At 42.7% G+C, this 229685-nt stretch overlaps 5 protein-coding genes and 1 pseudogene across 12 annotated transcripts; 5 read left to right on the top strand and 1 right to left on the bottom strand.

Moving 5' to 3' along the window:
• Positions 1 to 21341: 21341 nt before the first annotated feature.
• Positions 21342 to 22562, top strand: LOC135277226 (F-box only protein 5-like; annotated as a pseudogene).
• Positions 22563 to 24685: 2123 nt separating this feature from the next.
• On the bottom strand, positions 24686 to 90880 carry LOC105706660 (ATP-binding cassette sub-family C member 11). 3 transcript variants are annotated; one of them, XM_064383012.1, is made up of 29 exons: positions 90752 to 90880; positions 89408 to 89544; positions 84813 to 84971; positions 81503 to 81650; positions 79820 to 80053; positions 73650 to 73823; positions 72738 to 72885; positions 70731 to 70879; positions 69292 to 69399; positions 65885 to 66136; positions 63135 to 63206; positions 60442 to 60566; positions 58392 to 58464; positions 54955 to 55158; positions 52503 to 52637; positions 52327 to 52429; positions 51005 to 51094; positions 48706 to 48809; positions 47306 to 47503; positions 42104 to 42330; positions 41856 to 41993; positions 39343 to 39529; positions 35657 to 35746; positions 33998 to 34187; positions 32372 to 32531; positions 28083 to 28161; positions 27294 to 27407; positions 25261 to 25425; positions 24686 to 25131 (listed from the first exon to the last, which is right to left on the bottom strand). In XM_064383012.1, exons 1-29 carry the CDS (start codon positions 90848 to 90850, stop codon positions 25045 to 25047), a joined length of 4149 nt encoding a protein of 1382 aa, XP_064239082.1. In that variant the 5' UTR covers positions 90851 to 90880; the 3' UTR covers positions 24686 to 25044. The 3 variants fall into 3 exon arrangements, with proteins under 3 accessions (XP_064239082.1, XP_064239080.1, XP_064239081.1); XM_064383010.1 differs by lacking the exons at positions 42104 to 42330; positions 48706 to 48809; positions 51005 to 51094; ... (14 more) ...; positions 89408 to 89544; positions 90752 to 90880 and having other exon boundaries at positions 47306 to 47389; XM_064383011.1 differs by lacking the exons at positions 47306 to 47503; positions 48706 to 48809; positions 51005 to 51094; ... (14 more) ...; positions 89408 to 89544; positions 90752 to 90880 and having other exon boundaries at positions 42171 to 42260.
• On the top strand, positions 87257 to 87920 carry LOC105706661 (BOS complex subunit NCLN). The gene has a single exon (XM_012437190.3). The coding sequence runs from the start codon at positions 87294 to 87296 to the stop codon at positions 87918 to 87920; it is 627 nt and encodes a 208-aa protein (XP_012292613.1). The 5' UTR covers positions 87257 to 87293.
• Positions 90881 to 100233: 9353 nt separating the features above from the next.
• LOC110569297 (lon protease homolog 2, peroxisomal-like) lies at positions 100234 to 127819 on the top strand. 2 transcript variants are annotated; one of them, XM_064383026.1, is made up of 6 exons: positions 100234 to 100580; positions 110833 to 111067; positions 115321 to 115452; positions 116852 to 116974; positions 126118 to 126275; positions 127733 to 127819. In XM_064383026.1, the coding sequence occupies exons 1-6, from the start codon at positions 100447 to 100449 to the stop codon at positions 127776 to 127778; spliced, it is 828 nt and encodes a 275-aa protein (XP_064239096.1). In that variant the 5' UTR covers positions 100234 to 100446; the 3' UTR covers positions 127779 to 127819. The 2 variants fall into 2 exon arrangements, with proteins under 2 accessions (XP_064239096.1, XP_064239097.1); XM_064383027.1 differs by lacking the exon at positions 115321 to 115452.
• LOC135277225 (ATP-binding cassette sub-family C member 11-like) lies at positions 127743 to 199670 on the top strand. Of its 5 annotated transcripts, none has more exons than XM_064383006.1 (10): positions 127743 to 127828; positions 147719 to 147845; positions 160793 to 160943; positions 164233 to 164359; positions 167753 to 167886; positions 187134 to 187177; positions 191051 to 191140; positions 192609 to 192798; positions 194297 to 194456; positions 198970 to 199183. In XM_064383006.1, exons 2-10 carry the CDS (start codon positions 147753 to 147755, stop codon positions 199181 to 199183), a joined length of 1203 nt encoding a protein of 400 aa, XP_064239076.1. In that variant the 5' UTR covers positions 127743 to 127828; positions 147719 to 147752. The 5 variants fall into 5 exon arrangements, with proteins under 5 accessions (XP_064239076.1, XP_064239074.1, XP_064239078.1 ...); XM_064383004.1 differs by lacking the exon at positions 147719 to 147845 and adding an exon at positions 155943 to 156091 and having other exon boundaries at positions 127758 to 127828; positions 198970 to 199670; XM_064383007.1 differs by lacking the exon at positions 147719 to 147845 and adding an exon at positions 156048 to 156091 and having other exon boundaries at positions 127779 to 127828; positions 198970 to 199670.
• Positions 199671 to 199690: 20 nt separating this feature from the next.
• LOC110567489 (ATP-binding cassette sub-family C member 11-like) lies at positions 199691 to 207513 on the top strand. Its single transcript, XM_064383029.1, has 4 exons — positions 199691 to 199838; positions 201679 to 201843; positions 201973 to 205409; positions 206074 to 207513. The coding sequence occupies exons 1-3, from the start codon at positions 199698 to 199700 to the stop codon at positions 201979 to 201981; spliced, it is 315 nt and encodes a 104-aa protein (XP_064239099.1). The 5' UTR covers positions 199691 to 199697; the 3' UTR covers positions 201982 to 205409; positions 206074 to 207513.
• Positions 207514 to 229685: the final 22172 nt, after the last annotated feature.

The following is a 229685-nucleotide window of genomic DNA, read 5'->3' as shown; positions in this document are numbered from 1 at the left end:
TTCACCTCACCATCTTAGGAATCTTAACAAAAACTGTAAAGAAAATTAGCCTATTTCTTGATCCAGAGTAGTAACCTCTATTCCTACATTTGATTCCTTTCCACTAACAACTCAATCCATGGTTACTCGATTAGTTTTTCCAGTACAAAAACCGGTTAAAAATCTAATGAAAATTTAAGGTGACCTTCAGGGTTTCTCTTTCATCTCCAGAGAAAATGAGATTTTAGACATTTGATTATAGCCAGTTGAAGGTGAAGCCAGGATCAAAACTCCCAATTCTCTGGCTAAACACATCACACAAATTCTCTTCTACATGAGACGTACATTGAAATACATTAAATTGAAACCAACATGAAAACTGACAAGAAAAAATATATATACAATGCTAAATATACCTAAAAATGTGAAAGCCTCTACAAAATGAGTAATAGAATTAAGGGAAAAGTTACTAAACCAAGGAAATCAGAATTCTTTATCAAAAACTTTTTTCTTTTTTGTAAGAAATTTCTTTTTTCTTTTTTTGTAAGAAATTGAGCAATAGTCTCATCAGAAGACTAAAATTTAACTGGCAAATTATTTTCAAAGGAAAAGTTCAAGCATGGGCTGCTACATAAATTTCAGAATTCTCTGATTATAAGAAAATGACTTTGTTAATGAATAGTCAAATTAATTAAACATGCAATTCAAATAATCAAAGATTTTGAGGGTCTTGTTTTTTACCTGGTTGCCAAAGAGGTTGAATCCATTAATTGCTTCTAGAGCTGCTTTTGCTAAACCAACAGAGCTAAAAGAGAAAAGGAAATACTTTATTACTCTAATGTATCTGGCTACAAAATAAGAACCATTATCTGATGAATATTCACAAGAAAGTTTCTTTATTAGCATTTATAACAACTTCTGTAAGAAGAAGAATATCTGAGAGACTTCATTCTGACATTTCACTATTTTAATTTTTCTTTTTTATAGTTAGTGATCACCTGGGAAAAATATTTCTAGGTTCACCTTGATCTAAACTAATGGTCATACTATTGATGGGAGTAGTTTTAATTCCAGAATCATTTTTATTCACTAACTCAATAAAAAAAAAAATGAACTTTAGAGGAAGGTATATTATGATGATAAGTGCAGTAATTAGCAGGTTGGGCATCATTAGTTCAGATAAATGTAACAGAACTTTTCTGACGTCAACTCTGAGGCTTAAGAAAGATCTTGCACATCATACAACTATCGGAGTGTGGCTTAAGGTATCCATTCAAATACTCTTGCCTAAGATCCAAAAAGTAGGCATTATTTTATGCTCACAGAACAACTGATCACCTTATCTTTCATTTCTTGCTATATTCTTCCCTTTATAATAAAATGAATACTATTTCCCTCAGTGTCCTACTCTTTCGGCCTCTCAAATGCCATATACTATAATGCTGGAAAATGGGAAGACCCATTTCATTAAAAATATGATATCATCTTTTAAGTATCTACTTTTAAATATTTTAGATCTAACACCCAGTTTAATTATTATAAATTTTTGTTTGTTTTACTGAAAGCAGGTGTATCTGCCATTAATATCATTTAAAGCAAGTGATTTGTCAACTATTTAGCATTTCTCTGAAATAGATTATCAAAGCAGCACCTTCAGGTATTACCTGGGAATTTGTTAGAAATGCTAGTTCTCTTTCCTTCCTGGGAGTAGGGCTCCATAATCAATGTTAAAAAGTGTGTATAATTTGCAATTGCCAAGCATCAGCTCTGGGTGCTTTCGGTGGCAGTCTCTGTTGAGTTTCTTGGTCATAGAGAATCTGTGTGTGATGGCTTTCTCAGGTGCTGGTTGTAGTAGCAGTATACTTACTATGTGGGAAGGTTCCCTGTCTCCTGTGGGGCCAAAATGGCAGAAGTCTCAGGAAGCTTATCTTGTTGCCCAGTAGTGTGCACTCCTCTCCTCCCCGTCTTTTTTTCAGTAGGTTGAATAGTTCACCCTTCAGGCCAGTTTTCACCCAGGAGGCGCCCATGGGTGAAAACCAGCTGCAGCTGAAGCAGGTGGTGGGTGTATGCAGTACACCAGTGATGGACAAAAGTCTCAGCCTTGACAGAGGCAGCTGTGGCGGTGCTCCTAGTGAAATGCACTGAGGTCTTCACTGGGGAAGAGGAGGGAGCCACCTCAGCTTCACAACCAGGCCAGTACGAAAGCAACATCCCTGTCATGCCCCCATCCCTGTATTCTGGATATTTAGATCAGACAAGCACCTCTGTCTGAACACTGACATTCCATGTTCAGGGACAGTGGGACTCTGTCTCTCATGAAAGCCTGATTCCAGAGGGCACTTCTCCCAAGGGGATGGAGTCACCCCAAAGTGCTCGAGAAAGGTCCTCTATAGGTCCACCCTCACTGAGCTCCTATGGGAGAAGCCCCAATTGTATCTACAATGTTGGACAAGAGGGAGGAGAAGCCCCTTCACAAACACTGGGGCTGCTCCACTGCTGGGGTAGAACCTCAGTCTTTCCCCACTGAGCTCACTACTGCACCTGTTCCTCTGCTGAAAGAAACGTCTCACAGGCAGGAAGTCATGGTACTCACTGTTCGTACTTTGGTTTCTTTTGTCCCAAGGGGTGTTCCCTTGGTGTGGAGCACTCCCTGTTCCCATGGGAGTGCCGATCTGTGTTGGCTAGACTACTGTGAATCCTGCTGCTCATCTGGGTTAGCTGCCTCAGGGACTGCCACAATCCAGGCCTGTGCTGGAGAATCTCGGCAAGGGATGTAGTCATGGGGAAGACACAAGGGCTGAAGGTCCCTGAACAAAACAAAGGATTACAATGGGTGCATGTCCAATAGATGCCTGCTACTACAGCTCAGGACCAGAGGGAAAGGGAGGGGACTCTGTGTGAGCAAGGTAATACATTCAGAAAGTCCCCAGATTGCAGCCCAATCCAGCATTTGGACTCATGAGACAGAGAAGCTCTCCTTGAGTTTAGATACCAGCAGTCAAAGGCTAGAGAGTCCAAAAGCACCCAAGCACCCCACCTACCCTTTTCACAGAATACTAAATCTCTCAGGGTTTGATGGTCTGCCAGCTTCTTCTTATTTTCTTTTGTGTGTGTGTTGTGGATTCTTCCAGTGAATTCTCTGATAGGCTCCAACCTTCTCCCTGTAACACTCTATTTGGGATGTGACTATTTATTTGTGATTTTGTTTCTTCCTTCTGGGGAGAATTGGTTACCAGCATCTCTAGTCAACTATCTGGAGAAGCTGTTTAGTGCTTCAGGCTATGGACAGGTCTGTGGGATGTGTAGTGACTCAGGCCCCACTCTTAGCTCCAAAGGTAGGTGATGTTGGGTGGAGCTAGACAAGGCTCGCCTGTCCTCTTATCTCACAGGAGCAGGTGCAAGCACGAGCTCTGATGGTGGCAGTATGGGAGTGGCATGGACTCTGTAAGATTTCCTTGGCGCAGCGGCTTTCTCAATTGCCAGATGTAGTAATAATGTACTGGGTACATGAACAGGCTCAAGGCCTCCTGAGCAGCCTGGGTGGTGTGAGTAATGGTGTTAGCTGAGGTCATGCAAAAGTTTTCTCCTGAGCACTGTGTTACTTTGTTACAGACGTTGTAGACAGCTGTGTCAGCTGACCTCCAACTGCAATTTAGGGACTCCTTGAGGGCATTACCTTGCTCAGACAAGGTCCCTTCCCTTTCCGTCTGGTCCTAAGCTGTAGTAGTGGGTGCAATACTGGGTACGTACCCAGTGCAGAAATTTGTTCTGCTCAAGTACCTTCAACCCTTGTGTCTTCCCATCACTAGATCCCTTTTAAATATCCCCCAGCACCAGACTGGCTTGAGACAGCTTCAGAGGATAGCCAGAATAGCAAAATTCAGAGGAGCAGTAGGATTCACAGTGAGGTGGCACTAGCAGGTGAGGACCAGCTGCAGTGGTGGCTGTGGGGATTTATACTTAGCTTATATTACTCTGGGGAAGCACTCATGTCCCAGGCAGTGGGCAGGGTCGTAGAACTCCCTAAAGTCCCTGTCTGTTGTGTTAGGCTACCAAGACTGGCATAGGGGCATACATAGCCTGTGGGGCCTAGATCAGGTAAGTCCTCACTCTGGGTCACCAGATGTGGGCTCAGGCTGTGGCCCCAGTGGGGATCTGAGGGCAGTTCCCTGGCCACTGGGGTAATGTTCTATGGAGGAGTGGAACTACCTCTGTTGCATAAAAGAATCTTTAGGGAGGGGAGGGGGTAACAGGCAACAGTGAGACCCACCCAGCTCTCACTCATTTGACACATTAGGTCTCACACTCACAGACTTCTGTCAACAGCTGGCTGGGACCCAGGCAGTCTGCACTCAGAATGCAAAACTGCACCAGGGTATAAGTCCTCCTGCCCAAGACAAAGACCAAGGCTTTCAGGCCAAGCCTCTCTCAATTTGCCTGCAAAGTGAGGGTTCCCAACTCCTGCACCTGGGACATGTTCATGAACATGCTCCCAGCTCACCTGTCATTTCTGGTCAATGGGGCTTATACCCACTGTAGATTAGATTGCTTATTTTAGTTGGCAACTTCCTCCAACCTGTGACCACTGCCTGAGTTAGCTGGCAGATTTCTGCGAGGTCTGCTATGAAGTAGGATCAGCAAGGGCTTTCTCTCTATCCCTGCTGGATTCTGGGAGTGCTTACAAAGCAATTATATATATATATATACACACACACACATTAAAGGCACATCCTTAAGGGGAAAAGAAAAAAGAACCCAGTCAAATCAAAAGAAAATTCAATAAAATTCAATAATAATAAAAATAAGAAATCATTTATCCAGATGGGAAGAAACCAGAAAAATAATTCTAGCAATATGAAAAAAGAGCTTTATAATATCACCTCCTCCCAAATACACACTAACTCTTCAGCAGTGGATCCAAAGCAAAATGAAATCTTTGAAATACCAGATGAAGAAGTCAAAATGTTCATTATAAAGTTGCTCAATGAGATCCAAGAGAAAGCTGAAAACCAACATAAAGAAATAAAAAAAAAATTCAGGATATAAATGAAAATTTACTAGAGAGGTCGATATTAAAATAAATAAAAAAACAAAACTTCTGGAAATGAAAGATTCATTTAAAGAGTTAAAAATGCAGTGGAAAGTTTTTAACAACAGACTAGACCAAGTAGAAGAAAGAATTTCAGAGTCAGAAGTCAAGACTTTCAAATTAAACCAATCAGACAAAAATTAAGAAAAAAGAATGAAATGAAAAAACAGTCACCAAGAAATATGGGAATATTTAAAACATTCAAACCTAAGTATAAATTATAACATTGTGTTAGCCCTAGAAAACTACTTTTTAAAAAGGGTTAAAGCTAAGAAGTCAGACAAGGAAATAAAATAAAACATTAATAGCAGATTAACCCCCACCTCCCAAAAAAGATAGGCAAAAAGAAGCTGAAGAATAAAAAACAAAAGGAATAAATAGAAGACAAATACTAACAGCAAGTTGATAGACTTAAACCCACCATATCAATAATTACATTAAATATAAATGAACTAAAGATTTCAATTAAAAAACAAAGATTGTCAGACCGAATATAAAAACAAGATCCAATGATATGCTGGGTACCAGATGTGTATTCAAATATAAAGGCACAAATAAACTGAAAGTAACAGGGTGAAAAGGAATACCACGTTAACAGTAGAAAGTACATACAGAGATATATATTTATGATCTTATGATAGGAAAGAATTTCCTAAAGCAAATTAAAAAAAAAAATCTTAAACCAAAATCTTGATAAATTCTAGTACATTGAAATTCTAGATGTCCATTAATCAGAAGACATAATTTGTAAGGGAAACAACACACTGGTACAGACATGACCCACTTAGCTGTAAAGAACTAGTATGCAGAATTTATTAAGAATTCTCAATATATTAATAACAGAAGAACAAACAATTAGAGAAACCAGCAAAAGGCAATTGACAAATGATCCAAATAAACACCAAAATATGCCAAATCTCTGAGCATCAGAAAAATATGAATGAAAACTACAATCACAGTAATAGCCATTCCTCATTCTTCAAATGGGCATTATTTAAAAGTCTAAAAATGACAAGTCTTGGCATATGTATGGAGCACTGCAGCTCTTAAGCCCTCCTGGTGGGAATATGAATTGTACAACTAATTCGTAAAGCAATTTGACATTATCTGGTCAAGTTGAAGATTGTCTTCCTAACATAGGCAGCAATTATCCTTCTTAATTATATATAAGCCCTGGAGAAATACTGCGTGTTCAAGCGGTCAGATACAGAGTGGCCACTAACTTTGCAGGCTGTCTTCCATTCTCCTCCAAATTTCCTCCTGCCTCTGCTAGCCTCTCTCCTCTCATACTGGTGTCAACACTGAAGTTCAATCTAGGAAAACACAAGGAAACGATCCACAGAGGATGGAATCTCATACAAAATTCTGTGGCCCCTCTGCAGGAATACTTACAGTGGCTCTGTTTACAATATCTTAAACATCCATGAATAGGCAAATGGATGAACAAACTGTATAGTATGAGTATGGCATATTACTATTAAATAGTAAAAATGAATAAACTAAGTCTACATATCAAACTATGTGTATATCTCATATGATAAATTGAGAGCAAGAAAAAACTGCAGAAAAATACAAACGCTCTGATACCATTTGTAAGCTCACACACTTACAAAATATACAATACACAATTCATGTACTTGTAATAGATAATATATTTTATTTACTAATGACTGTATTGGTAGTAAAATTTCATTTCTCCAAGTACTTGAAATTCCTTCTATTAGAGAATCGTATTAGAACCAAGATCTGGGCATTAGGTAAATCTGTTATTGGGGTGTTGTTGCGTCTAGGCCCTCTCAGCTGACAAAGCAAGGAAATATATGTATGCATATTAACTAGGGCACAAACACATATCTATAAATAGTTCTATATGTAACCGTCTGTATCTATTTTAAGCTAACAGTGAGTTCACGCTGGCTCTCCAACTTGAATCCATTACCATAATTATCATAATTCCAGCCTCTTCCCCTGGCTTATCTGTAAGCTTCAACTTTAAAAGTGAGAAGCCTGGCTCTCACCATCCACCATGTGTTTACATAACTGTTCAATTAAGTGTACATGTATAGCAGTATCAGAGTTGTCAAGCCACAGCCCTGTGAGAAACAACTTAATCAACTAGAATACGATGCTTCCAAGAGTACAGTACCATATGGAAAAGGAAAAAAACCAGCAACTTTACAGTAGAGAAGCCTGGCACACATTGCCTCAGCCAGGTAATCAAGGTCAATATCAGCAGTGATAAGTCCCGTTGATAACTTGTACCCTTCATCGGATGTGACAAGAAGGGCACTTTACCTCTGAGATCCTCCTCCCAAAACCCCATAACCCCGGTCTAATCATGACAAAAACATCAGACGAATCCCACTTGAGGGACAGTCTACAAAAAACCTGGCGGATACTCCTCAAAACTGTCAAGGTCATCAAAGACTGGGAGACCTGAGACAGTGACACAGCCAAGAGGCGCCTAACGAGACCTGACAGCTACCTGTGAAGGAGCATCTCGAATGAGATTCTGGAACAGAAGAAGGATGTTAGATAAAATGAAGGAAATCTAATAAAGCATATATATTAGTTAACAATGTATCAATATTGTGCATTAATTATAACACATATACCATACTGACATGAGATGCTAATAGCAAGGGTAGCTGGATGTGGGGTACTGGAGAACTCTGTGCTATCTTTGCAATTTTTTTGTAAACGGAAACCATCCTTAAAAAATAAAGCTTATTTTTACAAAATGAATGGGGACACTCTCCAGCAAATTCAAGATGATGGTTACCTCTAGGGGTGGGAAAACAAGATCTGGAAGTTACTCGGGGATATTCCCATGTTGCTGTAATATCTGGTCATAATTTTAAGAATCTAAAGTCTGAAAATAGGCTGTCTGTGCTCAGTGTCACTGAGTAACGCAGGCCCGTGCTACAGAAGTTCTGAGAGGGTAGATGTCAGTACGGTCTGGGAGGAGGAAGGGGGTAGGGAGGACTTTTCGGAGAGGTGAGGCTAGAAGGTTTCAGGGAAAGCCCAAACAGAGGTTTTTGGCTGAGTCTGGCTTTGTGTGTGGTGCCTGCAGAGTGATGCTCTATGCACTGGTCTTAGCTAAGAGTCGAGACAAAACTGGGCATGACTGTGAAGGGCTTCAGATTCAAAACTTTCCTGGATCCTTTTCCACAAGACTTCCATCAGTGTGTTTACCAAAAAGCCCTTCAGAGTTTTCTCTACCCTCCACTCAGAAAAGCCCCCTGCTGGCTTCTCTGCATTTGCTTCAGGAGACAGAAGGAGGCTGTCCACTGCAGAGATGCTGGGGCTGAGAAGTTTAAAAATTGGCCTCTCATTCTTGCTTGGGTCCTTGGCTCCCTGCGTGAACACAACCCAGCCCCGGTCTGGATTGGATGCAGGAAGAGAAGCAGAGAAGCCTGGACCCGAGCATAGCCTGTGGGCACGGTCTTCCTACCGCATGTCCATCCATTCTGCAACTGCTGGGCACAGCGGACAGTCAAGCTGCGGTCCCTGATCAACCACCCGTGGCCTCCCAGTGGCCGCTGGGCCACTGCCCTGCCCTTGGTAACCTGAGCAAAGCAGAGGTAGGAAAGCAGATTACCTGATGAAGAAGGAAGAGCTCACAGCAAGCTCTGAAACCCAACTGAAATTATTTGGGGGAGAATCACAGAATCCAAGACATGGCAAACCAGCCTCTCACGGAGAGCTTTTCTCTGGCCCTCCAGATCGTGCCTCAACACTCTTTGGTGACAGACCCCAGTCACTTCTCAAGACTGCCAGCATGCAGCATTCCTGCAGGAAATGCATACCCTGCATCTAGTCTTAAGAAAATACCAGACCAACCCAAAGGAGCTTTCTACAGAAAAAGTGCTTCAAATACATCAACAGCACAAAAGACAGAAAGGTGAGGAAACATCCCAGATTAAAGGACACAGAAGAAACGTGACAGCTAGAGGCAACGCACAAGCCTGGACTGGATGCTGGACCGGGAGAAAATAAATTTGCTGTAAAGAACATTGTTGGCCCAAGTCAAAGGTCAAACCGTGCACTCGACCTTTCAAGTTACCTGCCTGACCCTCTTCCAAGTGTACTTTATTTTCTTTCATTCCTGCTCTAAAATTTTTGATAAATTTTCACTTCTGCTCTAAAAAAACAAAAATAAGTAAATGAAATTTTTAAAGGAACGGTACTGAAACATTGGAGACATTTAAATATGGACTACAGATTCTGCAGTAATATTTCATCAGAGATAAATTTCCTGATTTTGATGTTAATGTCAAAGTAAATGTGGCAAAAATGTCACTGCAAATCTCAGGGAAGGGTAGTTGGGATCTCTTAGCATTATTCTTGTTACTTTTCTGTAAGCTTGAAATCGTTACAAAATAAAAAGGTAAGCATTTTCTAAACAAATAGCCCTCGAGGGGATGATTTCTTTTCCTTCTGTGGAACTAAATGCAATTTTGCCGCAACACCTGTCTGCTCTCAGGAGCCACGCAGCCTCTGCTGATGTCCTCTTCATGTGCTCTCTGATATTGGAAGGTCGTTGTCATTTGCTACAACTCACTCCCGGCCACCCAGTTGCTGATCTTTCCCAGCCCCTTTGAGAGGGTGGAGCTCACTGTCAGTGGAGAACCCTTACCTCTAACTCCTATTTGTGGCTCCCTTTTCTCATGGTGAGGGATCCTGGGAGCAAGATGTCATCAGCTTATCTTAAGGGGTCCTGAGTCTCAGATGCCAAACACTGGAGGCCAGGCCTCCCTGGCCAAGTTTGAGTGATCAGACTGCATAGGAAATAGGTGCGAGAAGGTCATTTCCTTGAGTGTTCCCCGGGGAATGTGAAGTTACGATGATCTGAGGCGGCTTGGAAGCACTGCAGCTGGAATGGCACTTTGCTAAATTTGGCAGCCCTGGGGGGAAAATGAGATTTTTTTTTAATCGGGAAGCCTGCTTTGGCTAACGTCTCTATCCCCGTCTGTCATGCCATCCTCTGCCAGGAGTGAGGAGCTGCCTGGGGTGAGAAATCTGCTTGCTGGCGCTAATGGGACGGGGTCTGAGGGGTGCACAGCTGATGAGAACTGGGAGGAGGCGATGCCGACCGGGCCAGGGTCCCCGCAGCCATCGGGGCTCTGTTCTTGGCACTGTATTTTCCACACAGAGCATCTGAGTGTTGGCAGATGCCAAAACGTTGCTGGTGCACCCCTCTGCTAGCAGGCAGGGGGTTCCTAACCTAACCTCAACAGACTGGACAGGCAGAAGCAGGAAGGGCTCTGTTCAGAGCACAGGACACAACCCGTGGACCACGCACAACTTGCAGGTCCATCTTATACAGCCTGCAGAGTTTAAACATTTTTTTTCCGACTTGTGGAAAACATTTAAAAATGAGGAGCTACTACATTTAAAAAAATAACACTGGCTTCTGGCTTTTATCAAAAAGTCAGGAGCTCTGTATGCTACTGTGATTATAATATGCTCACTTTGAGCAGTGGTGGTCGCCCCTGGGCAAGGCACACATGCTTCAGTTGGCCACAATCCCCACCACTCCTTACCGTCTCTCTGATTCTGGGATTCAGGGTCACGTAACGTTTATTATTGCGTTGCTGTTTCCTTATGGTGTTTCCTGAGGCCTTTTCTCTATCCTTGTCTCTGCCACAGGAGAGAGAACAAAAGATGTCAGGAAGTCATCTCCAGAAGAAACATTTTCCACACCTGCCCACTTTGCTCTGTTATACTCCATTTCTGCCCCCATCTAGCCCAGAGAATTAACAACTTTGTGTTTGAAAATCGGACTCTCAGTCTTCCTTGGTGCTCATCATGGGAATCCCTCCATCAACCAAAAGCGGGCACACGTTTAGTCATAAAATTTGTCCCAGGTAAGAGACTATGGCCCTACTTCTTTCTTAATAAATCCATTCTTAATTGAAAGCCACCAAAGTTATCAATAGCCGATGGTCTCCCCAGCTCCCACAGCCCCTTCCTCCAGGGCCTGGCCAGCATCCAGCACAGAGGAGATACTGGGAAGCTCTCCCAGGCCCTGCCTGCACCGCACCTCTCCTGTCTGCCCCCAGGTACCTGGCATCTGCAGCAGCCAGACCAGAAGGCCCTGTGAGTGATGAGGGACTGGGCTCAGGAGGGAGGGGGAGGCAGAGAGGTGGCAGAGGGAAGCGTGTGCATGGGGACAGCACCAAGCTGGGGGTGCAGAAAGGGAAGTGGGGGTGCTTTTGCTCAAGTCCCCTCATCCCTAGAGGGCCTAAAACAGTGGCCTGTGATGGCATCTCCAAACGAGGTCATCCATCCAGTTACAGACACATTCTGACATGATCAAAGAAGGATGGGAGAACCTGGGTTCAGGGCGACTCGAATCTACACACCCAGGAAACTCATATTTAAAAGCAAAAAATATAGATATATTAAAGAAAGATGAAAACCTCATATGAGAACCACAGTAATGCTTCACGAATTCCAGGTCTTTCTAGGGGGTATAAATGGCATAAATTGTGAATGTACCCTGTATATGTGTTTGCACACGTGTGGGAAACGACTTAATTTATTCAATGTAGGCTTTTGTATATCATAGATTTTGAGATCGTGTCTTGGCATTTCTGCTTTATCTTTTACGATAACAGAAAATCTTTTATAATCCCAAAAATGGAAGAGGGGCTCTCTATCCTCTGGAAGCCTCGTCCCTGCTGCCTCCTGCTCAGGCAGCCCCTTTCAGTGGTGTCACCTCCACAGTCTGTCCTAAGGATGAGAGACAAGAGCCCTTGGGACTAAATGGTGGCCAGTAATTGCTACAGGGAGAAGCTTTTTCTGGGCTGAAGTGAAGCTTTACCTGGGCTGAGGATGAGAAGGAGGGGAGGAAGGTCAGCAGTCATGGGGTTCAGAGCCTGGCACCTGCTGCCCACGACACCTTGGCCTCCTTCTCCCCGAAGACCTCAGGTTCAGCTTCTCTTGTCCCACCCGCCTGGAGTCTTCCTCTCCAACTGCCTCATTCAACTGCTGCTCCCACCACAACTGAGAGGGAACTCTCGCGAGAGAACATGCCCTGTGCCCACATTAAAGGGCTCTGCCCCCTCCCAGGATGAACTGTGGCCTGGTCTGGCTCTTCGGTGACAGTCAGAGCACAACTCGCATGGCCAGCCTTTCCCTGGCTGTCACAGCACATCCTTGTAGAAGAGAAGGAGAAAATCCTCGCTCCGACCTCCATTCTACAGATGAGAAGCCCAAGGAACAGAAGCCAGTCCATGACTGAGACCAGCACCTAGGTCTCCTGAGTCTCACTCCAGGCTCCTGCCTGGGAGAATGCATCGAATTTCCCAGCTGTGTTCCTGCAATGGGGAAGCAACTTTGGGATCAGGAGAGGGGAGAGAGGGGAACCCAATCTTCTAAACAGAAAATCTCATTCTTTCATCCCCCTTTCATTTAACGGAAAAGGAAAGGGCAAGTTGAGCTCACTTTGTCTTGAATTGAATGAAAAGTAAGTCTGAGACCAGCACTAGCAGCTGGCCCTTGCATAGCAAAGTTCCCCGTGAGTCACACTTGGAGCCCTGCACACCCCGAGCGCAGGTTTGATTCTTGGGGTCCCTTCTGCGTCTCGCACAGAACACGTGCCTGATCTCAGGTGAGCCGAGCCAAAAGGTTCCACAGCGCTCAGCGAGGCGGCTGGGAGGGAGCAAACTCTCTAAATGCAGAAATAAACAAATGTGATTCCGTTTTAAGCGTTAGACACCTTACAGGACCCTCCCCGCCTCACGCACGTGGATTTTAAGAGCAATTGGCCTCTGTCTGCTCCTGTCCTGCGCAATGCCGCCCCCTGCTGGCTGCTTTCCTGCTCCGCCGCTTCCTGGAGATGCAAATTCACCGCCTTGGCCCGACCTGAGTTCCCTTCCCACCTGAAGGGAAGTGGAAATGGAGAGGGGCTGTGAGCAGCTGTGTAGGAAAACGGGTCCTCTCAGGAAGGCTCCTCGGCCTGAGGAATGAGCTAGACCGACAGCAGTCTCCTTACGCGCGTCCAAAGTGTCCCATTTAATTTCCCTCCATTCCTCCCTTCATGAATGCAACTCACTGCTAATAATATCACTTGACATTTCTGGAGCCCTTTATGTATCACAAAATTCTTTATCCTCTTTATCACTTGATCTTCCCAACAACCCCAGGGGTCTCATAAACACAGCAAAGACTCGCTTCCACAGTCTTCCAAACGGAGTCGAGTGCTACCAAGTTTATGGAGGAAGAATGCTGATCAGTTTTCCTCTATCTCCATGAAAGGCCGGGCAGAGACGGATTTCCACCCAGACAGACAGTATTGGCTGACCTAGTGGGAAACAGAGTGGAAAATGATGGAGAGGGACTGGTCTGTATCCAAGGAAGTCCTTAGAAAAGGCCAGACAAGCTCCTGTTCCAGGCAGAGCGTGGACTCACCCACGGTCAGGGAACTGAGGCCCAGCCTGGGTATACACATGCCTGGGGGTGAGGCAAGAGAATTCATTGGAATACAGAAAGCAAAAATTCGAAATCCTTTCCATAGTTTTCCTCTTCCTTTAAAAATTCCATTTTGGCTGGGTACAGTGGCTCAGGCCTATAATCCCAACACTGGGAGGCCGAGGCAAGTGGATCACTTGGGCCCAGGCATTGGAGACAAGCCTAGGCAACATGGCAACCCCCATCGCTACTGAAAATGCAAAATTAGCCGGGCTCAGTAGCATGTGTCTGTGGTCCTAGCTACTTGGGAGGCTGAGGTGGGAGTATTACCTGAGTCTTGGAAGTCAAGCCTGTAGTGAGCTGTGATCATGCCACTGCATTCAGGCCTGATTGATAAGAGTGAGACCAGTCTTTTAAAAAAATCTATATTGTGTACAAAATAGTGTATACAAATTGTATACAGTGATATACATGTGTAGGAAGAAAAAGTGCGAGACTTTTCCTCGCCAGTCACAAGGGTCACGGCTGACACTCCTGTAACAAAAGACAGACTAACAAAAGGAAAGCATAACAATTTTATTTCATCGAAGTTTAACGTGACGTGTGAGTCTTCAGAAATGAACACCGAAAGGCTCAGGGACAACTGCCCATTTTTATGCTTAAACTCAGTAAGAGTGGACAGCGGTGCAGAAATGCAATTGGACGGAAAGGTCTGATGGACTGGGAATGGACCGAGGTGGTGGTGGGGGCCCAGCAGGGCCTGTCTGTCCAGATTCTCCTTGGCCTGTCTGTGCAGCATTCCTTCCTTCTAGGTATGGGCACGACCCCTCTGGAATGAGGGTCTTAGGACCTAGTCTCAGACAAGATTGGTCAGAGAATTTCTTTACAGCCAGCTCCTGCGCAGAAGGTTAGGGGAAGGTTTGAGTGATATTTGTAGGTTTCATGGGTGGCTTTGGGGGAAGCGTTTCTTTTTTTTTTTTTTTTTTTTTTTTTTTTTTTTGAGACGGAGTTTCGCTCGTTACCCAGGCTGGAGTGCAATGGCGCGATCTCGGCTCACCGCAACCTCCGCCTCCTGGGTTCAGGCAATTCTCCTGCCTCAGCCTCCTGAGTAGCTGGGATTACAGGCACGCGCCACCGTGCCCAGCTAATTTTTTTTTTTGTATTAGTAGAGACGGGGTTTCACCATGTTGACCAGGATGGTCTCGATCTCTTGACCTCGTGATCCACCCGCCTCGGCCTCCCAAAGTGCTGGGATTACAGGCTTGAGCCACCGCGCCCGGCCTGGGGGAAGCATTTCTATGACCCACCTTGGGGAGGGAGACTTCTGTTTTCTATGACTCACCTCAGGGGAGAAAGAGGGGCACAAGGGGTGCAGGAAGGCAGGAGGAGGTCAGGGAGAACTTGCTTCTGAGGCTGCTTAGGTCATCCAAACTCCATCAGTTCAAAGTACTCAGCCTTCCAAGGTGCCATATATCAGGTTACCGTTGTCGGAGCTCCAACATATGTCCACCCAGCACATCCCTTGTAAATAACTATACATGCGTAAATCGGGAGTCTGTGTGCCCGAATACCTGCCATGGTGCTCTGTGGCAAGGGGAAATCGGCGCTTGATGGGAAATGGAATTTTCCCAGCTCTGAGGTTCTGCGGGGTCTCTATACCAAAGTGAGGTTCTGGCTGGGCGTGGTGGCTCACACCTGTAATCCCAGCACTTTGGGAGGCTGATTCAGACAGACCACCTGAGGCCAGGAGTTCGAGACCAGCCTGGCCAACATGGTGGAAACTCCATCTCTACTAAAAATACAAAAATTAGCTGGGTGTGGTGGTGCACACCTGTAGGCCCAGCTACTCGGGAGACTGAGGCAGGAGAATCGCTTGAACCCAGGAGGCGGAGGTTGCAGCGGGCCAAGATTGCACCACTGCACTCCAGCCTGGGTGACAGAGCAAGACTCCGTCTCAACAACAACAAAACAAAGTGAGGTTCTGTCTGAAATATAAAAAAAGAGAGAGAGAGGAGTGGGGAGACAAAGACAGAAAGAGACAGAAAAGAGAGACAGAGCAGAAAGACTTGGCCCAAAGGCCCCAGAAAGTGCTCAGAAATCAGTGTGTGCAGTTACATAGAATCAATAGCTTATAGTGGCTAATAGTAGAAACTCTGGAATCAGATCTGACCCCTAAATCTCCAAATTTCAATGTCGTCAACCACAAAATGAAAACACTGTCCTGGAAGCATTGTAAATTAACTGAGGATTAAAGTGGATCAGAAGTGAAGTGCTTAAACAGAGTAAACACCCAATAAATGATAACTATTGTTTGTGAATAATAATTTTAAAATTAGAAGTAAGAATTCTGCCTCCTGGGTTGCTATTAGACTCTGTCTAGTAGAAATACACTGAAGTCTCTGCTCAGAGAAGGAGTTTGGGTTTTTCACGTTACTTGCCTAACGAGCTAAGGCGAGAGATAGAAGAGGATGATCAAACAAAGCTGATGTCAAGTGATTTAGGAAAGTAATCTGAAATTTGCATGGACTTTTAAAATACAACTAAGTGGAAGAAATAAATGTAAGTAAAGCAATGATAGGAGTAGTGAACCAGAAATACAAGCATGCAACAGTCAGAGAACGAGACCTCTAATAAAAAACAAAAATATTTCACAGCCAGAAAATGTGAGTGCTGGCCTCAGCTCCCTGACTTACAGCTTAAAAACCTGAGCAAGCCCCTCGGCTCAGAGAGCTGAGCCTAGGAATTTAAAACCTGCCCCCAACAGGAGAAAGAAAGACTTCTCAAAGAATCCACTCTCAGAATCAGGCAAACTATGCTAATTGCAAACAACTAAACTTTCCATTTAAATGGTTGGATCATAACAATCTTGTAATAAACCTATTTCTTTCTTTGCATGCTGTTAAGGAGCTTAGAGCAAAAACTCAGCCATCTTTAATAACTGTACACAATCTTATGGTTTGCATTTATGTGCAATTATATACGAGGAAGTGCTCTGCTAAGGCTAAATCAGGAACACACACCAGATCAGTGAAAAATATTGATGTGTGTGGGGAAAAGAAGGTGGGGAGCAATTCAGTGGATGCCACTGAGAGGGACTGAGACCCTCATATCAGAACAGAAGTTTCCAAATCAGTACGGTTCTCTCTGGAGCACAGTGCCAACCATGAGGTATTTGGGCACCAAGGATTTGGCAAGGAACGTGGATAACAAGTCAGCAAAGCGTACTCCTTTTTGCTCTGATGAAACATGGTTTTGCTCTCATGCTACTCGGAGATGGATAGCAAGCTCTGCATAAGGGGCCGTCAGACACTGGAAACAGAACTTCCATGAAGGGACAGCCTATCTGTCCCCCTGCTCTGAGCAGGCCATGCTGACAGGTTTTGGGGTGAGGCCTTTATACCCAGCCCTTACTGCTTGCTTTGTCCTTCTTGCTTTCTTCCTTCTCCTGTTTTATTTTATTTTATTTTTTAATTTTATTTTTGAGACGGAGTTTCTCTCTTGTTGCCCAGGCTGGAGTGCAATGGCTCGATCTCGGCTCATGGCAACCTCTGCCTCTGGGTTCAAGCAATTCTCCTGCCTCAGCGTCCCGAGTTGCTGGGATTACAGGTACATGCCACCATGTCCGGCTAATTTTTGTATTTTTAGTAGATACAGAGTTTCACCATGTTGGCCAGGCTAGTCTCCAACTTTGGACCTCAGGTGATCCGCCCACCGTGGTCTCCCACAATGCTGGGATTACAGGCGTGAGCCACTGCGCCCAGTCCCCTCTTCTGTTTTAGATTCGAATTCTAAGCCAGCCTATTAAAAGCCAGTGAGTGATGTGGTTGTGGGCAAGGTATCTCCTCTGCCTGGGATACAAGTTCCCTCTAGAAAATCAAAGAGCTGAGTTACATGCAGGTTTTAAAATTGTTTGTGTGCTGTGAACCTCTTTGGCATTCTAGTATATTGTCAGAAAAACTATTTCTGTGCATGGGATAAAGTACATAAAATTGCAAAGAAAACCAGTTATACAGAAATGTGCTTATTGTAATATGTATAAAACACAGCTGAAGACTGTAAGACATATGCTTCTATGTTGATGCACTAAGTAATGTGATCTAGCAGAAGGTCTAATGACTATTATAATTTCAAAGCATTGATGCATGTAAGTGATATTTTGAGGCATCTGAAACCATTGAAATGAGATTTGAGAATATCGCTAATTTATATTGGTAACAAAGTCACAGATATTGCTAATACTATCTAGTTGTTGCTGCATCAAAGAAAATGCCAAATTTCAGTTCATAAAAATAAAGATGTCATTTTTTTCCCATCCAAAAGCATAGATGCCCTGAATCTAGCTAAGAGGTCCATGGACCACAGGCTAAGAACAGCCGGACTGATGACTTCTTAAATTGCTTTTGACTCTGAAGCAGTCGGATTCCATAGAATTTTCTAGATAATACCAGGGGACAGATAAGGGGACATTTAGGATAATGGGGTGAAATTTTACAATCTTGACAGCTGGCACCAGAGTGGCTCAGAGGGTGGAAACCGTTTCTGTTGAGCAACTGCTTTGATCCGTCTCTTGGGGCACACGGAGACACCCTAATGACTTGCTTGGCAGGAAAGGGCATCAGAAGGGAGAATTAAACTGCTCTGCATAAAACGTGTCCAAGAATTGGGAGGTGGGGGCAGGGAGAACACAGAGAATAATTCGAGAACCAGGAAAGAAACCATAGCCAGAGGGAGTAGAATGGTGAGGGACTCCTTAAGAAGGTGGATGATTGGCATTCAAATGGAAGTTGTTGACTTGCTGTCAATAACTCTTTTGACCCCACATCTTATTAAAGTGGTCTACACATACAAAGGAAATAAGGGAAAGTGCTGAATTCTCCCCCTTGGTCAATGCAGTGGAGCAAAGGAGAGGATGGATGGTCTAGTGGGATGCTCAGAAAGGCGGAGTTAAAAGAGGCCATGAAAATGGAGGTGCCTGGATGCACAGAAACTTTCGGAAGCACATTCACATAGGGGCCTGGACCCTTCCTGTCTGGATCATATGGGACACGTGATCTCAGCTAATCTCTAGGTTCTCAGAGCTCGGGCCAGAGACCAGCAGCATCAGCAACCTCTGATTGAGCCTTGTTAGAAGGGCAAATTCTTAAGCCCCACCCCAGACTTACTGGATGGAACCATATGAGGTTGGGGTCCAGCAATCTGTGTCTTGCCCTCCAGGCAATTTGGATACTCAAGTTCAAGTTTGAGAACTTCTGCTGTCAGGCATTATTATTTCCATCATTGCATTCCAGAATCCCAGTCCCCAGAGAGGTGTATGCAGAATTCTTCTCAGCACTCAGCCCTGGGGGAACCACTTCCAGCCTGGAGATAAGAACACTGCCCCTCACCTTGCACCAGGAGAGCTTTCAGAGCCAGAAAATGCTCCCAGCCACAGGGAGCTCCCTGACCCTCCAGGCAGCCACTCCCTCCTGGGACCTTTCCAGTGACCTGAAGGTCCAGGCCTCCCAGGCGGGGGTTGCCCTCTGGAGCCACTTTTCTGGAAGAAGCCCTTCAGGTTGCAAAAGACTGAAGCCTGAGCCTTTCTCTCTTCCTGCTGCTGCCTTGCACTGCATGGTGTTCTGGCCACCATAGACGTTGGTCTCTGAAGACTGCTCATTTAGCAGTTTCTCTTAAAATAGTGTCCGGAGCTGCAGACAGAGGGCAGGGCAGGGCAGGCCAAGGTGTCTGTGGCCTCCTTTGATCTGCAACCGGCTGCTGTCACTGTGGACCACACTGTTACAGGAAAGGGATCCCAATCCAGACCCCACGAGAGGGGTTTGGATCTCAGACAAGAAAGAATTCAGCGTGAATCCATAGAGTAAAGTGAAAGCAAGTTTATTAAGAAAGTAAAGGAACAGAAGAATGGCTACTAGACAGAGCAGCCCCCAGGGCTGCTGATTGCCCTTTTTTATGGTTATTTATTGATGATATCCTAAACAAGGGGTGGATTATTCATGCCTCCCTTTTCTAGACCATATGGGGTCACTTCTTGAAGTTGCCATGGCATCTGTAAACCGTCATGGCACTGGTGGGAGTGTAGCAGTGAGGACGACCAGAGGTCACTCTCGGCGCCATCTTGGCTTTGGTGGGTTTAGCCGGCTTCTTTACTGCAAACTGTTTTATCTGCAAGGTCTCTGTGATCTGTATCTTGTGCTGACCTCCAATCTCATCCTGTGGCTTTGAATGCCTTAACCTCCTGGGAGTGCAGCCCAGTAGGTGTCAACCTTATTTTACCCAGCCCCTTTTCAAGATGGAGTTGCTCTGGTTCACACGCCTCTGACAACATCATCCCAGCTGGTGCACAGATTAAGGCCTCTGGAACCTCTAAGCACTAAAAGTACCATGACCTCCTCTCCACCAGTATGGAATTGAAAATAAAATCATAACAAACCATCCAGTAAACATAACGAAGCACAGCAAAGCCCTGCATTCTCTAATTACAATTATTTTAGTATTATTTTTGAAAGACCAAATAACAATTTTTAAAATGTTTATCATAAAATATTTCTGAAACCTGAAAAGGTGAAAAGGATTATTAAAAACCAAAGCCTCATACACTCACCACTCAGCTTAAGGAATGAAATATTACCAATACTGGCCGGGCACGGTGGCTCACTCCTGTAATCCCAGCACTTTGGGAGACCGAGGCAGACAGATCACCTGAGGTCAGGAGTTCGAGACCAGCCTGGCCAATATGGTGAAACCCCATCTCTACCAAAAATACAAAAATTAGCCTGGTGTGGTGGTGGCACCTGTAATCCCAGCTACTCAGGAGGTTGAGGCAGGAGAATCACTTGAACTGGGGAGGTGGAGGTTGTAGTGAGCCAAGATCGTGCCACTGCCCTCCAGCCTGGGCAACAAGAGCCAAACTCTGTCTCAAAAAATATATATTTAATATTGTTTAAAAAACTAATGGTATTTTTCCAAAAAATCTGCTTTATTGCTGCTCGGTGCCAATGGGTCTCATATTTTGCTGCTGGAGGTGGGGACGGGTGCAGATGAGATGGGGCCCTGCACACTGAGTGGAAATGGGCTCTATTTCCTGTCCTCTGACTCCAGGATTCAACACTTTTCTGGCGAATTCTCTCCGTGGATCCCGCCAGCTATGAAGCCCGGTGGGACCTACCCTGCATTTTTGGGATGAGGCTACCATCTGCGGGCCACTCGAGGAAAAGGCGGCACCTGCATTTGGCCTGGGGAGGGACCTTGCGTGGAGTGTGACGGGGACATCCCAGTGTGTGGAGCGCTCCCTCACCTGTGAGGCGGGCAGTGTCCCACAGCAACTCTGGGAAGGGGCAGGCAGGGGAAGGAGAGTCACCCTCCATTGCAAATGAGCAGCCCTGTGACGCTGCTGAGCTGTGACAGGATGGTAGTGCATGGGGTTCCCAGGGACGCTTCAGGGCCCAAAAAGGAAAAAAAGCCAGGACCAGTGGGGAAAGGAATGACAGAGCAAAGGATCTTTAAAGAAAGAGAAGGAGAGGCGGGCTAAGCCGGGCTTGGGGGAGGGTTCGTCTTCCGGAAAGTCTGGATTCCCGGGCGAGCCGAATTGCCGCTCACCGAACTCCCGCTTGGAGAGATGATCGAAGAAAGTCGGCTACCATTTGTACGCATCGAAGATCTCCAAATGGAGGCCGGCGCTGAATTTGGGCCGAGATTAGGACTTGCAGAAGGCCGGTTCGGAAGACGGCGGAGGGAACCTTGGCGGACGCACGCATGCGTGGTAGGCCCCGCTCACGTGTGGCCGGGCAGTGGCCTCCCCGCCCTCGGAGGTCACGCCCCCGGCTGCAGCATCTTTCCGGACCAGGGGAACCGGTGGTAAAGAAGAAAGTTCTACCCTTTCTGTCAAAATGAAGTGTGATTTTAATTGTAACCATGTTCATTCCGGACTGAAACTGGTAAAACCTGATGACATTGGAAGACTAGTTTCCTGCGCTCCTGGATATTTGGAAGGTTCCTGTAAAGACTGTATTAATAAAGCCTATGAAAGGCTGTCATGCATTAGGTCACCAGTTGTGAGCCCTAGGATTGTAGAACTTGAAACTGAAAGCAAGCCCTTGCATAACAAGGAAAATCAACGTGTACAACAAACACTTAATAATACAAATGAAATAGAAGCACTAGAGACCAGTAGACTTTATGAAGACAGTGGCTATTCCTCATTTTCTCAATTAAGTGGCCTCAGTGAACATGAAGAAGTTAGCCTCCTGGAGGAAAATTTCAGTGACAGTCCACAATCCTGCCTGCTACAGATACAAAGCCCAGACCAATATCCCAACAAAAACTTGCTGCCAGTTCTTCATTTTGAAAAAGTGGTTTGTTCGACATTAAAAAAGAACGCAAAATGAAATCCTAAAGTAGATCGGGAGATGCTGAAGGAAATTATAGTCAAAGGGAATTTTAGACTGCAGAATATAATTGGCAGAAAAATGGGCCTAGAATGTGTAGATATTCTCAGCGAACTCTTTCTACGAGGACTCAGGCATCTCTTAGCAACTATTTTGGCACAACTCAATGATATGGACTTAATCAACGTGTCTAAAGTGAGCACAACTTGGAAGAAGATCCTAGAAGATGGTAAGAGGGCATTCCAGTTGTACAGTAAAGCAATACAGAGAGTTACTGAAAACAATAAATTTTCACCACATGCTTCAACCAGAGAATATGTTATGTTGAGAACCCCACTGGCTTCTGTTCAGAAATCAGCAGTCCAGACTTCTCTCAAAAAAAGATGCTCAAGCCAAGGTGATCGGAAAGGTTCTACTTAGAGTCGACACAATGTATTCTCTGAGGTTGCCAAGACTTTGAAAAAGAACCAAAGCCTCAAAGCTTGTATTCGCTGTAATTCACCTGCAAAATATGATTGCTATTTACAAAGGGCAACCTGCAAACGAGAAGGCTGTGGATTTGATTTTGTACAAAGTGTCTCTGTAATTATCATACTACTAAAGACTGTTCTGATGGCAAGTTCCTCAAAGCCAGTTGTAAAATAGGTCCCCTGCCTGGTACAAAGAAAAGCAAAAAGTATTTACGAAGATTGTGATTGAATTAGTTGTTACTGATCATGAATGTTAGTTAGAAAATGTTAGTTTTTAACTTAAAAAAAAAAACTGTACTGTGATTTTCAATTTTATGTTGAAATCAGTGTAGGATCCTGAGGTTTTTTCCCCCAGAGTATAAAGAGGATAGACAACCTCGTGAAATATTTTACGATTTAATGAGAAAAAGTCTAAAATTCACAGTACAAATTGAACAATTTAAATATTTCAAGAAAAAAGGAAAAGTAGATAGTTACATGATACTGAGGGTTTAAAAAAAATTGATTCAATTTTATAGTAAAGGAAAGCCATGCAATTTTACCTAGACAATCTTAAATGTAAGTCTGGTTTTCCATCTGTTAGCATTTCTGACATTTTATATTCGACTTACCCAATTGATACCAACAGAAATATCAACATCTGGAGTCTGTTAAATGTTTTATCACCTTTCTAAAGCTTTTTTTCAGTGTGCATATTTCCTAAGAAAGTATCCTTTGTCAAAACTTACTTGTTTTCCTCATTTCTGAAATCTGTTTTAATATTTTTGTATACATGTAAATATTTCTGTATTTTTATATGTCAAAGAAAATGCCTCTTTTGTATGTACATATAAAAATAAATTTTGCTCAATAAAATTCTTAAAAGCTTAAAAAAAAAAAAAGAAAGAAAGAGAAACGCCCTAGAAGCAGCAGGTGCCACTTGCTTCTTCTAGGGAGCAGAAGATTCGTGCTCCAGGACGCGGGCCTTCCCCTCCGTTGGGTCCAGGGATTGCAACAGCCCCTGTGGTAGTTCATTCCCGCAGGGATTTGTTTGCTATTCTCTCTGCCTCGAACATTCTTTCTTGCCCCAGTCCCCTTCGACAGAGTAAATGTTTGCTCAGTGCTCAGGTCTCAGCAAACTGTGCCCACGCTGCCTCCAGGAAGCCCCCGGAGGCTGCCTCTTCCTCTGCACCCTGTTCCTGCCTCTAGCCTCAGGTCACCGCATTCTGGAACCGCCTGTTTACTTGTTTAGTTTTACTGTTTACTGACCCTCATGAGATTCCAAATTCCCTTAGGGCAGGGACAACATTTCATACCCAGCACCCACAGAATGCAAGCAAGAGAAACACGCGTTTACTAAATTGATTTCTTATGGGATTTCTGGAAAATCAGACTTCCTAATCTGGAATAAAAAGGAAAATACTTTCAAACATATTTCCCCCAACACCCAGGTCTCCCCAGAAGTAAGTTGACAATGACTGCCTTTTCTATTTATATATCTACAACCACATGTGAAGGGTGGCAGAGTGAGAACAAGAAAGAGAGAAAACAAATTATTTTCAATTGGCCTATGTTCTAAGTTATGCTGCTCCTCAGTAAACAATCATAGTAGACAGCTGCTGTCTGGGGGCCTGGCCAGCATCCACATCCATTCTTCCTTCAGGTAGTAAAAGCATCTCAATTTTACTTTGGCAAAACCACCTCTTCTATTCTCAGTCCACGTAATTCAGGGCAGCAGATCCCATCCCCAGGCCCAAGTATGGGCATGTGGCTCAGGCCTGGCAAATCATAGTATGCCAACAGCCTAGCACACGACCTACGCTGGCCCAGTGAGATTTCACCATGGAATCACTGAGGCAAGAAGACAGGCATCCTTTCATTCTGGCACCCAGCCCCAGACTTCTTCTGTACCTTTCTGTTACAAGAACAACAAAGTGTTTTATTTGCAGAAGTCAGTTTGAGGGAGTCTCTGTTCCTTGCAACAGAACAAGTACTAACTAACACAGAAAGTAGAATGAAGATGGCCGGGGGCGGTGGCTCATGCCTGTAACCCTAGCACTTTAGGAGGTCGAGGTGGGTGGATCACCTGAAGTCAGGAGTTTGAGACCAGCCTGGCCAACATGGTGAAACTCCATCTCTACTAAAAATAGAAAAATTAGCTGGGCATGGTGGTACATGCCTGTAATCCCAGCTACTCGGGACCCTGAGGCAGGAGACTTGCTTGAAGCTGGGAGGTGGAGCAGTGAGCCAAGATCGCACCATTGCACTCCAGCCTGGGCAACACAGCAAGACCCTGTCTCAAAAAAAAAAAAAAAAAAAAAAAAAAACAGAAAATAAAAGAAAGAGAAAGAAAGATAGAACAAAGAAAGTGATTTTTCCTTGGTTTTATTTTTTACACAGTCAATACAGCATTTGAAACACTTCTAACACAGATCAGAAAACTATAAGCTTTTACCTTATTATAAAATTATTCAACATATAAGTTAAAAGAAGACCCACATGATCACTGGATCCCGTGTCTCAAACGGTGCTGGGGTTCTAAGGTTTTGAGACCCATCGAGTAGCCTGTTCCAGAGTTTTCATCCACCAACCCCCCACATTCAGCCTGCTTCAGGGGACATTCTCGTCTCCAGATGACAAGGTCACAGACTACAGGCCTCAAAGCGGCACGTGGGTGAAACGCTGAGCTCAGCCACCAGCCTCCATGAAGTCTCCATGTCTCCTGATCTCAGTGAGCAGTGGCTGTGGCAAGGAGGGCTGCAAAAAACGACCCAGGCTTGTTCTGCAGGACCTCCGGCCGATCAAACTCCACCACCTGGAAGGTGGAGAAAGGCGAGAGGAGGATTGGGATACAGCTGAGCCTGTGTGCTTGGAGGACTCAAAGGCATCTGGGGTGGCAGCCTGAGCACCCATCCTCCCACCAGCCCAGGGACGCAGCCCTCACCTTCCCGTTCCCCATGACCAGGATGCGGTCACAGTTCAGCACAGTGGTGACACGGTGGGCAATGACCAGCACAGTGCAGCCCTGGAAGGCTTCGCGGATTGTGCGCTGGATCAGGGTGTCAGTCTCCATGTCAATGGAAGCTGTGGCCTCATCGATGAGGATGATCTGATGAATACAAAACGGGTGAAGGCATCCACTTTGGGCCCCAGAGACCTGGGTCTAGCCCTGGTTCTACCGATAATTCACAGGGACCTTCATCTCCAGGTCTCCATTTCCTTAGCTGGAAAATGGGAGAATTGTGTGGAGAGCAAAGCCCACTCTGATTGCTCGGTATCTATTAGGTTATTAAAAAAACGTTAGGTCTCAGCCAGGAGCTGACTCCATTTTAGTGGCCAGAGAATTAAGTTCTCAGACATGAAAATGGCCCAGTGGCAACTTCTTGTTTTATGAACAACTTTCACATTGACCTTAAGTAGAGCAGTGTTCTCCAAGCAGGGGGCAGGCACACACCTGGGAGGTACAGGAGACGGTTTCTCCAGCATGTGGATAAACACTGTATTTAGTTTAACATTTTTGTATTTATTTCATTAACAATACGCGTGTGGAAACTGTACCTTGCACCGAAAGTGTGATTTCACAAATGGTACTGCTCGGGATGAGGTTGTTTTTGAAAAGGGAGTATCATTAGTAAATCACAGGGTAGGTGGTACCCACAGATGACAAAAATCATAAAGTAGTGACTCAAATTTGGGAAGCAATACAGAGGAAGGCATTGCAGCACCAAATGGCTACGTAATTGAAATAAGGAAGTGTGAAGTGAAGAAAGCAGTCCATGCACGTTACCAATTCTGTTGTTCATATCTCCTAAGAAGAGGGGGAAAGTCCTAACTCCTCTGAAACTTTCCCCATGCTTTGGGTCCCACTGAGCTCTTTTCCCACAGTTCTGACAGTTGGCACCAATAGTTCTTGGATTTATCATTCATTACCCATGATGGGTGTGTGTGTGTGTGTGTGTGTGTGTGTGTGTGTGTGTGTGTGTACATGTGTGAGTACGGAGGAGGTGTGTATGCATGCATGCATAAGTATGTGTGTGCACGTGTGTCTTGCCTCACCTACATAGGAGAAGTTTTGCCCCAGGCTATTCCACGTACTCAAACACCTGAAATTATGGACAAAATATCTAGAAAACTTCTAGAAGCACTGTTCCACGAAATTTTTTAAAATATGCGATTTTGCAGCCATAAAAAAGAATGAGTTTGTGTCCTTCTCAGGGACATGGATGAAGCTGGAAGCCATCATTCTCAGCAAACTAACACAGGAACAGAAAACCAAATGCTGCATGTTCTCACTCACAAGTGGGAGTTGAACAATGAGAACACATGGACACAGGGAGGGGAACATCACACAATGGGGCCTGTCGGGCAGTGGGAGGCTAGGGGAGGGAGAGAGAGCTTTAGGACAAATATCTAATGCATGTGGGTCTTGAAACCTAGATGATGGGTTGACAGGTGCAGCAAACCACCATGGCACATGTATACCTGTGTAACAAACCTGCACATTCTGCACATGTATCCCAGAACGTGAAGTAATATATATTTTAACATATGCAATTTTGCCCTGGATCCCCATCTGTCATCCAATTCCCAATACCAATAAAGATAAAAGGGATTTCCTGCATCTAAGCTTTTAAAAGAGTGTGCAGCAGGCAGTTAAAAAATCAACAAGTGTCTAATGTGTTGTCTTTTTCTGGGAAAAGAGAATCATCATCTGGTTGAGTTGACCACCATTTCAGCTCAGGTGTGAGGAATCCGGCTATCAGGCAGCCCAGGCTGTGAATCTCACCTACCATGCCTCACCCACACCACAAACGCGTGTGAAACGGCACTCAGTGAAATGAGTAGGCCCTTTGGATTTTGTTGTTGTTGACAAAACATACAGCCCAGAGCCCAGTGTCCCGCGGTAAGTGGTGGGAGGAGCCATGTGGCTTCCCTCGTCTGTGGCTTCCCCTGGCCATGCAGTAGTGGCGGCCTCACCTTGGAGTTGCGAAGCAGAGCCCGAGCGATGCAGAGCAGCTGCCTCTGCCCCACAGAGAAGTTTCCACCGTTTTCCACCACATCCGTATGCAGCTTTTTGGGGAACTTTGAGATCTGTGATATGGGAAGAAGAGACAACGTAACCTGGAAGCCACTGCGGGGGAGACCCAACCTGACCTCGTCAGTGTCCCGCCGTTCTGGCTACACTCGAGGGGCCCTCCTCTCTCTACGCTCCAGCTTCTGTCTTCTTGCTCCTTAACTGTGCCTGGCTCACTCTCATCTCTGGGCCTTTGCATACGCTAGCTCCTGTGCCCGGAATGTCCTCTCAAAAGATCTGTCACCGGCTGCCCCTCAGTACTTGGTCTCAGCTCAGCTGTCACCTGTTTAAAGAGACCTTGCCTGGCCACCCAATTGAAAGGAGCTGCTCCCACACCGACGTTTCTATGGGTCTCACTGCTACCTATACAGCCCTCACCAGTAACTGAAAGTGTCTCCTGCACTTACCTGTTGCCTTTGCCTCCCATTGAAGGTAAGTACCAGGAGGACAAGGACCTCATCTGCCTTGCCTTTGCTGTGCCCCTGAGCCCAGAACAGTGTCTGGCACACGGTTGGTGTCTGAGTGCCATCAGCCTTGACTTAGGAATGCCAAGTCATCTCATCTCCATGAGAGGATGCCTCCATGACCCGAAGCAGCAGCAGCTGGAACACCACGTGAGGGGAGCCCCAAAGGAGCAGCCCACCATGGGCGATGCAGACTGAGACCAAGACTCGGGCCTTGGAGCTACTTACAGTGTTGATCAGGAACGTCCTCTCCAAGGCATCCCAGATCTGCTGGTCGGTGTGACAGTCAAAGGGATCGAGGTTGAATCTGCCATATGAGAGAAAGACAAGTGTTTGACGACCTCACCTCGCCTTTGAACACTCATTTATATGCCCACGAACGACCAAGAATGTTAGAACTGGATTATGGGGTTTAGAGAAATGCTTGGAAGCATTACGAGTGGCGATTTCCTGCACCTCCCCAGCACCTGTTCCTTCTGCAGTCAGCAGCGTCACGGTTTGTTTAGGGGGCACCTCCTCCCCAGTCCCCCGGCCCATGTGTTCCAGGGCGGGCTCCACCATCCACTCCAGATGGAGTGAAGGAATCAAGGATAAGTCAATTGACATACAGGGATCCCTGGCCACAGTGCTTAGCTCAGGGTGGGAAAATAACCAATCAGAGTGTATCTGCTACTATGGGAGAAGAGACTTACAGAGAGATTGCAACCATCCTGCCACTGGAGTGGGATACATGGATCCCCCCAGAGCCCTCATGTGGAGTTGAAAATAAAGCAAGGCAATGCTAGGGGAAAACCAGGCCCTGGAATTCAGCCTTGGCCTCCCCAATATCATGCATGAGTCATTAAAGGCTACTTTTGCTTAAGCCACTTGGGTTTTTATTTTGTGATAGAATGTACATAATATTTATCATTTTAAACACTTACAAGTGTACGATTCAGCAGCATTAAATATATTAATGATGTCACATTACCATTATTTATATCCAAACATTTCTCATCATCCTGCCAGGCACGGTGGCTCATGCCTGTAATTCCAGCACTTTGGGAGGCAGAGGTGGGTGGAACACGTGAGGTCAGGAGTTTGAGATCAGCCTGGCCAACATAGTGAAAACCCGTCTCTACTAAAACTACAAAAATTAGCTAGGTATGGTGATGCGAGCCTGTAGTCCCAGCTACTCAGGAGGCTTAGACAGGAGAATCACTTAAACCCAGGAAGCGGAGATTGCAGTGAGCCAAGATGGTGCCACTGCACTCCAGCCTGGGTGACAAAGTGAGACTCCATCTCAAAACAAAACAAAACAAAATGTTTTCATTATCCCCAACAAAAACTCTATATCCATTAAACGGTCTCTTCTTTCCCCTCCCCACCAGCCCCTGGTAACTTCTATTCTACTTTCCATCTACGTGGATTTGCCTAGTCCAGCACCTCATCTAAGTGGAATTGTAGGATTTGTCCTTCTGTCTGGCTTCTTTCACTTAGCGTCCATCCATGTTGTAGCATGTATCGTTTCCCTCCTTTTTAGAGCTGCATAATATTCCATTGTATGTATGTACCACATTTTGTTTTTCCATTCATCTGTTTATAGACATATGGCTTGTTTCTGCCTTTTGGTTACTGTGAGTAGGGCTGCTCTAAGCACTCATGGACACGTATTGGTTGAAGTCTGTGCTTTCAACCCTTTGGGATATATAACTAGAAGTGAAATTCCTGGATTACACGGTAATTCTAGGTTTTTTTTTTTTTTTTTTTGAGACAGGGTCTCACTCTGTTGCCCAGGCCCGAGTACAGTGGTGCAAACACAGCTCACTACAGCCTTGACCACTTGGGTTCAAGCAAGCCTCCTGCCTGTCTCCTGAGTGGTTAGAATCACAGGCACAGACCACTATGCCCAGCTAATTTCTGTTTACCTTTTTGAAGAAATGTCAAATTGCTTTCCATGCACAATTTTACGTCCCCACTGGCAATGCATGCGAGCTTCAATTTTTCCAGATCCTTGTCAATACTTTTCTTTTTCTTATTGTTACTGCCATTCTAGGAGGTGTGAAGTGGTAGCTCATTGTCAGGGGCTGGCATTTCTGTTTCTTGCAGTGAGAAGAATTCTAACACCCAGGTAACTGATATAAGAGAGGGGATCTATCTGGACTTTACACCCAGTAAGCTTACACCTGCATTTGGAACAGGCAGCACTATAGACACTTCTCTGCTTTGCAGCATGCAGCCCTGAGTGAAAGCTGTCAACCCCTGCTTTACCCTTCCCCAGTTGTGTCAGCCACACATATCCTGTGTGTAGGGCTAAACTGTACTAAGGAAGAGGCAGGTCTTATTTGCATGACACTTGGCATCTCCAGAGCACATTCACGGATGTGCTATCTGACGTGTTCTCCTCCATGAGTGGGTATACCCCTTTCTTATCAGTTTTAAATGGCTTGTTCAAGGTCAAACCATGAGCCAGAATGAGAGCCAGGCTAGAATCAAAGACACTCAGACGTAGTCGAAGGCTTAAAGGTATAGAGCCTTAAGGTAGGATTTCAAGTCCACATTTCTTCCTGTAGGAAGAGGTGGGGGGAATATCGCAAGTTATGGTTTAGCCCACCTAGGGTTATAGGTCATCTTCACCATTTCTTTGTGTGTCCTTCAACAAGTCCTCTTTCTCTCTAAGTTCTGTGACTTCATTTGTAAAATGGGGATAATGAGAGAGCCTCACGGGGTTGCTGGGACAGTTAAATTAGACAGTATGTTAAAGCATTTGGTTGGCACAAGTAAGTGCTCAATAAACATTAAGTTCATATTTTTACTAGTTATACCAACACACAGTAGATTTGGCCACATTCTACTGTAACATAGAAATCTAGCACTAAATGTCTTATCATTCCCCTAACATAACCTTTTTGTTTGTTTGTTTGTTTGTTTGTTTTGAGACAGCGTTTCCTGCAGTCGCCCATTCCAGAGTAGAGTGGTGCAATCTCAGCTCACTGCAAACTCGGCCTCCCGGGCTCAAACGATTCTCATGCCTCAGCAGCCCTAGTAGCTGGGACTACAGGCATGAACCACAAAGCTCAGCTAATTTTTGTATTGTTAGTACAGACGGGATTTTGTCCTGTTGGCCAGGCTGTTCTCAAACTCCTGGCCTCAAGTGATCTGCCTGCCTTGGCCTCCCAAAGTGCTGGGATTACAGGTGTGAACTACCATGCCCACCTCACAACCCAGTCACTTTGAAACCCTGCGTTTGCACACATATTGTTCCCTCTCCTTGGAAAGAGTTTTCTCTCCTATTTCTGCGAGGCAAGCTCCTACTTAGCTTTCAAGACCCTGATCAAATGTCCCTTCCTCTGGGAAGCCTTTCTGGATTCACTCAGGCAGTGACTCATCTCACTGATAGCTCCTTCAGCACTTTGTTCATTATCTCTGATCTAGCAATTACCTCTTCATACTGTGACTTATTGGGTCTTACCCCTCTACAAAACCACCTTCCCCACCCACACTGTGAGCTCCTGGTGGGGGAACAGGGGAAATGTACATTCATTAAACTGGCTCCAGTCCCGCTGAGTGTCCAGACCAGGCAGAAGCTCAGAAAAGGCAAGTTAAATGGGCAGAAGGATGAATGAGGGAATTCATGAATGAATGAAGCTCTGGGGCTCAGTTAAGACCCTCCTGACTCTAAGAATCCTCCTTCAATATCACACAACATGGGGGACCTAGCCTGCTTTTTATGCATCCGTCTTCCTCAGTCCCCACGCCTTTATGTTCCCTCCCAGATAAAGGGCACTGTCAGCAGAAGCCTAATCTGGATAAAGCTTCGTCCCTGAGTTGACTGCTGAGGACACAGGAAGTGTAGTGAAGAGGCTGGAAGATCTGGTTCTGTCTGCTTCACTCACTGGGCTGCCTGGACTCTTCCTCACTTCACCCCTGTCCAGAATGTGTACCATTGAAGACGCACTTCCTAAAAACACCCCCAGGGGCTTTGCCCAGGGCACCGAGAGGAGAATAAATCATATCTGGACAAGAAAGATCATACTAGCCTGAGTGCAAACGCTTAATGGTGTAGTGAAATCTGACCAATCCCATCAGGTGTTTGTTTCTGTTTTCTGTTTGTTTTTTGAATAGAGTCAGGGTCTTGCTGTGCTGCCCAGGTTGGAGTGCAGTGGCTATTCACAGACACAATCAGAGTGTACTACTGCCGAGCTCCTGGGCTCAAGTGATCTTCCTGCCTCAGCCTCCCAAATAGCTGGGAATACAGGTGTGCACCACCATGGCCATCAAGTTTTGAAAATATAAAAATAAGTCTTGTTTTTGTGTAGAACATTATGGTTTACAAAGTGCTCTTGTGTATATTAGGGCCTCATTTAATCCTCAACAGTACTTCAGTGAGGTAAGCCAGGTAGGCATGAGAGGTCCAGCAGGCCAAGGAGGCCTGGAAATCAGGGCATTGGTCACCAGCTCACTGTAGGCAGCCCGGTGCTGGAATCCCGATCTTGTGACCCCCACTTCCACAAGCTGGCTGCTGGCCCAGCACTCACCTGATGGTTCCTGAGAACAGCACCGGTTCTTGAGGGATCACGGAGAGCTTGGACCGCAAGTCCTCCAGGCCAATGCTGCAAATGTCCACGCCATCAATGAGAATGCGACCTGCCATGGGCTCCACGAGGCGGAAGAGAGCCACCCCCAAGGAGGACTTCCCTGCGGGGCGAGAACCAAGCAGGGCCTCAGTTTCCTGCATCTGCACTAGCGGAGGCACAGGTCACACGTGGAGATCGCACCTGGCCCGCTGCCCTCCATGGCCCATTCTTCATCACTGTGGGCCCTGAGAGGGTAGAACAGGGCTGGCGTCTCTGCTCCGGGTGGTACCCAGAGCCATGAGCAGCTTCTTACAGCCTATGCCAGAGGACACACGTGGGACCTCTGGATCAAAGCCAGTCCACAGACGTGTTTTGTTTCATACACCCAACATTAAGGTTATTTTTAAATTCCTTGCCAGCATTTAAAAAAATTCTAGATATAACAATTCAAATTGCATGTTTCTCTTGAAACTCAGTAGAACTGGCAACACTGGACCCATATCATCCCCAAGCTCAGCTAGAACTCAGCGCAGCCACTTGGTTGAAACGGAGGCATTCTGCGGTCACCACCCGCCCTCCCCACTCCCCGTACATCATACCCAGACCCATGGCACTCAGCTATGTCACTTGCCAGGTCCCAAAGCATTGGAGGTTTCAATCTTGTTCTCAAAGATAAGCTCTATGAGGGTAGAAGCTGTGTGTCCTGTTACCTTTAGCTTCCCAGGCACATAGTAGGTGCTCAGTAAATACCTACTGAATGAATATTGTCAGTAGGGTCAGAATCTACTGAGAGCTTCTCTCTGCCAGATCCCAGCCCTCTCAGGGTTTCCACCAATCAGCAGGTAGGTGGAAAATAGCAAGGGAACAACACACAAAAGGACATATCCAGAAACTCTTCATGCTGCAACGGTGTGAACAGTGCAGGAGTGCCGAGGAGACGGAGACCAGGAAGGCTCTCATCATCCAGGGGGCTGCTGGAGGAGGCAGCTCTGGGGTGCCCAGGGGTGGGGGATAGGTGACAAGAACCAAGTCTGAACAGTATCTTCTGAACAGTGCAAAGAGGCAGAGGGAGGGGGACTTGGGCCAGATCTCCCAGAAGTGACAGGAGAGGAAGACAGGGAGAGAAACTGAGGAGGAGAAAGGAAAGTGGGAGAGGAAGGAAGAGACAGAGGCTGATGAGAGTGGTGCAGGAAAGGGATGGGGAGGGAGGAAAGGGGAGTCGGATTTGACTTTTTTCCTGCTGTTGACCCTGGCAGGGCCCTGCACTGCCCCTCCAAAAGTGCTCCTGCCCAGACCCCTCTTGCCTCAGCTTAAACACCAGAGCCCAGGCATCCACAGCCCCGTAGCACTAGTCCCGTTACTCTGCATAACACCACCCCGTTTATTTCCTTCCTGGCAGCCACTGCAGCCTGCAGCTGTCATATCCACATCTTTATTTGCTGGTCTATTTAACATCTCTCTCCTCCATTGAATCCCGTGACCACAGGGACCTTGGGATTTGCTGAGCAAACACATGCTCCCAAATAGGTCTAGTGCCCAAAGGGCAAAGGGGGTGCCGGGGATGCTCCCCTGGGAAGCTCAGCTCACCAGAGCCCGTCCTTCCTACGATGCCCACCACTTCACCGCTGTGGATGGTCAGGTTGATGCTGTTAAGCACGATGGGTGTGTTGTCTCTGTATTTCATATGATAATCCTGGAATGTGATTTCCCCTTGCTGTGGCCACCCCGGAGGACAACTTGTGCCTTCCATGTGGAAAGGAGCCTCCGAGACACACATCTTGTTTTTGAAGAAAGAAAAAGAAATCAATAGTCATCCATCTGGGCCCATCTCCTGCGGACCTGCCAGCTTCCCACTGTAGGGGGTGTGACCTACCCCAGCCTGCCCTGGGCCAAGGTCGAGCCCCCCTGCTGTGTAATCAGAGAAACATTCCCCACTCCCATCCCCTAAAACACACAAAATTCTCCCCAGAAGAGTGAGAAAGCTGCATAGCTATTTCCCTTGTTATTAACATAGAGCACTCTTCCTGATTTTCCGTGTGACTCTAAAGAAGCAGAATCTAAGATAATGACAGTAAAGGCAGCAGAGACTTGCCGCTTAGGGGGGTTTCATAGCTCAGAGCCCTTGTGCAGACTTAATCTCTATCCTCATCCTATGAGACAGGCCTTTTTAGAGGCATTTCCCAGATGAGGAGATAGAGGCTCCAACAACTTGCTTAAGATCAACAACTTACTCAAGATAAGTTTAACGACTTACTGAAGACCACACAATTTCAGGCTGGAACTCAACCCAGATCTGCCTAACACCGAGCCCACTCTGCAATGAGTGCAGCTGGGTGTGTTGGAAAAAACACGGGAGAAGAAGTTGGGTCTACCCCACCGGCTGCAAGCCACAGCTCTCCAGGCTGGTGCCATGTCACGGCAGCATCCCTGGGCAGGAAATCAGGGCTCTACAATGCATGAATTCCACTCCTGTGACGGCGCAGGAGACCTGCTTTGCAGACGGCGCTGCCAGCCCCAGCCTGTGTGATCTTAAGCAAATGCTCTGCCTGGCCCACCATTGGTCTCCTCGTATGAAAAATGTGGATACTCATTCAATCAACCTAATAAAATTGTTCCATGATCCCATGAGATAGTCTAGACAAAGGGCTTAGCACCATGACTAGCCCACAGAAAGGACTCAATCCCAATAATAAAGAACACGATGGGGCCTCACTGTGGGCTGGGCGGTGTGCTAAGTGCTTTACCTGTTGTATTATTTCAACTTTGTGATAATCCGATGAAGTGATACTATCATCTTTCTCATTGCAGAGATGGGGAAAAGAGAGTTTGAATAAGTTTCCCAGTTATTCCGATGATTCAAATGGCAAAGCTTAGCTTGAACCCAGGAAATCAGGCTACAGAAACTGTGCTCTCAACCACCACAACATAAACAGAAGCAATAATAGGAACAATGATTATTGTCATTATTATTGTACCGGGCAAACCTCTCATTTCTAAAAGGAGTAGATTATCTCCTCTTTCCCCCAGGAATGCCGTGAGGGATGTGAACAAAGTGAGCAGACAGGTGTGGAAGAGCTTCAGCGAGATGGTCAACAAAAGCCCAGGGAAGACAGGGAGGAAGGGCCAGGAGCCTGGAGCTTCCTGGGACAGTCTCAGGGCTCTGGGGCTGGTGGGGCTTGCAGACATCACAGAAGTCATGCCCCAACTTGCAGACCTCCCCATGCCAGACCCAGACCTGAACCCCACCTTCATGTACTGTAGCATCCTCTCTGCAGCCATGAAGTGTGCCTCTGTCTCCGAGGCAATCCGGGAAGTGGCCTGGAAGTTGGATGCCATCTGGAAGGAAGGAGAAGTGTCAGGGGCTCAAGAGGCTGCTGGGGTGTGCTCAGGCTCTCAATGCTGCTGAAAACCACTGATTACCATTGCCCCGAGTGACCCCTGAAACCAAGATAAGTTTCCTAGAAAGAATGGAGCAGAGGCCCTGGTGCCCTCGTAGCCCACTTCTGAGTTTAGCTGCAGCTGTGATGGGCAGTTCTGGGGGAGAACCTCCCCAGACGCTGTTCCCCCTCTGTGTGTCTTTCTGCTGAAGACCTCGGTCAACATCACAGCAGCCACTCAGTCCTGCACGAGGGCATCCCAGAAACCCAGGAGACATAAGGCTACTGAGAATGAGCTTTGACTGATGGGGAACAAGAGCTGGCAGAGATAAATGCTCCCATCTCCCAGCCTTTGAGAGCATGGTCCTGGGAATACCGCATACGCTGATCAGGAGATCCCAAGACAGTTGAGCCCTAGTGACATAGAACAGGGATCCCAATGTCACACTCCCCTGATGATTTCCTCCTCCCCTGTCTCACTGGCCTGCTCCCTCAATCCTGGTTCCAGGGAGCACCTACCAAAGAAGTCGCCTGCACCCGAGTTCCTGTCTCAGGTCCTGCCTTCGGGGAAACCCAGGCTAAAGGAGTTAGGGACTCTTGGGAATTGGAGGCACCAAAGATAAGGAAACTGAGGCTCCAAAAGAAGAAATGACATCCACAGAATCATCTAGAAGCTGGAGGCAGAGCTGGGTTGGAGCCCCAGTCTATATTCTCCATTATGCTGGTCCAAGAAACAGGCAAACAGGACGTGCGGGGGTGCTGGGTAACACGTTCATCATACATTCACTTGACAAACTCTGGTGGATGGCTCTGTGCCAGGTGCTGGACCAGGCTCCATGTCCCAAAGGGCAGCAGACACAGGCCTGCCCTTGAGGAGCTCCCAGATAGATGGGAAGCCAGACAAGGCAACAGAGAATAAAGTGCAAAGGGGCGCATTCCACGGCGGAGAAGCCCTGGAATGCCACTGGGATGCACAGGAGGGGCCCTAGATGAGGGCACAGGGAAGGATTCCAGGAAAAATCAGCACTGGAGTGACATTTTTCAGGTGAAGAAAGATGTAGCAGGCTAAACATGGGTAGAGAAGTGTGTTCCAAACGGAACAGCCTATATAAGCAAGCCCTGAAAGCAGCACATTAGCAGAATACATCCAGGCACCCAGAAGCCCTTTGGCTATGGCTGAAACAAAGGGTGTGGAAGGAGGGGAAGCCCTCTGTAAGTCAGAGGAAGTGGGCGCCATGATGAAACGGTGCTTAGTCTGGAAAGGAGGCCAGGGTGGGTTGGAAGACTGCTTTTCCTCCCAGCCCCCAGTGGATCACACCCTGCAGGCTGCCTTGCCAGCATCATGTTCAGGTGTCTGGTGGCCTTATGCTTCAGGGAAGTTAGGTTGATCCAAACCAATCATAATAATGCTACTCCTCTTGCTAGAGATTGGTTTAGGTGTGGGCCCATGATGCCATTCTGGCCATTGCAGGATGAGGAGGCATCAGATGGGTACACTCTTCAAAACTTCTCTTAGCTCTTAAAAAGGAACACAGGGAAAAAAATATCTCCTCTCCAACCTTCGACTGCTGTTGTGTGAGGATGTGTCGCTTGGGGCTGCAGCAGTCGCTTTGTGAACATCAGTACAGATAGATTTCCAGACACAGCCAGGCTGTGGATGCCAGCACAGAAAGACAGAACGATCTAGGGTTTGTGCTAGGCCACTAAATAAGCCAACTAAGCATAGCCCTACCCCAGCCTTCTGGTTACGTGAGAGAATAAGTTTCCAGATGGTTGAGGTCATTTTGAGTTGGTTCGTTGGCTTGCAGCCAGATGCATCTCTGGCATTTACTGAGAAGCCTCTTAGGGCTGCAAAGCAATGTGATGTGTGATTCCTGCCTCCCAACGCTCAAATGTAATTTTCTCAAAAGTGCATGCAGAAGTCAGTGAGGTTCTGGCTTGACTGAAGCAGAGAGAGCCCATCGAGGTCAGGACCCCACAGCTGAGGTGTGGTAGACAGGAGACAGAGCTTCTGAAGGCTTCTGAACAAGGCAGTGACATGATGACAACTATAATTAAACATTACTCTGGTGAGAGTGTGGAAGGTGGCTTGGAAAGTGCTGAGGGACTGGGAACTGGGAAGTTATTACCAGGACGAAGATAAGATGCTCAAATAGGACAGCAGCCCTTGAAAAGGAAGAATGACCCTCAAGGGCCATTTTGAAGCAGTCAGTGCCCCAGGCACAGATTCCCATTAGAGTCTCCTGTGGAGCAAGTGCCTGCTGTGAACGGTGCACCCTGGGAGAGACGAGCCTCTGCCTCGCGCCCTACAAGGACTGTGCTTAGGGCAGCACCAGCACTGGGCAACCTTCACCTTGAGCGTTGCCCTCCTGGTCCGTGTCCTGCCGCAGCAGCAAGAGGGATTTCTGGGCCTCAGTGATTCTGAATTCCCTAAGACACTGGGGTGGCGCCTCTCCCTCAGACTGCAGGAGGTTTGAGGGTCACGCTGCACCGGTGCATGTGTGTGTGTCAGACAGAGAGAGAATGTGAGCCCGTGCACACACCTGTCTCTTATTGGCTGTGGGAACATGAACATGGCCAACTTACTTCAACTCTCTAAACCCTAAGTTTTCTATTTGTAAGACAGGAACAATAGTAGCTAATAGTTATTGAGCATTTATTCCAGGCCAGGCACTATTCTAGCTTTTTACAAGCATTAAGTCTCACATTTACACATAAGCCTCACAAGTCTATAATTTTGAAGCTTTTATTATCTCCCTTTTACAGATGAGGAATCCCAGGCACAGAGAGGTTAACCAATTTACCCAAAGCCACACAGCTAATAATGGGCAAAGCCTGTTTGAACCTAAATATTCCAAACCACATGTTCTTAACCACTTTGCTCATCTCATACCGTGTGGTGAGCACTGAATGCCTGGAAGAGAGCACAGCCAGTGCCTGGCATAGCACCAGCTCAGTGGAAGCTCCCAGTCAGCCCAGCTATTACTGCACTCCCAGGCATCTGAGGGTGAGGACTGCATAGCTGTCTGAGTGGCCCATGTGTCGGCAGAAGGCTCTGCCCATACAGGCATGCGTGTGCATGTACAGGAGTGCATGTGCTGGAGTGCACACATGTGACGAAGTGCATCTATGTGCTGGAGTGCATGTGTATGCTGGCCTTCTGAAATTGGCTACTTTGCTGTCTCCTCGTGGTCAGCTCTGAATTGGGAAGTCTGTATTCAAAGGTATTTAATAGAATCAAAAGACACTGGGAGTGAAGGGGAGCCCACAGGTGACAGAGTCCAGTGCTCATACCATGCAGATGGGGAAACTGAGACCCAGACAGAGGAAGGAGTTGTCCAAACAGATGCATGTTAGCAGAGCTGGAACAAGAACCCTGGCCTTTTGGTTTCCTGCTTGTTCTCTTTGTACCTAACCTCGATAGGATTGCTATCCTGATCGAGGCCAGAACGTAAGGTGTCATCGAATACCTGAGGACCCCCTGAGTCTGCCCAGGCGCCCCAGGTAAAGGAAGAGCAAAGCCCAGAGAGGCCCCACACAGAGTCACCCCCTCACCTGCAGCACGAGGCTGATAGCCATGGCTTTAAAGGGGTAGGGGCTGGAGGAAATGCCAAAAGCCACGAACAAGGCGACAGCCAAAGTCACCAGGTTGGTCATGATCTCCAGCCTCAATGCCAGCCATCGCGTGGAAGACAGAAACAACAGCAGGTAGTTATTCTGCGTATCGGTCAGCCTCTTAAACCTGAGAAGGAAAGCACAGACTGAGAACCACGTGTTCGTCTGACCCAGGGTCTCCCTAGGGTAGATGCCGGCTGTTTCCTGCAGCATCCAGTTCCCTACGCCCAGCAGCAGGCCCTGATTTTTCTCTGGGAAGCTCCTTCCTACCCCTTTCTCAACCATGAATTTGCGTGGAGTTGCCCTGACTCCCAACCCAGACTGAGGAGTAGGCTCTGCTGGTAAAGCCCATCCTTAGCACACGCTCTTTGTCCAACCTTTGTGACTCATTCAGGGATGGGTGAGTTACCCTAAATTGACTACAGAGAGTGAATAAATGCCAGGACGTGTGAGTGAGTGCGGTGAGTGGTCCCTTTCAGCAAGATGATGGGAGATCTGAAACTACCATTCTTCTACTTCTTCTACTAAGAGGGGAGCCTGGAGTCGCCAGAGGGTCTCTGAGAGCTTGAAGGTAAAATAACACCGTGGAAATCAGAGCTGTGAAACCAAGACACTAGGGGAACATTAGCTGAGTCTCTAGATTAAGCCTCACTTGAAGCCAAGTCCTCCTCCCCCAGCCTTTTGTTAGGAAAATTGTTGTAAGTACCAAGAGATTAAAAGCTTGATTTAATGCACATCTGTATACCCTCTAATGAAAATTTTCTAAAGTACCAAGAAATTAAAAAGTTGATTCCATGAACATCTGTATACCCTCTACCTAATTGTTACTATTTTGCCATATATAAGTCATATATTAAGCTAGTTTGAATTAGTTTCCCTGCTACTTCCAACCAATAGAGACTTACCAATTTCCACATTTCACATACCACATCACAGTTTTCCGTATCAATCCCAACCTATACTGTTATTTGATTAAAATTCTTATTTTACTTACTTTGAGAATGTACGTTAAAAGAAACTTTAATCACAACCTTAAATTACATAAATAATGGGTTTGATGTGTTAGTTGCATTTTTTCTGAAGTACATTCAAATAAACCTTCGATTATTGAAATTAAATGTTCATTTACATGTCAACTAAAACCCTCTTAGCATCCGAGTGGGCCATCGCGCCAGCACTGTGGCCCTTCTGATTCACTCTGTCCATACCCTTTGAACCTTTGCATAAGACATTCCAAATTCTGTCCACCTTACCTTTCTATACTAATTGAGTCACCCCCACCTTGAGGCCTTCCCAGATTTAACATGACAGACCCTAGTCACTCTGTGGCCCCTGTCTTCAAGCCACCTTGCTATCCTTCAAACCTACGCCCCCCATCTCATGGTCTTTGCATTTACTGTCGCCTCTGCTTGGAGAGTTCCTACCCATATATTTCCATAGCTCAACCCACACTTCATTTAGATATATGCCCACAGTCCTTTTCTCTGAGACCTTCCCCAACAACAGCTCCAATCCCTCCAGTCTCTCTCTGTCCCCTTGTCTTGGTATATACCTTGAGGCAGGGTTCTCAGTGTGGGCTGAACGAATGCACCGCTCCAAGATCGCCTCAGTCCTAGAGTCTGCACAGACCTCGAGTGGTCTGTAATGCCACTGAGGGAGTAGGTGCCATAGTTCATCCAGTATCCCAGCTAACTGAGCAGATATCATCTCCCAAATGTGTACCCAAGTCTTACACGGGCTTCAAGGCCAGATCAGACGCCACCTCCTCTCGAAACCCTTCTCTGATCCCCCCAGGCCACCTCCTTCCCCTCTGGACTCTCAGGCAGTTTATATGACCCTCTGTTATGCCATCCCTCTTCTTCAATCACGTATAATTGCAAAAACATGTGCCCGTTTCTCCCTTTTCTACCAGATTCTCAATTTCTTGTAGGTGAAGACCATATTTGATTGATGTCTAAAAACAGATAAATTCATACTACACCATGAAACCTCAACAACAACCATAGGACTTGTTTGCTTGTTTGTTTCAACAAACATTTAGGAGGCAAATCTATGGCATGAGTAGTGAAGGAAGCTCTATTATTTAGAAAGCTATCGTTCCTCATCATTATGTTAGTTAGTTACTTCTTTGGAAGTTAAATAACATAATGCAAGATGTGTTTGCGTGACAGTATACCTTATCATTGAACGTATTTATACATATATGTACCTATGTAGACAATATATCCAAAGTCTTTAAAGTTTACAAACATTTTTCCTATCATTTACATTTTGCATTCTTATAAATGAAATAATGGCTCAGCAGGCTCTGGAGGCTCAGAAAAATAAGTACGTAGAACAATGTGTTCTCGGATGCTTTTGAAGATGATGCCATTTTCAGATGTTCTATTCCCTCCCCACTCCCCACCACCTCTGCGGGTCCATCATTCTCAAATGGCAGCAGAAGGACTCACTGGCTGATGAAGTCTTCAGTTTTTCCATAGACATGGATGGAGCTCAGGCCTTGCAGAGAAGTGAGGATGTGGCAGAATAAAGGGGACCGGCTGTAGTTCTCCAGTCTCTTGAACACACCGATGGCCTTCTTGAACATCCTGCATGGACAGTGGAGGTGAGGGACCTGGGCTGTCCACCTCTGGGACCCTCTAGTCTGGGTTGGTCCCAGCCTCACTCCCCAAGTCACAAGCAAAAAGAATCTACTCACATATAATAAATGAGGCAAATAACGATGATTATGGCTCCCATCAACAGGATATACGGAGACAACGTACTGACAATCAACAGGAGGGAAGTCACTATCAAGAACAGGAGCAGGAACTCCTCTGCCACAATGGGCAAGAGCTGGTCCAGCTCATCCAAGTCCCCCGCGAAGCAGTTCAAGAGCCGGCCTGTTGGGGTGGTGTCAAAGAAACTCATAGGGCAGTGGAAAACCTGCAGGGACAAAATCAACGTGGACCATGAGAGGAGCTGCAGGCCCTCCTTGAGATTGAATGAAGATGCCTGTTACCCTTGACTCTGAAGACCCACAGGATGCAATCCCAGGGGTCTCCAGGGCAGGCAGTGTAGAGCAATGGTTTAAAAGCATGGATGGGCTCTGCAGTCCATCTGCTGGGCTCCACTGCTACCTGACTCCTCCACCTACTGCTGTCTGATCTCAGGCAGGTACTGAGCTCCTCTGAGTCTCAAGGTCCTCATTAGTGAAATGGGGATGGAAACGATGCCTCATACAGTGTGGTGAGGACTGCACAACTCTTCAAATATGTTAAACACTGAGGTATATAATTTAAAAGGGTGACTGTATGGTATATGAATTATATCCTGTAATGCTATTAGAGAGAGAGAGAGAATACATTGAAAGTGCTCAGAGTGGTGCCTGCCCCTGAGGTAGGGGCTTGAACACCAGACCAAATTGAGGACTAGCTAAAACAGGGATGGGGTGGAGCCATTTTCCATATGGTACGCCCACCAGTATGTCATGTCAGTTTATCGTTGCCATGGCAACACCCAAGACTTACCACCCCTTTCTGGGTCATCAATGATGACTTGGAAATTACCACCCTTTTCCTAGAAACTTCTGTATAAACTGTCCCTTAATCTACATGTAATTAAAAGTGGGTATAAATAGACCAGGCACAGTGGCTCACGCCTGTAATCCCCGCACTTCGGGAGGCCGAGGCGGGCGGATCACAAGGTCAGGAGATGGAGATCATCTTGGCTAACGTGATGAAACTCCATCTCTAACAAAAATACAAAAACAATTAGCTGGGCGCTGTAATTAGCACGTGCCTATAATCTCAGCTACTTGGGAGGCTGAGGCAGGAGAATGGCTTGAACCCAGGAGGTGGAGGTTGCAGTGAGCCCAGATTGTGCCACTGCACTCCAACCCAGGTAACAGAGCGGGACTCTGCCAAAATAAAAAAAAAAAAAAAAGGAGGTATAAATATGACTGCAAAGCTGCCCTGAGCTGCTGCTCTAGGCACACTGCCTACGGGGTAGCCGTGCTCTGCAGGGAGTCACAGAGCTGCAACACTGCCAGAACACCAACACTGACACTTCAATACAGCTGTTTTCTTCTACCCTACCACTGGCTTGCCCTTGAAATCTTCCCTGGGCAAAGCCAAGAACCCTCATGGACTAAGCCCCAGTCTAGCGTTTGGCTGCCCTGCTTCACCCCCAGTATGCATTCTACCAATACCAGCTCTTATTATTGTCTATAGATGGGACCATTTTTCTCAGAACTGCCAGAGATTACGAGCAGCAATCCCACTGTGACTGCACATGATCTGGACCCTTGGGTCAAACTTAGCTATAACTGCCCCCTTCTTGAAGGTGGTGCCTCCAAGCTGATCTCTAACAGCCAGCGGACATGAGGCCCTGCGGAGATCAAACAACATTTCAAACCACAAGGGCTCTAGCAAAAAAGCATTTAGTTTGGTGTCCTTGTTTTGCAGATGAGAAAACTGAAGATCATAGAAGAGGAAGTGGCCTTGTGACTTACTCAAGGTTACCCAAGTGGTTAACATCAAAACCATGATCTAATCAGGCCTTCTGAGGCTTCCCCAAGCCTGCACAGTGACTCTTCACAGAAGGCAAAAAAAGGTTCACAGCACTGACCGAACGGCCACCTACCTTTCCCATGTACATCTCAAGCTATAATGCAAGAAGTAGAAATGAATAGAAGCCAATGGTATCTATTAAAGCCAAACTCACAGAAAGAGGAGGGAAACACATTTTGACTACTACTAAATGTAATTATTGGAGCGAGGAAGTGTTCCCTGTAGCTGCTCTCACCACAAATGCCTGGATACTGCTGAGCAAGTGTAGTTCACATGCATGTGTGCTTTCTAGCGGGTGGGGAAGTGAGGGTTGGAGGGGTAGGTTTAGAGCCTCCTTGCTTTTTCTGCCTCTAAAATGCCTTTAATTTTATATCGAGAATGTTTTGTTAAATACTCGAGCTAAAGCAATCAAAATTGTCACGATCACTCAGAGGAATCACTCAAGGCAAAAGGGTCACCCCTCAAGGACTCTGGCACGCCTTGCGGGTGCAGGGCACAGGGGACGTGGAGGAGACACAGGAGCAGCCCTCAGCTCCACTGTGGGTGAGGAAGCTGCCTTTGGGGAAGCCCGGCATCACTCTGGATGAGGGACCAATGGTGGTGACAAAGGGAAAAGGGTTTCTGATTGTCTTCTAAGTATCAAAATGATCTGGGGCTGTCCTTCTTTGTTTGTTTTGCTTCGCTGTTTTCTGTTGTGCTTGGAGTCCAGGGAATTTTTTTCAGATTTGTCCTTTACTTGTGATTCTTTAAAACTACAAAGACAAATTTAAAGTTTAAAAAGCCACGAAAGGATTGGAAAAAGGAAAATATTTTAAATACAAAACACGTTCTCATGGAAAGAGACTTAAACATTTCTCAAAATTGCAATACAAAACATCATTTGGAGGCACGGGCACTGGATATTTCTAGAATCTTGGAGTGTGCTGTCAGAAGAAACTCAGAGACCACCTGGAGGGCTGAGAACCACGCCCAGAGGCCAGGTGGGAAAGCATCAGGGCTCAGGTAGAATTTCCCCTCCTGCTTTCCGGTTCTGCCAAGCTTTATCTGAGAGGTGGAGAAAAGCTTTGTCTCACCTCCCAAAGTTAAAACACTTAATGGCAACACAATTTGTATTCGGTCTACAAGGAACCATGGGTGACTCCTGACCTCCCGAGTCTCCGAATCAGAACACCAACTGCCACCTCTGAGATCCAGCCTTCCGCAACTCCATTCGTCTCCCAGAAGCACTCTGCTTTTGTTCACCTTCAGCCTCCTGGTCTTGAGCTGGCTAAATCTGATTCCTCCTTCAAGAAGCGAAGCCCCCAAGAAGTCTTTCTGAACTCTCCCCACTTCCTTCCATTGCCTTCAAGCTAAGACAAGGTGCCTCTTAGGTTCTCATGGCCCTGTGTGCCCCAGCCCGTGATAAACTTCACATATCTATGACAATGGCCTGTTTTCTTGTTTGCCTTCCCCATTAGACTATACACCCCGATGGTCCAAACTCTACCTGCACTGTGAATTCCCTAAGGTAAGCCCCATGCCCACTGCAGAACCTGGCATGTAGTAACACTTAAAAAGTGAGAGAGAAAAATGACATTTCCAAGAAGTAGTGTGATACCACAGACAATTTGGTCTTCTTTTCCTTTTTTTTATGAGATAGGGTCTCACTGTCTCCCAGGTTGGAGTGCAGTGGTACGATCTTGGCTCACTGCAACCTCCGCCGCCATGGCTCAAGCAATCCTCCCAACTCAGTCCCCCAAGTAGCTGGGACTACAGGCGCAAGCCCTCATGTCTGGCTAATTTTTTTTTTTTTAGTTGAAAAGAGATTTTGCCACGTTGCCCAGGCTGGTCTTGAACTCCTGAGCTCAAGCGATCCACTCACCTCATGTTTCCCAAAATGCTGGAATTCCGGGCATGAGCCACCGTGCCCAGCTGACAATTCAGTATTCAAACCAAACACATATTTCAACTTTAACACATGTGAGATTTCAGTTTCCTCATATGTAAAATGAGGGTAATATCCACTTCAAAGAGAACTCGGGGCAATCACAAGCAACTCTATATGTGATCGTGCTCACCCAGTGGAGGCCAGCATTGGTGTGTTCCCGACCCGCCATCAAGGGACACTAAGCTCTATAGAATCACACTTCCAGCAGTGGGAAAGCTCCGCTGCACCTTCCTCACTCCCTCCCCACCTAGCGACCCGCTTCACTCAGCTGCAACTACAACATCTTGGAAAAGGCAAAGCTATGAAGGGAGTAAAAAAGATCAGTGGTTGCCAGGAGTTTGAGGGGAGGGAGGAAGGGATGAAGAAGTGAGGCACAGGGTTTTTTCTTAGGGCAGGGGAACTATTCTGTACCATGGATACATGTCATACATTTATCAAAACCCATAGAATGCACAGCACAAGGAATACATCATAATGTAAACCATAGACATTCACTAATAATAATAATTAATAATAGTAATGTATCAATACTGACTCATCAATTGTAAAAAACGTCCCACATTAATGCAAGATGTTAAGAATAGCAGAAATGCGTGGGCCAGGTGCAGTGGTTCACAACTGTAATCCCAGCACTCTAGGACGCTGAGACTGGCAGATGGTTTGAGCCCAGGAGTTCAAGACCAGCCTGGGCAATATGGTAAGACCCATCTCTACAAAAAATACAAAAATTAACCAGGCACAGTGGTGTGCGCCTGTGGTCCTAGCTACTTGGGAGGCTAAGGTGGGAGGACTGCTTCAGCCCAGGAGGTCAAGGCTGCAGTAAGCTGTCATCACACCGCTGCACTCCAGCCTGGGCGATAGGCAGGTATATGAGAACTCTCTGTACTTTCTTTAATCTCAGTTTTTCTGTAAACCAAAAGTCCTCAAAAAATAAAGCTGGCTGGGCACAGTGGCTCACACCTGTAATCCTAGCTACTTAGGAGGCCAAGGTAGGAGGACTGCTTTAGTCCAGGAGTTTGAGACCAGTCTGGGCAACATAGCAAGACCCCCATCTTTACAGATAAATAAATAATTAAACTAAAGTCTACTAATTAAAAAAAACATCAGCTGGGTGCAGTGGCTCATGCCTGTAATCCCAGCAGTTTGGGGGGCCAAGGTGGATGGATCACTTGAACCCAGGAATCTGAGACCAGCTTGCGCAACATGGTGAAACCCAGTCTCTACAAAAAATACAAAAATTAGGCCTAGCGGCATGTGCCTGTACTCCCAGCTACTTGGGAGGCTGAGGGAGGAGGATCATTTAAGCCTGGGAGGCAAAGGTTGCTGTGAGTGGAAATTGAGCCACTGTACTCCAGCCTGGGCTACAGAGCTCCAAAAAAGTTTGGAGCTCTTCCTCTGGCCTCGCCCAGCGCCAGGCCCATACCTTGTTGAAGAGCTTGTTGTGCAGGGTGCTGGATGCCTTCCTCGTGACCTTGGTGAAAATCCCTGAGGAGCAGACCCCCACGCAGATGAGAAGCAGGGTGCTGAGCCCGTATATCAGCTGGTAGAAGGACAGCTGAGGATTGTCCAACAGGTCGCCCGGGTCTGCTGTGGTTCCATTGCTCTCTCGGCTGCTGTTGGTCTTCAAGAAAGAACAGGGGGTCAGAGTGCAGGTCTCCAGGGAGATATTCAGTGGCAGGAAAAGCCTTCTCCCTGGGGCCACGTGAGACCCTGTGGCTGGTAGAAGGTGAAGCTGTTTCCCCAAACCTCCCTTCTCAGCCCCTTGGCCACTCTCCCTTGCCCTCTGTTCCCGTAGCCCTGCCCTGCGTTAGGCCCTCCGAGTCTGCCCCGCGTTAGGCCCTCCGAGTCTGCCCCGTGGACCCTGCAGCAGCCAGGCCTTCCACCCGCTCTGCTGTGATGTAGTGGGAAGCTTGGGAACTAGATTTCCCAGAACCCCTGCCAGCATGGTTTCAGGTTCGATTCTGCCAAGGAGAGACACCCACAGGGAAACAGAAAGGCAGAAAAGGAGAAGCCAACATGCTCAGTGGCAACTCTGGGCAGGAGAGTGGGGTGTGGAGTTTTTCCAGAGGCTGGAAGGCGTCCTGAGAATTACCCACTTCAGTTCAGCTGAGATCACCGACGGCCACTTCCCCTCCAATGGTTGTGTGAGCCTCTGAATCCCTAGATTAAATCCTCGGAAGCTCTAAATACTTTGAGTGGCTTCTGCTTTCCTGACCCAGATCTCCTGGTACACACCCCAGAAGTTAACCACGTGGAGCTTTGTGGGCAAAGCATGGCTTTGATTCAGAGCACCAAGTTCAAGTCCTGGCCCCGTCCTGTCCTAGGGCAGGTTCTTCATCCTCTCTAGACACAGGATCCCCTTGGGAAAATGGAGACAGTGGTACCTGCCTCTGAATGTGGGTGGGCAGATTAGTGAAATAACCTGACATCGAGTGTGGCCTGTGGTGGCTCCCAGCTCATAAGACCAGAAGTATCTTTTAAATAAACCATACCGTGGAGGCCAGCCTGGAGCTAAAGGAGACAGTTACTGCAGTGGAATGGAAAGATTCTTGGGGCATTGTCTGGGGATATAAATCTCTTAGTTTTCTAGTAAGACTGCACAGGTGACCACCCATTCTACAAAGCCAGGAGGCCTGTGCCAGGGGAATCCTGAAGTCCTGGCTCCCCACGGTTCTCTCTAGAACACCATCTGTTGACTCAGTTCGTGGCTTACCATGTGGGTCCCAAGCCATGCTCTGGCTCTTGTAGTACCCAGGGAGCAAGAAGTCACCCGACGTCACTCAAGCCCACAGAAACACAGCCCACCCACCTCATGGCACTCACCCCTGAGCCCTGCTCCAACCAATAGCTCAGCCACCAGAAGCTGAAGGTAATGAGGAAGACGATCATCACCATGAAGAAGAAAACTATGAAAGAGACCATGTAACCTGGAAGGGAGACAGTGGTGATGTACAGTTGCCACAAACAGGTGCAAGGCAACTGCTGACTCAGCTGCTTGACCATCACTGAATGTTTGGAAACCTCTGAGCCCCATTCACCATGGACACCTTGGAGCAATGGGAAGAGCTGGGCTCCAAACTCAGAGAGTCTTGGGTTCAACTCCTGGTTCCACCACTTCCAAACTGTGTGACCTTGGACAAGGCACCAAATGTCAGCAACGTGCCACTTCTTTATGAAACAGTGATAACCTTACCAGCTTCAGAGCCACACCGAAGATGATATGAGATAACGTGTGTCAAGCACTCAGCCCGTGCCTGGCACAGGGCAGTAATCTAGAGAAGTTAGTTCACCTTATGCAGGTCCTGCAGGTTGAGTTTTATAAATAATAATAACAGCTACCTTTTATATGCTATGTACTATGTACTATTATGTTCTATATGCCAGGAATAGTATTAAATATATGCATTATTTCTGAATTAGTAATTCCTGCCCCAATTTTCACCACTGCTAGTGTTTGAATGTATGTATCCCTCCAAAATTCATATGTTGAAACCAAATTTCCAAGACAATGGTTTTAGAAAGTGAGACCTCTAGGAGGTGATGACCATGAGGATGAGCCCTGATGAGTGGGATTAATGCCCTTAAAGAGGCTTCGGAGAGCTGCCTCCCTGGTTTTGGGTCCCTTCCACCATGTGAGGATCCAACAGTTATCCCCTCTAGGGTTGGAGGACGCAGTGTTCAAGGCGCCATCTTGGAAGTAGATACCGAGCCCTTACCAGACACTGAATTGACAGGCACCTTGATCTTGGACTTTGCAGCCTCTGGAACAGTGAGAAATAAATTTCTGTTCTTTATAAACTACCCAGTCTAATATATTTTGTTACAGCAGCATAAATAGGCTAATATAATGAGGAAAGTGAATCTGAGAGGGGAACTAAGTTGCCCAAAGTCGCAGGGTTGGTGAGTGGCAGAGCTGGGCTTCGCAGCAGTCAAGGGTGGGATGAGGCAGGGTGCACTCCGTCTCCCAGCACTGCCTCCTGCTCTAGCACTCCTCTCACCTATTCGTACTCACATGTCCCGGCCCACAGTCTTTCCCCAAATTCTACCCCGTCTTCAAGGGCTATCTCTTCTTTGATGAGATTTGAGATTCCCTGGCCACAGAGATCTCTCTCACCATCTGATGGAAGTAATGTCTTAATTCTCCAGCTAGATTCCAGGGTTGGTTCTTAGATGACTTTATACCCTCTCCCCTCCAGAGCTTGGCACAGTGCCTGGAACATAGTCGGCACTTTGTAAAAACACAGATCCATTCATGCATTTCAGAAGCATTTGTTGTTCCCTGCTCTGGGCAGGCCCTGGGTTATTCCTTACAGGATACCCACGGTGGATGGGATGGGGATGGTGTCCTGTGTATGCAGCCTACCTCTTCATCCCCCAGGCATGCAGACAGGAGACACATCTTACACAAGGGTCAGCTTCCAATGTCAACAACGAGTAATGAGTTTCATGGAGTCAAAATTACTCTCAAAAACCTCTTATATTACTTGATAAGTACAGCACCATATACTGACTACCATGTAACAAGACAGTAGCTTTGAACTTCTAATTGCCTTCTGCCCGCCTTAAGAAATAAAAATTAAGAAATTTTAAGTCACACCAAAATAACGGTCCCATCACTGTGACCTTATGCAATGTGGCCGCTATTTTCTATCCAATTCTATCTCATGTCTTTCAGTGCTGCTCATGTTAAACTCAGCTGATTGTAAAACCCATTAGGGAAGCAGAGCCCAGAGTTTGAAAAACACTGAAATAATGAGGCAGGCTGTGGTGGCTCATGCCCGTAATCCCAGCATTTTGGGAAGCCGAGATGGGAGGACTGCTTGAGGATACAAGTTCAAGACCAGCCTGGTCAACATAGCAAGACCCCATCTCTATTCTGTTCTTTAAAAAAAAATAGAAAAACACAGAAATAAAGTATGTACATGAAAATATAACTTCCAACCTTAACTTTGGTGGTAGAGTTGCTGTAACAGTAGAGTTTGGTTTATGCAAGTTAGGCCAATAAACACCATGGCTCCTCCAGACCTGTCTACTTCACATGACCTCACATGCTCCAATCTGACCCAGTTTGGAGGTTAGGGCTACTCCAAGAGAGAGCCCTGGGCTGGCATGGGGACCGTACCTCCAGCTGCCTGGATGTAATGGTGGTAGACCCTCCAACTCAAGGAGCCTTCTTTCATCTCCTCCTCCTTTGTGAGCTGATGCTCCAGCACTGGGTCAGGGTAGAAGAAGAGAAAATTACACCTGCCAATCACATGATCTCCTTCCTTCTGTCCCAGGCTTCGATCCTGTGCCAGCTTCTTCACCTTCCAGCTTCAGGACCCCATCTATATCTAAGGTTTTTCATGGAAGACTCTGCTGAAAGAGACCTTTGACCTGGGCTCCAGAGCCTGGAAAGGGATCCATTCCTAGCCATTCCATAAACTCTGGAAGGACTGTGGGGTCTCACTTGTGTGTGATGGGCTGAGAGAAACGCAGGGAAGAATGAAGAAAACCACCTGGGACCAGAAAACCTGAGTCCCAGAACCGTCACCATGACACGGGGCAATCTCAGGCAAATCACTTAGCCTCTCTGCTTCCTCATCTAAAAAGATGGAAAGCTGAGAGGGTTGCTAAGATGCCCTGCAACCATATGGTTCTGAGACAATGCCTCAGAAAACAGCCCTCACACCAGCCCAGGTAGACTCTTGGCCTTGAGCTTGGCCTGAAAACCAGTACCTGGAGATGCCCATAGATGTTTCTGATGATAATCATAGCAACAACCAGCACAACAGTGACCGTCTGCTGTTGCTGCCTAGTATTCTCCCTTCTAATAACAACACCCCAATATTTGCAAGAGTGCTCTTTTGCTGGAATTTTAATCCTAAGGGAAATTACACCAGGATGGAAATTTTTGGAGCAGGTTTTCTTCCTGAGTCAGGAGTGGTGGCTCATGCCTATAATCCCAGCACTTTGGGAGGCCAAGATGGGTGGATTACTTGAGGTCATGAATTTGAAAGCAACCTGGCCAACATGGTGAAACCCCATCTCTACTAATACAAAAAATTAGCTGGGCATGGTGGCGCGTGCCTGTAATCCCAGCTACTCAGGAGGCTGAGGCAGGAGAATTGCCTGAACCCAGGAGGCGGAGGTTGCGGTGAGCCGAGATCGCGTCATTGCACTCCAGCCTGGGTACCGAGCGAAACTCCGTCTCAAAAAAAAAAAAAACCACAAAAATTGGCCAGGCATGGTGACACGTGCCTGTAATCCCAGCTACTCGGGAGGCTGCGCCCACCAGTCTACACCGCATGGCCCTCAACTACTTGGATCCGGAACCTGTGTATGTGAATGCTTAGGGCCTCAGACACTGAAGGACATGGCCCAGTCTGGGGGAAGAAGAAACACTGGGACCTCGGGAGGACCCAGGCAGGCATGCAGACATTCTTGCCCTGTCTCCCACCACACCATTACCAGCATTTCCATTGAGAGACTCTTCCTGGGAGGTGGCCAGAGCCTGACTTTCCGCCTGTGGCTTCTCTGCTATCTTTGCTGTGTCCTGCAACATGTTCTGGGGAGAGAGCACAGGCCCTGAGTGCAGGCGCGTCCACCGTGGGGAGTGAGGGTGGCGGGGCGGGACTCACCCATGCGGCTTCCTTGTGCATCTTCTGGATAAGTTGGGCGTATTGCCCCTTTTTCTGTATTAACTCATTGTGAGTTCCATTTTCACAGATTTTCCCATTTTCCAACAAAATGATCTGGTCACAGAATTCTAAGTACTGGACAGTCAGAAGAAAGAAAGGGTTCGGTAAGCACATGGAAAGATATTCAATTTTATTATTCACCAGGAAAATGTAAATTTAAATCACGATAACATATTATTTTATACCAATAGATTAGCAGACATTTAAAAGTTGTACCACTCCAAATGTTGATGATGATCCAAGGTAAAAGGAACTCTCATTAACTATCAGGAGGATTGTACATTGGTACAACTACTTTGGAGAAAAATTTGACTGATCCAGTAGCATGGAAGATTTTTGAACAATTATGAACCAATGATCTGACTCCTAAAACCCCACCTGAAAAAACTTTCAAACATGTTTACAAAGATACATGTAGAAAGATGTATGCTGAAGTATTTTTTGGAAAAGTGAAAAATAAGAAACAACTGTTCATCCTGGAGAAGAAAATTCTGGAATATTCAGATATTGGAATGCTATACCAGTGAGAATTAAATAAAGTTACAAGGCTTGGTGTGGTGGCTCATGCCTGTAATTCCAGCACTTTAGGAGGCCGAGGCAGGGGGATTACCCAAGGTAAGGAGATCGAGACCAGCCTGGCCAACATGGTAAAACCCTGTCTCTAGTATAAGTACAAAAATCAGCCAGGCGTGGTGGCACACGCCTGTAGTCCCAGCTATGTGGGAGGCTGAGGCATGAGAATTGCTTGAACCTGGGAAGTGGGGGATGCAGGAGCCAAGATGGCACCACTGCACTCCAGCCTGGGCAACAGAGTATGACTCTATCTCAAAACAAAACAAAACAAAACAAAACAAAACAAAACAAAACAAAACAAAAAAACAAAAAAAGTTACAAGTATCAACATGGAAGATCTCCAAAAAACATAATGTTGAGGGAAAAAAGGAAATTACCGAAGGGCACAAAAGGTAAAAAATATATAAAGTTAAAAAATATGCAAAAGGAATTTCTTCATGTCTAGAGATTCATGCATATGTTGTAAAAGTATGAAAACACGCATGGAAACAATAAACAGCAAAGTCAGAGAGCAGGAAGGAGGAACTGGAACAGAATTTGAGAGTGGAGTCAATGTTTTATTGTTTAATCTGGGCGGTAGATATGTGGGTTTTTATTAATTATTTTCTAAACTGGATTTAGGTCTTAAATATTTTATACCAAAAAATAAAAAAAGCACAAAAAACAGTAAAGCAAAAATCAGGAGCAAGAATAAAACAAACAAAAGAAGAAGCAGGAGAGAAAATAATAAGGCACTGTGGCCAATGCCATGTATGAAAATATTCAAGGGAAAATGACCTGAAGCAGCGCCAGAAGCACCCATCGCACTGCGGTTATTGTCAGTAAGAAAACACACTGAGGTGGCTCTCAATCTAAGAATAGGAGATGGGGAATTATTTTCTGAGAGATGGTTTCTTTTTCTTTTCTTTTTTATTGACTGATTGATTGATTTTTTTCAAGGCAGAGTCTTGTTCTGTAGTCCCAGCTGGAGTCAGTGGCACTATCACAGCTCACTGAAGCCTTGAACTGGTCTCCATCTTCCCGCCTTGGCCTCCCCAGTAGCTGGGACCATAGGTGTACCACAATGCCCGAATAATTTTCTAAATTTCTGTAGAGATGGCCAGGCGCGGTGGCTCATGCCTGTAATCCCAGCACTCTGGGAGGCTGAGGTGGGCGGATCATGAGGTCAAGAGATCGAGACCATCCTGGCTAACATGGTGAAACCCCGTCTCTGCTAAAAATACAAAAATTAGCTGGGCACGGTGGCACACGCCTGTGATCCCAACTACTCAGGAGGCTGAGGTGGAAGAATTGCTTGAACACAGGAGATGGAGGTTGCAATGAGTCAAGATTGCGCCACTGCACTCCAGCCTGGCGACAGAGCCAGACTCTGTCTCAAACAAAACAAAACAAAAAAAACTCTGTAGAGATGGGAGGTCTCTATACATTCCCTGGGCGGGTCTTGAACTCCTGGCCTCGAACAGTCCTCCTGTCTTGGTATCGCAAAGTGCTGGGATTACAGGCGTGAGCCACCATGCCTGGTCTGTTTTTATTTTTGTAAGTTGAAAATCATGGGTCTACCCATAAAATTTTGAAGATTCAGGAGACTGTAAAATTTGTTCTCAATTTTTACAAGCCACAAAAATCTTCTACCAGTTTGCTTCCTCTGTGTGGCAAGTAGAGGAAATCCAAGTTCTTTACAACCCTCCCCAAATACAGAGGAGTCTAACCTGAGATAAGCACAGCTGCCGGGAGGCTGTTACTGAATCACGCTCTGACACGGCAGAGGCTTGAGGATCTACATTATCCATCAATCACAGAGTCCTGGAGGGGTGCTCACCTGCAGCTGGTGGGTCACCAGGATGATCGTCTTCCCCTTGAGTGTCTTCTTAATGCACTCCTTAAAGATGTGCTTCCCCACGTGGGCATCCACAGCTGACAGGGGGTCATCCAGCAGGTAGAGCTGACGGTCGGAGTAAACAGCGCGGGCCAGGCTGATCCTCTGTTTCTGCCCCCCAGAGAGGTTGAGGCCCCGCTCTCCGATCTACAGACAGGCAGTAAAAGGCACCATGTCCAGAGAGCGAGCACAGCCAGCTGCACTCAAATGGGTGGGCAGATGTAGCGAACAGAACCCCCTCAATACAGACCAAGATATGCACACACTCCAGGATACCTGACAATTTGGCATCCTGGCACTTCAAAATACATATATCTCTCATGTGTTCTCACTCATAGGTGGGAGCTTAAAAGCTGATCTCATGGAGGTAGAGAGTAGAATGATGGATACCAGAGACTAGAAAGGATTTTTTGGGGTGGGGAAGGGAGGTGGGAATGAAGAGAGGTTGGCTGATAGATACAAACATCAAGTTAGACAAAACGAGTAAGTTCTGTTCCATAGCAGAGTAGGGTGACTATAGCTAACAACAATGTATTCTATATTTCAGCATAGCTAGTAGATAGGAGCTGAAAAGTTCTCAGCAGAACAGAAATGTAAATACTGAAGATTCTGGGCACCCTAAATCCCCTGACTGGATCATTACTTATTCTATGGATGTAACAAAATAGTACAGGTACCCAAAAAACATGTACAAACATTATGCATCAATAAAAATATTTTTAAAAATGTGGTTAGGAGGGGATGAATAAACTGCTTCTCAGTTAAAAATCTTGTAAGTCTCCATGTATCCCCTGAATCTAAATGAAAAGATATATAACTATTAAAAAATAGTAACTCCTACTTAGATACAAATTTTCTAAACCTATCAACTTCTAGGAGGCAAACATGAAACTATTAAAAATTTAGATAATAAAATAAATCACTCATTCCCAAGAAAAATCACTGTCTGACATATTATTCAGGTTTATTTGTTTTTTAGTTTTTGGTTTTTTTTTTTTTTTTTTTGAGGCAGGGTCTCCTTGGTTGCCCAGGCTGGAGTACAGTGACCCAAGCAATCATGGTCTCAAGCGATCGTCCCATCTCAGTCTCCCGAGTACCTGGGATGACAGGCGTGTGCCACCACACTCAGCTAATGTTTTTAAGCTTTTTTTGTAGAGATAGGTCTCACTATATTGCCTAGGCTGGCCTCAAACTCCTGGGCTCAAGCAATCCTCCCACCTTGGCCTCCCGAAGTGCTGGGGTTACAGGTGTGAGCCACTGCACCTGGCCTTATTCAGGTTTTAAATCTCCATTGACAGCACCTGTCAACTCATGGGACTGGTGGTCTGGGTTAGGGGTGTCATCCAAGGCTATTTGCACTATATGCACCTACTCAACAGACCAGAGCTGCAATGGCTGCAAGGAGCAAGAACCAACTTACACGGTACATGCTGTGTGGAGTTGAGGGTGGAAACCTGAGTTACCGAGCATGTTTTGCACATTAGCACTCCAGGCAGCCGTCAGCTGGCCCACCCCTCCTTTTAGCTCTAAGGAAGTGGGAGCTGAAGTCTAAGTCCTAGTTCCTGTTCTACCCTGACAGCTTGAAGTCTCTATAGAGAAGAATTAGAGTTGGCCAGGCGCAGTGGCTAATACCTGTAATCCTAGCACTTTGGGAGGCCGAGGCGGGCAGATCACGAGGTCAAGAGATCAAGACCATCCTGGCCAACATGGTGAAACCCCGTCTCTACTAAAAATACAAAAACATTAGCTGGGCGTGGTGGCATGTGCCTGTAATCCTAGCTACTTGGGAGGCTGAGACAGGAGAATCACTTGAACCTGGTAGGCAGAGGTTGCAGTGAGCCGAGATCACAACACTGCACTCCAGCCTGCTGACAGAGCGAGACTCCATCTAAAAAAAAAAAACAAAATCAGAGTTGAAAAGGTGGCCGAGAAATCTCATGTCACTGCCGTGCTCCAGGTCACCACTGTGTGACCTTGGACAAGCCGCTTGACTTGGCCAAAGCCCAGTTTCCCCAATCATTCATTTACTTACTCACCAAACACTTATTTCAATGCCCACCATGCTCTTACAATAATAGTTCATACTTATTCTATACCAGGCACTTCTCAAAGCATTTTGTATTAATTCATTTAAACCTCAAAGCAACCCAATCAGGTGAGCACTCTTATTTATGCCATTTTACAGATGAGACCTTGTTCTTCCTGTGAAGAAACAACCTTGAATAAGATAACTGAACTCTCTGCCCTCAAGGATTTATAGTCCCAGCTTTAAAAGAAGAATAGGGCAATCCCAGCACTTTGGGAGGCTGAGGTGGGAGGATCACAAGAGGCCAGGAGTTTGAGATCAGCTTGGCTAACATGGCAAAACGCTGTCTCCACTAAAACTACAAAAACTAGCCAGGCCTGCAGGTGCATGCCTGTAATCCCAGCTATGTGGGAGGCTGAGGTAGGAGAATCTCTTAAATCTGGCAGGTGGAGGTTGCAGTGAGTGGAGATCACGCCACTGCACTCCAGCCTGGGTGACAGAGAGAGAGCAAGACTCCCTCTAGAAGAAGAAAGAAGAAAGAAGGAAGAAGAAGAAAGAGAGGAAGGAGGGGAAGGAGTAGTAGTGGAGGAGGTGGAGGAAGAGGACGAAGAAGAAGGAGAGGAGGAGGAGGAGGAGGAGAAGAAGAAGAAAGACAAGGAGGAGGAGGCGGGGGGAGGGTTAGATGGAGGAGAAGGGGAAGGGGGAAGGGGAGAGGGAGGAGGAGAAGAAGGGGAAGGGGGAGAACAACAAGGAGAAGACTTAAAAGACTGCCCTCCTGAGGCTGCTGAGGTTATTGTGAGACTCACCTAAGACACTACATTCAAGTCGCTAGAATAACACCTTGCATGTAGTAAATGTTCAACAAACTGAGCTATTATTAGATCATTAAAATTAGGAAGACAATGTCACTTTTATCTTGGGTGAGGGATTGTATGTGAATTAAGGTGGCTGCAGATGTGAAGGATTGTGAATTATCAGGAAAATGTTACAGTCAGAAATTGAATTGCCCCTGCGGGTCATGGCTGATGTTGCACTGGCCAGAGTGGGGCAGGGGTGATGGGGCGTTTCTCATCTTCACAGGGTCTCCGTTCTTGCTTCAGAAGGAGCTTGAGGTCAGCTCTACACCTTAGTGGGGTAAGGTACCCTCTTTCCTTTCCAGCCCCCTCTATATGGTGAGCCCCAAACTCCCTCAATGAGGGAGGCATTGTTCTTGGTTTTGAAGCAGAAGCTGCAGAAAAAACTCCAGCTGCACTGGGAGGAAGAGCTGGGATCCCTCCCCTCCCTGCCTGGGGAGGCAGCAGGAACACAAGATCACCAACATTACCCAGAGCAGACATGCTCGCCTCCCACTCACCTCCGTCATGTCTCCAAATGGCAGAAGTTCCAGGTCCTGATTCAGGGAGCAGCAGTGGAGCACCTGGAGGTATCTGCAAAGGATGGGGAGCTGTAAGACCTAGGGGACCAGCCCTCCTGCCCATCACCCTTCCCAGTGTTGAAAGGAACGGTCTTAATTTTAAAGCTAAGAAACTTAGATTTGATCCTGTGTTAAATGGTATACCACTGGAGGCTTTTTTCATTTCCTTCCCTCTTTCATTTCTTTTAAATTAATACATGCTCTTAGTAAATATTTGACCAGAACAAAAAGATGCAGTGAAAAGCAGTTCCCTTTCCCATCTTTGACCTTCATGTTTTTTTCTCAAAAGCAGCTACTATCAGCTGGGCATGGTGGCTCATGCCTGTAATCCCAGTAATTTGGGAGGCAGAGGCGGGCAGATAACTTGAGGTCAGGAGTTTGAGACCAGCCTGGCCAACATGATGAAACACCGTGTTTACTAAAAATACAAAAATTAACCAGATGTGACGGCATGTGCCTGTAGTACCAGCTACTTAAGAGACTGAGGCAGGAGAATCACTTAAACCCAGGAGGCAGAGTTTGCAGTGAGCAAAGATTGCGCCACTGCACTCCAGCCTGGGAGACAAAGTGAGACTCCATCTTAAAAAAAAAAACTATTACAGTGCCTTATGTATTTATTCAGAAATAATCTAGTCATATATGGATGTGTACTGCATGTATAGGTTTATAGTGTTTTAATGGCACTGTAGTGTTCCATTATAAGGTTGTACCATAAATTATTTAACCAGTGCCCTAGTGATGGACATTCGAATTGTTTCTATTGCTCCTGTGAGCAATGCAGTGTGGAACATCCTTGTACATGGGTCTTTGCTTTCATGGGTGAAAATATCTACACATTAAATACCTAACAGTGGATTTGCTGAGTCAAAGGGTAGGTGCATTTTATTTTAAAAGATATTTCAAAACTTCTGTATGAGTTCTGTCAGTCTCACAGAAGACCGTAAAAAAGAGCAATGACAAGATGAGAGCTGGGTCTTGCTCTCGTTGCCCTGGAGATAATCTTATGTGGTGTGGAACAGAGCAGGAGATTAGAGACAGGGACCCAAGGGCAGGGGCAGTGGGAACTGTTCGAACAAGAGCTCACAGGCTGAACGCACTAGAAGCACAGATGGAGAAGAGAGACATACAAGAGATATATAGGAGACAGACTTATTCACGATCAGTGACCAATTAGATGTGGAAGGAACCAGAGAAGGAGGCTTCTGCCTTCCTGGGGTGCAAGGCTTGGCTGGGCAGGCAGGGTGCTCATGAGTTGGTATTGGACATGATTGTGAGGTGTCCACAAGACAACTAGACAGAGACAGCCAGTTCATACACCTCCATATCTATGCTGTTACTGGGGGCAGATTGCAAAACCAAGCAAACAGTCACAGGTAAAGTCCACCACAGTTGGAAGCATAGCTATAGCATCCAGGGCAGTTTGCCTGGATCCTCCACTGAACAGGCTTCACTCATGACACCCAGGCTCATGTCTCGAGCAGGTTAACCCCAGGATTCTGGGGCAGGAAGAGGCCATAGAGGGAAAGGAGGGATGTGGACAAGACTTGGGAGATCCACGGGGCCACAGATTCAAACCCGTTTCCTCAAAGTGTCAGAGTCTCAGCGCTCACATTTGTTTTCCTTTTCACTTAGGGGCCAAGATTTTATAAATACAAATGAAGTTCTAATGTAGCAATTTTGGAGGGGGAGAGTGTATTGACTATTTTGAGTCAATATAGCGTAACAGTTAAGCATGAAGTTTCTGAAAGCAACTGGATTCAAATCCTGGCTCTATCACATCCCACCACCTGGGTGACTTTGGGCAAATTACTTAACCTCTTGGGGCCTCAGCTGATTCATCTGGAAAATGAATCAGTGAGAAGTGAATATGGTAATGTGTGTAAGTGGAGCACACAAGTGTTAGCAGTTGTCAGATTACCATTCGAAGCTGGAGGTGCCCCCAGACCAGCCACACGCCCCATGCTCTCCCCTTCCCCTACCAGGAGCTTACCGGGCCTCGTCATATGAGCCTCCCATGAGGATGTTCTCCCTGATGCTCCCGCTGATGATCCAGGCCTGCTGCGGAACATAGGCCAGACTTCCCTGCACCCCCACCGAGCCCTCAAGCAAGTGCATCTGCAGCAGAATGAGTCCAGTCTCAGGACCAGGCGGGCCAAGGGACAGAGCCTGCCTGGTTCAGCAGGCACAGTGCCCAGGGCCCCACTGCCCTCCAGGACCTTGGGAGCTCTCCTAGGTAAAAGGGACTTTTAACGTGGCCCTGCCAGGCCCATCAGTGAGTCTCAGGGGCTAGCCATGAGAACATGTGGAAGCAGCTGGAGTCAGGCCCCACCAGGTCCTCCTTGGACTGAATCCAAGGTCTGCACTAAAGACTCCCCATATATTTTTTCTTCTTATTTGTCCCAGCCCCATTCCCTAGCTGCCAGTGCCTTCATGGTCTTCACTGTGCACACGGAAAGATCCAGGCCATCTCTGAGCATGCCTGGGTATTATGGAATTATTATTGTTAGGTAGGATAATGTTACCACGGTTAGGTAAGTTCTTACTTTTGGACATCATGATGAAGTATTTAGAAGGGAAAGTGTTAAACCTCTGTAATTTAAAGCATTCTACAAAATCTATGTCTATATAGTAAGGTAAATATGCAAAAACTATCAACTGCTGCATCCAGGTGGTGGGTATCCGAATCTCTGCTGTAGTGTTCTTCCTGCTTTTCTACATAAGTTCAAAAAAACATGTTAAAAACAAATAGAGATGGACACTCATCCGCAGCATCCCAACAGGGGACCTCATCATTCTTGCTCTTTTCTCTTTTGTACCCCGAAAGGTTTACTTCTGGTTTGGAGCCAGGCTTTAACAAAAAGAACAAAACTCTAAAATGCCATCTCTGTGTTTCCCTTTATTAGAAGGAAAGTGACAGGCTCATTTGCATAGGAAACTGACAAACCACTGGCCCGGTAGGGAGGTGGCCTTGCCTGGAGGCTGCTGGGCAATGCTGCTGTGATGTAGAACAGAGCTCCGACCTCAGGTGGACCTGGGACTCAGCACTGGCTCACCCCTCACCTGCTGCATGACCTTGGACGAGTCACCTCTCTGAACCTCATGTACTCATCTATAAATGGGTCATCGTGAGTGTGCCTTCATTAAGGGAGGTTACCAGGGTTGAAGGGGAAAATGGAAAGCTCTTTGCACAGGACTTGGCATGTAAGTAATGAAGCTAGTTTTACTTTTTTTTTTTTTTTTTTTAATGGAGTCTTTCTTCTTTGCGGTTGCAAAGAAACTGGAGAAAGGCCATCCCACATGCAGCACGTGGCTGATGTGTAGGAGAGAGCTGGCGTTGGTAACATAACTGAATCCTGAAGAGGGGGCAAGTTTGGCCATGTTCATTTGAGGGAAGGAGCTGAAGGAAAAGCCAAATATAGGAAGGAAAACTCCTGCCGATGTGGGAAGAAGGGACAATGGGCAGAAGAAGGGGAAAGAGATGGCAGCCCAGGAGGGAGCGAGGCTGGGGCTCCTTGGGGAAGGGCCGGTGTGAGATGCCTGTGGGAATGTGACCAAAAGTGCATAGCAGGTTTCACGGGCATTTTTAGTGATCATTATGAGGTGTGCAGTGTGACCCCAAAAGAGCTGGGGAATGGATTTGGGTTTTTTTTTTTTGAAACTGAAGAAATGGCCAGGCGTGGTGGCTAATGCCTGTAATCCCAGCACTTTGGGAGGCCAAGTCAGGTGGATCACTTTAGGACAGGATTTCGAGACCAACCTGGCCAACATGGTGAAACCCCGTCTCTACCAAAAAAAACAAAAATTAGCTGGGCTTGATGGTGCATGCCTGTAGTCTCAGCTACTCAGGAGGCTGAGGCACAAGAATCACTTGAACCCTGGAGGTGGAGGTTGCAATGAGCTGAGACTGTGCCATTGCACTCCAGCCTGAGCGACAGAGCGAGACTCTGTGTCAAAAAGGAGGAGAGGGGAGGGGAGGGGAGGGGAGGGGAGGGAAGGGGAGGGGAGGGGAGGGGAGGGGAGGGGAGAGGAACTGGAGAAAAGGTGTGTGAGCCACATGTCCACACGGCAGCAGACCTCAAACTCGTATACAGGGGATGGATTGCGGGCGTTTAAATCTCAAGGGAAAGGGCACCCGGCAGGCATGTATACCCCACTGCTGGGGTACAAATAAGACTGCCCCATCTCATCCAGCAGGACTCCTCTCCCCAGCTTTCCTTCCTTCTCCCTGTTTCTCCCCCTTCATTTCTCTTCCGATGTCATCCTAAAAGGCATGTTCATCCCACTCCTCAATGGTATGAGTTTGACTTTATGAAATGACTTTTACACTCCTTTTTCACAGGAACCACTGCAACAGGGTATTGTACTGTGGGAGAGAGATTGGACTTGACTCCCTGTGAAATAACTTTTATGATCATATTAACTTTGAGTCGCCCTGCATCCTCACAGAGCCCAGTTAAGGACAGGTCTCCAGGTGACATAAGAGGCAGCTTGCACCAGGAGTACTGCCGCAAGGTGAGGAGAAAGGGCCACCTTGATCAGGTACCTCCCACACAGGGCAAGCACAACCCACTTGCTCAGACCCCTGTGAGGAAGAAAGCAGTGGGGGCCCCACCCGGGGAACTGGAGCTTGGGAGGCCCTGGATTGTCTGCAGACAGACACGTATGTGGCCACAGGTTACTTACCTCACCCAGAATGGCCGACAACAGGCTGCTCTTACCACTCCCCGTGGGGCCACAGACCCCTAATATCATCCCCTGCAAGCCAAGGAGGACAAACAAGTGTTGGGACAGCACACCCGTGGCACACCCACCTGCTGGACTGTTTAGAACCCAAATCAACACACAGAAAAGAAAATAACCACACACAACCCAAGACCCCTCAGACAAGCAAAGCTCCAGAGGAGCTTTGCATTCAGTCCCTGGAGGCAGGAGGGGCAACCCAAGAGGAAGAAGGTCATATGGGAATGGTAGAGGGGAACTCAGGGGTAGGTGGCAAGAATCCTGCATTCCAGATTGGTGTCTATGCTCTGCAGTAATGCTGGGAAAGACACTTAGCCTCTCTGAGCCTCAGTTTCTCCATCTGTGAAATGGGAATAAAGAAGCCAGACTCACAGAATTCATGCATGCATGCATTCATTCATTTATTCAAACATCCATTCATCCATCAAATAGTGATCTGAGTTTCCTCTGTGGACTCAGTAATGAAGAAAAGACCTCACATTGAGCTTAGAATATAAGCTGAGGGGGTGGGGGGAAGAGAGACTACATAAATAAATAAATATTAGATGGTGATAAGTGATGCAAGGAAAATGAAATTGGCTGTTATGACAGAGAGTTGGGGGTTGAGGCCATTTTAAATGAGTCAGCCAGGGAAGGCTTCTACACAGCAAGTGTCACGGCTGCCCAAGAGCTGTGAGAACTCTGGTGGGGAAGAGGTCAGAGGTACAGGTAGGGATTTGGAGGAACCTGGGCTCTAAGGGCAGTGAAAAGTCACTGAAGGGTTTAGGGAGAGTGACTTGAATTGGTTTATGTTTTAGAAAGATCCCTCTGTCATGAACCAGTTTTCATGGAAGACAATTTTTTTACAAACCGGGGATGGTGGGGGATCGGTTCCAGGATGAAACTTGTTTCACCTCAGATCAACAAGCAAGATTCTCATAAGGAGCATGCAACCTGGATCCTTCACATGCACACTTCACAATAAGGTTCACGCTCCTACGAGAATCTAATGCTGCTGCTGATCTGACAGAAAACGGAGCTCAGGTGGTGATGCTCACTGGCCTGCTGCTCACCTCCTGCTGTGCAGCAGGCTGAGGACCAGAGAGGGTCTGCAGCCCAGGTGTTGGGGACCCATAGTATAATGGATTTTGGAGGCTCAGAGAGACAGAGGGTGGGAGTTGGTTGAGAGATACAAATTACCTATTGGGTACAATGCACACTATCAGGTGATACGTTCACTAAAATCTCGACTTCACCACTATATAACTCATCGTCTAACCAAAACCCACTTGTACCCCCAAAGCTATTGAAATAAAAAATACATATTAAGTATTTAAAAAAGGAAAACTGGCTGGGCACAGTGGCTCACGCCTGTAATCCCAGCACTTTGAGAGGCCAAGGCGGATGGATCATGATGTGAGGAGTTCAAGACCAGCCTAGCCAAGATGGTGAAACCCTGTCTGTACTAAAAATACAAAAAAATTAGCCAGGCATACTGGCACATGCCTGTAATACCAGCTACCCAGGAGGCTGAGACAGAGAATCACTTGAACCCAGGAGGCAGAGGTTGCAGTGAACCGAGATCATGCCACTGCACTCCAGCCTAGGTGAAAGAGCAAGACTCCATCTCAAATAAAAATAATAACAAAAAAGAAAAATCCCTCTGTCTGTTGCATGGTAGAAGGCTCATAAAAGAAGGTGAATATGGGAGCAGAGAGGTGGATGAGGAGGTTCTGGGAGTGGTGTGACAGCAGCAGGGATAGGGCAGTGGAGGGGCATTGGTGAGGGCAGTGGGTTCAGGGCAGATGTGGAAGTCGAGCTGACGGACTGGATTCAAGGGAAGGAAGGAAAGGAATCAAGTGTGACTTCCAGGTCCTCGACCACTGGAAGGATGATGGTACCATCTCCCAGGAGAAGGAAGATTTGGGGAACTCATCAAAAGGGGTGAGTATCAAAACCTTGTTTCATTTTAAATGCTTGATGGACATTTAAGAGAGATATTAAATAGGCAATTGAGTTTGGAGCCCAGAAAAGACTTCAAGTCTAGAGATAATGGCACAGAGATAGAACTTAAAGCCATAGGACTAGAGATGATCACCAAGGAAGAAAGTATAAATAGATAAGAGACAGCAGGTATTAGATATTAATACCTATTACCACTAGATATTATTTGTAGACATTTGTCATTATATATAGATCAATATCTATATCTATTCTGTATCACTTGTTATTAGATATCAATATCTACATTAACAGATAACAGAGAAGAAAAGAGGAGGGGCAAACAGCAGACAGGAGGAAGCTAATGTTTGTAAACATTAGGCAGAGAAAAAGCCAGATAAGCAGAGTTCACAGAATAACCCAATTCAAACATAGGATAGTGCTTGGCACATATGAGGAATATAATAAATGTCAGCTTGGTCTCCTTCCCCTTCTCCTTTCTGTGTCCTTGGTCCTTCCAAGGAACAGCACACAGTACTTTCATATTATTTTGGGTCTTACCTAAGCCAAAAAAATTTCGATGATAGATTAATTCACATTAAAGAATGAAAGACATCCTGTATTTGCCCTCCATGAAAATTTGAATTTTAAAGGGAGAGATCTTGGAGAGGGCAGTTTTCAACCAAGGAAATGGTGGGGCACCCAGACAAGTTCCCAGCTTAGGCCCTGAGAGTCTGGCAGCCAGCCTGCCTGCATGGCCTGGACAAGGCTACCTTGGACACTACCAGGTTGATCTTGTGCAACTCTGGGCCCGGGCTGTTCCCTTTCTCCTCTGGCCCGAGGGCATCTCTAGGCTGGTTCATCCCCTCAGAAGCGTGTCCATTTCTCTCCAGCTCAAATGCCCCATTCACGATCCCAGGGCAGGTCTGTCTCCACGACAAGGTGGCCTCCTCCAAGACCAGAGCTTTGCTGGGGTCTTGTAATGTCTGGACATAGAAAACAGGGCTCTCCTGGAGGAAGAACTTCTGTAAAGACAAAAAGAAATGGAGGGAGGAGGAATACAGTTCTTTAGTTCAGCAGGAATATGTTCCCAGTTTTACAAGCCTGCCAGTTGGTATGGATTTCTGAATTTCTAATAAGCAGTAAGTTTGCAGCAGTACCACCAGTAGGAAAGGCCAGTTACTGCTGGGGAAAATTCTAGATCAGTGTTTTCCAAACTTCAGACCACCAGGCCACTCTTCCATATTTGCAAACACTGCACTATCAACTGCAACTCTGCACTCAGGAGGTTGACTAAGGCCTAACCTACATTAGCCTCATCCCAAGTGATGACAGCCATTGTCTCATAGGACAGAGGTTTTTCTAATTGAATCCTATTTATTTAATTATTTTTTATTTATTTATTTTTGAGACGGAGTCTTTCTTGCTCTGTTGCCCAGGCTGGAGAGCAATGACGTGATCTTGGCTCACTGCAACCTCCACCTCCCGGGTTGAAGCAATTCTTCTGCCTCAGTTTCCCGAGTACCTGGGATTACAGGCACCTACCAATATGCCCGGCTAATTCTTGCATTTTTAGTAGAGACGGGGTTTCACCATGTTGGTCAGGCTGGTCTTGAACTCCTGACCTCAGATGATCTGCCCACCTCAGCTTCCCAAAGTGCTGGGATTATAGCCATGAGGCACTGTGCCGGCCTAATTAAATTATATTGGACTGGACATAATGACTCATGTCTGTAATCTTAGCACTTTGGGAGGCCAAGTTGGGGGATTGCTCGGGAGTTGAAGACCAGCCTGGGAAACATAGTGAGACTTTTCTCTCTTAAAAAAAAATTCTAATTGTCTGGGTGTCGTAGCTCACACCTGTAATCGTAGTACTTTGGGAGGCCGAGCAGGTGGATTGCCTGTGTTTAGGAGTCTGAGACCAGCCTGGGCAACATGGTGAAACTCTGTCTCTACTAAAGTGCAAAAAAATTCACCAGGTGTAGCAGCATGTGCCTGTAGTCCCAGCTACTCGGGAGGCTGAGGCAGGAGAATTGCTAGAACTCAGAAGGGGAAGGTTGCAGTGAGCCGAGATCATGCCACTGCACTCCAGCTGGGGCAACACAGCGAGACTCCATCTCCAAAAAAAAAAAAAAATCTACTTATAGCTGTTGAAAATGAAAAGCTCTGCTGTGTCCCACACTGGGGAAAGGTCATTTGGGGTCATACATTTCAAAAGGTGACCATCAGCAGGTCACTTCTCTCTGCATCTCCAGCTCCCTGTCTATAAAGCACAAGGGTTGAACTACATAAATTCTAGCAATTAAAAGAATGAGAGAGGAGTATGATCCCACCAAAGTCAGGTTACATTCACATATCCCTACCTGGAGATGTGCTTAAAAGATCGAGAAGGGTGCTTACTGACATTTTGGACTCTTACCCATCCTCCTGAGCCCAGATTGCGGCTTCCTCATCTCTGCCCCCTCCACAGATGAAAACAGGCAAAGAAGGGGAAAATAGATGGGAGAACCCAGTGCCCCCATGGGAAGGAAGGCAGCCGCAGGAACCCTTTCACAGCTGCTGACCAGTCAGGGAAGCACACTGGGCTGGTGATAAGCACAGCACTATTTGTGTCACTCAGACCAGCCAAGTTCATTCCAGCCTCAGGGCTTTCACACTTGTTGTTTCCTCTGCTTGGTCATCATCACTCAGCTCCAAAGTCACCTTCACAGGGGCCTTCCCTAACCAGGCTCTTCCCAGGAGCCCCCAGCCCTCCCCAGTATACTCCCTAGAACCAGTGTGTCCAATCCTTCAGCTTCCCTGGGCCACATTGGAAGAAGCATTGTCTTGGGCCACACAGAAAATACACTAACACCAACAACAGCTGATGAGAAAAAAAAGTTGCAAAAAAAATCTCCTAATGTTTTAAGAAAGTTCACAAATTTGTGTTGGGCCACATTCAAAGCCATCCTGGGCTGCATGTGACCTGTGAGCAAGACAAACTTGCTCTAGAACATCACATTTTTTTTATTGGCATCGTGGCTCTTCAGGTGATCTGATCTAAGCCTCTTTGATCATTCATTTACTTGTTAATTGTCTGCTTCCAATAAAAAATCATAGCAGAACTCCCTGACAGCAGGGACCCCTGTTCAATGCAGTATTCTCAGTGCATGGCTTGTAGTAAAAGCTCAATAAATACTTTTTGCATTAATGAATGAATGAGTGAATGAGTGATATAGGTCGTGGACTGCATGTACATAAAAGTGGGATGACTACAAAATGACTTTTTTTCTGAGATGGAGTCTCACTCTGTCATCCAAGCCGGAGTGCAGTGGCACGATCTCAGCTCACTGCAACCTCCACCTCCCAGGTTCAAGCGATTCCCTGCCTCAGCCTACCAAGTAGCTGGGATTACAAGTGCCTGCCACTATGCCTGGCTAATTTTCTGTAGAGACGGGGTTTCACCATGCTAGCCAGGCTGGTCTCAAACTCCTGACCTCAGGTGATCTGCCTGCCTCGGCCTCCCAAAGTGCTGGGATTACAGATGTGAGCCACAGCGCCCGGCCACAAAATGACATTTGAAAATTGATTTATATTAGGACTTTCAAACTTAGATGCCAGCTATATAAATAAGTGAAGTGGACCATTTCTAAGATGATAAATGGTAAGTAAAATGCAGCTTCAGGGCTGGAGGTGCAATAGCGTATGGTAGACATTGCAGCAAACTTAAGCTAAATGCCTCCATCTAAACAGGGAACCTATCACCTCAGCTCCAGCTGCTTGTGGCCATGGGAGATGTGGTCCAGGGTCGCCAGATCTTCTAATCATTCACGAGAATTCAAAAATCTGGGTTTTCACGTAAAATGTTCACGTTTTTCAATGCAAGCAACATCTATGGTGTTTTTCTAAAACAAAACTATCAGGGTAACTCTATGCAAACCTGGATAAAGTCTGTAGAGCATCTGTCTGAGACCTGGTTTGGACACACTATCCTAAGATCTCCTTTGGGACTGAGACCTGACCCGATTCGTCTGTCTTCTCAGGCCCCACACCAGCCTGGACACAGGAGGTCACTGAGTTAGCCAATCCCTCTCTCGACCTAGGCCTTGGCCAGGAGTCGTGTTTGGGAGGAACATCACGGGGGCTGAAGGCAGAGGAGTGTCCAAGCAGGGGGCCTACAGCCAGTCCCCTGACCACCTACCTTGCACCTCTTCACCGCAGACTTGCAATTCGTGAGGCCTTTGACTGCAAAGGGCAGAAAGAACACTGACAGCCGAAGGGGATTCAGGGAGGCCACCGTGGTGAAGGCCTGGGTAAGAAGGGGAGGAGGCGGTGAGGGTTGTGGTCCTTCCTGCTTCCTCCATTCCCTGGCACCCGCATCCCTGAGCTGCATCCTCAGCTTCCAACAAGCAGTTGCTTCATCCAACAGAGGCTAAACTAGTGTTTGGGGGAGACTGGAAAAAGCTAGGAAAAGAGCACTCTTCTTGGAGTATTAGAGTTGAAGGCCTAGTCCCTGTTGCAGCTCAGCCACTCACACCTGTAGTTTTGGGCAGGTCGCCCCTACCACATGCCAGTTTCCCCAATGGCACAATGAGAAAAATCATAAAGTGTGTAAGGGAATAAAGTTTGGGAAAGGCCAAGAAAACTCATGGGAGTGAGCATTACTTCCTTTCAATGTAGCTTGGTGCTATTCTTGCTGTCAAGGTCCTATTTCTTCTTCTTTGCCTTCGATGTTTGTTTTCTTCCTACGTTCAACATCTTCTTACCCTTCATGCCTAACCCATGCTGCACTGTGACTAGAGCAAAACACCTTAGGCTCTCAGGACCTCAGAAGGTACCCTCCCGGAGCTGCCAATCCATGCTGCTTCCAATCCATGCCCATCTCTCCTCCTTTCTCCTTCTGGCTTCATCCAAAAGTGAACTCCAATGGAGCAGGAATGCCTTGGTCTAGACCTGCCTGGTGTTATCTCAGTGCCTCAAATCCCTCTGAAAGTATTTCTTCCATAGCCCCGTAGTACCCTCAGACTTCTTGAGCATGTTTCCCTGGTGAATGACTGAGCCAAGCAGAGGGGCCAGCCATCTGAGGCACACACCAACCCCTGGCTGCAGACTGTCACGTGCTTCCCTTCTTGTTCTGGGTGTGGCCTCCTGGGCTCCCCAGCTGTATTACCACCCCTCCAAGAGCAGCACACTGTGTTATTCTGCTCGAAGAGCTGGGATTCCTAACCCTGAAAGGCAGCTGCCACTTCTAAGGGCCAGGTTCAGACCATGAAGGGAAATACCAAAGAAGCTATATACCTCTGTATTTAAAGTGTATTTCCAGGGCCTTTATTTGGGGATTAGAGGAACTTTTCAACTTCAAGGTGTAATTTTAATTATCAGAATTTTAACTATAGGTACCACCTCCCCCATAACCTGATGGTTCTGCCATCTGGCCCACCCTCAGGGCTATCTGAGATGTCACTTTCTCAGATGGGTTGAGATGGAAGACAGTGCCATTCTCTTGTCTGGAAAATCAAAATCAACATATAGTGTCTATTCGCAAAGCCTTCAGACCTTTGAGGGGCATCGGCTAAAAAAGGACACATGAAAAAACTTGCGATCACGATGGGGAGAAAACAAAGCACCCCAAACCCTTACCATTGATGCTGTGAGTTTCAACTTGAAGAATGTGTGGATGAGAATCATGACCACTGTGGCCACTATCGGGGTGATGAACAAGACTGTAGTGGTCAGGCTCTGGACAAGCCCAGACTTCTCCACTAGTTTCCTTTCCTTCTTTCTTAGGTCTAGGAAATAAAAAAGAAATACCCAAATGTCCATCAATGATAGACTGGATAAAGAAAATGTGGCACATATACACCATGGAATACTATGCAGTCATAAAAAAGGATGAGTTCATGTCCTTTGCAGGAACATGGATGAATCTGGAAACCATCATTCTCAGCAAGCTCACATAAGAACAGAAAACCAAACACCACACGTTCTCACTCATAGGTGGGTGTTGAACAATGAAAATACATGGACACGGGGAGAGGAACTTCACACACTGGGGTCTGTTGGGGGATGGGGGTCTAGGGGAGGGATGGTAGAGGGTGGGGAGGTTGGGGAGGGATAACACTGGGAGAAATGCCTGATGTAGATGACGGGGGGATGGAGGCAGCAAACCACCATGGCCTGTGTGTACCTATGCAACAATCCTGCATGATCTGCACATGTACCCCAGAACTTAAAGTATAATAAAAAATAAAAATAAAAAAACACTAATAATTCCTCATTTACCATGTTATGAATCCCTAAATGCAAGAATGTGAAGTTTCACTTATGCACTCACTTGCACCTGCGTTTCTAACGCTTTGGTAATTTAAACCAACACTGCACTGCAGAATTGCAGAAGGAATGAAGTTTGTTCTACTTCCATCTAAAGAAAATGTCAGCAATTTTAGAAGTGAATCAAACATAACGAGGTTAAAGGTATCTTTCCTGGAGAATTGACTTGATGGTGTTCATGCATTTTTAAAATTAGAAAAAAATATTTCTTTTGGAACTGCTGAATCGGATCAATATGTGTGAGCAATGACAACTTATCATTGATTATTACTGACTGCCACATTTGCTCTGGTTGAAGGATAAAGGTCTGCTTTATATACTCTGATAATCACATTGAATTTACAGAAATACTCAATGTATTTTACAGGAAATGTATACGTTAGAACACAGACTTACTGGCAAAATGAAAAGTAGCAAAATAAGATGCGATCAAGGAAGTTGGTTTTCTATGGTTCTCTAGCACCTACCATTTCCATTAAAAGCCTAGAAATACTTCATTGAAAAATTACTACAAGAGGAGAAGAAATATACTAAGAAAGATGTTAGGGAAATCAATTTACCAAAGGATTAACATTGACAGACGAATGTAGGGCTCTTGAATTCATATTGAGATAATGTGCCAAGTCATGTAGAATAAAAATATTACATATTCAACAATAAAAAACACTTCAGAACTGGCAAAAATATTGATTGACAAAATGTAATAATTCAGAAGAAATTTAATTAAATGTTTTAATTTTAGAGAAGAGTCTGTAATCCCAGCACTTTGGGAGGCTGAGGCGGGCAGATCACGAGGTCAAGAGATCAAGACCATCCTGGCCAACATGGTGAAACCCTGTCTCTACTAAAAAAAATACAAAAATTAGCTGGGCATGGTGGTGCACACCTGTAGTCCCAGCTACTCAGGAGGCTGAGGCAGGAGAATTGCCTGAACCCGGGAGGTGGAGGTTGTGTGAGCCAAGATCGCGCCACTGCACTCCAGCCTGGTGACAGAATGAGACTCTGTCTCAAAAAAAAAAAAGAAAAGAAAAAGAAAAAAAGAGAAGAAATATAGTGTGTATTGCATAATATAGTTTACTTTTTCTATTTCAGTGCATATGTTCTGTTTATTTGGAGATAGTTTAGATACTTTACAAATTGACAATAAAGGCTTGCTCAAGAGGAAAGAAAAAAGAAATACACCAAAGATAACCACAAGAACATTCTCCAAAGAGCACAGCACCATCCCCAAAGCATCAAAAAAACCCCAAGAGGTGAGAGGGGCGTGGCTCACTGTGACATCACCAGGTTAAGAGCAGGAAGTCAGATTTTCCATACCTTCAATTATTTTTGCAAATGGTTTCTCCCATGTATACATTTTAATCAGCTTAATGCAAGTGAGAACTTCACTGGTCACACAGATGCGCTGGTCACTGACCTCAGATGTGTGATGCTGAGTCTTCAAAGACATCTGGGTCATGAACACCTGGAGTCAGGATACAGCAAGTTTGGAATTGATCTGCGAGGGCTTCCTTTGACAAGGGCAGGAGAGTTCAGCCTGGCATAAGTAGGGCAACTGGATCTATTTCCAAAGAGAGGTTTTCCAATCAAAGCTCTCCAGGCCACCATGCCTTAGAGCATCCCAGGGGACTTTCTCTCCTGAGTCCCAAGCCAGGCTGTGGCTACTAAGGCAGAAACTAAACGGAAATGCTTCCTCTGTCTTCTGGAACCCTAAAGCCTCTAATAATTAAAATTGCCTTTCAATCAGAGTGACCACGCTCAGGAAAATACTTGATTTCAATAATTCAGAGCACACATAATCCAAGAGCCATTTCTGTTTTGCTCAATTTTATTTCACCTGAATCTTTGGTAACAAATGTGCTTCCCTTTCCCCATTATATTGTGCTCAGATAAATGTTAAATGCTGGCTGCGTTGCTACATCAGCACATTCTGGGTAGAAGAGACAGAACAAATATCTTGCACAGAGATTATCTACAAAGGAAAGTTGGTGAAGCAGATAATCTCCCAAAGAAAGCTATGAGGTAGACTTTGCTATTCACCTCTTATTTACTTATTAACCAAATATTGTGGTCAGAGAATAGTTTGAGGTAAGGATTGGAGGTGAATCTTAACCACAACAGTTCAATGGTCAACAAGCACCAACATTCTCACTCAAGAGCTATCCCAGATTCAAGAGCCCTGGGACATCCGGGGCCCACCATCAAATGGGTGGCAAAGAAAGACATTACCTCCAGCAGGAAAACCAGGAGATAGCAGAAAGTGGCTATAAGTGCAGTCTGTCCAATAATGAGGTAGGAAGAAATGCCGGAGACGATCAGTGAGGAGCAGGCCAACAGTAACAGGGGCCCATAGTACACCGCTTCAAACAGGTAGTTCAAGTCACTTGTGAAGAAGCTGATGGCCTGCAAGACAGGAAGTCCAGAGGCACAGGTGTCACCTCACTGGGTACCCAGAAAGGGTGTCAGGTGGCCTCTCCATGCCCTCTCCTTGAAGGAAGGCTTGAGAGGCAGGAAGGAAGAGTAGAGACAGACACCCCAGGTTCATAGTTCTCTTCTGTCTGGCTCAAAAAGTTACTTTCCACTCTCAGCCTCAGTTTCTCCATCTGTAAAGCTGGAATAATTATACTTACTTTTTATGGTTGTGTGAGATTTCAGTGAAATAGGCAGTATCTGCACACATAGAATGTGCTCAATAAAAGGGATATTTTACTACAATTACTACTACTACTATTACTACTGCTACTGACACCATGCCCGAAAGAGTTAAAGAAACCAGTAACTAAAAGAAATTCTTGAGTTTGTAGGATAGCAGTTACAACAAAAAACAACTTGCTTTAAGTCCCTATGCTTGTAAGATAACAGAACTCACTGAAACGGAAGGAACCAGTATGGCTAACTAGAGACTGTGCAGAACCAGCTTGCTAATGTCACAGCCTAAATTTCCACCATATGTTTCATATTAACTTCCCCTGAATTTGCAAAGGGGACCCATGAAGAGACATGAAGAGATCACCGCATATGTGCAAGGACTTTTCAGACCCCTTCCCCTCTAATTCCACCAATCACCTACTAATCTCAGAATCCACCCCTTAAACTTTTCCTAATAAAATTACAGTCTTAAAGCCAGCACAAGGAGACAGATCTGGGCTGGATTCCTGTCTACTTGTGAGCCAACTTGCAATAAAAAGCTTCTCTTTTCTCAAAAACCCAGTGTCAAAGTATTGGCTTCTAGCCCATCGGGCAGTGAGCCCCTTTTGCTTGGTAACAATACTAATATCTATATTCCAGAGAATTGCTTCTATTCTTCATGCGATTTTATTCATTCTACTACTAATAATAATATTAATTAAATTTTCTCCTTTTTCTTCTTTTTTACTATAGATTCTTCTGCCTACTTTCCTCCTCCCACATATATTGCCTGGTTTAACGCTATATAAAAAGTAACATTTGGCTGGGCACAGGGAGGCCAAGGTAGGTGGTTCACTTGGGCCCAGGAGTTTGAGACCAGCCTGAACAACATGGCGAAACCCCATCTCTACAAAAAGTAGGAAAATTAGCCGGGCATGGCGGCACATGCCTGTAGTCCCAACTACTCAGGAGGCGGAGGCTGGAGGATCACTTGAGCCAGGGAGATCAAGGTTGCAATGAGCTGTAATCATGCCACTGCACTCCAGCCTGAGCAAGAGAGTGACTCAGTCTCAAAGCAAAAACAAAAACACGAAAACTTACATTCCAAATCAGGAAATCTTTAAAGAACAATTCATTAATGTTGTCTAGAATCCCTTACAAAGTGATTTGCTTTTAACTTTCACCTAAACTCCTTCCAGTTCCCAGAACAAGCCCTAGTGGGAGCCTTTAAAACTTTTAAAAGTACATTAGGGAGAGTCAATTGGTTTAGCCACTGTGAAGGACAATTTTAAAGTACCTTTTAAAGTTAACAATTGCACAAAACTCTATGATCTGGTGATTTCACTTTTCTGTTGAGAAACAGTCACACGTATTAGATGAAACACATAAAAGGATGTTCATTACAACACTGTCTACGCCAGGCAAATGCTGGAAACATTCAGGAAGTCATCGGGAAAGGATTAAGGAAGTTCACCCCAGGCTGTGCAAAGTGGCTCATGCCTGTAATTCCAAAACTTTGGGAGGCTGAAGCAGGAAGACTGTTTGAGGCCAGGAGTTCCAGACCAACCTGGGCAACATAGCAAGATCCCAGCTCTAAAAAAAAAAAAAATTAAACATTTGCCGAGCATGGTGATGCATGTCTGCAGTCCTAGCTAGTCAGGAGGCTTAGAGGGGAAGATTGCTGGAACCCAGGAGGTCGAGGCGGCAGTGAGTTATGATGGCACCACTGCACTCCAGCCTGGGTGACAGAGTGAGAACCTGTCTCAAACAACAACAAAGTCACCCCAGAAGCAGTAGGTAATCTTGGGTCCTGGAGTTAAACTGTCCCAGACTTGTCATTTACTAGCTGTGCAACCATAGACAAGTTATTCCACCTCTCTGTGCCTCTGTCATCTCATCAGTGAAATGGGAATAATAATAGAACCTGCTTCCTCATGCTGATTTGAGAACGGTGCTAGATAATGTATATATAGCACTTTATTGGGACACATTGAACGTACTGTAATTATGATTCAGCATCACTGAAAAAATAATGATGTGCTTTGGCTGGGTCCCCACCCAAATCTCATCTTGAATTGAAGCTCCCATAATTTCCATATGTTGTGGGAGGGACCCAGTGGGAGGTAAGTGAATGAGGGGGACAGGTCGTTCCCATGCTGTTCTCATGGTAGTGAATAAGTCTCACAAGATCTGATGGTTTTAGAAGGGGGAGTTTCCCTACAGAAGCTCTCTCATTCTCCATTGTCTGCTGCCCTGTAGCATGTGTCTTTTGCCTTCTGCCTTGATTGTGAGGCCTCCTCAGCTATGTGGAACTGTGAGTCCAGTAAGCCTCTATTCCTTTATAAATTACCCAGTTTTGGGTGTCTCTATCAGCAGTGTGAAAATGGACTAATACAAATAAGGATGATCTATCTGTGCTAACTGGAAAGCTCAGTCACAATGAGCGGGCGGGAAGGCTACAAAGCAACACAAAGCTGTTGTATCATTGATGTAAAAACTCCCCCAAAAGCTTTGTTCCACATTTTCTATTGGCAAAACCCAAGGGGAGGACGCTATGTAAAACATAGTACTTTACATAAAAATACACAAAAACAAAATCCAATGTTTTCTATGGATAACTTGCATGTGTACCTAAATGGACTGGTTTTTTTTTTGTTTTTTTGTTTTTTTTGAGACTGGGTCTCACTATGTTGTCCAGGCTGGAGTACAGTGGCACAATCTCACCTCCTGCAACCCATGGCTTCTAGGCTTAAGCCATCTTCCTGCCTCAGCCTCCCAAGTAGCTGGGACCACAGGCACATGCCACCGTGTTCGGATAATTTTTTGTATATTTGGTACAGACAGGATTTCGCTCTGTTGCCCAAGCTGGTTATGAACTACTGAGCTCAAGCGATTTGCCCGACTCGGCCTCCCAAAGTGCTAGGGTTATAGATGTGAGCCACCTCATCCAGTCAAAAATGTGCTTTAAAAGGTCTAAGGGACACAAATCAAGTTGCTGAGGTGCTAACCTCTGGGCATAGGGGAAGAAACTAGGCCTAAGGCAACTTCTGTACTATTTTATTTTGTTTCCAAGGGGAGTATATTCAGATCTTTTAAAAAAATTAATTTTACTGCAAGAGAAAGGACAAAGAAATGTTTTTAAGTAAAAAAATTATTTAAAAAATTAATGTAGGCTGGGCACGGTGGCTCATGCCTGTAATCCCAGCACTTTGGGAGGCCGAGGCGAGCAGATCACCTGAGGTCAGGAGTTTGAGACCAGCCTGACCTGGTGAAACCCTGTCTTAAAAGAAAATTAATGTAAAAATAAAACGTAGGCTTGGGGCTGTGGCTCATGCCTGTAATCCCAGCACTTTGGTAGGCCAAGGCAGGCAGATCACCTGAGGTCAGGAGTTTGAGACCAGCCTGACCTGGTGAAACCCTGTCTTAAAAGAAAATTAATGTAAAAATAAAACGTAGGCTTGGGGCTGTGGCTCATGCCTGTAATCCCAGCACTTTGGGAGGCCAGGCAGGCAGACCACCTGAGGTCAGGAGTTTGAGACCAGCTGGGCCAACACAGTAAAACCCTGTCTCTACTAAAAATACAAAAGTTAGCCACGTGTGGTGGCACACACCTGTAGTCCCAGCTACTTGGGAGGCTGAGGCAAGAGAATCGCTTGAATCCAGGAGGCAGAGGTTGCAGTGAGCTGAGATCCCGCTATTGCATTCCAGCTTGGCAACAAAAGGGAAACTCAAAAATAAATAAATAAATTTAATTTAATTAAAACGTATTTAAGCAACTGCCTAGAAATCCTTATCTCAGAAATTACTTCCATCTACACTCTCAAATGGACCGTTTTGTTTTACGCTTCTGTGAAAATGTTTGAGGAAACTGGGCTTTGCATATAGCAGGTGCTCAGAATATACAGAAAGGAACCAAGCTAGGCCTTAGTGCAGGCTCCGTAGTGAGGCAGGTGAGTGCCAGGGTTGAAGACCTGGACTCTGCAGCTAGGCATTGTGTCCCAATTCAGGCTCCAGCACCTAGCAATCACATGACCTTGTACAAGTTACCTTTCCTTGCCTCCGTTTCCTCCTTTGTGACAATGGGGACAATAACAGAACCTGCCACACAAGAGGGATGAGGAGGAGAGGAAAACTAAACCAGGTCTTGAAGGATGAGTGGGATTTTTAAGGGCTGAGGGTGGGAGTGACGTGAAAGTCACCAGGAGGTGGACATGCCGGGTGTATCTGGGGACTGGAGGTTAGCCCAGCCTGGGATGAAGTCAATCCAGGGCTCAAGGAGACAACATGGAAGAGATGAGGTTGGAAAGGGGCTAATGGCAGATCACAAAGAGGTTTGGCTTAAAGGAAAGGAGACAAAGCAGTGTTGCCTTTTCCAAATATAAAAGTATTTGTTTCAATATCAAAGTAACCCACAATCCTCGAGGCAATTGATAAACGACAGAAAAATAGAGAAATTGAAATGAAATAGATGAAATCCCTGTATCCCCCATGACTATAGGTCACAAGTTGGAGTATCTTCCTCCATTTCTGTCAATGCTTGTTTGTGTTATATTGTGGGGGAAAAAAAAAAAAGAGCAAGAATGGACAGTAACAATGACCAGGTAGGCGAAAAGATTCCTTTTTGGCGGATAAGGAAATTAAAACTCTGAGATGTTACCTAGAATTGCTTTTCCCTAGAAGATTTCCCTAAGCCATCAAGTCTTCCCATACCCTCATCCTCAGGTTGGCTGAGGGGATGCACTTTCCAACTTGCTTCTACTTGAGAGTTGTCTTTTTGTTCAGGGGCCTAACCCCATCGCCTAGAACAGAATCTGGCTCAGAATAGGCCCCAGTAACTATCTGGTGTGTGTGTGCGCACGTGTGCATGTGCATGTGTGTGTGTATGTGTGTGCACGCGTGTGTTTGAGACAGGGTCTCTGTTACCTAGGCTGGAGTACAGTGGTGTGATCATAGCTCACTGAAGGCTTGAGCTCAGTGATCCTTGAACACTTGGGCTCAAGCGATCCTCCAGCCTTAGCTTCTCTAGTTGCTGGGACTACACGTACAAACCACCACATCTGGCTAATTTTTTTTTGTTGTTTTGTTTTTGTTTTGAGACAGGGTATCACTCTGTTGCCCAGGCTGGAGTACAGTGGCATGATCATGGCTCACTGCAGCCTTGGCCTCCCTGGGCTCAGATGATCCTCCTACCTCAGCCTCCTGAGTAGCTGAGTCTACAGGCATGCACCACCATGCCCAGCCAATTTTTTTTTTTTTTTTGCAGGGTGGGAGATAGAGATAGGGTTTTGCCATGTTGCCCAGGCTAGTCTCAAACTCCTGGATTCAAGCACTCCTCCTGCCTTGGCCTCCCACAACTGGGATTACAAGGCATGAGCCACCACAGACGGCTGATTTTTATTCGTGTGTGTGTGTGTGTGTGTTTTCTTTTTTTTGGTAGAGAAAGAGTCTTTCCATGTTGCCCAAGCTAGTCTCGAACTCCTGACTTAAGCAATCCTCCTGCCTGGGCCTCTCAAAGCTCCTACTTGTTGAATGAATGGATAAATCCTCTCTAGTCTCTGAATGTAAGTGGCATTTCCTGCATTATTGTTGGCCTGCTTTCATGACCCAGAGGCAATTGTTGACGGTCATCCACACTCAACCTAGGAAGTATTTCTTTTCTCTTTCTTCTTCCTCTCCTAACCCCCTTTTCTCCCTCTCTTGGCCCCCAGGGCAGTGATGTCTGGAGGAGGAGTAGGGAAGTCATCCTAGAATAGGCAGTCCCAGCCACTTACCTCTCCCGAGGTGATGTGCATTAGAGACTTAAATTGAATGAGCTTCTCAAAGGCAAAGGAAGAAACAGCTGCTCGGAACCTGATGGCTGTGCGCTGGTTGATGATCCAACTGGAGCAGAGACCCAGAGACTTCACACATTCGGTGAAAAAAAGGGCTAAGCAGAGTACCACCCCATGGACAACATTCCCCGACTGCTCTTCTGAATATTCCAGGATCTTTGGTACAATCAATGTCTACAAGGAAATGGAAGTTTGGATCATTCAGACTGCCCCCCAAAAACATGTTTGATATTTTGTTGCTGGAAGAAGGGTTGGAAGGTCTGATTCATGCTGGGGATTTGTTGAAGAATCAAAACTGACTTAAGCACAATCCTGCCCTCAAGAAGGTTACAGTGCGGTTGGAGGAGACTTAGGAGTTCAACTGAGCCAGTTCTGAAACCTTAGGTGGCTCTGTCCTGGTCCTGACAGGAGACAGGGGGCCCACACAAAATGGTGATTTAGGAGGTAACAGGGTGGCTTTACAAAGGTGTGGGCAGAATTTAGGAAATCCAACAAGGCCTGGTGGAGCACCACGGAGCTGGCGACAGCAGCAAACAGTGGCCCCCTTAGGCCTAAGGGACAAAGGCAGGGAGAGGTTCTGGGGCACAGAAGGGGTTAGGCATGCAGAGAGTGTCGGGACAGGAGCTCTGGTCACCACCCTCCAGGGACAGGGAGGGAGGCCACCCGGGGAATACTATCCTGACCTCATCTTCTCCCTCCCTCTAGTCTCTCCTATTTGAATCTCCCACTCGTCAACCCCAATCAGAAGCCAGAGAGCAGTGGGGGCCCATTAATGTGATCCACACTAGGGGCACAGGGCAGGGTGGAAAATGATGGAGAGTGGATCTAGAAGACCCAGCACCTGTCACCCAACAGTTATCTTCATTCTGTCATCGACTGCTGTTTCTTCCTGATTTACATTCACCTCCCCTTAGCTGGTACCAGTGCCTCAGTTTTCTTCTGGGAAGACTCCCACCTCCCCTGTTGCATGCAGTCTAGACTGGACTGCTAATCAAAGTGCCCCACTTCTTCTGGCCAACCGGTGATCATGTGACCCCAGATGGCCAATCAGATTCTTCCTCTGATTTGAGCCTCTTGGGCTCAGGAACTGGAGAATAATGGGAAATAGAGCCCATTCATCCCAATCATGGTACCTGGAGAAGACCATTATTTCCTGCTACCTGCATTCCCAGAGTTGCTCAAGCATTTCTCAGAGGAGCTAACATGTACTGAACCAGGCCATGTTCTAAGTGCTTTATATTCTTATCTCATTTAATGTTACCCTATGAGGCAGCTTTCTGTTTTACATGCAAGGGTTTCCATAAGGTCTACACCTGAGGGCGCCATTGGATTCCATGAGGAAACCAAGGCACAGAGATGGTGACTATACTGCCCGAAGTTACCCAGCAGCTAAGTGGCAGGGACATGGTTTGAACCCAAGCAGTGGCTACAGGGCCACTCCTTGGTGGTTAGCTACCCCTAACCACCATGCTCTACTGCCCTCAAAAAGTCTTCATCTTCTAGACAGCAGCTGAAAGACAAATGCATCCCCAACTCCTGGCATGGACTTGAACATGCCCCCAGTTCCATTTCTAAACCTCTGAAGCCTAGAGTCCCCCAAGCCTCACCAAATCTGCCACTTACTGGCCCGAGTACAGTGGTAACGCAGAAGCAGAAACCCAGAAACATATCGAAAATCATCCTTGTTCTCTGGAACCTCATCATCACCCGAAACACTGAAGCTTTTTCAATCCCTCGCCTTGAGACTTCTTCTTCCCAAAGGCGGCGAAGTCTTGAAAAGAGGAAAATGGAACTGGTGGAATCTCTTTGCATGTGACACCAAAACATCCTAGTTCTTGCTAGCCAAGAGCTTTGTTGCTGAAATTTTCAAACATAACAAAATAGAACACTGTAGGAATCTTCTGAGTACTCATCCCCCTTCTTCCAGAATTAAAAACGTTTGACACTTTTGTTTCATGTCTCCTCCCTTTGTCTTTTGTTTCCTGGAGGATTTGAAGCAAACCTCAGTCATCATATCATTTTATCTATAAATGCTTCAGTATGTATCTCTTTCAGATAAGGCCCTTTAAAAAACCATAGCAACAAAGCTGGGCACAGTGGCCCGTGCCTGTAATCCCAGCACTTTGGGAAGCCAAGGTGGGTGGATCACTTGAGGTCAGGAGTTCAAGACCATCCTGGTCAATATGGTGAAACCTGTTTCTACTAAAAATACAAAAATTAGGCATGGCGATGTGCGCCTGCAATCCCAGCTACTCGGGAAGCTGACACAGGAGAATCACTTGAACCCAGGAGGCAGAGGTTGCAGTGAGTCGAGATTATGCCACTGCTCTCCAGCCTAGGCGACGGGGGAAAAAAAAAACATTGTAACAATAAAAATAACACCACAGTAACAATAATTAGTTAATGGCATTTAATGCTCAGTCTGCACTGAAATTTCTCTAATTATTTAAACATGTTTTTATAAAGTTAGTTTCTCTGAATCAAGATCTAAACAAGGTCCACACATTGCATCTAAAGGAGAAATCTGATAGCGCTCTTGCGTTGCATTTTAATCTGTAAGCATTTCCCCTTGTGTGCATTTCTATGCATGTATTTGTTGGAGAAACTGATTTTTATTCATCCTGTTGGATCTCCCGCACTCTGGACTGAACTGATTGCATATCCGTGGTATTGTCTAACATAATCATTGATTCCCTGTGCTTCCTAATAAACTGGTCATTAGACCCAAGGCTTAATGAAATCCAGAATTCACACCATTTGGGAAAAAAATGTAAGAAGTAATGTAGTGTACTTCCTGTCGCCTCACATCAGAAGCCACATGATGTCTGGTTCCCACCTTAGGAATGTTGGTGTGTGTCAGCATGACTCCTTCATTATCAAATTCTCCAACACTGAAGACCACTGCCCAGTGCCACCTCCACTAGTGCTGGAAAAATGGAGTTTTCTAATTCTTCCATTCCTCCTGTATTTAGTAGTTTGGGAAATATAGTCAGACCTTATCTTTAAAACAAAAATAAAAACGGAGTGATTGGCCGGGCGCGGTGGCTCACGCCTGTAATCCCAGCCAAGCTGGGTGGATCACGAGGTCAAGAGATCGAAACCATCCTGGCCAACATGGTGAAACCCTGTCTCTACTAAAAATAAAAAATTAGCCAGGTGTGGTGCACGCGCCTGTGGTCCCAGCTACTCAGGAGGCTGAGGCGGAAGAATCGCTTGAACCCAGGAGGTGGAGGTTGCAATGAGCTGAGATTGCGCCACTGCACTCCAGCCTGGCAACAGAGCAAGACTCTGTCTCAAAAATAAAAAAATAAAAAAAATGGAGTGATTGCAAAACTTTGTGAACAGACATTGTGAGTAATGCAATTAAAAAGAGAGAATCAGTGAACTGGAAGAGAACGGAAGGAAATCAGGAAATCATATATTCACAATGGTTAGAGAAGAACAAGCAAACCCACATTTATTTAGCTGGTTACCTACTAACATCAAGTGTTTTTCCAGGTACTTTATTATTATAATTATTATTATTTTAAGATGGAGTCTCACTCTGTCACCCAGTCTGGAGTGCAGTGGCGTGATCTCGGCTCACTGCAACCTCTGCCTTCCAGGTTCAAGTGATTCTCCGGGTGCTTTAAAAATTGAATTTATTACCTCTTTTGTTTCTTGCAACAATCCTATGAAGGACCATGAAATAAATTTATGATCCACTATTTTATACACAAAGACATAGGGCCCAGAAAGGGAAACTTGTCTGATATCACAGTTGGTAAGAGGTGAGAACCTGACCAATATCTGGCATTATCCAAAAAGTATTTCCTGGAACCATTTCTTTTTTTCTTGCCAAATAAATCTGAGAAGGAATGGGTCAAGGTTTACCCATTTTCTATATTCCATGTGAAAACATGTGCCTTCAATATGTTCATTTGCTTTGTAAATCTCCAACACCTGGCTGTAATACAACATTTCATGAACTCCCCTGACCACTCAAGGCTCTTTCTGGGAAGGCTCTTATGAGACTATAATTTCCAGAAATTTGGAAACTTTCGTTTTCCACCTGGTATCTCTCATGAAGCACTAGAGGTAGGAACATAAATACAGGACCTTTAAAATCATATAATCACATATTCATATTCTCCAACTTTTGGTCCTCATATTAACTTGTGTGGTAGGTGGTGCAAGAAATTTAATCACACCATTAGTTAGTGGTGGTTTGAGAAATGGGAGACTGGGCCACTTACCCAAATGTCTCTGTTGTCACTCAGTGTCACTATTGAATGCCTGATCCAGAAGAGAAAATGAAAAGGGACTACAGGTGGTCATTTCTAACTTTCTTGGGCCAGGCATGGTAGCTCACGCCTGTAACTCCAGCAATTTGGGAGGCTGAGGCAGGTGGATCACCAGAAGTCAGGAGTTCAAGATAAGCCTGGCCAACATGGTGAAACCCTATCTCTACTAAAAATACAAAAATTAGCTAGGCATGGTGGCAAAGGCCTGTAATCCCAGCTACTCGAGAGGCTGAGGCAGGAGAATCACTTGAACCCAGGAGGCAGAGGTTGTAATGAGCCAAGATCACACCTCTGCACTCTAGCCTGGGCGACAGAGCAAGACTCCATCTCAAAAAATAATAACAAAAATAAAATTTAAAAATAAAAAATAAATAACTTTCTTGGGTTCACAAGCCTTTTGGTAAGTCTGATTAGAAATGTGAATTCTTGCTGCAGAGAAAGATCTCCAGCCCATATGTACAAAATATCCATGCCATTTTAGGTGATTCATGAACCTCAGGTTAGGAGCCCTCACTTAGTGTGAGGCTTCTTTTTATAGGAAGACCCAAGTCTGGAATGGTCCCTCCCTACCACCCTTAAGCATCTCTGGTCATCATCCCACCAAGAGATGGTCTTTAACTCGTCCATTGGCTTGCCCAGCACAGCTTCACCTTTGGACATTTTTGTCTGAGGCATCATGGACTGACAGTGGCGGGATGCTGTTCTCATCTAAGCGATTCTGGAAGCCTCGGATCATGAACGGGGTGAGCCATGAGACGGTGAAGTAGGAGAACAGACCAGCATCGTCCAAGGGATGGGGAGCAGGAAACCTAGCAGAGGGGCCACAGGGATAAGAATGAAGTCAGGATCAAGATTTTGCAAGGATGAATGATAACCATGGATAAACACAAGAGAGTCACCCAGATCTACACACGAGCATGTTTTCATGACTCTTATTTGTAAGTAGAAAACCATCAACAACAAAAATACCCATTAACTGAGGAATTATTTAAACAAGAAAGAGAGAAATTATGATCTACCCACACTATGAAATGCAACGTAGATGTTTTGTTTTGTTTTGTTTTAATAGGGTTTTATGGGTAGAACACAGGAAGAGTTCCAAGCAAGAACTAAAAAAAGGCAACATGCAGATTAAAAACTCAGTGCTGGCCAGGCGCGGTGGCTTATGCCTGTAATCTCAGCACTTAGGAAGGCTGAGGCGGATGGATTACCTGAGGTCAGGAGTTCAAGACCAGTCGGGCCAACATAGTAAAACCCTATCTCTACTAAAAATACAAAAATTAGCCAAGTATGGTGATGCACACACCTGTAATCTAGCTACTTGGGAGGCTGAGGCATGAGAATCACTTGAACCTGGAGGCAGAGTTTGCAGTGAGCTGAGATCATGCCACTGCACTCCAGCCTGGGAGACAGAGTGTGACTCCGTCTCAAAACAAAAAAAATAAAAGAAAAAAATGCTTAGCATTTTTTTTTACATATATAAAAAAGGAAGAAAGGAGGGAAAGCAGACGAACAGTATGTACATTTATATCAAATTTCTGATAGTGGTTGACTTTGAAGAAGGTGTCAGAGTTGGCAAAGGAATAGGAAGAGAGAGTCTCATGGCTTTAATTCTGTGAAACTTTTGCAAACAATAAAATTGAATACATACATAAATAAAGATGTGAAGGTATTATCTTTAAGAATAATTTACAAATACCCACAATGATTAAATTATGGTGTTGGGATTATGTGTCATTTTTCTACTTTTTTTTTTTTTCAAAATTGCCTTTAAGCTTATGTGTCCCAATGGGAAGAAAATGCAATTTGAAAACAGTCTTGAGGAGAAAGATGGGAAGATGAAAATGTCAAACTCATGAGATTTCTTTTTGAGGGGTAGGGGAGAGGGGCTATGACAACTTTTCTCCACCCTTTTATATCCTCACAGCACTGGGCTGTGAGTTCTGGACAAGGCTGGCCACGTGCCCTTGCCAGGGATATTGGAGCAAGGAGTGGGTGGCGGGGGGCAAGAGATTGTACCATTTGTGATCACAAAAGATAGGGCAAGACCTGTGAGCCAGTGCCAATATCTCAAAGTCCCAACAGAAACAACGTATTTTCTTAAAACGAGGTTACTCAGGTGAACAAAAGCACCAAGTTTCTTTGTTCTTGGTGGAGATAACATCAATTCAATACGGTAACAATGCAACTCATATCGACAGAAGCTCAGATTTTAAAAATGGGAAAACAAATGCAGTTTGTTGATAGATAGAATCTTAGAAAACATGTTGGAGAGAAGGGGAAATGGGAAATACAAAATGAACTTTTGGTGATGAAAAGCTGAAGAGTCAGACTAGCAGAGCGTTAAGGTCTTGTCAGCAAATGATAAATAGATGAGTGTGTGCATGCTTACGGGAGCGTGATTCTGTACAGCCCCTGAAAGCAAAGCTGTATTAAGTTAGAAAGCAACTTGGTCCTAAATTATAAAATATTACTATGTTGTTTTAGTATTTATTACAATAAAAAGGGTTTGAAATATAGCTGTTCTTTATGCATAAAATACACAGCTAGAACCATCACTGCTAGAAAAAGAAAGAAAAACAAACTCACATTGAATGGCTGTTTCCCTATCCCAAAGAAGTCTCAATCTGAATTTATTTGGCTACACTAAAGAATGTAGTATGCTTAGCTTTCCATTTGCCTGATAGCCAGCGTGGAGGGGCGGCTGACGGGGCTGGGCGGAGAGGACCTTCCCACCATTGTCATCGTGGCCCACTAGGACGACTTCGGAGTGGCCCCCTGGCTGTCACTGGGCGCGGCTGTTCTGCTGGAGCTGGCACGCCTCTTCTCCCGACTCTATACCTACAAGCGCACGCATGCAGCGTATAACCTCCTGTTCTTTCTTTGCTTCTGGAGGGGGCAAGTTTAACTACCAGGGAACCAAGCACTGGCTGGAAGACAACCTGGACCACACAGACTCCAGCCTGCTCCAGGACAATGTGGCCTTCGTCCTGTGCCTGGACACGGTGAGCCGGGGCAGCAGCCTGCACCTCCACGTGTCCAAGCCACCCCGGGAGGGCACCCTGTAGCACGCCTTCCTGCGGGAGCTGGAGACGGTGGCCGCGCACCAGTTTCCCGAGGTGCGGTTCTCCATGGTGCACAAGCGGATCAACCTGGCAGAGGACGTGCTGGCCTGGGAGCACGAGCGCTTCGCCATCTGCCGGCTGCCAGCCTTCACCCTGTCCCACCTGGAGAGCCACCGCGACGGCCAGCGCAGCAGCATCATGGACGTGCGGAGCCGGGTGGATTCTAAGACCCTGACACGGAACATGAGGATCATTGCAGAGGCTCTGACTCGAGTCATCTACAACCTGACGGAGAAGGGGACGCCCCCAGACATGCCGGTGTTCACGGAGCAGATGCAGATCCAGCAGGAGCAGCTGGACTCGGTGATGGACTGGCTCACCCACCAGCCCCGGGCCGCACAGCTGGTGGACAAGGACAGCACGTTCCTCAGCACGCTGGAGCACCACCTGAGCTGCTACCTGAAGGACGTCAGGCAGCACCACGTCAAGGCCGACAAGCGGGACCCGGAGTTTGTCTTCTACGACCAGCTGAAGCAAGTGATGAATGCATACAGAGTCAAGCCGGCCGTCTTTGACCTGCTCCTGGCCATCGGCATCGCTGCCTACCTCGGCATGGCCTACGTGGCTGTTCAGCACTTCAGCCTCCTCTACAAGACCGTCCAGAGGCTGCTCGTGAAGGCTAAGACGCAGTGACACGGCCACCCCCGCAGCTGGAGCCCCTGCCGCTGCCTGTTCCGTGGGGCGGAGCACGAGTGAGTGGCCCCAGCGGGGACCCCTCCCCTCCCCAGCAGTGGTCGAAACACTGAATTACAGAGCTTTTCCCTGTTGCTCTCCGAAAAAAAAAAAAAAAAATTTAAATTGAAAAACTCGTTTTACATTATTTTTACAGGGAACACTGTTTTCAGTTCTTTTGATATTATACATAGTTTTTTATGTAATCTACTGGCATATGTTTTGTTAACTGTTTAATGACTGGATATTTTCCACCAACTTTTGAAATAAAAACGAGTGTTTTATACTTGTACATCGTTTTAAAGTCTATTTAAATTGCCTGGCTAGGTGTGGCAGCTCACATCTGTAATCCCAGCACTTTGCGAGGCCAAGGCAGGTGGATCACTTGAGGTCAGGAGTTCGAGACCAGCCTGGCCAACATGGTGAAACCCATCTCTACTAAAGATATAAAAATTAGCCAGGCATGGTGGTGGGTGCCTGTAATCCCAGCTACTTGGGAGGCTGAGGCAGAGAATCACCTGAACCTGGGAGATAAAGGTTGTAGTGAGCTGAGATCACACCACTACACTCCAGTCTGGGCAACAGAGTGAGACTCCATCTCAAAAAAAATTAAAATGAACAAACAAAATTGTTATGCGACCTTTTTCTGTTAAACATGGAAAGTAATTTATGATTGACTTGGGGAAATACACTAAATTTCTTTTATTCTTAAATTTAAGGCTAACATCCTAGGGCTTTCCTGTGGCTCCCAGCTACTCTCATAACCAAGGCCGGTATCCTTAACATGGCCTTTGAGAACCTGCCTGATCCTCTGTCATCTGCCTGCCTCTGCAGCTTCACCTCATGCCACACCCACATTGCACAAGACTCCAGTGACTCTGGCCTCCTTCTTTCTCAGTTCCTGGACATGTCACACTGTGTTCCTTGCACCTCCAGGTAAGGTTGTCCCACACGCTGTTCCCCGATCATTCTTCTTCTGCTCTTGCTGAGGAAATTCTTGTTCACCGTCTAGGAGTCACTCAGCTTAAGCCACTTAGAACCTATCAAGTTGTCACCATTCTCTTGTCCCTCAAAATTCGCATACTTCTTCACAGCACCTTTCTCAAGCAGCTTGTAATCACATTCATTTACAGGTTTATTTGCTTATTGTCTTTCTCTCCCACGTGAGGTCCATGATGGCAAAGGTCGCCTCTGTTTTGCTCACTGTTCTTCCCCTGTGCTATAGCACAGTGCCTGGCACATGTAGGTGCTCAATGACCCTTTCTGAATGAATGAATAATGAATGAATGGCTGTGATGATGGTGCCTCCCTGATGTGCCTCAGGCTGCTCTGAAGGGATTTGGCTCTGTAGGGACGTAGTTATGCAACCTTTGGGAGAGGTCTAGTTGAGAAGGTTGGTGTTATCCTGGTGGATACAGCCTTCCTCCCCTCCCCCAGTCAGGACTCACCTTGACTTGGGGCGGAAGGGAATCATGGTTCTCCAGGCAGCATCATACTTCCCCCACGGTGGGACACTCGCCCTCCCCGGGGCCTCAGGATTTCTCTCTTGCTGATTCCAGGGGCCATATGGGACAGTGTAGGTTTTCTTGGAAAAGAGAAACAAAAGAGCATCAGTTTCAAATCTCATAAATTCTGTCCTGAGGGAATGTTGGACCAGATGCTCATGGTGAGATAAATGTTTCCACATCCTGCTTTCTAAAGAAAGGCTTCCACGCCAGGAAAAAGCAGGGGGTCCGAGAGTCAGGGCAACTGGGTCCCAGCATGCACTCAGCCCCACATTTGCGAGTAAGTCTGGTCAAGTCACTCTATGTCTTTGGATTTTTATCTTACAGTAAATAATTTAGACAGGAACAAAGGGTACCATAATTGCCTGCAGAATGAGAGACTAAGTCACTCTCTGAGTGTAAATCTACTAAAAAGAAACCAATAAGTAAAAAAGTCATCCTGAAATATTATGTTTCCCTTTTGACAACTAAAATAAAAGGACAGGTAATTTTTACGATTTCATATAGAATAAATAATACTATTTTAAAAGCACATCAGGGACTAACAGAAAGAGATTCAGATTAGTGGTTACATCAGATAGGGAGAGTTGGAAAATGAGATGGGGGAAGACCAGTTGCTGCATGTGATTGTCAAGGCCCAAGCTGGTGTGTTGGTGATGGGTTTGCAGATGCTTATGCTTAGTATAAGTAAATGCATAGATAAATAGATATAGATGATAAATAGCTATAGAGATAGATACAGTCTGATCTCTATACAATCTTATGCATAGAGATATGCATAAACCGTGAAGATGTGCCATGATGGATTATAATTAATGTAGTTTTGAAAGCCTGAGGTCCATTTGAAAAAAATCAAGGGTAGCTGAGTGGGGTGGCTCATGCTTATAATCTCAGTGATTTGGGAGGTCAAGACAGGAGGATTGTTTGAGGCCAGGAGTTCAAGACCAGCCTGGGCATCATGGGAGACCCCCGTTTCTGTGAAAAAATTTAAAATTAGCTGGGTGTGCTGGTATGTGCCTGTAGTCCCAGTTACTCAGGAGGCTGAGGTGGGGGGATCACGTGAACCCAGGAAGCTTCACTGAGCTATGATCATGCCACTGTATTCCAGCCTGGGTGACAAAGCAAGACCCTGAGTCAAAAGAGAGAGAGAGAGAGAGAGAAAAGAAAAAAGGAAAAAATTCAAGAGTAAATAAATATGGGACAAAATTGTTTGACCTAGTTTATGACCATGGAGAATATTCTGTCAACTCAGTTTCCTGGTGGGCTGATGTTAAGAGATCTACTTACATAACTAAGTCCTGAAACCATGTCATCGCCTATGTCCATGCCAAGATTCACGAGGCCACCGGAAGAGTTGGGCACCCAGTATGTCCTCTTCCTAGTCATTTTCAGTTCCTGCCAATTCTTCGTTTCCCAGAATCAGAGAATCTGAAAAGACGGCAGGAGTTAGAAGTAGCTTAGGTCCAGCCTTGAGCAGCTAGGAAAGGGGGCATTACTCTGCAGGGAACACTTTGGGGCCATGCAGAGGTTTGGGTCTCTGCTTTTTCTTCTCTTTGGCATGTGCCTGATCCCTCTTTTTAAACATCTCAGGCTTCAGCCCCAAATCACTTAGAGAAACCTTCTCTAACCACCTCCACAACCTACCCCTAACACCACACCGCTGATCCTAGCCAATCTTCTTTGGTCTATCAAAGCCCAGGTCATAAAATCATGCTTCTTGCTTTATCCTGGTCTGTAATCGTGTATTTGTTTGAATCATTATTTGTTCAGACTTTATTCATGCACTACACAGAGAGCCTCACAAGGACAGGGACATGTCTGCTTTGCTCACTGTTGAATTTCTGGGGCCTGGAAAATGCTGGGAGGTGCTCAATAAATGAATGATGAATGGACACATGCGTGAATGAAAGGAACATCATTTCCCATTCTTTCACTCTTAGTTTCACAGACCCCAGAGGGAATCTGGGCACAAGTTTGGAAACTTAAATAATAAAGGATTTTTTTAAAGTAATATGCCGTTCATATTTGTTTTTCTGAGTATGTGACTCATTCCCTGGCTGACTTAGAACATACACGTGCCTGGTGCAGGAGTTGGGGTGGTAATTAGGAATATTCTGAAGTGATGGAAAGAGAAAGTGTGCAGCAGAGCCAGGGCCATGGGGTTACAGCCTGTGGTCACCAGGGCCCCACACTCAGAAGGGCCTCAGACTTAATTTAATGGTTTTCTGTTGCCATCTTGAAATTCTTAATAAATTTGAACAAGAAGACTCACATTTTCATTTTCACTTTGCACTGGGACCCACAAGTTATGTAGTTGGTCCTGGTGTTCATATGTAGTTTTTACCACTCAAATACTGAGGCTGGGCATGGTGGCATGCACCTGTAATTCCAGCACTTTGGGAGGCTGAGGTGAGAGAACTGCTTGAGCTCAGGAGTTCAAGACCAGCCTGGGCAATATGGCGAAACCCTGTCTCTACCAAAAATAAAAAACTAGCTAGGTGTCGTGGTGCATACTTGTGGTCCCAGCTACTTGAGAGACTGAGGTGGAAGAATAATTTGATCCTGGAAGGTGGAAGTTGCAATGAGCCGAGATTGTGCCACTGTACTCTAGCCTGGGCAACAGAGCAAGACCCCATCTCAAAAAACAAAACAAACATTCAAATACTGGATTGCACTTCAAGCAAATATACTGCAAGCTAACCCATTACTTTTGGAGAAGTTTCTCTAAATTTCTTTGTTCCACTCTCTCCCATCCCACTTCCTTTTACCAAATCACAACCAGTTCTGGTAGAGTCAGTTACTGGAATTTTCCTGCAGACCGTATAAGATAGACTTCCCAGCCATGGCACCAGGCCATAGGCTTACTTGCCACGTAGTGGTAGAATGTGGATACTTCAGGGATGATAGAAAAGAGAGAGAAGGAGGCATATTAGATAAGAGAGAGTGGCCCACAGTCTTTACGGCTCTGGGAAGAAGACTGGCTGCCATGAACCATCCTGGAATATAGATGCATTTAAGTAAAACTGGCATGATTCAGTAGAAGGAGGCCTCTGCGGGTAGGGCCACAGTATATTGCTGTATGGTTTATTCACACACAAAGATCCCCAGGAAAGAGAATAGAGCGGGAGGTGGAGGCAGCAAGTCACACATCCTCACAAAGGGCTGCCTCAGTGCTGTACTGATAAATGTTTGTATCTGTAATAAATCTGTGATTGCAAATTGGTGATTAAGTATAGTTCCAACGCTACCTGACATTTTACTCTATGTTAACAAGTCAGAGGAAAGTGCAATACCAGAGACGTATGTTGGTTGAATCTTCACTCATTTCTCAATGACCTGAGTAACTTTGCTGAATAGTTTCCAAATGCTGAAAGAATATTCCCTTATTTTATATTACTACTCACAGTGTAATGGCTATAGGCACCGCACACTTGTAAATTTAATCTGCATTATTAACATTTTCTACATTTCTTTCTTAAGACTAGACAATCAACAAAATAATAAATCCAGCCCTGATGTGTAGCCTTTGCCCATTTCTATGGTGTAAACACGCCCATCATGGCCAACTTCATGATGTGATACCAAAATAACCACCGAATGCAGAGCTGGGAAGAGATGCACAGCATGACGTCATCATGTAGTGTTTCTACCGTAGAGATGTAATAGATGTAAGTAACCTCTAAAGTATAAGTAACAGCACATGGTAGCAAAATAAGTAGGGAATGATACATTTTGAGTGTTATCTTTGTTTCTGATATAATTTATTTAATTGTAAGTTTATATAATTTTATTTTTAATAATGTTTGTGTTTAACAACTAGGCACTCAAAATTCATGAAAATTTGACCCCTGATTCTCATGAGGCAGTACGGACAGGCACCAGCAGATCACTGTGGCATCCAGCTTTCAAGACCACTGTGGCATCCTTGCATCTATATTCCAGGATGGTTCATGGCAGCCAGTCTTCTTCCCAGAACTGTAAAGAGTGTGGGCCACTCTCTCTTATCTAATATGCCTCCTTCTCTCTCTTTTCCTAAGTCCTCCTCTTGCTAGGCACATGGTTTTCCAGTTCGCTTCTAAGTGCTCTTTGGTCTGTGACTGGCTGTGCCTGATGGTAAGCTTTCTTGGCTTCCCTATGGTATAGATGGGAACAAGAAGTTGCTAAAAGTCTTGGTGAAGGGCTTTCCAGAAGTGGCCTAGTGGACAATCCAGGCTATAAACAGTTGAGAGTCATGGAGAGATCTTGGAGCGGGGAATGGTGCTAACAGAAGTGGGACGGGGAGGCCTAGCAACTCAGAGAACACCCCCGGGTGAGTGAGCCAAAAAAGCATCACTTGAAGGCCTACCCAAGATCCAGTCGGCTTGCAAAGACAGCAGAACAGGCAGTGAGCAGGCGGACAAAAGACCTCCCCAGGAAAGCCTAGGGGCAGAGGTCACTGTGCCCAGGTCCCAGACTCTTCCTCTGCCAGATGACAACTCTGAGACAGAGACTTTAGTGAGCATTATTTTATAAAATTATTTAAATTATTGGCTCAAACAAGATCTTAAAATGGTAAGCCAAAACATCTATTTTTCCCTCACTAACCAGCAAGTGGGGGATCATGAGGAAGACCAGATTTGTTGAGACCAAGTAAAGAAATTAGATTTTCTCTCACCTCTCAGCTCTAGTATGATTTGCCAACCTGATTTATTCAAATACACCTGCAAAGAGATGCAACAAGGGTTTCATAGGTGTGACTCTTTCCTATTCAAGATTCATCCAGGAAACTAACAACACGGAAAATAAAACCAAATGAAAATTAGGAAAATGCAAATGTGTAATCATTATGTTTGCACAACATCAGTCGCTCATCTCAAGCAAATGAGCTCAGCCACACATTAGCTTCGGCCTCCTTCCAGTTCCATGAGGCCCGCCTCCACTTCCTGGACTGACCAGGGGAATTCCCTCCAGAACTTTCTTTGGCAATCCCAGAAAGGTTCGCTGGCCTCTCAATTCTCTTTGCGGAAAAAACTGGAACCGGAGTTTATTCACTCTAATTAATGTAAGACCATCACTGTAGTCAGGATGGAAACCAGGACATGACTGGGAATCACATAGAGAGGAAACAATTGAGGCTTCCAGCCCTTTGTTTTCACAATCCCCAGAGGCAAAGATCAGGATGACAAATTTGGTCTGGACTTGGGTTGTTTGCATATGGTGAAATAGCCTGTGAACAGGAGGGGAGCCGCTGGAGGAGGGTAACCTGTATCAAGGGCTTTCTGGAGGAGCTGATTTATTTCCTTGTTGTTCTTACGCAGCAGGGTCTAGTGTCCAAGACCAGAAGGTGCATCAGAGGCTAAGAAAGTGTTCAAGGCAAGGGGCCAGAAGCACCTGCCAGCTGGGCCCTAAAGAAGTTTAAGTGATTAGATCTTACACCTCCTGTACTTCACCCTGTGCTATTTAACTTTCTCTGCTCTTAGGTTTATTTACTTCTGTTAGTTCCAATAGCTTCAGGAGGTCATCTTGTTGACTGCAGAATTCCCACATCTCAGTACCTGGTCTTCTCCTTAATTTCAGAAGCTAGGATGATCCTCTCACCTTGATTTTTGCACTAGTCCTAACATCTGCCAAGAATATTCCCCTCCCACTTCTTTACAGAACTGGTTCATTCTTGACATTCAGGACTCAATTCAAATGCCAGCTCCTCAGAGTAACCTTCCCAGATTCCCTCTCTTCACACCACCTTCTGTATATTTTCCTACTCTACTACTTTGACTCATCACATTCTGAAATTGCCATTTCTTTCCTTGTGGGCTTATTTGTTTTCTGCATACCTCACGAGAATGTAAGCTCTTTGAAACCAGGGACCTTGTCTGTCTTGTTCACAGATGTGTCCTTGGATCTAGAAAAGTGCCCAGCACATAGTATATGCATAACAAATACTTGATGAATAAATGAATGATGTATATGCAGAATCTGTCAAAAAAAAAAAAAAAAAAGGAGCTAGGAGAGCCACAGAGTCACAGAAGACTTCACATTTAAATTTTTGATGTTCTCCCAAGTGGGGTGACACATCCCATCACAGAGATATAGCGACAGGATCGAACGAAGGTTTTCATCAGGCAGGCAGGTTAAACTTGGGCCTATTTCCACACCACACCACGTCTTCTATAGAGCAGCATTAATTTGCATTTAAAAAACTAAATCCAGCAATTATTATGGGAACAGAACATTTATACAGTATTGTTTATCGTGGTTGTTGGGGCACGTGTATGTATTAGGCCATTTATGCCTAGTATTCCATTATTGGAACACTAAGCATGAGAGAGTTATTTATATCCTACTGCTCAAGGTCATCACCAATGTCGGATTATAAAAGTTCAAAAAAGTGCAACCTCAGGCATAGTGGGTTAAAAGCATTAAACATTAGTGTTTTGAAAATATACCATAACATTGGTAAGCTGATTTTAGAAGTTCTTTGTTAAAACTCTGGAAGCCTGAAAGAATGCAGTCCCTCCCCTCTTACCCTTGGAGAGACCCTCAAAAAGGTAAGTGCTTGAGGATCTGTGCTACATATGTTTTATCTCTGTATCACCCCAGAGTCTGTCACAGGGTAGGGTACCTTGTATACATTCAGAGAAGTGATCAAAAACTTGATTATAGCCAGGATCTTCAGCTACTGGCTCGATCTCACTCCAGGCCCCAACCTAGGATAATCTTTGTCAACTGTTTTCCTTAAATCTTCATGTCCAATCCATCAGCCTGTTCTCTTGAAGCTACAATCAAATATAGCTTGACAGCACCTGCTCCTAGTCTAAGTCACACTTCTTGCCTGGACAACTGCAACCACCTTCTGACCAGCCTCTCTGCTTTTGATCTTAAATCCTTACATTCCATTCTCCACGTTGCAGCCAAAATGAACTTTTGAAAATATAAGCCAGATAATGTTATTCCTCAACTTGATCTCTCCAATGGCTTCCATCAGGTTTAGAGTCAAACCCAAACTCCTTACCAGAGCCTACATAGCCCTCTATAATCTGACCCTGCTCACCTTATTGCAGCTGGAACCACTAGGTCCCAAGCTCAGACATTCCAGGAACAGGTTGCCCAAACACCCTAAATTCATTCTAGCCACAGAGTCTTTGCAAGTGCTGCTGTTTCTGCCTGGAACAGTGCCCTTGGCCCCCACCCCCTAATCTTCGCGTTGATCTATACTTTTTCTTTTCTTTTCTCTCTTTTTTTTTAAGACGGGGTTTCACCATGTTGACCAGGCTGGTCTTGAACTCCTGACCTCAGGTGATCCGCCCGCCTCGGCCTCCCAAAGTGCTGAGATCACAGGCGTGAGCCACCACGCCCGGCCGATCTATACGTTTTCATAGTGCAGGGATCAGTTCAAATGTCGTCTCTTCAGAGAGGCCTTACCTGACCATCTAAAAGGCTTAATACTATCCAGAAAAAAATATTTTCCTTATTTCTTTCCTTGTTTATTGTTTGTTTTTCCCACTAGAATGTCAGCTTCATAAAAGCAGAAACTTTGTCTGTCTTATTCCCTGACGTATCCCCCATTACCTAGAATAGTGTCCAGCACATCATCAGTGTTCAAAACATATTTTTAGTGAATGGTTACTGAAATGAATATTAAGCAACGTGAAAATGTTCAGTGAATGAATGAAAGAAGGTGAGATCCTGTCAGATAAAGCGCTTTAGGCGGGAGCTTCTAAGATCCTATGTTTGTGTCTCTCCCACAGCACCTAGTAACCTGATTTCTTCTTTCCCTTATCTGTTGCACACATATAAACACATAGTTCTGTCTGCTCTACCTCATACTCAGATGTTTATGGATCTGTTCCCCTGATTGAGAGATGTTTGAAAGTAGGACCTTGTTTTGGGACCTGTCTATTCCTCTGCAATTAGCTCAGGGCCTGGCACTGAGAAGTCCCTCAACAAATAACTCTTGATATGGACGGACTTTCATTTCCTTCCAGAATTCCAAAAGCACTGCTGGACTTCATATTGGAGAAAATACTCCCCCTGCAACCTAAGGCCAAACCCAAGTCAAATCTCAACATGCAGGAATGGTCAAATCCAAAACAATTCAAGCAAAAAAGCCCCATAACATTATTGGATTAGAATCCATAAAAACTAAATATCTACGAGACCATACTAACATACAAAAGTAAATGAGTAAGTAAATACGTGGGGGAGATGGAACAGCTCTTTCTTACAGTAGGATTCTAAATCATAAATGTAAAATTACACCTACAAACACCTGATCTTCAGCAAACTTGACAAAAACAAGCAATGGGGAAAGGATTCCCAATTTAATAAGCGGTGCTGGGAGAACTGGCTAGCCATATGGAGACAACAGAAACTGGACCTTTTCCTTACACCTTATACAAAAATTAACTCAAGGTGGATTAAAGACTTAAATGTAAAACCCAAAACTATAAAAACTCTAGAAGAAAATCTAGGCAATACCATTCAGGACATAGGCATGGGAAAAGATTTCATGATGAAAACAAAAAAAGCAACTGCAACAAAAGCAAAAATTGACAAATGAGATTTAATTAAACTAAAGAGCTTCTGCACAGCAAAAGAAACTACCATCAGAGTGAACAGGCAACCTACAGAATGGGAGAAAAATTTTGCAATCTAGCCATCTGACAAAGTCTAATATCCAGAATCTACAAGGAACTTAAACAAATTTACAAGAAAAAAAACAAACAGCCTCATTAAAAAGTGGGCAAAGTACATAAACAGATACTTCTCAAAAGAAGATAATTCATGTGACCAGCAAACATGAAAAAAAGCTGAATATCACTAATCCTTACAGAATGCAAATCAAAACCACATTGAGATGCCATCTCACACCAGTCAGAATGGCAATTATTAAAAAGTCAAGAAACAATAGATGCTGATGAGGTTGCAGAGAAAAAAGAGCACTTTTACACTGTTGGTGAGAGTGTAAATTGGTTCAACCATTGTGGAAGACAGTATGGCAATTCCTCAAAGATCTAGAGGCAGAAATACCATTTGACCCAGCAATCCCATTACGGGGTATATACCCAAAGGACTATAAATCACTTTACTTTAAAGATACATGCACATGTATGCTCACTGCAGCACTGTTCACAATAGCAAAGACATGGAATCAACCTAAATGCCCATCAATGATAGACTGGATAAAGAAAATACGGTACATACCCACCATGGAATACTATGCATCCATGACAAGGTATGAGATTATGTCCTTTGCAGGGACATGGGTGGAGGTGGAAGCTGTTACCCTCAGCAAACTAACACAGGATCAAAAAAAAAACAAACACTGCATGTTCTCAATTATAAGTGGAAGCTGAAGGATGAGAACACATGGTAGGGGAACGATACACAGTGGGACCTGAAGGGGGATGGGGTAGGGAGAGAAAGAGTGTCAGGAAGAATAGCTAATGGATGCTGGGCTTAATACCTAGGCGATGGATTGATCTGTTCAGCAAACCACCAAGGCACATGTTAATACCTAGGTGATGGATTGATCTGTTCGGCAAACCACCATGGCACATGTTTACCTACGTAACAAACCTGCACATCCTGCACATGTACCCTGGAACTTAAAATATTAGTTTGGTGCAAAAGTAATTGTAGTTTCCTGTCATTACTTTTGCACAAACCTAATACAAATTGAAGGAAAAATAAACAAATAAATGTAAAATTATATCCTTACACAATACTTAGTAGTTACAAAGAGAAAAATAGTAACTTACAGTGAACAAATTTGGCAGATATCACCTTCACTTGACAAGTAGTCAAGATTCAATTCATCATTAATAAGACATTTCATCATTTGTCACATGACCACAACATCACTTTTACGGTATTTGGCCCCAAAATGCAAACCATTGATCTAATCATGAGAAACAGTAGATAAACTCGAATTGAATGAACTCCTACAAAATAACTGACTAATATCCTTTAAAAGTATCAAGGTTTTAAAAGACAAAAAAAAAAAAAATATTGAGGAATTGCCACAGATTAGAGGATACCTAGGAGAGTTCATGACAAAATAAAGAGTGGGATCCTGGATATTGGATCCTGGACCAGATCCAGTGAAGGACATTAGTGGGAAAACTGGCAAAATGTGCGTAAGGTCTATAGGTTACACAATAGTAATGTTAATTTCCTGGTTTTGATAATTGAACTATGATTATGTAATATGGTAACAGGCGAAACTGGGTGAAAGGTATATAGGAACTCTTTGCTGTGTTTTTGTGTATCTAAAATAAAATTGGGCCAGGCACGTTGGCTCACGCCTGTAATTCCAGCACTTTGGGAGGCCGAGGTGGACGGATCACTTGAGGTTAAGAGTTCGAGATCAGCCTGGCCAACATGGTGAAACCCCCTCTCTACTAAAAATACAACAATTAGCTGGGTGTGGTGGCGGGCACCTGTAATCCCAGCTACTTGGACGCTAAGGCAGGAGAACTGCTCGAACCTAGGAGGCTGAGGCTGCAGGGCGCAGATATCGCACCACTGCACTCCAGCCTCCGCGACAGAGCGAGACTCTGTCTCAAAATAAACAAACAAACAAACATCAGTTAGAATCAAAAGTTAAAAACCCTTCAAGAATATACAATTCAAATGCGGTCATCGTTCAAACATACCCTGTAAGTCAGGCGAAGGCTTCAATGCGCCTCTTTTCGCATATATACGACGCGCAAGTCTTACCAGGAGGCTCCGCGAGAGGGCAGCGCAAAGCGACGGCGTTTGGACCCGAGGGCTGACCGTAGCGCGGAGCCGGAAGCAGAGGCTCGTAGGCGGCTCTGAGGTTTGGAGGCAGCGGGGTAGGTCGGAGGCAGCGGGGTAGGTCGTAGACAGCTGTCTGTCCGGCTCCTTTTGACAGCCCCTGTGCGAAAGGCTGCCACCATGTCTTCAGTGAGCCCCATCCAGATCCCAGCCGCCTCCCGCTGCTGCTCACCCACGAGGGCGTCCTGCTGCCCGGTTCCACCATGCGTACCAGCGTGGACTCGGCCCGCAACCTGCAGCTGGTGCGGAGCCGCGTGCTGAAGGGCACCATCCTGGGCGTCATCTCCAACACGCCTGACCCCGCCAGCGACGCGCAGGACCTGCCGCGGCTGCACAGGTAGGCCAGGCAGCCCCGGCGGCGGGCGGCGTCGGGCGGGGTCGGGCGGCGGCGGGCGGCGCGGCCTCCTGCGGGCACCCGGGCCCAGTCCGCGGCCGGCCTTGAGCGCGAGGTTCGGTTTGGGGCGGACTCCGGCGCTCGGTTACGCTCCCAGGCAGAATGGAGATGACAGAGACCCTTCCCATGACGGTAAGTGAGATCGTTCGTGAAATAGTGCCTGACACCTGGTGAAACTATGCAGTTTCCTGCCCCTGTGGATAATTTAATTTGAATCCCCGCTCCCCCAACCCCGCACATACCCCGCAATTCCTCGCCCTCGGTCTTCAGCCTCCTAGACCAGTGCTCTTAACTTTCCAGACCCTTTCTTTCTCTCCGGTGATATCTGCCTTCACTTTCCTTTGCTTTCCACCTTCCTCCCCACTGCCCTTTCTTCCTATCCACTTCCCCTTTTCTCTCACCCATCATTTTTGTCCTTTGAGAGATTCTCTGCTCCATAAGTTTTAACTTTTTCTTGTTTCATCCTAGACTGCACTATTTGTGGGTGCCTTTTTTCTATACTCCCTGCCACCCTTTTTCTTCTCCCCCTAATGCTTCTGTTTCCCTTTGTGAAGGGCCTTTCCTGCTCACATTTTCTCTGGTTCCCCTTTTCTGGAACTTTTCCTGCTTCTCACCTCTGCTCCTTCAGTCATAACATTTCTTAGGCCCCAGGCTTAGTATTACATTGTCTGTTTTAGCATTGAAAGTCCTATGTTTCAGCCCCTCCGTCTCAGGAAAACTAGGAGTTTGGTCACCCTAAATGTGCTGTTAAGTGTACAGTACACACCAGATTTTGAAAAAACTTTTTGATTAGTAAATTTTACATAGATTAAATGTTGGAATGGTAATATTTTGAGTACTTGGGCTAAATAAAATATTAAGATTTTCTGCTGTTTTTATAATGTGGACACTAACATTTTACATGTGGCTCATATTTTTGTTGTACAGTGTTGGTAAATTAATACGCTCTCAACAAATCATCTTCAAACTCATCTCCCAAGCAACCACCTCCTATATTTAACTCTACTGGAGGTGTTGTGTTTTCGTTTTAGAGCTTCTCCTTCCCTGTCAGTTATCTCTTATTTTTAAATTAGTGGTTCTTGACTCTGAGTGGATTTCCAGAGGGTTAGACATGCCTTATTTTTCTTCAAAATCTTGTGACTGTGTACATTTTTTTAAAGGAGAATCCTTTGCTTTCTTCGGATTTTCCAAGGAGACTGGTACCTTCCCCAGCCGCCCCATTCCCTCCCATTCCGCCCCTCTCCCCGCCACGATAAAAGAAAGCCAGACAAAGCAACAAAGACCTACAAACCTTCCACAACAGCCCAGTATTCGTTTATATTGTAAAAGCCTTGCCTTTCACAAGCATGGAAAATATCTTGGCTCCCATCATACCTGCTTTAGTTATCGCCTGAGTGGAATTGGTCACATTTCAAGTTTAAGTACTCTTTGATAAATTGTGTTGGATTTTAGTTTCCCAACATATGACCCTGCTTCTTTAACCTCTGCTTACTTTTCCCATGATTTTTTGCCTTCTGTGCCCAGGCACTTAGTTCGCTGGGACTACAGGTGTGCACCACTACACCCAACTAATTTCTGAATTTTTTGTAGAGATGGGGTCGCGCTATGTTGCCTAGGCTGGTCTCAAACTCCTGGACTCACGTTATCTCCTGCTTTGGCCTCTGGAGTAGCTGGGACGATAGGCAAGCCCCACCACACCCTGCAGGTTTTTTATTTCTTTTATGAAAATCTCTCCAGAACGACAATTCTCAATTCTCGTGCTTGGAAGTAAACACTAATAATCAGATACTTCTAATCTGATCCTTGATGTTCATATCATTGCCTTTGTTTTAAATGAGTAGCAATGTTAAAATTTAGTCATTTAAATTAGAAAACATACATTGAAAACTCTTCATAGAATTCCAGCATTATAAGAACCCATTAGACCATCTAGTTATCCTAGAAGTATTGTTTGCTACTTTAAAAGCCTGTGTGGAAAGATTGTACCATATTCCTTGGTAATCGTTTCCAATGCCTTTTTTTCTCTAATATGGCCTTTAAAATACTCTACTTAAAAAAAGAACTTTAATAATTCAAATACTGAGTTATCCATAGCGTTAGTCTGTTTCCATGCACAGATCTGTCCTTCCCCAGTTACCTGCTTTTCCGTATGGTAGCCCAGAGACAAGGCGAGGGTCTCTGTTCCTGTCTCTTGTTTCCTTTACACCATCCAGGTGACACTGGCCACAACCTTCAAGGAGCAGCAGAAGTAATTTGCTCCCAGCGTTCTTTGCCGCACAGAGGGGCAGGGTCAGATGGTGACTTACCTCTGCCACTTCCTTGGTAGTTTTGAGTAGTACAGTCCCTTTCTTCACATTAGTGTGCAGACATGTTGCCTGCGGGAGCCTTTTTAAGGGAGGAGCTTTGGACTTGGCCTGCAGTATAGAACTTGGCTGGCGTGCTGCCCCAGGGCACCCTGCATTTTTCTGCTTGGTTGAACTGCATTTTTAGTGCCTCCCGAGTGACCCATTGTTTTCTTAGTGAAAAGGGGTAATAATTTAGCACTATCTGTACAATATCTTTCCAAGCATTTCAAGGTGGTCATCCAGTCTTCTTCCAAATTTACACTCTTCAAGGTACATGGCTTCATTTCATCATAATGCTGACTTCTCAGTCCCCTTCTTTGTTGACTTGCTTCTTATCAGTAAGACTCCAGCTAAGTTTCATCAGTGTTTATCTAACAAACTATTAATGCCTATGTATAACAGGTACACAGTTTCATAAGTTGGATCAATTCTTTGTCTATACATTATTTCTATTTCTATTCTTAGAATTCTTAGGCATTCAAGAAATACTGCCTGATAATAGCAAAATTTTAAAATTTAATCTATTAGATTTTCCTAAATCTTCATTTACTCTTCTTAAAGAAAGTCTATGATATACAAGTGAAATTTCTTCTATTTAGAAATGAAGTTTTAAGAAAGAGTGAGAAGCTGATACATTGGCTTATACCTGTAATCTCAGCACTTTGGAAGGTTGAGGCAGGAAGATGGCTTGAAGTCAGGAGTTTAAGACAGCCTGGGCAACATAGGGAGACCTGTCTCTACCAAAAAAAAAAAAAATTAGCCAGGCATGGTAGCACATGCCTGCAGTCCCAGCTTTTGGGGGTGCCGAGATGAGAGGATTGCCTGAGCCAGAGAGGTCTAGGCTGCAGTGAGCTGTGATTGTGCCACTACACTCCAGCCTGGGTAGCAGAGTAAGACCCTGTTTCAAAAAAAAAAAAAAAAAAAAGTAGAGATGTGGTCTCCCTATGTTGACCAGATTGGTGTCAGACTCATGGGCTCAAGTGATCCTCCTGCCTCAGTCTCTCAAAGTGTTAGTATTACAGGCATGAGCCACCGTGCCTGGCCTTTGTTTATAATTCTTATAGGTACAATTGGTACCTGTGTCCGTTGTATTGGACAAAAAAGTAAAATTTGTCTTAAAATATAATTAAGGAACTCTTAATTGATTAAATTATCTTTTAAGTTTTTAATTTAAATTTATTTCTATTAAATTTTCTTGTAACCATGTATAACTAAGTTCTGTTTTTATTTTTTTGAGACAGGGTCTCACTTTGTCACCCATGCTGGTACAGTGGTGCCATCTTGGCACTCACTGCATCCTCTGCCTCCCAGGTTCAGGTGATCCTCCCACCTCAGCCTCCAGAGTGGCTGGAACTACAGGCACATACCGCCATGCCCAGCTAATTTTTTTTTTTTTTGGTAGAAACGGGGGTTTGCCATGCTCCCCAAGCTGGTTTTGAACTCCTGAACTCAAGCAATTCACTTGCCTTGGCCTCCCAAAGTGCTGGGATTACAGGGGTGAGCCCCAATGCCATCTTCCACCTTTTTGAATCTCATTTACTCACTTGTAATAAGGAAATAATACCACCTTCTTCGTGAGGTGAAAGGAGGTATAAAATGAAGTGTGCATATGAAAGCCTTTTGAAACTGCAAATCATTCTAAACCTATATCCCAGTGGTATGATTATTCCCCAGATGGGTAGTTTAAATGTAGATTTTCACAAAAGGGGATTAAAGAGAGGAGTGGGGAGGCCCCATAATATTCCACCATGGGCTGAATGGGTCTAGCATCATTGCAGGAAGGTCTTGGAAGAATAAAAATTCCAAGAAAAATCAAGGGCTTTAAGTAAAAAAATGTTTAAAAAGTGGCTGGGTCTGCTGGCACATGCCTGTAGTCAAAGCTACTCATGATGCTGAGATGGGAGGATTACTTGAGCCCAGATGGTTGAAGCTGCAGTAAACTATGATCACACCACTGCACTCCAGCCTGGTTGACAGAGGAAGATTCTGTCTGTAGGGGAAAAAAAAAGAAAATCGAGTGCTGGGCATATAGGCCGGAATTAGATATTTACATAATATCCTCATCTTGGAAAACTGCTTTTTCCAGTAGTGCTGCTTTTAGATTTTCCCACTACTGCAGTTGATGGTTCTTAAACATGTTTGGAACTCTTACATTGTTTAGTTAGTTTTCAAATTACACAAATTATAACCATCGTAGTCAGATGTCATTTGGATTAAAACAGTATTTTACAAACTCTGAGGGTAGATTCAAGTTAGGAGTTTTGAAACTTCTTTGAACAATATCATAATAATTAGAGGATAGAATTACCGAGCTACTACCTAAAGAGAAGGACACCACATATTGGGATATATAAATTTGGATCTGTTGCAAAATTAAAATGCTGCCCTACGATCATACCTAATAATACACATATAGTAGAAAAGCCAGAATGTTTAGAAAAATGACTGACTTGATACACAATCTTTTGTAAATGATGACTTGATAGACAACCCTTTGTATGATATACAGTCTTTTGTGTATCATAGAAGGAAAGTATTAGTTGAATATTTTATTTACCTATTTGTATATATAAAACCTAGAGCCCAATATACAGTAGATTATTTTTCACTATGTTTTTCACCCAAAATGCCTTTCACCAGGTACTCTGTTACTAGCCATCTATAATTTCGCAGATCATGTTTTTCTTTAAAAGGGATATATTCTAGGCTGGGCACAGTGGCTCATGCCTGTAATCCTAGCACTTTGGGAGGCTGAAATGGGAGGATTGCTTAAGGCCAGGAGTTTGAGATCAGCCTGGTCAACATAATGAGACCAATCTCTGTTAAAAAAAAAAAAAAGAAAGAAAGAAAAAGAAAACAAAAGATTTTTTTAAAGGAATAATATACTCTAGTCAACTATAAGTGATTTTATTTTATTTTAATATTTAATGTTTCTCACAAAAAGCAATCAGTGTAGGAAATTGTACCTTTAATATCCACCGATTTTGTAGTGTTTCCAGCATAGCTAGTATGCTAGGAGAGTTTTTTGGCGCTTCACCAGGTTCTGTGGAGGAAGTGGAAAACGTGTCTAACTATGTTCTCTTTGGGCTCTGAGGATCCCCTACAGTAAGAATCTGATCTAGTCACAAACCCCATTTCTTTTTCTTTTTTTCTTTTTTAAAAAGAGAAGAAAGAAAGAAAGAAAAAAAAAATGAAGGAGAGGAAGAAAAAGGAAGAGAAAGAGGGAGAGAGAACGGGAGTGTTGCTTTATTGCCCAGGCTAGAATGCAGTCTAGAAATGGGTATTGAAAACCTCTTTTATGCTAATAATTGTGCTTAACAATGGAGACAGGAAGGAATAAGGGAAGAAAATAACAAACAAGCAGCCAACCAATATTTCATTTAAACCTATGAAATGCTATGCAATTACTGAGGGGTGATTTACTTCCAATTATGTAGTCACTTTTGGAATAGGTGTGATGTGGTATTGATAAGAATGTATGTTTTGTGTATTTGATCTATAAACGTTTATTAAGTTTACTTGTTCCGGGTCTGAGTTCAAGTCCTGGATATCCTTGTTAATTTTCTGTCTCGTTGATCGGTCTAATATGGACGATGTGATGTTACAGTCTCCCACTATTGTGTGGGAGTCTAAGTCTCTTTATAAGTCATTAAGGACTTGTCTTAGGTATCTGGGTGCTCCTGTATTGGGTGCGTATATATTTAGGATCATTAGCTTTTCTTGTTGCATTGATCTTTTTACCATTATGCCTGTTTATTTATTTATTTATTTTTGCTCTTCGTTTGGTTGGTAAATCTTCCTCCATCCCTTTGTGTTGAGTCTTTGTATCATTGCATGTGAGATGGGTCTGGATGCAGCATACCGATGGGTTTTGGCTTTTTATCCAGTTTGAATAATAATATATATGAGTTTAATATTGCCATTTGATGCTAGCTGGCCGTTTTGCCCATTAGTTGATGTAAATTCTTCATGATGTTGATGCTCTTTACTTTTTGATATATTTTTGGAAAGGCTGATACTGGTTGTTCCTTTATATGCGTAGTGCTTCTTTCAGAAGCTCTTGTAAAGCAGGCCTGGTGGTGGTGAAATCTCTAAGTACTTGCTTGTTGGCAAAAGATTTTATTTTTCCTTCACTTGTAAAGCTTAGTTTGGCTGGATGTGAAATTCTGGGTTGAAAGTTCTTTTCTTTAAGGATGTTGAATATTGGCCCCCACTCTTTTCTGGCTTGTAGGGTTTCTGCTGAGAGATCTGCTGTTAAGTCTGGTAGGCTTCCCTTTGTGGGTAACCTGACCTTTCTGTCTGGCTGCCCTTAGTATTTTCTCCTTCATTTCAACCCTAATGAATCTGACAATTATATGCCTTGGGGTTGGTCTTCTTGAGGAATATCTTTGTGGTGTTCTGTGTATTACCTGGAGTTGAATATTGTCCTGCCTTACTAGGTTGGGAAAGTTTTCCTGAATAGCATACTGAAGAGTATTTTCCAACTTGGATTCATTCTCTTCGTCACATTCAGGTACACCTATCAAACATAGATTAGGTCTTTTCATATAGTCCCATATTTCTTGGAGACTTTGCTCATTCCTTTTTATCCTTTTTTCTCTAATCTTGTCTTCTCGTTTTATTTCATTAAGTTGGTCTTCGACCTCTCATATCCTTTCTTCTGCTTGATCAATTTGACTGTTAAAACTTGTGCATACTTCATGAAGTTCTTGTATTTTGTTTGTCAGCTCCATTAATTCACTTATATTCCTCTCTAAATTGTCTATTCTCGTTAGCATTTCGTCAAACCTTTTTTCAAAGTTCTTAGTTTCTTTGCATTGGGTTAGAACAAGTTCTTTTAATTCACAGAAGTTTCTTACCATCCACCTTTTGAAGCCTACTGCTGTTAATGGAATGCACTCATTCTCCATCAGGCCTTGTTCCGTTGCTGATGAGGAACTGTGATCCCCTGTAGAGAGGGAGGAGTTCTGATTTTGAGTATTCTCTGCCTTTTTAGGCTGGTTTCTTCCCTTCATTATCAATTTATCCATCTGTCATCTTTGTAATTACCGACTTTCTAATTAGGTCTCTGAGTGGATGTCCAACTTGTTGATTCTCAGCGCCGAAATCCGAGCAATCCACTGCGGCGGCCAAAACAGCGGTGTTAAGATTGATGGTGCTTTTCTGCCTGGGAATCTCCGGTCTGGCTCCCTTCTTGAGTCCATCCTTAAATCAGCTGAATAGGCGACTCTGCCTTCCCGGAGCTCCAAACGCTGGTCAAAAGGGGACCCAGTCCCGCTTACTCTGCACTGAGAAACGCCACGCTGAGTTGCCGGCAAAACTGCCGCGCCGGCAGCGAGAGTCACACTGGTGACCCGTGGGGCTCCTCCGCTGGGAATCTCCTGGTCCGTGAGCAACAAAAATTCGTCTGAAAGTGTGGCATCCTCTCGTTCTCTACACTTTCACTGGGAGCTACAATCCCGAGCTGCTAGTAATCAGCCATCTTGGATCTCTCTCCTAAGTGATTTTAAGTAAAAAGCAATTAAGATATTTAAAACCTTTGTACATTTTGTAGGCATAGTATTAGTTCAATTTAAACTCTTCAGTCTGGAACAATCCTTTTACAGCAAAAACACTGTATTTGCTTTACAAGAAAACCCTTTTTGGCTGTGTGTGGTGGCTCACACCTGTAATCCCAGCACTTTAGGAGGCTGAGGCGGGTGGATCACCTGAGGTCAGGAGTTCAAGACCAGCTTGGGCAACACAGTGAAACACCCTCTCTCTGAAAAATACAAAAATTAGCCAGGCATGGTGGTGCTTGCTTGTAACCCCAGCTACTTGGGAGGCTGAAGCCTGAGAATCCCTTAAACCCGGGGTGCGGAGGTTGCAGTAAGGAAAGATCACGCCATTGCACTCTAGCCTGGGCAACAGAGCGAGACTCTGCCCCAAAGCAAACAAACAAAACACTGCAGTGACTCACGCCTGTAATCCAGCATGCTGGGAGGCCAAGGTGGGCAGATCATGAGGTCAAGAGATCGAGACCATCCTGGCCAACATGGTGAAACCTTGTCTCTACAAAAAATACAAACAATTACCTGGGTGTGGTGGCACGGGCCTGTAGTCCCAGCTACGCAGGAGGCTGAAGCAGGAGAATCGCTTGAACCCAGGAGGCAGAGGTTGCAGTGAGCCAAGATCACGCCACTGCACTCCAGCCCGGTGACAGAGTAAGTCTCCGTCTCAAAAAACAAAACGAAACGAAACAAAAAAACATCTCTTTTTAGCATCACCTTTTAGCAGTGATGTAGCTCAATTAATTGTGTCTCCTGATCTGGAGGTTTGGATTTGTCTCATCTCTCTGGTTTCTCCTTGGTTTCTACTTTGTAAACCCTTGAGGCTGGGGATCCAGTTTCTTGTCTGTGGATGTTTTATATACAAACAGGACTGTGAGTGCTTTTAGCGTTGTGCAAATGTTGATGAATATCATCTGCAATGAATTGTGGTCTAAGTTCTCTAATCAGTTTAGATGTGACTCACTTTCTCGGGCAATCTGAGTGGGCTTTCGGGAAGTGGGAAACGTAACCTACTATTGAAGAAAAGGAGCCACAACACAAATAAATGAAAATACTAGCTAATTGCCAAATCAGTTCAAGTTTTTTATGTATGTGATTGTTTTCTGTCACCAATTTATCTTCTCAGTTGTTTGGCTTAAGTTACTATTTAAATCAGTTTTTATTGTAAACATGATAATGATTGAAAGGTAAGAAAGGATGGACGTGGTTCAAAATAAGCTGAGTGGCAGAAAGAAGCCAAAGGCTATGTGTAATCCACGGAATGAATAATTTATAAGGAAGTAATCAAGAATTCACTGTGTTTAGAAGTAAGCAAGTTCACTCACATATTCACATACTGTATTGTATGATTTATTATCTTTGAGATAAGTGTTCTTTCCCAGGGTGTTGAGAGTTCTAGTCCTTCTGGTTTGTTTTCTGGAATTACTGCTTTTCCTATGGCTGAAGAGAGAAAATATGATTTATTTTGGGATCTGGAAGTATCTTCTGAATGCTGGTTTTTCTATTTTATATAACTGGCTTAGTTTGGATGAGACTTCCTTTCTGTGAATTAAATTTGTGTGTGACTTGATCAGAGTTCTATATGCTGCTGAGGAGCTGAGACTTAAATAAAGCCTTTTCACCTGTTAGGTGGAGTGATTACCACTTAGAACTAAGTTGAAACCTTTTGAGATGTGGGTCTTTAGCTTTCCTCAGTCTGTGCCAGTGTGTGGACTATAATATTTAGCTCTCACACTTAGAAATTCAGTGTTAAGGGCATATATATATATGTAAGTTCCCAGATTGTGATGGCAGTTTGTGATAAGGTGGGTATGTAGGTAGAAGTTTCATAGATTGATTATGTAAGAAAACTGACTTGCTGTTAGTAGCACAACTGGTGTTGGAACAGAGATTTCTTAGATTGGTTTATGCTATTTATATTTAAATCTATTCAAATTGATAGTATTTATCCTGGTGTAAGATTGCCTTATTCTTAGTTGGCAACATTAATTTAAGCTATATACTCGTCAGCTACTTTTCTCTTACATTTTTATGCCTGAATAATCCAAATGTTTGCAAATTCCTACCTAATTTTTTAAAAGAGGTGCTAATTATAGTGAGATGGTTTGTTTTGCCCTATAGCTGAGGGTAGTGACAGAAGAGACCACATACTGGATGCTAAGTTAAATCGAGAAACAATTTATTTACATTTCAGATGTTCTTTGCTTAATATGAATTTATCAGGAAAGCCAACACTTTTTGAAGTGAGTTTCTGTTTACCATATTGACTATTTGTAATACGACGTTCCGTGTGTTTTTCAGGATCGGGACAGCTGCACTGGCGGTTCAGGTTGTGGGCAGTAACTGGCCCAAGCCCCACTACACTCTGTTGATGACCGGCCTGTGCCGTTTCCAGATTGTACAGGTCTTAAAAGAGAAGCCATATCCTATTGCTGAAGTGGAGCAGTTGGACCGACTTGAGGAGTTTCCCAACACCTGTAACATGAGGGAGGAGCTAGGAGAACTATCGGAGCAGTTTTACAAATATACAGTACAAGTAAGTTGCTTTTATTTTTTCTTAAAACCCATTTTTCTTTGGTTCCTTTGCTGTCCTAAGATATGATGAATCTGTTGGATGGTGAAGTTTTAGGACAGTATACATTTAAGTGATTTAGTAACATCATTTATTAATTTCGATCTATTCTTGTCTGGGTTGTACCTAGATCATTCCAGGACATACTGGCCTGCCCTTTCTAAAGTTTTTCCAAATGTTATTTCTATAGTTTTCCTTACAACTTCTACTGTCTCTAAACTAGATAATTATTAAACCTAAATATTTAAAGCTAAGAAATAAAATAGTACACAGAAGCTCTTTGTCACTAAAATATCTAGGCACCATTTATATAAGTTATAATATATCACTTCAAAAGTCAAGATCACATTATGTCTAGCAGTAACTATGGTAGATCAAGGCTGTGGTGGACTGATTTCACGTATGGTTAAAACCTTGATTAGCTAGAATGCTGGGGAGGGAAGCACATTTTAGGTATGCGTTAAATATTTGACTCCTTAATTCTAGTTTTTTGGTTAACTCTCGATAGAACAGAAAACTCCTCTTCCCACCCTATTTTGTTTCAAACCTCAACGAAACATATTAAAAAATTGTAAAATATGGTCTTCTACTTTTCTATTGATAGAATCCAGTGACTATAACTAGAGATCTATGAGGATCAGATAATATCTAAAAGTCTCAATTATAAATACTACTGATCATTAAAATATGTGTAGTGCAAGTGTTCATAGCCCTACACATATTTTAATGTATCTGATGTGGCATTTGAAGAGCCATACTTACAGTGTAATGAAGAATAATAGAAGAATAGAAAATTAGGGGGCCAGGTGCAGTGGTACATGCCTGTAATCTCAGCACTTTGGGAGGCTGAGGTGAGCAGATTGCTTGGGCACAGGTCTTCGAGATAAGCCTTGGCAACATGGTGAGATGCCGCCTCTACAAAATATACAAAAATTAGCCAAGTGTGGTGGCGCACACCTGTAGTCCCAGCTAGTGGGGAGGCTGAGGTGGGAGGGTTACTTGAACCTAGGAGGCGGAGGTTGCAGTGAGCCAGGATTGCGTCAGTGCACTCCAGCCTGGGCAACAGAGCGAGACCCTGACTCAAAAAAAAAAAAAATAGAAAAATAGAAAGTCTGGATCTATAACTTCCGTAGGGGCTGAAAGAAAGGACTTTGAGGAAAGAAACTTCAGTTTGAAAATTAGAGTAAGTGAATATACTGCTTAGGAATAAAGGAGATGGAGGGAAATAGAATTTCTTTTTCTTTTCAGCAGCGATGTTCCCTGGGTCTTTGTACTTCTGTTGGACGTAGCTTCATAGCCTCTTTCACTATGTCTTGACTTCTTTGCACTTTGAAATCTAGATAAATTTTTTAAACTTGTAAGGATTTTGCAGTGACATTAAAGGAATTTTTAGAGAGAACTAGATCACCATACATCTTACTATCATCATGCGTCAAATTGCATTTTTGTTTGTCTTCTGGGCTCAGTCCATATTCAATTATATGTTTTGTTTTCATATCCATGTCTAATGTTCATATACTTTTATAAATTTAATTGAGTTAATGTACACTAATTTTATCATTTCTCTTTTTAGACATTAAGATTATTTCCAATTAATTATTCTCTTTCATTCCCTTCTCCAGCCCTCTTCAATTGACTTCTTCAGTAACCTCCTGTCTCCCAGTTCTTCTGTCTTGAAACTTTTCTGTTCCCTGAGCCTTTCTAAAAGAAGTTTGGGGCATCCCTTTCCCTTGAGTAAAAGACTTTAATGGTTATAGGATAGACACCAAATTTCTTAGTATAACATTAAAACTGTTGTAACTTGTTTTGGGCCTATCTGTCTTGCCTCAACTCTAGTTATCACCTCATTGACACCCTAATTCTAACTCTACTGAGTGTAAAAGAGCTTCACATTGAGTTATTTCATGTCTCTATAATTCTGCCTTCCATTCTCTGCTGGGAGTGCTCTTCCATCTCGGGATTTTTTTTTTTTTTTTTGAGACCCAGTCTCGCCCTGTCGCCCAGGCTGGAGTGCAGTGGCGCAATCTTGACCCACTACAACCTCCGCCTCCCGGTTTCAAGCGGTTCTCTTGCCTCAGCTTCCCAAGTAGCTGGGATTACAGGCACGCGCCACCACGCCCGGCTAATTTTTTGTGTCTTTAATAGAGACAGTGTTTCACCACGTTGGCCAGGCTGGTCTCAAACTCGAGACCTCATGATCCGCCCTCCTCGGCCTCCCAAAGTGCTGGGATTACAGGTGTGACCCACTGTGCCCAACCTCCATCTCTGAATTTTAAAATTGAATCTTTGCTTTCCCAGCGCCTGTAGGCTGTTAGCGTTCCTTTCTGTGCCTTCACGGTCTGTCATACATATCATTTAACATAATGCTTATCACATTGTATTGAAATGTATCTTACAGGTATTTTTTCTTTACCAAACTTGAATTATTTTTCTCCTTTAACCATCCTGTGCTGAGCAGTGTATTGGGTCTGGCAAATAGTTTGTACTCAGTAAATGTTTGGAAAATGAGTTTTAGCTGTTTTATTTTCACAGGGTGAATTCCTAGTAGCAGGAGTATTCAGATTTCATTATCTGCTTTTTCCACCTGAACAGCTTCATCATAATTATACTTTAATTCCCTTGATTCTAGGCAAGTAATAGATAAGTTCCAAAATTACAATGTTGTTGGAGGGATTTGATTATTATTAGCACATGAAATCTTATTTGAGTGGACTAAATGAGGATTTAATATATCATTTGTGAATTAGTGAGAACTAAGTTTTGCTGTGTTAACTACTCTGAAATCTGAGTCATGTAACATGAGTGTCTTTCTTGCTCATGCTTCATGCCTGAGACTAGTGGGGGTCGTATCTGCCTATTAGAGTCACTTGGACCCAGTTGGATTGGAGATTCATCTCAAGACATGCTTCCCTTATGTCTGAGGCAGGAAAAGAAAATGGGGCGCATCTCTCATTGGCTTGTAATGCTTCTGCCCCGAAGGAACTGACACTTCCACTATGTTTCATGGGTCAATTTAAGACTCATAGACACGCATATTAATATATTCAAAGGAAGTTAGAAAGATCAGTGCCCAAAAGAAAAGGGGAGTTTGTCAGTAGCACTAATGACTACCACAGTTACTGAAAGTGTGCCTTGGGCTTAATCTATCTTAACTCCCAGGTATACCCTGGCAGTTGTTTTTCTAAAAGTCTTTCATAGTCAGTGCTCAGATTCTAGTTAGTCCAAACTGATATGGTTTGGCTGTGTCCTCACCCAAATCTCACCTTGAATTGTAATAATTCCCATGTGTCAAGGGCGGGGCCAGATGTAGATAATTGAATCATGGTGGTGGTTTCACCCATACTGTTCTCGTGGTAGTGAATAAGTCTTACTAGATCTGATGGTTATATAAATGGTAGTTCCTCTGCACATGCTGTCTTGCCTGCCTCCATGTAAGATGGGCCTTTGCTTCTCCTTTGCCTTCCTCCATGATTATGAGGCCTTCTCAGCCGTGTGGAACCGAGTCGATTAAACCTCTTTTATAAATTACCCAGTCTTGGGTATGTCTTTAGTAGCAGTGTGAAAACAGACTAACACACAAATGTTATACTAAATATTACTATTTCAGCTTCTGATTGGCCGTGATAATAGTGTCAACTATGCTAAATTTCTAATAATACACATATTTCTAATAATGTACATCTAATAATTATATTGTGATTATGTAAGAGAATATTCTTGTTCTTAAGAACAAGGTCCTTAATCTGTCATGGGATTAGAGATTTAAAGAAAGAATAAGGATCTCAATTCTGCAGCTTAACCTCAGATGTTCAGTAATTATAATGTGTGAGTGAAGAGAGAAAGCAAATGTGGCAAAATGCTAACAATTGGTGAATCTGGGAGAAGGCTATACAGGAGTTATTGTATGACTCTTGCAACTTTTTTGTAGATTTGAATTTTTTTCAATAGAAAGTTAAAAATCATGCCAGAAGTTTACAAAACCTTTTTAAACATTAGTCTTAACTACTTTAGAGCTAATATTGCTTTTCATTCTGATTGACATTTTGAAAGTACTTTTCTTTTCCTCTGAGGCCTCAAAAATACCTAGGCTGTATTAATCAGTGATCTTTCAGAAACAAAGATGGAGGCCCAAACATTAAACTAGATGGGAATCTGATTTTTAAAAATTCACAAATAATGCCAGATTTCATTTAAAAGACTTTTTTTCCCCCTTCTAGTTGTTTGAAATGTTGGATATGTCCGTCCCTGCAGTTGCTAAATTGAGACGTCTTTTAGATAGTCTTCCAAGGGAAGCTTTACCAGACATCTTGACATCAATTATCCGAACAAGCAACAAAGAGAAACTCCAGGTACAGTGTTCCCTTCTTGAACGCTAGGTTGCTTTGTCACTTTTTATTGAGATCTAGATAGTGAGTAATTAAGTTTTGACCTTCCAGAAAAAGATACTTGAGACTCAAGGTAGTTGAAATGCTTTTACATTTAAATTGACTCTCAAATGTGATTGTTTTCCGTTTTTGTTTACATGAGCAGCTCTTTTATTTGCATAATCAGTACTAGTAGTCAATTTACCCAAAAAGTTAAAGAATCAAAAAAAGGTAAATATTTAGCCGGGCTCAGTGGCTCACACCTGTAATCCCAGCACTTTGGGAGGCTGAGACATGTGGATCACTTGAGATCAGGAGTTGGAGACCAGCCTGGCCAATATGGTGAAATCCCATCTCTACTAAAATATAAAAATTAGCTGAGCGTGGTGGCGCACGCCTATAATCCCAGCTACTTGGGAGGCTGAGGCAGGAGAATCACTTGAACCCAGGAGGTGGAGGCTGCAGTAAGCCAAGATCATGCCACTGCACTCCAGCCTGGGCAACAGAGACTCTGTCCCAAAAAAAAAGGTAAATATTGAATTTAACTTAAATATATAGACATTCTTTGATTGACTGTTTTAAAATGTGGAGCCATGGCCCTTCCCTTGTGTGTGGACCTGCTTTCTTAGAATCTTCACTGTGTTTCTTATATAAATCACACCTATGATGTATGACTTATTATTTTAAGTTTCTATTTATTTCAAATGAAATGAATTTTAAAGATACTTGAAAAGTAATCCAAGTATAGAATCCTAGGTTTACATGACTTAATACCCAAACTCTAATACTTTTTTCTTGCCCACTTATTTTTAAGGTACTTTTAAAGCAGTCTTTTTATTGAATCATCCTAGAACATTTGTTTGTTTTCATTGAAACAGCTCTTTCGTATGTTATCAGTTACTTCAATCCAACCTTTATAGTAGCAAACACAACTAATACAAACAGGTTGGTTGTATACAGGAATTCAGTTAAACCAGTGGGAGAAGAGTTACAGGACTGCCAGACAGCCCCCTGGCTGTGGGCGGCAGCGGTGTGTTTTACTACAGGAATGGAGAGTGGCCGGTGCTCCTACAAATCACTAGTGAGAGTTTGTTTAGTGCTTCTGTTCTCTTGAACTGTGTCTGGTTGTTTTTTTTTTTTATCTTAAAAACACACAACTTCATTTTAAAGTGAAAAACCAAGATCCTGTTTTTTTCTTTCTCTTTTAAGGATTCTGATAGTCATCTCAAACAACCTTGCTGATTAATATAGTTCATTTGGTTGTTTCAGCCATAGTGTAGTGTTAATACTGATAAGAATTTTTTTTTTTAACTTGGCAATTTAAGCCATGGCTCTGACTGCCTGTTTTTGGATTGTGTGTTTCTAAGAAAGATCCTGTTAATAGATTTTAGATGCTATGAGCCTGGAAGAGCGGTTCAAGATGACTATACCACTGCTTGTCAGACAAATTGAAGGACTGAAATTGCTTCAGAAAACCAGAAAACCCAAGCAAGATGATGATAAGAGGGTAAATATTTATTTGATTCCATTTCAGGCTTGAAAAAAAAATAAGGAGAATTAAAAAAGGAACAAAAAAAAAGTTTATTGTCACCTAACTAGAGTTACTGATAACATTTAGGTGTTTACTTCTCATCCTTTTCCTTGTCCGGATTTTTTTATAAAGCATTTTTCTCATTTTGTTTTGGTTATCATCCCAAAGGATAATTTACTGAGCCATTTCCCTTTTTGTGTTGTTTCCAACGTTTTGCATATTGTAAACACTAACAAATAACTGTGATGGGTGTCTTTGAATATAACAGTTTTTCACTGCATGTAGTATTAAGAAAGTAATGCAAAATTGTTTCCTAAAAGGACTATATGTTGTGCCAAAATTTGGCTGTTTTCAGCTCATAAAAAGTTTCCATTTTCCTTTAGTCAAATCTTGATCTTTTCTTGTTTTCTAAGCTTAAGCCCTGTAGCCTCTAGTGGCTTGATAAATATTCACTTTCCTTTCATTTTAACTTCAGTTGACTTTTTAAAAAGTATTTAATTGGCTGGGCATGGTGGCTCATGCCTGTAATCTTAGCACTTTGGGAAGTTGAGGCGGGTGGATCATGAGGTTAGGAGATCAAGACAATCCTGGCTAACACGGTGAAACCCCGTCTCTACTAAATTACAAAAAATTAGCCAGGTATGGTGGTGCATACCTGTAGTCCCAGCTACTCGGGAGGCTAAGGCAGGGGAATCGCTTGAACCCGGGAGGCCGAGATCAGGTCACTGCACTCCAGCCTAATGACGGAGTGAGACTCCGTCTGAAAAAAAAAAAAAGTAATTATGTAACCCATATGTTATTTATTTTGAAGACAGCAATGGTGTTTTTACCTCAAATAGCTTTTTGTTTGACTCCACACCACTATTAAATAATCTTTCCCACCCCCATTATCATCCATTACATTTATATGTATGATGGGATCTGTTTGACGTCTACCGTGATCTGTTGATTTTACTATTTTTATATCTGGACAGAGTTAAGATTAGGAAGATATATTTGATGTAGACAGGATGTGAAAATGGCAGTTCTCTGAAAGCTGTTGGAGATGCAGAACTCTGACTTAAGTGAAGTGTTGAGAATTATGTTAGCAATTTGATGTTCATCAGCACAGAAGTGTTTTGTCATCAAAGAGAATACATTGTAGAGAAAGCAGAGCAGAAGGCAAGAACTCCTCCCTGATGAGACTAGAGAAGGGGCAGTACAGTAGGCTGAGGAGAGAGATAGGAGTAGTGGTCATCATGCTGGCGTTTAGTACTCCAGGACACCATGCTGTTTAAAACATACAGAAAGCTGGATTCTTTCTGGCTTGAGATCAGATCAAGGACTCAATTACTCATTTTGTGCAGAAAGACAAATCCAGTGGGAGTTGCAGAAAACTGCAACTTACTCTGAATAAAGGTTGCCATCACTTAAAATGAAAGTTGTTCACAAGTGCTCCAGAAAATGATCAAACAAAAGACAGTTATTTAAAAAGTAAGAATCAGAGGATAGTATTTGGAGTTAGCCTAAAGCTGTCTCCTTTTCATTCCCCTTAGAGTTGAAAAGCACCGTTTTAGCAGTCGAGGGAAAAATGCATAAAAAAGTGCTTTTGTCTTAACAGTGAAATTACTGATATGCTTATAAAAATCTCACTTTAAAAAATATATGATGTGTTCAGTTTTTTATTCTTTATAATTTTTTGTCTGCTAATGACTTAGAAGAAAAGCATATATTAATACTTATGTTTTTATAAAATTAAATTATTATTTACTGCTTTATGTTTTGAACATTTTTATGTTTGAATGTATTAAATAGATAAATTTTCCAGGTTAAAAAATAAGTTCTGGACTTAGTGTGGTGGCTCAGTGAGGTCTGTAATCCCAGCACTTTGGGAGGCCAAGGAAGGAGAATCACTTGAGACCAGGTGTTCAAGACCAGGCTGGGTGACATAGTGAGACCTCATCTGTACAAAAAAATTAAAAAAATTAGCCAGCATGCTGATATATGTCAGTAGTCCCAGCTACTTGGGAAGCTGAGGTGGATGGATCCTTTGAGCCAGGGAGGTTGAGGCTGAAGTGAGCAGTGTTTATGCCGTTGCACTTCAGCCCGGGTGACAACGCTTGACCCTGTCTCAAAAAGTAAAATGTTCTGGGGATCGATCCAAGATGGCCACTTAAGAGGAAGTCGGGATTGCAGCTCCGAGAGAAGGCGCAGAGGGTGAGTGGACGCCGCATTTCCAGACGGACTTTTACTGCCCACAGACCAGGAGATTCACAGCAGGAAAAGCCCCACGGGTCTCCAGCGCCGCTGGTTTGAGCGGAGTGGCCGCTCAGCCTACGCCCTGGAGCGGGGGGCAGTGGCTTCTTGCGCAGAGCGAGAGAGACAGAGTTCCCTCTGAGCCAGAAAGGGGAGCTGAAGCAGGGAGCCAAGCCAGGAGACCCCTGGGCAAGGGAGTGCCACGAATCTCAGAGCCGCTGCTTCGGCTGACGCAGCGGCACACAGGGCAGCGGATTTTAATTGCGTGGAGAAGCTCCCCGCATTCCCAGCGCCGCTGGTTGGCCCGGAGCAGCCGCTCGGCCTGCACGGGGGGCGGGGAGCAGCGGCTCCTTGAACAAAGTGAACGAGACTGTGTCCCCTCTGGGCCAGCAAGGGGAACTGTGGCAAGGAGGCAAGCCAAGAGATTACAGGACAAAGAGGGCCCCTCTAGAAACACGGCTGAACCCGGGACGGTTCAGCTCTGTGGGGGAGGGGCGTCCTCCATCGGGAAACACCCTGCAGTTCCCGGGGAAATTTTCCGTAACCAAGACAACCCGCCACTACAGAGACTCCGTCACTACAGGGGCGGGCCAGCATAGCGGAAGCAGTTCTAACTACACCCACAGGACTGCTGGGAAGCTCACACGGAAGCTGGGCGGAGCCCACAGCAGCTCAGCGAAGCCTCTGCAGGCTGAGTGTGACTAGACTGCCACCTTGTGGGCAGGGAAAACGGTAGCAACACAGCTGAAAAATATAAAGTGCTAAACCCCTGGGCCAGAACACCTGGGGAGAAGAAAAGGGGGTTTATGAGTTCAGCTGCTGCAGACTTAAAATTACCAAAATCAGAAAGACAGCAACTACAAAGTCAATAGGCGGATAAATCCACAAAGATGGGAAGAAACCAGCGCAAAAAGGATGAAAACACCCAAAACCAGAACACCTCTCCCCCTACAAGGCAGCATAACTCCTCACCAGCACGGGAACAAGACTGGACGGAGAATGAGTGTGATGAAATGACAGAATCAGCTTTCAGAAAATGGATAATAAGAAACTTCTGTGAGCTAAAAGAACATGTTCTAACCCAATGCAAAGAAACTAAGAACCTTGAAAAAAGACTTGACGAAATGCTAACGAGAATGGACAACTTAGAGAGGAATATGAATGAATTGATGGAGCTGAAAAACACAACACGAGAACTTCGCGAAGCATGTACAAGTTTCAACAGCAGAATTGACCAAGCAGAAGAAAGGATATCAGAAGTTGAAGATCAACTCAATGAAATAAAACGAGAAGGGAAGATTAGAGAAAACAAGGTAAAAAGGAATGAACAGAGTCAACAAGAAATATGGGACTACGTGAAAAGACCTAATCTACGTGTGATAGGTGTACCTGAATGTGACGAAGAGAATGCATCCAAGCTGGAAAATACTCTTCAGGATATTATCCAGGAAAACTTCCCCAACCTAGCAAGGCAGGCCAAGATTCAAGTCCAAGAAATACAGAGAACACCACAAAGATATTCCTCTAGAAGAGCAACCCCAAGGCACATAATCATCAGATTCACCAGGGTTGAAATGAAGGAGAAAATACTAAGGGCAGCCAGAGAGAAAGGTCGGGTTACCCACAAAGGGAAACCCATCAGACTCACAGCAGATCTCTCAGCAGAAACCCTACAGGCCAGAAGAGAGTGGGGGCCGATATTCAACATCCTTAAAGAAAAGAACTTTCAACCCAGAATTTCATATCCAGCCAAACTAAGCTTCATAAGTGAAGGAAAAATAAAATCCTTTGTGAACAAGCAAGTACTCACAGATTTCATCACCACCAGACCAGCTTTACAAGAGCTCCTGAAGGAGACACTACACATAGAAAAAAACAACCAGCACCAGCCACTCCAAAAACGCACGAAATGGTAAAGAGCAGCAACACAATGAAGAATCTCCATCAACCAATGGGCAAAACAGCCAGCTAGCATCAAAATGACAGGACCAAACTCACACATAACAATATTAACCCTAAATGTAAATGGACTAAACGCCCCAATCAAAAGACATAGACTGGCAAATTGGATAAAAAGCCAAAACCCATCAGTGTGCTGTATCCAGGAAACCCACCTCACATGCAAGGATACACAAAGGCTCAAAATAAAGGGATGGAGGAAGATTTACCAAGCAAATGGAGAGCAAAAAAAAGCAGGAGTTGCAATTCTCATCTCTGATAAAATAGACTTTAAAGCAACAAAGATCAAAAGAGACAAAGAAGGACATTACATAATGGTAAAAGGATCAATGCAACAAGAAGAGCTAACGATCCTAAATATATATGCACCTAATACAGGAGCACCCAGATACATAAGGCAAGTTCTTAAAGACTTACAAAGAGACATAGACTCCCACACATTAATACTGGGAGACTTCAACACACCGTTGTCAATATTAGACAGATCAACGAGACAGAAAATTAATAAGGATATCCAGGACTTGAACTCAGACCTGGAACAAGCAAACCTAATAGATATTTACAGAACTCTCCAGCCCAAATCCAGAGAATATACATTCTTCTCAGCACCACATCACACCTACTCTAAAATTGACCACATAATTGGAAGTAAATCACTCCTCAGCAAATGCAAAAGAACAGAAACCATAGCAAACAGTCTCTCAGACCACAGTGCAATCAAGTTAGAATTCAGAATTCAGAAGCCCACCCAGAACCGCACATCCTCATGGAAATTGAACAACTTTCTCCTGAATGTTGACTGGATAAACACTGAAATGAAGGCAGAAATAAAGATGTTCTTCGAAACCAACGAGAATGAAGACACCACATACCAGAATCTCTGGGACACATTTAAAGCAGTCTCTAGAGGAAAATATATAGCAATAAGTGCCCACATGAGAAGAAAGGAGAGAACTAAAATTGACACCCTATCATCAAAATTGAAAGAGCTAGAGGAGCAAGATCAAAAAAACTCAAAACCTAGCAGAAGACAAGAAATAACTAAGATCAAAGCAGAAATGAAGGAGATAGAGACACGAAAAACCCTACAAAAAATCAATAAATCCAGGAGCTGGTTTTTTGAAAAGATCAACAAAATAGACAGACCACTAGCCAAACTAATAAAAAAGAAAAGAGAGAATAACCAAATAGATGCAATAAAAAATGATAAAGGGGATATCACCACAGATGCCACAGAAATTCAAACCATCATCAGAGATTATTACAAACAACTCTATGCACATAAATTAGAAAACCTGGAAGAAATGGATAAATTCCTGGACAGTAGTCTCCTCCCATGCCTAAACCAGGAAGAAGTCGAAACCCTGAATAGACCAATAACAAGCTCTGAAGTCGAGGCAGCAATTAAGAGCCTACCACCCAAAAAAAGCCCAGGCCCAGATGGTCTCACAGCAGAATTCTACCAGACATACAAAGAGGAACTGGTACCATTCCTACTGAAACTATTCCAAATAATCCAAAAAGAGGGAATCCTTCCCAAATCATTTTATGAGACCAACATCATCCTAATACCAAAACCCGGCAGAGACTCAACAAGAAAAGAAAACTACAGGCCAATATCCATGATGAACATAGATGCAAAAATCTTCAATAAAATACTGGCAAGCCGATTACAACAGCACATCAAAAAGCTTATCCACCATGATCAAGTAGGATTCATCCCGGGGATGCAAGGCTGGTTCAATATACGCAAGTCTATAAATGTAATTCACCACATAAACAGAACCAAAGACAAAAACCACATGATTATCTCAATTGATGCAGAGAAGGCCTTCGACAAAATTCAACAGCCCTTTATGCTAAAAACCCTCAATAAACTAGGTATCGATGGAACGTATCTCAAAATAATAAAAGCTATTTATGACAAACCGACAGCCAATATCATACTGAATGGGCAAAAACTGGAAGCATTCCCTTTGAAATCCGGCACTAGACAAGGATGCCCTCTCTCACCACTCCTATTCAATATAGTACTGGAAGTTCTAGCCAGAGCAATCAGGCAAGAAAAAGAAATAAAGGGTATTCAATTAGGAAAGGAGGAAGTCAAATTGTCTCTATTTGCAGACGACATGATTGTATATCTAGAAGACCCTATCACCTCAGCCCAAAATCTCCTGAAACTGATAAGCAACTTCAGCAAAGTATCAGGATACAAAATCAATGTGCAAAAATCACAAGCATTCCTATACACCAATAACAGACTTAAAGAGAGCCAAATCAAGAACGAACTGCCATTCACAATTGCTACAAAGAGAATAAAATACCTAGGAACACAACTAACAAGGAACGTAAAGGACCTCTTCAAGGAGAACTACAAATCACTGCTCAACGAAATAAGAGAGGACACAAACAGATGGAGAAACATTCCATGTTCATGGTTAGGAAGAATTAATATTGTGAAAATGGCCATACTGCCCAAAGTAATTTACAGATTCAACGCTATCCCCATCAAGCTACCAATGACCTTCCTCACAGAACTGGAAAAAATCACCTTAAACTTCATATGGAACCAAAAGAGAGCCCGCATAGCCAAGTCAATTCTAAGCAAAAAGAACAAAGCAGGAGGCATCACACTACCGGACTTCAAACTCTACTACAAGGCTACAGTAATCAAAACAGCATGGTACTGGTATCAAAACAGAGATATAGACCAATGGAACAGAACAGAGACGACGGAGGCGACACAACATATCTACAACCACCTGATCTTTGACAAACCTGAAAAAAACAATCAATGGGGAAAGGATTCCCTGTTCAATAAGTGGTGTTGGGAAAACTGGCTGGCCATATGCAGAAAGCAGAAACTGGACCCCTTCCTGACACCTTACACTAAAATTGACTCCAGATGGATTAAAGACTTAAACATAAGACGTAACACCATAAAAACACTAGAAGGAAACCTAGGCAAAACCATTCAGGACATAGGCGTAGGCAAGGACTTTATGACCAAAACACCAAAAGCATTGGCAACAAAAGCCAAAATAGACAAATGGGACCTAATCAAACTCCACAGCTTTTGCACGGCAAAAGAAACAGTCAATAGAGTGAATCGGCAACCAACAGAATGGGAAAAAATTTTTGCAGCCTACCCGTCTGACAAAGGGCTGATATCCAGAATTTACAATGAACTAAAAAAGATTTACAAGAAAAAAACAAACAAGCCCATTCAAAAATGGGCGAAGGATATGAACAGATACTTTACAAAAGAAGACATACATGAGGACAACAAACATATGAAAAAATGCTCATCATCACTGGTCATTAGAGAAATGCAAATCAAAACTACATTGAGATACCATCTCACGCCAGTTAGAATGGCGATCATTAAAAAATCTGGAGAAAACAGATGCTGGAGAGGATGTGGAGAAATAGGAACACTTTTACACTGTTGGTGGGAGTGTAAATTAGTTCAACCACTGTGGAAAACAGTGTGGCGATTCCTCAAGGACCTAGAAATAGAAATTCCATTTGACCCAGCAATCCCATTACTGGGCATATATCCAAAGGATTATAAATCGTTCTACTATAAGGACACATGCACACGAATGTTCATTGCAGCACAGTTTACAATAGCAAAGACCTGGAACCAGCCCAAATGCCCATCGATGATAGACTGGACAGGAAAAATGTGGCACATATATACCATGGAATATTATGCAGCCATTAAAAAGGAGGAGTTCACATCCTTCGTAGGGACATGGATGAACCTGGAAAACATCATTCTCAGCAAACTGACACAAGAACACAAAATCAAACACCACATGTTCTCACTCATAGGTGGGTGTTGAACAAGGAGAACACATGGACACAGGGAGGGGAGCACTATACACGGGGGTCTGTTGGGGGAGGGGGGATAGTGGGGGGGGTGGGGAGTTGGGGAGGGATAGCATGGGGAAAAATGCCAGATATAGGTGAAGGGGAGGGAGGCAGCAAATCATACTGCCAGGTGTGCACCTGTGCAACAACCTTGCATGTTCTTCACATGTACCCCAAAACCTAAAATGCAATAAAAAAAAAAAAAAAAAAAAAAAAAAAAAAAAAAAGTAAAATGTTCTGGAGGCTTTTAAATTAAATGCTAGTATATTATTTTGCTCCAGTAATGGTTGCTTATTCATGAATTTCAAGGAGCACATAAGGTAGTTTTAACATATGATAGAGAGATCATAGAGGAGAGCACAAAGGTCATTTAACTTTGCACAGAATATGTTTTTTCGATTTGAAAGAACAATTTTGTCAGGATGGGAACAGATGCCAAGGGCTCACTGAAGTAATGGATGAGGTAGTGGATGTGGTGGTTATAGCCACTTGTTAGAGAAGCAGAACCTCACAAGAAGGGAAGTAAATACTGCAGTGGTTAACTGGAAGGAACTAGAGGTAAGAAAAAATATTTTAAAAGCAGGAAAGCTTTGAAGACAAAATAGAGCCAGTGCTGGAAATGTTGAACATGCTAGGAAGAAATTTTGTAATGTAGGAGAGAGAATGGAATGTTTTTCATTCACCAGGTGACAAGAAGTAATAATCTATCAAGAAAATAGTGGCTGCAGTAGTAGCTCAAAGAAAGATAGTTCCTAGATGTTTTAATTATTTCTAGTATCCAGTTCCTTGAAATTTGTTTTCTTATGCAAGTATTATTATAAGCATATACCAAAGAATCATGTCTACCTTATGTTGGTCTACTTTTGCAATTCTGCTGCCTGTATATATACAACTGCCTTTTGATTATTATTCTGAACTTCGCTTCCTAAACATACAGACTGTAGTCGTAAAAGTGTTTATTCAGCACCAATCGTAATTTTCTGTGTACCTGGGTACTTCATTTCCAATTTATTTTGACATATGGTTTACTCTTCTGCCTTCTACGTTAGGTTATAGCAATACGCCCTATTAGGAGAATTACACATATCCCAGGTACTTTAGAAGATGAAGATGAAGATGATGATGACATTGTCATGCTAGAGAAAAAACTACCAACATCTAGTATGCCAGAGCAGGCCCATAAAGTCTGTGTCAAAGAGATAAAGAGGTAAATTATAAAAGGCATTTGTTCATTATTGTTTTCATTTTGCTTATTAATGTTGAAAACTGTTGCTCATGGAAACTTGATTCTGCACTGTGGATCACAAAATGAAAGCCAAATCATTTGTTTTATATTCTCTGATCTTTCTCCTTTGTCTTATGCTTAGCATATTTATAGACAGCCCTACTCATTTCATGTTGTCGTTGCCAACCCTCATCTTTCATGGCTTTCCTGATTCTCAGCTTATATCTTTGATCTGTGGAGTACTTTCCCCTTTCTTCATCCTTCAACCAGAATCTGATTTTTAAAACATTCTTAGTACTCCTGATTAACACCACTTTCATTACTCTTTTCTCAAATACTGAGAATACATGATACAAGTCTTCCACTTGCAGTGTGCTGTCAAGCTATATCACTCTTGGAGCTGCCTTTTTGTTGTCTGAAAGAGTGGACCATGCTTCTTTTCTTACACGTAATGTTTGTTCAGTTAGCATTGTATTCTTCACATGTGACTTTTTTTCTCTAGATTGTAAACTCTCAAGGGCAAGGACTCTCCATTTCTCTTTGTACGAGACAAAGTACAGGGAAACCTTGATAACAGAATAGGATATATAGGTTGATTGCATTTTCTGGATATCCCCAGCATTAAACTGAAAGCTGTTTTTCCTTAGCATACTTTTAGCTTTAGAACTTTTATTGCATTTTCTTTTATTAATGAATTGTAGTGAGCCTGCTTGAATGCTTAGTGACTTAATATTTGACTTTCTGAGGCTCACAGTTAAAAACATTGGTAATTGTAGTTGATGGGTATTTTATATTGCCTCTGACATTAGTTAATATATGTAGAACATTTATTATGTGCAGAACACTTTGCTAAGCACTGCATATATTATGGAAGTAGCATTTGTTATTAAATATATTTTAGCTTGCTTTTATAAGCAGACCTCATTGATCTCTGATACAAAAAAATAAAATTATCGTATTATGCATAGTTAGGCACTTACATCTTATTGCGATAAGTAAACCAGTAGATACGTGTCACTTGACTCTCCTTGTGAACTTAAAAGGGACCCACTAGTGAGGCCGTATTTCCAGGCTGGAATTAGATACACTGTTTTCTCCTGCAGTTTGCAGGTGTCTGTCTTATTTTGTTTTGTAAGTACATTAAGTACTTACAAAATAGGAGAATGCATTGTAGAGAAAGCAGAGCAGAAGGGAAGAACTCCTCCCTGGTGGGACTAGAGAAGAAGCATTAAAGTAGGCCAGTAAGAGATATAGGAGTAGTGATCATTACATTACAAAACAAAATGAACATTTCATTAACTGGATACTTTAAAACTTTTTCAGATTTAAGTAAACATGAATGATATATCTAACCAAGAAAGAGAGATATGTTTGATTTTTCTGTTACAGAATATTTCTGTGTTCTTGAACATGTTTGCTATGTATTTCTTTCTTCGCAGACTCAAAAAAAATGCCTCAGTCAATGCCAGAATATGCTCTGACTAGAAATTATTTGCAGCTTATGGTAGAACTTCCTTGGAACAAAAGTACAACTGGTAAGTCACAAAATAACACCATTTTTGCAGTCAAATTGTCACTCAGGAAGCACTGATTGTCTTACTGTTAAATTATTTTCATTTCTAATTTTTTGAAACCATTTTATTGAAGTGTGATTGGCATACAAAAAGCTGTATGTATTTAATGAATACATCCATCTCAGTGAGTTTCAGAATCAGTATGCACCCACGAAACCATCACTATCTTCATAGCCATAAACATATCCATCACCTCCATAGTTTCCTCCTACCTCTTCTGTGGTGATGATGATAATTGGCTTTTTTCTTTTGGTGCTGGTAAGAACGTTGAATATAAGGTCTAATGTTAAATTAGACTGTAGCAAATTTAAATACACATTAGAGTATTGTTAGCGATAGGTGCTTTGCTTTATAGTAGATCTCTTGAACTTATTTATCTGGCATAAATGAAACTTTGTTCCCTTAAACCATCACCTCCCATTTCCTTCTCCTCTCATTCCCTGGCGACTACTAATCTACTCTGTATTTCTATGAGTTTGACTATTTTAGATTCCACATGTATGAAATAGGTGAAATCATACAGTACTTGTCTTTCTGTGTCTGCCTTATGTCAGTTAGCATAATACCCTGTAGGTCCATCCATGTTATCACAGATGGCAAGATTTCCTGCTATTTTAAGGCTGCATAATATTCCATTGTATGTCTATAGCATATTTTCTTAATTCACTTCTGTGTCAATAGACTTTTCAGTTTTTTCTGTATCTTGGCTATTGTAAGTAATATTGCAGTGAATATGAAAGTGCAGATATCTCTTTGAGATCCTGCTTTCAGTTCCTTTGGCTATTTACCCAGAGGTGGAATTGCTGAATCATATGGAAGTTCTATTTTAACTTGTTTAGTAACTTTGATACTTTTTTAGTAACTTTTTTAGTAACTTTTCGTAATGGTCGTACCAATTTACATTCTGAACAACAGTGTGCAAAGGTGCCCTTTTCTCCCATATCCTCACCTTCACTGGTGATTTTTTTTTTTTTAGTAATGGCCATCCTAACAGGCATAAAGTGCTTTCTCATTGTGGTTTTGATTTGCATTTCCCTGATGATTAGTCATGATAAGCACCTATTTGATTTTTTGCTATTAAGTTGCATGAGTTCCTTATATATTTTGGATATTAACCCTTTATGAGAGATACAGTTTGCAGATGTTTTCTCCCATTACATAGGTTGACTTCTCATTTTGCTGATTTTTTTTTCTGTTTAAAAGCTTTTTAGTTTGATATAATCTCACTTGTTTATTTTTTGCTTGTGTTGCCTTAATTTTGGTGTCATATCGAAAAATATCATGCCCAGACCAATGAGGAGCTTTTAAAATATACTTTCTTCTAGGAGTTTTAAGGTTTCAGGTCTTCCATTAAAGTATTTAATCCATTTCAAATTAATGTTTGTGTAGTGGTGTAATAGAAGGGTTCAAGTGCGTTCTTCCGCATGTGGGTATCCAGTTTTCCCAACGCCATTTTTTTGAAGAGACTGCCCTTTACCTATTGTATATTCTTGGTGCCCTTGTTGAAAATTAGTCGACTTTCTAGGTAACCTTACAGGGTTTATTTCTGGGCTCTTTATTCTGTTCCATTGGTCCATGTGTCTGTTTTTGTGTCAGAATCATAGTCTCTGATGACTGTAGCTTTGTAATATGACTTGAATTCAGAAAGTCTGATGCCTCCAGCTTTGTTCTTGCTCAAGATTGATTTGGCTGTTCAGGGTCTTTTGTAATTTCTTATTCATTTTAGGATTTTTTATCTATTTTTGTGAAAAATACCATTAGAATTTTAATAGGGGTTGCATGGAACTTGTAGATTGCTTTGAGTGGTATAGACATTTTAACAATATTCTTGTAGTCTATGAAAATGTAATATCTTTCCATTTATATGTGTCTAATTTCTTTTATCAGTGTTTTATAATTTTTAGTGTATAGACCTTTCACCTCTTTGGTTAAATTTGTACCTAAGTATATCATTCTTTCTGAGACTATTGTAAATGAGATTGTTTCCTTAATTTCTCTTTAGTTATTTAGTTATTCATTTTGAGATGGAGTTTCACGCTTGTCACCTAGGCTGGAGTGCAGTGGCATGATCTCAGCACACTGCAACCTCCACCTCCCAGGTTCAAGCAGTTCTCCTGCCTTAGCCTCCCAAGTAGTCTTGATTACAGGCACCCACCATGATGCCTGGCTAAGTTTTTGTATTTTTCGTAGAGACATGGTTTCACCATGTTGGCCAGGCTGGTCTTGAACTCCTGACTTTAAGTGATCCACCTGCCTCGGCCTCCCAAAGTGCTGGGATTACAGGCGTGAGCCACCACGCCCAGCCCTTAATTTCTCTTTAGAGAAAGATTTTTTTTGTGGGATTTTGTTTGAACCTTAATGAAGTGTAATTGACATACAGTAAACTTCACAAATGTAATATGTGCATTTTGATGAGTTTTGACTTACGTATACATCACCTAAGATGATAATGAGCATAACCATCACCTCCAAAAGTTACCTCATGCTCTTTGATAATCCCTTCCTTCTTCCCCACCTATTTCCTCCTTGCTTCCCAACCACCAAGCAACCACTAAAGATTAATCTGTATTTTCTAAAATTTCCTATAAATGGAATCATAGAGAATGAGCTCTTTGTTCTGGCTTCTTTAATTCAGCATGATTGTTTTGAGGTTCGTCCATGTTGCTATATATAACAGTAATTTGTTTCTTTTTATTGCTGGAGTTGTATTCTGTTGTATGGCTATACCATCATTTGTTTATCAGTTCACCTATTGATGGACATTTGGGTTGTTTCCAGTTTTTTGGCTATTAAAAATAAAGTTGGCTGGGCACAGTGGCTCACGCCTGCAATCCTAGCACTTTGAGAGGCCAAGGTGGGTAGATCATTTGAGCCCAGGAGTTTGAGACCAGCATGGGTAACACAGGGACACCCTGACTCTATTTAAAATAAATAAAATAAAATAATAAATCAGATAAACTAAAATATTTAATACAAGAAAATATCAAAAAGTCAAGCTGTGAACTGCGGTAGTAAATGTATTTTTTAATTTATTTAATGTTGGCATGTCATGACAAAATACTGCTTTCTAGTTGAAATATTTCTTGGTAGTCTGAGATGCCATGTGTGTCAGCATTAGAGATGTATAGCAGCAATGTATCCATGATGAAAATAATTCCATTATTTAGCATTTGAACAAAGAACTGGAGATGAGTAAATGATGGTATAAAAGGAGTCATGTTAAGCTCCTAAACCATTACCATATAGGATTATGTCTAGATAATTGTGAGTGTGGCTATAAAACCATGAAAATGCCGTTAATACATTTTTATAATTTTTTGAGACGGAGTCTTGCTCTGTCGCCCAGACTGGAGTGTAGTGGTGTGATCTTGCGTCACTGCAGCCTCCACCTCCTGGGTTCAAGCAGTTCTCCTGCCTCAGCCTCCCAAGTAGCTGGGATTACGGATGCTTGTGACCACATCTGACTAATTTTGGTATTTTTACTAGAGACAGGGATTCACCACATTGACCAGGCTGATCTTGAACTCTTGGCCTCATATGATCTGCCTGCCTTGGCCTCCAGAAGTGCTGGGATTACAGACCTAAGCCAGTGTTTCCAGCCTAAATGTCTTTGTTTGTTTGTTTGTTTGTTTGTTTGTTTGTTTGTTTGTTTGTTTTTTGAGACAGCGTCTCGCTCTTTTACCCAGGCTGGAGTACAGTGTGTGATCTTGGCTCACTGCAACCTCTGCCTCCTGGGTTCAAGTGATTCTCCTGCCTCAGTCTCCTGAGTAACTTGGGATTACAGGTGCCTGGCACCATGCCCAGCTAATTTTTATATTTTTAGTAGAGATGGGGTTTCACCATGTTGGCCAGGCTGGTCTTTTAACTCCTGACCTCAAGTGATCCTCCCATGTTGGCCTCCCAAAGTGCTGGGATTATAGGTGTGAGCCACTGAGCCTGGCCCCCCATTCGTAATTTTTGAAAGAGAAGTTTACCTACCAAGTAGAGGTCTCAGCTAGTAATCAAAAGCAGAAAGTAAAGCAGAGAGGAAAGAGTTGTAGGAAATAGTTTGCAGATTTTCCCATCTTAAATAAGAGGAGTCAGTAGATACCATTTCAGTTTTCAAATTATAAATAGAGGAATTTATATTGAAATTTAAAAATGTTTTACATGTCACCACGTGTTATTCAAGACAGGAAGAATGCTTTCTGAATCACTAAAAAGAATAATTAGAAAAATATATCCTGTATAGAAAAGATAGAACGTAATTTATATAACATGGAAATTGTTTCCTTAAAAGATCGCAAGAGCTTTTAAAATTGTCTTTACTTGGCCTATTTCTTGAAAGAAATTTCTTCACAGTTTTCAGTGTTTTCTAAATTACCTTGACTTTTATTCTTGCCTTACCGAATGTGTTAATCATGAATGGATAATGCATTATAACAAGTACCTTTTTACGTACAAGGTGATATTTTGATGGAAACTTTCTCTTCTTGAACACGATGATATTGATAACCTAACATTGAGCCATCTTTGCATAACTAAAATAAATCCCACTGAGACTTAGTAGATTATTCTTTGTAGATTTCATTTACTAGCATTTTAATATTTACAACTATAGGAATTAGTGTGAGGTTTTCTTTTATGTTTACTGTGGTAGGTTTTAGTGTCAGGGCTAGCATTGTGAAATAATTGAGAAACTTTCTCTCACTTACTCCTGTATTCGTTGGTTGGGTTCTAGGGCCAGGAAATGGGGAAGAAATTTTAGTTCTTCCCTTTCTACGTCACTCACCTAGAACTCTGACTAAAATCAGTAGTACTACCATTAAATTATATAGTTGACTGCTTAGCTAGGTTTTTGGGGGAACTAGCTTGGGAACCAAATTACCATCTCAGGCTATTTCTGTTGAGAGATCTGCTGTGAGTCTGATGGGCTTCCCTTTGTGGGTAACCCGACCTTTTTCTCTGGCTGCCCTTAGCATTTTGTCCTTCATTTCAACCCTGGTGAATCTGACAATTGTGTGCCTTAGGGTTGCTCTTCTTGAGGAATATCTTTGTGGTGTTCTCTGTATTTCCTGGACTTGAATATTGGCCTGCCTTGCTAGGTTGGGGAAGTTTCCCTGGATAATATCCTGAAGAGTATTTTCCAGCTTGGATTCATTCTCTTCGTCACATTCAGGTACACCTATCAAACGTAGATTAGGTCTTTTCACATAGTCCCATATTTCTTGTTGACTCTGTTCATTCCTTTTTACCCTGTTTTCTCTAATCTTGCCTTCTCGTTTTATTTCATTGAGTTGATCTTCAACCTCTGATATCCTTTCTTCTGCTTGGTCAATTCGGCTGTTGAAACTTGTGCATGCTTCGTGAAGTTCTCGTGTTGTGTTTTTCGGCTCCATCAGTTCACTCGTATTCCTCTCTAAGTTGTGCATTCTCATTAGCATTTCGTCAAATGTTTTTTCATTGTTCCTAGTTTCTTTGCATTGGGTTAGAACATGTTCTTTTCTTATTATTCACTTTCTGAAGGCTGATTCTGTCATTTCATCACACTCATTCTCCATCCAATCTTGTTCCCTTGCTGGTGAGGAGTTGTGATCCCTTGTAGGAGGAGAGGCGTTCTGGTTTCTGGTGTTTTCATCCTTTTTGCGCTGGTTTCTTCCCATCTTTGTGGATTTATCCACCTGTCGACTTTGTAGTTGCTGACTTTCTGATTTTGGTAAGTTTAAGTCTGCAGCAGCAGAACTCATAAACCCCCTTTTTTTTTCCCCAGGTGTTCTCTCCCAGGGAGTTAGGGCTTTATGAGTTTCCGCTGTGCTGCTGCCGTTTTTTTTCTTTTTTTTTCTTCTTCTTCTTCTTCAGGGCTGCCCTGCCCCCAAGGAGGCAGCCTAGTCACTCTAAGCCTGCAGAGGCTTCGCTGAGCTGCTTTGGGGTCCGCCCAGCTGCCGTGTGAACTTCCCTGCAGTCCTGTTTATATGGGTGTAGTTAGAACTGCCTCAGGAACGGTGGCCCACCTCTGTAATGACACCTCTCTCTGTAATGGCAGATTACCTTGGCAACGGCAGGTTGCCTTGGCAACTGCAGGCTGCCTCCGTAATGGCAGACGCCCCTCCCCCACAGAGCTGGACCGTCCTGGGTTCAGCTGCGCTTGCTGTGAAAGCCTCAACACAGAGCGTTTCCAATTGCTGTTTTTTTGTTTTTGTTTTTTTTGTGTGGGGATGGGACCAGCCGGGCCTGATCACCTGGCTCCCTGCCTCAGAGCCTTTTGTTTTTCAGTTGAACGGTCGGCTCTCTACCAGGTGACCTGGTCGCCTGTTGAATAGGCGCCGGGATCTCTGTGATTTCCCAGGCGGCGACCCACTGCGCCAGCTGAAACCGCGGCTCTGAGATTCGTGGCACTTTTTTGCCTGGGAATCTCCTGGCCTGGCTCCCTCTTTCAGCTCCCCTTGCTGGCTAAGAGGGGTCACAGTCTCGTTTACTCTGCACTGGGAACCGCTGCACTGGGGCGCAGGAAAAACAGCCACACCGGCCAAAACAGCCGCCCTGGCGACCCGTGGGGCTCCTCCGCCTGGGAATCTCCTGGTCTGTGGGCAGTAAAAATCCGTCTGGAAATGCGGCGTCCACTCGCCCTCTGCGCTTTCACTCGGACCTGCAATCCTGAGCTCCTCCTAACCGGCCATCTTGGATCTCTCTCTCCTCTTCTCTTTAATTAACAAAGCTCCCTAAAAGCTTGGGCGTAGCATACATGTATTTTCCTTAAAGTGCTATTTGTGGTACTTGGAATGGAAAGAACATTTATAAGACTTATCAGCTAGCCGATAGCCTCTAAGCATAATGATAAATCCAAACTAACCTTGATTTGTATGACAGTGGGTACCTACTCTGTGCCTCAGCTTTCCTGGAATCTCATTTGGATATAATTGTAAGTTATGATTGGATATTATTGTGTCTTTATACTCTTTTCAGCCCAGTAGCATTCTGTAAATATTGACCCCTAACTCTTAGAGTTAAAAAAAAAAAAGTAACTGCAGTAGGGAGGGCTAATAGGAGAAGGTGAGAAGTCTTTGATAACAAACTTGTTCGGATTGCAAGTCTAAACTTCCTTTCATGAAGTTGATTTCTATTATGAATATGAGTAATAAGGAGAAATGTTGGCATAATTATCAAGGCTTATTCTTGCATTTTGGACTCACTTTCTGTTAAAAAAATAAATAAACTGTAAGAACTGTCTCTCTAGGCTGGGCACAGTGGCTCACGCCTGTAATCCCAACACTTTGGCAGACTCAGATGGGTGGATTGTTTGAGCCTAAGAGTTTGAGACGAGCCTGGGCAACATAGGGAAATGCTGTCTCTACAAAAATTAAAAAATTAGGCAGGCACAGTGACGTGCGCCTGTGGTCCCAGCTTCCTAGGAGGCTGAGATGGGAGAATCATTTGGGCCTGGGAAGGTCCAGGCTGTAGTGAGCCAGGATTGTCTCACTGCATGCCAGCCTGGAGACAGAGACATTGTCTCAAAACAAACAAACAACAACAACATTAACTGTCTCGGATTAATCTGACATTATGAATCAGATTTGCAAGTTGCCTTCATTGTTCTCACTGATCTCTCTGTTGATCTGATGGAAGATGCCTTAGGAAAGCATGAATTTGCATTTCATGGTTTAAGGATTTCATAGCAATTGTAAGTTCTAAGAAAACATACCTATAGTGTACGTGTTAAAGAACGTATCTAAATGTAGGAACCGTGAACTTCTTAGAAAAGAATATGATGCTTTTTTAATATCTTGTTTTCTGTTTGCCTTATTCAAAGGGATCCCTATCCATAGACAGGGATGGGAAGCTGTTTCAGAAATTTTTCTATGAGAAATGGTTATTTTTATTCTCTTTTATTTGCTCACTTAAAATTCTTACGCATTAAAAAAGAATCATCACTGGCCTTGCATGGTGGCTCACGCCTGTGATTCCAGCACTTTGGGAGGCCGAGGCAGGCAGATTGCTTGAGCTCAGGAGTTCAACACCAGCCTGGGCAACACGGTGAGACCTCATCTCTAAAAAAAATAATAATAAATTTTAAAAAAGAATCATCAGAGGGTTTTAGTAAACAATGAGGGGTGCAGGTCAGAGTAGAGAATTGATTTGGGTGATTTCTTCGGGCAATTTCGAAAGCTATTTTTGTTGCCTAGACTTCTTATTCTTGCATGTACCACTAGAGGCTGTAGTTCGCTTTTGTAAAGGAATTGGCATCACTCTTGAACGAAACTTAAAGAAGCTGTGTCTAGGGCCTAAATCTTCTAATTTTAGCTACAGAGTAAGTATTTGATGGGATTTACAGAGTGAGTTTGTGGAATTAATGCTATTGACATCATCACCACATAACATGTAGGGAATTTATTCTTATTTCTTTTCACATTGGTATTGATTATTTGATAAGGCTTGGAAAGCACTTCTTCAGTGCCTGGCACACAGTGAGCATTCACTAAAAATTAGCTTTAAGCATTATTTTAATTCTATTAATAATTTCTCAGGAGGACAAGTTTAGATTTACAAGCTTCAGTGTGACTTTGTATAACTTTCAGTCTGATTTTTCAAATTGCCTTCTAAAATACTGATCCTATTCTCAGGATTATTACTTAATTTATATGGCAAATTTTGGGAAAATGCATTTTTCTGTTGCCCGTTAATGCACAATGTATAGTGTCATGATTCTCACTACTTACGAACATTGTTGGATTAAAATAAGTCTCTGTTTTAAATCCTTACTGACATATAAAATGTGTTCTTTTTTTCAAGGGAATATGCTTTTGTGTGTGTGACTATATTAAGAAAACTGAGTCTAAAGAAAATAAGAATTGACTTTATGAGTCTTTTGTAAAAGGAGGTCATGTTACAATAACCATTGCCTAAAATATTTGTAAATATAACCTTTTTAGAAATGTATATATGGTGGCTGTGATTGCTACCAAGTAAAAAGTATAAGGATTTGTTTTGTGAATCATTCTGTTCAGCCTGATTTTAGATACACCTTGCTGGTAAGTGTTACCTAGCCGTCAGTGTACAGATGTTTGATTAACTACTGCAGCAACCAGCCCTTGTGCTGTTGGGGACATATTACCCATCTACCCCATAAATTATTAAAACCTGGTGAAAATTTTTATTTCAAACCCTGTTTGGAAGCATGTGGAGAGTAGTGGGGTTCAGTTGTTGAGGGAAGGGTGAGGGCAGAGCATGCACTTAGGTCAGGGTTATGAATTGAAGGTGAACAGTAGGAGGAGGAGAGAAAGAACAGCCGACAATTCCAGCACAACCATGGGTGTGCCTGTGGGAACATGTGGTTCCATGTGACACTTGAGGCATTTGGGAGATACCCAGGTCTTGGCATTTGTGTACCGGTCACGTGCTCACAGTTAGAGTTCATGAAAAGTTTTGTTTTTCCTCAGCCTCTGAGTAGGCATCAATGTTCCACAGTCTAGGACTAGCCAAGGAAAGAGAGAGCTGCTTTGTTATCGCCCTTGCTTTTCCTCTGGACTTTGCCACTCGCTCTCACTATGGAACTCTGGCCTTTTGCTTAAAGTACCCGTGTATGAGAAGGAGGATGCTGATAAGTTGGGGATTGGTTTTAAAAACAAGCACAGATATATCGTTTAGGGTTAAATAATAATAATGAGGTGGGAGATGGGGTAGAAAAAGAAAGGCTTGCCTTACATTTAATCTTAAACTTGGAAAATAATAGTGATCTGACTAAACATTAGTTCATTTTTGTCTGTATTATTTTGAGTAGCTTAACGGAAGAATAATGTTTATGTTCCCTATTAACTCATTCAGTTTTTCAGTCTTCTCAACATTTCTCATTTGGGTTTATGTCCATTGTGATGTTTCTGTCCACTTTATAAGCCACAAAATACCCGTTCCCTTCTATCGGTTTCTACAACTTAAATTTTTATATTTAAATATTTTATTTAAATCATTTGTATCAATTCGCACAAATTTTATATAAAGTAACTTCTTTTAGGATGAAGTTTTATGAAATCATGTTTGCATAATTGTTTTTCATTTGTTGTTCTTTGGTAAAAAGAATATATTATCGTCGATATATTATTAATCATAATATTTCTAGGATTTAATTGATAATAAACAGCTGGTAAAGTATTTCCAGGAGCTAAATATCCTAGAAATACTTTACCAGCTGTTTATTTAGATAATAAAATTATATTGTTGTGAGAAATACTTGGCTCAACTTGCAAACAAGTTGAGAAGGAAAATGAACTTGTGATTGCCACATTGATACATTTTCATATGCAACCTGAAATGCTAAAGTTATGAATAAAGTATTTTATTATTAGTTTCTACAAGGGAAAAATAACTGAAGCAGCCAGCTTCTAATATATTTTTTAGCATAGTATACCAGATATATTATGGTTTGCCCAGTATTCTTCTTTCAGCTTGTATTTGCATGTAGCTCTTCTTTGTTTCTCTAAAACTTAGGTTTATTTTAAGTCCTCGACCCAGGGCTTCCTCCATTAATATAAGTGCAGTCAGTCATGATTTTACTCTTCTCTAAACTAACCACCTATTGTGCTCCTTTATAGAATACGGGCCTCTGGCATTTCTACCATACAACTGTGTAGATGAAACATAAATACATTTATAAAAAGTACAAGCTTTCTCAGGCAGGGGATTTATTGTATATCTTCTTTATATACCCCATGGTGCTTATTTAACATGGTGAGTGCTCGATAGGTGTTTTGTGAATTCATATAATATTATAACATAATATTTTGGAAGGTATGCAACCCTTTAGATGAGTACACTTATCCAAATTAGTCTATAAAAAGATTTAGGAATGACTACTAGAAGAAGAAGAACCGCATTTGTTTAGACATGCTATTATACATTAAAATCCCAGTTTCTTTTAAAGACACTTTTTCTTTTTGAGATCATTAAGATCTTTTTTAAACTGATTACATTTTCCTGCTTGAGATGCGCATGCCGCGCGCGCGCACACACACACACACACACCCGCTTGGTAGAAATGTGAAAAATAAAAAGAAAGGAAAAAAAAATTCTCATGTTTTTCTACCATACAAAGGTAATCACTGTCAGTATTTCATTTTGTTCTGCCAGACTTACTGGATTTTAAGTAACAGTATTGTAATCCTGTCATTTTCACCTCACATTATAACACTTAAACTCTTTTATATTCCAGATTCTTTATAAATTTTATTTTAATGTTTTGCATTATAGCCTGTGGAAGCCCTTTAATTGACTAGGTAGGAAAAGTGGATGGTGAAATGTCTATGTTTTTCTCTGTTGTCTGGTGTAAAAGACATTTGCAAAAGTTGCTTCCATAAGGCAGAAATGGAAGTGGGACTGAAATTCAGGTGTACTGATTTCTGCTCTTGTACTTTTTCCAGGAAGCCAGAAGTAGACTTTAAATAGCTGTTGCTAATAACCATGAGCATCATCGGAAAGCTCACTGTGTGCCAGGCACTGTGCTGTGTGTGCTTTTCCTGTGTTCTGTCATGGTCCTTATATTAATATAACCCACCAGGTTGACACTGTTATCCCTATCTTATAGTTGAGGAAACTGAGGCTTAGGTCAAGTAAGTTGCTCAAAATAGTATTCAGAGGCTTGTACTATATAACCTTAAGAGTCGTGATGAAAAGCTGCTTTGAGCGCTGGTATGATGGTGGGGAACAATCTTCCAGCCGTATATCTAGCCTCTACTCTGTGGTAAAATCTCATCTGTGTCATAAAAGTGCTCACTGGCTCTTCAGAGGAGGTTATCATACCTATGAATAAAAACTAGGTCATAAGTAAGCATAAGATGAATTATGGGGCCAGTAAATATGTTGCATTATTAGAGCAATCACTTTTTGAGAGGTAGTCAGAAAAAGTTTCTTAGAATTGTTGGGATTTACATAGGCAGGAAAAGAAGTATTAAGGGCAGGAAGGCACCATATTGACGAAGGTAAAAATGTTTAAATGGCATAATAGCATCTTGATTGTGGACGAAGCAAGAAAGTAATGGCAGCAAGTTGGGAAGGTGAATGGGGGGCTGGATTGTGAAAAGCCTCAAACTCCAGACAAAGGAATTTGAACCTTATTGTGTAGGCTCTGGGAAGCAATGGAAAGTGTAAGAGGAATTGCTTGTATACAGTGTGACTAGAATCTAGGATTCCACCTTTTTTTAGAAAGGGTACCTGCCTAGAATATTATTTTCTCTGTGACTTTAGATGTAGAATTGTCAGTACCATTTTTTGAGATTTACTCATCAGAAAAGGAAAGGCAAACAAATAAGTGCCACAACAAATGACCCATGAGAGGCTTTAAGATTCTTTTAAAAATTCCCTTCCCTACCACTCTTAAAAATCAGAGTAATGGCAAATCTGTAAGTTCTCTAGAAAAATAATTTGATAGACTTTATTAATGCTGAGTCTTGTCTTCCCTGTACCTGATTCTGAAATCTTGAATGTGCTAATTACTTATATTAACAGGATAATGCTTATTGTATTTGGTTCCCATGCCTTGGCCACTTTTCCCTGATGAAAGGCATTCCCGTGATGGTTTTAAGGCTTGCTTGTCTTTTCAAAGATCACTCTTATTTATTCTGTCCTACTTTATACCAGTCATGTGGCAGAACTGAGGCCTGCTCTGTGAATCGGCTTTGTGCAGATCATGAGATAACTGCGGCTGTTCCACTTATCATTGATTATTTTCTCCTAGGCGGTCAGGCTTTTAGGCCTTTTCAGAAGCAGCATTTGCTTTGCGCAACATAGACAGCAAGGTTGTAATTAAAATTAGTAAATTGCTGCTTTGAGTTTTGCTGTCTGTAAAAAAAGCACCTGTTTTGGTTTGATACACATGTATGGTTTTATTTCATGCCACACTGTATATCTGTCATAATGATGTGGGTGATTCTTGTCCAAATATGATAAAGCAGCCTTTCACATATTAACACTCAACAAAATATATGGCTGGCTGAACATATATTATTGTCAATCAGTGCATATGCGACGAACATAGTTTTGTTCAAAAGGCCAGAATAATGAAATTGTGATATAAATACTGTTGACCCCAGATCCTCTTACTGTAATTAACAGATTATTACCTCTGAAAATAAAAGAGACTAAAGTTTTTCTTTTTTTGCTTGTTTGTTTTTGGTCTACATTCTGAGTGACTCTTTGAACTGATTTAAATCTCTTTCATGAAGATGATGATGTTTTAACTGGCCTCGGGGCAGCCATTTCAGTGTGTATAAAGGTGGTTGTGTTGGGTAGGGGGATGTTCTGAAAAATCATGCAAACCGTGGAATTCATAGGGTACTTCAGACATTTTGGAATCCTGAAGAGTAAGAACCGTACCTGGTAACTCAAGTGTTGTGTTTCATGGGCAACTTGCAGCCAGAATTAGTAGAAGATTAGAATTGAATGTAATGACTTTCGATTTATCATAGTGCCTTTTAAATACATAGTACCTCTTTGCTATATTATTGTTGTGATGGCTGAATGATCTTTTCGTTTTTTGTTTTTTTTTAGCTATACTTTTTTTTTTGAAAGAAAGAAAAAAAAGAATGAAGAAGAGGAAGAAAAAGGAAGAGAGAGAGAGAGAGAGAGAATGGGAGTATTGCTTTCTTGCCCAGGCTAGAATTCAGTTTAGTAATGGGTATTGAAAACCTCTTTTATACCAATAATTATATTTAATGATGACAGGAAGGAATAAGGGAAGAAAATAACAAACAAGCAGCCAACCAATATTTCATTTAAACCTATGAAATGCTCTGCGATTACTGAGGAGTGAATTACTTCCAATTATGTAGTCACTTTTGGAATAGGTGTGAGGTGGTAATGTATGTTTTATGTATTTGAAGTGGAGAGTTCTATAAATGTTTATTAAGTTTACTTGTTCCGGGTCTGAGTTCCAGTCCTGAATGTCCTTGTTAATTTTCTGTCTCGTTGTTCTGTAGAATCGTTAGCTCTTCTTGTTAGATTGATCTTTTTGCCATTATGTAATGTCCTTCTTTGCCTCTTTTGATCTTTGTTGCTTTAAGGTCTACTTTATCAGAGGTGAGAATTGCATCTCCTGCTTTTTGTTTACTTGTTGATTTTTACTCTCTGTTTGGTTGGTAAATCTTGCTCCTTCTCTTTGTTTTGAGTCTTTGTGTATCATTGCATGTGAGATGGGTCTGGATGCAGCATACCGATGGGTTTTGGCTTTTTATCCAATTAGAATATATATAAGTTTAATACTGGCATTTGATGCTAGCTGGCTGTTTTGCCCATTAGTTAATGTAAATTTTTCATTGTGTTAATGCTCTTTGCTTTTTGATATATTTTTGGAAATGCTGATATTGGTTGTTCCTTTATATGTGTAATGTTTGTTTCAGAAGCTTTTGTAAAGCACGCCTGGTAGTGGTGAAGACTCTAAGTACTTGTTTGTTCGCAAAAGATTTAATTTTTCCTTGGCTTATAGAGCTTAGTTTGACTGGATATGAAATTGTGGGTTGAAAGTTCTTTTCTTTAAGGATGTTAAATATTGGTTCCCACTCTTTTCTGGCTTGTAGGGTTTCTGCTGAGAGATCTGCTGTAAGTCTGATAGGTTTCCCTTTATGGGTAACCTGACCTTTCTCTCTGGCTGCCCTTAGTATTTTCTCCTTCATTTCAACCCTAATAAATCTGGCGATTATGTGTCTTGGGGTTGGTCTTCTTGAAGAATATCTTTGTGGTGTTCTCTGTATTACATGGAGTTGAATATTACCCTGCCTTGCTAGGTTGGGAAAGTTTTCCTGAATGATATCCTGAAGAGTATTTTCCAACTTGGATTCATTCTCTTCATCACATTCAGGTACACCTATCAAATGTAAATTAGGTCTTTTCACATAGTCCCGTATTTCTTGAAGACTTTGCTCATTCCTTTTTATCCTTTTTTCTCCAATCTCGTCTTCTCGTTTCATTTCACTGAACTGGTCCTCGACTTCTGATATCCTTTCTTCTGCTCGATCAATTCGACTGTTTAAACTTGTGCATACTTCGCAAAGTTCTCGTGTTGTGTTTTTCAGCTCCATCAATTCACTTATATTCTTCTCTAAATTGTCCATTCTCGTTAACATTTCGTCAAACCTTTTTTCAAGGTTCTTAGTTTCTTTGCATTGGGTTAGAACAAGTTCTTTTAATTCACAGAAGTTTCTTATCACCCACCTTTTGAAACCTGCTTCTGTTATTGGAACACACTCGTTCTCCATTAAGCCTCGTTCTGTTACTGATGAGGAATTGCGATCCCCTGTAGAGGGAGAGGCATTCTGATTTTGAGTATTCTCTGCATTTTTAGGCTGCTTTCTTCCCTTCATTATCTATTTATCCCTCTGTCGTCTTTGTAATTACCGACTTTCTAACTAGGTCTCTGAGCAGACGTCACTTGTTGATTCCCAGCCCTGAAATCTGAGCAATCCACTGCGCCGGCCAAAACAGCGGTGTTAAGATTGATGGTGCTTTTCTGCCCGGGAATCTCCAGACTCTGCACCAAGAACTGCCGCGCTAAGGCGCCAGCAAAACTGCCGCGCCAGCCACAGGAGTCGCCCTGGCGACCCGTGGGGCTCGTCCGCTGGGATCTCTTGGTCCGTGAGCAACACATATTCGTCTGAAAGTGTGGCGTCCTCTCGTTCTCTGAGTTCTCACTGGGAGCTACGAGCCCGAGCTGCTAGTGATCAGCCATCTTAGATCTCTCTCCCGTACAAAATAACGCTTGGGAAACATTAAAATTAAGCTAAATTGTAAAAAAATAAAAGCAGAAAATAAAATAAAACATACTACTAAATGAAAGAAGCCAGATACCAAATGTCACATATTGTATGGTTCCATTTATATGGAATGGTCAAAAAAGATAAATGCAGAGATTGGTGGTTGCCTGGGAGGAGGGAATGAGGAGTAACTACTAATGGGTAGATGGTTTTTTTTTTTTTTTTTTGCAGGGGATGATGAAAATGTAATGGCTCAGATAGTTGCAACGATTGTACAACCTTGTCACATACTAAATGCCCCTCAATTGTACAATTTTGTTTTTTTTTTTTTGAGACGGAGTTTCACTCTTGTTACCCAGGCTGGATTGCGATGGTGCGATCTCGGCTCAACGCAACCTCCGTCTCCTGGGTTCAGGCAATTCTCCTGCCTCAGCCTCCTGAGTAGCTGGGATTACAGGCACGCGCCACCATGCCCAGCTCATTTTTTTTTTGTATTTTTAGTATAGACGGGTTTTCACCATGTTGACCAGGATGGTCTCGATCTCTTGAGGTCAAGTGGTTCGCCCCCCTTAGGCTCCCAAACAGCTGGGATTACAGATCACTCCCGGCTGAATCATATGATTTTGAACAGTGAATTTTATGTTATGTAAATTACATATGAGAAACTAATTTTTAAAAAGTAAATTACTGATTTCCTCATGGAGACCATCCACTGCCCTCATCTTCCCTTCCCCCACCGTTTCTATCCCGCCCTCCCCCTACCTCCCTGAACCCTTTCTGCCTATCGCTGTGCCTCCAGGCGGGGTCCCCTCCCGCTAAGCAGCGCCTCTGCACAGTTGGGCGCCTGCGTCTTGCGGATTTTGGAGGGCGACTCAGGGCACAGGCGCGCCCACCTCTCAGCCTGTGAAAATGGACGCTCCAAGCTGTTTTTTCTCCGGTACTTCAGTTAATGGTGATGACCGAGAAGGTTGCACGTACTGGAACGGATGGAGGAGGACCTGGCGGGCCTCTTAATATTTAAATCCCTCCTGAAGCTTGAGTTCGTCTGCCTCTAACCTCCGGATGCCTTGATCTCAAAGGCAGGTTGACTGCCTGCAGGCGCTCGTAAACGCTGGGGACTTCTGAGACCCACAGGCCTTACCCCTTTGCATGCAGTGTGACCCAAGCCCATTGCTGAACCTCACTAGGAAGGTGGCACAGTGTTACTGGTCTTGTGTGTTGTTGTGAAGGTGAAGTGAAGTAGTGCATCTCACTGACCCGTGCATGGGTGTTGAGTCAATGGTGATCTGTACTCCAGGGTCATTTCTGGGTCAGCCTCAAGCTCCTGCAGTTCGCTTGGTTAGGCCCAAGGTTATCAGCTACACCTAGAACTGTGAGCCCTTGTTGTTCCCCTGGTGGTAGATACCCCTGTTTTGTACTGATGTTTCCCACCTGTGGTCATGTATGTATAAGGTAACCCAAACCTGTTGGAGATGAGACCTGAATCTTCTTTTCTAAAATACCTATCTGATAGGCCATGAGACATAAGGCCATCATCCATGGGAGATTTTGTACATTTCTTTTGGTCCACCCAGCCTTATCTTCTGCCATCTTCAACTTCTATCCCAATTTTATTCTTTTAGTCCTAACCTCAGATTCTGCATCTTACTTCTGCCATTTCCCCCATTTCTGATTGTTTGTATAAGCCCATGAAATCTCTCCCCTTTTGACCTTCTTAGTCTAGGACCATGTTCCTTCCTCTTTCCTCAATTCTGCTGATATTCTCCCATTCAAATTTTAGTTTCTCCATTTTCTTTCTTTTTTTTTTTCAGCTGGAGTTTTGCTGCATTGTTCAGGCTGGAGGACAGTGGTGGTATCTCAGCTTACTGCACCTCCACCTCCCGGGTTGAAGCAATTCTCTGGCCTCAGCCTCCTGAGAAGCTAGGATTACAGGAACCCACCACCACACGCAGCTACTTTTAGTAGAGATGGATTTCACCATGTCGGCCAGGCAGGTCTCGAACTCCTGACCTCAGATGATCCACCCACCTTGGCGTCTCAAAGTGCTGGGATTACAGGCATGAGCCACCTTGCCCAGCCATAATTCCTTCTAAGGCAGCCTTTGATCCCTACCCCACCAAAGAATACCCACAGTCAACAGCATCTCAAAACTTAAGAGCCTCTTTATTACTTATCTGTTAATCCTAATGGATTTGTTTATTCAGTTTGATAAGTATGTTATCGGAATCAATAAATTGTTATGTATCTATATATTTGGAAAAGCAGCTGGTATCCAGAGTCAAGCCAACAGTCTCAGCACCTCTTAGATTCTGTAGCCATAGTATTGAGAAATTTACATATCTTTTTCCCTTTAGATGAAGAACCGCGGTTTTCCCAAAGAGGTGTATTTGGCAGCATTCTCACGCTCTTGCTGAGCTTCCTCTTCATGGCCTTACGCTCTGGCCTCTGCTCTTTTGTGATGGGCGTTGACACTGCTGGCCCAGAGATGTCGGGTGTACTCCGTGGCCTGGGTTGTAAATTGAAGTCTTGGATTAGAAATTGATTTTGAGGCTTGGCCAGTGACTGGAGATTGGTCACAGCAGTGGAAACAGGCTCCCGCTGGAAAGAAGAGCAACATGGTATTTTGTAGGATGCTGGCCTAGAAGCAGCAGACTGAGAGGCAGTAGGAGGCTGGTTAGGATTGGCTGAACCGCGTTGGGTTCCATTGGTCGAAATTGGCTGAGCTGGTCTGGCAGGACGTGTCAGAGATGTGTTGGTAGAAGCCGGTTGGGACAGACTGACTGCAGTCGACTGAGCTGACTTAGTAGAACCAGGTGGAGCAGGGCAAGCCACAGCAGGCCTACGTGAGGCCGGAGGGTGTGGCCGCCGAGAAACACGTCGAACTTGAGGTTTGTCCAGGGTCAGAAAGGGCAACGGTATCAACTTGACCTTCCCAGGTGGTGGCAACTCATACTGGGATGGAGATGGACACTCTTTTTCAGCACTATCATCCAGTTTCTGGGCCTTGACTTGAGTTTTCTCCGGGCCTTTCCCCTCACGTCGGGTATCCAGCCATGGTTTGAGAGCTGAGAATGGCCGAGGGTTCTGGGTGTTGCTTGAGCTTCCCAGAGTCCGGGAGGAAGAGAATCCAGTTTTCTTGTCGGTCTTTTTCCCCAGTGCATGGAAAACTTGCGTGGACTCTACCACGTGCACGTCCAGGGAGCTTCGTGGCTTTTTGAAGGTGTCTCGGCTAAGCTCAGGTTGATCTTTCTTGCGCTTCATATTGGGAATGGCTTGCTTCTCTTCTACCTTGACTTTGGTCCCTGACTCCTCACTGTGTTCAGATCTTTTGGAGCTGTTCTCTCTGCTCCTTTTGGTCTTCTCCTGCCCGTGCCTCTTAGTTGTGCTGCTCCTGCTGGATGCGTGAGGTTTGTTGTGAGGTCTGTGACGTTTGTTGCTAGAATGCTTGCTCTTGTTCACAGAAGCGCCGTCACTGGCGGTAGCACCGCGAACAGTCACTTCTCCCTGTAATAGGCTCTCTGTGTCCTTTGGCTGGATTTTGGCCTTGGGAGCACCCTGGATAGGCTCGGCAGCTTTATGCTTGTTCTTCCTGACTTGATGAGAGTGACCCTTTCTGACGCTTGACTTTTCCTGCACCTGATTTACCTCGATGGCACTGGGATCTTTGGCTTTCTTTGCAGAGGGTTGGTCAAGCTCTTGTAAGGAACTGAAGCTGGAGGGGAGGGGAGTATCCTCCACCAATGTAGTGATGTCTGCAGGATCACTGCTAGACTCCATCCCATTTTCAAGTATCCCTTGGCCCTCAAGACTCAGGCTGTTCTTTCTCAGATTGGTGTTTTCGGAACCAGGCTGCTCCTCTTGGCCAAGGGGATCAATGCAGGACAGAAGCTGGTGGCTATCAGGGATTTCTAAAGGAAGCAGTGGAGGCTCTTGATTTTCTGTTGGGAACTGGTAGGCATCTAGAGGCTTTGAAAGCTTGGTTTTAATCTCATCCAAATTCTTATTCTCGGTTTTGTCCTGGCTTGGAGCCGGAGACAGTGTCAAGAGATTAGTTGGACTCTGGACTGGAGCTGTCGTTGAAATGTCGCCAAGGTCAGGTGTTGCATTACTCTCAAGTATCTGGGTATTTCTGCTACCGCAGGACTTGGAGAATTCTGAAGTTCGTGCCAGACAAAATGTCTGGCTTGGAGATTGCAATCCCAGGGAAGTATCCATCCCCAGGGAAGTTTTCATCACTACAAAGGAATCAAGGAAGAAGTCAGTCCCTGGTAAGTGAGATGCTCCCCCTACACACCGATGCAGCAATTGGATAGCTTTGTAACGTGGGCAAGGCATTTCTACTAGCTCTTCTTCATGACCATGGACAAGACCCTGCATTAGGGGATAGGCAGTGACTGTTCTCTTACTGGTTATCATTTGATGTGATTGTTTCTTGGCTTTCTTTGGATTTCATAGGGTTGTTGTAAGCCAAATAAAAAGCGAAAGTGATTTTTAAATAGGAGATGTTTTATAAAGCCTCATATTCTCATACGGGGTCCTTTCCATTCTCTCCACTCTCCTGAGGGAAAAAGAACACCCTTTACACCATATACTAGGGGAGAGAGTGGAGCCCTTCCTCGTGAAATACATAAGCAAGCCCAGATTCTGAGCCTGTTTGTTTTGGAGAGGATCTGTAAGCACAAGGTCTTAAATCCTATTGTAAGTTAAGGAAAATCAAAATGTCCCTGCGAAAATAAGAGTTCTGAAGTGCCTTCCAGAGACACTAAAGTAATAGATTAGGGAAGGAAGTTACAGAGTGCTGGTGCAGGGGAACTGATCAGCCAGGCCACTAAAAAGTGTGGCATCTCTTGGGACTCTCTTCTGTGTGGCATAGATGGCCATTGTAGTGTTCAACTTTCCCACTGAAAAGGTGTTCTTAGATAGACTCTGAAAATGGAGAGCAATGCCCAAGAATAGTGGTTGAAGTCTCAGGACTTAAATTCTGCCTATCCATGGACTTACCACTCAGCTATCGATTTGACCCTCCCTTTCAATACTGTGTTTAATCCTCTCCTTTCTTGCTGTTTGTACTCACCTTGATTGTAGGGATTATAGGCAGACACCACTGCACCTGGCTAGCTTTCTGTATTTTTAATAGAGACCGGGTTTCGCCGTGTTTGCCAGGCTTGTCTCTAACTCTTGACGTCAAGTGTTCTGCCCGCCTCGGCCTCCCACAATACTAGGATTGCCACATGAGCCACTGTGCTCGGCCTGGAAGCATCATTCCTAAAACACATTTCTAAAATATTGATATTAAATGCTGCCAAGTGTCATCTCTGTTCAAAAACGCAAAAGAAATAAAACAACTGAATGTGACTTCTGATAAGCTGCTTTTTCCAGGGATACTTTATTCTAGCCTGTTTCCTCCTAGTTTCTTGATCTAAGCATTTGCTAAAACCAACTTCATTTTGCCCTATTCAGAGTAGATTTTGCTCTGTTGTCTTTCTGCTTTTCTTCTAAAATTTAAAGTGTAGTTTTTGCTCTTTAAATCATTGTGTCATTCTCCAGGGCATATCCCAAGGGTAAGTGTAGGGGACCCGGTCTTTCTTCTTTCATTTAAAATGCCAAATTCCTTACCCTAGGATATCTTGCCTCCTTATAACCCAGTAGTCTTCATTTTCTCTTTCCATCTAGTTCAGATAGGAATCTCCAAAACGTGAATATTACTTTTGTTTGTTTGAGACAGGGTCTCACCTTGTTACCCAGGCTGAAGTCCAGTGGTGCGAACATGGCTCACTGCAGCCTCAACCTCCTGGGCTTAAACAGTCCACTGATCCTCCCACCTCAGCCTCCTGAGTAGCTGGCATGCCCACACACCTGGCTGATTTTTTAAAAAGTTTGTAGAAATGAGGTCTTGTCATGTCGCCCAGACTGGTCTGGAACTCCTAGGCTCAAGTGTTTCTCCCATCTCGGCCTCCCAAAGCACTGAGATTGCAGGCGGGAGCAACCGTGCCCAGCTGAATATTAAAAACATCACTACACATCACTAAATATCAAAGAGTGAAGTTGAAATATTAGTTAGGGAGATGTCCTCCCAAAGGGCTGAGATTACAGGTGTGAGCCACCGTGACTGGCTGAGTATTTAAAACATCACTGAATTTAAAATAGTGAAGTTGAAATATTAGTGGAGGGAGACTATTACACATGAAACACCTCAGAATATGTTGCTAGTTTTCTACGCCACTTAGGTTTTCCCTCTGTTTCTGTTGAAAGAGACACACTCAAAAAGCGTCTGCCTTCATTTTCTCTACGTGTGCCCTTTAAGACTCAGCATTAGAAAAGAAAGGGGCCAGAAGGAATAACCAATCTATTATCCTAATGTAACAGATGAGGGAACAGATTTTGTGAGAGAAGAAAAGAGTCCTCTAAAGTCACACAGCTAGTAAATGTCAAAGGCAAAAGTGAAATGAGGTCTCTAGATTTCTAGTGCAGGGAAGGAATGAGTGAGGGAAGGAATAACCATTTCTAGTGAGGGAAGGAATAACCTTCCCTGTTATTCCAAGCTGTTTGGGACTATACGGGTAAAGAAATCTGAAGTTAGGGGGAAAGAAGTCAAAGGAAAACCGTCAAGAAAGTTTCTCTCTTTACCTGACATGGTCAGAGAAGAAGAAACATCAACTGTAGATACAAGGGATGAAGAGACGATCCTAGTGGATGTCTGCGTGACTGAAGCCAAGGAGTGCGTGTGTTCAGTATAAAGGCTACTGGTCACACTGCTCACTGGCCACTTGTGATGATGCAAATCTACCCCAAGATTCTACCAGGTGGCAGTAGGCTTGGTGAGAGAATGATGTCATAAAGCAGGCAGTAGGGAGGCCAGGTTCCCAAGAAGATGGAGTTGGCTGGCAGAGGTGATAGGAAAGCTGAAACAGTAGTAAGGGGCTGAGTTCCAGGGAGGTGAAATCCTGCAAGATCATCTCAGTGTTTCTTACACATGTTCACTAATATCATTGACTAATATTTATATTTTATATGTTATATTTCACATTATGTAATAGTCCTATACATTTATAGTTGTATAGTACATACACCATATCCTTGTACAGAAAGGAAAGGGACATCTGAGCAATTTCAGTTGTTCTAAAAGCATTTCAGTGAATCTGATTAATGAATTTCCTGCTGCTTTTAAGAGCCAAAGGAAGAGATTAAAGGGCCCTCTTTTGTACCTTGGCTGAAGAACAAAGTTCACTGACTGCCCCTTGTAGGAAATGATGTGGTCCAAAGCTCCTCTGTTTTAATTTCTTCTCCTCGAATCCTACCTTCCTTCAAATTACTGTATTTCTCAACTCCAAAATTTCTATTTTTAAATTTTTATTATTTATCTTTGTTTGTATTCTCTATTGGTCAAGACATCATTCTCATACTTTGCTGTAATTCTTTAGACATAATTTCTTTTAGTTTTTTTAATTTTAGTAAAATACATATAACAGAAAAAGTGCCATTTTTTACCCCTTTTATGCGTACAGTTCAGTAATGTTAAGCACATTCACATTGTTGTACAGGCAATCTGCAGAACTTTTTCATCTTGTTAAAGTGAAGCCGTATACTTATTACACAGCAGTTCCTCATTTCTTTCTCCCTTCCTCAGTCCCTGGCAGTTACCATTCTCTTTTCTGTTTCTATGAGTGACTACTCTATATGCCTCATCTATGTGGATCATACAGTATTTATTTTTTTATAATGGACTGACTTCACATAGTGTTCTCAAAGTTAATCCATGCTGTGGCATTACACGGATTATAAATATTTGAAAGCATATTTATAGTAGCCAATTTGATATTAATAATATTCATATTTGTAATATAAATATAAAAATTTATATTATGAATATTTTAAAAGCATATTTCTAATAGCCGATTTGAAATCTCTGTCTAATAAATCCAACATGTCTTCCTTAGGGATGGTTTCCATTGACTTCTCTTTTTCTTTTTTGACACGGCATCTTGCTCTGTTACCCAGGCTGGAGTGCAGTGGCACACTCATGGCTCATGACAGCCTCGACCTTACCCAGGGTCAAGTGATCCACCCGCTTCAGCCTCCCGAGTAGCTGGGGCTACAGGCACATACCACCCAGGCTGGCTAATTTGTTTGCAGAGACAGGGTTTTGCCACATTGCCCAGGCTGGACTCAAGACTCCTGAGCTCAAGCAATTTGCTCGCCTTGGCCTCCCTGAGTGCTGGGCTTACAGGCATGAGCCATTGAACCCAGCTGACATCTCTTTCTTTTACTGTGTTTACACCATACTTTTTTATGTCTCCTATTTTTTTTTTGTTGAAACTGAATATTTAGAATATTATATTTATATTAAATATAATCTGATATATAATTGAATAATATACCCTTAAGGGGTTTTTGTTTGTGCTGTTGTTGTTGCTATTTGTTTAGTGACTTTCTGGTTTCATCCCGTAAAGTCTGTGTTATTTGTTAATATGTGACCTCTGAAGTTGCTCAGTTTGTTTAGCGGTCAGCTAGTGACGAGAGATTTCCTTAAGTACTTGGACAGTAGCTCTCCCACTCTTTGCCCAAGGGGTTCTTATGTAAGTATTGAAGTGGGCCTTTCACACTTGGGCGGATGGTTTGCAGTTGTACCTTAGCCTTCACTTCCTGCTATTGCAGAGCCTGTGTCTGCCAAAGATGAGCTTCTGGGCCTTCTTGGGTCTGTCCTGGACATACTTAGAACCTGCACGTTCACATGAAATTTTGGATTCCCAGGTGTATGTGAAGGCTTTTCAAAGCCCCTGTGAATATCTCATTTCCCAGTTTTTCCATTTAAGTTTTTGGTCAGCCTCTCGTTAGTCCCAACTAGTATCATTGCCTAGGCAGCTGCAGTGCTAAACAATTGCCACTGGTTGTTTCTGGCAAATGTCCTAAGGATAAAACTGTTCTCACAGAGTGTTCTCTGAGTTAAGTTAATTAAGGATATGGAGCTCTTCCAAGGAACTGCCAGACAGGGACAGTTCTCTGGGGATGGGGCTTTTGAAGGATAGTAATCCTTTTCTACCCGCTACAAGGTTGCTAGGCTACCGGTTTTCACAGCTACTGGCTTATGAGGCTGTTGGTTTTCAAGCTACCATGAACTTGAGAGAAAGGGATGAGTGTAAAGCAAGTTAAAATATCACAAAGCTTGTTCCGTTTACTGTGATTCAGCTGTTTTTCTCGAATAAGCACTCCTCAAATTGTTAGAAGTTAATATGTAGCATTCTGAAAAAGTTGATTTTGACAGTTTTTGCTAGTGCTCTCATTGCTTTTCTGGAGGAGCAGGTTTTCAGTTTCTTACTTTATCATTCTGTAATAGAAGTGCTTCCTCCCATATTTAGTTTTGATTCTGTGACTGAATGATTTCACTGCATGCTTCTGATCCTTGTATTTTGGTTTATCACTTGTTCAGTTGGAATATATCTTCAGGTTACTTGAGTTGAAGATTTGTGTATGAGTTGTATTTTGAATTCCTTTTATATTTGAGAAGGCTTCTTAGTTGTCTGCGCCAGTAGCCTCAATATGTTTTGTTCATATGTGTCATCAGTAAAAAGTTTTGAAAATATATTCCCATATATATTTAAATATAACATGTAGTAATACACACGTAAATAAAATTAGAATGTATTAGGCTCCTAATACATTCCTAACAAAGTATCACAGACTGGGTAGCTTTAAAGACAAAACAGAAATTTATTTTCTCATGGTTTTGGAGGCTAGAAGTCCAAGATCAAGGTGTCTATAGATCTGGCTTCTCCTAAGGCCTTTCTCCTTGGCTTACAGACAACGGACTTGTGGCTGTGTCCTCGGGAGATGATCTGTGTGCATGCATTCCTGTGGGGGGGGAATCTCTTTCTTCCTCTTGTAAGGGTACTAGTTGTATAAGATTAGGGGCCCACTCTTACCTTCATTTAACCTTAATTACCTTATTAAACACCCTGTCTCCAAATGCAGTCTTCACCCTGACTGCATTTGGAGACAGAGTTGGGGAGTTAGGGCTTCTGTCAGTTTTGAGGGGGCACAATTTAGTCCATAACAAAGGTATATACGATAGATACATAATATATATGTACCAGTGTGCTAATATCATGTACTTTATGTAAAACACAATCGATTTTAAAAGATAATTATATTTTCGGTGAAAGCACTGTGTTCTAATTAGATAATTGTTTTTAACTTCATAATATGTCAATCGCAGCTTATTATAGAAACAAAAGTGTCAACTTCGTTATTTTCGTGTGGTTCATACCTTTGCCTATACCCTTTTCAATGATATTTTGCAGGAATCTTTTTAAGCCACTCCTCCCATTTGTAATGTTAGGCACTGTGAGCCCAGAAAATTGGAGACGGTTAATTTAAAAAGTTTATTTTGCCAGGGTTGAGGGTGCGCACCAATGACACAGCCTCAGGAGGTCCTGATTACATGTGCCCAAGGTGGTCAGAGCACAGTTTGATTATATATATTTTAGGGAAACCTGAGACAACCATCACCATATGTAAGGCGAACATTGGTTTGGTTTGGAAAGGTGGGACAACTGGCTGGAGAGGGCTTCCAGGTCACAGGTAGATAAGAGACAAAGGGTTGCATTCCTTTGAGTTTCTGATTAGCCTCTCCAAAGGAGGCAATCAGATAATGCATTTACCACAGTGAGCAAAGGGGTGAGTTTGAATAGAATGGGAGACAGGTTTGCCCTAAGTAGTTCCCAGCTTGACTTTTTCCTTTAGTCTAGTGATTTTGGGGACCCAAGATGTTTTCCTTTGGCAGCACACATGGACTGCAATGTGCTGTAATTACAGTTAAGGCAGATAAGTGAGGGCACCACAGGCGGCCTTTGACATTATGGAACTGGTACTCTTCTCTCAGAATATCTCACATAAATGATATGCATACCAAGTGAAGACATCAATTCCATTTTACATATTAAATATTTACAAGCTAATTTTTTCTGGTATTTGTAAATCAAAAAGATAAATACAAATACTAATATTTTCTACTTCCACTTTGGTGGGGTCATTTTCCACTTTTATAACCATTGGTCTAAATAGATAAACAAATGTCTTCACAAATGGGGTAGTAGGTTCACAACTGTTCATTTTGTTATTATGCATCATATCTTATATATGTTACATATATTAGATGTATTCAAGATTGTAAAATATTTTAAACTAGTGATAATTTTGCTTGAAAATTCTATAGGTGTTATTCTAACGACATCGTCATTTCTGTTGCACAGGAGGAGGAATCTAAAGCTTTTCAATCCATAGTGTCAGGGCCTTCTAGAATATTTTTATTCCTTTAATTATTCCCTATTGTAATTTACTGAGACCTCTTCTTTGGTTATATCAACTAGCTATGAATTGCATCTCTTAATTTCTCCCGTATTTATCCCCTACGTGGCTCTAAAGCCCTTTTTCTTTTGTGTCCCGAACACTTTTCTCAAGTTTGTCTTTATCACTGGTTTAATTTCTGTAGTTGAGGATATAGAGGAAAAGCAAACTCAGTTTCTTCTGCTGCACTCTTATAACACAGAACACTTCTGACCAAATGCGTGGGGTTTTTCTCCACACGCCAAGCAAACAGTTCTTCAGTAGCAGACAACAGCTGGGTGTCCTCTAATTCAATTCTGACACTGTCTACATGGAGGCAGCGTCAGATCCTACAGGTTGAGCACTCAGTCCCACAAGACTGCCTCCCACTTCAGATGCCAGTCGTGAGTTGGCTTCCAGAACGTGTGACCAACCAGTTATAAATTGGAGTTCCCACAAGCCCCTTCTCAGGTTTGCTTATTGCGAGAGCAGCTCTCAGAGCTCAGGGAAACAGTATTTTAAAGAATACAAACAAACAGCACAGGAGCTTCCATCCCAGTGGAGTTGGGGTCCACCAGCCTCCTTGCACCTGGATGTGCTCATATTCACCTTCCTGGAAGCCTCCTGACCTTAGTCCTTTCAGGTTTTTAATGGAGGCCTCATCACATAGGCATGATTGATTAAATCACTGGCCATTGATGATCAACTCAACTCTTAGCCCCTCTGCCCTCCCCAGGGGTTGGGGTGAGGGACTGACAAGTCCTCAGTCCTCTAATAATGCCTTGGTCTTTCCTGTGACCAGCCCCCATCCTGAAACTACAGAGGGACTGCCGGCCACCAGACAGTCACTAGCGTATAAAATGATACTTAACCACTTTGTTGATTCCAAGGATTTTAGGAGTTGCCTGCTAGGAAATAAACAGATGAAAGTTAAATGTATATTTCACAGTATCATAATAGTATTAATTGTGTGTGGCTTTCAGAGCTGATTTTAGTTATGTTATTTTATCTTTGTTTTCTGGTGTGGAAAATTTCAACCACAGCAAAAGCAGAGAAGATAGTATAGTGAAGTATAATGAATCCTATGGAGTCATCACCCAGCTTTAATGTCTTCTTTCATCTATTTCTTCCCATTCTCCCACACCCAGCCTCTGATTATTTTGAAGCAGATTCCAGACATCACCATCTTTTCGTAAGTATTTCAGTGTCTGTCTACAAAAAATAGACACTTTTTAAAAAGCATCATCATACTATATCATACCTAAAGAGGACAGTTACCTAGTCATGTGTAGTGAACTCTGTTGTAGTCTATTCCTGGCTTGCCTCCAGACATCTGTAGTTCTTCTCTTCAGAAATTATTTATTTATTTTTGAGACAGAGTCTTGCTCTGTCACCCAGGCTGGAGTGCAGTGGCCCAGTCTTGGCTCACTGCAACCTCTGCCTCCCGGGTTCAAGTGATTTTCCTGCCTGAGCCTCCCGAGTAGCTGGGACTACAGGTGCACGCCACTACGCCTGACTAATTTTTGTATTTTTGATAGAGATGGGGTTTCACCATATTGGCCAGGCTGGTATCAAACTTCTGACCTTGTGATTCACCCACCTTGGCCTCCCAAAGTGCTGGGATTACAGGTGTGACAGAAATTATTATTGAAGAACGATTCTCAGTGTACATTCCTCCCACGGTTCATCCCACCGTGACTTCACATTCCTAGGAATGTGTCGTATCACAGCTATTTCCATTTCCAGTCATACCTCATAGGTAGGAATTTATAGCCCTAGGATTGATATAGAAAATCTTTTAGTTGGGGAGAGTAAAGGAGAAACAGCCTGAATTATTTTTGAAAGCAGCTCTGGATGTGGGCAGTAGAATCCCTGCTCTGAAGGTAGGGTAAGAAGCAGAGGTTTGATAGCTACAAAGCTCTTAATTGTAATTTTCGTCCTTCCATGGACTCAGCAGTTTGCCTTGGAGCTTCATCTGAGTAGTGATTAGCAGAAATTATTTTCTGCCAGAATACTGATGAGTATTTCTGATGCTGTTTAAATTCTGAATGTCTTTTTATGCTTTGGTAAACCAGAAAGTATCTGAGACAGGTCTCAATCAATTTAGAAGTTTAGTTTGCCAGGGTTCTCCACAGATGATTTTGAGGGCTTCAGTATTTCACGGGGAATGGGCAGATATTGGGGAAAGAGGTAGAAATTTTAAACGGTCTGGGTAGATAAAAGACAAAAGGTATGGGTAAATAAGAAACGGTTGCGTTCTTTTGAGTCTTTGATCAGCCATTCACATGTGAGAGGGGGGCAGAGGAATAGTCACGGATTCATCTAGCTTAGTGAATCTGTATTTCTGTGTAAGATAAAATAAACATAGTGCACAGGAAGCCATCAGGTATGCATTTGTCTCAGGTGAGCAGAGGGATGAGTTTGAGTCCTGTACATGTAAAGATAAAGCTATTAATTTACATTGCTGGGGTAAAATTCAACAGAACTGTTACAGGGTAAAGATCTTGGGGCCCACAAGGAATTTCTAAGTGGGGGAATTGTGAGGGAGGTATGTAGCTTTTTTTGTCTTTGTAGCTATCTTATTTGGGAACAAAATGGGAGGCAGGTTTCCGAGACACAGTTCCCAGCTTGTCTTTTCCCTTTGGCTTAGTGAGTTGGGGGCCCTGAGATTTACTTTCATTTCACATTTTACTAAGGAAAAGAGAAAGGCAGGCAAATTGGGCACAAATTTAGCCTAAATCTGCCTCCTTACATAATAATATCTTACGTTTGGCCTAAAGGTTTCCTCTTACAAAGTAAACTGCCGCCTAACTAGATGTGTAAATAGAGTATTCTTACACTAGTCACAGATTTTCATCAAGTCACAGGAAGTCAGCTGTTCAAACTGTGTTTAAATAAAGCAAACACCAAGGTGTAACCAGTCCCACTGTTTCTGTACATCACTCTCTGTTTTCTGTATGTCACTTTCCTTTTTCTGTCCCTAAATATTACCAGACCATATGCCAGGGTATCTCTGAACCTGTTCTGGTTCTGGGAGCTGCCCAATTTGAGACTCGTTCTTTGCTCAATTAAACTGTTAAATTTAATTTATCTAGAGTTTTTATTTTAATAGGCATCACTGATTTTCTCTCCTTATACTCTAGGTATTTTGTAATACAGGTTTTAAAACCTCCTTTGTAATTCAGAAATGTTTCTTTATTAATTTTCCTACTTTTTAAAAGCTCCAATGTCTTAAAATTTTAAGAAAAAAATTACTTGTTCAGCTCTGACAGCCATTTCTAAAACACATCCAACATATATGAAGTACCTTTGATTAGACCCATTTAGGATAGACTTTTTTCCTTAGCTAGTGTTAAAAAATTATTCATGACGCTTGTTAAAGGTAGCAAGGATTACTTTATTGGGAGACTAGGTATAAGAAACACTGCAATGGGCTTTTGCAGTGGTAGGGAGAATGAGTGGGGAGTCAGTAGAGGGAAAGTTTTTAAGAGGAAACATTGGTGTTATGAGGGACTCTCACTAGAAGGACACAACAAAACTCTTGCTGAAGAGAGGCCGGGGTGAAAAGACACTGGGTTGGGAGTGAGAACAGATTGAAAGGGTGTGGGACATTTTCACTAACCTGACTAAGCAGGATTCGTGCTCAAATTGGGTTCTACAAAGACAGAGGAAAGGCTCACGGCCTAGTTGAGCAGAAGACTCGAAAGAGCCTGACTCAAGTTTGGGTCAAAAGGGGAGCGTCTTTGTCATTAGATAATAGTTTTAACTAAGATTACCACATTTTCCACGTATAGAGAGTTTGTTTGTTTGAGATGGTATTTTGCTCTGTCACGCAAGCTGGAGTGCGGTGGCGTGATCTCAGCTCACTGCAACCTCCACCTCCAAGATTCAGGCAATTCTCATGCCCCAGCCTCCCGAGTAGCTGGAACTACAGGTGCGTGCCACCACACCTGGCTAATTTTTATTTATTTTTTGGTAGAGATGAAGTTTCACCATGTTGGCTAGGCTAGTCTCAAATGCCTGACCTCAACTGATCTGCCCACCTCAGCCTCCCAAAATGGTGAGATTACAGGCATGAGCCACCACATCTGGCCTGTAAACAGTTTTCAGATAATTTGTAGACAATAAGACCACTGTTAACCAATTTGATACTGAACATAATTAGTTTTCTTTAATTACTTGAAAGTACTTGTTTTTTAGTGACATTAAACATTGTTAAGTCTGGTGAAAATGTGAAATTAGAGCTTTCTGGGAATTGTATTCTGGGAGTTTCCAGTAACAATTAATGTTTAACAAAATTCAAAATTTTGTATGAGGCCTAGAATTAAGACTAACTTGGGGTTGGGTATGGTAATCTGAGCACTTTCAGAGGCCAAGGTGGGTGGTTTGCTTGAGGTGAGGAGTTTGAGACCAGCCTGACCAACATGGTGAAACCCCATCTCTACTAAAAATACAAAAATTAGCCAGGCGTGGTGGTGCGCACCTGTAATCCCAGCTACTCAGGAGGCAAAGATTGCAGTGAGCTGAGATCATGCCACTTGCACTCCAACTTGTGTGACAAAATGATACTTTCTCAAAAAAACAAAACTAGGGGTAGTTTTGAAAATAAATAAAACTTCAGAAAGAATCAGAAGGTAGGAAAAACTGCTTATGTAGTTAAATTGTGGCTGGTGAGTACATTAGTCATTTTATTGCCTTTTTGAATATGTATGGCAACCCTGTTTATATTAATTGGGCCTAAGTGAAAGTGTTAATATGTTTAAGGTTTGGAACATGTAGAAGCTATTGGTGCCTTACTAAAGTCCTACACAGGCCCCTTAGCAATAAGTGCCTGTGACTCGAAGCTCTTTAACGTATGGTTGCACATTTTAAGACTCCAAGTTGACTGGTAAATTATCTGATGTATCTAATTCAAATATTTCTAAGAGCTGTTGTTGGGTGCAGTGGCTCATGCTTGTAATCCCAGCACTTTGGGAGGCCAAGGCAGGTGGATCGCTTGAGGCCAGGAGTTCAAGACCACCCTTGCCAGCATGATGAAACCCCATCTCTACTAAAAATACAAAAGTGAGCCGGGCATGGTGGTGCACACCTGTAGTCCCAGCTACTCGAGGCTGAGGCAGGAGAATCACTGGAACCCAGGAGGCAGAGGCTGCAGTGACGGCACTCTAGTGAGACTCTGTTCTTTTTTTTTTTTTTTTTTTTTTTTAAAAGAGCTATTGATGTTTTGCTTATTATAAGTGGCAGTGTTTTTGCATTAAGCCATTTTTAAATAGTGATGCTTTTTTTTTTTTCTCTATCAGAATATAGTACCATAGTAATTTTTATTGTAATTTAACTCATAGTAAAGTTTACTCTTATTTGGAATTCTCCTTTTGGTTAAATAATTTATACCAGACTTTCTGAAACTGTTTGAGAAGGATTATATGGGTTATTATTTTACTGGTTATCTGAGAATTTCAAAAGACTTTACACATTTACTTTATATTCCCATAGCAGTTTAGATAGGGTGTGTTCCCAAGATGGAAACTGGTTCTGCAGGACTGGAGACTTAGGATGGCCACACAGTGAATCATTAATAAACAGATTTTCGAATAAAGCTTGAAAGTAATTTCTTGATAATCAACACAATGCAAGAGAAAAAAAAGTAATTTCTGTTGCTTTGTGCTATTATATTTTCAGAAATGTTGACGCTGAACATGTTTTATTTTTTAAAATTATGTAGAATGTAGAGAATACCAAGAATAATGCTCAGATGTTAGTTTTATCTGTTTTTTAAACTAACTATTCTGAGCAGAAATATCAACCTTGCCAGTACATCATGTGTGTTTTCACTTATATGCAGCCTTCTGTTGGAACTACTAAATTTTTAAAAATGTGTTTTGTTCTCCCCTAGGTGTTGGATCCTGAACAAAACCATAACTTCACCGATCATTATCTAAATGTGGCCTTTGACCTTTCTCAAGTTCTTTTTATAGCTACCGCCAACACCACTGCCACCATTCCAGCTGCCTTGTTGGACAGAATGGAGATCATTCAGGTTCCAGGTACTTGAATCTTCAGTGAAATCATTATTTGATATATCTTGCCTTTCTGACCATAACCCTTTAAAATTAGTCATGCTGTGGAGCGTTGACTAAGGAAGTTCCTTTGCCAACATACAATCTGCAGAAGTTCTGAGGAATGTATATAAATCAGCTTTTGTGTAGCTTCAGAATCTGGAAGAGCAAAATAACGAACGTTGACAACAACAATTTCACATTTAATTTAGCATTAAAGAATGATAATTTTATGACAAATAAGACATTCTTCTTTAAAGTAATTTCTAAAATTACAGGCCGGGTGTGGTGGCTAACGCTTGTAATCCCCGAGGCGGGCAGATCACTTGAGGTCAGGAGTTCGAGACCAGCCTGGCCAACGTGGGGAAACCCATCTCTACTAAAAATACAAAAATTAGCCAGTCATGGTGGTGTGCACCTGTAGTCCCAGCTACTCAGGAGGCTGAGGCAGGAGAATCCCTTTTACCTGGGAGGCAGAGGTTGCAGTGAGCTGAGATCACATCACTGCTCTCCAGCCTGGGTGACAGAGTAAGACTCAAAAAAAAAAAACAATAACTGAACTTTCTCATAAAATCTGGCTTCACTTTTATATTAAAATACATAACTTTTAAATTCCTCTTGAATCTATCAAATAGTTACATTTTTTTAATGTCTTCTTCAGTTACTGGAATGTGTGAAATGTATTCCTTCAGTTACTAAAACTAGATTTTAAACTACAGCATTTTCACTTTATTTTAATTGTGCAGAATTGTTTTTCCCTGGAAGAGATCAAATATCTGGGGGGGGGAGTTTTTTGAATGTAGAGTAAAATCTAAATGTCTTTATTTATTTATTTATTTATTTATTTATTTATTTATTTATTTATTTAGAGACAGAGTCTAGCTCTGTTGCCCAGGCTGGAGTACCGTGGTACGATCTTGGCTGACTGCAACTTTTCCTACCTGGTTCAAGGGATTCTCGTGTGTCAGCCTCCCAAGTAGCTGAGATTACAGGCGCCTGTGACCACACCCAGCTAATTTTCGTACTTTTAGTAGAAACAAGATTTCACCATGTTGGCCAGACTGGTCTTGAACTCCTGGCCTCAAGTGATCTGCCTGCCTTGGCCTCCAAAAGTGCTGGGATTATAGACGTGCGCCATGGTGTCCAGCCTAAATACCTTTTCTTATTTCCACGTGTCCAGCCTAAATGTCTTTTTTTATTTTTTTGAGATGGAGTCTCACTCTGTCACCCAGGCTGGAGTGCAGTAGCACAGTCTTGGCTCACTGCAACCTCTGTGCCTTCTGAGTTCAACTGATTCTCGTGCCTTAGCCTCCTGAGTAGCTGGGACTCACTTGGTGCACACCATCACACCTGGCTAATTTTTGCATTTTTAGTAGAGACGGGGTTTCGCCATGTTGGCCAGGCTGGTCTCGAACTCCTGACCTTAGGTGATTCATCTGCCTTGCCCTCCCAGAGTGCTAGGATTACAGGCATGAGCCACCACACCCAGCCCTAAATCTCTTTAAGATTCTAAATGTAATCTAAATGAATTTTTCATGTTAATCTCAAATACATTTTTACAGCTAAGTGAATTATAGTTGGATTTCTTAATTATCTGCTAGCATTTCAGGTTCCTATATTTAGTTTTGAAATATGGTAGAGTAAAAAGTTAATTGTGAATACTTAAAGTCTAAAGTAAATAGGTAATGAGACTAAATTCCCTGGAAACTCCAAGTTATCGCAGAAAATCCATTAGATATACTAAAGTAAAGTGAAAGAATCAGGACAGCTGCTGCAGAGGAGAACATATAATGCCACCTTCTTCCGCTGGCAGATTCAGCTGTCCAATCTTCTAGCTTTCCTGGTGTTTACTAACCTCCTCTTTCCATTCAAAAAGTGCCTTATCAATTCATATTTTTGATTTTTGCTTGTTAAATGGAAAGGGACATTAGATCGAATTTTGTCTTACAGGATTTAAAGACAAAGAAAATCTGTACTGATTCAGGCTATTATATAAGAACATAAAGTCTTTTAAATATGCTATATATATATAAAAATACATATATATACACATATACAAATACATATACACACACGTATATATACCATCATGTGGAGGGAAAAACCTTTTATAGGGACATCTTAGGTTTTCTCTTTTTGCTACAATTTATTTTATAGTCATAGTTCTGGAAACAGTATCTTTAGAGCCCTTCCCTTGGAAACTCACTGCTTATTTAATTGAAGGGTGTGTGTGTGTGTGTGTGTGTGTGTGTGTGTGTGTGTGTGTGTTTCAAGTATAGATCAAATTATGCTAAAAAGATGCATTTATTTTTCTATTTGAAATCTCAGAGGGTTTGAGGACAAAGAGATAATTGTCTCTTAAGGTTTGAGGTTTTTTCCTCTTCTTTGGGAGATATATCATTTAATCAGAAGACTTTCAAACACTGTGCCTAGTAAATGCTTGTTTTGTTTGTGAAAAAGTCGGAAATGTTAAAAATTATTGATTTAGATTAAATTTCTTTTTCTTCCTTTGTTTTTTTTTTTTTTTTTTTTTTGAGACTGAGGCTCTGTTGCCCTGACAGAGGCTGGAGTGCAGTGGCATGATCTCAGCTCAGTGCAACCTCCACCTCCCCACTGAAGCTATTCTTGTGCCTCAGCCTCCAGAGTAACTAGGACTATAGGTGTGCACAACCACATCCAGCTAATTTTTTGCATTTTTAGTAGAGACAGGGTTTTGCCATGTTGCCCAGACTTGTCTCAAATTCCTAAGCTCAAGTGATCCACCCGCCTCAGCCTCCCAAAGTGCTAGGATTACAGGCGTGAGCCAACGTGCCTGGCCAGAATAAATGTATTTATTGTAATTATAGTCTCATTTGAAATAATACTTAAATTTGTTCTAAACTGAGATCTATTTAATCTACATTTGAGTCATTCAAAAAGGATAGCATTGGCCGGGCTCAGTTGCTCATGCCTGTAATCTCAGCACTTTTGGGAGTCTGAGGCTGGTGGATCACTTGAGGCCAGGAGTTTGAGACCAGCCTGGCCAACATGGCAAAACCCTGTCTTACTGAAAGTACAAAAATCAGCCAGGCATGGTTGTGTATGCCTGTCATCCCAGCTACTTGGGAGGCTGAGGCAGGAGAATCGCTTGAACCCACCAGGTGTAAGTTGCAGTGAGCTGAGATTTCGCCACTGCACTCCAGCCTGGGTGACAGAGCAAGACTCTGTCTCAAAAAAAAAAGCATGGCATGATGGGAGCCATGTGAATAATTGCGAAACAAGATCTCTTCTTTTCCAGGGTATACACAGGAGGAGAAGATAGAGATTGCCCATAGGCACTTGATCCCAAAGCAGCTGGAACAACATGGGCTGACTCCTCAACAGATTCAGATCCCTCAGGTCACCACTCTTGACATCATCACTAGGTTAGTTAGCCATCCTGAGGCTTCATTAACTCCAGGCACATTTTGGGTATTTAGTGAGTTACCAAACCTAGGACAGAGAGTATCAATATTTGAGTTTTTCATCTTTTGAGGTATTTCACAATCTCCTGAAAAGGAGATTATATTACTGGCATCCCATAGCATCTATTTCTCTTTCTTCACCAACTTCCAGCAGGCATCATATAACTATTGATTTACACCGTTCTCTATACTAGGCAGAAGTTTACAGAGAAACCATTTGGAATAGGTACAGCTAAAGCTGTAACAATTTATAGGAATTTTATGCTTTGTCACAATAGCAGTATAAGGGGTTAATTTGATAATTTAAAAACCAAAATACATGGCAAATATAGAGATACTTTTTATGCCCAGGATCTTGAATGTTGTTGAATTATCTTAAGAGGTGATATGCTACTTTCAGATATCTGATATAAGTTACTCTGTTTTCTTTTCTTCTCTTTGGCTGAGAGATTTTTAAAGTCCTTGGAATTTTGATCTTCAGAACTAACAGTGGAACAATAGAGAAGGTACCTTCCCAAGTTTAGTACCAAATGCTTAAGTCTGTAGCAAGCAGTGAGTAACTTATCTGAATAGAGCATTGCTTAGTCTAATTTATAGATTCCCTGTTTGAATGGAAAATATACTCTGTTGAGAATTTATATCCACCACAGCCTCTTACAGTTTTCCTGGCTCGGTATTACAGATCCATTGCATCATCCAGCAAGTGGTGTCAGGCTGCCAGGCTCTCCTCATGCGGTCCTTTTCTAGTACCTACTGTTTTTAAGAGATGTGAAGTATCCCTCTATTTTGAACTTTACTTAGAGTTTGGCCATACTGCCTTTTGATCTATGCCTTCTCATGGATCTACTTGGATTTATATACAAAACAGTAAGACTACGTCTTACCTGAGGGTTCCTTTTCTTAGTTTGTTTTGTGATTTGCTGTGTGGATAATACCAGGAGAAATAAATTAGGTGATTTATATGCCTGAGTCTTCCAACAATGTCATTATTCCAGATAACACCCATGATGCCTTTGGGTAACATTCAATAAGTCATTTAACCTTTTTGATAGCTGCCCCGTCTGTAAAATAAGAGGGATGGAGAAAAATCCAGAGCTTATCTGAATAATAATGATTCTGAAGAGGGATCATTATTTGCATTTCCCAATTGTTGCCTGGAGAACTATTTCTTTTTTATATATACTTGTTAACTTAGAATATCAGATCTTTAAAGCTGTGGGCATAAGGAAATCTCTGAGCAGTTTTGTTAGTTTTGATATTGTTTTTAAAAACAACACAAATATCTACTACTCCATTTACCAAACTTAGGATATAGAGTATCAGTATTTGAGTTTTTCATCTTTTGAGATATGTCACACTCCTAGACCCTAATGTTCTAGTCTTTCTTATCTCCAACTATAACTCACCTACTTGAATACTTCCAGTCCCAGTATCCTTAATGCTAGCTAATAACTACCTCTTCGTGAGTAATTCTAATTGTTACAAAGATATTCTTTTTTTTTTTTTTTTTTTTTTTTTTAAGACAGGTTTTCACACTGTTGCTCAGGCTGGAGTGCAGTGGCATGATCTTGGCTTACTGAAACCTCCGCCTCCCAGGCTCAAGCAGTCTTCCCACCTCAGCCCCTAAGTAGCTGGGACCACAGGCACGAGCTGGGCGTGGTGGCGTGCGCCTGTAATCCCAGCTACTCAGGAGGCTGAGGCACGAGAATCGCTTGAACCAGGGAGGTGGAATTTGCAGTGAGCCAAGATCTTGTCACTGCACTCCAACCTGCTCTGTCTCCGATGGTGACAGAGCAAGACTCCATCTCAAAAAAAAAAGTTTAATTTTTTTAGTAGAGATGGGGGTCTCACCATTTGGCCAGGCTGGTCTGGAACTCCTGAGCTCAAGTGATAATTGTTACAAAGCTATCTTTCTGTTCACTTTCTATAATTTTCTTCTTTCCTGCCTTTATAGGAACACCTGGAATCTAAGTGTAATTCCTTCTTGTACAGCCCTTCTGACATTAAAATAAAATACTATCAGTTCTTCACGCTAAATGTTGTCTTCTTCAAGCTAACCATTCCTATCCTCTGTACCATTCCTGTTGATGTAGTTTCAAGAATTCTTACCTTCCTGATTAGTCTTCTTCTGAAAGAATCCTGTATGTCAATGTGCCTTTTAAAGTTAAACACTCAGAATTGAACACAGTGTTTCAGATAGAGTCTAAACAGTTCCTGGTATAGGAAGACCATGCTTTTCTTATTCTGACTATGTTGTTTTATGATTCTATCTCTAGATTCTTAGCTTTTTGAAGATGATTCTCTTCCCTTTTTCATTGAATTTCACTAAGCTTGGCACATCCCATTTTGTATTTATACAGTTGAGTTTTTTAAAGCTGAAATGTAGAAGTTTTTGAGATGCCTCCCTGTTTTCTTCCTATTGAAATTATATGTAGTTGCATAATATAAACTTTATATCTTTCTATACCTTTGACTGAAATGAGTTTTAGAGTGTTTAGCTTAGAGTTTTTTATCTGTCTTTTTCTCAGAACTTTTAAAATCTGCTTTCCTAAAGTCTACGGTGTATGTCTGACTTAATCAAATGTATGGCTCAGTCAGATCCAATTCTTCAGATGAAACTGCATTCTCCACCTGATCCTGTCTGTCCAGATCCATTCAAAGCTGAGTGGCCAAAAATGGTTATACTATATAATGGCCTGTGGAATGACTTAATGGAGTTTGATTCGAATGTGCATGTTTTTAAAGCATCTCTGCTTAACCACACGTAGAGTCTTTTTCACAGAGTCACAGTGCTTTCATCAGTTAGCCACCTTCTTCCTTCAGAAATCTTCACAGTGAAAATACACTGAAGAAAGGTGATTAGCAAAGTGCCTAGTGAAAACCAGATTTCTGTCTTAGAGTTGTTTTTGTTTTAGTTCCACAAAGAGCACAATTTCTCTGATTCTTTCAGCAATATTTCAAGTACCATAAATTGATCTAGAATTTTCCTAAATTGACAAATTTTGTTTAAGAAGACTCTTCAACAAATTACCAAGGAGTAAATGGTTGTTTATATGCTGCCAAATTTACTTTGGTAATGTAAATTGAACTTAGAACTAGGGTTCATTTTTAAGCATAGGGTTATAATTCAAGATAATCTGTATAAAGGAAATAGTAGTAGCTGAAAATCCATCTAAGTGTTGAAGAAAGAACAATAATGAGGAGTTTTAACTGTGGAGAAGTTAGTACTCAAGAAAGGGTAATGAACATTTAAATATATGCTGTTTCTTTAGCAAAAATGTTAATAACATTACTTCTGTCTATTTTTTTTAGGTGGTGTATGGCCAAAAATAAAATATATTTCTTTGATGACAGGTATACCAGAGAGGCAGGGGTTCGTTCTCTGGACAGAAAACTTGGGGCCATTTGCCGAGCTGTGGCCGTGAAGGTGGCAGAAGGACAGCCTAAGGAGGCCAAGTTGGAACGTTCTGATGTGGCTGAGAGAGAAGGTTGGTGACCTTGTTCTGGCGTTCTCAAGCTTAGTGGCTAGGAGTGAGTGACAGAAGAAGGTTGGATATGGAGGGGAAGGCATTGGGTAGTCCTTGGAGCAGTGGCACACATTACTCCACTGTTAAATGCGTCCAGTAAGTAATACTTTAATATTTCAATATATTTCATCAAGAGGATTGTCTTTTACAATTAGCACATGGTTTTAACTGGAAGAATAATAAGAATGCTTTGAGGATACAGTAGGTATATTAGGTTTCTCTAGAGGGACAAGACTCATAGGATAGATGTGTATATGAAGAGGAGTTTAAGAAGTATTGACTCACACGATCTTATGGTCAAGTCCCACAATAGGCCACCTGCGGGCTGAGGAGCAAGGAAGCCAGTCCGAGTCCCAAAACCTCAAAAATAGGGAAGCCGACAGTGTAACCTTCAGTCTGTGGCTAAAGCCCCAAGAGCCCCTGGAAAACCACTGGTGTATGTTCAAGAGTCCAAAAGTTGAAGAACTTGGAGTGTAATATTCGAGGGCAAAAAGCATCCAGCACGGGAGAAAGCTGAAGGCCAGAAGACTCAAGTCTCATCCTTCCACCTTCTTTAGTCTGTTTTACCCAGTCATGCTGGAAGCTGAGTAGATGGTACCCACCCATATTGAGGGTAGGTCTTCCTCTCCCAGTCCACTGACTCAATTGTTAAACTCCTTTGACAGTATCCTCACAGTCACACACCAGAACAATACTTTGCATCCTTCAATCCAATCAGGTTGACACTCAATATTCACCATCACAGTAACTTTCTCTAGATGTATAATGATGGTGTACATTATGTATGGGTTCTGGTGTTATCTTATTTCTTTCTGACCCAGACAGTTTTTTAGTAGAGACAGGGTTTCGCCTTGTTGACCTCAGGTGAGCCACTCTCCTCAGCCTCCCAGAGTGCTGGGATTACAGGCGTAAGCCAATGCACCTGGCTTTATTTTTATTTTTATTTTTATTTTTACTCTGCCTTAGGAGAATCCGGAAAACTTTTGCCTTTTGTCCCACTCTTCACCCGTGCTTTCGGGGCTACCTTGAATTCCTTAGCTTTTGTAGACTTTTATGGCTTAACATCAACTGATTGTTCTCTACCTCTAGCCCCACAGACGTTGAGGTTTCTGCTTTCTCTGGCCTGTTAAGTGTTTGTTACTTTTTGTCCATATACTTTTTGTTTTCCAAAATTTTGTCAGCATCTCTTATCAGCTGTTGTCTTCTTTCTCATTGTTTTTGTTCTTGTGGGTTTATATATATTTTACTTCTTGTCATTTTAATACAATTTGTCATTTAATACCGGAATTATAGAGATAAACATATGTTCAGACTACCATTTATAGGAATTTGAATTTTAAAAAAATGTTCTAGGTGAGGGAGTACCTATCAAGGGTGGAAATCACTGGTGTAGATGACAATGACAGTCAAGAACTGAGGTCTATAAAAGTTAAGACCTAGATCTAGATGCTCCTGAATTTCCCTTTTATTCTTACACTTCCTTTGTGCTGTGGTCTCAAGCAACTGAGCCTATATGTTTTTGTTCTTGTCTGTGATGTAACAGAAGGTAGAGGATGAAGTGAGTTTATTAGATAAAACATTTTGAAAATTGCCTTTAAGATTTAGACGATGTATTTTAGAACTTAGAATAATACACTCAGAGGAATTCAGTGTCAAGCGAAACTTTTGCATAATTATACATTGCTTAATGTTTATACATATATCCATTAGAATATTTCTAACAATATCTTTGATTATACTAGCTATTTTTAAATAACCCACAAATACTCAAGGAATTGTTCAGTTGGTGAACTGTGTGAGAACTACGGTTTTTCATGGAATATTTATTTGTGTGGTTTTTTAAATATGTAATCACAGAACATCTTCTAAATGATAATATAATTAAGCAGATTTGCTTAGTTAAGATATTAGCAAGAGCATTCCAGATGAATAATTAGAATAAATGCTTGTCTCTTGGAGATGACTCTGGGTGTAGTCTTTACTAGAGGCACAGGTATGGACTCTAGTTGGCTCTTACCTCACGAGATACCCTTAAGTAAGCAACAACCATTCTCTAGCCCTTAGTAGAATAATTATTAGGTGTCCTGAATTGGTGTTTATGACCTCAACCAAACCAAAAAATAATTTCTACAAAAGAGTCTGTGTTAAGTTTTCATAGCGCAAAGTTCAAATGGAGCTTAGTAATGAAAAGTTTCTCATTAAGAAATAAATTTAAAATTAGAGTATAAAACAAAACAGTTGTTTTAGAAACTTCAAGTAATACAGTGTGGGAGTTATTTTTAATGTTAAAAATAAAGCTTTCCTAATTCAAGCACGAGAGACAGAATAATAATAATAATAATAAGGCGGAACTTGGAGTTACTGCCAAGAAGAAAAGTAAGTTTGGGCCACCAGCTTCGAAACAGGCAGAAACCTCCAGTGTATCGAGCTTTCTGGAATAGGCCCAGAAGCACTGGTCTGTGAACAGTTGTCTTTGTATTTGTGGAGTCTTAACTGGCAGTTAAAGAGACTAAATAATAGCCGGGAGTTGAAAAAGCAGGTGAGATTTAGAGTTGATCAATCTGTGTTAGATGAGGAACATTTATGGTTTCAATCACTTACCTATAAAGTATGAGAATTGTTTCTTTAAAAGAATGCTCCTTCTGTTTTTCTGCATGTTATTAGTATTTTCTGAATTGCCCTTTTCCTTTCTAGGGTATTTGTTAGGTTGAGGAATTAGTTTTATTCTGCTTTTTGCCTACCTTTTGCCAAGAAAGACACAAATGTTCCATGTATTTAATTTTTCATACTTGGGTGTTTCTAAACAGGCTAAATGTTCATGTGTTTAAGTAGCCATGTATCATATATGTTCAATTTATATCTAGCAAGATTTTTTCTTGAAAATTATCTTAAGCAAAGAAGGATTCATATTATAATCAGTCCTTATAAAGTTTCTCATAATACATAGCATTCTCAATTACTTTATTCTTAAAGAATATAGTATTTATTAGAGGAAGTTACATCAAACAGAAATAACCTTGGTACATATTAGTTTCTGATTATTCTCATAGAAGTCACCTGAAAAATTGGTTTAAAAGAAGAGAAAATTAATACAGATTTAACAGTTATTCATGAAACATGTAGATGTTGTTATTTCATTTTGTTGTGCTGTAAAGGAGTACTTGAGGCTGGGTAATTTATAAAGAAAAGAGGTTTTTGGCTCAGAGTTCTGCAGGCTGTATGAGAGGCACAGTGCCAGCATCTGCTTCTGGTGAGGCCTTAAGAAGTTTACAATCATGATGGAAGACAAAGGGGAGAGCAGGCATGTCACATGGCGAGAGAGGGATCAAGAGAGAAAGGAAAAAGAGCCAGGCACCTTTTAACAACCAGCTGTCACATGAACTCATTACCTTGGGGAAGGCACCAAACCATTTATCAGGGATCTGCCCCTGTGACCCAAACACTTCCCTCTAACATTGGGATACAAAGCTATATTAATCAAAAAAGCACGGTACTGGTATAAAAATAGACACATAGATGAATAGGACAGAATGCAGAAACTGGAAATAAAAATCTACAGCCAACCGATCTTTGACAAAGTAGACCAAAATGTACACTGGGAAAGGAAAACCGATTCAATAAATAGTGCTGAGAAAATTGAATAGCCATATGCAGAAAGAATGAAACTGAACCACTCTCTCTTATTTTATAAAAACCAACTCAAGAGACCAGGTGGGGTCGCTCACACGTGTAATCCCAGCACTTTGGGAGGCCGAGGTGGGCAGATCACTTGAGGTCAGGAGTTTGAGACCAGCCTGGCCAATATGGTGAAACCCCTTCTCTACTAAAAATATGGAAATTATCTGGACGTGGTGGCGCATGCCTGTAATAGGAAAATCACTTGAACCCAGGAGGTGGAAGTTGCAGTGAGCCGCGATCACCCTATGGCACTCCAGCCTGGGCATTGCACTGAGACTCTGTCTCAAAAAAAAAAAAAAAAAAAAAAAAAATCAACTCAAGAGAGATCGAAGATTTAAATGTAAAATCTAAAACTAAAACACACTGGAAGAAAATCTAGAAAAATATTCTTCTGAACATTGCCCTAGACAAAGAATTCGTGACGAAGACCTCAAAAACAAATGCAAGAAAACCAAAAGTAGACAAATAAGACTTAATTAAACTAAAAAACTTTTGAACAGCAAAAGAAATAATCAACAGAGTAAACAGACAACTTGCAGAATGAGCAAAAATGTTTGCAGATTACATATCCAGGAGACCAGTATCCAGAATCTACAAGGAACTGAAACAACTCAACAACAACAGCAAAATACAAAAAGTAACCCCATTAAAAAGTAGACAAAGTACGTGAAAGACATTTTTCAAACGAAGACATACAAATGGTCAGGAAGCATATGAGAAAAATGCTCAACATCACTAATCATCAGAGAAATGAAAAATCCACAACGAGATATCATATTACACCAGTCAAAAGGGCTATTTTTAGAAAGTCAGAAAAATAACAGATGTTGGTGAGGATTTGGAGAAAAGAGGGTGCTTATATAGTTTTGGGAGAAGTGTAAAGTAGTACTACCTCTATAGAAAACAGTATGGAGTGTGTGCCTGTAAACATAGAGTGTGGAATAGTTAATAGACGTAAGCATGAGCTACCATGCCCAGCCTCAAAAAATTTAATTTCCCTCTTCTTTGTTTTGCCCCCTGAGATGGAGCCTTGCTTGGTCACTTGGGCTGGAATGCAGTGGCATGATCTTGGTCCACTGCAACCTCTGCCTCCCGGGTTTAAGCGATTCTCCTGCCTCAGCCTCCGAGTAACTGGGATTACAGTCCACCACTGCACCTGGCTAAATTTTGTATTTTTAGTAGAGATGGGGTTTTACCATGTTGGCCAGGCTGGTATCACACTCCTGACCTCAGGTGATCCGTTCACCTTGGCCTCGCAAAGTGCTGGGATTACAGGAGTGAGCTACTGCGCCTGGCCTAATTTCCCTCTCAATTTTGTCATTGACCCAAAAGTTGTCCAGGAGCGTGTTTAATTTACATGTATTTGTATATTTTTGAGAGTTCCTCTTCAAATTGATTTTTAGTTTTATTCTGTTGTGTGAAGATACTTGATATGATTTTGATATATTTTTTAATTTGTTGAGACTTGTTTTATGGCCTAATGTTTGGTCTGTCTTGGAGAATGTCCCATGTGCTAATGAGAAGAATGTATCTTTTGTGGTTGTTGGGTAGAATGTTCTGTAAATGTCTGTTAGGTCCATTTTGTTTTAGGTTCGGTGTTTCATTGTTGACTTTCTGTCTGTCTCCGTGATCTATTAGTGCTCTCAGTGGGGTGTTGAAGTCCCACGTTATTATTGTATTGCTATCTGTCTCTTTTCTTAGGTCTAATAGTGTTTGTTTTATTAATCCAGTGCTCCAGTTTTGGGTGCCTGTATATTATATACCTAGGATTATTATTTCTTCTTGTTCAGTTGATAGCTGTGTCATTATATACTGACCTTTTTTAAAAAAAACTATTGTTGATTTAAAGTCTGTTTTATCTAATATAAGTATAGCTACTCCTGCTTGCTTTTGGTTTACTTTTACATGGAAAATTCCACCCCTCACCACTTTACCTTCAGTCTATGTGTCTTTAACAGTAAGGCAGATTTCTTGTAAGCGGCATATCATTGTTGTTGTTGTTTGGTCCGTTGCACCAATTTATATCTTTGAAGTGATGCATTCAAGCTTCATACTGATGCCTGAGGTTTGTTCCAGTCATAATGTTAATTGCTATCTAATTGCTTTGTAGATTCTTTATTTATTGAGCAAGAGTCTTGCTCTGACACCCAGGCTGGAGTGCAGCAGCACAATCTGGGCTCACTTCAACCTCCACCTCTCAAGTTCCAGCGATTCCCATGCCTCAGGCTCCCGAGTAGCTGAGATTACAGGTGCATGCCACCACACCTAGCTAATTTTTGTATATGTAGTAGAGACAGGATTTTGCCATGTTGGCCAGGCTGGTCTCGAACTCCTGACCTCAGGTGATCTGCCTGCCTCGGCCTTCCAAAGTGCCGGCATTACAAGTATGAGCTACAACTGGCCAGCTTTGTAGATTCTTTGTTTTTTGTTCCCACTTTGTGATTTTCTGGAGTTCTGTCATGTTGCACTTTGATTAATTTCTTTTCCTTTTTTGTATAATTGTTTTATAAAACTTGTGAGTTTCATGTGTTTTTAATGAAAGAATACCAACCTTTTGTTCCCATGTTTAGAACTTCCTTAAGCATTTCTCATAGGACCACTCTAGTGGTGATGAATTCCCTCATTTGCTTGTCTGGGAAACACTATTTTTCCTTCATTTGTGAAGCTTACACTAGCAGGATACAAAATTAGAGTTTGACCATTTTCTTTAAGCACTTTGAAGATAGAATCCCAGTCTCTTCTGGCTTCTAAAGTTTCTGCTGAGAATTCCACTGTTAGTTTGATGTCGTTTCTTGCCTGTGTAAGTGACTAGACACTTTTATTGTATTTAGGGATTTTTCCTTCACATTGACCTCAGACAGCCTGATGACTAGATGCTATGGTGAGATTCTTCTTGCAATGAATTTGGCTGGAGTTTGTTGAGCCTTTTGTGTCTGGATGTCTAGATCACTTGCTAGACTAGGGAAGGCTTCCTGAATTATTTTCTCAAATAGGTTTTCTGAATTTTTTGCTTTTTTTCTCCCCTGGGAATAACTATGATTTCGTAGTTTCCGAGGTCTTATGTAATGTCTTTCTTCTCAAAAGCTCTTCTCATTTTTTAAAATTCTTTTTACTTTTTGTCTGACTGGATTAATTCAAAAGACCTAACTTAAAATTCTGAGGTACTTTCTTCTGCCTGGTCTAGTCTGTTGTTGAAGTTTTCAAATGAATTTTATAATTCCTTCAATGAACTTTTTATTTATAGAAATTCTGTTTGGTTTTCTTTTTAAAATGTCTATCTCTTTGGTAAATATCTCATTTATATCCTGAATTGACTTTCTGACTTATTTGTACTAGTGTTCAGATTTTTCTTGTATCTGGTTGAACTTCTTTTCTTTTCTTTTCTTTTTTTTTGAGACAGAGTTTCGCTCTCATTACCCAGGCTAGAATGCAATGGCGCGATCTCGGCTCACTGCAACCTCCGCCTCCTGGGTTCAGGCTATTCTCCTGCCTCAGCCTCCTGAGTAGCTGGGATTACAGGCACGCGCCACCATGCCCAGCTCATTTTTTTTTTGTATTTTTAGTAGAGATGGGGTTTCACCATGTTGACCAGAATGGTCTCGATCTCTTGAGCTTAAGTGGTTCGCCCGCCTTAGCCTCCAAGACGGCTGGATTACAGATCACTCCTTGCTGAATAGTATGATTTTGAACAGTGAATTTTTTGTTATGTAAATTATATATGAGAAACTAATTTTTAAGAAGTAAATCACTGATTTCCTCATGGAGACCATTCACTGCCCTCATCTTCCCTTCCCCCACCGTTCCTATCCCGCCCTCCCCCTACCTCCCTGAACCCTTTCTGCCTATCGCTGTGCCTCCAGGCGGGGTCCCCTCCCACTAAGCAGCGTCTCCACACAGTTGGGCGACTGCGTCTTGCGGCTTTTGGAGGGCGACTCAGGGCACAGGCGCGCCCACCACTCATCCTGTGAAAATGGACGCTCCAAGCCGTTTTTTCTCTGGTACTTCAGTTAATGGTGATGGCCGAGAAGGTTGCACGTGCTGGAACGGATGGAGGAGGACCTGGCGGGCCTCTTAATATTTAAATCCCTCCTGAAGCTTGAGTTCGTCTGCCTCTAACCTCCGGATGCTGTGGTCTCAAACCCAGGTTGACTGTCTACAGGCGCTCGTAAACGCTGAGGACTTCTGAGACCCACAGGCCTTACCCCTTTGCATGCAGTGTGACCCAAGCCCATTGCTGAACCTCACTAGGAAGGTGGCACAGTGTTACTGGTCTTGTGTGTTGTTGTGAAGGTGAACTGAAGTAGTACATCTCACTGACCTGTGCATGGGTATTGAGTCAATGGTGATCTGTACTCCAGGGTCTTTTCTGGGTCAGCTTCAAGCTGCTGCCGTTTGCTTGTCTGGGCCCCAGGTTATCAGCTACACCTAGAACTGTGAGCCCTTGCCGTTCCCCTGGTGGTAGATTCCCCTGTTTTGCACTGACGTTTCCCACCTGTGGTCATGTATGTATAAGGTAACCCAAACCTGTTGGAGATGAGACCTGAATCTTCTTTTCTCAAACACCTATCTGATAGGCCATGAGACATAAGGCCATCATCCATGGGAGATTTTGTACATTTCTTTTGGTCCACCCAGCCTTATCTTCTGCCATCTTCAACTTCTATCCCAATTTTATTCTTTTAGTCCTAACCTCAGATTCTGCATCTTACTTCTGCAATTTCCCCCATTTCTGATTGTTTGTATAAGCCCATGAAATCTCTCCCCTTTTGACCTTCTTAGTCTAGGACCATGTTCCTTCCTCTTTCCTCAATTCTGCTGATATTCTCCCATTCAAATTTTAGTTCCTCCATTTTCTTTTTTTTTTTTTTCAGCTGGAGTTTTGCTGCATTGTTCAGGCTGGAGGACAGTGGTGGGATCTCAGCTTACTGCACCTCCACCTCCCGGGTTGAAGCAATTCTCTGGCCTCAGCCTCCTGAGAAGCTAGGGTTACAGGAACCCACCACCACACGCAGCTACTTTTAGTAGACATGGCTTTCACCATGTCGACCAGGCCGGTCTCGAACTCCTGACCTCAGATGACCCACCCACCTTGGCCTCTCAAAGTGCTGGGATTACAGGCATGAGCCACCTTGCCCAGCCATAATTCCTTCTAAGGCAGCCTTTGATCCCTACCCCACCAAAGAAAACCCACAGTCAACAGCATCTCAAAACTTAAGAGCCTCTTTATTACTTATCTGTTAATCCTAATGGATTTGTTTATTCAGTTTGAAAAGTATGTTATCGGAATCAATAAATTGTTATGTATCTATGTATTTGGAAAAGCAGCTGGTATCCAGAGTCAAGCCAACAGTCTCAGCACCTCTTAGATTCTGTAGCCATAGTATTGAGAAATTTACATATCTTTTTCCCTTTAGATGAAGAACCGCGGTTTTCCCAAAGAGGTGTATTTGGCAGCATTCTCACGCTCTTGCTGAGCTTCCTCTTCATGGCCTTACGCTCTGGCCTCTGCTCTTTTGTGATGGGCGTTGACACTGCTGGCCCAGAGATGTCGGGTGTACTCCGTGGCCTGGGTTGTAAATTGAAGTCTTGGATTAGAAATTGATTTTGAGGCTTGGCCAGTGACTGGAGATTGGTCACAGCAGTGGAAACAGGCTCCCGCTGGAAAGAAGAGCAACATGGTATTTTGTAGGATGCTGGCCTAGAAGCAGCAGACTGAGAGGCAGTAGGAGGCTGGTTAGGATTGGCTGAACCGCGTTGGGTTCCATTGGTCGAAATTGGCTGAGCTGGTCTGGCAGGACGTGTCAGAGATGTGTTGGTAGAAGCCGGTTGGGACAGACTGACTGCAGTCGACTGAGCTGACTTAGTAGAACCAGGTGGAGCAGGGCAAGCCACAGCAGGCCTACGTGAGGCCGGAGGGTGTGGCCGCCGAGAAACACGTCGAACTTGAGGTTTGTCCAGGGTCAGAAAGGGCAACGGTATCAACTTGACCTTCCCAGGTGGTGGCAACTCATACTGGGATGGAGATGGACACTCTTTTTCAGCACTATCATCCAGTTTCTGGGCCTTGACTTGAGTTTTCTCCGGGCCTTTCCCCTCACGTCGGGTATCCAGCCATGGTTTGAGAGCTGAGAATGGCCGAGGGTTCTGGGTGTTGCTTGAGCTTCCCAGAGTCCGGGAGGAAGAGAATCCAGTTTTCTTGTCGGTCTTTTTCCCCAGTGCATGGAAAACTTGCGTGGACTCTACCACGTGCACGTCCAGGGAGCTTCGTGGCTTTTTGAAGGTGTCTCGGCTAAGCTCAGGTTGATCTTTCTTGCGCTTCATATTGGGAATGGCTTGCTTCTCTTCTACCTTGACTTTGGTCCCTGACTCCTCACTGTGTTCAGATCTTTTGGAGCTGTTCTCTCTGCTCCTTTTGGTCTTCTCCTGCCCGTGCCTCTTAGTTGTGCTGCTCCTGCTGGATGCGTGAGGTTTGTTGTGAGGTCTGTGACGTTTGTTGCTAGAATGCTTGCTCTTGTTCACAGAAGCGCCGTCACTGGCGGTAGCACCACGAACAGTCACTTCTCCCTGTAATAGGCTCTCTGTGTCCTTTGGCTGGATTTTGGCCTTGGGAGCACCCTGGATAGGCTCGGCAGCTTTATGCTTGTTCTTCCTGACTTGATGAGAGTGACCCTTTCTGACGCTTGACTTTTCCTGCACCTGATTTACCTCGATGGCACTGGGATCTTTGGCTTTCTTTGCAGAGGGTTGGTCAAGCTCTTGTAAGGAACTGAAGCTGGAGGGGAGGGGAGTATCCTCCACCAATGTAGTGATGTCTGCAGGATCACTGCTAGACTCCATCCCATTTTCAAGTATCCCTTGGCCCTCAAGACTCAGGCTGTTCTTTCTCAGATTGGTGTTTTCGGAACCAGGCTGCTCCTCTTGGCCAAGGGGATCAATGCAGGACAGAAGCTGGTGGCTATCAGGGATTTCTAAAGGAAGCAGTGGAGGCTCTTGATTTTCTGTTGGGAACTGGTAGGCATCTAGAGGCTTTGAAAGCTTGGTTTTAATCTCATCCAAATTCTTATTCTCGGTTTTGTCCTGGCTTGGAGCCGGAGACAGTGTCAAGAGATTAGTTGGACTCTGGACTGGAGCTGTCGTTGAAATGTCGCCAAGGTCAGGTGTTGCATTACTCTCAAGTATCTGGGTATTTCTGCTACCGCAGGACTTGGAGAATTCTGAAGTTCGTGCCAGACAAAATGTCTGGCTTGGAGATTGCAATCCCAGGGAAGTATCCATCCCCAGGGAAGTTTTCATCACTACAAAGGAATCAAGGAAGAAGTCAGTCCCTGGTAAGTGAGATGCTCCCCCTACACACCGATGCAGCAATTGGATAGCTTTGTAACGTGGGCAAGGCATTTCTACTAGCTCTTCTTCATGACCATGGACAAGACCCTGCATTAGGGGATAGGCAGTGACTGTTCTCTTACTGGTTATCATTTGATGTGATTGTTTCTTGGCTTTCTTTGGATTTCATAGGGTTGTTGTAAGCCAAATAAAAAGCGAAAGTGATTTTTAAATAGGAGATGTTTTATAAAGCCTCATATTCTCATACGGGGTCCTTTCCATTCTCTCCACTCTCCTGAGGGAAAAAGAACACCCTTTACACCATATACTAGGGGAGAGAGTGGAGCCCTTCCTCGTGAAATACATAAGCAAGCCCAGATTCTGAGCCTGTTTGTTTTGGAGAGGATCTGTAAGCACAAGGTCTTAAATCCTATTGTAAGTTAAGGAAAATCAAAATGTCCCTGCGAAAATAAGAGTTCTGAAGTGCCTTCCAGAGACACTAAAGTAATAGATTAGGGAAGGAAGTTACAGAGTGCTGGTGCAGGGGAACTGATCAGCCAGGCCACTAAAAAGTGTGGCATCTCTTGGGACTCTCTTCTGTGTGGCATAGATGGCCATTGTAGTGTTCAACTTTCCCACTGAAAAGGTGTTCTTAGATAGACTCTGAAAATGGAGAGCAATGCCCAAGAATAGTGGTTGAAGTCTCAGGACTTAAATTCTGCCTATCCATGGACTTACCACTCAGCTATCGATTTGACCCTCCCTTTCAATACTGTGTTTAATCCTCTCCTTTCTTGCTGTTTGTACTCACCTTGATTGTAGGGATTATAGGCAGACACCACTGCACCTGGCTAGCTTTCTGTATTTTTAATAGAGACCGGGTTTCGCCGTGTTTGCCAGGCTTGTCTCTAACTCTTGACGTCAAGTGTTCTGCCCGCCTCGGCCTCCCACAATACTAGGATTGCCACATGAGCCACTGTGCTCGGCCTGGAAGCATCATTCCTAAAACACATTTCTAAAATATTGATATTAAATGCTGCCAAGTGTCATCTCTGTTCAAAAACGCAAAAGAAATAAAACAACTGAATGTGACTTCTGATAAGCTGCTTTTTCCAGGGATACTTTATTCTAGCCTGTTTCCTCCTAGTTTCTTGATCTAAGCATTTGCTAAAACCAACTTCATTTTGCCCTATTCAGAGTAGATTTTGCTCTGTTGTCTTTCTGCTTTTCTTCTAAAATTTAAAGTGTAGTTTTTGCTCTTTAAATCATTGTGTCATTCTCCAGGGCATATCCCAAGGGTAAGTGTAGGGGACCCGGTCTTTCTTCTTTCATTTAAAATGCCAAATTCCTTACCCTAGGATATCTTGCCTCCTTATAACCCAGTAGTCTTCATTTTCTCTTTCCATCTAGTTCAGATAGGAATCTCCAAAACGTGAATATTACTTTTGTTTGTTTGAGACAGGGTCTCACCTTGTTACCCAGGCTGAAGTCCAGTGGTGCGAACATGGCTCACTGCAGCCTCAACCTCCTGGGCTTAAACAGTCCACTGATCCTCCCACCTCAGCCTCCTGAGTAGCTGGCATGCCCACACACCTGGCTGGTTTTTTAAAAAGTTTGTAGAAATGAGGTCTTGTCATGTCGCCCAGACTGGTCTGGAACTCCTAGGCTCAAGTGTTTCTCCCATCTCGGCCTCCCAAAGCACTGAGATTGCAGGCGGGAGCAACCGTGCCCAGCTGAATATTAAAAACATCACTACACATCACTAAATATCAAAGAGTGAAGTTGAAATATTAGTTAGGGAGATGTCCTCCCAAAGGGCTGAGATTACAGGTGTGAGCCACCGTGACTGGCTGAGTATTTAAAACATCACTGAATTTAAAATAGTGAAGTTGAAATATTAGTGGAGGGAGACTATTACACATGAAACACCTCAGAATATGTTGCTAGTTTTCTACGCCACTTAGGTTTTCCCTCTGTTTCTGTTGAAAGAGACACACTCAAAAAGCGTCTGCCTTCATTTTCTCTACGTGTGCCCTTTAAGACTCAGCATTAGAAAAGAAAGGGGCCAGAAGGAATAACCAATCTATTATCCTAATGTAACAGATGAGGGAACAGATTTTGTGAGAGAAGAAAAGAGTCCTCTAAAGTCACACAGCTAGTAAATGTCAAAGGCAAAAGTGAAATGAGGTCTCTAGATTTCTAGTGCAGGGAAGGAATGAGTGAGGGAAGGAATAACCATTTCTAGTGAGGGAAGGAATAACCTTCCCTGTTATTCCAAGCTGTTTGGGACTATACGGGTAAAGAAATCTGAAGTTAGGGGGAAAGAAGTCAAAGGAAAACCGTCAAGAAAGTTTCTCTCTTTACCTGACATGGTCAGAGAAGAAGAAACATCAACTGTAGATACAAGGGATGAAGAGACGATCCTAGTGGATGTCTGCGTGACTGAAGCCAAGGAGTGCGTGTGTTCAGTATAAAGGCTACTGGTCACACTGCTCACTGGCCACTTGTGATGATGCAAATCTACCCCAAGATTCTACCAGGTGGCAGTAGGCTTGGTGAGAGAATGATGTCATAAAGCAGGCAGTAGGGAGGCCAGGTTCCCAAGAAGATGGAGTTGGCTGGCAGAGGTGATAGGAAAGCTGAAACAGTAGTAAGGGGCTGAGTTCCAGGGAGGTGAAATCCTGCAAGATCATCTCAGTGTTTCTTACACATGTTCACTAATATCATTGACTAATATTTATATTTTATATGTTATATTTCACATTATGTAATAGTCCTATACATTTATAGTTGTATAGTACATACACCATATCCTTGTACAGAAAGGAAAGGGACATCTGAGCAATTTCAGTTGTTCTAAAAGCATTTCAGTGAATCTGATTAATGAATTTCCTGCTGCTTTTAAGAGCCAAAGGAAGAGATTAAAGGGCCCTCTTTTGTACCTTGGCTGAAGAACAAAGTTCACTGACTGCCCCTTGTAGGAAATGATGTGGTCCAAAGCTCCTCTCTTTTAATTTCTTCTCCTCGAATCCTACCTTCCTTCAAATTACTGTATTTCTCAACTCCAAAATTTCTATTTTTAAATTTTTATTATTTATCTTTGTTTGTATTCTCTATTGGTCAAGACATCATTCTCATACTTTGCTGTAATTCTTTAGACATAATTTCTTTTAGTTTTTTTAATTTTAGTAAAATACATATAACAGAAAAAGTGCCATTTTTTACCCCTTTTATGCGTACAGTTCAGTAATGTTAAGCACATTCACATTGTTGTACAGGCAATCTGCAGAACTTTTTCATCTTGTTAAAGTGAAGCCGTATACTTATTACACAGCAGTTCCTCATTTCTTTCTCCCTTCCTCAGTCCCTGGCAGTTACCATTCTCTTTTCTGTTTCTATGAGTGACTACTCTATATGCCTCATCTATGTGGATCATACAGTATTTATTTTTTTATAATGGACTGACTTCACATAGTGTTCTCAAAGTTAATCCATGCTGTGGCATTACACGGATTATAAATATTTGAAAGCATATTTATAGTAGCCAATTTGATATTAATAATATTCATATTTGTAATATAAATATAAAAATTTATATTATGAATATTTTAAAAGCATATTTCTAATAGCCGATTTGAAATCTCTGTCTAATAAATCCAACATGTCTTCCTTAGGGATGGTTTCCATTGACTTCTCTTTTTCTTTTTTGACACGGCATCTTGCTCTGTTACCCAGGCTGGAGTGCAGTGGCACACTCATGGCTCATGACAGCCTCGACCTTACCCAGGGTCAAGTGATCCACCCGCTTCAGCCTCCCGAGTAGCTGGGGCTACAGGCACATACCACCCAGGCTGGCTAATTTGTTTGCAGAGACAGGGTTTTGCCACATTGCCCAGGCTGGACTCAAGACTCCTGAGCTCAAGCAATTTGCTCGCCTTGGCCTCCCTGAGTGCTGGGCTTACAGGCATGAGCCATTGAACCCAGCTGACATCTCTTTCTTTTACTGTGTTTACACCATACTTTTTTATGTCTCCTATTTTTTTTTTGTTGAAACTGAATATTTAGAATATTATATTTATATTAAATATAATCTGATATATAATTGAATAATATACCCTTAAGGGGTTTTTGTTTGTGCTGTTGTTGTTGCTATTTGTTTAGTGACTTTCTGGTTTCATCCCGTAAAGTCTGTGTTATTTGTTAATATGTGACCTCTGAAGTTGCTCAGTTTGTTTAGCGGTCAGCTAGTGACGAGAGATTTCCTTAAGTACTTGGACAGTAGCTCTCCCACTCTTTGCCCAAGGGGTTCTTATGTAAGTATTGAAGTGGGCCTTTCACACTTGGGCGGATGGTTTGCAGTTGTACCTTAGCCTTCACTTCCTGCTATTGCAGAGCCTGTGTCTGCCAAAGATGAGCTTCTGGGCCTTCTTGGGTCTGTCCTGGACATACTTAGAACCTGCACGTTCACATGAAATTTTGGATTCCCAGGTGTATGTGAAGGCTTTTCAAAGCCCCTGTGAATATCTCATTTCCCAGTTTTTCCATTTAAGTTTTTGGTCAGCCTCTCGTTAGTCCCAACTAGTATCATTGCCTAGGCAGCTGCAGTGCTAAACAATTGCCACTGGTTGTTTCTGGCAAATGTCCTAAGGATAAAACTGTTCTCACAGAGTGTTCTCTGAGTTAAGTTAATTAAGGATATGGAGCTCTTCCAAGGAACTGCCAGACAGGGACAGTTCTCTGGGGATGGGGCTTTTGAAGGATAGTAATCCTTTTCTACCCGCTACAAGGTTGCTAGGCTACCGGTTTTCACAGCTACTGGCTTATGAGGCTGTTGGTTTTCAAGCTACCATGAACTTGAGAGAAAGGGATGAGTGTAAAGCAAGTTAAAATATCACAAAGCTTGTTCCGTTTACTGTGATTCAGCTGTTTTTCTCGAATAAGCACTCCTCAAATTGTTAGAAGTTAATATGTAGCATTCTGAAAAAGTTGATTTTGACAGTTTTTGCTAGTGCTCTCATTGCTTTTCTGGAGGAGCAGGTTTTCAGTTTCTTACTTTATCATTCTGTAATAGAAGTGCTTCCTCCCATATTTAGTTTTGATTCTGTGACTGAATGATTTCACTGCATGCTTCTGATCCTTGTATTTTGGTTTATCACTTGTTCAGTTGGAATATATCTTCAGGTTACTTGAGTTGAAGATTTGTGTATGAGTTGTATTTTGAATTCCTTTTATATTTGAGAAGGCTTCTTAGTTGTCTGCGCCAGTAGCCTCAATATGTTTTGTTCATATGTGTCATCAGTAAAAAGTTTTGAAAATATATTCCCATATATATTTAAATATAACATGTAGTAATACACACGTAAATAAAATTAGAATGTATTAGGCTCCTAATACATTCCTAACAAAGTATCACAGACTGGGTAGCTTTAAAGACAAAACAGAAATTTATTTTCTCATGGTTTTGGAGGCTAGAAGTCCAAGATCAAGGTGTCTATAGATCTGGCTTCTCCTAAGGCCTTTCTCCTTGGCTTACAGACAACGGACTTGTGGCTGTGTCCTCGGGAGATGATCTGTGTGCATGCATTCCTGTGGGGGGGGAATCTCTTTCTTCCTCTTGTAAGGGTACTAGTTGTATAAGATTAGGGGCCCACTCTTACCTTCATTTAACCTTAATTACCTTATTAAACACCCTGTCTCCAAATGCAGTCTTCACCCTGACTGCATTTGGAGACAGAGTTGGGGAGTTAGGGCTTCTGTCAGTTTTGAGGGGGCACAATTTAGTCCATAACAAAGGTATATACGATAGATACATAATATATATGTACCAGTGTGCTAATATCATGTACTTTATGTAAAACACAATCGATTTTAAAAGATAATTATATTTTCGGTGAAAGCACTGTGTTCTAATTAGATAATTGTTTTTAACTTCATAATATGTCAATCGCAGCTTATTATAGAAACAAAAGTGTCAACTTCGTTATTTTCGTGTGGTTCATACCTTTGCCTATACCCTTTTCAATGATATTTTGCAGGAATCTTTTTAAGCCACTCCTCCCATTTGTAATGTTAGGCACTGTGAGCCCAGAAAATTGGAGACGGTTAATTTAAAAAGTTTATTTTGCCAGGGTTGAGGGTGCGCACCAATGACACAGCCTCAGGAGGTCCTGATTACATGTGCCCAAGGTGGTCAGAGCACAGTTTGATTATATATATTTTAGGGAAACCTGAGACAACCATCACCATATGTAAGGCGAACATTGGTTTGGTTTGGAAAGGTGGGACAACTGGCTGGAGAGGGCTTCCAGGTCACAGGTAGATAAGAGACAAAGGGTTGCATTCCTTTGAGTTTCTGATTAGCCTCTCCAAAGGAGGCAATCAGATAATGCATTTACCACAGTGAGCAAAGGGGTGAGTTTGAATAGAATGGGAGACAGGTTTGCCCTAAGTAGTTCCCAGCTTGACTTTTTCCTTTAGTCTAGTGATTTTGGGGACCCAAGATGTTTTCCTTTGGCAGCACACATGGACTGCAATGTGCTGTAATTACAGTTAAGGCAGATAAGTGAGGGCACCACAGGCGGCCTTTGACATTATGGAACTTGTACTCTTCTCTCAGAATATCTCACATAAATGATATGCATACCAAGTGAAGACATCAATTCCATTTTACATATTAAATATTTACAAGCTAATTTTTTCTGGTATTTGTAAATCAAAAAGATAAATACAAATACTAATATTTTCTACTTCCACTTTGGTGGGGTCATTTTCCACTTTTATAACCATTGGTCTAAATAGATAAACAAATGTCTTCACAAATGGGGTAGTAGGTTCACAACTGTTCATTTTGTTATTATGCATCATATCTTATATATGTTACATATATTAGATGTATTCAAGATTGTAAAATATTTTAAACTAGTGATAATTTTGCTTGAAAATTCTATAGGTGTTATTCTAACGACATCGTCATTTCTGTTGCACAGGAGGAGGAATCTAAAGCTTTTCAATCCATAGTGTCAGGGCCTTCTAGAATATTTTTATTCCTTTAATTATTCCCTATTGTAATTTACTGAGACCTCTTCTTTGGTTATATCAACTAGCTATGAATTGCATCTCTTAATTTCTCCCGTATTTATCCCCTACGTGGCTCTAAAGCCCTTTTTCTTTTGTGTCCCGAACACTTTTCTCAAGTTTGTCTTTATCACTGGTTTAATTTCTGTAGTTGAGGATATAGAGGAAAAGCAAACTCAGTTTCTTCTGCTGCACTCTTATAACACAGAACACTTCTGACCAAATGCGTGGGGTTTTTCTCCACACGCCAAGCAAACAGTTCTTCAGTAGCAGACAACAGCTGGGTGTCCTCTAATTCAATTCTGACACTGTCTACATGGAGGCAGCGTCAGATCCTACAGGTTGAGCACTCAGTCCCACAAGACTGCCTCCCACTTCAGATGCCAGTCGTGAGTTGGCTTCCAGAACGTGTGACCAACCAGTTATAAATTGGAGTTCCCACAAGCCCCTTCTCAGGTTTGCTTATTGCGAGAGCAGCTCTCAGAGCTCAGGGAAACAGTATTTTAAAGAATACAAACAAACAGCACAGGAGCTTCCATCCCAGTGGAGTTGGGGTCCACCAGCCTCCTTGCACCTGGATGTGCTCATATTCACCTTCCTGGAAGCCTCCTGACCTTAGTCCTTTCAGGTTTTTAATGGAGGCCTCATCACATAGGCATGATTGATTAAATCACTGGCCATTGATGATCAACTCAACTCTTAGCCCCTCTCCCCTCCCCAGGGGTTGGGGTGAGGGACTGACAAGTCCTCAGTCCTCTAATAATGCCTTGGTCTTTCCTGTGACCAGCCCCCATCCTGAAACTACAGAGGGACTGCCGGCCACCAGACAGTCACTAGCGTATAAAATGATACTTAACCACTTTGTTGATTCCAAGGATTTTAGGAGTTGCCTGCTAGGAAATAAACAGATGAAAGTTAAATGTATATTTCACAGTATCATAATAGTATTAATTGTGTGTGGCTTTCAGAGCTGATTTTAGTTATGTTATTTTATCTTTGTTTTCTGGTGTGGAAAATTTCAACCACAGCAAAAGCAGAGAAGATAGTATAGTGAAGTATAATGAATCCTATGGAGTCATCACCCAGCTTTAATGTCTTCTTTCATCTATTTCTTCCCATTCTCCCACACCCAGCCTCTGATTATTTTGAAGCAGATTCCAGACATCACCATCTTTTCGTAAGTATTTCAGTGTCTGTCTACAAAAAATAGACACTTTTTAAAAAGCATCATCATACTATATCATACCTAAAGAGGACAGTTACCTAGTCATGTGTAGTGAACTCTGTTGTAGTCTATTCCTGGATTGCCTCCAGACATCTGTAGTTCTTCTCTTCAGAAATTATTTATTTATTTTTGAGACAGAGTCTTGCTCTGTCACCCAGGCTGGAGTGCAGTGGCCCAGTCTTGGCTCACTGCAACCTCTGCCTCCCGGGTTCAAGTGATTTTCCTGCCTGAGCCTCCCGAGTAGCTGGGACTACAGGTGCACGCCACTACGCCTGGCTAATTTTTGTATTTTTGATAGAGATGGGGTTTCACCATATTGGCCAGGCTGGTATCAAACTTCTGACCTTGTGATTCACCCACCTTGGCCTCCCAAAGTGCTGGGATTACAGGTGTGACAGAAATTATTATTGAAGAACGATTCTCAGTGTACATTCCTCCCACGGTTCATCCCACCGTGACTTCACATTCCTAGGAATGTGTCGTATCACAGCTATTTCCATTTCCAGTCATACCTCATAGGTAGGAATTTATAGCCCTAGGATTGATATAGAAAATCTTTTAGTTGGGGAGAGTAAAGGAGAAACAGCCTGAATTATTTTTGAAAGAAGCTCTGGATGTGGGCAGTAGAATCCCTGCTCTGAAGGTAGGGTAAGAAGCAGAGGTTTGATAGCTACAAAGCTCTTAATTGTAATTTTCATCCTTCCATGGACTCAGCAGTTTGCCTTGGAGCTTCATCTGAGTAGTGATTAGCAGAAATTATTTTCTGCCAGAATACTGATGAGTATTTCTGATGCTGTTTAAATTCTGAATGTCTTTTTATGCTTTGGTAAACCAGAAAGTATCTGAGACAGGTCTCAATCAATTTAGAAGTTTAGTTTGCCAGGGTTCTCCAAAGATGATGTTGAGGGCTTCAGTATTTCACGGGGAATGGGCAGATATTGGGGAAAGAGGTAGAAATTTTAAACGGTCTGGGTAGATAAAAGACAAAAGGTATGGGTAAATAAGAAACGGTTGCATTCTTTTGAGTCTTTGATCAGCCATTCACATGTGAGAGGGGGGCAGAGGAATAGTCACGGATTCATCTAGCTTAGTGAATCTGTATTTCTGTGTAAGATAAAATAAACATAGTGCACAGGAAGCCATCAGATATGCATTTGTCTCAGGTGAGCAGAGGGATGAGTTTGAGTCCTGTACATGTAAAGATAAAGCTATTAATTTACATTGCTGGGGTAAAATTCAACAGAACTGTTACAGCGTAAAGATCTTGGGGCCCACAAGGAATTTCTAAGTGGGGGAATTGTGAGGGAGGTATGTAGCTTTTTTGGTCTTTGTAGCTGTCTTATTTGGGAACAAAATGGAAGGCAGGTTTCCGAGACACAGTTCCCAGCTTGTCTTTTCCCTTTGGCTTAGTGAGTTGGGGGCCCTGAGATTTACTTTCATTTCACATTTTACTAAGGAAAAGAGAAAGGCAGGCAAATTGGGCACAAATTTAGCCTAAATCTGCCTCCTTACATAATAATATCTTACGTTTGGCCTAAAGGTTTCCTCTTACAAAGTAAACTGCCGCCTAACTAGATGTATAAATAGACTATTCTTACACTAGTCACAGATTTTCATCAATTCACAGGAAGTCAGCTGTTCAAACTGTGCTTAAATAAAGCAAACACCAAGGTGTAACCAGTCCCACTGTTTCTGTACATCACTCTCTGTTTTCTGTATGTCACTTTCCTTTTTCTGTCCCTAAATATTACCAGACCATATGCCAGGGTATCTCTGAACCTATTCTGGTTCTGGGAGCTGCCCAATTTGAGACTCGTTCTTTGCTCAATTAAACTGTTAAATTTAATTTATCTAGAGTTTTTATTTTAATAGGCATCACTGATTTTCTCTCCTTATACTCTAGGTATTTTGTAATACAGGTTTTAAAACCTCCTTTGTAATTCAGAAATGTTTCTTTATTAATTTTCCTACTTTTTAAAAACTCCAGTGTCTTAAAATTTTAAGAAAAAAATTACTTGTTCAGCTCTGACAGCCATTTCTAAAACACATCCCACATATATGAACTACCTTTGATTAGACCCATTAAGGATAGGCTTTTTTCCTTAGCTAGTGTTAAAAAATTATTCATGACGTTTCTTAAAGGTAGCAAGGATTACTTTATTGGGAGACTAGGTATAAGAAACACTGCAATGGGCTTTTGCAGTGGTAGGGAGAATGAGTGGGGAGTCAGTAGAGGGAACGTTTTTAAGAGGAAACATTGGGGTTATGAGGGAATCTCACTAGAAGGACACAACAAAACTCTTGCTGAAGAGAGGCCGGGGTGAAAAGATACTGGGTTGGGAGTGAGAACAGATTGAAAGGGTGTGGGACATTTTCACTAACCTGACTAAGCAGGATTCGTGCTCAAATTGGGTTCTACAAAGACAGAGGAAAGGCTGACGAGCAGAAGACTCGGAAGAGCCTGACTCAAGTTTGGGTCAAAAGGGGAGCGTCTTTGTCATTAGATAATAGTTTTAACTACGATTACCACATTTTCCATATATAGACTGTTTGTTTGTTTGTTTGTTTGAGATGGTATTTCCCCTCCTTCCCACACCCTTTGTTTCAGCCATAGCCAAAGGGCTTCTGGGTGCCTTGATGTATTCTGCTAATGTCCTGCTTTCAGGGCTTGCTTATATAGGCTGTTCCGTTTGGAACACACTTCTCTACCCATGTTTAGCCTGCTACATCTTTCTTCACCTGAAAAATGTTACTCCAGTGCTGATTTTTCCTGGAATCCTTCCCTGTGCCCTCATCTAGGGCCCCTCCTGTGCATCCCAGTGGCATTCCAGGGCTTCTCTGTCGTGGAATGCGCCCTTTTGCACTTTATTCTCTGTTGCCTTGTCTGGCTTCCCATCCATCTGGGAGCTCCTCAAGGGCAGGCCTGTGTCTGCTGCCCTTTGGGACATGGAGCCTGGTCCAGCACCTGGCACAGAGCCATCCACCAGAGTTTGTCGAGTGAATGTATGATGAACGTGATACCCAGCACCCCCGCATGTCCTGTTTGCCTGTTTCTTGGACCAGCATAATGGAGGATATAGACTGGGACTCCAACCCAGCTCTGCCTCCAGCTTCTAGATGATTCTGTGGATGTCATTTCTTCTTTTGGAACCTCAGTTTCCTTATCTTTGGTGCCTCCAATTCCCAAGAGTCCCTAACTCCTTTAGCCTGGGTTTCCCCAAAGGCAGGACCTGAGACAGGAACTCGGGTGCAGGCGACTTCTTTGGGAGGTGCTCCCTGGAACCAGGATTGAGGGAGCAGGCCAGTGAGACAGGGGAGGAGGAAATCATCAGGGGAGTGTGACATTGGGGTCCCTGTTCTATGTCACTAGGGCTCAACTGTCTTGGGATCTCCTGATCAGTGTATGGGGTATTCCACGGACCATGCTCTCAAAGACTGGGAGATGGGAGCATTTATCTCTGCCAGCTCTTGTTCCCCATCAGTCACAGCTCATTCTCAGTAGCCTTATGTCTCCTGGGTTTCTGGGATGCCCTCGTTCAGGGCTGGGTGGCTGCCGTGATGTTGGCCGAGGTCTTCAGCAGAAAGACACACAGAGGGGGAACAGCGTCTGGGGAGGTTCTCCCCCAGAACTGCCCATTACAGCGGCAGCTAAACTCAGAAGTGGGCTACGAGGGCACCAGGGCCTCTGCTCCATTCTTTCTAGGAAAGTTATCTTGGTTTCAGGGGTCACTCGGGGCAATGGTAATCAGTGGTTTTCAGCAGCATTGAGAGCCTGAGCACACCCCAGCAGCCTCTTGAGCCCCTGACACTTCTCCTTCCTTCCAGATGGCATCCAACTTCCAGGCCACTTCCCGGATTGCCTCGGAGACAGAGGCACACTTCATGGCTGCAGAGAGGATGCTACAGTACATGAAGGTGGGGTTCAGGTCTGGGTCTGGCATGGGGAGGTCTGCAAGTTGGGGCATGACTTCTGTGATGTCTGCAAGCCCCATCAGCCCCAGAGCCCTGAGACTGTCCCAGGAAGCTCCAGGCTCCTGGCCCTTCCTCCCTGTCTTCCCTGGACTTTTGTTGACCATCTCGCTGAAGCTCTTCCACACCTGTCTGCTCACTTTGTCCAAATCCCTCACGGCATTCCTGAGGGGAAAAGGAGATAATCTGCTCCTCTTAGAAATGAGAGGTTTGCCCAGTACAATAATAATGACAATAATCATTGTTCCTATTATTTCTTCTATATATGTCGTGGTGGTTAAGAGCACAGTTTCTGTAGCCAGATTTCCTGGGTTCAAGTCTAAACTTTGCCATTTGAATCATCGGAATAACTGGGAAACTTATTCAAACCCTCTTTTCCCCATCTCTGCAATGAGAAAGATGATAGTATCACTTCATCGGATCATCACAAAGTTGAAATGATATAACACGTAAAGCACTTAGCACACCGCGCAGCCCACAGTGAGGCTGCATCGTGTTCTTTATTATTGGGATTGAGTCCTTTCTGCAGGCTAGGCATGGTGCTAAGCCCTTTGTCTAGACTATCTCATGGGATCATGGAACAATTTTATTAGGTTGATTGAATGAGTATCCACATTTTTCATATGAGGAAACCAAGGTTGGGCCGGGCAGAGCATTTGCTTAAGATCACACAGGCTGGGGCTGGCAGCGCCGTCTGCAAAGCAGGTCTCCTGCGCCGTCACAGGAGTGGAATTCATGCATTGTAGAGCCCTGATTTCCTGCCCAGGGATGCTGCCGTGACATGGCACCAGCCTGGAGAGCTGTAGCTTGCAGCCGGTGGGGCAGACCCAACTGCCTCTCCAGTGTTTTTTCCAACACACCCAGCTGCACTCATTGCAGAGTGGGCTCGGTGTTAGGCAGATCTGGGTTGAGTTCCAGCCTGAAATTGTGTGGTCTTCAGTAAGTTGTTAAACTTATCTTGTGTAAGGTTGTTGATCTTAAGCAAGTTGTTGGAGCCTCTATCTCCTCACCTGGGAAATGCCTCTAAAAAGGCCTGTCTCATAGGATGAGGATAGAGATTAAGTCTGCACAAGGGCTCTGAGCTATGAATCCCCCCTAAGAGGCAAGTCTCTGCTGCCTTTACTGTTATCTTAGATTCTGCTTCTTTAGAGTCACATGGGAAATCAGGAAGAGTGCTCTATGTTAATAACAAGGGAATTAGCTATGCAGCTTTCTCACTCTTCTGGGGAAAATTTTGTGTGTTTTAGGGGATGGGAGTGGGGAATGTTCCTCTGATTACACAGCAGGGGGGCTCGACCTTGGCCCAGGGCAGGCTGGGGTAGGTCACACCCCCTACAGTGGGAAGCTGGCAGGTCCGCAGGGGATGGGCCCAGATGGATGACTATTGATTTCTTTTTCTTTCTTCAAAAACAAGATGTGTGTCTCGGAGGCTCCTTTCCACATGGAAGGCACAAGTTGTCCTCCGGGGTGGTCACAGCATGGGGAAATCACATTCCAGGAGTATCACATGAAATACAGAGAAAACACACCCATCGTGCTTAATGGCATCAACCTGACCATCCACAGCGGTGAAGTGGTGGGCATCGTAGGAAGGACGGGCTCTGGTGAGCTGAGCTTCCCAGGGGAGCATCCCTGGCACCCCCTTTGCCCTTTGGGCACTAGACTTATTTGGGAGCATGTGTTTGCTCAGCAAAACCCAAGGTTCCTGTGGTCACGGGATTCCAATGGAGGAGAGAGATGTTAAATAGACCAGCAAATAAAGATGTGGATATGACAGCTGCAGGCTGCAGTGGCTGCCAGGAAGGAAATAAACAGGGTGGTGTTATGCAGAGTAACGGGACTAGTGCTGCGGGGCTAGTGCTATGGGGTTAGTGCTACGGGGCTGTGGATGCCTGGGCTCTGGTGTTTCAAGTTGAGGCGTGAGGGGTCTGGGCAGGAGCACTTTTGGAGGGGCAGTGCAGGGCCCTGCTAGGGTGAACAGCAGGAAAACAGTCAAATCCGACTCCCCTTTCCTCCCTCCCCATCCCTTTCCTGCACCACTCTCATCAGCCTCTGTCTCCTCCTTCCTCTCCCACTTTCCTTTCTCCTCCTCAGTTTCTCTCCCTGTCTTCCTCTCCTGTCACTTTTGGGAGATCTGGCCCAAGTCCCCCTCCCTCTGCCTCTTTGCACTGTTCAGAAGATACTGTTCAGACTTGGTTCTTGTCACCTATCCCCCACCCCTGGGCACCCCAGAGCTGCCTCCTCCAGCAGCCCCCTGGATGATGAGAGCCTTCCTGGTCTCCGTCTCCTCGGCACTCCTGCACTGTTCGCACCGTTGCAGCATGAAGAGCTTCCGGATATGTCCTTTTGTGTGTTGTTCCCTTGCTATTTTCTACCTGCCTGCTGATTGGTGGAAACCCTGAGAGGGCTGGGATCTGGCAGAGAGAAGCTCTCAGTAGATTCTGACCCTACTGACGATATTCATTCAGTAGGTATTTACTGAGCACCTACTATGTGCCTGGGAAGCTAAAGGTAAACAGGACACACAGCTTCTACCCTCATAGAGCTTATCTTTGAGAACAGGATTGAAACCTCCAATGCTTTGGGACCTGGCAAGTGACATAGCTGAGTGCCATGGGTCTGGGTATGATGTACGGGGAGTGGGGAGGGCGGGTGGTGACCGCAGAATGCCTCCGTTTCAACCAAGTGGCTGCGCTGAGTTCTAGCTGAGCTGGGGGGATGATATGGGTCCAGTGTTGCCGGTTCTACTGAGTTTCAAGAGAAACATGCAATTTGAATTGTTATATCTAGAATTTTTTTAAATGCTGGCAAGGAATTTAAAAATAACCTTAATGTTGGGTGTATGAAACAAAACACGTCTGTGGGCTGGCTTTGATCCAGAGGTCCCACGTGTGTCCTCTGGCATAGGCTGTAAGAAGCTGCTCATGGCTCTGGGTACCACCCGGAGCAGAGACGCCAGCCCTGTTCTACCCTCTCAGGGCCCACAGTGATGAAGAATGGGCCATGGAGGGCAGCGGGCCAGGTGCGATCTCCACGTGTGACCTGTGCCTCCGCTAGTGCAGATGCAGGAAACTGAGGCCCTGCTTGGTTCTCGCCCCACAGGGAAGTCCTCCTTGGGGGTGGCTCTCTTCCGCCTCGTGGAGCCCATGGCAGGTCGCATTCTCATTGATGGCGTGGACATTTGTAGCATTGGCCTGGAGGACTTGCGGTCCAAGCTCTCCGTGATCCCTCAAGAACCGGTGCTGTTCTCAGGAACCATCAGGTGAGTGGTGGGCCAGCAGCCAGCTTGTGGAAGTGGGGGTCACAAGACCGGGATTCCAGCACCGGGCTGCCTACAGTGAGCTGGTGACCAATGCCCTGATTTCCAGGCCTCCTTGGCCTGCTGGACCTCTCATGCCTACCTGGCTTACCTCACTGAAGTACTGTTGAGGATTAAATGAGGCCCTAATATACACAAGAGCACTTTGTAAACCATAATGTTCTACACAAAAACAAGACTTATTTTTATATTTTCAAAACTTGATGGCCATGGTGGTGCACACCTGTATTCCCAGCTATTTGGGAGGCTGAGGCAGGAAGATCACTTGAGCCCAGGAGCTCGGCAGTAGTACACTATGATTGTGTCTGTGAATAGCCACTGCACTCCAACCTGGGCAGCACAGCAAGACCCTGACTCTATTCAAAAAACAAACAGAAAACAGAAACAAACCCCTAATGGGATTGGTCAGATTTCACTACACCATTAAGCGTTTGCACTCAGGCTAGTATGATCTTTCTTGTCCAGATATGATTTATTCTCCTCTCGGTGCCCTGGGCAAAGCCCCTGGGGGTGTTTTTAGGAAGTGCATCTTCAATGGTACACATTCTGGACAGGGGTGAAGTGAGGAAGAGTCCAGGCAACCCAGTCAGTGAAGCAGACAGAACCAGATCTTCCAGCCTCTTCACTACACTTCCTGTGTCCTCAGCAGTCAACTCAGGGACGAAGCTTTATCCAGATTAGGCTTCTGCTGACAGTGCCCTTTATCTGGGAGGGAACATAAAGGCGTGGGGACTGAGGCAGACGGATGCATAAAAAGCAGGCTAGGTCCCCCATGTTGTGTGATATTGAAGGAGGATTCTTAGAGTCAGGAAGGTCTTAACTGAGCCCCAGAGCTTCATTCATTCACGAATTCCTTCATTCATCCTTCTGCCCATTTAACTTGCCTTTTCTGAGCTTCTGCCTGGTCTGGACACTCAGCTAGGAACTGGAGCCAGTTTAATGAATGTACATTTCCCCTGTTCCCCCACCAGAAGCTCACAGTGTGGGTGGGGAAGGTGGTTTTGTAGAGGGGTAAGACCCAATAAGTCACAGTATGAAGAGGTAATTGCTAGATCAGAGATAATGAACAAAGTGCTGAAGGAGCTATCAGTGAGATGAGTCACTGCCTGAGTGAATCCAGAAAGGCTTCCCAGAGGAAGGGACATTTGATCAGGGTCTTGAAAGCTAAGTAGGAGCTTGCCTCGCAGAAATAGGAGAGAAAACTCTTTCCAAGGAGAGGGAACAATATGTGTGCAAACGCAGGGTTTCAAAGTGACTGGGTTGTGAGGTGGGCATGGTAGTTCACACCTGTAATCCCAACACTTTGGGAATCCACGGCAGGTGGATCACTGGAGGCCAGGAGTTTGAGAACAGCCTGAACAATGGCAAAATCCCATCTCTACTAACAGTACAAAAATTAGTCGGGCATTGTGGCTCATGCCTGTAATCCCAGCTACTAGGGCCGCTGAGGCATGAGAATTGTTTGAGCCCGGGAGGCCGAGTTTGCAGTGAGCCGAGATTGCACCACTCTACTCCGGCCTGGGCGACTGCAGGAAACTCTGTCTCAAAACAAACAAACAAACAAACAAAAAACGGTTATGTTAGGGGAATGATAAGACATTTAGTGCTAGATTTCTATGTTACAGTAGAATGTGGCCAAATCTACTGTGTGTTGGTATAACTAGTGAAAATATGAACTTAACGTTTATTGAGCACTTACGTGTGCCAACCAAATGCTTTAACATACTGTCTAATTTAACTGTCCCAGCAACCCCGTGAGGCTCTCTCATTATCCCCATTTTACAGATGAAGTCACAGAACTTAGAGAGAAAGAGGACTTGTTGAAGGACACACAAAGAAATGGTGAAGATGACCTATAACCCTAGGTGGGCTAAACCCATAACTTGCGATATTCCCCCCACCTCTTCCTACAGGAAGAAATGTGGACTTGAAATCCTACCTTAAGGCTCTATACCTTTAAGCCTTCGACTACGTCTGAGTGTCTTTCATTCTAGCCTGGCTCTCATTCTGGCTCATGGTTTGACCTTCAACAAGCCATTTAAAAGTAATAAGAAAGGGGTATACCCACTCATGGAGGAGAACACGTCAGATAGCACATCCGTGAATGTGCTCTGGAGATGCCAAGTGTTGTGCAAATAAGACCTGCCTCTTCCTTAGTACACTTTAGCCCTACACACAGGATATGTGTGGCTGACACAACTGGGGAAGGATAAAGCAGAGGTTGACAGCTTTCACTCAGGGCTGCATGCTGCAAAGCAGAGAAGTGTCTATAGTGCTGCCTGTTCCAAAAGCAGGTGTAAGCTTACTGGGTGTAAAGTCAAGATAGATCCCCTCTCTTATATCAGTTACATGGATGTTAGAATTCTTCTCATTGCAAGAAACAGAAAAGCCAGCCCCCGACAATGAGCTACCACTTCACACCTCCTAGAATGGCAGTAACAATAAGAAAAAGAAAAGTATTGACAAGGATCTGGAAAAATTGAAGCTCGCATGCATTGCCAGTGGGGACGTAAAATTGTGCATGGAAAGCAATTTGACATTTCTTCAAAAAGGTAAACAGAAATTAGCTGGGCATGGTGGTCTGTGCCTGTGATTCCAGCCACTCAGGAGACAGGTGGGAGGCTTGCTTGAACCCAAGTGGTCAAGGCTGTAGTGAGCTGTGTTTGTACCACTGTACTCCGGCCTGGGCAACAGAGTGAGACCCTGTCTCAAAAAAAAAAAAAACCGGCCGGGCGCGGTGGCTCACGCCTGTAATCCCAGCACTTTGGGAGGCCGAGGCGGGTGGATCACGAGGTCAAGAGATCGAGACCATCCTGGTCAACATGGTGAAACCCCGTCTCTACTAATACAAAAAATTAGCTGGGCACGGTGGCGCGTGCCTGTAATCCCAGCTACTCAGGAGGCTGAGGCAGGAGAATTGCCTGAACCCAGGAGGCGGAGGTTGCGGTGAGCCGAGATCGCGCCATTGCACTCCAGCCTGGGTATCAAGAGCGAAACTCCGTCTCAAAAAAAAAAAAAAAAAAAAAAAAAAAACCTAGAATTACCATGTAATCCAGGAATTTCACTTCTAGTTATATAACCCAAAGGATCGAAAGCAGAGACTTCAACCAATACGTGTCCATGAGTGTTTAGAGCAGCCCTACTCACAGTAATCAAGAGGCGGAAACAAGCCATATGTCTATAAGCAGATGAATGGAAACACAAAATGTGGTACATACATACAATGGAATATTATGCAGCTCTAAAAAGGAGGGAAACGATACATGCTACAACATGGATGGACGCTAAGTGAAAGAAGCCAGACAGAAGGACAAATCCTACAATTCCACTTAGATGAGGTGCTGGACTAGGCAAATCCACGTAGATGGAAAGTAGAATAGAAGTTACCAGGGGCTGGTGGGGAGGGGAAAGAAGAGACCATTTAATGGATACAGAGTTTTTGTTGGGGATAATGAAAACGTTTTGTTTTGTTTTGTTTTGAGATGGAGTCTCACTTTGTCACCCAGGCTGGAGTGCAGTGGCACCATCTTGGCTCACTGCAACCTCCGCTTCCTGGGTTTAAGTGATTCTCCTGTCTCAGCCTCCTGAGTAGCTGGGACTACAGGCTCGCATCACCATACCTAGCTAATTTTTGTAGTTTTAGTAGAGACGGGTTTTCACTATGTTGGCCAGGCTGATCTCAAACTCCTGACCTCAAGTGTTCCGCCCACCTCTGCCTCCCAAAGTGCTGGAATTACAGGCATGAGCCACCGTGCCTGGCAGGATGATGAGAAATGTTTGGATATAAATGATGGTACTGTGACATCACTAATATATTTAATGCTGCTGAATCGTACACTTGTAAGTGTTTAAAATGATAAATATTATGTACATTCTATCACAAAATAAAAACCCAAATGGCTTAAGCAAAAGTAGCCTTTAATGACTCATGCATGATATTGGGGAGGCCAAGGCTGAATTCCAGGGCCTGGTTTTCCCCTAGCATTGCCTTGCTTTATTTTCAACTCCACATGAGGGCCCTGGGGGGCTCCATGTATCCCACTCCAGTGGCAGGATGGTTGCAATCTCTCTATAAGTCTCTTCTCCCATAGTAGCAGATACACTCTGATTGGTTATTTTCCCACCCTGAGCTAAGCACTGTGGCCAGGGATCCCTGTATGTCAACTGACTTATCCTTGATTCCTTCACTCCATCTGGAGTGGATGGTGGAGCCCGCCCTGGAACACATGGGCCGGGGGACTGGGGAGGAGGTGCCCCCTAAACAAACCGTGACGCTGCTGACTGCAGAAGGAACAGGTGCTGGGGAGGTGCAGGAAATCGCCACTCACAATGGTTCCAAGCATTTCTCTAAACCCCATAATCCAGTTCTAACATTCTTGGTCGTTCGTGGGCATATAAATGAGTGTTCAAAGGTGAGGTGAAGTCGTCGAACACTTGTCTTTCTCTCATATGGCAGATTCAACCTCGATCCCTTTGACTGTCACACCGACCAGCAGATCTGGGATGCCTTGGAGAGGACGTTCCTGATCAACACTGTAAGTAGCTCCAAGGCCCTAGTCTTGGTCTCAGTCTGCATCGCCCATGAGGGGCTGCTCCTTTTGGGGCTCCCCTCACGTGGTGTTCCAGCTGCTGCTGCTTCAGGTCATGGAGGCATCCTCTCATGGAGATGAGATGACTTGGCATTCCTGAGTCAAGGCCGATGGCACTCAGACACCAACCGTGTGCCAGACACTGTTCTGGGCTCAGGGGCACAGCAAAGACAAGGCAGATGAGGTCCTTGTCCTCCTGGTACTTACCTTCAATGGGACGCAAAGGCAACAGGTAAGTGCAGGAGACACTTTCAGTTACTGGTGAGGGCTGTATAGGTAGCAATGAGACCCATAGAAACGTCGATGTGGGAGCAGCTCCTTTCAATTGGGTGGCCAGGCAAGGTCTCTTTAAACAGGTGACAGCTGAGCTGAGACCAAGTACTGAGGGGCAGCCGGTGACAGATCTTTTGAGAGGACATTCCGGGCACAGGAGCTAGCATATGCAAAGGCCCAGAGATGAGAATGAGCCAGGCACAGTTAAGGAGCAAGAAGACAGAAGCTGGAGCGTAGAGAGAGGAGGGCCCCTCGAGTGTAGCCAGAACGGCGGGACACTGACGAGGTCAGGTTGGGTCTCCCCCACGGTGGCTTCCAGGTTATGTTGTCTCTTCTTCCCATATCACAGATCTCAAAGTTCTCCAAAAAGCTGCACACGGATGTGGTGGAAAACGGTGGAAACTTCTCTGTGGGGCAGAGGCAGCTGCTCTGCATCGCTTGGGCTCTGCTTCCCAACTCCAAGGTGAGGCCGCCACTACTGCATGGCCAGGGGAAGCCACAGACGAGGGAAGCCACATGGCTCCTCCCACCACTTACCGCGGGACACTGGGCTCTGAGCTGTATGTTTTGTCAACAACAACAAAATCCAAAGGGCCTACTCATTTCACTGAGTGCCGTTTCACACGCGTTTGTGGTGTGGGTGAGGCATAGTAGGTGAGATTCACAGCCTGGGCTGCCTGATAGCCGGATTCCTCACACCTGAGCTGAAATGGTGGTCAACTCGACCAAATGATGATTCTCTTTTCCCAGAAAAAGACAACACATTAGACACTTGTTGATTTTTTAACTGCCTGCTGCACACTCTTTTAAAAGCTTAGATGCAGGAAATCCCTTTTATCTTTATTGGTATTGGGAATTGGATGACAGATGGGGATCCAGGGCAAAATTGCATATGTTAAAATATATATTACTTCACGTTCTGGGATACATGTGCAGAATGTGCAGGTTTGTTACACAGGTATACATGTGCCATGGTGGTTTGCTGCACCTGTCAACCCATCATCTAGGTTTCAAGACCCATATGCATTAGATATTTGTCCTAACGCTCTCTCTCCCTCCCCTAGCCCCCCACGGCCCGACAGGCACCAGTGTGTCATGTTCCCCTCCCTGTGTCCATGTGTTCTCATTGTTCAACTCCCACTTGTGAGAACATGCAGCATTTGGTTTTCTGTTCCTGTGTTAGTTTGCTGAGAATGATGGCTTCCAGCTTCATCCATGTCCCTGAGAAGGACACAAACTCATTCTTTTTTATGGCTGCAAAATTGCATATTTTAAAAAATTTCTTGAAACAGTGCTTCTAGAAATTTTCTAGATATTTTGTCCATAATTTCAGGTTTTTGAGGACGTGGAATGGAATACCCTGGGGCAAAACTTCTCCTATGTAGGTGAGGCAAGACACACGTGCACACACATACTTATGCATGCATGCATACACCCCTCCTCCGTACTCTCACATGTACACACACACACACACATACACACACCCATCATGGGTAATGAATGATAAATCCAAGAACTATTGGTGCCAACTGTCAGAGCTGTGGGAAAAGAGCTCAGTGGGACCCAAAGCATGGGGAAAATTTCAGAGGAGTTAGGACTTTCCCCCTCTTCTTAGGAGATATGAACAACAGAATTGGTAAGGTGCATGGACTGCTTTCTTCACGTCACACTTCCTTATTTCAATTACGTAGCCATTTGGTGCTGCAATGCCTTCCTCTGTATTGCTTCCCAAATTTGAGTCACTACTTTATGATTTTTGTCATCTGTGGGTACCACCTACTCTGTGATTTACTAATGATGCTCCCTTTTCAAAAACAGCCTCATCCCGAGCAGCACCATTTGTGAAATCACACTTTCGGTGCAAGGTACAGTTTCCACATGCGTATTGTTAATGAAATAAATACAAATATGTTAAACTAAATAGAGTGTTTATCCACATGCTGGAGAAACCATCTCCTGTGCCTCCTGGGTGTGTGCCTGCCCCCTGCTTGGAGAACACTGCTCTACTTAAGGTCAATGTGAAAGTTGTTCATAAAACAAGAAGTTGCCACTGGGCCATTTTCATGTCTGAGAACTTAATTCTCTGGCCACTAAAATGGAGTTAGCTCCTGGCTGAGACCTAACGTTCTCTTCATAAGGTAATTTATACTGAGCAATCTGAGTGGGCTTTGCTCTCCACGCAATTCTCCCATTTTCCAGCTAAGGAAATGGAGACCTGGAGAGGAAGGGTCCTGTGAATTATCGGTAGAACCAGGGCTAGACCCAGGTGTCTGGGATGCCTTCACCCGTTTTGTATTCATCAGATCATCCTCATCGATGAAGCCACAGCTTCCATTGACATGGAGACTGACACCCTGATCCAGCGCACAATCCGCGAAGCCTTCCAAGGCTGCACTGTGCTGGTCATTGCCCACCGTGTCACCACCGTGCTGAACTGTGACCGCATCCTGGTCATGGGGAACGGGAAGGTGAGGGCTGCGTCCCTGGGCTGGTGGGAGGATGGGTGCTCAGGCTGCCACCCCGGATGCCTTTGAGTCCTCCAAGCACACAGGCTCAGCTGTATCCCGATCCTCCTCTCGCCTTTCTCCACCCTCCAGGTGGTGTAGTTTGATCGGCCGGAGGTCCTGCAGAACAAGCCTGGGTCGTTTTTTGCAGCCCTCCTTGCCACAGCCACTGCTCACTGAGATCAGGAGACATGGAGACTTCATGGAGGCTGGTGGCTGAGGTCAGAGGTTCACCCACGTGCCGCTTTGAGGCCTGTAGTCTGTGACCTTGTCATCTGGAGACGAGAACGTCCCCTGAAGCAGGCTGAATGTGGGGGTTGGTGGATGAAAACTCTGGAACAGGCTACTCGGTGGGTCTCAAAACCTTAGAACCCCAGCACCGTTGAGACACGGGATCCAGTGATCATGTGGGTCTTCTTTTAACTTATATGTTGATTAATTTTATAATAAGGTAAAAGCTTATAGTTTTCTAATATGTGTTAGAAGTGTTTCAAATGCTGTATTGACTTTGTAAAAAATAAAACCAAGGAAAAATCACTTTCTTTGTTCTTTCTTTCTTTCCTTCCTTGTTTCTTTCTTTCTCTCTTTTTTTTTTTTCACAAAAAATCTAAGCAAAATACAAGGGGAAGAGGCATTATTCTAGATTTATTTTAGTCTAGAAAATTTTGCTTTAATTATTATCTTTATTTTTACTTGCCGGATGCCAGAGTCATATAAAATGCTAATTAGCAACCTCTTGTTTTGACTTCTTTGAAGAGAACTTTTTCTTTGTAATTGACGTACAGCATGCCCCATTTATCTTCAAAGCTTATAATTTGGACCTAATTTTTTTCTGAAAATTTAAATTACTTGTCTTTTAATGGCTTTAAAACTGAAAATGTACTTATATAATCCCCCATTTGAGCATCTTTAATCATTTAGCAGTTGCTTTTCCCCTGACATAGTGATTGAATATAAATTGTCTACTGGATCCTTGCATGTCTTCAAGACAAATGACAAACACTACCTTGTTAACTGCAGCAGTTACTTTTTTAAAGTGATAAAACCTTATCCTTTTAGATCTATATCAAGTGGTTAAAATGTGTTTTGCTTTAACTTTGCCTATTTTTGTATTGGAGCTCAGAATAATATTCAGGACTTTGAGATAATAAAAGAGTGACCACATGGATTTCTATTTGTGTAGGTTCCTAATACTGCCAGCAGTTTCAGATATTGCGAAGGGATAGCTGTCTTCTCTGAACGCCGGATGACTTCGTCAGTTTATCAATAGAGAACAAACATGCCTAACTGTACCCACTTTTTAGATCCTGATTACGTACTGATAGGTTCAGACTTTTATTTTGTTGATTAGGTTCTTTAATCATAGGGAGGGCTGTGTTTGTTTGCGTAGGGCTATTGGAGATAGTAAATATGTAACATCTCTCTAGAACAATATTGCCCAATAGAACTTTTTATGATGATAGAAATGTTCCATATTACTTTTTAGCAATACAGTTGCCATAGTGACATGTGGCTATTGAGTTCATGAAATGTGGTCATTGTGACCGAGGAGCTTAATTTTTAATTTTATTTAATTTTAATTAATAGTATTTTAGTTTAAATTAGTCCATGTAGCTAGTGGCTACCATGCTGGGCAGCATAGCTTCTGGAAGCTTACAAGATACTGGGACTCTACAGGAAAACTTTGTCTACTCTCAACACTTCTGACACCAAATGTATGCATTTTCCACCCCAAGCAGTTCTGAAATTTGAGACACCAGTGGGGTATTATTGCAATCTTCCAGTAGTGACCTCGAGTTAAAACAGATCTTATAGGTTAAGACTCAGTCCCACAAGACTACCCCCCAACCCCCCACTTCAGACACCAATTATAAGTAGTGGATGCCCCGGTTACCCACGATTCTCTCTTACCTGGCTACAGTTATTCCTCAGCTTCAATAATTTGTCTTCAACAACTCACAGAACTTGGGAGACACTTTATTTACTGTTACCAGTTTGTTTTTAAGGATATAAACTGTTACATGTAAATTTTTGGTGCCACAAAACAAGTAGCACTTGAATATAAATTTTCTCTCAGCAAGGCAACTTTACTTTCTGCAGAAAGGGCACACTCGCCAGCAGTTTGCCATTAGAGTAAACTGAACAAAGGACACAGCACCATTTATATCCATTTATATCTAACACATCCGCTCCTACTGTGTTCTGATTCCATTGACTGGAACTGGACCTCACAGGCTAGGCTGCTCCCAGTTGGCTAACAGCTTAAAACTTTCCTAAGTAGGTAAAGGCAGATGAGAACAAAGGACAAAAGGATGTAAATTGGGCAAGTCTTAAAGAGGAAAAACTACTTCCAAACAAGGAAGAGGAATAAGCTATGATCTAAGACTTGCCTGGGCTTAGACAGGCATGTCAGGGCAGATGTCTAGATTGAAGTGTAAAAACTAAGAACACTAGATATGCTTATTTCTTTATTATGACTAACAGCTATTCAGGAGTATTAGCAAAAGGTCTAGAGTAAATTAACTTTTAAAGAAGCTATTATTTATAATGAACCGAGAGGAAAGCTTTGAAGAGGATCTTTTATTTATTTTTATTTTCTACATAGTCAAACACCAGTGATAGAAGGTGCAGAAGGTCCCAAGCACAGGAGTGTTTGTCCCCGTGGAGTCTGGGGTGCATCACCCTCCTGGCATGCAGATGTGTTCAGTGACCCAGAAGCCGTCCAGACACCATTATCTAGGGTTCTTATAGCAATCATGTGATATAGGCATGATTGATTAAATCACTGGCTATTGGTGATTGACTCAATTGCCAACTTTCCCTTTCTACACTTCCCCTGAAGTAAGGTGTGGGAGTAAGGAGCTGAAAGTTCCAACCCTCTATCACTTGGTTGGTTCCTCTGTTAATCAGTCCCCTATATTGAAGCTATCCAGGGACTTATCAGAGTCACATTATTAGCAAAAATTCAGGTATGGTTGAAAAAGACTTATATGAACGAAAGATGTTCTTTTTGCCCCTGTTGTTCAATAAATTCTAAGGGTTCTTGGAGCCCTGTGCCCAGAACTAGGAAGGTAGACCAAACGTGTATTATAAAATACCACAGGGAGATACACACACTAGTACAAGTACGAAACAGGAAAAACAATTGAGTGACAACTGCACTGATGTGGGAGTCCAGAGGAAGGACTTTTGGTGAGGGTTCAAAACGTGTAAAAGAAGATTTTTTTAAGATGGTATTTTAAGGATAGGAAGAATTTTTTAAGATGGAAAAGAAAATGTAGTTCTATATAGTTTTGTAGTGAATCGAAACAAGGCAAGATTGCAACCACTTAGGTTTTATCATCATTTATGTCTCTTATTTCTCTTTAAAAGGGAAATAAATCATTGCCTTTACCTAGAGCTATATATCTTTCAATTCATTTTGGTTTTTGTTCCTATTTATCTCAGACTCCCAGGAATTAGCACAGCACTTGCCACATAATTGGCATCCGTAAATGTTTGCCATGTTGAATTGAACAGGCCCTAAAGAGGTGGGTGGGTTTTTTGGTCCCCAGAGTTTTTCTGTTGAATTATTTTGGTATTTACTTATTTTAAAACGGTAAAATTTAATGTCTAGCTAATAAATAATGGTGTGGCCTATGTTCTCTTAGAATTAGTGCCTTAGTAATGAGAGTACAGTATATGTGGAAGGGGAAATGAAAGCATGTTAACAGTAGCATACATTAAAATTTGTGAGCCTTAGAGAAAGAAATCATATTTGAATTTTGAACACTTCTTGAACTAGAATTGACCTGCAATACTTTTTCATTATGAGTGTCATGTAGGCATTTCCAAATAACAGCATAGTGGAATACAATCACTGAAATCCTGTCTCACAACATAAAGCAGAATTTTACTCTAAAATAAAATAAGATGCAAAACACTGCAAAAGCCATTGCTACTACATTAACCTGCTCCATACTACACCTGAGTTGCTATGCATATAAAACATCAGTTGAGAATCATGTTAACTCTATTAAGTTAGACGTTACGAACTTTTTGTATTCTTTCTTTAGAAAAGGTAATATTTCTGCTTTGTTCCATCCTCTGCCTTTGCTTGTTCATTGAAAAGTATCATGAAAAATAGTTTATAATCTATAGTCTTGGGTGAGTTTGTGAATTACAGATGTTGTTTAACTTTATATTTCATCCTAGGTCCAGCAGTTTAAGCAGGATCCACGCCCAACAACATGTCTTCACTCTGTTTTCAATGTGCATACAGGAGATGAATTGCTCTCCTATGAGGAATGTTGTCATCTTCAGGTAAAAAGAGATTATAAATTTTATTCTCCTTGTATTCTATAGCATAAAACAGTGATCCCCAACCTTTTTGGCACCAGGGACCAGTTTTGTGGAAAACAATTTTTCCATGGATGGCGGAGGGGCTGGATGGTTTTGGGATGAAACTGTTCCACCTCAGATCATTAGGCATTAGATTCTCATAAGGAAAGCACAACTTGCATCCATAGCATATGCAGCTCACAATAGGGTTTGTGCTCCTATGAGAATCTAATGCCACTGGTGATCTGACAGGAAGCAGAGCTCAGGCGGTAATGCTCACTCACTACCACTCACCTCCTGCTGTGCGGCCCAGTTTCTAACAGAACATGAACCGGTGGCAATCTGTGGCCCAGCGGTGGGAGAGCCCTGTCATAGAAGATTTGAGGCTATTTAAAAATAATTTTTAAATTAGATATTTTATAACTTGTTCAAAATAGAGGTATAAAATCAACCCTGAAATGGAGAAGAAAGTGAAATGCCAGCCGCCAGGGCTGAGTTAATTGCTGCAATTGAACATTAAATCCAACTGAATTCTTGGTCCTCAAGCAAAAAGGGTAAATGGATAGATTACAATATTATTTCTGTGCAAAAGAAGGAAGCCTACAATTCTTTTGGTGACAAAAATTTGTATATGTTATTAAATTTAGAAGAATTTCAACATTTAGGAACTAGGGGGAAAAAGACAGTTGACAATGGTGTCATAGCAAATTAAATTTGTTACACAGCAGTTCATTTCTTTCTTTTTTTTTTTTTTTTGAGATCGAGTCTCATCTCACTCTGTCACCCAGGCTGGAGTGCAGTGGTAAAATCTCGGCTCACTGCAACCCTGCCTCCCGAGTTCAAGCGATTTCTCCTGCCTCAGCCTCCTGAGTAGCTGGGACTACAGGTGCATGCCACCACGCCTGGCTAATGTTTGTATTTTTAGAAGAGAGGGGGTTTCACTGTGTTAGCCAGGATGGTCTCTATCTCCTGATGTTGTGATCCACCCACCTCAGTCTCCCAAAGTGCTGGGATTATAGGCGTTAGCCGCCATGCCCAACTAGCAGTTCATTTCTTAATGTATCAGCCTTCAATAAAGCTAAAAAATGCCACTGAAATGTAATTCCAAAAGGTATTTCTGAAGTTCATAAATTTTGTCTTATATAATAAATTGTATACTGATGATTAGAACACACTATGAGGTTTATATTTTGTTTTCATTTTTTCCCCTCTCACATCTGTATATTGTTTTTTAGCTGGACATTTTGTTATCTTGTTTCTATTATCAAAAGATAAATATTTATCAAAAGATAAATATATTCTATTTATCTTTAATCGATTTTCTGCTCGTGATTTGATTCTCTGTCTTTGGGATAGAATACTTGCTATTCATATATTCCTTACTAAATTAAGAGTATCTCCTTTTTGTAGTCCCTCTCTAGAGATCTGAAATGTCTTACTTTAGTATGTCTTCTCTAAACACAGAAAGTGCAGTGCTCTCATTTCTATGCAGCAGAAACTCTTGTACTTATTTGTAAACAGTTCCTTGGAGAATTAGTGTTATATGAATATGTAGTTTCCCAACCTTAACCTTATAACTATAACATAATCAGATTTTATGTGCTTTGCCTTGATACATATGTCTACTGTCAGAAATAGGGTTTTTCAGAAAATAACAGCTCATTTATTTTTGTATTCCAGAATTCAGCTGAATGCTTCGCACATAGTTGGCCTTAGATAAATTTTGGTCAACCTGTTATGTGGCAGGCCACTTACAACGTGCCACGTACTGACATTTTCTCACAGAAGCATCTCAAAAGTCAGAGCAGAGAGCTCTTAGAGGTGTTCCTGTAAAAGGCTGCCCATAGGAATGAAATTTCTTTGAAGTCCTTTTTGACAGGCTAGTGTCAGTGTTGTAAGAGAACATCTCGGGGAGCCTGGCAGTGGGATGAAACCCTTCTCACCATGCAGCCATGTTTTAAGAATAGCCACTAAAAAGTTAGTGTAAGTCTAAAAAACCCAAAACCAGAATACTGCATCTTCCTGTGTGGCCCACTTGGACTTTGACAAGACCCTGACACCCAATGGACTCTGAGTGCCAGGAAGTCAGGAGTCACCCAGGATCAGCCTGGTTCTGAGCGGGCCTCCAGCAGTGACAGGTCCTGGGCTGCTTTGCCCAAGGCTTCCAGGTCACCAATAATTTTCTGCCCCAATTTTCCATCTGTCACTCAGTTGGGCTGGAGGAGAGTCATGGGAGACATAGCCACTCTGGCTGTTACTATGTTAGAATTCTGTGGGAACAAAATCACACCCTGCTTTCTCTTTGTTTTTAACTCAGGTTTACAGATTCCTGACTGAGTGAAGTTTTTCACTGCCTTTTTATTCTTATTATTTAATAACAGTTTTGTTGAAAGATAATTCACATAACATGTAATTTACCTGTTTAAAATATATTATTTGATGGGTTTTAGTACATTCAAAGTTTTTCAACTATTATCACTACCAATTTTAGAACATTGTCATCACTCCTCAAAGAAACGTGTACCCATTAGGGTGTAAAAAAACCCTTGTATTCCCTGTATTCTCCAAAACCCCCCAGCTCTAGGCAGCAACCAGTCTTTCTGTCCCTGTGGATTTGCCTACTTTTGGCATTTCATATACATGGAATCATATAATTCATGATCTTTTTGTGACTGACTTTTTAAATTTAGCATTGTGTTTTCAAGGTATATGGGTCAGGATTCTCCAAGGGGACAGAACCAATAGGATGGAGAGAAGGACAGAGAGAGAGAGAGGGAGGGAGAGAAGAAGAGTTTAGAGGAATTGACCCACACAGTTTGGGAAGCTGAGAAGTCCCACAAGAGGCCATCTGCAATCTGGAGAAGCAAGGATGCTGCTAATGTGGCTTGGTCCACATCTGAAAGCCTCAGAACCATAGAAGCCAGTGGTTTAACTTTCTGTTGGAGAATGAAGGCCCAAAAGCCTGTGGGGCCACTGAAGGAAGCCCTGGAGACAAAAACTGGATAGCCTGAAGTTCTAATGTCCAAAAGCAGGAGAAGAAAGGCATATGAGTGCAAGAATTCACCCTTCCTCTGCCTTTTTGTTCCATCTGGGTGGCCCCCAGTCAATTGGGTGGTGCCTGCCCACTTTGTGAGCAGAGCTTCCTCAGTCAGCCAACTCACATGCCAGCTTCCTCCAGGAACATCCTCACTGATGCACCCAGAAATAATGCTTTTCCAACTGTCCAGGTATCCCTTTATCCAGTCAAGTTGACATCTAAAATTAACCACACAAGTGTTGTTGGTTATGTACGTTTCCTGTTGTGGTATGTATGTTTCCTGCTTCTTTACCTGAGACAATTCACAGGTCCCATTCAGGATTCTGTGAGTATCCTTTTTGTTAAAGTGGATAAAGTTGTTGTTTAGATCAAAAAATATCTATTTTTAATCACTAAAATAATACCTCATTTGTTCATAAAACTAATTTATTTGTAAACATGTTTTAAAATGTATGCTATAGCATTAACATTAATATGTTCCTGCAGTTTACAGAAATTCTGTATTTGCTGAATATAAGGCTGTTTTCAAGATGCACTGACTATTGTTTCTGGTGTACTGGCATCATCATAATGTCTTGCTTGCCAAATAACTTTTTTCATTTACATATATTTGAGATGGATAGACATTTATACTGCTTGTGGGGCAAAACTATTCCATAGTAGAAGTACTTTAGTCCCAAAACTTGAAAATAAATCTTAAAATTCAAATGATATATTCTTTTTTTTCAAAGTCCTTTTTGCCTTGTAAAGAAAACAAATGATGTAGAAACAGTTGTTAACAGTTTTATTTGAAGCCATTTCCCTAATCCAGTGTTATCCATGACAGTGAATTTGAGGATTTAGAATTTTACATACAAAGCTGGAATTTTATAATGAACTAAATTCACAACACCTTTATTTCACAGTAGGAACGGAAATAGTTTTATGACACTGTTAGAGGAAATGACTTGTAATTTTAGCCTTAATTAATTAATGTTATAACTTGTTTTGGTTGCTTCCTTTAACCTTTTAATGTTGCTGTTTGTTGCAGATAAATGCAGTGTCACTCTATCTTCTTTACCTTGTGGAAATGATTTCCTCAGGACTCCAGATTATCTACAATACTGATGAGGTATGATTTCCCCAAATTTTCTAGTACTGAATTTCACCTCTGAAAATAGCTATTTTTTCTTTTTTTTAGTTTTCACATCTTAATTTTAGTTTCCGAAAAATGAATTCCTATTACATTTATATAATCAGATAATAGAGGTTAACTGTTCAGTCAAAAAATCTTTGTATCTACAATACATCACACTTTTAAAATGAACACAATATATAGCAGATTGTAAAACTTGACTCCCATGAAGGCTCTATTTTAGGTCATCTAAAATAAAAACATGTAACTTTTAAAAAATTTTAGTAACAATGAAAGCAAAATAGCATTTGCAGATTTTCTCAACTATTGTCTTTTTTAAATTAGCATCATTGCATTTTGTAACTTACCCTTTCTAAAGTAAAGAGAAACTTTTATGCTATTATATTATTTTTATTTGTAGGATCTCAGTAGGGTTCTTCATGTTTTTCAAACGACAAATACCGTGTTCGTATTGTTATTAGGAAAATTGTGAAGAATTCATATCCCAGAGATGAGAAGCATTTCTTTCAGAGGCATTAATGCTTGAACAAACACAAAGGCACACGGGCTGACATACTTTGAAATGTGCCACAGTGGGAGCAGAAAGCTTTTATTATTTGGTACATGCAGTGAGAACTCTGTGAAAGAGTAGATATACTATATATGCTTGTTATTATTCCTTTCCTGTGATCCATACAAGGAGAACAATTAAATCACACACTCAACACCAAAATCATCATTGGACTTTGCTGCGGGTGCTGTGAAATAGGTACATGTAGCCCTGCCCTCTAAGTTTATACTCTCATACCCCCTTATGAGTTTATAATCTTATACAATAAATAAATTCTATTTAGAAGTGAAGATAAGTAAAGAAGAAATTATGATAGTAAGAAATTAAGAATAGCCATTATGGTTTCTTCTATTTGATTTGTCAAAGAATTCTGTTTTCATTTTATCAGAATAGTTGTTAGTGTTTATAATGTTGTGAAGTGGGATTATTCAAGCATTTGGGGTGGGGGAGGAGCTGAGAAACTCCTGTTTTAGACCAATCTTAAGGAGTATGCTAAAATATAAAACAAATAAAAGAGGCATGACTCTGACTGAGAAGAGGAGGCCTTCCAGAACCAGCCCATTTAGCTTCTCATTTTTTTCCACTAATAACATCTCCAAAGCACTGGGAGAAATATCCCAGATCCCTGTGGAACATGGTATGATAACCATTTACAATTAGTGGAACTAATATTGCTTGCAAGTGCTTTCACACTAATGTTACTGGAGGTAAAATGATAGAGTTGACATTGCCTTAGTTAGCAGTGGCTTTGTTTTGTTCAATATATATATGTATTTTTGAAACAGTGTACTACTCTCTCTGCCCAGGCTGGAGTGCAGTAACACTGTCTCAGCTCATTGCAGCCTCAACTTCCTGGGCTCAGGTGATTATCCCACCTCAGCCTCCTCAGTAGCTGGGACTACAGATGCACACCGCGATGCTCAGCCAATTTCTTTGGTATTTTTTGTAGGGAGAGATTTTACCGTGTTGCCCAGGCAGGTCTTGAACTCTTGGGCTCAAGCAACCAGCCCACCTCATCCTCCTAAAGTGCTGGGATTATAAGCATGAGCCACCATGCCCAGCCTTGTTCAGTAATTTACTTTTAACTTTAAAAGTTTTACTTTTTGCTTTCTTGTGTATGTCATAATTCATTTTATGTTTTTATTTCTCAACTGCCATTTTTCATGAATATTATATTGCTTTAATCTTTCCATTTGGTTTTATATGGCTTTAAAACTTTTGGATATTTCCTTTCTTTCTCAAACTACTTTTTAAGAAAATTTCTTATTTGTGGTTTTTCTTGGCCTTATGGTTTTTATTTACTATATGTGAAGTTTTTATGTAGCTGATTACCAGTAGCCTTCAATATATACACTTAAAAATCCTAGAGTAATAAAACATGTGATTTCTGCTGACCATCTTTTTCCTTGAGATTCTGTATAATGTGTTGTATTGTATGGAGAGTGAGTAAATGGACCTGCATAGAATCTTTCAGTGAATGAAATTTCTTTCATCTAAAGATTTCAGAGGATTTAATTCTTTGAAAAGCGGTTTGACTTTGAAGCCTTTTCTTTTCTAACTGTATCTTAGGCTCTGGGTTGGCTAGTTCTTTAACGCTGTCACATCTTCAGTTTCTAGTTACATTCACATTTTAAGGCAATCTAAGGACCCAGGATGTCAGTGGGATTACTATTTATTTCCTTCTCTATTTACTATAAGATTTAAAAATTGCCATAATGCTTATTTTTCTTAGGATTGAAGAATTCAGAGTTTGGAGATATATGTATGCACACGCGCACACACACACACACGTAATAGAATATACGTACCGCATTGTCTGGACTTCAGGGTTTTTGAGAAGCCTTTCTTTTGCAGCTCATCGTATCTTTACGGTTTTTCTTGTTTTTATAAACTTTGAATCTATACTGTAGTTCCTGTCAGAGAGGGCCATGGTCTTAAGGATCATGTGCGTGCTTACAAAGGGCCTGTGAACCTACTGAGTGGCCGTGCTTGTGGCAATGAACTTTGCTGGAGAATATATTTCCTAAGGGCAGGAAGAGAAGTGTATGCTAGTTTTCTAATGTCTTTCATTACCCACACAGGTGTACCATGTTTCCTTGGTATCAGTATTTCCTAGTGTCTATACAAGTCTTGCTGTGTACATTGGTCATACTCATTTTTTATTAGAAATAAAAACTTTTGAGAAGAAAAAGTTCTGTAGTTCTGCCCTTGTACTGCTGTTCGCTTTCTTTAGAGAGAGACTCATCATATATGTTAAACTTAGACCTAAATATAAAGTTTACTAAGTCAGTCCTTCTGTCTACTAGTGGAGATAACTTATTTACATCTGTTGGAGGGGGCAAAGTAATAAACTGCTACATGGTGTTCCATGTCTCATTTCATGACATTCTCCATTAATAAATTTTCTAAAAGTAGATTCATAGAAATAAGAAAGAAATCATTTAGAAGTGGGTCCAGAGAAACTTACTTCATTTAAAGTCAAAATACTCCCTCAAATTTGTATATCAATGAAGTTTTGTTTTTTGTTTAAGATACTTTTTTGTGTCTCTTATCGAAGTTGTTAAGAGCACATTTAGGTTGCAAATCTTATAATAAAAATTGTACCCAAAACTGTAGGTGCTTGTTCAACATGAGATCTGTGGGAGTCTCCTTTATGGACTCATGTGTCATTTACTTTTTATTTTGCAAAGATGTTTTCTACCATATGACCTAGCAGCTCTTTTCGAGTATATCATGTTTCAGATTGGGTGACACATGGAATGGCTCTCTGACTGTATTAGTCATCCTTTGCTTTGTTACAAACTGCCTCAGAACTTAGTGGCTTAAAAGATTAAACATTTATTGTTTCACTGTCCATGGGTCAGGAATATGGGAGCAGCTAAGTTGGGTGGTGCTGGCTTGGGGTCTCTTATGAAGCTGCACTCAAGATGTCAGCTGGATCTGCAGTCATCTGAAGGATTTACTGAGGCTGGAAGACCTGCTTCTGAGGTGGCTCAGTCATATTGGTGTTGGCAGGAAGCCTCAATTTCTCCCCAGCTGTTATTAGCAAGAGGCCTCTCCAACTGAGCTGCTTTGAGTGTCCTCACGACATGGCAGATGGCTTCCTCTAGAGCAAGTGATCCAAGCAAATAAGATAAAAAATACAGTGCTTCTTATGACCCAGCTTCAGAAGTCACACTTATATAATATCCTATTAATTACACAAGTCAGCCCTATTCATTGTAGGCAGGGATTACACAAAGGCTTAGATACTAGGATTAGGAATGATAGGGAGCCAGCCTGCTATTTTTAGCAGTGGTTTTTAGTTGGATTTTGTTAGAGATATAAGATGGGATTTTTTTTCCTTGATACTAAGACTTTTAAAGATAGGTATTTTATTCTATTATTAATTTCTATTACTGTTTACTAAGTTGTTGTATACTTGTTTTCTCTTTTAAATATTAACTTATTTTCTGGCTTTTATTTATTATATGGAAACTTTTTGTCATAGATTCTACCTTTTGGTGGGAGGTGGTTATCAGGCTGAACTTGAGGCATTTCTATCCCAAAAGTTGGAACAAATAAATCTTCTCTATAAGTAATCTTAGAAGCATTATAGGGTATTCTTAGCTTCTGATTGTCATCAGTTTACACAGAGAAATGTTTAGTTGCTCGAAACTATTTATAGATGGTTTTCCTCTAAAAATAGAAAGATAACACTGTCCTTGTTTCTAAAATTATATGTAGCAATCGTAATAATGATTAACATTATATAGAACTTACGTGTTGTCACTATTCAAAGTGCTTTGCGTATATAAAAACTCATTTAATCCTTACAGCAACTCTGTCAGGTAGGTACAGTTATTATCTTCATTTTATAGATGACCAAAATAATACAGAGAGCCACCAAGTGGCTTATTCAAGGTCACACATGTAGTACATGGCAGGGCTGGGATTTAAACCAAGTAGTCTCACTCAAGAGTTCATTGTCTACACTGACAGTGAGTGTTAGATCTCTGTTTAACCAGTACAGATGATGTGGCAACATCATCTTCAAGCCTGGAAGGCAGCCAAAGAGATCTAAGGCTCACAGGTTTATTCATGTATAGTTGTTTGTATTTGTTCATGCATCCTTGCATGGATCATACAATTATCTGATAAACATTTATTGAGTTTCTATAGTGGGCCGAACAGTGAGAATATAGAAGTGAAAAAAGAAATTAGTCTGTAACATCGTACAGTCCGAATTATTGTGGGGAAAACAGAGAATGGGTGTTTTCAGTTTCTTGATAATATCCTTTGAAGCTGAAAGATTTTTTATTAATTTTGATTAAGTCCCATTTATCTAATTTTTTGTTGTTGTTGCTTGTGCTTTATATGTCGTAGGTCTTTTAAAGTTTCTTCTAATGTGGTTTTGTATTTTTTTTTTTTTTTGAGACAGAGTTTCGCTCTTGTTACCCAGGCTGGAGTGCAATGGCGCGACCTCGGCTCACCGCAACCTCCCCCCGCCGGGTTCAGGCAATTCTCCTGCCTTAGCCTCCTGAGTAGCTGGGATTACAGGCACGCGCCACCATGCCCCGCTAATTTTTTGTATTTTTAGTACAGATGGGGTTTCACCATGTTGACCAGGATGGTCTCGATCTCTTGACCTCGTGATCCACCCGCCTCGGCCTCCCAAAGTGCTGGGATTACAGGTGTGAGCCACCGCGCCCGGCGGTTTTGTAGTTTTAGTATATTAGTCTTTGATTCTTTTAAAAGAATTCTTTCTGCATCTTTTATTTTGAATACTATGTTAAATGGAGCTTCTTGATTTTATCATCAGAATGTTCATTGCTAGTATGTAGAAATTTATTTGATTTTTATAAATTGATCTTGTATTCTGTGATCTTGAACTCGTGTTTAAGCTTTAATGGTTTTTATGAATTCTTTAGGTTTCTGTATAGAATATTATGTCACTGGCATGTAGTAATAGTTTACTTCTTCATTTTCAATAAGGATGGCTTTTAAATTTTTTATTTGCCTAATTTTCCTGCATAGATGTTCCAATACAATGTTGAAGATAAGGGATGTGAGTGCACATCCTTGTCTTGTTTCTGATCTTAGGGCAAAACCTTTTAATCTTTCATCATTACATTTTTTACCTGTGGGGTTTTTTTTTGAGATGCCTTCATCAGATTGGGAAAGTTCCCTTCTGTTCCTCATTTCTTGAGTGCTTTTATCATGAAAAATTTTTAGATTTTTAATAATATTTTTTCTATATCTGTTGAAATGATTATGTGATTTTTGTTTTTTATTTAACTGACATGTGCTACTTCATTGATTGATTTTCTTATTTTGAACCTACCTAAAATATCTGGAATAAATTCTACTTGGTCATGATGTATAATCCTTTTTAAATGCCACTGCATTCATTTCCTGATACTTTGCTGAGTATTTTTACATTGATGGTCATAATGGATATTGGAACACATAATGGATATCCATCTTGTGTTTTGCTGGTTTATATGTGTGGGTGAGATACATTTGTCTGGTGTTGGTACCACTGCCAATAATGGACTCCTAGGATGGGTTAGGAAGTGTTTCCTGTTCTATTTTTTTAAGGATTAATATTAATTCTTTAAATGTTTGGTAGATTTTAACAGTAAAGCTGGCTGGATCTGGGATTTTCTTTACGGAAATGTTTTTGATTACTATTTCAGCCTCTTCAGAGTTTCTATTTCTTCTTCAGCCAGTTATGGTAGTTTGGGTTTCTCCAGGAATTTGTCTATTTTATCTAGATGATCTAATTTTGTAATTTGTTGGCACATATTAGTTCATGGTATTCTATTTCAATCTTCTTTATTTCTCTAAGATTGAAGTTAATGTCCCTTTTTTCATCCTGGTTTTAATAGTTTGAGTGTCTTATCCCTTTTTTTCTTGGTCAGTCCAGCTAAAGGTTTATTGATTTCTGTTAGTCTTTTATAAAAATCAACTTTTGGTGTTATTTATTTTTAAAATTATTTTTCTCTTCTCCATTTTATTTATGTTTTCTTTAGTCTTTATTATTTTCTTCTTTCTGGCTGGATTAGGTTCATTTTTCTCTTATTTTTTCTAATTTCTTGAGCTGAAAGATTAAATTATTGACTTGAGATCATTTTTCTTTTTAAAATAGAAGGATTTCCAATTATAAATTTGCCTCTAGGTCAGGCGCGGTGGCTCACGCCTGTAATCCCAGCACTTTGGGAGGCCAAGGCGGCGGATTACGAGGTCAGGAGCTCGAAACCAGCCTGGCCAACATGGTGAAACCCCGTCTCTACTGAAAATACAAAAACTAGCCGAGGCTGGTGGCGTGTGCCTGTTAATCCCAGCTACTTAGGAGGCTGAGGCAGAATTGCTTGAACCCAGAAGGCGGAGGTTGCAGTGAGTCGAGATCGTGCCACTGCACTCCAGCCTGGGTGACAGAGCCAGACTCCATGTAGGAAAACAATAAATAAATAAATAAATTTGCCTCTAAACATTACTTATCTGCATCCCATAAGTGTTGATATTGTGTGGTTTTGTATTCATTCATCTCAGTGTATTTTTTAATTTCTCTTGTGAGTTTTTTCTTTGACCCATTATTTAGTAGTACATTGTTTTAATTTTCACATATTTGTGAAATTTTCAAATTCCCTTCTGTTAGTGGTTTATAATTTCATCCTGTGATGGTGGGAAAACATACTTGGTTTGATCTCTGTACATTATTGAACGTGGTTATTCACATTATTGCCCTTTTCAACTCAAAATTTTTAATTTTTTTTTTTTTTTTTAGTAATTTCTATCTCTTGATTTTGTTTATTTGGTGCAACATCTTTCTCAGGGGTTCCTTCTGTTCTTTGTACATGATTTCCTTTAGCCCTGTGAGCACATTTAGAATCACTGATTTAAAGTCATTGTCTAGTAAGTCCAGTGTTTGGGCTTTATCAGGAACACTGTTTATTAATTTCATTTTTTAGGTTTATAGACTATAATGTCTTGTTTCCTTGCATGTCTCATTTTTCTTTGTTATAACTGGACATTTTGAATAATATATTATCTCTGGAAATTAGATCTTCCTACTTCAAGGAGTGGTGGTGTTGATACGTATATTTGTGGTTTTGCCTGTTTGTTTAGCATCTTTCCTGAGAATTTTCTGTGAATTATGTTCTTTGTCATAGGTGGCCATTGATGTCTTTGCTGAGTTAGCTTACTGGTCAGTTAATGATTGAACAGGAATTTACTTAAATGCTTTGCACCAATCAATCTCCTAACCTTTGCAGAGGTTCTCAGTGTGTGTTTTAGGTATAACTTGAAAGCTCTCATAGGCAGTGCCCAATTCTACTTGAGCTTTCACTTCCTGCTTTTGTTGAGTATCCTATTCAGCCAGAAGTGTAGATTATTATCTCAGACCTTTGCTTACTATGGGCCCAGGCCTATGTGTGTGCATAGCTTTCTGACTTTACAGGAATATGTCGGAGCTTTTCAGTGCCCCGGTGGTTACTTCATTCCCAAGTTTTAAGAAGTTTTGTTTTAGTCACCTGCACTGTTAAATGGTTGCAACTGATTATTTCCTTTATATGCCCAGAAAAAAAGGCTACTTGCATCTGTGTGAGCTCTGAGGTCGTTTAAAGAAAAGCTCTGAATGCCTGTGTTCAAGACATTCAAATAGTAACAGTTTACTAAGATGGTGATTTGGGGGAGTTCCAAAGCTGTTCTGTTCCTCCTTCCTGTTGTTGCTAGTCTGCTGTTTTTCATGAGTACTGTGATTTTGTGGCTGTTGATATATATCCCTACTACAGAGTTGGGGAGAAGGACTGAGAGTAAGTTAATTTCATATACTCCAAAAGCTCATTCTACTTACTGAGATTTCAGCCATTTTTCTTGATTTAATGCTTGGATCATTGGATGCTCTTATTTAATTTCCAGAGTTCTGAAAAAGTTTGATGATTTTTGTCAATATTCTTTTTTTTTCTTTTTTTGAGACAAAGTTTCGCTCTTCTTGCCCAGGCTCGAGTGCAATGGCGCAATCTCAGCTCATTGCAACCTCCTCCTCTCAGGTTCAAGCGATTCTCCTGCCTCAGCCTCCCAAGTAGCTGGTATTATAGGCATGCACCACCATGTCCAGCTAATTTTATATTTTTAGTAGAGATGGGATTTCATCATGTTGGTCAGGCTGGTGTCAAACTCCTGACCTCAAGTGATGTTTGCTACATTTAAACATCTGTATACAACATGTTTTAGTGGCTGCCTGACATTCTGTAACATGTGTCAGAAATATACAACCAAGCAGGGCATGGTGGCTCAGGCCTGTAATCCTAGCACGTTGAGAGGTTGAGGCAGACAGATCCCCTGAGGTCAGGAGTTCAAGATGAGCCTGCTAACATGGCGAAACCTTGTCTCTACTAAAAATACAAAAATTAGCTGGGCATGGTGGGCTGTGCCTGTAATCCCAGCTACTCAGGAGACTGAGGCATGAGAATCGCTTGAACCTGGGAGGTGGAGGTTGCAGTGAGCTGAGATCGTGCCACTGCACTCCATCCTGGGCAACAGAGTGAGACTCTGTCTCAAAAAAAAAAAAAGAAATACACAACCAAATGCCTCTGGTTCACTTTTTCTCAAATATTTAGTGAACCCCTGTTGTGTGCCAGGCCTTTGCTAGGACATTTGGGCTTACTGCAGTGTGTTTCTACTGTAAAAGTAATGCTGTCAACGGTGATTTGCTGCTGAATATTTGTACTCATTTTTGCATAGTATATTTATGTAGTTCTTAAAATTCAGCTATTACTTTGAGATTTCTGTCACTCCACTGATTTTACAATTGGGCAGTGAATTTAGACTTATATCTGAATTAGTGTCTTTGATTTTTTTTTAACTAAAGCTCTAAAGTATTTATCTAGAAATGTTTTTGTAATTTTTGTTATATATGTGACTTACTGAATAAAGTTCAGAGTTAACATGTTTAATAAAGTTTGTCATATGACTGAAATTTATTTTTTAACCTGGCCCTTCTAAATTATATTTCATTATGAAATGTTAGATTAACTCATTACATATCTATTGGGAATGACTACAGTGGCTTAAATGAAAAGGTGCTTATCTTTCTCACCTAATAAAAAGCCTGGGGATAGATAACTGGTTAGTTGGTTAGTTTTCATTTTCTTTATGACCTCAAAATGGCTGCTCTAAAAAATGCTAATGAAAAAGTTAAAGAAGAGTGTTAGCTACTTTTCATCAGAAGTAGCCATTTTTATTAGACATATCTGAAGTCTCTAGCAGACTTCTTATTGGACTGAGCTATTATAAGGCCATCTCCAGTTGAGCAAGGAAGCTGGGAAAGTATGTATTTCTTTTCCAGCTTCTTGTAGTTTTGCTGTTCAATAGAAATATAATGTGGACTATGTGTGTAATATCTAGTAGCCACATTAAAGAAAAGATAAAATCATTATTGTAACTTTTTTTGGGGTAGGGGACAGGGTCTTGCTATGTTGCCTAAGGAGTGCAATGGCTTCATATTGGCTCACTGTACCCCCTGCCTGCTGGGCTCAAGTTTATTCTCGTGCCTCAGCCTCCCACGTAACTGGGACTACAAGTGTGGGCTACCAGCGTTGAGTAGTTTTTGTATTTTTTTTTTTTTTTTTTTGTAGAGAGAGGGTTTCACTGTGTTGCCCAAACTGCTCTTGAACTCCCGAGCTCAAGCCATCTGCTTGCCTTGATCTCCCAAAGTTCAGGGATTACACTCATGAGCCTCTGTGCCTGGCCCAAGAAAAGATGAAATTATTTTTAATAACATTTTATTTAATGCAGTATGATAATGTTTCAACATGTAATATGTATAAAAGATTGTCAAGGAAATACTACACCTTCTTTATTTTTTGCCAAATCTTCAAAATCTGGAATATGTTTTACATTGAAAGCCCATGTCATTTTTGTTTCGTTGTGTGGCAACTGCTCAGTATCCACATGTAGCTAATGGCTACCTTATTTACTGCACGTGGTTGTTTGCTTTCTTTACCTGTCACTTATATACTGAACTAAATTTTCATAAGGCAAATGGACAGGAATCAGGAAATTTTTGTTAGATATATGGCCATTACTTGAATAAATTTAAAGTTATCATGTTTATTAAAGCTTGTCATATGAATAATTGAAATTTATCTTTTAACTTGGCCCTTCTAAATATATTTCATTATGAAATGTTAGATTAACTTATCCTGTATTTGTTCTGGATGAGTACTGTGAGATGTAGTCACTGAGATGTTTCTGCATTTCTGAGATATTTCTTCATTTTTCCTGAGTTATCTACTTCTTAAGCTGTTTTTTATTGTTCCTTAGTCATTTATTTGCAGTATCTGTATTTTGAATCAGTTACTATTGGACTCATATTCTCAGCCACCATGGGAATGAAGCTATTGATGATAAGATTAGGCGCTAACATTAATATTCATTTGTTTGATCTCCTAATAACATTCTTTGAGGATATTATTTTCTAGTTCTGAAATTCCTTCATTCAGTGTCCCCATGTTGCCTGACTGGAAAGTCTTAAAGGGAACACTCTAATGTTTTTCTTTTTACTATATCATGAAAATTCTACTTGGCTCACTCAAGATTTTTTTAAATCTTTAAAAATTTTTTAAATTAAAAAAATCGTTTTATGGGAATTTTAAATCAAGTTATATCATTTGGTATCCAGTGGTATTGAAAAGTGGCTACTACTTTTTTGTTGGCTTTAGTATCCTGAATCAGGCTAACTTCGTGAATTTTCAGTAGAATTTTTATTATAATGACACAAATTATCCACTTTTTCCCTAAAATCTTGAAATCCTTGGATGAAAGCTCTTTAGTATTACATCTGATTTACTTGTCACCTGCAGGAGAGGGAGAACTCCTCCCCAAGGACAAACTATTTTAATAGTTTGAGCAGGAGGCAGGGTACAGTTTAGCTGAGAAAAGACTTATTATTTGATTTTAATGTATCTGGAGTGTTTGCCCACAAATGATCACTGTTTTAGGAAAGGGGTGGCTTTTCCTTCAAAAATGCCAGAGTATTAAAAAGATAACTACTTTGTATCAGTGTTAACATGTGTGAATAGGAAAAATATGTGAGATATTTAAATCTATTTTAAAATAGAGGATATTGGGAAAAAGCACTATTTGAAGAGATGATGACTGTCACTCTGAATTGAACAAAAGACATCTTGTACAAAACAGATAAAAATAACTCCTTTCTCCCCTGCTCAAGAAAATTCCTAGGGAACAGGAGCTGGAAAGAACTTGGGTCCCTAAATGACCTTACAGTATTAAGCTGCCCCACCAACCTGCGTTTCATGAGCTTTAAGGATTTTTTTTGCTAGTTGAGAACAACACGATGATGAAAAGCGCAAGTCTTTGTTCATCTTAAGTGAAACACACAACTCTCTGTGATTCATCTTTAGATAAAATGCACACTCTTTGTTATTTATAGCTGTGAATGAGAGAAAGCCCCCATGTAGGGCCACACAGGGAGTTGTAACCAGAGGACAGGCGAACAGCAAGCTTCAACTGTAGGGAAGAGTCATGGATGATGAGGAGTGGAGGGGAGGGTTAGCTAAGTTTCTTGGGCTCCCTATAGATTAGCTAATTTGAATACTTTCTGGGTCTCCTGTAGGTTGGGTTTTCTCACTTTGTAGGATATCTGGCCCTGGGGCAGTTAGAGTAGATACATAGTTGTCCAGTGTGAGAGCTAATCCAGAAAGTGGTTGGGGTGTAGGACTGCTACTCCGGAAGAACTAAACAGCCTCTAATCAGGCCCTCAAAATTGGGTTAAAAAAATGACAAGGCCATCTGGGTATGGTGGCTCATGCCTGTAATCCCAGCACTTTGGGAGGCCAAGGTGGGTGGATCACCTGAGGTCGGAAGTTCAAAACCAGCCTGACCAACATGGCAAGATCTTGTCTCTACTAAAAATACAAAAAAAAAAAAAAAAAAAAATTGCCGCTGTGGTGGTGGGCACCTGTAATCTCAGCTACTCAGGAGGCTGAGGCAGGAAGAATTGCTCTAACTTGGGAGGTGGAGGTTGCAGTGAGCCGAGATCGCGCCATTGTACTGGGCACAGCCTGGGCGACAGAGTGAGACTCCATCCCAAAGAAAAAAAAATTATTCACCATTGGTGATAAGCTCAACCTTCAGTCGCTGTCCCCTTCCTGGAGGTTGAGATGGGACTGAAAGTTTCAGTCCTCTAATCATATAGCTAGTTCCCCTCCCAACCGGCTCCCAACGTCAGGAGTTCAAGGCTGTAGGGAACTATCAGGACATCAGTGAACTCTAGCCCAAGTGACAGAACAAGAGTCCATCTCTGAAAAAAAAAGAAAAAAGAAAAAAAATTAGCTTCTATTTTATAGTTTTCAAGAAAAGGTAAAAATGGAAATTAAGAAATACCATGGAATAAAAATGAAAACACATCATATGAATACTTACAGCATACAACTGAAGTGTTACTAGTGGGCAGCTTTTAGCCTTGAATGTTGTATTAGGCTGTTCTTGCATTGCTATAAAGAAATACCTGAGACTGGGCAATTTATAAAGAAAAAATGTTTGATTGGCTCACAGGTTTGCAGGATCTACAAGCATAGCACTGGCATCAGCTCAGCTTCTGGAGAGGCCTCAGGGAGCTTTTACTCATGGCAGAAGGTGAAACGGGAGAAGGCAAGTCACATGGCCAGAGCAGGAGCAGGAGAGAAAGTGGGGAGGTGCTACACATTTAAACCACCAGATCTCATGAGAACTCACCCACAATCGCGAGGACAGCACCAAGGGGATGGTGCTAAACCATTTATAAGAACTCTGCCCCCATGATTCATTCACCTCTAACCAGGCCCCACCTCCAACACTGGGAGTTACAATTCAGCATGAGATTAGAAGGGACACACATCCAAACTATATCATATGCAGATGTAGAAAAGAACTATGATAGAAAATTGATAAGTTAAATATTAGATGTTAAACTTTAGAAAAAGTATGCCTTAGTAAACACAAAGCAAGTAGAAGGAAGAAAATAATAAAGATAAAAATAGGAATAATAATATCAAATGTAAAGATAGGATAGAGATTCTCAAAATCAACAGCTTTATTTTTTTAAAAAAGATTAACAATATATACTAACCTCTTAAAAATTTTACCAAGCAGATACGGAAGAATTAAACAGAGAAACAATATTCACAATGAAAAGGAGAGCATAACTATAAATAAGCAGAGATTAAAAGAGAAGAAAGGAATCTGCTATAAGAAAGTGCACAGCAATAAATTTTAAAACTATCCAAATGGAATGTGTTCTAGAAACACCATAATTTACTGTTATGGGTAGAATTATGTCCCCCCAAAATTCATATGTTGGAGCCTTCGCCCCTGTTACCTCAGAATGTGACTATTTGGAGACATAAACATAATGTTTTAAAGGTAGGGTCTTTAAAGAGGTAAATTAAAATGAGGCCCTTGGATGAGCCGTAATCCAGTCTGACTGGTGTCTTCATAAGAGAAGGAAATTTGGACATAGAAAGGGATATTAGGGGTATGTGCGCACAAAGGAACGGCCACGTGAGGACAAAGCAGCAGGCTGAAGGCCTTCTTGCCAGGAGCAAGGCCTCAGAAGAAACCAGACCTGCCAACAGCCAGGTCTTAGACTTCTCGCTGTCAGAACTGTGAAAAGATAAATTTCTGTTACTTAAGCCACCCAGTGTATGGTATTTTATATAGCAGCCCTAGCAAATAAATAGTTACTATAACAGACTTAGGAAAAAATAAAATAATGAAATAGACTTATAACAGTGTTTCTTAAGCTTTTTATTCTTGTTATTTTCATTGCCTCCAAAGAAGGTAAAACCATTTAACTTAAATTCTCCCTAATGTGAGAAATTAAATACTAAAGAGTAACATTTTTTTGGGTAGAATTGAGCTTTGAAGGGTGAGACCTTATTGTAATAGCTAAGATTTTTTTTGCCCCTTGCTCTCTTGAGAACCAATTTCACCTCCCTAGGAATGCATGATCAGTAGCCTTTGAAAAAAGTAAATCATTTTTCAGAAATCTTCCTTTTTCTCTTCATCTTCTCCAAAAAGAGAGTAGTCTCTAGCTAGTTAATAGGCAAATTTTCTCAAAATTGAAAGGAAGCAATAACTCCTACCTTATAAAATAGGAAAAGCTCCTCAATAAATTTTATGAGATTGGTATAATTTTATAAAAGTTGATGAGGTTAGGATGAAAAAATCGAATTTTAAACCAGTCTCAATATTCTTGTTTTTTCATTTATTCTTTTGGAAACATGGAGAATGAGAATGTAAATGAATCATGGATAAGGTATCATTTGAAGTTTCCCTTGGCTACAAATAAAAGAAAACCCAATGAAAACGAACAGTGCTTTCAATATACAAAGGATTTATTTATGTATTTATTTTGATGGAGTCTTACTTTGTCACCCAGGCTGGAGTGCAGTGGTGTGATTTCAGTTTACTGCAACCTCTGCTCCTGGGTTCAAGGGATTCTCCTGTCTCAGCCTCCCGAGTAGCTGGGATTATAGGTGCCTGCCACCGTGCACAGCTACTTTTTGTATTTTTAGTAGAGATGGGGTTTCACCATTTTGGCCAGGCTGGTCTTGAACTCCTGACCTTGTGATTCACCCACCTCAGCCTTCCGAAGTGCTAGGATTATAGGCGTGAGCCATTTATTTTATGCATCAAAAACTCTGGGGATTGGAAGTGTTTTCCTGGGTTTTAACAGTCATCAAGGATATGGATTCCTTTTCTTCTGCTTTTCTGTATTTAGCAGGAGAGATCTATTCCAATAATCATAATATAGCTGGTATTCGTCTAGGTATCATGTATACACTTGTATACAAGAATTGAGAAAGAAGAAGAGGCTTTAAAAAAGTTTCTAGGCCAGGTGTGGTGGCTCACACCTCTAATCCCAACTCTTTGGGAGGCTGAGGTGGGAGGATCACTTGAAGCCACGAATTTGAGACCAGCCTTGGCAATAAAGCAAGACCTCATTGCTACAAAAATCTGTTAAAAATAATTTTTTTTAAAGTTTCTAGAAGCTTGGTCCCATGACATCTGTGTAATCTCATTGGCCAGAACTTGGTCACATAGCCATTCCTGCTGCTGTGGAGCCTTGTGAAGTTAAAATCAGGGTTTTATTAGAAAGAAAGAAAGAAAGAGAGACAAGATATTGGTTGTCAGCTAGCATCATGTGCTAGGACCAAGTATTGTTTAATCTTAGAAATGCAAGGATGATTTAAAATGAGAACATCCATTAGTATAACTCATGACATTAGCAAATTAAGGGAGAAAGAAAAATCATATGACCATTTCAATAGGTGCAGAAAATATATTTGGTGAAGAATTAATTGCCTATTCATGAAAAGCATTCTAATAAAACATACGAAATGGAATTTTCTTAATCTAGTAAAATATATCTACCAAAAATCTATAGGAGATACCACATTAGAAGCAGACCCTTTAGGTTAGGGGACAAGAAAAGGAGATATTGATTATATAAACTCCTATTTATTTATTTGTTTATTTACTTAGACAGTCTCGCTCTTTCTTCCAGGCTGGATTACAGTGGCATGATCTTGGCTCACTGCAACCTCTGCCTCCTGAGTTCAAGCAATTCTCATGTCTCAGCCACCTAAGTAGCTGGGATTACAGACCTGTGCCACAATGCACAGCTAATTTTTGTATGTTTAGTAGAGATGGGGTTTCACCAATCCAGTAGAATATGGGTTTTGCCCAGACTGTTTTTGAACTCCTGACCTCAAGTGATCTGCCCACTTCAGCCTTCCAAAGTGCTAGGATAACAGGTGTAAACCCCTGAGCCTGGCCAATTAACTCCTATTGAATATTCAACAGGTGATCTAGCCAAAGCAATAAGGCAAGAAATAATAGATGTGGATTGGAATGGCAGAAATGAAAAAGTTTTTATTTCTAGTGGAATAAAATGAATTTCTAGTAAATTTCTAGTAAATTGAAATGAATTCTTAAACTACTAAAAGTCATTTAGAAATTTAGTTTGAAAGCTGGATCCATGGTCAACATATGGTGAGCAATAATTTATCTATAGATCAGCAATAACTAGTTAGAAAATTGTCTAATGTAAAGTAAATATTATACTCTAAAGTACCTGGGAAAGAACCTAATAGCAGATGGACAAAATTATAAAACTTTGATCATAAATGAAGATCTAAATAGATGTTAACATAATGTCAATACACAGAAATTCTTAATAATGTAAAGATATTGATTCTTTCTATATTATTAATCTCTAAACTCAACAAAATTTCCATAGACATCTCAACAGAATTTTCATGGAATTTGACAAACTCATTCTAAAATTTATATAGAAGAATAAACCGTAAAACACACAAGGTGATTTTGGACAAGGAAAAATATGAAAGAAAACTTACTTTACCAGATATAAAACTCATACATCCATGGAAATTTAACAATGTGATATTGGTATGGTGCTAGACATATAGTCAGTGGAACAGAATTGAGGGTCCAGAAATGACTTACCTATACGCACACACACACAGCCCCCCCCCGCCCCCATATATATATTGAGTTAGATTTATGACAGTGTAGGCTTTCCAGAGCCATAGGTGGCCTGGTCAATAAATAGGATCCCATTGTTTTTATAAAAGATATCGGAAGCCTCTTTTTACATGATAATCAATTCCTAGATGTGAATTGTGAAAAGCACAAAGGTTATACTTTTAGAGCAAGAGTGTTCAGACTTTTAGATCTCAAGATCCTTTATATTCTTAAAATTTTGAGAACTCCATACAGCTTTTGTTTGTCCTTATATGCTTATATTTGTTTTGTGTATGTTTACATCTGATGATAGTTACTATATTAGAAAGTAAAAGATACATTAAGCGTATTTGTTTTATTCAAAATAATCCATGACAGGATAACATAATACTATATTTTTAATATAAATCACTTTTCCAAAATAAAAATAATTGAGTGAAAAGAATAGCATTGCTCTACCTTTTTGGAAATTTCTAAATTTGGCTTAATAGAAGACATTTGGATTCTCTACCTCTTTTTGCTGTCAATCTATTGCAGTATTATAATGTATAATGTAGCCACTAGAAAACTCATGTTACATTTGTGAGAGAATGAGAGTGAAAACCGTTTTGAGAACTAGTATTGTAGAGGAATATATTAGGAGAGTATATGTTTCTGATTTCAGGGAAGGAATGGCTTTCTTCAATAAGACATAAAAGTGTAAACTACATACACATATAAAATCAATTTAATCCATTAAAGTAACAATCTGCTCATCAAGAAGCAACAAACAAGGTGAAAAGAAAAGCCAAGACTTGAGAGAAGACATTTGTAACACGTGTCTGACACAAGATATGTATCTAGAATAAAGAATGATTATTAATTCAAAAAACCCTTATTACAGGAAATTAGAGTACCTAATCAGGGAAATTCATATTTAAACCTCAATTATATGCTACTGCACATGCATCAGACTGATGTAATGAAAGAGTTAGATAACCGGATAACCCTACTTACCAGTGAAGGATACAAAGCATTGATAGTTCTGTGCCCTCTTGAGGTGGGCACAAGTTTGTATAACTGTTTTGTAGAGTAATTTGACAATATCTAGTAAAATTGAAGGTGTACTTTGTGTACAATTCACCAGTTCAGCTTTTAGATAATACTCTAGTGTTATGGGATCCTTGGAGTGTTGATTTTCTGGCCAGAAACCTCTGTGACCAATGATGCCTTTGCCCTTGTTTTGTTCCAGCCCACTGGGCTCATTCCCCTTGGCTCATGCCACCGGGCTGGATCCCATGCCTGTCCAGGGTGAGCCAGACATGGAGTGGTGAGGAGTGTGTGAGCAAGTGTGGGGTCTGGACACCGCACAGTCAGACACGCTGTCTGCTGCAACGAGGTGGGCAGCTCCAGGTGTTGGCATGGGTGCCAGCTCTGTGTGAGGCTGCAGCTGGACCAGGTGCACTCTAAGCTGTGTCCACAGCTGGCACTGGGGAACGTGGTGACACCCAAAATCTTGGAGGTGCCAGGAACCACACCCTCCCAAAGAGGGAATCACAGCCCTGGCTCAGGGAGCTCTCAGGTCTGAGCTCCCCAAAGAGCCACAGCTCTTCTCTCTTTCTCTTTCCCCGAAATGTGGCAGGCAAGGGGCATGTTTTAGCCCTGTTCGTGCTACCACTCTTTTAGCTTCACCATTTTATGGGTCCCCTTGTCTTGTAATCAGGAAGAGTGAGATATGTAGTTAAGTGGAGGGTGAGCAAGATGAAGAGGAGCTTTATTGAGCAATGGAATAGCTTAGAGAAGACCTGCAGGGGGGCAGCTTCTTTCTGCAGCCAGGTCCTCCTGGTAAGTGTTGAGCTCCTAGCATAGAGGAGGAGACCCTGGAGTGGGAAGCTCTCCTCTACAGGCAGGTCATCCCATCTGCAGCTCTCAGCAGAGAGGAGGTCCCGTAGTGGGTTTCTCCTCTCTGTCAGCGGGTGATCCCATCATCTCCCCAGCTCTCAGTACAGAGGAGGCCCTGGAGTGGGTTGCTCCTCTCTGCCGCTAGTTGTCCTAACGTCTGCAGTTCTTAGCAGAGAGGAGGACCTGGAGTGGGTAGCTTTTCTCTGTAGCTGGTTGTCCTGATGTCTGCAGCTCCCAGCAGAGAGGAGGTCCTGGAGTGGGTAGCTCCTGTCTGCAGCTGGTCATCCTGACATCTCAGCTCTGGCTGAGCCTGGGGCTTTTATGGGCCTCAGAGGGGAGGAAGTGTGTGC

The sequence above is a fragment of the Aotus nancymaae genome, unplaced genomic scaffold (genome assembly GCF_030222135.1).
Source record: "Aotus nancymaae isolate 86718 unplaced genomic scaffold, 86718_ANA_hifiasm-v0.15.2.pri h1tg000030l, whole genome shotgun sequence".
Taxonomy (NCBI): Eukaryota; Metazoa; Chordata; class Mammalia; order Primates; family Aotidae; genus Aotus; species Aotus nancymaae.
The sequence above is the reverse complement of the archived record's forward strand: the minus strand, read 5'-3'. Positions and strand labels throughout refer to the sequence as shown.

Coding starts and splice junctions, on each gene's coding strand:
- LOC110569297 (XM_064383026.1), top strand. CDS start 100,447: ATGCGTACCAGCGTGGACTCGGCCCGCAACCTGCAGCTGGTGCGGAGC. Junction 100,581..110,832: donor GACCTGCCGCGGCTGCACAG/GTAGGCCAGGCA, acceptor TGTGTTTTTCAG/GATCGGGACAGCTGCACTGG. Junction 126,276..127,732: donor TGTGTCAAAGAGATAAAGAG/GTAAATTATAAA, acceptor CTTTCTTCGCAG/ACTCAAAAAAAATGCCTCAG.
- LOC105706660 (XM_064383012.1), bottom strand. CDS start 90,850: ATGACTAGGAAGAGGACATACTGGGTGCCCAACTCTTCCGGTGGCCTC. Junction 81,651..84,812: donor TCAGACAAAAATGTCCAAAG/GTGAAGCTGTGC, acceptor CCTCTTTTCAAG/ACTTCGCCGCCTTTGGGAAG. Junction 48,810..51,004: donor TTACATCCAGGCAGCTGGAG/GTACGGTCCCCA, acceptor TCTCCCTTCCAG/GTTACATGGTCTCTTTCATA.
- LOC135277225 (XM_064383004.1), top strand. CDS start 155,975: ATGAATCCTATGGAGTCATCACCCAGCTTTAATGTCTTCTTTCATCTA. Junction 160,944..164,232: donor GGAGATCATTCAGGTTCCAG/GTACTTGAATCT, acceptor CTTCTTTTCCAG/GGTATACACAGGAGGAGAAG. Junction 194,457..198,969: donor CTGTTCTCAGGAACCATCAG/GTGAGTGGTGGG, acceptor CTCATATGGCAG/ATTCAACCTCGATCCCTTTG.
- LOC105706661 (XM_012437190.3), top strand. CDS start 87,294: ATGGTGCACAAGCGGATCAACCTGGCAGAGGACGTGCTGGCCTGGGAG.
- LOC110567489 (XM_064383029.1), top strand. CDS start 199,698: ATGTTGTCTCTTCTTCCCATATCACAGATCTCAAAGTTCTCCAAAAAG. Junction 199,839..201,678: donor CTCTGCTTCCCAACTCCAAG/GTGAGGCCGCCA, acceptor TGTATTCATCAG/ATCATCCTCATCGATGAAGC.